This window comes from Carassius auratus, chromosome 46 (genome assembly GCF_003368295.1).
Source record: "Carassius auratus strain Wakin chromosome 46, ASM336829v1, whole genome shotgun sequence".
Lineage (NCBI taxonomy): Eukaryota > Metazoa > Chordata > Actinopteri > Cypriniformes > Cyprinidae > Carassius > Carassius auratus.
Window position 1 is genome coordinate 13,944,815 of NC_039288.1, and position 288,358 is coordinate 14,233,172.

Here is a 288,358-nt window from a genome sequence, read left to right on the forward strand (position 1 = left end):
TTATTTCCCAATAAAGCATGCGACTAACAGGAAAGTCGTGGGGAAATAACTAAAGTAAGAGCAGAAATGAACTGAATGTTGTAAAATATGTAAGTAAAATAACAAAATGAATAAATGAATAAATAAAAAAATACATTATCATTAATATAAAATAAAAATAACAAGCTGATTGATTACACTTTAATATAAAGATACATAGCATTAAAATATAATGAAAATATTATTCAATTTAAAAAAATTTAATTCAACTTAAATACTACTGAAAAGAATAAAAACTACAGTAAACAAATTAATTTGAGACATTACAGCCAGGGCTGATGCCTGCAATGATGAAATAAAAATGCTTAAACCATAAACAAACTAGATCCATGTGCTTGATTTAGCAAAGGCTTTTTTTTAGCACATTAATGTGGAAAGAAGAGCTAATTTAAGCTGTTGCCAATTATGGATAAATGTGAAATGTTTGTACCTGTTTATGTAGAATGGCAAAAAGCAACAAGCTGGTAGGCCTATGTTGATTTATGAGCAGCTCGGCTTTCAGCTGGCATGTATAGTTTTCTTTGTGCAATCATTTGTACAGCTTTGTTAAATCATTTATAATTTGTCAAATCAATTTGCAAATCAAAGGCTGCATTTACACTGCATAGTTCAAGTGACCCGATTCCAATTTTTTCCTCCCATATGTGGCACAGATTGGAAATGGCCCACGAACGTAGGCTGTAAGCAGGAAAATAGCACACGGATTCCGACTTTCTCAGGTCTGTTTCTAGCCTCGTTTTACATGTGGAAATAAATCTGATATGAATCGGATACGTGCATTTGCGCCTGCGGTGTAAGCGGACAGACACATCAGATATCCCCCTGTTAATGCAAGCTGGGTCTCAAATGTTTTTGAAACATCTAGCAGTACAGATTTATATAACAAATGAAACATCTCTAGTTGACTAGAGCTGGGTAATAATTTTATTCATTTGTGTTAAATAAGAGGAGATCAGGCGCCGAAATGTGTTGCTTTTAAAATCATGCCGAGTGCTCGTTGTCGCTGTTATCATGAAAATGCACATAGACATGTCCCTGCACTTGACAGACAATCACAGATGAACACATTTGGTTTTAATGAGGAAAAAACTATACGAGGGCCCACTAACACAAATTCTACCGCATAACCCACGGATGTGTAGCCGACAGCGGATCTGTGTATATATTCACTGTCCTGAATAATCAGCAGCCTACTAATTAATGATTTTAATGTGAGAATGAAACTAGTCTATCGCATTGAAAATGTTTCTACGAGTTCTGTCAAGCTAAAATCAAGTTTGTGCTCATGTTCTGGACTCTGCTTTTCTATGCTTTATAATAGTGTATGCAACAGAGTTTGGTCTTTTAATATCACTGCTTATGTATTGAGCCGCGCCAAGTTAAGCCTTTGCAGTGCAAATAGCCTATAGATACGGGTCACTTAAAAAAAAAAGCTGTAAGTGGGTCGTCAAAAATCAAAAAAGTCATCCAGACCGCAGTGTACAGTAAATGCAGTCAAAATTAGGGCAATTAAACATCATATACAACATATACACGACTAGTATATGTTAAATATTTGTGAATATTGAAAGAAATCTTTCCATTTGAAGAAATTTTTTCTTTAAGCTTGATGGTTAATGCAAAGGTTTCAGTAATTCCATGACCCCGAGGTGACCCCGGACCTGAAGAGCTGCTGTAACATAACCCTGCCTCACACTGCTACCCTCTCTGAAAAAAAAGTACAGAAGTTGTCACTGGGGTGGAACCTTTTCAAAAGGCACACCTTTGTACCTAAAGAGTCCATACTGGTACCTTAAATTTACATATTAGAACCTAAAGTGTACATAGGGTACCTAAAAGGTACAAAAGTGTATCTTTTGGAAAGGTACCGCTCCAGTGACACAACTTTTGTACCTTTTTTTTTCTGATAGTGTACTTTAAACAATGTAAAGCAAGTTCTTCTAGAATGGGGTGTTCGTATAACAAAGTAATTTAGCTTGCTTTGATTTACAATGAATACGTACAAAATTGGAGAGAATCTATAAATTCTAAAAAATGTTCATCTGCCTCCTCTGTCCCCTGGAACAGGTCTCAGAAAAGATCTGTAAAGCCACACACTTCCATTGCAAATCCCCAAATACTCAATGGCTATCATTGCGACGGTGATTTAGGTAGTGACAGCGTATGCAGGTTTCAGACACACGGATCAGTAGCTGATCGATGGGGTCTCTGCTCCCCGTGGAGTCTGTTTCCATAATACATCATTCAGTGGAACCTGCCAGGATCATTTACATAAGTTAATGGTAATTAACCTGGCTTTACGAGATGAATGAAATCAAACAGATTCAGATGTGGGTGTTTTTGACTGACATAATAACAAAAAGTTTTCAATTGACTTATAAATAAGTATAACTGGAAATTATATTTTATTTTACTTTAATCATATGAGAAACAATGGTCATTCATGAACAAATTCTCAATCAGACCAAAATCAATTTTTTTTTATGTTTTCAGTTTTTTTAAAGCAAATTCTGATAATTAACAAATTTATTTCAATATACAGTAGAATCAAACTATACCATATTTTATCAAATGTAAAGGTATATAATAAAATTAAAAGTTATGTAATTATGCCTTTATATTGGGTTTCTTAAATAGGCTGTTTTAATATCACTGAAAAGTAAGGGGAATAAAATGTCAACACATTTTAAGAAGAACCCATCTGAGGTGTTGATCAAACCTGTAGCATACAGTCTTTCCAACATCTTCTCCAGCTCTTTTTGTCCATGATGACCAGGCTTTCAGAACTCAGTAGTTCATGAGTCACAGAGGATCTGTGAGTCCATGTCATAAACTAAAAAAAAAAAAAAAAAAAAAAAAAAAACTGAGGTACTTAGAGTTCTAGAAATGAGAAACGAGGTAGTGAAAATTGTTAATGACATTTAAAGCCTGATATGTTTGATACATTTTGAATCTTAGACTCTTGTCTGTAACTTTCTCTGTTACATTAACAGGCCACTAATCAAAGCCATTTTAAACTGGACCTGAACAAGATTTCTGGAATGGATTAACTACAGAGGAAATTACTGTTCATCCAGTGACTTTTATTCTGCTGTAATATTTTCTCTGGCTGCAAAGTGAAACAGATCTGTTATTCCAACATGGTAAAATACTAATATGATCTATCTATCTATCTATCTATCTATCTATCTATCTATCTATCTATCTATATTTATATGTATCTATCAAAACACTGCCTTTGTATGTTTTTAATCACATGGCCTTTTGTGAGTCATCCGCTGTCATTTAGAGCGGATCTTTACTGCCACCCAGTGGACGAGAATGTGCAAGTGCAGCTGTTCAAATCTGTTCAAATCGGATACATTCAACAGATGTGAACTTTTGGAAGGGAATTAATTCGTTTTACAGCTATTTCACAATACTAAAGCATATAAAGTATTGTACCTCACATTTTTATTTAGTCACCTGATTATCAGAAAATCATAAATACTCGAAATACATTTTTGTTCTATCGCCGTCATCACTGAGAAATATGGCACATTTACTTTGGTTTTCGAGATGCACACTGTAAATCACGGGTTACTTTGACAACAGGTTTTTATTGCATTACAGACTGCTTCTTTAACTGTAAATTACCGTTAAAGTAGCAAAACTCTTATGTAAGGCGCAATGTGGTCTTGTGCGCCATCTGGTGGTGATGGTGTCTTATGTTTTCATTATTGGAAAAAATAATGAATAAAAATGATGAAAACATCATCTAAAATATTCATAACCTATTTTATAGCTTACTTTTTATGTCATACCTAAATACTACAGCAGTAATATTTCTGTCTATCCCAATGCCAAACACAGATGGCCTATATGTGTACAGACACTATACACACACACACACACACACACTGAACAAAATTATAAACACAACACTTTTGTTTTTGCCCCCATTTTTCATGAGTTTAACTAACTTTCTATGTACAAAAAAGGCCTATTTCTTTCAAATATCGTTCACACATTTATCTAAATCTTTGTTAGTGAGCACTTCTCCTCTGCCGAAATAATTCATCCACCTCACAGGTGTGGCATATCAAGATGCTGATTAGACAGCATGATTACTGCACAGGTGTGTCTTAGGCTGGCCACAATAAAATGGCATTCTTAAATGTGCAGTTTTATCACACAGTGCAACGCCACAGATGTTGCAAGTTTTAAGGGAGTGTGCAATTTGCATGCTGACTGCAGGAATGTCCACCAGAGATGTTGCCCGTGAATTGAATGTTAGATCCTGAGATCCTGAGGCCCGTTGTTGTGCCATTCACACACAACCATAACCTCATGTTGCAGCATGATGCATGGCCCTGTGTTGCAAAGATCTGTACACAATTTCTGGAAGCTGAAAACATCCCAGTTCTTGCATGGCCAGCATAATCAGCGGATATGTCACCCACTGAGCATGTTTGGGATGCTCTGGATCGGTGAGTACAACAGCGTGTTCCAGTTCCTGCCAACATAGCCTTTTACTGTGGCCAGCCTAAAGCACACCTGTGCAGTAATCATGCTGTCTAATCAGTATCTTGATATGCCACACCTGTGAGGTGGATGGATTATCTCGAGAAAGGAGAAGTGCTCACTAACACAGATTTAGACAGATTTTTAGAACAATAATTGAGAGAAATAGGTCTTTTGTGTACGTCGAAAAAGTCTTAGAAATTTGAGTTCAGCTGATGAAAAATGGGGACAAAAACAAGTGTTGTGTTTATAATTTTGTTTAGTGTGTGTATCTATGTATGTGTATATGTGTGTGTGTGTAATGCGTTGTGTTGCCCAGGACAAAGATCATTAAACTTTGTGACAACATAACCCAATTGAGTCACACTACTTGGGATAAGCAGTCACAATGAAACCCATCAATTAACAGCCTAGTTTTCTGAAATACTGAAATGTCTAGAATAAAAATAAAATAGAAAAACTGACACAGGCACATACAATTACAAAAACTACTTAAACTATAATTAGATATTCTAAAATAATACTAATGCATAACTAAAGTGTTCATATGAATTTACAATTATAAGTGTCTCTTCTACCAAGTTGCAAGTTATTATGAAAATGGTTTATGAAAAACAAGCTTATGTGAAAACAGTGTGGATATGTCTCAATATGTCTCAGTGTTTCAACGGCCAAGATCCTGTGCAGAACAGATGTGCATGTGAAAGGATACAGTAGAGACATCAAATATTTTTTCTCATTTTATTGAACACAACTTGTTTGACAGAATGAAGTCAGATTTTGTTGTCGGTTAGTATTTACAGCAGTGGCAGTTTGGGTGACATTTGATTTGTAAAAACCTGTATACAGCTGTGAGAAGGGCCTCTCAGTGTGGTATGAAGAGACAGATGTCTTATAAAGGTCTGAGATGAGAATGAAATGATGATAGAAACCAGTACACTTCAAACGGGCTTAATCTGCTGAGTTGATGAGCCTTAAATGCTTTGGAAACGATCATTTAAACAGACTTTTTGTCTTTCAAATGCCATGAGTGTAAGCATACAAACAAATTGGTCCCACATTGAATGCCGGTATAAATCAAAAGCTTGTTTTTCAGAGAAGAAAGAGCTTGTATGCCTCCTGGTACAGTTTCTGCAAGCCTCTCAGATGCTTATTAGACCAGAATCACTTCAAAAATAACTTTCATTATTAATTTTATTACATTACAAATGCTTAACAGAACACAAGCGTACATTCAAGTAGCATGATGTTTAAAGACCTAATAATGAAAGTTATTAAAACACGTTACCATTCAACTCCATGAAAGCATTTGATGTTTGTCTTGTAAAAGCAGACAACAGTGAACGTACTGTATGAATGACAAGAGTTCACTGACATTCAGATAAACGTACAAGTCTTTGACATTTTCAGTTATTTAGCAATTCAATTCGTAACCTTAACACCAATGACATCTAGTTCAGAATACATCGCATGCTTATTTTAGATGTCACTTAATGGCGGGAGAGCAGGCGACCCTGTGTGAATGAATATATTTACATTTATATATATATATATATATATATATATATATAGGGTATTATTTTGCATCAGTTAATTAGAGGCATGTTGTACAGATTTTGAGATCTCAAGTTTTCAGAAAGCCACAATCCATTTACACCCTCAGACCCAAAAGACCAAGTAACGACACTTTTGATCAAGAAACAAAACTATTATTTTCACAGTTTACAGATCTGGACCATCTGACAGCATTGGGGTATGTTGTCACCTGCATACAAGAGGATGTTCATATTGAAGGCACCAACTCCTTTTGTGTCTGTATTTCACCTCTGCAGCCGTCATCATCTTTTTTTTTTATTCTTATCATGATCAACATCATTTAAACTAACTGCTACGGCTTTCACAACCTATGGAAACTTTTTTGTTTTGTTTTATTCTAGTACACACTGTATTCACACTAGGATTTTCACGCATTCACAGTGCACAAGCTTGCAGCTAAAGAATGAGAAACTCTGTAAAAAAAGTCAGGCTGAATATTCTTTATGCTACGATCCACACTGGAGTACTATGGCTTAAATAAAAAGTAAAACAATAATTTGGCCATTTAAGTCAAAAACCAACCAACCAAACAAACAAAAACTGACAAGTATTTGAATTTTTATTAGTATCAAAGGGTCACGGCTTCATTTTAACAACATTTATTAATTACATGGGCAAAAGCCAATAGAGCAATGGGCAGACGTGATATGGGACGTGAACACGTGCGCCTGATGTTTTCATTATGCCACGAGTGCAACCAAGAGCTCTTGGTTGTACCTAATGTTTTAGTTTTTTTTTTAAGACTGTAAGACTTTTTTTTAAATCAAGTATCTCCTAAAAACCTAAAGTAAAGAAGAAACTCTAAGGTTCAGGAGAAACGGGATAAAACAGGAAAAAGTAGTAGTGGTGATTTGCACAGTCTAACCCTAACCGCTAGTTAATTGTGTAATTGTTTGTGTCGGGTTTGCTACAGAAGCAAACGTCATGTTAATGAGGGATATCAGAGCAAAATGCTGTAAACACTCAGGGCTGGGGTAAAAAAGAAGAAGACATATATAAAAATAATTCTGCAAAGCAAGCATGCTAAAAATCTATTGTTAACACCCTTTCTTTCTCGCTCTCAATTTGTTTTTTATAATAATGTGACAAAAAAAAAACAATAATAATAAAAGGCAGTTGCTTTTGTACATTATTTAAACATAAGTAAAACATCAAAAATGTTCCCTCAAAAATTAATGTGACAGACAATAACAATGGCAATACTGCATGTAATAAAACAGGACAGAATTGAATGTGTGAAGGCGAAAAGGTGATAACTGTGATAGGTGTATTTGAAGTCACTGATCTTACTTACAGAGGTCAAGGAGACTGCACTAGAGGAAAATAATCTTTCCTTCTTGCATTGATGAAAAAAAGAAAGGCTTCAATGGTAGAAACAATCAAAAAGTATAAAATAAAAGGCATATGCGCGAGCTCTTTATGCGCTCTATACATTTTGACGTGTATTGTTCTGTGAACTTAAAGACACTGAAGAAAGAACCCCTTGTATTTGAGATGTGGTGGTGGTGTGGTGCTGTCTGTCTGTGAATGTTGTTCGCCGTCCATTCCGGATCATGCTTTGCTCTCGTTGCCGTTCGTCTGGGGGGCTTCATTAGGGACTGTCTTCACCTCCGCCGGGTTTTTCTTTACCTCCATGTCTGGCGTTTTACTTTTGTCATCTACAACAATTTTACCACTGGGGGAAAGAGAGAAAAAAGAGACGTTTATCAGCAGTGTCTATCAGTCCTCTGTTTGGCTGCCTCCCCTTTTTATACTACTGTATTTCCAAGGATCAGCTCACCCAAAAATGACAATTCTGTCATGATTTGTTCACCCTCATGTTCTTTCAAACCTGTATGAGTTTCTTTCATTCTTTCTTTCTTCAGTGGAACACAAAAGATGGATTTTGACCAAACTGAAGAATATGCTAGGCATTGTTTTCAACATAATGAAAGTGAATGAAGACTGGTGCTCAGTGCTCCACAAATGACAAAGAAACACCATAAAATGAACATAAAAGTGGTTCATATGAGTCATTTTTTCAGTCTTAATATGGTAGCACTATGTGACAAAAATCTTGACTAGGTTTCTTTGGTACGTTCATTTATTTAATGTATTTCAAAATGTAATTAATTTCTGTTTTGGCATAGCTGAATATTCAGCAGCCATTACTCCAGTCTTTTAGTGTCCATGCTGTGAGTATTTAAGACATACCTCTGTTGCACAAATAGCATATAAAATAACCTGTAGTAGGTCTATACAGGTGGAGCTGGGGAAGAAGGAGGACACTGTGAAATGGTCTAATACATTTCTTTCAACAACAACAAAAAAAATCTTTGGAATGATAGATCGTATGTAGTACTTTTATCATGCTATCATCAGTTTTGAAATGACATTAGGAGGAAAATAAGACAGCACATTTTGATTTTTGGGTGAACTGTCCCTTTAAGTTTAGAGGGAACAGACTTCAGTCTAGCCAATTAATTTCCCAGCTAACAGGATCTTATTTGGTTATCTTATGCTAACATCAAAGATAATTCATGAGTATGTATGAAGACAGAGGAACATTGCATGCAGGTATGATTCATATGAATCATAATACTCAAGTTAAAGCTTGCTGTGAGCAGTAAACCCATGGCATTGGTGCAGAGATCCTTTCTGCTGCACAGACTCAGCTGCAGACACAATCCTCATAAAACTGCATAAATGTTAACCTCTCCCTCTGCGCTCATTGGCTGTGTAATAGTTTTGTTGATACACAGAGTGCTTGTCTCTTGGGGTCAGGCTGGAGCAAAAAGCATAATAATAAATAATAAATCATAAATAAATGAAAATCATCCACCGCAAACTGCCTATTACTGAATATTTTACAGGCACACAGACATTTGTTCTCAAGGGAGCTGACAGAGCAAATAGTGGGCCTTGAAAAAAGGAAGTTTACTTAAATTATTTTGCAGTAGGCTGATTCTCTCCAAAACGCTGATAATTCCTGTAATGGAATTGACTGTACTGGTGTGCCAATTCATTCATAAATGCATAATGAACCACGAAAATTAAAGATGAGTTTTGCTGGCAGGAAATCGAGATGGACGGTCCCTATTGCATTTCTAACACGTTCCCTTCCAACCTGCCCGGCTGATATCAGCTGTGAATGATTGTTCATTATATTCATCAAACACGCCTGGACAGCAACCGACTTCTATGCCATGACGCAGGACCATCGGCGGCAGTGTCGAGCGCTCTTGGATACAGCAGAGCCACAGAGAGGCTTTGTAGGGAACAGAATGTGTGTAGCGGAGTGAGGGCGTCTCGTGTTACAATCTACACGATCTCAGTGGTACGACATAAGAGCAAGCTGCTTTGTCAGTGTCCGAGGTCTGAGCTGTTTGTCCCCCGGTGGAATGTCGCTACGCTCATCACAATAAAGCTATCTGATCACATCCCGGCTCTTATGAAGAGCAGCCAAGTGTGCAGAGTCCCGTCGAACGACTGCGACAGACACAAAGCAACATTATTCCTTCTGAGCGAGCTGAGGCTCCAGCGGCATCACAAGAAAACCCTCCGTCATTTGTCAGTTTGCATCCTTGGCGAGCTGTCTTTAAAAGTGCAAACTCTCATTCTTGAAGGGGAAAAACTCTGACTTTAGGTGTCTTGAGAGACAGATTGAGTTCCATTGATATTCTGCAGGCTCTGTGAAGACTAGGGAAGTCGCTCTGGTAGCTGAAAATCTACAGACACAGCCAATAAGTCCAGGCGGCAACTAATCAGAGGCAACTTCCCAGGAGTTTTCCTGCTCAAATTAGACAACTGAGAGAGAGAACAAGCCTGACATGCGCCGACTGGGCCATACATAGAAAGCAGAAACTACACAGCACGAATGGAAGTGGGGAAAACAAAGTCTCTGGTAAATATTTAACAAATGCCATGTTCCAACTAATTCCCTGCTGGAAGTTTTGGCTTAATGTTCGACAGCCGATTTTCTCTGTACTTCGCAATAGAGCAACTGAGGAGTCTGGAGATGCCACTACTTCTGGCTACATTAGGAAGCTCCATAAATCTAGCAGGACTGAGTCAGTCAGATGTGAAATGTTTGTTTAATTTTGCAATATGCACCTTTGAATGAATGAAACCAGTGCTACTCAGAGGCACTGATGCTCTCAGCATGGCTCCAGCGAATATGGAGCAGGGTTGTTTAATTTATGTATATTTTGTACATTATAGCTGAAATTTTCGCTAGTTTTAGTTAAATTTCACAACAACATAGCTTAGTGCTTGTGAACAATAAAAATGTGCCATTGAACAATTGTAACTACTATCATTCTGGCATCTCTGGCACATATCTGATTCAAAGCCATGGACCAAATCCACTCAAATCTTTTGTCAGATGGAGAACAAGTCCTGGTTGGTTTTATTAAAGTTTGCAAAGTTCATAGCTAAGAACTGTTGGAATATATTCGAGAAATCTGTTCGAGGCCATTTGGATCAACTAAACGAGACTCTAAACTGAATTTGTGTTGTCTTCCCACTGTTTCAGAGAGATATTATTTTCAGAAACAACTATTGTATGATTATTGTGGTGTAGTTGACTGCATAAATACACTACTATTCAAAAGTGTGGGGTTGGTACTATTTTTTTATGTTTTTGAAAATGTCTCACCCAGGCTGAATTTATTTCATTAAAAAATACAGTAAAACGGTAATGTTGTGAAATATCATTACAATTTAAAATAACTGTTTTCTATTTGAATATATTTGAAATATTCCTGTGATGGCAAAGCTGAGTTTCAGTGTCACATGATCCTTCAGAAATCATTCTAATATGATGACTTGCTGCTCAAGAAACATTGTTGTTGTTGTTTTTTCTCCCTAGAGTTTTTTGAATTGCAATGTATCTGTAACATCATATACAAAAAGTGAACTAAACTGAACTGTGATGGTTGTTTACCTGACAATCAGATGCGTTTCTGTCAAACTGTAATTGTCTCTGTAAATAAACTTCATGTTGTCGTTTTATGTTTTGCATATTTAATGGGAATATTTCCATTGCTGTTTTTTCTCCTTCTGTTTTTGTTACCAACATTACCCTTGATGTGTACATCAGCTGGCCATTTGAAAGTGGCCATTTCACCCACAGAGGCACCAATGACTCCGCACCTCATCTCATATATTAATGTAATTACAACAATCATACATTAGCCTTCTCTAAGATGCTCTTTTATACAATAGCACCATTAAGGCTGCTAATTTATTTCTCACTGTCCTTTTCAGCCTTGAAAGCCATCATTTAAAATCATCAGCTGTGGAATTGTGCCATTTGCGACAACCAATCATTGTGAGGCTCTGCCAGCATTAATAGAGGAATCAATTAGCTTGCTCCAAAAAACAAAACCAAAAGAACAATTTGACACATTTATAATTCCACTGTGCTTTGAAACGCCGCCATTGAATTGGTTTTTACAGAGGTGCAAATAAAGTCTCTCATTTGAATACCAAACGGAATACGAAAGGTTGGAGATGCAGGTGGAACCAGATGAAATTCTGATTTTACATTAAGAAGTGAGAAGTAACTGAACAGGAAGGAGGGGTGATGAAGAAACAGACAGTGAGAAAGTGGAGATGGTTAAGGACACAAACACAACTAAACATGTAGAGGTGGCCATACTCGTCCTGGTTGGGTGCGGACGGTGCGCTGGAAGGGTCGCTGGAGGGCTTGCCCAGCGCATCCTTGGCAAGGTCATTATCTGTTGTCTGGTGGGCTCCTCCCTGTACCTGAGAGTCCTTACTTTGGGGGGAGTTTGCCAGCTCAGCCGGGCTCTGGCCATTGGCTTTGGCCGGATCTGCAGGGGTTGAATCAGACGGCTGGGGGGCATCTAAGGACTTTGAGGTCTGGTTGGAGGGTGTATCGCTCAGGTCCACCAGAGGGGCCACGGCTGCAGGAGCAGCTTGTGGGGAGGTGGGTGAGGTGATGCTAGGTTTGGGGGTGCTGGACTGGGGGGTAGCTTTAGGGACCGCTTTAGGGTTGGCTGCAGGGGCAGTGCTTGAGGTAAGGGTGGTGCTATCGCTAGTAGGACTGTCAGTGCCAGGGTCTGAGTTAGTGGTTACAGAGGGAAGCAAGTCCACTACTGTTGCTGTGGTGTCAGCAGCGTGCCTGTGAGGACAGTGGGAAGAGAGAGAGGAGAGACGGGGAGAAGGAGATTCACACAAAGAGAAAGGAGTGGGGGGGGGGGGAGGCCAAGGCAAAACATAGACATACATCAGTAAGTCCAACATGCATTTCAAAATTAAACACACCATGTTAGGTAATCACAAAAAAAGTGAGGGGTGTGTGGTATCTACACCATTAAACTACAACAGAGAGACTGTTAAACACAAGTAGATGTTAATAACCTGAAGAAAAGACCAGACTTTTGCGTTATGGACTGTGTGTGTGTGTGTGTGTGTGTGTGTGTTTTTAGTGACTCACTCAGGGTCTGTCAAAGGGGTGGTCTCATTGGGTTCGGTGGGTCCTCCTCCTTCATGGTTTGGTGTGTGTCCCTCCTCAGTCCTTACCTCCACAATGGGCTCCTTAGATTCATCCTTACTGTAAAAGATGACACACCAGAGTTACCCAGATAAACAAATGACACAAGGGGTGTTGTTATATGGCTTGCGAACGTGTAGTGAACATTGCTGGCTAACACCGATAAGGATTTGTTCAAATTTGCAGCACTGATTAAAACGGGTTGATTATAAACAAATTTGTCTCGCACCACATGGTGTACTTTTCTGGCAAAAGTGTGTTTATATTAATTTATAGCTGTCATGGTATCATAGTAAGAAATGTAAGGGGAAAGGGGGCTTTTTTTATATTCTATTGTCAGATTTACTTAAAATGTGTCATTTTTGTAAAACCGTTTGCAGGGAAGGTAAAAAAAATTATATTATAGAAAAAAATTTATTTCTTAATTGTTTGGACATATTTTTAATATTTAGCATATTTGTGAAACCTTTGGCACTTTTCATAAAAATATAAATTTTAATAAAAAAAAAAATATGATTCCAAAATAGCTTTTTTTGTAAAAAATAATGTCAAATCAAATAATGTTTTATCAATATTTTTGCATGACAAAATATAAATATATTTAGAATACACTGTTGTCTGACAAATATGACAATATGGTGCTATAAATATTTATCATAATCAAAAACGGTTGTTGAGTCCTTCAGTGAAATAACACGACATCACAATTGGGATATAATAGCTCACTAGTTAAAAAAGAAAAGGTTTTCTTTGCATTGCGTTTTCAAAGGCTACTAAAACAGATGCAACGAGGCAGCCTTTTCATTCCTAACCAGCATGCACCTCTCCTCCTCTCCTCTTATCTCAACACGGCCGCCATGAGGCAATATTCACATCATTCTCATTCATGAAGTCAGATATGTCACTATCAGCCCTGCCTCAAGCCCTCCTGTAGAGCTGATGGGGATGATAATGATGGGAGAGCCGTGATGGATGGCGTTATCGGACAAGGGAACATACACAGATGAGAGGGAAAGGAAAAGACAGGCTCACGTGAAAGCGGCTTTTCCCTCCTCGATATCCTTCTCTTTGGAAGAGGGCCCAGACTTGCCGCAGAAGTTGACGGCGATGCACATGAGGAGGCCGCACTTGTTGAGGAAGTAGCATGTGACGTCCACGCCGAAGAGGAGCAGGACGAAGACCACAATGAGGATGCCCACGATTGCCCCGGTGCCCATCCCTGAGCTGGTTTCTTTGGGACGGAGGAAAAGTCAAAGAAAAAAAGGAAACAAGATTTTATCACAGACCAGGTCTTAAAGTGTGAGGCTTTTCCACAGTGCCACAGTGATCTATGCAATCTAGAATAAAAAATTACATTTCCATATAGTATATTTTGTATGCTGTACTGTACTGTAATTTGAAGTGAGCTGAAATGATTGGTTTGTTGAAGGCAGTTAGGACTAAAGCCAACACACTCATTGAAACACATAAGGGCGAATTCACTAAACAGTTGTTCTTTTACATACTCTAAAAACCTGTGGCTTTTTCCACTAACAATCAGCAATCCAGTATAACAAGGTACTAAAGGTGCTGAAATGCACTGCTTTGTGTTTAAACTAAAGGGACAGGTCATCCAAAAACAGGTCATTACTCACCCTCATGTTGTTCCAAACCTGTTTGTGACTTACTTTCCTCTGTGGAACATAAAATAGGAATGTATCTCAAAATATAGTGCACAACAACAATTTAAATAAATAAAGTCATACAGGTTTGAAATGACATGAGGGTGAGTAAATGATCATTTAGAATTTTCTTTTTTGCATGACCTGTCCCTTTAAGTCACTGTATTTAGAGAAATCCTCCTCTCTTTGTAAATTTGAAATTGAACCTCACAAAACATAACGTCAATGCGGTTAACAGAATTTTGTTTGTGTACATTTTATATTAATCATGGCAACAGCAATTCATCAAATGATAATCTAGCAATAGAGAAGAGCGTTATAGCCGGGGCGTATATGAGTGTAGATGTAGATGAGTCCTTCTTACACATTTTAAAGAGGTGCATGGATGGATGCTGCACAGTTGCAGAAAAGTATTCCAGATTATGTTTGTCTGCTATATCCTTCACAACCAGGACCAGGAAATGTGAAGTGCAAACAGCATTGATTTTGTTACCTGATTAGCATAATTCCTTCATGCAATCTCTAATTACTAAAACAACAAATGTGCAAATAAACACCACTATTAGTTAATTATTAGTGAATTCACCCCCATAATATATATGTTCTCCACACAGACTGCCAAAGTGGGATACAGTTCATCCACACACAGTATACAACATCACATCACATACAGCGTCATTCTGAAGCAGGGCATTCACCACTCACATGAAAATGAACCCAGCATGCTTATTCAGAGACAAAATTAACTCTCTTTTTTTTACAGAACTTTAGCTGTCTTCAGAACGCTGACTACAAGGCTTGTTCTGTTCACATTCATGCACATATTTCAATAGAGAAACTGCGTTGGTATGGAACAGCGAAGATAATCTCAATATTCAGCTCTTAGTGCATTCACTTATGGGGTAACTCCAGCGTAAACACACACAAACGTAAGCCATACTGATGAAAATAAAAGAAAATAGCATGTTAAAGGAACAAGGATTAAATGAAATGGAGAAACACAAGCAGAACTGTGTTTTCAGCTCTTGAAAACACAGACTACTTACCAGGAATAACAAGCTATACCATGAAAATGCTAAATAGCTACAGGATCTGCAGAGACGGACTGTTGGGTCTGGATCAGTAAACACAACCCAAAATGAAAATGTGGTTGTATGGATCATAATGCTGCATCGGTAAACATGGCAATTCATTTAAACTCAATCCATAGAAATCTATGCTGAAATATTTGATTCAAATGTAGGAAGATGACTTAGTTTTCAAGTGGACATTATAAAAGATAAACTAAGTGCTTTTGGACTAACAAAGGGAGATGTGATGCAGCTTAAAGTAAATACTGCCTATTTTGGACAGATTATGATTGGAAATTCTATAAAATAATAAAATAAAATAGTGTACACATAAACAGTTGAGACAGGTAAAAAGCTAATACCTATCATAAAGCAGTTGTTCTATAATAGGTTGTAAGCAAATTCACTTTCTTGTATATATTTATATGTATACCTAGACAACATTTTCACCTGGCATAGAACACATGATATAATATGGTGGCTGCAAAAAAATTAGCTAACATAGTTTATTGTTAGCCCAACACTCTATTGGCACTCCATTCAAGTATTCTTGTGAGTATACAGCCATAAATTATACCGCGAATTAAGATGAACATTGAACAAGCTGACAGAATTTACAATTAGGCTTATATCGAGTTCTAGGCAACTTCGCATTAAGTGTCTCTAATGGAACGTCCATCTGAATCATTGATGGAGCCACATAAAGACCTAAAACACATCTTCATGTATCAAGGAGATCATGAATTATGGATGCACTCAACAGAGACCTGGAGGGAAAATTCATTAGACAAAACTGTAGCTCTACTCGAGTCACAATGCTTTCAGAAAACTGTGCTCAAGACCTGCAATAAACCTACAATAAACCAAAACGTATTATGAACTTAAACCAAGAAACCTGTGTGATAGGTAATCTGGTGCTGTGGACTTTTTGATGAAATCTAGACATCGTAGCAGTCAACAAACTCTACGGATGTGTTTAAGAGGCTGGGTAACGGGAGGTAGAGCTGACAGATTTAATCTACCGACCATCCAGGAGAGGGCCGAGAGCGTTTCTCCTAGCTCAGGGCTCGGAGTGGGTCGCACTTGTTTTCCTGAGCTTCAGCCTGCATTTTAACAAGTGCGATAAATCACAGCACACATCTGAGCACAAAGGCTGTCTCGCTGAGCTCCTTCATTGGCCAAAAACGGCTAACTCTGCTGACTCAGCAGCGTGCTTGAAAGGTATTCAAGACACTCGAGATGTATCCACGTATTACAAACCTTATCATGTTCTTAATAATGAAAATTATTGTGAAAAAATGGTATATGCTATATGAGTGTTGGGGGGAATCTAGGCAGTCCAAAATACCTGGACACAGTTAGCCGTTAGCATTCCCATGGCACATGTATACATCAGTTTATGCTCATGGACACTCAGTTCTGGACACATTTTTTGAAGCCAATTATTTGAGCTGTAAATGTCATGTGACTTAACATTATACACACACACACACACACACACACACACACATATATATATATATATATATATATATATATATATATATATATATATATATATATATAGAGAGAGAGAGAGAGAGAGAGAGAGAGAGAGAGAGAGAGAGAGAGAGAGAGAGAGAGAGAGAGAGAGAGAGAGAGAGAGAGAGAGAGAGAGAGAGAGAGAGTTCTAATGTGCCACGTGTTCTCTTGAGAAAGGTTTTTTTTTCAATAAGGTTTGTCAATTTATATTCAGTTTATTTTAGAGTAAAACAACGTCTGCGGTAAATGTAAATTGATAATACTTTTTATTACTTAAATACTTTTTAAAACATCCAAGTATTGTCAAGTTATGTTTACTATTATAAAACTCTTGGCAAATTAGTCTTCTGAGTTTTGACATGACGGCTGCAGTACTCTATAGAATACAAAAGTACTAGCAAATTAATTTGTGGTTAATTTTGCATAGCCATCAATGGAAAAAACAGGCTTTGTGTGCTCGGAATGTAGTTATGGCAGGGGCTAGCTGCTAGCTAATGCTAACAAGCCAAACTTTAACCTCCTGTGTTGAATATTATTATGAACGTATTAAATAAAGCAACTGGAAGATCATCATTTTAATAGCTCCAGAGACATCTGATGATTGTGACTCTTCCCTAAAAACCTATTTTAACTTTTACAGCATGGTCATTACAAATTTTCAGTCTGTTCTGAGGACTCTCAGATTATTTAGACACCTCCACACTTGGCACTTGCCTCCGTTTCCAGTCACTCTCAGTGATAAGTGTGAACAAGTGGCACTTCTGCCGGTGCCAAGTCTGGATTCTCAAGTCATTTTGCCTCTGGTTCTGCCTAGTCTGAATGAAGCCGATAATCCATCCGGAGTGGCATTAAACATCCCAGACTGGCCAAACGGGGTGCTGCTTTTCTGATGAAATGTCACCTAGCACCAACACACAACGATTAAAGACGGAGACGCACCTGCATATGAATGATAAGCATGACAAACTGATTGGCACATGCGTTTCCAGGAGTCAAACCTCCAGGGCGCATCACTTTATTACCATGAGAATCCATTCCAAAATGGGAAACAAATGCTACTCCATTCTATTGAACAAACAACCCCCATTCCCTCGCCCATTTATTTCCATAACCCTGCCAAATATATGAGGTTTTATACTGTAAGACACTTAAATACATTAGTTGCACTTGACACACTCCTAGGAAATGCCTGCATAGGTCTTGAATAATAATGACACTCGCATTTCCACTCTCGATGGCATCCAGCAGCCTTGGAACGTGTAAACTGACCACCATCTTCTTTAATATGGACGGACAGCTGGCTGGAGGCCAAGCAACACCCATACCTGTATCTGTCCATCGCTAATGTTCAAAATGGATTTATACGGTTACAACGGAGGTGGTGCCATGCACACAAGAACGCTTGAGGGTTTCACACTAAAATTCAGTCTGGGGGGGTGTTTATGTTAAATCCTGTCTAAGCAAGAAAAAACAGCCTTAAGGAATTTAGCATTTCAGAGTAGAGATGGTCAATCAGAAGTACTGCAGTACACTCCTGCCCTTTAAAAATTAAAAGCTCTGTGGGTCCCTACGAACCGACACTGAGCACCATGTCATCATGGGATAAACATGAAATGGTCACACATTATGGTCCCATGCAACTCGCTGTCGTGAGATTTTGACTCAAATCCATGGTGTGTTCGTTAGAAACTCAAAATAATAAAAACAATCTAACTAGCTTACCGTATTTTCTTAAAACCTACAATGATTACTGCAGGACACCATACACGTATGTGTATACAAAAAATGTATTACAGAACATAATTAAATTACACTGTTGAAAATGACACTTTTGACGTGAATGAGTTTAACAGCAGTAGCATTAGTTTTGAATGGTGTTTTCAAGTAAGAAGCAGAGAAAAGAAAATGTAAATAAAAGTCCATTACAAGAAAGTATATATTTTCAGAATCTAAAATTATGTACAGTTTGTCACAAAAAAACACACTTTCCATGTCAACACACAAACTCTTCCAAATTAGTTAATATCTTAATAATAAAAAGAACAATAACGAAAGAATAAAAAAAAATTAAATTAATGAAGGCAATGAAAATTAGGACTTGATCTCCTAAATGGGCCTTAGAATAATTATATCAAGATTAAATCAGGAAACTAGGCTTCTTGATAGGGAAAGATTTTCTACAACACTTCAAAAAGTCCATGGTTTGAAAAAAAAAAAAAAACTTTTCAAACATACTGACGTTGTCTTGCTTAAACATAAAATGAATAAGAAACTTAAAAATTCCAATTAATTCCAATACATTTAACTGATATTCTTTTTTGTTTGTTTGTTTGTTTGTGTGTGTAGCCTGCGATAGGATCAGAAAGGCATAGAAAACTGAAGGGTGTGGGGTTGAAGAGTGGACGGGGCTCCTCTTCTCTGGCGAGCCCCAGTTTATGAGAGCACTAGCAGAGTCAGCATGGAGAACATGAGAGTGACGAGAGCGTACGTCACAGAGGAGCAGCCAAGGGTTGCTGAGACCACACATCCCACACCACCACAACAAAAAAGACACCCAAAGACCACAGGGACAGTGCACAGGAGAAAACAAAAAGTGCATGTTTGAAAATGCGATGATCCGGTGATGTCCGATTTTACACATGGAGACAGAAAAAGGGAAAGAGGGAGGGAAGGAAGGGAAAAAACAGGGAAAGAAATTGGGAGAGAGGGAGAGAGAAAAAAGAGAGAGACAGAGAATAGGTCAAATACTGAAAATTAAGTTTAAAAGGTTAATCAAGAAAAGAATATCAAAGGAAATTTCCAGCAAGTTAGTAAAAACCAAAGTAAGAAGGTCATAGCATGCTAAAAGCACAGCAATGACAGCAAGTCGAGAATGAAAGGACAACAGTAGTCAAATGATGGAAAACATGGAATGATAAGGGACACTAAGACACGTACAATGAAGAAACACAGATCAGGCAACTGTCCTGGTATTTGACATTGCATATATACTTTACTGCCAATTTTGATACAACTTACATATCCTCTCTTTCTTTAAAGGTGAAGTGTGCATTTTCCGCTCTGCTTGCCTCTATAAACTGTATTGCCACATTAATAACAAAAAGAGTAATTGCTGCAATTGCTGCAAAAATAAAAGAGAAAACGGCAATTGCTTTGTCAAACAGATAGTCCCATCCCAAACCCAGTGGTCATCAATTGCACCACAGAGACAGTGTTTACACTTTTTGGAGAAATTCATCTGGTTTATTTATAGTTGTCTCTAATGTACAGATAGCGAAGATATTTTAAAATTAGACATTAATTACATAAAATGCACACTTCAGCTTTAAACAAGTGCTGCCAGAAAATTGCATTTGAGTGAATTATAATTAATTCAAATCAAGAAAAACATTCTACAGGAAATTCGGAAAACAAACCAGCTTTCATCTTTCTATGTCGCAAACACCAGGGAAATGTTGCCCAGTCAGAACAGAAGTCAAGGCGAAACAAACAGGTTATGATGCAATATACTGTAATAAAGTGCTGGGTGAAGGAATTGGTTTTCTGATGTTATGTAAATGGCACAAACAATAACGGGAGTTGTATTAGAACAGCTTTTACTCCTTGTCAACTGTAGCCAGGGAGATTTGGATTACAGGAAGTAGAGCTTTAGCATTTGTCGTGTGGCCAGGGTTGAGCACAACCCATTATCCCTATTTTAATTCTTGCCAAACTCTTGATGTGCTGACCATCTGCAAAGTGAAGGAATGTGCCATGTGATAATAATAGTGTCTAGACAGTTTTAAGGAGTTTCTACCCTGTCTCCTGCAAGCTGGACCAAATATAAGACTCTAGAGAAGCATGAATCTCTGTCTGAGCAGCTGTTTTTGGACCATCGTTTCTAACAGCAGCTGCTCCAGCTGATGCACTGCAGATGTTGGGCTAAAAATAAAGCCGCTTTTTTGAACTCCCACATGTTACACATTGAGGTTAACAACTCTGCAATGTGTAAGTGTGGCGAGATGAGAAAAGAGACAAAGGAAGGCATTTCTATACATCCGAACCTGTCTTGCACAAGTGCTCCGAGATCCAAAGCTCCCACTGCTATATGGCTGCTTCCCACTAAGCGGATGAGAAAAAGCAGGTCTCTTGGCCATGCATCGGCAGATGCCTGTTAGGTCCTCAGTAAAGCATTAAACCAAATAATCCTGATGAAGCACATCATGCAAAACCAGAGGATGCATCCCCACTGAGAACAGGTGGATAGTCAGCCCAATTCAATTGGTCTGCCACAATGAGCCTGAACTGAGCCTCAGTTCAGCCTCCAGAAAGAGACAGAGGGATGATCTAAGGCCCAATTTTTATCAGCGGGGAAGCAGCTCGCAAGAAAACAAAAACACAGCACTGCCAATGGAGCACAGACCAAACAAGCCCGTTGTGGAGGGGGTGAATGGTTGAACGGGCCTGCTGTGACTTTTTGCCTTCCGAGTAGCAAATGGAAAATCTCATCTTCACTGATATCATCTACAATCGCTTCGAGATGAGCAATAAAGCCGGCTGCAAGAGTCAGGGGGAGGTTGCCGGAGGGGTCAAGGCTCTGGAGAGGAGCTGAAGGTCTCCAGGCTTCACCCATGACCACCTCTCACAGATATTTATCACTCTGCACTATTATTACTCTTAGATTGTGTCGAATCACTCTGTAGAGGAAGGCCAGGCCACAACCTGAATTGACACAAGGGTGGCCTGTGAAATCCACAACAAGACCTGCTAGTAGGATGGTGTTAACAAGGGTTGGGTTGAGGCGCTCGGGCTGTTGGCTGCTCAGGCTGGCAGTGGCTGTGCTTCACGGTTAGGGGGTGGGCCGTACCTGGGATGGCGGTGGGTTCTGGCAAGGTCCTGAAGGAGAGTGTGCCGGGATCAGATCGTCCTCGCTGGTTTTCGGCAATGACGGAGACCTCGTACTCCGTGTTCCATTCCAGACCTTGCAGAACAACGTACTCGCTGCCGTTGGGCAGGCGAATCTCCGGCTTCCAGTCCTGGCGATTCTTCTACGGACACATGTGGACACACTTTAAGCTCATTTCTTTAAAAATACATAACAATTCAACTCACACATACACTGAATTTAAAAACACATCTTCTATGATGATTATGTTTTTATTTTCAAAATAAAATTTCATAATAAAGAAAAATAGAACAAATATTTAAATAAACATAATAACTATAAATATAATAACTATTAAATATTTCAATAGTTACTGCTCAGTAGTATTTGAAAAACAGATATATGTCCGCCAAATCAAAGGCACATGGTGCTACCAACAAGCAGAATAATGCAGGAAAAACTAAAAACAAAACATGAAAACAGGAAAATTATTTCACAGAGAAGAACCCTGCATTAATTCATGGGATATATTTGGTCTTAAAAATGGTATAAAAACCATGAATACAAAGAGTTGATTTATAAGAACACTACACGTGTTTTTAAACTAGACCCCACCAGCCCTTTTTTATCGTGCAAACTTTCATAAGTCACTGATCCGTGAGCTTCACTGCCTCTGAAAGCATGTCACTCTTGGATCGGCAGTATAAATAAATCAGACGACAGGATGAGTTAAGTATGTTACCTCATGTCCAATCATACTCACAGCTTTGTAGCGCACTAGATAGAGTTTGATGGGAGAGCCCCCATCGTCCTGCTTGATCCAGTGGACCTTCATCTCGTTGCCTGTGGACAGTGTCTTTGCCTCCAGTTTAGGAGGATTAGGTTCCCCTGAGAAGAAAATGGCGAAAAAACGATTCAAAATGTGTCCTAACCCAGTCACATTTCCACAGGTGAATGTCCCCTCGTCCTTTAACAGCTGATTTGTAATCCACAAGGCATTCTTTATCTCTGAATATGAGCTGCAGAAATTGGTTATCTAATCAAACTCCTGGATAATTTTAGCTTATAATTAACTTACAGTGTTGACCCGGCTGGGAGAATTTAAAAGGAAGCTATATGGTTGTGTGAGGTCTAAATTATGCACCAAAACTTTTTTTAAATTAATGATCAAAGGTAGAGATGTAACGCTATTCAAAGTCTCAGTTCCTCTGCTCTCGTTTTTGGCTAAACTGCCGAGACATCTCATTGCACAGGCTTTTTGGCAGCATAATGATGACTTCTGCCTCCCATCCTTCCAAACATGGAACATTAATGAAAGCACTTGGCTCTTGTAGAAGTGGAGCTGAGTCGCTTGGGCATGTGGAGGGCTGTAATGAGAGCTGGACCTGTGTTGGTGGCAGTGATGGAGGAAGAGAGCGGTGCTGTAATGCAGTCTCTGGGGGAGCTCGTTATCTCCACTTGCCCACTACTTAATGACAGAGCTCCCTTAATTATCCTCCATGCTTTGATTAGAGATTTTCAGCCATTATATTTTATTAATATCAGCGGGCCGAAAGGGGAGGGAAATGCACATGTGTGGGCGCTTGTTTGGAATGCTAGCTGTCTACCTGTGTCACTAGAGAAGCCTAGGAGGAGGGCACAGTGCTCTGCTCCCATTAATCATCATAAATAGCTGCTAGACAAGAGCCTCTATTAGGAACTGATGCGACACTGTGTAGATGCACCTCAAATGTACAAAACAGGACAAGTGAGATGAATTTTAGGTCAAGGCAATTGGATATTTTAACAAAAACAAGCGGGAATAATGCTCAGACACAGACAGCAAGCAGTTTCGGCCCAGATCCGGCCCGAGTGAAATCCATGTATACCAGATGTGGGCTGGATCTGGGCTGAAACTGCTTGCTGTCTGACAGCCCAATGAATAATCTGCATTAATAAAATAAAAAAAAAATCTTTAAAGGTTATTCACGATTACATATTGCTGCCGAGGTATCTAGTCTTTACAGTGCTTTGTAATATTGAGCTGTTTGGTAGATTGCAATCTATCTAATTAGTTTGTCTACACTGTAATTAAAATGTGGCAGACTTGAATGGACAGTAAAACGAAGTCAGAACACCGTATAACTCCAAACCGGGACCGTAACTTCATATTGACGTGCGGCTAAACAAAGTCAGAATGACGTAACTCAATTTGAGAGTTCCAAACAAAGTGAAAGAGCGGTAACTGGTGTTATATGGTGTTCTGCCCTGGCTTCTCCGGGGCTTTTCGAAGTAACGGTCAGAACGACCCATTATTTTCTCGAAATAAAAAATGAAATAGACTCGAGAATGTCCGAAAAATATCAATAACTCCTTTTTGACACAAACTTAAGTTACATTATATTACTTTATTTCAAATTTTACTATTTTACTGTATTTAAGAAAACTTAAACGACATCTTTTTAAAAAAACATTAACAGAATTTTTGAACAGAAATATACTATATACTCTATGTATATGTTTGTTATGGTCTCGTATCTTGATAAATCTCTTCGTAGTCTGTAATAAAGCTTAATTTAAGTTAGAGGCATTTTTTAGGCCATCAGGCAGTTAGTTTCAGCATGCATGAAAATAGAAGCCTAAGGTGTTTCCTTTGTGATGAATTGAAGCTTGTTTAAGTTTGTAATCAGATGCTGCAATTTAAATGAAGACACGTTAATTTAAGACAAGCAGTGCAGGAGTGATGGCAGTTAAACAGGTTTTCTGAGTTCCAGTCATCATTTCCAGTTAGCTGAAGACTTCCAGATGCTAAGAAGGCAAACAGGGACAGATTAGGGTTAAAGAGAGAAAGAGGTCAAACATGCGCTACCATGCAGAAGGAGGAATAGATTAAAGGTTCATGGATTATTGTGCCACTTGATCAGGACTAATAATGACTGCTCATGGCAGTATCTCATCTCAAACCAAGTGTGTCGTTAAAAATGTTTGGGTAGGAAAAGAGTAGAGAATAGAAGCATTTTCTTGAAATACGAGGAAGTGAAGCTCTCCCTCTTGTCCATTTCCACATAAGAACAACAGACAGGGACAGTGAGCAGGTTCATTCGTGAGACAAAGACGTACAATTAGGACATGCATGAGAGACTTTGAGTATGCTGTCTGAGACAAGAGACAGAAAACAGAAGTGTGTGTGAATGTGTTCATGCAATTAGCTGTTATTAGTCTTTGTGATATGCACATATTTGGCACATAATGCAACTATAGCACAGTTGTTTCATATAATGCGCATTTATGATGTGCAAATGAGGGGATGATGATTGTTCTATAGCAGGGATAGGCAACTCTAGTCCTGGAGTTTAGCTTCAGCCCTCATAAAAACTTGCCTGCCTGTATCTATCTAGTAATCCCGAAAACACTGATTGCCTTGTTCAGGTGTGTTTAATTAGAGATGGAGCTAAACTCTGCAGGATAGTGGCCCTCCAGGACCTGAGTTGCCTATCCCTGTTCTATATACTGATTTGTACAAATACAAGCGAAAAGGATGTTTCTTTTTTATGCAGAGCACCTAGCAGTATGTGTAGGAGACTATGCTTTGGGATTACTGTCCAGGCAGAGTGGCTGATGGTTTTCAAATAGCCAAATAAAGTAGGGGGTGTGAGGCTTCTGAAGGATAAATGACTCAAAAATTAAATGGCTCATAAATCCTGATGGTACTGGGTGGGTGTTTCCTCTATCTTGCCCTCATTAACTTGTCTGTTCTCACTGTTAATGGGAATAGGACCAAAAAAAACAACAACAACAAAAACTAAAAACAAAACAAACACAAAAGCATAAGCAAAAACAAAACAAAAAAACCAACATAAAATCAACAAAATATTACCTTCTGTTCACCAGCGAAGATGACATCATCAGCACCATGCAAGAGTCATAAGTCACATGATACGCACGCACATGATTGGTGGAAAGGAAAAGTGGAAGGGTGGGGGGAGGGGTCACATGGAAAATACAAAACATTGAAAGAAAAATTACACAAACATGGAACGTGTTAAGACCAAAAAGTACAAACAGAAACACAAACAACAAAAAGAAAACATAAATCATAAACATAAACACTTCTTTTTAACATTAGATACAGTGTGTATAGATCCATAAAGCAATTCCTGACACGTTTTTATTTTTATTTAATATTAAACACAAATACAAATCAAAGTACTGACAAAAAATTCTGCCCTATACCAGCTCTCCTGAAGCCCATTTAAACTACGAGAGTTAGAATAGGGTCCAAATTGCTTTATGAATCCACTTCACCAGCAGTATTCCCTCTGACTGCGAGTGGCACTTTTGATAAGAGGATTCTAATACAGCTCTCTTGCACTGTACATTGAATTATAAACGCGTGTGCAGACTGAATAGCATCAATAGGGCTGTAAAACCAACTGAAACAGAGCAGGGCAGCCAAAGGAAACTCATTGGAAACTCAGTGATGTTGACCGTACAGATAAAAACCTGGATGCTACAGAATGGGCAAATGAGAAGCATTAAAGCAGAGACTGTCCATGCATATGAAGAGTCCGGGTCAATACCATGAAATGTTGATCCAGGATTATTCATCAGAATAGAAATCAAAAACTGATCCTAGATCAGTCCTTTCAGCCTGAGATGTTTACATATATGTGCTCAGGACTGTAGCTGAGAAGGGTGGAGGAGGCTAAAGACAAGGAGCAGTGTTTTCCATCACAAACTAGAGGTCTGTGGTATACAAGTAAAATACTAGATATGATGGCAAATGTAAACCTTCAGACCCTTAAGTTACATGTAAAAATGCATAAACTGAAGCTTCATTGAAGCCACACCATTTCATGGGTTTCCATGCCAGGGGCCATACAAAATCTAAGAGTAAGGAAAAAATAAATAAAGCCTACAATATTTATTTTAACAATAAAAAGGAAAAACCAAATTTGCTTAAAATCTGTTTAAAAGTTTTCTGAAGAGGAATAAAATCTAAATCTTTGCAATGCACTTACTTTCAAGAATAGTTCTATATGTAGTATACCCTTTTAAAGAGTTTCTAAACAACTTCTGGCTAAATAAGGTGTGTTTAAAGTTGCAGTCGGTAACTTTTGACGCTCTAGCGGTTAATAAACAGAACTGCTTGCGTCTTGTGGAAGAACATCGTAGCCGGATCTACTTCTGTCTGTTTATGTCTATGAAGAATCACAAAGGTACTGGGTTACTCCACCGCAGTACCCCGAAGCAATCTAAAATAGTCTGAATATAAACACTTATTATAGGTGCACCCTAGTGATTCAGGACAAGGTAAAAACACGGTTTGGAAAATGGATTCATGGTGTACTCACTTATTATATACATTTTGTAAATTTTGAACACATAAAAAAGTTACGGACCGCAGCTCTGATTGGTTGTTTCTTACCGGGAGCGATGTATTCCTGCAAATGGCAATAGGACCACTGGGAGGAGCCAGAGGAGCTTGATTTTTTTCACAGATTATCTGTCTCATATACTACTGTCAGGGCATTATGACAGGTTTAACAAATATGTAAAAAATACATTTTTACAAAAGTTACCTACTGCAGCTTTAAGTTTGCAATCTGAGACAAATAACTGTACTAATAAAAAAAGCACATTACACATATAAATATACAATAACATTCACTTTGAAGCCATTTGAAATGAGTGTCTGTAGACCACCAGGGCTCCTTATAAACTGTAGCTGTCAAGCCATTTAGAAAGTCTAAAATCCTCATGCTGATTATGACTCATTATCACACAAAAGAACAGATCTTTTGTTTGCCAATCTACTCATACAACCCTAAAAAACACTATTATATTTGTATTTCTTTGACATCCTCGGAAGTTTAGTTTGGTGCAATCTTAAACCGTCCAGTCAATGTCAACTAAGAAAACAATCGTCAAACAACTGCCAACTTCTAAAGATAAAGACCCTTTCATTTCTCTGTCTGAATAAGACAGAATAGCTGTTTAGAAGTCTGTTGTTAATTTGGTGATTGCACAAGTTTGTCGATTTGAACCATGAAAACTTGTGCACTTAAACACAGGTCGTTCCATACTGATGGCTGCTATATGGCAAATCTCTTCGGATAAAAGCATCTGTGCTTGCATCTCTGAGGGACGTCATGCACTCCCAAGAATGCTAATGTTGACAATTTTGCTTAATGTTGTGAAGACAGCGCCATTAGTTTCCACATTCGTGACAGTACACAACACATTTCATTAATATCTCAGAGTGCACAATAGGGGAACTGCATGTGTCATGCTGTTTCTATAACTTTCTGCACATCCAATGGCATAATAAATCAGCACACATCATGAGTTTATAAACCATTAACTATTTGCACAAAAAAAGCATGTCGGTTCATGTCATATTCCTGTATGTATACCATGCAGTGACATGTTAGACAGGTGAGCTGGTCTACAAGCGGATGTTAGTGTTGGTTCTCTATGGAGGCTTGAGGGTCATGAGCACAATCCCAGTGTCTCACTTCCCCCGCCCTCACTAACATCTACACGGTCTCTCTTCTCTATCACAGACGTGTGTTGTCGGTCTACTGCGAACGTTGGTCTAGGTGAGGCGAACAAATGTGTAGCAGGCAGATATAGAGTGGCAAACAACACTGCACACTGTCGGCATACTCACTAAGATCGGCAGTGGTTGGAGGAATGGAAGTTGGAGTCTCTGAAGATGCTGGAAGATGGTGAGAACATGGTGAGATGTGCTTCTGTCGTGTCGCACTAATTAAAGAACCAATGCTGCAACACTTCCATAGCAACTAACTAATGTACATCACACCACAGCAACTTTCAATGAGTCCAGGCAGAAGTGCATGCGACCCAAATAAATAGTGCCTCAGCGTAGAGACACAAACACATACTACAGTATATAGCTAAAGGTATGCAAAGGTGAACACGAAAGGTGTTACTGGGATGCCCTCTGGATCAGAGTAATATAAAAATGTATGTGCATGAAATTATTTTATCTTATTAGACTTTAGTCATTCAGTCGGATATGTGGCATGGGTAACAATGTCTAATGAGAAGTAGTGAATTAAAATCATGCCAAACATTTTAATCACAATTCTAAAATGTTCACTGAACACATTTATTATTTAGTTTTAATTTAGTTAGATAATAGAGTGTTCAAAATGTAAATATAAAACAAATATCTGAAATATATAATATAACTATATAATAATAACTATAAAGAAATAACTATACTTTTTTTCATATCTCATGTAATACTGTATACACTGCCATTCATGTTTATGGAACATATATGAACGTTTTAGTTTTTTTTTTATAATGTTTTTTATTAGTTCAGTAATCAGTAATGCTGTTGTTTTGAACTTTCTATTTTTTAAAGAATACTGAAAACAATTACTTTAATGGATCTTTCAACACTGATAAGAAGACATGTTTGTTAAGCACTAAATCAGAAAAGCGCAGCACAAAATTTAACTTTGCCATCATAGGAGTAAATTACATATATAAAACATAAAAATATAAAATGGTAATAATATTATATTATTTATATTAATATAAAGTGCAATGGAAGGGGGAAAAAAAATCTTGTGTTAACTGTAGTAATTAGTAAAATAAAATGTACAGTACCCATGCACTTTTGGTCATGAAGTATTTGATAGATTAACAGTTACACTGTTTGATTATGTGGTACTGAACTAAGCAGAGAGCTATATCAAACCAAATAATTAATCAAATGAATGTATCTAACCCCCTTTACACATTTCTCGAGTGGGCAAAACAAGCTGATTTCAAGTGCAAAGAACATATAGATGACACCATCACTCCTGCTGTAGCAAGAGACCAACCACATTTCAAAGACCAGCTACTTCTGGAACATGCACAGACAATTTAACTCAGTTGATAACATTCCACATATTACCGGGCTCTGAGACACACATAATAACCTGTATTTAAATGGCATGATTGACCGAGCTGAGTCGTGACAGTACAGATGTCTCAAGCCGCAAGGACACCACTCGATTCCAAGTGCGATATTTTCCTGGAAGTGCATTAGGGCCAGAGCTTCACCTTCAATATACCCTCTTCTATATAATCTAAGATTGCTGGTTTTCATTGAACAGAACCTCAGGGCCTTGGAGTTAGACGATAAGCACTTTGAGTGGAAGATAGTGATATGATGGAGGTGAAATATCCCCCGTTTCCTCTTTTAAGCTTAACGCAATTAGGCAGAGGCACAGCCTGTTTGTGAGCCTCGTTTCAGACAGATGACAGACTGTGTTAGAGTTTCAAAGACTGTTTGACTGAAGAGAGCCAAGCTTCTCTCTTTTAATCAGTTTTTTTTTTCTGCACCAGTTGTGAAGGAACTTGTAGATACTTGGTGACAAAGGGAGCCTGAAGCGCAAACAGTATTGTCAGTTAGTCCTTGGAGGATTAAAGGGATAGTTCATTCAAATATGAAAATTCTGTCATCATGTACTGACACTTTTGTTGATTCAAACCCATATGCTCCCCTTCTTTCTTCTGTGAAACACTAATTTTTATGATGTACTGGTTGTGCTTTCCAGATGGGGACTGGAGCTTTGAAGTTATCAAAAGGCCATAAAAGCCATAAAAATAAAAGAATCCTAAGAAGTCATACAATACTTTTGATAAACGGACTGAAACGTATTAACTGAAAATCAAGCGAGTTGTTAACTAACACACCATAATCAATGATTCAGTGAGCTGAACTCGAGTATTGGATCAGTATGATTTATTGAAAAGATCCGACTCAAAAGAACAATTCATTCACCAGTCACTACTCTAATGAATGGGCCAAGGAAAGCTAAGCAAGTCAATATATTTCATGTAAATAAAATACTACATTTTGGCCTGTTCGTAACATAAAGCAATCATAATATTTAAGAAGTCATACAGACCACTGTTATGATGCTTTTACACCTTTCTTGGAACTTGAAAGCACCAGAGTGACCACATTTTTAAAAAGTACCCCATTTATGCAGAAGAAATAATGTTATACAGGGTGGAACGACTTGAGGGAGAATAAATGAATTTCCTTTTTGGGTGAACCATCTCTTTAACACCACAGCGATAAAAAAAGCTTTAGCTTCAAGACAACATTAACAAGCTCAGATATTTCTTCTCTCCGATTTCCAGTGTTTTAAATTGCACACAACTAGTCACTGCAGGCTCATTGATCTCACAAAACACTGATCTGTTCTACAATTTGGTCTACTGCTCTGCAGATGAAAAAACACATGCTAAAATGCAACTGTATTATCCGCTGTGGTCTGATGAAATGCTGTGGGCAGTTACATTGTCTAGTGCTTTGCAGATATCACAGAGCAGAGGCAGAGGTTCAAAGCACACGGAGCGTCTCAGAAGAAAATTGCTCTGTGGAATAATAAGGATTATCATATCGTAAGTGTTTCATGCCAAGGGGAATGAAGTGGGTGTTAATGCCGTTGCAGCAGTGATCACAATTAAAGCACTCTAGAACTCTACCTGAGGACGTGGACCATCTGCTAGGTCGCTGGCCTGTGTTTCTATCTGTGTGAGATGCATTCACCTGCACTGATGCAGAGCAACCACTGAGAACCACCAGATGTGCTATTTAATAGACCTAGTTTAAACCATCTCTCAGGAGTACTAAATAAGTGAGCACAATCTGATGAAGTGCCACGTAAACTGTTTTACAGTCTACTTTCTTTGCCCCATTATGACTGCATTAAGTGTTATTAAAGAGGTATGGCTGTACAAGTTGTGTTATATTTGAGATAGAGTCAATACAGTACAGTTGACTGTAATGTTTATGTGTGAAAACTGATATGCAGAACTAATTTTAATTGTTTTATTGACCTCAACTTTAAAAGCATAATTTAAAAAATGAAATAAAAAATTCCTTCCTTGTGTTTTTCACACACTTTGACTTTAACATTAGGTTCTGAGTTGACCTACTTTATGTTTGTACAGTATAACCTACTGTTTTCGGATCGGAGGCCATTTCCACTGCAGGTCTCTATAGGTACAGTCCCTGCTGCAGTGCTCTCTGATCCTTTGCGGTCCGTGGTGATCGCATTCATATTAAAGAAAGGCTCTGTCAGAGTCTACGTGCTCTCTGGAAGCGGGGTGACCTATGCACAGGCTAGCCATCAAAAAGCCTGGCACACAGTCAGGGAAAGAGTCCCTATTTGTCGCTGTGAATATTTTAGCTGTCACCTGAGATGACCCTACTGCAGTGAGCTGCAGAGGCGGCATTATCCATCAGAAAACACCCAGAGGTGTCCATCAATCCTACCTCTATCGCTTATGTGACAGGTCTAGCTAGCTTTGTCATCACTCCATCTCCATACACAATCCCAGCCTTTTCATTCACGCTCAAAGCACATAAAATGGAGAGGGAGCTCTCAAGCTTTGAATCACTGGTCCCTGCAGCACATACCGCAGTAATGTGAATTATATAGTGCTCTTTTACAATTTCCACAGGCTGTGGAGGCCAGAGGCAAGGATCTCTGCTCTTGAGGAGAAATATTCTCAGTCACGCTATTGGCAACAATGTCTTTTGTGTCATTGTTTTCCTCATCCTCTGGTGCTCTGGGCACTCTATTGGCTGAGACTGTGGGATGGCCTGTGGTGATAAATCTCTGACACACACCTGAGAGCACTACCGTACATCTTTCTTGAAGCTCCATCTACGTCAAACTACACCACTCACTGCAGACATGATGTTGATTTATACGTCAATCTGTCATACTTCCAAAACTGTTAAAGAAGTAGTTGACCCAAAAGTAAATTTTGACCATTATTTACTTAACTTCACATCGCTCAAAAGCTGTGTGCTTTTACTCATGTCTATGGAATACAAAAGGAACCTTTTGAAATAATTTCCAACTTCCTGTTTTCAATGGCAGTACATAGTGACCAGTCTATCAAACTACAAAGGCACTGCAAAAAGTGGTCCATATGACTCATAAACTATGTTTGAAGTCATCAGAAGTCATATGATAGCTTTTTATATGAGGAACATAGTAGAGTTATATGAGGAACATACTGATGCATAGTGTCACCATTTTCAAAGATTCCCATATTGGGTGTTTAGGAGGAAATGACAACGCTGTCTTTATTATTATTATTTTTTAAAGTAGGACTTTAAAACCAGCTTAAAAAAATATGTAAATGAACGTTGTTGTGTAAATGAACAGTCAAAATGCATAAAAAGTTTCCTTTTTTTGGCTGAAAACATTATCTTGTAAACGGCCCCTAAGTATGGACAAATCAGTGTGAAGATCTTGAAAAAAATTACTTTTGTGTTCCACCTGCCAAAAACTTTTTTTCATAAAATAAACTGTAAAACCAGTCTAAGCTGGTCTACAGGTCCTCCAAAAAAGTGGCTAAAACCCATTGAAAATCAGTCAAAGGACCAGCCTAAAAGACCACCCAAAACCTGCAAACCAGTTTAGGCTGGTGAAAGCTTTTAAGCATGGACATTATGAAAATAATAGCATAGAGGTTTGAAATGACACAAGGTTGTAAATCAAGAAATAACAGAATTTTCATTTTTGGGTGAATTATTGCTTGACCAAGTCATTTTCTGCCCTAGATATAGCAAGATTCATTGTTTCTGACATAACACACAACTTAAATATGATTTTTCATAATCAAAGAGAGAAAGGAAAGCTTGCAAAAACATTCTGCAATTGTTAGGATTACTTCTGAGGATTTAACCTCAGTTCTTAAGAACTGCAACAGAAGTAATTTTGGTTTGGAAACTCGAGACAAATAAACCCAATGTGGACTGTCACCAGATTTGTGAAGCCATAATTCAAGAAGTGTTGATGCTGCCGGTGGTCTCGTTTTGTCATATAAAATTTATAAATGATTAGTAAGTGTTTGAAGTGCCTAAATCATTGTCCTGCCAATCATCTCTTAAATTCATGCAGGTATAGTTCCAGAGAAAGAGCAGGAAACCCCGTCAATCTCATCTGAACACAACCAGATCACACTATCATTACGAGATACAGTCTCTGCCTCACCCATGCCTATTTTTTATTCTGCCATGTAATGATCATGAGAAAGCTTCCAAAGTCAAATGGTCCTTGTCAGGGATAATGAGAACAATAGAGAGCCATAACAAGAAAATACTGTCAATTAAATTAGCAATGGCTTCATCCCAATGTTATTTGCTTTTTGTTACATAAACAAACAATACTCATTCTACAGTTCAACTATTTTAATATTGCTTTTTGTAAAACAATCACCCTCACACAAACTATGAATTAAACACCAACATTAGCCAACGAGGTTGCGGCTATCCTACGAATGTGAAATAAATAGCTTGTTTTGAGACTTAAAACAATAACTGATAACTGCAGACTCTGATTAGGGGGAAATCTACATACCAATGGCCATTTATATACTAAGATGCCAGCATATCAGTTTAAAAGGGTTTTTTTCATCAACAGACCCCAGGGAACTAAGATGAATTTTCATTTCATAGCCATGCCCTAACACACCTGATTCAATTAATCAAGTGTTAATTGCTCCATGTGGCATACTTGAGTTGAACCAGGTGCATATTTACTGTAGGTTTTTGATAATAAGCAATTTTCTCAATTGAGCCTCCAGGACTGGAAGGAAAGAATATACTGGTCTAAATGATCTCATAGCAAACCTAGATCAACAACAGATATAATGTGAGTCGCCACAGTTCTTTAAAGCACAGGTTATAATAAAAAAAATACTGCAAAGAGTTTTAAATAAACTGAATCCCCCCATAAAGTTTTACTTAACTTGCACTGAAATACGAAAGTCCACTTGAAGCGAAAATACTCATTTCATTCTCAATACATTTTTATTTAAAGACCCCATGAAATCCATGAATCCATGAATCCATGTCAACATTTTTTGTCCAATCGAATGTTCTCTAGTAAGAGACTCTTCACCCTCTCAGTGAATTATAAATACCACGTCTCTCAAGGTCCAATCACTATTTATGACTAAGAAGTAAAAGCCTATTGGCTATTCAAAAAGGATGAGCCCTTCCAAATATAAAACTTCCTTCATACGCAGGAAAAGAAAACTGCACTATCTAACCCATTTCATGGAGCCTTTAAATCTCTATTAAAGCTTTTACCATCTTCTCTTAAGGCTTACTAGTAGATTTGGCAGGAGTGATGCAATGGGTGAAATGGAAGCAAATGGAAAAACAAACAGAAATGCGAAAGAAAGAGAGCAGAGAGATGGAACACTTACTTTTGAAAGGGGAGCCTGATGTCCATTGGAACAAAACAAGATGGAAAGCATGATGAGAACCATAAAAAAGCAGTGAACATGAGAACAGGAATGAATAAAATAGAGGTCAATCCCGACTTGCCATTTTGGTGTTAATCTTATAAATTGATGAGAAAATCACCTTGCTGACTCACATTTGACCAGAATATACTTTGTGTATGGCTTGTTAGTTCCCAAAATGGCAAAACTGGGTGACCCAATTAGCTGTTTTGATATGAGTGCAAGCAAAAGAGCAAATGTAGGGACTGTAAAACAGAGGGTGCTGAAGCAAAGATGACATGATAAGAAAAGTAAGATAAGAATTCATGACAGCCTGTCTCTGACTTGTATCAATGGAGCAATTCACTCCTGCCATGAGCTATTGTACTCCCAATAGAAGAATAAACAAGTCTTGTTTTGTGTTATTGTAACTTTTTTCCCATATTTGTAAGATTCCCTCCAAAGCTTCTGGGTATTCAAATGGAAATCAAGCTTACTGCTGTATGACTCCTTTTTCGTAACGTTATTACAAAGTGCTTTTGAATCAACTGAATTGGATCAAAAAATTGGATTAATAAAGCGACAAGGAATTAGACTTTCCTGCAATTTAAACTTTAGTCACTTAATCCCTGTGAGTGCAGAAGGAAATTGAATAATCAAACAAGAACTGTGTTTCTGCTCATTCCACATTTCTTGCAAACTGACTTTTCTAATCTGCTTTCTAAGTGGAACATTCTGAGCCAACATCCAGTAATTAAACCAGCAGATTTATAGGAAATTTGAACAAGTACATTGTGAAATCTAAATATGGATGATGTTTCATTAATGTGGAGAGCTCCACAACACAGAGTCAAACAAGCACTGAAAACCAACCTCAAATTTCACCTGTCTTCACTTTCATATAGCTGTGTAAACCTGTTTCCACCTGAGTGCAAACAATAAGCTTAAAATAATAAAAGAGTGACATATATAGTTGCAATTATGAGATAAAAAATATTCCAATTATGTAAATATAATTGTAATAATTAGCTATTTAGTCCTAATTGTGAGATACAGAGCCACAATTATGATATATTTATGATAAAGTTACTATTGTGAGATTGAGATTTAATGCTACAGTTATGAAAACTAAGTAATAATGATGAGATATAACATTGCAATTATTGGGGTACAAAGTTTTAACTGAGATATAAAGCTGCAATTAGAACATTCATAGCTGTGAACTAGAAAGTCTGAATGGTGAGATTCAAGGCCACAATTATGCATCACAATTGTGAGCTTTAAAGAAACAATGTAGATTTTTATTTAAGTTATGAAAAATTAAAGTCACAATCAATTGTGGGCTGTAAAGCTAAAATTTAGATTTAGTTGCAAATTAGAATTCATAATTATGAAATTAGAAATTAGATATATTCTCATTTATGAGATAAAAATCAAACATTTTGGAATGAAGTCATTAAAATATTATTAATATTATTATTTTTTTTATTTAAGGCAGAAACAGGTTTACATACATCGCACACCTAGTGTACATTAGAGGGAAATGTAATAAGTTCTAATTAAACATGAGAAATGCCATCTGGAATTATCTTCATATGATACCGACAAATGCTACATATTCTAGTTTCATGAAGATTAGATCTTATTATTGATATTACAATTTCTGAGTCTAACCCTGATCTGTTTGTATATATGAGGTTAAAGAGGGTTTCATCATCTGCTCTACAGAAGAGTGGCCAGCCAACACGGACAACACTTAACAGAGCACACAGCTCTCAGTAGACACGAGACACAGCTGTTGCCTGGAACATGCTGGCACCAGCAGAAGAGCCGGACGGACAGACGGACGGGGAGGAGCGCCACATCACTGGGAAGCACTGCTGAGGTGAGAGGCTGCAGTGACACAATGACCTTCAGGAAATTGTTTAAACACACAGACACACACTTAAATGAACACGCACATCCACATATAAATACAAAAGCACAAAGAGAGGACAAGCAATGCATCTCCTGGGAGTGAGATCCGGCATGGTCCACGGCAGGGATGCATTGTGGGTAGTGAGGTCTGCTGCTGCACTGAGAAGGGGGTTGATGGGTAAAGAAAGCACTAGGGTCATAAGATAAGGAGACTGAAAGAGAGAGGCACTTACGGACAGGTTGGGTTTTAAAGCTCTCAGGGGGGCTGCTCTCTCCTTCACCCTTGCCGTTGATGGCTGATATCTTGACCTCATACGTGGTCTCTGGCTTCAGCCCATCAATGGTGATCGAGTTGAGACCTGGTTTAGACAGATTTAGAGCTCCAATGAAATATCTGATGTAAAAACATGGTATAAGATGGTAAAATATATCTGGTTTTAACAAAGCATATAAGAAACCTTACATACATACATATACTCATTTGTTGCCTTATCAGATTGCACATATTATCACAGCACATGACTTTCAGCATTAAAGAGAATAGAGATATTTGTATTAACAGTAAAAAAACAAAAACAAATCCAGATTTGAAGGGAAAATGTGCAGAAAGGATATAAGGAGAAATAAGTCTTAACCAATAAGCCAGAATATTAAATAAACAAAGAGGTGAGTGGTGAGTGAAACTTTGTCAGTAATGGGTTTCCTATTCTGAGAAAAGTCTTTGTGGGTAGTTCTGTGGGCAAAGATTCTGTGCGCTTTCCCCAAAAACCCTGCAAAGGATTCCGAGTTTCATATTTGTAGTAAAATCCATTTTAGTTTGATTCAAAAATGATCGTGGAATCCTAGTCATCACTCAGAGGTTTGCCCAGAGGTCCCCATGCAGCATCTTACATTTCATATTTGTATTATATTACAACCATTAGTTTTCATCGTTCAATTTGCATTGGACAAGAGTGCTGATATTTCTTTGTGTTGTTCCAGAAACCCTACTTTGGGTTCGCTTGAAACTATTTTCTTTGGCAGATCAAAAGTAAACAAAATAACTGGCCACATTTTGCCTAAAATGTGAATTATGTGATATCAACTTGAACTAGTATTCAAAAGTTTGGGATTGAGTTTTTGAAAGAAGTCTTTCATGCACACCAAGGCGGCATTTATTTGATAAACGATCAGTAGTAACAGTAATATTTTCATGTCATTTTCACCAGCCATTACTCCAGTCTTTAGTCTAACATGATCTTTCAGAAATCATTCGAAATGTGCTGATTTGGTTCTTCTAATTATACATTTTTTTAAACGGTATATTTTCGTGAAAACCGTTTAAAAAGTTTTCAGCATTCTTTAAAAAAATATAAAAACAACAGCACTCTTTCTTGTGTGATATTGCTTTAGTAAAATACACTTTAGTTCAGTATTAGTTTGCTGTTTATCACTATGTTTTCAGTTAAGTTATAAATATGAAATGATTTTAATAGTTTTCCATCTTATCACCCACAATTTAAGTTTTCCATTTAATTAACTTGACTGACTGTTTAAAAAAAGAACCAGTTCAGGATAAAGATACTCTTTTGCTATCCTATATCAGTCATCAATCATAATATCAATAATGACCAGAATGTGTTATTTGTGTTTAATTCATCTATTTATTTTTAGACTTGTTCAATCTGGTACTTTGTGTTTAAGTCTGATGCATGACTATCATATGCCAATCTAATGTGTTAGAGATGAACTGAAAAAAGGTTGAGCAATCAAAAAGCCATTGGCTGAGCAAGGGTTTGTGTGTGTGTAGGTGGCTGGTAAGACTGCTTAGTGAAAGGCTGCGTTTTTTGTGTGAGGCTTATTCTGACGCATGTCCCAAGGAGGTCTGGCAGAGCGAGTAGGCTGTCAGCAGTGAGCAAACTGACATCCCATGAGAGACAGACAGTACCCACAGACAAACAGCGCACACGTCAGGCTGTGACAACTGCTCCGAGCACTCTTATTTAGCATTCAAGTGAACCCTGTCCCTTTCCTACATTTGCGTGTTCTATTTTTGGTCAACTCTGCATCGCATTTCATGCTTGCCAAGCAATATGGCCAATGAAAGAGTTTTTATGGCAGCGGGGAAAGAGTATTTTGCCACAATTTGAAATGGCTAGCAGCTGCGGAAAGTGTTTAGCTGTTATACTGACTACGGGAGGGTGGCTCAATGTGCGTCATAGACTGCTGTTTTCTTCTTTAAGTGCAATACAGCATCTTAACTAGGTGAGAAGCGACAGTGTGACAAGCAATAAAAGCTCTTTCGTGTTAATCAAAATGTCTGTCCTAACCAGATGCAACAGTGACATGCAAAACTACATGTTGTCAGTTTCGCACAAAGAAACCTCACTGCACCAAAATTCAACTCCTCGTGCACACTAAACCTCAAACATGGACACCGCAGAGATATTGACTGTGGCATTTAAGAAGCATCTGCTATCAAATCACAAATCTATGGAAGCCCATTTCTTCCAGAGAGTGAAATGAATTTGTAACATTCTATCTTACAATTTCAACTTTTTCTAGACTGCAACTTTAATGTAATTGCAACTTTACCGAAACTGTGCCTTCATATCTTTGTTGCTCATAACTGAATTGGGACTTTGCATTTTGCTATATGAATGAATATCTCATAACTGTGACTTGTTATTTTGTATTGTGGATTTATATCTCATAATGTGACTTCTTATCTACCAATAGCGATTTTATTACTCATAACTGACTGTATTTAGCAATGTGAATTGACAGTTTATCTCACAATACCAACTTTGTTACTCATAACTGTCAATTTATATATTATAATGTGACTTCATATCTACCAATTCCAACTTTGTTACTCGTAATTGTGACTTTATATGCTATTATATGACTTTATATCTCACAATGTGCCTATTTCTTATTTATAACTTTCTTTTTTCTTTTTGACTGAGGAAGAAACAAGCTTCATTACAAATTCCTCAAGAAAAACCATAAAAGGGCCATCTGGAGTGCACTATGTAGTGTGTTGCAAGTGCGAGAAAGTGTGCGAACACACACCGTTCTGATTGGCTGTGGTTTTTTATTTTTGCTTTCAGCGCAGACAGAGAGATTACTTGTCGCTGGAATCGTGCCGCGTCACGACGGCCTTAGGACAGTGTTTTTAAAAAGACTTGCACTAAAACAACATAACTCAGTTAAAACCCTTGCTCTAATACAATCATCTGAGAATCTGTGGTCATTTCTGTATAAAACAATGCTATGAAAACAAGAGCTTGACCTGCACACAAAGGAGGAAAGGAGATTTTATAGCCTCCCAAAAGCCTCATTTATCTTGTTTTCTCTTCTCATTGCTTCCAGTTCTGAAGAAATATTATTACAATATGTGTGTGTACATGTATGTGTGTGTTGGATACTTACCATCTTCAGCTTCATACTCTCTGTCAGTCCAGTCTTTGCCTGCTATCCTCCATTTAGCCTTGTACTTGAGGATAGGCACTCCTCCACTGGAGGCAGGCTCATCAAACTCCACCATTGCTGAGCTGGAATACGGCTCCACACGCTCCATAGAGGGGGCCGAAGGCACATCTAGAGAATACACACACACATACTTATAAGCACAAACTGGAAGATAACTGGCGTACTGCTCTGCACACACAAGCAGGGCGCCACAAAAATGTGAGTGAGGCAACAGACAAACTCAAACAATGAAAAATTGTTAGGGGCTTGGGGAATGGTTCACCAAGGGAACTGTTATTGCAGTGGCCAGAACAGTTCTTTCCTGAAGCATAAGTAAAATATCTTTCAGACAAACCAGGATATTGTTTTAGGTGGACATATCATAAGGAATCGAATTTTCCTTGAACTTCTAAGATGAAAGAGTTTGATGTACTATGAAAATATACTGTAACAAACTACACTAAGTGTCCAAACAGTCTGCTGCTCAGAAATCACACATTCTCCTTTCAATGTGAGGAAGTTTGCCAAACATTAAGCTGCCCCTGAGTATTTATACCGCTCTGCATATCCTCCCGCGGGATCCCAAAGTTAGAAACATGAATCTAATTTTTATTGGTGACCAGCATTCTGATCATTCAAGTCCTTATTAAAATCTTAATTATTTGAAAATCACAATTCAGTGTGGATTCTTTTGTAATCACGCTAGAATATAAGAAAGGCTTTGCAAGGAAGTTGGTTTAATGGATGAGTTATCTATAAACAGTATTCGATGCAAACAACAAACCCACACATTTTCTCATTTCCCATGCAAAAAAAATTAATATGTATATTTTTTTTTTATAGGTCTTAAAGGCACAGTACAAAAAAAAGATCTTCTGTTCAATGCTACAACATGTTTAAAAAAAAAAAAAAAAAAAAAAAAAGATTTACTTAACAACATAATTAATCTATTCCTTAACCTCCTTCCCTTAGAGAACACTCTTACTGAGTAAAAATATTTTTTAAAGAAATTAGACTTTATCACACAATAAAATCACCCAATTGTGGTCGCTTTAAAGCCTGTGAGGTAGAAAAGCGGCGTCACTTCTGCACTGCCTCATCGCATTGAGACTAAATAATCACCTCACTGTCTTCCACACCATTTCACATCTGCCTCACTTTACAGAGCAGCAAAAATATCAGAGGCAGAGTCGCATTTAACAGTCGAATCTGCAGCCTGAAAATTATACCCTGCTGTTTTTATTACCCAAGAGCCTCAGCCTAAAAAATACTGATTTGAAGCTAAAACGTCTCTGTCTGGGGGAGATTTACCTTTCGCATTTGATGGATTATGAATTGTTACCAAGTGGGATTTTAGATGTGGGTTTTTTCTGTGTTAAGACAAACTTTGTGAGTAAGGATGTGTGCATAGCTAATTAGAATTAGAAAAGACAATTTGTGATTGATACATGTTCACCATAAATGTAAAGCAGATGCTGATTTTGTTCATCATTCTCTGAACATTCACAAACCTGCTTGAACCAAAATGAATTCCTTTGACTCCGTGCCGATGACATTGGTAGCCGTACAGTTGTAACTGCCAAAGTCGTTCTGGGACTCCGGAGTGACCTGTCGGAAAAAAAAAAAATCCACGTCAAGGCACCGCCTCTCTTCTGACCTAGCTAGCATGAAACATACATTAGCTGGTTAAGGGAAGCCCGTTGCCATGGCAATGGCAGTGACCTCCCATTCTGCACCGCTGGCATTCACCTCACTCGATAATTTTTGAATGACAGAGAGAGAAAGAATGGAAGCGTACTGTCTCCATTAGCACTAACAGCTTAGTAAAATGTGCCACGGGAACAGGGACAGTGGCAGAGAACATTTCAAGCTTCCCAGAACAGTCACAAACAACCTCTCATGCAGTGGTGAACTGGATATTTAAAGCCCCCTCACTGAGAACCACGAGACAAAGCCCTGCCAATGAGTGGTGACATCATGTGCAAGAGTTTGTGGGAGTGTATTATAGTACTTCTGATTGATGTCATTTAGAAAGTGTCAATCTATAAAGGGCCTATAATGATTCAACAAAAGTTTAGTGTTGAAAGTCATAAACCAGTAAATGTTATGAATATTAAATATGTGTCTGTGACAAAGGAAAGCATTTCTGAAATGGGGTTTTGTTCAAAAATGTTCACAATTTATTTTTAAACTGAAAGACTCTTGGAGCATCTTTACACTGCTGCTTCATCATGCAAATCTGTGCATATTGTATTTGATTAACTGTGCTCAATAATCAATAACTGACACATGAAATATTTCCTGCGATTGCGAGTCTAGTTTGATGCGGACTTGCGGTATTAAAAAAGTCAAGTAGTTATATAGAAAACTCATAATGCTGTGATCTGATCTTGGAAAGTTTCTTCAGTTTGCTTTCAAATGAACCAAAATTTCATAAAAAGTAATATATTCTGTAACATTAAACATCACAATCTGTGCTTTGCAAGACCCCAAAAACAATATGCTCCATGCGGGTCCTTCACAATGCGTCGTTATACAGAAAGCAACTTAATTATTGTAATTAATGATATCGGCCAGTAATGCTTAAACAAAATAAAAAATTAAAGTGACTGGAGAACTAGAATGACAAGTTATTCAACTACACAATAAGGCCTTATATACTTAGCACTTGTGGGCTAATAAGGGTGGGTAGGTGTGTGTATCAGCTCTATTTTGTCCATAAATGAAGAACAAATGAAGAAAAAAAAAACAGTAATTATTGTGTTTTCTCAATGTAATATCAACAGGCACTATTGCTATGATTGAACATCAAATGCAAAGTGCTGAAGTGTACTGAAAATGAGCTCAGAAAGCAATTATAACTGTCAAACAGGTCTTTATTGTTGAAACATTAATGAGGGGGCATTTAAAGGCTGATGGGTTGGAGAGGTGATGCCTTACTTCCAGGAAGCTGGCAGAAGGAGTGTGGTAGATCTTGACGTTGGTGGTATTAGCGCTAGGCAGCATTAGGCCATCACGGAACCACAAAACGGAGGCGGCCGGGTGAGCAAGGGCCTCGCAGGTGATGTTAGCTGGATTACCATCCCAGGTGAACACCGCCGCAGGGCCTTGGATCTTTGGAGCATCTGTAATTATACACAGTGTCAGCCAAGTGCAACCAACACATGGACTGTTCCAGAGAAAGACCATGGAGCAAAAAATACAATGGCTTCCAGCTGGCATACATCACCCATCATCCCCTAAACTACCTTACAGAATTGTAATTTCTGATATCTGCGCTATTGTCTGTTCTGATTGTTGCCCCCTGATGTTCACTTCGGCTAACAAGACTTTCCAGGATTGATTCCAGCAGTTGAGTCATCACATTTCCCATGAAGCTCTTCTGATAAGACACATATCTACTCAAATCTTATCGCTATCTCAGGACCACAGGCTGCAACACCACTGCTGAGATAATGTCAGCACCCCAAAACACAATTTCTCTATTTGGATGAAACGGCCAATGAAATCTTATCAAAACAGTGGTTGAAATGAATATTGGCAAACTAAAGACATGAAATGATTCATGATTCCATTTGCGATTTCAGGAGCACACATTATTACCAATGTTGATGTAAGTAAACAGCAAAAGTTTGCGTAAAGATACTTAATGATTTCGAATGGCTGTAATAAATAGTCTTTCCAATTGGCTGCCAGCCTGAGACTTCAGTTTTACTATGAGGCTGAGCTCCATTTTAATGAAACAACACATAAACAACCAAGCGAAAGAAAAGAATGCATTTAAATGTATACTTAAAGTAAAAGGTGGGATAAAAGAGATGTACAATCATGCAAAACAGGAGAGACTCTAACCCAGACCGCAAGTGTCTGAGCATGGGAGTGAACAATCTCATCAAGGATCATTTGAAGCAGACAAAGCACCTTTTCTTATCACTAATTACTGCGAAATGCTCTGTGCGCTCAACCAGGAAGCTGATTACTCATAAGCCAGGCTGCGGCAAACTGCATTTCCACACAATTTCTATCAATTGCACATTGTGATGCTATCTTAGGAACAGGAGAAGATTTTTAGGGCAAGAAAAATTAATCCAATTAGACTTTCATTGCACTTCAAGCTTCACTCCCTCCCACTTTTCTGAATTAGATTGTGTGCTTAAAAATGGAGATGAAAATAACTTTAAAGCTAGCTTTATTGTAATTCTCTACCTGGCAAATGGCACAAAAGTGCACTCAGTCAACTGCAGTAAACATAATCTGATAAAATACTCGTTGGCTCTCAAAATTGAGTTTTAAGAATGTGGAGATGGCAGTATTTCATTTCATATGAAAAGCTCTGAATGTAAGAAATAAGCCCAAAAGCTATAAAACACATTTGAGTACATGGCACTGTGATTTGAACTTGAGTTTTTGGTGGAAAGCAAGTTTAATTTGTTTGAAAACAGACATTTAAAAAAAACCTTAAACCACCAATTCCTTAAAAAATGTTGATGTTAAATCTAATCTTTAGCTATATACTCAATAAAACAAAAATCAATGAATAACATCTATCAATACACTGCTAGGCTGGTTCATGTGGGTCTGCTGGGTTTAGCTGGTGGATCTACTGTTCACTTGCAAAAATTAGCTGCTTTAGTTTCTGGCAAACAAGAAAGTCTTGATGATTAAGCTAGTTATTTTGGGGTCCAGCATCCATTTATTGGTGTTTTAGTAGCCAGCAAAGGCTAGTCGCTGACAAATGGAACACTGAAAAATCACAATCTGTCCACTACATTGAGCTTAGACACATTTGCCCTGAACACAGCAAGACAAATAACCTGCAAAGGACAAAGAGAGAAGTTTGTTGTTTAGCTTACAGCGCACTTCCAGGTACATGCTCTGGATGTCCTGACCGATGGAGTTGCGGGCAGTGCAGAGGTACTGGCCGGCATCGGTGAACTGCACGTATTTCAGAGTCAGAGAGGACACACGGGCATCACTGCGCACGATCACGTTACCATCCAGACTCTACAAAAAGAGAAAGAAAGAGAGAGTAAGAAAGTGATATGTAAAATACAATTATATAAGTCAAAGTTAAACCTAAATAACAGTGCTAGAGGAATGAGGGGGTCCTTAAAGTGCTAAGTTTGCCATTATCTACTCAACCTCATGTCATTCCAAAACTGCATGACTTTCTTATATAAAAAAAAAACAAAACACAAAAGACGACATTCTGACAAAGCTTCAAAACAGACACAAAAGCACTTTAAAAGCAGTCCATCTGACTTTTATGTATTCCAGATCTAAATTCAAAGTTACATATTCAAAGAAAATCTTGACATCCACTCCATAATGAGAGAAGTAGAGAAGTCCATTTGCAAATGAATCATTCAGAGCTGTTTTGTAAGATGAATCAACAAATTCACCAAAAAGATCGGACTCAAAAGAATGACTCAATCAAACCAAGTCAAGGTTTTCTTATGAAAAACAATTTTAGGTCAGTCATACAGGTCTGGAAAGACATGAGGGTGAGTAAATGAGGACATTTTTCGTTTCATCACTGAAAAACAATCCAGTTTTCAATGTCATTCCTGCACACAACTACAGACGCTAGTCGAAAGGAAGAGGGACAGCATGTCTTTGTGTTTCAGGTTCTGTCTGGGGCTCAGGGGGGTTTTCTAGGAGACAGTGAGGCAGGGATCAATAATGAAGTGGACCACACGGCAGGGGCCACTTTAAAGCCTTTTCTCCTCAAAGTCTGTTTGAACAGCACAGTTAGGACAATCTGCTAACAGTTTAACTCCCTGGCTCCATCCTGCACACATGCGCACACTCTTTAGCTTGTCCTGCATTAACTCTGCTGCCCATCTCTGGTTACTGTGGTGAACTGAGATCCTATGGTTAAGGGGCTTTGAATTCAGCAATCAATGCTTGCTCCAGCTGTTTCAGTGAAAAGCTGGCATGTTTTTCCTCACTGCTCTGTGTTGTTTGCATTTCAAAGCATTTCTTTGCTAGTTTTCTTGGTAGTTTCACTAGTTTTCAAAAGCATTTAAAAAGGCCCTTCAGATCAGCTTCCGAAAAGAGCAAATCCACATCATTTACCCGTGATTACACAAGTGTGGCTAACATGAAAAACTGTTAATCAAAATTAACCAATAAAACTGAGGACCAAAAAATATCAAACACACACACACACACGCACGCACCCACATATATATGATCCAATACTTATCAGCACCCTGTGAAAGTAACAGAAAATGCTTATGCATCAACTTTCCATGTGTTACCCATACGTTAGTGACTGACAAGTTGCTCATACGGCTTCGACTTAGTGATCTTCAAAAGAAGAAACCAAACGGAAAACCACAGACTGATGACACTCGTGTAATTTACAAGAAAATTAATTGACTGAGTGAATCTGCCTTGCGTAATGTGACCCATGTTAATCAGAGAGTGCAGCTTCTTCCATGACACGTTTAAATAGATTTATTAGTCATGCCAGCTGACACCATATTACTCAGTTAACAAATACAAGTTGCTTCTCCACTCCGGTGCTGAAGCCACCGGCCACGATATTCACATGGACACCCACTCCCATTCATTACAGATGGATATTCAAAGAGAAAAGGAGTAGCTGTCACACCTAAGCATTGTTGACATTCACAAGCAGTATTGAGTGCAGCAGAATGAATAAAATAAGCCCAGGAGAGCCGGATGTGCTCTACATTTTTCGTGCTTAGCGAAGCATACTTTGTTTTACTTGCACTACAATGTCACTATTGCATGTACATGCATACTGAATGAAATATGGGAAGCTGTTTTGAGCATCGAAATAACTCACCGCAAACTGCTCAGCATTTGATTCATATTTTTCTTGAAGTGAAGGCACTGCGAAAGTGAACATTAGCGTGCACCTTTCATCAGTACCACAGATGGTCCCCCGACAGCGTGCGAAGACAGCCGGGAAATGAGATGTTTCTGAAACCTGCAGTGGCACTTCATTTATAAAGTGCCTGTTCAATGGTCAGTGAGAAATTTGACTGCGGAGCAGAATGGAGTGTATGCGGTGCTAAAATCCAATCAATTCACAGACTTGATTTAAGGTGTGGTGGCTTAGTCACGATCTGAGGGATTGAGTGCTTTAAGCAACAACCAGGGTCTCGACCATAAATTCCATCCTGCTTGTGCCTCACATTCAGAAGGCTGTTAGTATGCAGGTCTGTCGAGCAAGTCCCCTCAGGTTGCATAGTAATTGACAGTAAGCCACGTACGCAGAGTCTCTCCTGTTTTATGTGCGTATGTAGGGCCGGTCACATATAAACATTCACGATTTCTTTGAACGCTAACCTTGAACGCTTCCGGCAAATCATATCATCACCTCTGCCTCCTCGTCTGTTGTCAAATTTAGCAGAAAACAGTAGGGAGGGAGAGACAGAGAATGTTTCGGCTTACATTTCAGCACTGAAATGCAATCACTAGCCTGTGCACATCTTATCTCGCCTAATAGATTGTAGGAAGCCCCATTCTGCCCATCCGTTTCTCCTGAAAGAGCAGACAACCAACAGCGGCACAGAATCAGAGCTCACATTCATGGCCTTTCGCGTGAAAGAAAAGGATTTTCTTCTTTTCCCTTGGGAGAAAGCAGTAGGTGACGGATATCATATTGTATGACTGCACTGACAAAGAGACAATGTAAGAAAAAAAAGCTGTCGCTGAGAAAAGCGAGTCAAACAGTGTCCCGCACTTCAAATTTCACGCTAACAAGAAACTGGAAGAGCACTCTAGCACAGACAAGATGGATCACAGTGTGTCCAAGTGCAGAAGAGAATAAATCTGAACTTTTGATTAAGATGGCCTATCTTGGATTGATGCAAGACATGTTGAGAAATAGCTGCCCAAAGGTGGTCTGCAGCAGTGAAAGTCTAGACAGTGAGCAGGCCAAACATTTCAAGATTGAAAGCTAATTGAATTTGGTCAGGGTCACGTACTGTAGTACAGACATACAGTACCAGTGTGTGTGTGTGTGTGTGTGTATTTGTGTAACTTCAAAGTTAATGAAAAACAATTTATAAGGTTACAAATCCTCTAATGATTGATCAGAAGTCAGAAGGTTCAACACTCAAATTTATTTAGAAATTAAATAAACTAATAACAGTAAAGTTGCTTGTACTCTTTCAATGGCTGGATCTGAATTATTATGAAACATCAACAAATCTAAAATATAAAGGAAACACTATTGATGCTACACTGTGAAATTAATGTTTCACTCATTTACCAATTTGTGTGTGCAGTCGCAATTGTTCTGACCACAAGAGTCCATGAAAACTGTATTTCTATATCACAAATGTTGTTCTTGATTAAAAGGTTTTGCATAACCATTTTTTACTAAAGATTTCTAATTCAAATAAATGCTGTTTTTAAAAAAAAAAATTCTATTCAACAACAAATCCTGAAAAAAAGAAGCAAAAGTATTTTAACACTGATGATAAGGAATAAATTAGATTTTAAAATATATTAAAATAGAAAACATTTATTTTAAAATGTAATGAATTTTTATAAAACTATGACTGTTTTAATGTATTTTTGATCAAATAAATGCAGTAATGGTGACCATAAGATAATTATTTTTAAAACATAAAAAAAAAAATCTCACTTATGCTACAGAGTATTGGAATGTAAGTAAGAGTCTAGAAAAATCTATAAAATTACATTGAGATCTTGTTGGCAGAACACACCTATTTGTTAAAATAAGTTACTGAAATGTAAACAATTAAATGATTGACTTAATCCTGGAAGATAACCAGATGTAACTCATTAAAACTGATTTAATTCTTTATGAGTATGTCTGAAAAGCATGATTAATTTTGTGTTCATGTTTGATTGAAGACGGTATATCAATACTGATAAAGTTCTCCAGCTGCGAGCAGCAAGTTGCTTTCTCTTTTCCTGTTAAAATTTGTGATCGATTAATAGTTGCAACAAAATAGACAGGCCCATTTACTTTTCAATGCATAAGTATCAGATATTCTAACATATCACATATCTATTCTTTTTGTTCTACCTGATTGCATTCACTATTGACATAAGCAACAGTGTTTATATTAACACCTCGGCATGATGAGCTTTTGGAACAAGAAAACCGTTCGTGCATGTAGCATTACTGCGAGGCACGAGTGCACTTCACAGAGCACGCACACAGTACGTGCGAGCATTGAAAAACATCCGCCTCTCAGTCACACAACACTCGAGTCAGTTCTGCCCGTAATGCAAAAAGACTGTAATCTTTAATAAATTTTAGTTTAAAGCATCAACTCTGTACTACAGACTCTTAAACTTATGATAAAGTAATTTAATTGTCTTTGTCTCAGATGAAAAAGCTTTTTATCTGTCCTCCTGAGGATTGAAAACATGAAGTGATGTGTGGGCAATCCCATAACTGTGGCCTTTCATCTCAGCAGACCTTCCCACACAATCCATATGCATCTGAATCATTCTTAATCGGCAATGCAGACACTGATGAATTCTCTGTCTGACAGATGAATAAAGCAATAAAAGAGTCTAACATTTCAGAGTCAAGCATGGAATCACTTGCTCATATTCTATATCTACAGCTGAAGTCAACATGAAATCAAAATTAACCACTTTTTTTCTAAAAAGAAAGCGTTTGTAATCTGTAATCACAATGTATTTTCCCTTTGCATTCGCATCACTAATGGATAATGTTAACCAATATTCGGTCGAATACGCAATGCCTGCTTTTCCCAATCCAATAATTTCCATGGATTTTTTTTATCATTAAATGTCCTATTTAACACAAATGTACCGTATTATTAAAGTAAAATGGGTTTCACATTGACTTTAATGTTACTATAATCATCTCTGACATGTAGCACATGAGTTTATCCAGTGAGAGTTAGTAAATTTATGTTAACAGAAGCATGTGTTGGCTGAAGTTTTGTTATATGTCCTAGCGTCTGCTTTAGTGCTGCTATGAGAGAACATGGAGTGTTGGCTCATACTCTAAAGAAGAACCTGGCATGTTCCAACCCTTGAAGCCCTGCTCTAGCACCCTTTCTTTATTTTCTTTATCAGTCCTTTGAGAAAGTTTGTCTGAGGGGAATTTGTATAGGACAACAGATCTAATAAAAAAACCTTCTCAGGTTAGAAAGAGTATATAGGATCTTCACCATTTCTGTTGATAGAAGCTATCCAAAAAATAATAAGCAATATGCTGAATATAAAGAAATGAAACGACAATCATTGTAGAATAGGGATGCCATTTGATCAGATGTAATGTGTGGGTGTGTGTGACTACAGGATTTTAAGGGTGGAAGAGAGCCAACACTTGATGTTCTCCAGTGATAAAAAAGCTGCTCTAGGATTAGTGAACATTTTGGCTACATTTGAAGCAGCCCTACCTTGTGTTTCTCAGGTCGAGTCCATGAAGCCTGGGAGGAACACACAAAGCAAAACATGACAGAAATGAAGCCATAAAAAAACAACAAAAAAAAGTCCGCAGGCACTCAGACAGAAATCACACATGCATGTAATTCAGAGCAGCTTCAAGCTGATAACCCGTTCTTAATCAAATCAAAGACAAGACGTTTTAGTAAGGCAACAGACATCTTAATAATAACATACTTTTATTTTTTATTTTATGTTTTTTTTTTTTTAGTTCTGAGTTTTTATATATATATATATATATATATATATATTGTATTGTATTATTTTATTTACAAATTTTTATAATAATTATACATTTCATTGCTTTTTAATGCATTTTATATTTATTCCAAAATAATAACTAAAGGCAATAACAATTTGAACAATATTCTATTAAGTTTACAATAAGTTTTCATTAGTTAACATGAACTAAGAATAAACAATAGCCTACATAGAATTTATTAATCTTAGTTAATGCATCGGCAAATGCATTATTAAAATCAAAAGTTGTGTTTGTTAACATTAGTTTATGCACTGTGAACTAACAATGAATAACTGTATTTGTATTAACTAATGTAAACAAAGATTAATAAATACTGTAATAAATGAATAAATAATGAACATGTTAGTTATTTCATTAAATGACACCTTATGGTAAAGTGTTACCAATATTTTTTATTTGTGAACTGATATTCAGCTGTTCTTTTTAAGACAACTTATTTTCGGGTCATCCTCTTAAAAGCTTGTCACGCAGAATGCTCACTTAAAAACTGATGCTGTCATCATGTTTTCAGACCATTTTAAGTTTTATTTTGGCGTGACACAAAATAGTGATGTCTAAGCGGGAGAGTTGTTTATACAGGTACTTTATAATTAGACAATAATGCCATCATTTTCTTTATTCAGACCGAGAGCTCGCAAAAAAAAAAAAAAAAAAACAAGAGGCAGGATTTCTCACTGGAACTAATCACATTCAGTCATAACCGATCATATCCAATTATAACGTGACGGAGGCATTGCCTTCTCTCATGTGACTTCCCCCATTCATCTTAATGCCCCTGTCCCAAATGGAACACTTCATGTGCACTTGGGGTGTTATGGACTTAAATGGCTGCCACATGTAGGTGTATGTTAAGCCCACTTTTGTCATTTTAGTTTGCAGAAGAGTGCTCGCGAACGCCCCCTCTGTGGCCATTATGCGCCCTCGATCAGTCAAAGCAGCATTATGTCACAAAAGTGCAGACTCAAATAGGGTGCCAGACACACACACACACACACACACACACACACACACACACATATATATATATATATATATATATATATATATATATATATATATATATATATATATATATGACCTCGAACTGACCAGTATCAGAGCATGATGCCAGTTGAGAGGTGCGTAATCGAAACATCAAGTGTGACAAATCATTTCTTGACTTGAACAACAATCAAACTGTATGGAAAAGGACACATTTAGCTGCAGGCTGGGAAATCAAATGACTTAAACATGAATCCAGGTGACACATGCATATGCTGACAAGCCATCAAAATGCCACGCTACATCTATAATTAATAACACAATAGGTATACATATGAAATGATGCACACCTTGGAACTAAAGCGACATGACGGAGAGCTCATCTATCTGCTGAGATCTACTGCCTGTGATGCTAACTGTGATCACCACATTCATTTCGCCTATGTCTCATAAGTCACAGGCAGCAGCTTTGAGCCTTAACGAGAGCCATTCTTCCATTTGACAACACAGATCCCTTTAATCTTTGAACGGGACAGTGATGAGTAGTTTTCAGTAAAGGTTTTTATACCTTACACTCATTTGTTAACCTAAAATCAATCAATGACGTTGCCATCTGGAATTGCATTGGCTTGAATTTGCATGACTTACAATAGAGGCTGTTGAAGTTATGACTAGAACCACAGATAAATCAAAGAGACATGAATAGCAGACAACCTACCCATTTGACTTATGACAAAGTGACAGCGATTCAGTGAAAGCTTGCTCTTCATAAAGGCAAGCATTCTATTATTTTGACTGCTAATCACACAATTTGCTTAAAAGGGAATCTGCCGCAGACAAGTGGGATTTCAGGATGCATTATCAAATCCGACAGTGATCAAGCATAATAATGACATTTTTAATTGGAAGGAACTACTTGTAGTCTTGTAGTTTAGTTTCAGCTAAATATTTAAGGCCATTCGGTGTGCCTGAACAAAGGACAGGATTTTTTAAACCACTTAGGTCTTCGTGTATGTATATCAATTGAGTCATTGGTCGGATGACGGCTAAAAGCAGAGAACTGTTTAATTAGACAGGAAGAAATTGGTTTATTTGATATATCAAGTGATCAATCACAGTTTGTTTACTTGTCAGTTAGGAGCAAGTATAATTAAAATAGTTGATACCACAATAACTAGAGAGAAAAATACTTTTAGTCATTACTTCCATAATTGTAACTTTAGTTTTCACAATATGACATAATATCTTACAATTGTGACTTGATTATTTTAAACTTAGCTCATTATTTTTTAAATACAATTCAATTATTTTACAATACAATTATTTTTTTTTAAAGTGAAAAATGTGTGTAGACTGTCTGCCTTTGCAAACACAGATATAACTCAAGGAAAAATAACTATGCTGTTCCTGCAAAGAGTCCATCTGAATCTACAGGCCAAATTGGTATTTAAGAGGCTCGACATCCTTTCTTCCTTTATTGATTTAATTACTCGCACACTGACAGCTTGTCAAAAGGTTACAGGGGGTTAAAACCTTGTGTTTGGCACCTGCTTCTGCTATCTTGGCATCTCAACCCTCTTCCCTCAAGAACAATCCTGGTCACAGACTCTCTCGTTGACCTTTAAAACAAAACCCCTGACTTATTACACTTTGCATGCACAAACAGCTTCTGGATGACACTGATCTGTAAAGAGCAGCAAGATCATCGGCCTTTTGTTAAAAAAAAAAAAAGAACATTCAGGGTCACATACTGTGTGAGAGAGAGAGGGGGAAAAAATAAAATCTTAAAAGTTTTTTTTCCAGGTGAACATGGTTATTCTGGCAGGGCGTGCATTAATGGTTCTAGCTGCACAGACACAGTCTGCTTTAACATTAGGAGTATCGTAGCATAGACCATACTGACCTCAGATCAGCAGGGGTGCCATTAAGAGACATCATTAAAGAAGGGCAGCTTGGCACTGGACTCCACAATAAGCTAGCAGACCTGAAATGAATCTTTTGATTGTGTGATTCATACAGTAGCAGTGTCAAGGACAACTCACTAGGTCCCAGTGAGCGCCGCTTAAATGATAAATGAAAGGGCAGTGACTCCACAGAAGCATCTCATCTTGACTTAATGTTAAGTCCCTTGACTCAGTACTTGGGCATGTGATTTACAGTGTGTAACTATTAGCTATTGTTTTTAAAAGGATAGTTCCCTTGAATTAAAATTACATCATTTTTACCCACACTCATTTTATTCAAACCCAATGATCTGCTGCTTTTTTTCTGTAGATCACAAATCATAAAAAAAAACATTTACATTTGTAGAAACATAGTATCCACAGCTATAAACATTTTTATTAAGAATATATTTAAGTTGTTTTAATTAAAACATACATTTAAAAAAATATATTTTGGCTTAAATGAAAATTAATTTAGATGTTAAGCACATTTTAAAACAATTTTGCCATATTTGATTTGAAAGGTGCTCTAGAGGTGAAGTGGATAAGAAGATAAGTAATCACTTTCATAGCAATTATATGGCCTTTAACATGTTTTGGTCCATTTTGGACAAGGCAGATCTTGTAATTATACACATCTCACCCCCACTATAAAAACCAACAGCAAAGAGGTTTGGAGCAACATGAGGGTTTGCAAATGATTACAAAACTCTAATTTCCTTTAATGGCCTTTCCTTCTGAATGAATGATCAAAAATGTGCCTCTTATGTCAGAACATCTCTGTGAATGCTCATGCCAAAACCTTTCATCCAGCAGGCAGAACGGGAAAACAGACAGCGAATCTTCCATAATGCTGTTGCTTGAAGAGTTCAAGGAAGAGCAGTCTGTTCTAGTCCAGTTCAGACATTACTCACTTGGTAGTCACAGTTCTCTGCCTTCTCTGAGCTTTTTGTGCATTTTTTGTTCAGACGCTGGAAATTTGTGGTTGGGAATACAGAATACGTATGAGGGACAGAATTTGAGGAGACTTTAGACTCAGCAGATCTGTATTAATATGCCAGCTCAGCCACTAAAAATCCCTGGTTTGATTACAGGCTCTTCTTATTGAGATCAACCCTCATGCTCTTTGCCTATCCAAGTACCTTTGCAGATATAGAAAAAAACAAAGTGGAAATTATTTAAAAATGCTTTAGTTCCGGCTATAATAGCATGCTGTACATGAACAGAAATAACCACAGCTCGTTGTTACTATTAAATACCACGCACTTCATTTAATGGCAGCGGTGATGAGGCCCCGATGACTTAAGGTACGCCTCATTAAACACTGCCAGCTCTTTTCACTTAAGGCAATCCTCGGGCAACCATCGAAAGACATACACTTATATATATACTTATAGCACTGTCTGTCTGAATACTTGATTCTGATTGGCGGCAATCCTTGAATGTACAGGTACTGTAGTTCCAGTCAGCGAACACGCAGAAACATAAAGAAGCATCACCACTATCTTGTAGAAGATAGGTGAGTGACAAGTGCAGATCAACAAAATTAGTGCTAATGGACTGCTACAAACCTGCAGGAAATTCACTTTGGTTATTTTAACACAGCAGCTGGTTTCTCTAAGCAAAAAATTAGTAAGTCCAAGCTGGTCAAGAAAATAACAGCTACCAACTTAAAGTTTGACAGTTTCTGTAGTTTTCCATTCACAAGATGTTAACTAATTTATATAAGTTAACTAACTAAGTATATTTAGTAGCAAAATTAAAAAAATCATATAATCTAAAATTATTTACAAGATTATGCCTTTAAGTAAACATTCATTAATTGGAACAACCAACTTGCCAAAAGTAATCACTTTTGTAACCACAATGCTACAAGTCCAAACACTCGTGAGAAGTCAAAAGAAGCCAAGAAAATAAGCAAAACTGTGATCATTCTTTACAAAGCATATCCGTTTGCTATTCTGAGCTGAGAGCCAGTGATAAAAATGATCATAAACACAAAAAAACTTTCACCATACAGCTGGAAATATTTTTTTCCCTTTGACAGCTATGAATATTGGCTCGACTAGCCAGACATAATACAATGCAAACACAGGGAAGGATCCAATCTGGTGGGCTATTGCCACGCAAATATCATTTTCATAGTGAGCCAGATGTACACGTAAACAAAAGGTGCTTTTTCACAGCACACCTACACAACATCCACCAGCTGGAGTAGGGTTAACTGGTCACTTACCAAGTACTGAGGCATAAAAACAGCATGAGCAGTGGAATATTCTAATAATACATACAGTATATAAGGATTAATTCCCATGATGCCTTGGGGATTTGAAGCATACAATTAAAGTATCACAAAAAAGGGTCTCAGATACTTTTTAACATGCCTGGACTTCACATCTACCTATTTGAGATCTATGGCAGGACCAAAACCCTCTAAAAATGAACTCACTTTTTCCTAGCTACAAGGCTGGAATGGGCTGGACATATAGGATTTACCCAGTGGCTTTCAATCCTGGACCTGAGGACACACTCAGTTTAGTTTATCGATCTCTCCTAATGAGCGGATGATCTCGATCAAGTGTGTTAAATAAGAGAGACACACAAAATGTGCAGAGCAGTGGGTCCCCAGGACAAGGATTGAAAACCACTGAGAGAGGGGAAGGAGAAATCACGTTTGAAGTATTTTGAGGCTGTTAATTAGATAATGTTCTTGACTAAATAAGCGAGGTTAAGAATCCACCGGAGCAGAGAGACCAGTGAGACTGAGCACTGATTAAGCTTGCACCTTCTAAGATATAAACAAACTAACTTTTACTCACTATCATTGGCCTAATAACTCAGAAAAATTGCAAAAATTGAAAAATTGGTAGGTGAATAAATCAGAAAGTGTGCATTTATCAAACATAAAAAGAATCAATGGTCAATAACAATATACAACACACAGTCTGTGGAACTGACAACAAACTTTTTTCTGGGAGCACTAACTAGCCTTTTTAAATGATATATCTGGTATATCATAATATACAGATTTTTATGAAAATGTTTAAAACCGAAATTGTTTTGAACGGTAGTGAATATCAATACAGCTAATTACTGAAAATTCGATTCATGCACATAAGAAAGTTTCAAAGCATTGGCAACAATAACAACAAAAGCGGTCGGGTTCAAACAACACAAAGCAAGCTCATTTCATTTTTTAAGCAAGCTCTTTGTCATTTCCTTTCTGATTGTATAGTGACTGAAACACCCACTTAATACCATGCAGCTACATTTTATATAACCATGATAAAAATAATACTCAAATGTATGCAAATTTCTACCGGTATATCAATCCAATCAGTATTTTCCGGCCTTTAGTACCAATCGTTTGGCACAAAGACCACTGATCTCTCAAGCTCAGCACCTGCTCATTCTCTGTGAAGACCCGGCGACCAAAGCTCCAGATGATGTTGGGGGTGGGATCACCCGTGGCCTCACAAGTTAGAGTGATCTGCTCCTCCAATTCAGAGGCCGTCTGGTTTTCTAAGAATGTGATCTTGGGTTGCACTGTGGACACAAAAACATGAGATCTCAAAACATGGCCTATAAACACTCCTCAGGGTAAAGAAATAATGATTTTCCTTGATGCAATTACTGAGCATTTACAATGGGCATAATACCAAAACAGCGGTCTTAAGTTAATGAGATGAGAGTGCCTCACTGGCTGGATGCATTCAATATTTAATAACTTTTTGTTATATTCTATAATTCAAAAGAAGAACTTTGTTTAATGGATGAAATGGAGTAGAACTTTGATTCACTTTTATTTGCCTCGGCTCTAATCTAAACGCTCTGAAGCAGTGCTGGAGAAAACTTATGCATGATGAGAAATAAAAATATTGTGATTGCATTTTGAACTGCGACACAAACATTTAAAATATTCATGCAAACTTAATAACAATCATAAAGAAGAAAATGATAGAATCACACTGAAACAGGAGCTCTCAGGATCAACAGTGTGCTTAAAGTATAAACTAAGCAGCAATGCTTTTTGTGTTCATATTAAGTCTCTTACTTTTCCCATGCTCTCTTTTCAACAGTAAGAGTTACTCTTTAGGAGTATTCACCCTTGTTCTTATTAAGAGAACAAAACTCAGATCACTTTCAATTGACAAAAAAAGTGAACTGAGTAAAAACAATTCAGTTGTCCTTGTATTCACATTATGCTCGAAACTAAAATATTGTACTCTTTAGTTGTGATCAGGTCATAGTCCATTTACATATTACATGATATATAAACATTTTTTTGGCAAGAATTATTATTATTATTTTACTATACAACATATATAGGAAATATCTAATTTTTCATATTTTATATATTTCATTTTCACAAAATTTATTTGGACTCAGGGAAACTGAAAGAAAACTTTCCAGTGTGAAATTATGAATTCACTCCCTTTTCTCCAATGAAATGCTACAAACTTGTCATTTCATTAAAAAGCAAGTCATATGATATATGAAGTGTCCTAATATTGTGTTGGAATCCCCTACAGCAGATTTCAATGCATCTAAGATCAGAAAACATTGTAATTTTCTCAGAATATACATTTAATATTATAATAATTTTTTTAATGATTTCGAAACGATTCTTTTCAAAGCAATTCTGAGCTTAAAGTCTGTAATCTCCTCCCTTCCATAAACCTGCTCTGCTCTGATTGGTCAGCTGGCCATGACTGTTTTGATTAGTCTTTCCATATACAGTGCGTCGAAACAACAATTACCATAATTATTTTTTTTGCTCTGAAGGGTTACTTTTAAACAAAGATACTGTAATGTTATAAAAAATGGCATCGATATTACCTTATCTATTCAAATATGACGACTCGTTGAGGCGGTTCAAAGTCGACTATTTCATTTGAGAGACTATATCTTTATTTATCATGCACTGTTTTGATTTACATCTTTGCATACTGTTTACATTGAAATATATTTTTCGAAAACCCATATGACCTGCTCTTTAAATTTGATTAGAATAGTATCTTGTAGAGTGAGATACTGAAAAAACTACTGTTCACTATGGGTCTTTTGCATGCAGAGTGTAGCAGATGACATAACAGATGACACAACTTTGAAACACACAGTGCATGCAGTTTATATTCATTTAATAATATTGCAACATTTCACGGCTTAATAATCGCACAAGGCAATAACACGATTTTATTTTAAATTGACAAATTGTATGGTCCTAATGGAGACCATTTTCCTGGTAACTGATATGTAAACACTTGTTTTCAGTTCAGCTCCAGTGCTAATGACAGAATTCTTTAGCTTACCAAACACATTGAGTGAGACTTCCTCACTCTTCTCTCCGGCCTTGTTTCGAGCGATGCACTGGTAATCTCCTTCATCGAGCTTAGTGACGCCTTTGATGGTCAACTCCGACCCATCTTCATTCAGGCTGTACTTTCCGTCTGATTCCAGCACGATATTACCTCTGCGAGGCAGAGAGAGAGAGTGAGAGATAGAATGAAAGAAAGGATAGGTTTACTGTTTGGCCTTCAAGCTGTTACTTGCTCAGCAAAGTCATGAATACATGATGCCTCATCTTCACATATACCAGAAAACTCAGAGAGGAAGTGTGCCTGCCCAGGAAATGGATTCTTTATCCTGCAGTGCACAGCTTCTCATGATGCTGATAATGTAGGAAGAAGCTGGAGAAAAATAAAAGCGGATCTGCTTTGTCATCTTCGGTTTCTTGACACGTTCATGTCTTGAAGCCAATACAAAAGGTGTAAATAATGTCTGAAGGCCATAAACATCAATCTGATGGGCTTTTTTATGTGTGAGCTGTGTTTCCCAGTGACACTAAATCAGTCATGCAAAGTTTGGATCCGAATAGCTGCTCTTTTTGCTTGTAACAGCAGCAATTGAACGACATTTTGAAATGTCCCCCGAGTGACAGCACTGTCAGTGAAGGAGGGAAATAAATGAGGTTGTGGCAAGTGTTCTTATCCCTCCTTCTCCCGAGGCAATGCTCAGACCTGATGCAATCTTGTCCTCTCATTGGCGTGCCAGCCATGACTTGGTTAAAGAAGTCACTAGAGTACTGAGGTAAAGCCATGCTGAAAGCCACCAGCTGCTTTAGCTGCCACAGCTAGCGGCAGCTGAAAGGATGAAACGGTGTCTCTGTCATTCACAGCACTTTTAGTTTACAAGCTCTAATAACTCTGATCCCTCTCCCTCCCTGGATTCGGGGGAAAGCTTAGCATTGCCTACAGAGATTTGGCAGAACGTTTTCAGTGCTGTTTTGGCACAAACAGATAAAGGGCCGCTAAGAAAGAAAGGGTGATGAATAACACGTACCGTGCCCACGTGACTGATGGTTCTGGGTAGCCATCTGCGTAACAGGCCAACGTCATGGCCTGGTTGATGTCTGCAGTGGCATTAAGAACAGTGTAGCGCTTCCGGATAGTTGGCAGAACTGGGAGAAGAAGAGAAATGCAAAAAAAAAACACACATTCTGGTAAATCCTGACTCTCTAAAGAGACAGACAACCCAAAAATGACAATACGGCTGATTTTCTATGCTGTTATTTTAATCTGTCAAACTCATTTCCATTTAAATAGACAGTTCATAGTAGCCATGCGATCTACCAAAGAAATATTAAACATCATAAAAGTAGTTTTCTGAAGCCAGTCATATTGCAAAAGTTTGGTCTGTTTCTGACATAAAGTTGTCAGATGGCTTCAGAACTGCTGTATCATAAAAAAATAAATAAAAATAATAATAATAATAATAAAAAATACCACTTCTAACATTTCTATAACATTCCCCTAGACAGAATAATAGCATATGAGTTTGGAAAGACTTCTATAAATACAGAATTTTCGGTAACACTTTCTATGAAGCCCGTATTTATATTACAAAGCATTATAATGCATTATAATGAATGCATTATGAATTATATATAATTTTAAATGATATGTAAAAATTGATAGCCTGAATGCACTGTAAGTCGCTTTGGATAAAAGCGTCTGCTAAATGCATAAATTTAATTTAAAATTTTAATTAAATTTTATTTTATTTTATTTAATTTAATGTAAAGTACAGTCCATTATACTGTACATGAAGTAGATTTAATATCGTGTTCACTGTGTGTTATTAATAATCATACTCTTAAACGTATAACCACAAATACGAAAGTATTATGTTGTATTATAATTTTTGTTATAATTACTCATGAGTTGATATAACATTTAATAAAGCCTTAAGAATATAATGTATTATAAATACGGGCTTCATAGAAAGTGTTACCATTTATTCTTTTACATTCTGTAGCTAAAATACAGAGCTGACTCACTTTTTTGCATCTATGTATTGTTTTGGAGTATCTGAAAATTTTCTAGTAATACAATATCTGATTTAATTTTGCAAAATAAGATTATGTTAGAGGAAATAAAGTATAAGTATCACTAAATCTTTGATTTATGTTTTAAAAGTTTTATTTAAATAGGTCACCCAATGAATACAAGTCTAATAATGAATTATTATTTGTTGTGAATTATTAATATGTGTGACCCTGGATCACAAAACCAGTCCTAAGCTTTCCATTGTTAGAATAGGACCATATTTGGCTGAGATACTATTTAAAACTATTTAAAAAAAAGTCAGATGTTTAATTCTGTTTTCTGTTTAATGCTGTAGAGAAACCCTGGTGTAAATGGGTATAAACGTGGGGTAACAAAGCAGGTGGCTCTGAGAAAGAGATCTCACCATTGACAATGACTTTGATGACCCTGAGGTCGACTTCTCCACGGGCCATGATGCGGCCCTCACAGGTGTAGGCACCCTCATCTGTCTTTTTGATGCCGCGGATCTGGAGGTGGTTGTTGCTTAAGACCTTGAAACGGACTGTAGGTGTGAGACAGAAACAGAGAGAGGAAAAAAAAAACAAAAGGAAGCAAAAACGAGACTGTAATTATTCTTGAGGAAGATAAGGAGACCATGTTAACGAGCCTCTCATTACATGCTGGGCAGCAAAATGACTCATCTGCACATCTTCTCCCGGTATAAAATCATCTTTATGGGCTTTTCTGCAGTGCGATCTGTATTCAAGACCCACAGTAAAGGTGCATAGAATATTTTAACTCCATGGAGACACACTAAAACAGTACTGATATATTAAGAATGATGAAAAAGTCCAATTCAGTGAAATAAATCACATCTCTCTGGCTGTGTTGGTAAAGCAATACTTGTTTACTACTTAGTGCACGCTACACAGCATACACTGGATACTGCCTACTTTTTTTCTTTTTTTTTTAAATGCAGCAATAATAAGAGTAGTATGTAACAATGACAGAGTGTTTTGTATAGTGCTTCATCCGAACTGATCAGTCAAACAAAAAAAGGGTACAGAAGAGGTTAACAAGAGAAATGTGGAAAATGTGTTATTTACATAGAGCGGTTTGGTTTTTAAGCTCCGCTACAATTAGAGGTTTTGCAGTGAAAATTTCATCTAGCAGCGGCCTGTGAGTTCACGTCTCCCAGCAGAGAGCTGCGGTCACCGTTTTTTCCAGCAGTCTCTGAGGGAGGAGCCCTCCGAGGTTAAAATAGTTTAATCCAAATGAGGCTTGAACTGACAAACAAAACAATGCAGATGAAAACAGCATGAAACTTTGAGTTCTCACAATAAAAGTTCAGGTGCTTACTGTCGCTGTTTTCATTGTCATAGTGCTAGAGAGCTCACTAACTGGAAGAGGGGATGATTTTGACAGGAAAAGTATGGGAGACATTTAAAGATGAAGATGAGTAAAACAGAAATAAGAGTGTGACATAGAGGGAATGAAAGAAAATGACTGAAAGAGCTCTGCTCGTGGTACTGTACCATCAGTCTCGGGCTGGATTTTGTTTTTTTTATACATCCAGATGATAGTTGGGGGCGGCGAGCCGATGACGTCACAGATGATGTCAGCGTTATCGCCTTCGTTGAACTCTTGAGGCGATGGAGCGTTTTGGAAAGTGAGTTTCTCTGGAAAAGACATTTGAAATGCACTTCAGTTGTACCACTACTGCAAAAATCCTTTTCTTAATCTGCATCTTTGTCTTGTTTTCCAGTAAAAGCTTGAGAAGCAATGTTGCATTAGATATTGAGGAATATTTTGAGCAAGAAAATATGTTTACATACTTCATATATTTCTGAGAAAGACTTAAGTTTTTTTTCCCATTGGTAAACAGTTTATTTCTGGTTTGAAAAATTTATTTTAAGATGATAAATCATCTGAAATATATTCTTTAAGTAAGTATCCTTGAAAGAAGTGGCATGCTGATGAGCAGTTTTTTATTTTTATTTGTTTGACATCCATAATTAAATAAAAACAATTACATAATATTTAACAGAACAATTTATATTCATGAATAAATGTTACATGTTATGTTATGAAATATATTCATTTTAATCATTTCATTTTTAATAATTAATCATATATATTTAATTACAAAATAATATTATATATTATTATAGATATATTTACAATTTATTATAAGAGGTATATTAGATAAGTTACTTCCAATTAAACATAATTAAGTACAAAAACACAGCATTTATGGCAGGATTAGTTCACTTTAATGAAGCATTAAACATTTGGGGTGATGATTTCAAGAAATATAAAATATTTCAAATGTATTCCATTAGTGTTGTCTGCCATATGATTGGTTGATGTTTAAAACTGACATGGATTAACCTTATGCTTTCATTATTAGTGTAATGTTATGTTATTGCTTGTTGTGGTAGATGTCAGATGATTTATTGTGCTTGGGGTTTACAGTTGGATCCAATACAGTTTGATTCCTCATTCCTCATGATTTATAAATAAGTAATTACTTACGGAAAATTTTAACGATGACAGTGCCCTGAGATTCCTTGTCCCCACTTTTCGCCACACACTTGTACATGCCCGCATGGTCGACGTTGGCATTGTAGATTGTGAGCGTCGACGAGAAGTCGTCATTCTTGCTGATACTGATGTCTGGTCTGCCTGGCAGGAGCTTCTCCCCATTGGGTGCAAACCAGTCTATTTCCTTAGCATCTCCAACAACTGACAGACAGACAGACAGATATGTTGTTGTTTTTTTTCTAGGGAACTGGCCTGATTTCAATACTGATTATAATTTTTTTTAACAAAAATGTGATCACCAGGCAAATTTATTTGTTGTTAATTTGCTCTATAACAGGCAAATTGGATTCAAACAAAAATATTCATAGCCGTTTGAAAGCAAGCAATTGGAGGCAACCACTGCATTTTTATTATATGTATTCCCTGTGTTGGTGGACTTTTATGTTATGTCCAGTCTTGTGCCATGTATTGTAGTTCTTACTAGTTTTCCTTGTTGAACAGGTTAACCTGGTGTTTCTCTTTTTAAAACGCCCCTTTGTTATCTTGTAAAGTATTCCTGTGCTTAGTTCCACTTCCCTGCCTGCTCCTTTGCGTAACAATTTTCATTATGATCCGAGTAAAGATGCTACACATAGCATGAACAGTTGTTTTTGATATTAATTAGAATGTATAATTTCAAGATTTAAGGCAAAAACAGAATGGTCTGACTTTAGATATGTACATTTATGCAACATTAGACACATACACAAAACAAAACCCTCAGACGGGAGTAAAGAAAATGCAAATTCACTCTCTTACAGCAGGTGGCGCTTATGGAACAGCCACAATACAGTACAATCCTTGGTTGCAGCTGTAAAAAAACATCACTGCGCTTATGAACGCGGAGGTAATAGAAAAAGAAAATACCATCTAAACTTTTCTGTAACGAAATTTCATTCTGATCGAGCTCAATCCGATCGATAAAGGTGTTTGCATGAAGTCTTTTCAGTGCGATTGAACCGTAAATCCGATTCAAAACGGATTATTTGGGTGCATGTAAACATAGCCAGTGTATGGAGCTTCAGTGATTTTAATGTGAGTTGTGTAGAGGTGAAGAGGTTTCTCTGTCAATAAAACAAACAAGAACACAGAGATAAAACTGGATCAAGTGGACAATCGACTACAGACAACTTAAACAAAAGATTATATTTTGAAAGACAACTTTAAAAAATAATCTGAGACCTGTGAATAAGCGGCCATTCACACAAAATAGTTTTTTTTGTTTTGCTATGTGATCATGTGATGGCTGCCTTTGACCATTCTGTTTTTTTTTATTTTTTATTATTATTTATATAGTTTTTTGTCATTATCAGGTCTAAAATAATTGTTACGTGTCTAGAGACACCTTCATAAAAAAGAAAAAAAAAAAAATATTGTACTAATCCTGCAGGCGCCCCAGGATACATTCATGTAACCCCTCAACCCCAATTCAGTTTTTCTTCTTTTTATTTTCCTATGTTTCGAGCATTGTGAACTTGTGATCTTGCTCTGCCTACTATAATATTTTCTCATCTTTGTATCTGTCTTCAGCATCTCTGGCCTCTGTTAATGCCTGTTTACAGACTTCGCAATATTTCCACACAAATTACATTTTGGGAAATGATTGCAATACAGTTTGAGTGCAGTTCTTTAATAGAGATCAGCCAAAATAAAATTAAAAGCCAAATGTGTGTTTGAAGCAAAAACTGTCTGGTTCTGATTCATGGAGTAAATAACCACTAATAAAAAGACTTGGGTCCATGAGACTGGAGACGTTTCTGCGGTGATGTAAAATATGAATTTATTCAAAATATTTTACGATTTTTTAAGAAGCTGCGGACAAATTTTAATTGTATTTCTGCAAAAAAAATATACATAATATATTGACAATGTTAAATGTATTGTTAAGTGCTACTTAATGACATATTCAAGCTGGTTTACATGCAGTAAAATATTTTTTACAAATCTTAAAAAGTATAAATAAATAATATATCTGTAAATAAGTTGATTTTTTTCACCCCTTTTGTTGAGTCCTCTGAATATTTCAGGTGTTCCTCATTTATAATAATAATAATAATAATTATTATAATTGTAATATTTATATAAAATTAGGTTGTTTTTGCTATTCTTCTACCATCATTCTTTAACATTACATGTCACTTATGTGAATCAAATGTACAAACTGATTTACTGAAAAAGTCAGGCAGGTCTATGAATTTACTTGCCATAAATAAGCACATCAAAGATTTAGTCCACTAGAATAAAAGGGCTTGAACTGAACAAAGCGGTGAGAGCAGGTTTGAAATCAAAAGCACTTTGAAAAGGTTAAATGTGAAATGACCCCCGCTTTGTTTCATTACAAGAGGGTCATCTTCCTACCTTCACACAAAAAGAATTTGGATTCTCCCACGCTGATCTCTCCCTGGACTGGAGTGATTTCCACTTGCAAGGCAGCTGGAGAAGAGAGAGACAGAGAGAAATCCATATTACAGAAATAACCTACATGGATACAAAAAAAAAAAAAAAAAAAAAGGAATTGAAAACTATGTGTTTGCAAAATCAACTAGTAATGCAAGATATTTTTTTGGAGCACTTTTCTTATATCAGGTACGAATCCTTGGAATGAACAGATGTAATTTTATAAATGCATTACATTTTTCAAATGTTTGCAAAAAGCGAAAGAGTAACATAAAATATCTAGAAATATGTAGCGGGTGCAACATTTTTGAGCAGATTGTTGAAAACAACATTTTTTAAAATGTATTTACTTTTTTTTTTTAAGAACTCATTTATGCTTATGCAGGGTTCATTTATTTGATACAGTGAAAACAGCAATACTGTGAAATATAATTAGTGAGACATTCTTTTTTTAGGATTCTTTGATGAATATAAAGTGCAGACGAACAGCATTTGCTTGAAAAAGAAATGTTTTGGAACATTATAAATGTCTTGACACTTCTGTTTAATTGAATGCGTCCTTACTGAATAAAAGTTTTAATTTCTTTAATAATGGCCCCAAAATATATTCACCATCAACGTTTTTCGGACTTTTCCAGGCCTGGAGATCACAATTTTTAAATCCCCTGATATTTGGTCCATGTCTGTGGGAACCCTCTTCTACTGTCACTGGTTATAATCCTTCATGACCCGTACAATCCTACCCATACACACTTGTAGATGTTTCTCCTACACATCCTAACCGAAGCATTTCAGCAGAAAGCTTTTCTTTGTTATCTAATTACTAAGGTAGTTTACATAAAATCACAGTTTCTGTCTTGAAGCTAAAAGCAGAAGCATATGCTGTACATCCCCAGTGACTGGGCCTGCCAACCAATTAAAACTCACTCCTGGGACGGATGTTGTCAGTGGGTGCGCGAGGAGCACAAGGCAGTACACTTTTGGACCTCGAGATAACAACACGTCAATAGAGCTGGCTCATTTCTAGTTCTGTTAATGAATATTTACTGTGGTACAGAAACGGCTGCTTGAGGTGTTGGGGTGTACAAGAGCAATGTGCAGCAAACCGTAGCCATGGTAACTCCATGTACTGTCACAAGCGCTTATTGAAAAACCTCAGTGTTAGGCAGGCTGATTCTTGGACTAAATATGACAATTAGGGATCAGCTCTACTAGAAATACGGTGAATTATAGGCCTCTCGCAAACTTATTTTCCCACCCACAATTACCTGGGGGTTCTGAACTACACTGATATTTCATAATTCTACCATAAGCTTCGATTTTCCAGTTTGATGGAAGGCGCCTGATGGAGCTCTTCATGAACATTTTCTTTCGTGTGCAGTTGGGGAGCGTAATGCTGTAAATGATAGCATATTAGTTTTCCGATATGAGGCTAATACATTTCATCTTCCTGCATCAACTGCGGGGAATGAGACCCAGGCATCAAGCGGCTGTTAGCTCCACGAGCGACGGATAGCATCACATCACAAGGAAAAGCAATGAAGGCAAACTGGTGTATGTCGGTGAAGTAGTACCTGCGAAAAACAACATCTGATTCTTTTCTTGTCAAAGGAATCACTGCAGGCAGTGTCATTGAGCTTGTCAATCAAAAACACCATTACGTGTCAAGAAATTACAGGAATGTTTTGTTTCCTAAGGTTTGTGACAAGAGAGGAAATGACCTAGAATCAAACCACATGAAACAGATCTACACACAATAGCATTTTGCAGCTCAGAGCTTGTTTATAAACACTGCAATCATGGATAATTAGAGAAACACTTCATTCAGTGAGTCAGATTGACCCAAAGTGCTCAACATTCGATCTTTGTACCCTGTGGAAGTCCAAGAAGGCTTTTGAATTTACACTGTATGATGCAGTACAACACTAATCCTATAAATAAGAGAGAAGGAACTTCTAAACTTCCTAAAGTCCACTTTAGACATTTAACTACCTACTGTATAAACAGGGGTGCACATAAATAGTGTGCAGATGTGCATGCATGACCAAAAGAAAAACATTTGCTGTGTGAACAAGGTCATTTGCGTATGTACCAACATGATTGACAGCTGTCAATCACCATTTTAAATCAACTAACCGCAACACTGTTTTTAATTCACTTTACTTACACTCTTAATTTGCCACCAACCCACCAAAGTTTGAAAATAAAAATGCATAATTAAAGAAAGTAAATATTAGCTTTTTATTTTTAAGTGTAGTATAAAATGAAGTATTTTAGTATTTTTTTAAATACGTTGTATTTTAAAATATAATAGTATTATCACATTTTTTTGTTTATTATTTTATTATGTGTATACTATGTGCAGTTTGAGCACCAAACCAAACCTCCAGATGCTCTCGTGAGAACCAGACTGAAATACTTTTGTGCACCCCTGCCTATAACACTGCACCTATATGTCAACGAGCAGTCACTAAAGCATCAGTGTATTGTCTGCTTAATATCTACTAACATTTTATTTTGATGGTCGCTCAACAGACGTTTTACTGACTAGAAGTAACTTTGCAAGTACAGCAACTAATTATACTAACCCTACCCTATCAGTCTACAAAAGTACAAATGTAGTTGCAAAGTTACTTACAGTTAGTAGAATGTCTAAAGTGGACTATCAAAATATGCTACTTTATATTCTGATTTCTATTTTTTTCATAAAATTATTTATTGTGAAAAGCCTTCCTCCCCCTAAACATTTGAACAGTACTGTATGTGAGTATTATATCTCAACAACTCTGAACACAGACCTACAGCCCAGTAATTCATCAAGCTTCAAAATATAGAGTGTCATGTGTGGTGCTGAGAGGAAGTATACACACAAAAGTGTATTCGCTCTAGTATTTGCAGTCAAGCAAAGAACATCCTTATTCGTTTGTGTCTGTATATGAAGTGCAACTAGAAATATTCACTGATGTTAACGTACTGTTGGAGGAAGTCTCTGTCTTGTTTGCTCAAAATGAATTTCCAGACAGCGCTCTTACATTTTTAGCACAAATCGAAAAAGGAAAAATATCTTCAAAACCAAATCAATTCTTAAGTGCGCACATCTAGCTATATTACTTGGTCCCTGAGCTTGAAAAGCCACTGTATATACTTAATCTAAGTAAAATATCGTAATATCCTGCTCCATGTATTGTGTAAAAAATCAGCCTCAAGAAAAGGACCAAAAAAAAAAAAGGAAAACACAGCAGAGAAAAAGCTTGCTTTCTGTCTACGACTTAAGTTGGCTGGTCACTGAAAGCATTTCCACCTAAGAAATTGTTCAATTTCCACTCGAAAACACCAGAGTGCCTTGAACAACTGAAGTGAATAAATAAACGCAGACCTTGAGAAATCTGGTACGGCGATGATATTGTCAATTGAATTTCTTTGACTTGGTTATGCAGTCTTGAGACTTTATATTGAATGTAGCCAAATGTTTGGACTCCATGGTTAGCAGGCATCAATACAGCAAAAATGCAGCACTGTGTCCTTGCTGAGAGCCCAAGGGAGGCAAATGAACACGTAAAACACAATAGGAAGGCAAATCAATAAGCCTAATTACAAAATAAATCCAAAACAGCTCTGCCTTATAGGTGGCAACTCGCTGTGCTGCCAGCACTTTCCTCTAGCATGCCTCATACGCTTTTACTCTTAATCTTCATTCCTACTGAACAGATAGCTGCAGGCCACTTAGCAAATCAGCATATCATATGATGGATAGCATATAGCATAATAACAATACAAATGCAAATGCACAAGCTTCAAAATGAGGAAAAGAGAGTTTCTATGCTTAAACTCTGAGCAAACTGCCAGAGTTTTTCTCTGTCAAACCTAGGTTTGGCTAGTTAGCAAGGCCCTGTCAAGCTACTGCCATTGAGATGAATGGGAATGCTAGCAAACAGCTTTTAACACCAGTCAATCGCAGAGAAATATAATACAACGAGAAGGCAGAAAGAGCTTGAATTTTGAAATTCTACACACAATGAGCCTGAACATATCAAATGGAGCCTCTTGAATATGAAATAGCTCGTTTACAATTTCTAATACTACATTGTATATCTACATCCAATCCTATTTCCCCTTGACTTACTGTAATTTGTGGTTGCTAGCAAAATCCTACATATATTAGACGTCAATGTTTCTATGAAATGTATGTATTAGTTTTTGACGCTAATGAAAACAGCTCTGCATTTTCCCAAGTTCATTGATGTGTTACCAATCCATGTGTTTACGTCTGACACAAAGCTACATCCTCTACATTAAATCACTTTATCAATGCAAATACACAGCTGCGGCAATTCATCTACGTACTCTGGTGAAACATGCCATCAAAATGGCGTGATGGTGTATTAATCCTGGTGTAACGGAGGCAGAGACACTGATGTTGGCAAAACACTTGACTATTAATCACCAAGGCTTCGAGGAGATGAGCTGTCTGCACGTTGATGTGTTCCTGACGTTGGGCGTCAACTCAGAGAGAGCGTAAATTTTTGTGGACCAGATTAAAGAGATTCTCCCACTGACAAACTTTTCTGACGGTAAGTTTATTTTTACCATTCTTTGGCAGGAGAAAGGTGCTTTAAAATGTAGCTTCAGACGGGCTATAAAGGGAAGATGAAAGAGCATGGGCAAACTCCAATATGTACAATGTCATTCCTTCTGAGCAGTGTTAATTTTGACACGAAATTTTAATTTAGTTTTAGTCTTAGTCTTTTGACTATAATTCTTTTTAGTTTTAGTCAAGTTTTAGTCATCTGATTTGTTTTAATTTTAGTCTTATTTTAGTCGACTAAAATTGCTTGGTATTTTAGTCGACTAAAATTGCTTGGTATTTTAGTCGACTAAAATAAGACTAAAATCAATAACAGATTTACTAGACAATTTTTTACAGCTGGTATAGGAAACAAACTTAACCAAAATATATAAAACACAAATTCAACTTTATTTCAACACAACTGTGTCTTTATTTCGATTCAAAAGCTTTTATGCAGCAACAAACACTGTCATGATAATGTAAACAATAACTAGCTGCCAATTGACCATCAATAAAAGAAAAATAACGTTAGGTCCAGGACCTTAAAGCTTACAGCTGAGCTGAACAATAAGTGCATACATTTAAAATAAATATTTAATAAGTTGGCAGCTAGGTGGATAAAAAAAGTAAAGTGTAGTATTCATTTGTCTAGCAATATTGTATGTTTTAAATACTACAATATTGCTAGATTTGTACGTATAATGATAGGATGTGAACATTCATGTTTCACATGACTAATATAGAAATATTTGTGATATTGTCAACAAGTAGAACATTATACAATATACTAAACATTAGTATTAATCAAATGTATTTATCATGATATTACGTATTAGTATTGTGCTCGCATCTAATTTGAAGAAGGGGCTATTTTACAGTACTTTTCAGTTCGTAATATTTAATGCTACAACATCTACGCACTGCACTATTCCAATTTTGCTTAGCTCAATAAACAAAAGAACATCGTTGTAAAATTACATTTGAGAAAATGTCCGGGTGGCTCGTCTGTAAATGTCTTTTCAAATTGGTTGTGTTCTTGCCACGAATGAGCGCTCTGCGTGCTTTACACTTTGTTTTGTTTTGTTCGTCGTCAAACGTGAAGTAAGCTGTGGACATTTTGTCGCTCTTTTAGACAGTAGGGACTTTAAGCAACAGCTGCGAATGGAACGGCTACAGCGACCGGAAGTTCGCCGTCACACCGCTGTAGCCAAGAACGTAAAAGTCACTAAGCAACGGTAAAACAGAACAGCGCAACGCAGCATTAATTCATTTATTGAGATCCAAAAAAATATATAATTTAAAAAAGCAAGAGAAGGATTGCTTTTGGCGTTAAATGACAATCTTTTGTCAGAAGAGGAGTTTTTAATATTGTATGATGTAAATAAGTCTAAAAACATAACATTTATTTACCTAACCTCTCACGTTGTAGCGACTCTGGCAAATCAGCTGTTCTCCCGTAGTAGACCGTTAAATTAGAACGTCAGAAAGTAGCAGTTAAATTCGCGCAGGCGCAATACAACGCCAGAATGGCGTTGCCGTTCCACCAGAGGCTGTTGCTTAAAGTCCCTATCACCTCTTCGAATGCCGACTTCCCGGGAGCTCATAAAAACTGAAAACCTTCGCTTCACGTCTCAATAAGTCAGGCTCTGATTGGTTCTCTTCTCTCATGCAGTCTGTTCTGTTTTGCCGGTTCTTTTGCTCATTCCTCGCATCTCTCCCGTCTGCTGATTTGATTTTCGTCACAGTCTATTTTCGTCTCGTCCTTTATTCGTTGACGATAATGTCAATCAATTTAGTCATAGTTTTAGTCTCCATCAGTGCCTTCTATTTTAGTTTTCGTTTCGTTTTCGTCGGCAAAAATATATTCGTGACGAAAATAATGACGAAAATATTTAGTCAACGAAATTAACACTGCTTCTGAGCAGATTAAGGTTAACTCAAACACGTTCCCACTTACACACATTCACACATGCATGCACACACACCTGGTACAAAGCATGGAGTTGCTGAGTTCCACCTCGACACATTTTAAGACATGAGTTTATCTGACATGCCTCTGAGATTCTGAACTTCTACTTCTCCATTCAGATTGACTCTCCGGTTGTCAGTGATTAATAATTGATGATCTGGTAAAACTTCACAATATGGTTCATTAGTTAATGTTAGTTATTGTATTAAGTATGGATGAACAGTACATTTATTACAGTATTTATTCATATTTCTTAATGTTAACATGCACAACTGTTGATTTTAATCATGCATTACTAAATGCTGAAATTAACATTAACTAAAATAAATAAATACTGAAGAATTAAGGTTTCCTTTTCCATTAAAATCATTAAAAACTATAAAAAAAAATAGTGGTAAAGAAAAATGCACAATACTCAAATTCTCAATGCTTCATACTGTTTATTACTTACTGTCAACTTAATTTAAAGGTTGGCGATGTCAAAATGCAAAATGCAAAAAAGAAAATCAGATTCTGGTTCCATTTAAATGAACTATTATTATTATTATTATTATTTTTTTTTTTTACAATTTTACGTTCATTGAATGTAGTGTTGCTGGAAGGTAGCAGTAATGTTGAGTAATGCTTGTCCATCAACCAGCATGTGCTTTAAAGTTGATGTTTTTTACACTATCAATAACTAATTAAAGAGGCAGGGCGGTGTTTCTGTTATTCGGTTTGTGACATCCTTTACGGGAAATGCCGAATCGTCAGAACACTGGCGTGAGGCTGCTCACAGCGTTTGGTCACATGTCGCACCAGAACCATATTCGGGACTGAAACTTAGAAATTGCATTCTTATTAAATATTTATTATTATTATGTTGAAAGCAGTTACTGCTTAATATTTTTGTGCAAACGTTTTTCAGGTTCCATTGATAAATAGAAGTTTAAAAGAACCAAATTGATTTGAAACCAATTTTATTATGAATAAATATACTGTCATATTTGATCAATTTAATGCATATTCGTATAAATTTTTTAGCATTAAAAAAGAATGCTAATATATTAAAATAAATGTAAGTGCATATCTCTCATAAACTGTTTGAAATATGTTGTAAAATATGATCACAGTTCCACTTCCTGTGCTTATCCATGTCTGAGGATTTCTGTGTTGAACTATAATTGTGAGTATGAACTGTTATTCCTTCTGATACAGTAAAGCAAGTGTGGTTAATTTGAGGTTGGCAGTAAATGAGACATAGGAACTCCACGGAGAACAGCTGCTTCTGCTTAATATTACACTCCGTACCCAACCCACAGCCAAAAAAGGGGAACCGGCATCTCTGGGGTCTCATGTCAACTTTGAACTCCAAAAACTTCACGCACCACCCGTGGCGAGTTACCATGGAAACTGGAGGGCCTGGGGTGCCCTCTAGATGGAACTTTTCCAGCTGATGCCAACACAGAGGTTCATTCGGCGTGAGAGAAAGTTATTGGATGGCCTCATTACCACGCTGATCATCTGGTCCAATTGCGCTGACTATTCCAGTCCCAGTATTTGTCTCAGTCTATGCATGCATGATGTGGATGCAGCATTAATGTTCTGTCTTTAGGCAAAAAAAAAAAAAAAGGCTAACAAGCTGTGGTAATAACTCGGTAGTGGTTATACTTTTCACAATGACAAAAAAAACATAGTGAAAACTCCTATTAACCGAAGAGCTTGTACTATTTTTATATTTTAACGCAGAACTGTCTTGAAGGCAATTACATAAAGTAATAACTGCTTAGGGAAAAAAGGCATAGCCAACTGTTTTGCGATTTTCTCAAGGTTACACGTCAGCATATTGTAAGAACAGATGGTTGAATAGCTCTGTGGTTCTATTTTAACACTCTGTGATCCAGAGAAATTCAGGAACGATGTGTCTAGCATCATCCTCCCACTTTGCTGATATTTAGGGCAGTTCCGTCCCTCAAAGTTTAGAAAAAAATAATGGCTTCTTTGCCTTACGAAGTTGCTAAGGGTAAAAACAATGAAAAGCAACAGAAGTTCCATTCAATTAACAATTTCGAACATCCACAACATTGGCACCCTCCAAACTATTTTCAGAAGCTCGTCCCGAATAATTAATCCCTGAACCAAAGCAGAAGCCCCGAACGTAAAGGAAACCATTGACAGAATTGATTTACAATCTGTTAAGAAAGCTCCACACTATGGAGAACCAACAGAAGGCCATAAATGTGCAAGGCCATTAATGTCCAAGCCAGACAATTGAATAAACAAAGCTCTGGACATCAAACTAATTATTTGAGATGTTATGCTTTACTTTGAAAAGTTCACAAGTGTTGATGGGAAAGCTTATATGTAATGCCACAATTCATAAAGATAATAGGATTATAGAGACATTCACATGAACCCAAGCAGACTTTAAAAAATCAACATAAGTAAGAGATGACAAAGGAAGAAACATGTATAATCCACACCTAAGGATGCTCTATTTGTGTCTAAGAGCGCTACATGATCAAATGTCTTCTATTTGGAAGATTTTCAGTATTTATCCCGGGATCAAAATGCAACTATACCAGAGGTCGCATAAATAAAACAGCTGTGATCTAGAAAATGGAGTATTGCCAACGTTTGCCTCAAAAGTATGTTTAAGCGCTCTGCCAGAGGTGATGGCAGACTACAAAGCAGCAAGCAAAGAGCATGACTGAAAAACAAGAGTAAAGCGTCAATCCGAAGGACCATGAAGCAAGATAAAGCCCCCTGTGCTACTGACATCTTGCTCCCACTTAAATATTTACTTATGTACATTTTAAGCTGTACACAGATAAATAGATAGGATGCTTGGGTTTAAAACACTTTAAAGACTTTTAGGTTTAAAGACACATGGCACGTCTTGGAGGAAGATAAATGAGACCACTCCCTCAGAGGCTGCCACAACATGTGACTAAGACAAATTCAAATGACTTGAATATCCCTTGCCAAAAACAAGATAATTTAATTTACATATGTTATTAGCTTTAATGGTGCAGATGCCTGGTGGTCTGCAGTGTCAGCTCGAAACTGGAGGGGCCACCTCCCACCACGCGGAGACTGAGCACTGCCTGCAGGATACTAATTGTGCTTAATGCAGATATGGGTGACTAAACATCAGAGAGATAGAACTCGCTCTCTGACTGGCAATCACACATATCAATGACAAGGTTAAATCCCATCTCCCTTACTCTCTCTATTCTTCTTTAAAGCAGCAATTCACCCACAGGAAGAAAGAATAAATAAATATAGACTATTATAGGTATATAAATATAATACATTTATTTATATGAATAAATAATAATAAAAAATAACAATTGTTATTGACTTATTTTTATTTTTACTATAAAATAATTTAAAAATAACTTATAATTATTTATTTTAACTATGTTTAATAATAACTATTAATAATACATTTTAGTTTTTGTTCATTTCTTAAGTTTATTTATATGAATAATGAATAAATAAAAAATAATAAAAACAACAGAATGTTGTTTACAGAATTTTTATATAAATTGAAATGAATTATTACTATTATTATTATTATTATATAATAAATAAATAAATAAATAACAAGTATGTTAATAATAATAATAATAATACTAAAATAACAACAACAACAATTATAATGTATTGTTATTTTGTCACATTTGATGTCACAAGCTTTATGTTAATATTTTTTTTTTCTGTGGATCACATTATACTTCCTTAATTTTCATTTATTAATTCTGGTTGATTTATTCCTTCAAGAAAGAACAAACCAGAGCAGATTCACAGTGAAGTATTTTGCTCTTCCAGTGTAACAAATGTACTGCACACCTCAAGTGAATGAGCAGGCCAGACGCAGTGCGCTCGAGGTGTGATATCAGTGGGAGCAGTCTTAATTAAACAGAAGAGGATGATGTTTATGAGGTGGGTGGTGGATACAGGTTGCTGGGGAGAAGACAATGTCTTAGGGTTGAGTGTACGGCTATAGATCATATTGATGTCTTGCCTCTCACCGTGAGGCCTTGAGCCAGAAGCTGTAATTAGAGTTAATTGACTTACTGTTGAAAGTCATTGAGAACAGGTGCTCTGGTGCAGCACAGACAGAAGATTAGCCATCCTTATGAATCCCCCTCCCAAACCAGCTCTTCGTGTACAGTAGGTACACATTAACAAGGCTTTACTTCTTCTTCTCAAATTTAATTTGAAAAGGAATTATGCCAAGGGACTGGGAGAGCTAGAAAATAGCCCTGTCAGATTGAAAAGGCATTTGATCTGCACGAAGACAATTGCAATGTACCGAGTGAGCTCATCACATCGAGACAGTTGAGGCAGAATACTCCTCCTTCAGAGATCTGCCCATGTAGGACGATTCCCAGCTTTCAGTACCACTCCAATACCCAGCAGCACAAGGCTGGTCTCGTAGCATCAGTTCCAAGAGTTAACTACATCTCTAACCAACAAAACGACAGTCTGTTTGGATTGAGAATCCAACGGTTCTTCTGAACTAAACTCCTAGTAAACCTTGTTGAGAGTATCTCTCCCGCAAATAAATACCCAGCATGCCATTTAGCTGAGCGTGTAATTTGTTTGCGCTGTGGACCATGGTGTCTCCGTGTCCCTCAGCGCCAATGATGACAGAGTGATGGTATGTCCGGTAATCCTCACTAAGCCGTGTGGTGTGGGATTGAAGGGTGCTGGGGTGTCTGACGCTGCAGTCTGTCAGCTGTTCCTGTCCCGGACTAATTACCATGCTGTGTTCAGCCCGTACTTGCTGTACAGAATCCAGCCAACTACTGTAAACACACCGCCGACCTACACTGACCCCATAAGCACACTCTGCTTAAATAGATAGTAGTATACAACAGAAAATGGGCTGTGTAAAAATATCGACTTTCCTATTAATCGTGACCTGCATTTCAGGGATCTTTATATTGAGCCCTAAAATCCAAAATTGCAGTCCAAAGTGAATGTAATGAGATAAAGGTGTGTATGGTGACATGATGACAATAAACATACAGTACAGCCTGTCACGATAAGAAACAAATGACTCTTTTGAGCTGTTTTTTTATTTTTATTTCAGTGAATCAAAAAAATACAGGGCAACCAGTGTAGTCAGAATCACAAATGTTCCTTTTGAGCTGATTCTTTTAAGTGAATCGAAAACACACAGTGCAATCAGTGTGGTCAGAATCACGAACAAATGATTCATTTGAGCTGGTTCTCTTTCAAGCAATTAAACTATACTCATCCGAACCAGTGTAGTCTGATTCATGAACACATGACTCTTTTGTTCAGGACCTTTTAAAGAATCATTTAAAAAGTTACCAAACAATAAAGAGATTATGAATGAGAATTGTGTCTAGATACTTTTCCCTAGATAGGAAGTTCTTGTGAAGTCATTTTGCTTTACTATACAGGTGATCCAGTTTGGGTGGCTTACTCCAGTGAGGCAGCAGTTTATTTTTCAAGGATGAAACAAAAATAAATGACTTTCATTAAAATGTGAAAGCAATTATGTGGCTATCGGTCTTCATTTTGCTTCGGGAAGGCTGTTTTTAAAATACTTTCAAACTCCCATTCTGTCCTCAGCCCTACTAAGGTCTTTCAGTGATGAGCCAGGGAAAACAGATTTGAGCTTTATTCTTTATGATTGGTGCAGCGAGTGGAAGAGAATGCTAGTTGAGTTTCATTTCTATGGCTGTCTGCGGGCATCCGTGTCTGATACTGGTAAACCTGCTCCTGTTTGATTTCCTTTGAGGGCTATGAGAGCCAGGAAGAGTCAAATTGCTCCTCCAAAAACACTACTGACACTCCTGAGCTCACAGTTGTGAGGAAGGAGTGCCACTTAAAAATAATGCATTAATCCATTTTAAAACTGACAAATAAAACATATTTAAAACTCAATTTAGTTCATGTTTAAATAATGTAAGAAAAAATGTATACATTTTTTATATATAGATTTTGTTTTTAGTTCAAGTGCCACTTATAGTTTATCATAATATAGAACAAGGGATTTATGGGGCTCCTGGCAAAAGTTGTATCTATAATTTCATGAGCTAAACTGGTGAGCCTTACACAATATTGGGAGCACTCTTCCTTTCAGTAAAAATTTCAGGAGGCACAAACGGTTGCAAACTCAGACACGAGAAGACAGGTAAAACACTTCGAAGGAGACAAGAAATCCTGTTTCGCTGTCAGCTGTCTTAAGCAGGCTAAAATCTTAAGCTGTATCGATGCGGGTTAATCAAACAGCTCCCTGCTCCAGTGAATTCCCTTTGATGTGGGCAGACACCTGGAATACTGATGGCCTTCTCCTTTGTCAGGATGTGTGGATCGAACTCAGACATTCCACCACCATGTCTGCGCTCACCGCTGACGCACAAGGCTGCCGTTTTACTTACAAAAAAATACCCCATAAATCCCTTAGCCTGAGAGTGTCCTTCTGATGGTTTACTAATGAGCCATAGCACAGAGCTAGGTTTACTGAGACTGCCTTAACTGGACACAGTTTATAGAGCCTCAGAGCGAGGTGCTGTTTAGAGAGGCTGGAAGGGTTTGGAACAGATAAAACACATATAAAGAACCTCTGGCTGCCTCTGGGTGAAAACACGCATCTGACACGAGCTGCAGAGCGGCAGCCAGGTTCATGCATGCAGAGCAGTCTGTCAGAGGCCTCATCACTGAAGAGCACTTGGGTCATTTTCAAAGGCTTTCATTGGGTTTGCCAGAGTTACTCCAGCTTTCCGCAGCATCATTCTCTATCTGACAATCTGCCCGAGGCATCAGCTGAGCTCGAAAATGTGCACCATTAAAGATTTAAATCATGCTTGAAAAATTGATTATAGTAGGATTCTAAAATCACAATTAAGGGAGTGTTTCAGAAAAAAATTCTTATTCTTTTTTTTTTTTTTTTGACAGATACAGATTTTTTTTTTTATTTAGCAGGCTGATTCAAACTGGCAATAAGTATTTATATAAAAGCTATATACATATATATATATATATATATATATATATATATATATATATATATATATATATATATATATATATATATATATATATATATATATGTACTGTAATTTCATGTTAAAAAAATAAATAAATAAAATAAATAAATAAATGGATATATGAAGTGAATTTAGAGAAGGAAACATTAAAACAACTTTTACACAACATTATTAAAAGTACTACAGCTGTACTTCAGATTCTCCCATTTAATTCAGTATGAAAATAGTACAGTTAAATAAAAGCTCAATTTCTATTTTATCGTTGTATATATACACATAATGAAAAAAAATTGGTGTAGACACAATCTTACTCAGAAATTGCAAAAAAAAAAAAAAGTATGTTTCATTGTAATAAAATACATGGACAGAGCCAAGAATGACTAAGCATAAGAAACTTATGATTTAGTCTTTCCGGTCATTGAATTCTCAGACTATCTCTCTCTTTCTGTCTGTGTCTTTCTCTCTCTCTCTCTGTCTCACTGGACAGTGCGCACAATAGAGCCAGTGTGCCTGTATTCTAATTAACTAATGAAGTGCACAAAAAAGAGCTGATCCCTTTAGCCTGAGATGGTCCCTTTCATAGGAAACTACACACAGACTCTTTGAATAGTCAAACCATTTTACTGCAAGATATAAAGCCTGGCATTGATCAACTCAAGCAGTGGTGGCATTTTTTTGGGGTCATGGACTTGTCTAATAAGATTTATTTGTTTGTCTGTAACGTCCCCAGTGACCAAGCCTGTTAACTTTTACTTGTCGCAATCTGACAGCATGCACTGCACTTATTCTGCACTGCATTCTGCGTATCTTATTCACAACATACTGCAACCCCACATTGTGTTTCCTGGTAGAGATCCATATGTTTCCAGGCAACAACACGGCTAATCATTATCAAGTTTGAATTGATGAGGCTCAAGCAAAAAAAAAAAAAAAAAAAAAGAATCGCCACATGCATAAATAAAGCAGTTACACAGGCAAGCACAGAGCATCATTTTTTATTGGCTTAGTCAGGCTCGGGTAAGTGGTTCAAGTGCATCATATCTCAAAGGAAATACAGAAACAAAATGCAACAGGCCAACATGAAATGCACAACCTTACCTTGTATAGTATGCACATACATAATTAATATAAATATTTTCCAGAGAGATACATGGATACGGAGACACTGAGATGTTGCACTTTTTATGGTCCAGGCCTCTAATATTGATGCTAACGGTTGCTAAATGATGTGTGTGACAGAGTGAGTGAGTGAGTACCACGTTGTCATTAAGCTCCACGACTCTGTGTTTGAGTAGGATATTGCTGACAGTAATTCTCACCTCTGAACACTGCTATCAACATCTAGTGTGTTTTAACTGTGGTCGAGAGTACTTGAACTTAGACCATCTCTTTGCTACAGAACAAAAGTACAATTAAGCCCAAGAGCAGCATTTTTCCCTCATCTAGTTCATTCAGACTCCTTTTTCCCTGACTGCCTGAAAAATCATAGTAACTAGCCAGGAAAGTTTAGATAGATCAAGGCCCTTCATATCATGGTGATATAGTTTTTTGTTTGTTTGCTTGTTTAAAGTTTAAGGGTAAACTGCAGCCACTGGATTGAATTGCGAAAAGCAAGGTACTGTGGAAATTGCAGTAATTTGCAAGAGACAACTTCTCACTTTGAGCACACGAATGCGTGTGTCGTTTATTTCTAAGCAAAAACAGAAAAAAAGAATAATGGCGCTGACCGGCGTGTTACGTCATCATGCATTCCGATCATTTAAAGGGACCACGATCCCTGAACAGTTATGCAGAACACAGTGTACAGAACTACACTTAACAATGGTGAATTATGTCTGTAACATTCACTACAGTACAGTGTTTTTTGTTTGTTGTTGTTGTCCAGTTGTTCCATCACTATTGTTAATAATTGCTGGCTCTAAATAAATAAATAAATAAATAAAAAAGAAATAACCCATTGACATTTGCTCAGATACATCTTACCATTCAATAAATAACTGTCAATTAATAGATGGAAATCAGGATGTTCCAAAATGGATAAAACGTGAGCTGTGCTAAATTTATCTTTCTTTGCTGAAGTATGGAGGATCGAGAGATTGGTCCATTATCAAGCAGATAGATCCTTGCTTTGGATGGCCTCCTCTTCAAGAGTGACCTGTCGGGTCTAGGAGCCCATTTCCTCTCTTCAGTTGCCTGGCAACAGGCCATAAAAGTACTATAGTTTGTGCATGTGCAGGGCCAGTCAAAGCATGTATTGATGGAGGAAGAGACAAGGCCGATATGGCTTTAATTGTAGATCTGGGCTCTCTCGAGGCAAGCGGATCTCTGCTGTATTCATTGGCCGTGGCAAAAGGCCCTCACTTTGCATATTGACATTTTGATAAATGCTACTGATCTGCAAAAGCAGTGTTATGAAAGCCATCCTACCAACTAGCCCGCTGCCTGAGGAAAATGCTGACTCTAGCATCTGCCCCTAAACTCACACCATTGGTTGAGTCAATGAGGCTGTGTCAGGCTAGTTGAGATGCTTAACTCAAGTCAAGGTTAAGTGACATTTAACATTGTAACATTGAGAATTTGCTTGAGGACGAAAGATCTCCCCACACAGATTTCACACAAGGATTGTACACGTTTCCCAACAGAAAGCTTGTTACACCATAAACAACAGACCATGGCGCATCGTTTGCTGACATTTTACTAATGGGAGCACACCTTTAAGTTTGAAAAGATTTCAACCAACATTAATAAAACAAATAAATAAATAAATAAAAATCACAGCACATTTCCAAGGCAACATTTCTATTTTAATTAACTTGTGGGATCATTTTAATACTATATAAAATAATTAGAACTTGGTAAATACAAGAAATATTAGTTATTAGTATCAATCCCCTTGTTTAAAAGTAAAAATAAGAAATGTGAAGTTTATTTGATAAAAACACATTAATAACTCTTCTGCTACATCTCTATTATTAGAGCTGCCAAACAGTTTAAAACATTTTTTTTACTGCCATTTTAGAGTGTTAGGCTTTGTGTTGCCCTAATTTTGATAAAGAAAAGTTTAGCTAAAAAGTAAAGGTTAAACAAAAGTCATGTTAACAAATGTTATTTGCATCCTGCGGCTGTACTATTGAAACATTTATGGATTTGCCCCATTCACTTCCAATGAAAAGCACCTCCCCTTTTTTTAATTCAGGGACAATGGAAAATATATTTTCTGATAATCAACTATATGCCATAACTGCTGTGGATTAAACTTAACTTGAACTTGAACTGAACCCAGAATATTTCTTTAATGGAATGATTCCTTTTTCAAGGAGTCACTTTCTGCTGCCTTCTGCCACAATGAGTCCACATCAGAAATATTCTCAAGGTTTCAGTGAGATACAGGAAAACAAAGCCACAGGCTTGAGGGACTCTGTTAGTCAGGATACTTCAAACAGTGAGTGAGTTTCAGGAACCACTACATCACATGTTGCGTCAGCTCTCTAAGGGTATGTTCCTTCAAAGAGCAAATTAGATATTCAAGTCTACCACTGAGATTATTATTTACACTGTCCGTTCTGAATAGCTGAGATAGAGCAAAGCTTATAAAAACCTCGTTTCTGAGGCTCGTAACTCATTCTCCATCCATTAACCACAAGTGACAAAAACTTATGAAAGCTACAAAGTCAGGAAGCTCTCCAAACCTTCCCAAATGCACTGACAGATTGCAAGCCGAGAAGAATCCATAAGGAGCAAATAGTCTATCATTAAATTAGAGAGAAAAATAATACTCGTGCCACTCAACAATTCAAAAAGCTTTAGAGACAAAACGAACCGAGGGAATGTGTAATCGCCTGTATCATCTGAAAGAGCTGCAGTCAGATGTGCATTTATGTGCACACAAGCTTCCGTGCAGAGATGAAAAGAGGACCTCTATTCCCAGAGAGGAAAGAGACGAGACCAACAAACAAGATTTCACTTTGATATTTGTTCACAGAAATACATGCAAGAAATTAAGACCTAGAATGACAAACAAGGCCACCTAGGAGAGCAGGAACCTCTACTAACTATAAATATACAGCTAACAGGTTAATCATGCTATGCCTACGACATTACTCCGACATTTTTATTAAACTTCACATTAATTAGTAATTTGACAATAAGTGCAAGGTGTTTGATTCATTTATAGGGTTTATAAAGCAAGGGTTTTCACTATTTATATTTAATTAATGCTTGTATAGCACTTTTCACAATAAACAGCATATTAGCTTTACAGATCTTGAATGTAGCAGTAAACCCTTTTACACAGAGATTGCGAAAAAATTCACTTATAATGTGTCCCGGGATTGTTTGCTTTTGGTTCATTCACACTGCCATTGATTTTCTGGAATCTGTGGGTGATTTATACACATCTTGTAAAGATCCTATTAAGACACCTGCCATTGGGATGTGACTTTTAAGGTGATGCATACTGTTTAGCTTAGCTGGTGAATTATCTCAGCTGCAGCGCGGATAGTAGGGAGCTCCCTGGTCTCTGCTTCATTTCAGTTTGCAGACATTTTTTCATTGTGATTTTAAGGAAAACGATTTTAAGGAAAAAAATGTATTCACTGCAGGAAAAAAATAATAATAATAGGTCTCTGCAGGAAAGTAATGGGAGTTACAAGATTTTTTTTTTACACATTGAGACCTGATTGGTTGACGTCATAATGATGTTAGGTTTATGGGTGGGGTTGGGTAAGGTGGATCATTTAGATTGCATGATTTAGAAACACTCAGCAGTTTGAAAACACCCACAAGGTGATAAACGCCCACTTTTTCTCTGCAGAGACCCAAGTCTCGACATTTTTGGTGGACAATTTAAATAAACCTGTGAGCCAGTGAAAAGTGTGTTAAAATTCCCGAGGGTCAGAAGTGCCCATACTTGAAAAAAGTCCTTCAATAAAATTCTTTTCAATGCCTTTAAACTGCCTGGAAGTTAAATGCCACTAATATATCCTAAACCTTAAGAAATCATTCCAGCCCAAAAAATGACCGAAGCAAGTCTATATTTTTCCTAATAGCTTCAAAGACTTCCATTCAGCTAATGAGAAAAGGGATATCACTCAGGGAATGACTAATGGTGTTGCTTAACATATCGGGCTTGACGTTCTCAGTCAAGGGTTTTCCTGGCATTCCGGGATACCACAGGCAGTGCGATTTTCGCTTTATTCTAAGACTGAGAGTTTTGGGCCGTGTCCAACTAGAATGGCTGAGAATGGAAGCTACCGCATGAGTGACTTTCGACAGCTGCTGGGCTTCAGAATACCAGTCACACAGTTCAGCACTTCTTCCACACAAGACTAAACAATATTTATCTGAACCTCACATGTCAGAAATACAAATCCAATCATTGATTCCCCTTCTAAAGTCTATTATGATTCAGCCATGTGTCACAGTCTCGCTTCCAGCTAAACAAAACAGATTCATCACTGCTAACGTTAAAGGAAAAGATTCATGCCATTATTTCAATCAAATGCTCAGCTTTTGAAACTACTAGGACTGGATGGTATAACAAAAAAAATAATGAGTACTTTTATTCCACACTAACAGTACATATTACATTGCTGGAAATACAGGTATACCTCATATCCACTATATATTACAGAAACATATAGTAACTTTTAGTATTAATAATTTAAATAATGATTTTTTTCAAATGTAAGGTATTTAATCAAATTTTATTATTATTATTATTATATATATTTTTAAATAAAGGCAATATTCTTGCAACAATTTAAAAAGTTTGTCAGTGTAAAAACCAGCAAAAATACAGTATATTTAGTAGATTTTTGCTCATTTTTTATTTTTACTTCTAACCAGAAGCGGAGAGCTGTAGTTCCTACCACACAAGTTTGTGACGCTGTTTGCGAATATTCTTTTGAATTGTGGTTTCGGGAAACACTGAATCGTTGAACAGTGTTGGTAACGACAGAACTTGCGGCCACAGTTGGCTAACGGTGCTTTTGGGAAATGCACCCCAGACTAGTGTCCTACTATGATTCTCCTTCATATTTCAATTGCAGATACAGGCTACATAAACAACGAAAGTCAACATAGACAGCTTGAATTTTGACATGAAGTGATACACTTTTTTTTTAGTACAGAACAGGTGACAACTCATTGAGAACTCATTGTTGGTTCAAACCCACAACCTACAACCTTATGTTTACCTGGGCAGACATCCGACATCTTGTGACTGACTCAATGTGTGTCTAGAACACCATAGAGAACAGCAGCAATATATTCATCAAGCAGCATTATATTTCTTCTGCCTCCCTTCTGCACCACAGGATTACTGCTGACATTTAAGGAAAGTATTAAAAAGTCTGCCTGCTCACTTTCTATTTTCCTTTGTGCCGGAGATTTGTGGAGCTGTGTTAGTGGTCGGCTGAGGAGCATCTCGAAGTTCCACAGCAGCACTCCACTTCAGGATTTGTGGGGTCGCTCCTCAGATTGATTGCTTCTGCCGGTTCAGCCCAGATGTCATCAATCACCAGTAGTCAATGTGGAGAGTGAGTACTTTGGCAGATGTCCATGTCATTAAAAGGTGAAGAGAGCAGTGCTTCTGCATCAAGTGAAAGGTGATTGTAGGTGCGATCTGTGTTTACATTTGGGCCCCGGGAAACATTGGCTTTTAACTCATAGTTTCTGGCACATTCCTTCAGGCCTGAAATGTCTCCATTGAGGCACTTTTCCATTGGGTTTCAAATCATAATAGAGAAAGAATGGGCCACTTGTTCGAACTTTGTTATCCAAGGTCTATCATCCACTAGCTATGCAGGTGTTTTAGTAGTCTTATAGAAATTCTGTCATGATTTACTCACCCTCATGTCATTCCAAACCTGTGTGGCCTTCTTTTTTCTTTGAATAATACAAAATCATACAATATATTCTTTTGTGTTCACAGAAGAAAGAAAGCCATACAGGTTTGGAACGACATGAGGGTGAGTAAATAATGAACATTTTCATTTTTGGGTAAACTATCTGTTTAAATTTTATTTAGGTACAATCATTCCAAACAAATAAAATGCGAGTCTGTTTACAGCTCTCAAATAAATGCATACTGTTCTTCAGAATGGCACAAGTAAGAAAACAAATCTTTGCTAACTAAGCAGTGATGAACCCCTGCAGGTTCTATTCTATTCATTAAGCGCAAGAATGTTACGCTGCAATTTCTGAACAAATTGCTGTAAACAAACTCTGTCAGATAAAACTATTACCGAAGGCCAATGTCAGTGTGAAAAGACTCTCAAATTGGTCATGGAAATGAGAAAATATTAACAGTATTGATCTCAGAGCCCCCTTACTGTTGGTTAATCATGCTGCTTTCAATTTTGTAAGGTGACTGTTCATGCACAAACAAAAATGATTATTGAATCGAAGGTTATTTGAAGGTTAAGATATATATGGATGGGAATGTATGGATAGAAACAAAAAGAACACACTGTAGTCGAATGTGTCTTGTCACCTTGTCGACTTTTTCCAAATGAAGCTGCTTAATTACTATCTCACTGCAAACACATTGAGCAGTTTATTCCTGGACTAGGAAACAGGCGCCACAGGCTTTTGTTGTTCTGCGTAAAATGAATTTGAGAGCTGTTTATTTGCGGCAGACATGCCAGCCGCGGCCCCAAAGCTTTTCTCTTGCTGATAAGGACACGCAGACCTGTGGACATCCGCTGATTTGGGCACCAGGCAACCAGACTGTCACCATAAAAAAACAGGTACAGTGCAGTTAAAGGAAACATATAAGCACAAAGAGGTTTTAATATCAAACTATGATATCCTCAGTCGCCATATAAAAAAATACAGATAGAAATAATAATGTCTAGCAAAATTGCAACTGAGCGGTTCACTATTGAAATGTCACATATCAATAAAAATGGTCAAAATAAATCTGAAAGTGAAATTAGTTCTGAGAAAAACCTCTAGCATGAATAATGTGCAGTATATGTACATATCAAAGTTATGTTGCAATTTTGCTTGTTTTATAAAAAAAATAATAATTTGATATATATATATATATATATATATATATATATATATATATATAAATATATATATATATATATATATATATATATATATATATATATATATATATATATATATATATATAATTTTTATATATTTATTTATATATATATATATATATATATATATATATATATATATATATATATATATATATATATATATTTATATATTTATATTTTTTTTAAACCAAGCAAATGCAACTGAATTTGGCTCGATATTAAAAACATTTTGAAAAATGGTTCTGAAAGTAAAGTTCAGAAAAGACTGAACTGACTGATATATATATATATATATATATATATATATATATATATATATATATATATATATATATATATATAATAAAAAAGTCAGTAATAATAAATGTCAATACAAATGGCCAAGTTTGTTCTGAAAGTGTTAATGGGTGGTTTTCTAGTGCCACTCGATTTGAGATTTTGTTATCAAACACAATCAGATTCATACATTTTACATTCAAACACTTTGTTCCAAACACTTTGTAGGGACCCGTGCATGTCTTCGCTCCAGTATATTTTCATTTGCTTCTGCACTAACTTAGTTATTTAGATGGGTGCAATACTTTTCACTCAGCCCCTGTCTGTTTCAGACAGCTCAGTGAGTCGAAGCATTCTAGCTGGGCTGATTTGAAATAGATGGTCCCTTTGGCATTACAATGGATATGCTAGTCAGCCAACAAGTCAAGAAGAGATCCCTCCATATTTAATCTTGTCACTGATCTCTTAGAAAGAGATTTTTCATCTCCCTTCTGAATTAAATTTAACAGAGCGGTGGCCTTTGTACGGCACTTTAGAGAACTGATAAAATCGAGGACTGTTGGAGAGCATTTAATGCCACAGTGGAAAAAAACGCACGGCAGCATAAATGATAAAAAAAGAGCAGAGCAAATTATATTTGACTAATAGTCCACGAGCGATGGTTGCATGCTGCCTGATTATTCATCTGGCTTTGGATTGGCTTTCCACATATCTAGAGGTCATGTCTATTAAGTTACAGTAATGATCGGAGCGCTAAAATAGCAGGACTTTTAAATTACTCGCAAATTAACCCAGGCCACCACTGCGAGCAACTTGCACATTTTCTAATCTAATTTGAGGTTGTCTGGTGACAATCAAAATGGATAATTGCGTTGATTGCACTCAGCTATTAGGTTCATTTAGCTTGATTTCCCATCATGGTCATTAAAATGACAACAAACCAAAGACAATGGAGTCATCACTCCAGTTGTTTTACCCACCACATGTGACGAACAACATTTTAACGGGCCGATCTATGGAGAATTTCTCATCGCAAGAATAAGCTATTTGGCATTGAATCACGGACGAGATTGAGCGAGCGCACGGCACTGATAACAAACCACCTAATCACCTGTGTGACAACAAAGCACCATCAGTCTCGTCAGGAGCGGCAATTGGGTTTGAGACAGCTGAGATGAACCATTTGTCACATTCTTAAACTTAATGAGGCTGTAAAAGTATTGAAAATGTGCAAGCCGTAAATTGCACCCAGCCTCATTACTATCAATAGAAAACGCTGCTACAGAATGTATTTTACACTGTATCATAAACAGGGTTGAAGGAAGGCAGTCGGGGAGCTATATAACTGAACTAAAAAGCCTTTGGTTTGTTCTATGTGCTGGTTTGAGTCGTATTTTTTTTACTGTTTTTCTTCCGGCTGGTGCAGGAATCTCCATATAAATGCATTAAACGGTACCTCAATGTCTCTGAAGCATCACAACCTGTTCATACCCAACCATCTGCATTCACAGATTACCACAGGATGACTGGGTACTGGGGGAATCTGCCGTTTGCAATGACCTTATGATTTTCTCATTATTACCATGGGAGATTATTTCATCTGCATTTACTACAGCTATTTGTGCCACCAAGCCCTATCCCAAAAAACGTTCCTTGAGAAGGAGTGTAATCATGATCTGATTTTTCATGTCAAGAAGTGAAGCTGCTTCCATGAATTCAGTGTATGTCTCCATTAATGGCTCCCTGGTATAGCAGAATCAAAGACCAGAAATAGACCAAATAGATTGTTTGTATTCATGGCTTTGTGTTAATATAATAAAATACACTGAAATAATCAAATAAAACACACAACTACAGAACTTGCTGTTAAGTGCTGCTGCAATTAGCTTGGTTCATTAAATAAATCAATATCATAGTATAATACCATAGTTAAACTACCATTCTGGAAAAATAGATAAATAAATAAATAAAAACCCGATTTAGGTTAAGTGTTTAAAAAATAATATATAATTATAATAAAATATATATAATTAAAAATAATAAAAATAAACAATAATAGTAATGTTTAAATGTTAACAACATAAATAAAAATATATATTGATCAAAAATACAGAAAAACAGTAATATTGTGAAATATGATTACAACTTAAAATAATAATTTTCTATTTGAATATACTTAAAAAAAAAATAATTCCAGTGATGCAAAGCTGAATTTTCAGTATCATTACTCCAGTGTCACATGTAACATCCAGTCTATCACATGATCATTTAGAAATCTTTCTAATATTCTGATTTATTATGAGTGTTGGAAACAGTTCTGCTGTCTAATATATTTGATGAATAAAAGGTTAAAAAGAACTGCATTTATAAAAAAAAAACACATCCTCGCTGAATAAAAGTATTGATTTTATTTAAAAAGAAAGTATAATAAATGTAAAAAGAAATTATTTTAATTTGTAATAATATATCACAATATTAAAAATTTTTCTGTATTTTTGATCAAATAAATGCAGGCTTGATGAGCAGAAGATACTTCTTTCAAAAACATAAAAAATGGTAATATTTCCAAACTTTTGGTCTGTATACTGTATATATATCGAGCTAAATTCTAAATGAACTTGAAAACAAGTGATCTTGTAAAAAGTTTTTAAAAATCAACAGAAAACATTTACTTTAAAAAATAATATTATTAAATTAATATTAAAATGTATTAAATTACTATTAAAAAAAGTACTTATCAAATATACATTTTTTGAAGCTGCATTTAAAAACCAGAGAAGACGCATCATTTTAAATAGGTGTGACGCTTCTGTTTGTATCAGTCATCCTGACTGCTGTGCCTCTCCGGAGGAACCTACAGGATGCCGTCAGTGACAACTGTCACGTGACAAACCGGAGAAGAGAGAGTGCCAGAGCGCTCAGTGAGCAGATGTCGAAAAATCCTCGCCGACATTTCCTAATCTCCTCTCAGAAAAGACATTTTGCACTTCTAAATTCTATGCACACGTACGTTTGTTAGCATAGTGCATGTTCCATCCCTGCTTTGGAATAACTGTGTCTAATGATGGCATGTTGACGACGTATGGATACGTAATGAGAGAATCTCTGCAAACGGTGAGAACAGAAATGCTTGTTAGTGAGGTGCAGGATCTATGCTTGTTAAATAATGGATGGCATAAGAAGACCTCTGGCTGTGAGGAAAGAGGACAGTAGGTAGGAGGAGAGACAACAGCTGCAGAACACACAAAACTGTTTACGGAGTGTCTTGCCCTTGAAATCGCAGGATGACAGAGGTAGGCATAGCCAACTCTGGCTCCATGGACTGAACATGTTCTGTGATGTACTGCCAGCTGTATCCCCCTTCTCAAAGAACAACGCAATGACTTGTCACCAGTACTGGCATTCAGTTCGTCTTTGTCAATAAAATAAAAAGCAATAAAAGCACATTAGTGTTTCAAATGAATTTAATTCTGTTCCGTATTTTGTCTCATAATGAGAGATCAGCTGAAAGAACACATTAATACTTTGGCAAAATAACCAGTGCACATCTGTATGGGGCGTACTAACATACAAAGCCTTCTTATTGCCTGACAGGCTGATCAGCCTTACAGACTCATAAGGGCTTGGCCAAGGAGGTCTATTATATCTGGAGAGATCGCTTTTCACTACATATGAAAATGTAATAACTATGAATGGCTACTGGCACAACAATTACGCACGCAATCCGAAACCTTCAACAGAAACTATCCTGAGCTGTGACTCAAAAAGTCCATTCCAAGAGTCTCCAAAAATCTTGGTTAAATGGGTCAAATGTCTGCAATGAAGTAATGAAACTTTCTCTAATCTGAGCCTGTTTCTGTTGTCTGAATAATGGGGCAATGAATAATTAAAACAATTAAATAATTAACAAATTAAATTAAACTTGTTTAAAACAAATTCATTGAAACACAGAAAGAGATGTTAAAAAAGAATCTGCAGCAAAAAATGTGTCCATTTAAGAATTTTTACAGTTACCAATATTGAATTTAACTAATTGGCTGATGGCAGTTTTACTGAGTCTTTTTTTCCAGGAACACGTGTTTTATCTTCCTTTTTGTCCTTAGGGATGCAACGGCATCATCTGCTTTCCCATCCTCCTGATTACCAAGATTACTTAATCTAAACTCTGCCAGACTTAAAGAACTGGTTTTAACAACCAATAAAGCGTTTGAGTCAGGCTAAAGTGTTTTTCGTTTTTGAGAAGCTTGTCCTTAGGAAGGCCAACGGCATCATCTTCTTCTTCCCCAGCCACCACTTTGAACAGATGCCCTCTGGACAGAGTTTTCCAGCAGTGAACTGTGAACTGAAAGATCATGCAACTCTTTGATTTCCACAGCAATTATGAAACTGAATCTGGAGGACACAGAAAGTGGTTCTGATCTCATTTCACCCACATCTATCCCTTTGTCTCCATTTCAATTACTTAAATGCATAGTATAACTGTGGTTGTAATCAAGTTAATGTCATCATTTATATCTTTTTTATGCATTTCTCTACAGTATGCCATTTAAATCTCTTTCTGCAATTCAAATTTCCCCATGGGATAATACAATTTGACTCGACTTATGCACAAACGACAGGATCTTCCTCCAACGGGCTGAAGGCTTAGAAATAATAAGTTTTCAATGCCATCAGGGTCACGTGACTTTTTCTAAACCCCACCCCCATTTTTCCAGAGACAGACTATTATTTGGCCGCATATGAGTGATTTCCATTATAAGACTCTGGAATATATATCTGAACTTGAAGAGCTGAGTTGAAAAGTTAGATATCCCAGTGCCTGGACTGATATTAGCTTAATGCATTCTGTGTTAATGCAAGTCTCACTGTTGTAGTACAAGGTGCGAACACTAAGACATTCAGACATTACACTTTCTCCGAAAAACAACACATTATCCTTCTCCCAACAAAATTTTTGTACTACATTGGCCACTTAACCAGTTAACTCTGTCCTCCAGCAGGATTTCTTCATTACCACAGAGGAGCCCCTAAGGGATGATAATTTATCAAACAATAGCACGCTGATGATAAGAACAGATGGCATCATTTAGAAAGAAAGGGCCATCAGATCTCACACACTCATCGACTGTCTGGCAAGTCCTGAGATGTCTCTGTGCAGTCATGGATGTCATCCAAGGGCAGAGCCCCATGTAAACAAGTCGCCATTATCATCATCTCATCCCAGGTAAGTAATAGTGAGACCAGGCTTGGAGCATTTTAATGCAGAGCTTTAGAAATTGGGGCAGCGGAATGATCATTCAGAAGAACATGGGCTTGGAGCAGATGGGAAGAAATGTGCCGGTCCAGATTGAGTCTGTCACTCAAATGTCTTGGGTTCAAAGGGAACGAGGTTGAGTCTAGCAGGAAGGGAGCCCAGAAGCTAAAATTGTATCTGGATTCAGTAATCCATTTAAGAGTGAAGGCTTCTGATTTATGTGTTAAGAGATATGGACTATGTTGAATTCCTCATGCCGTTAACCTCCCTGGATTGAAGTGGAAATTCGGGAGCAGAAGCAGGAGAAGACGAGAGGGAGTGGATGCAGAAGAAAGAGAGGAAGAGGAGAGAACGCAGAAGGAATAGGGAGAGAAAGAAAAAAACAAAGCCGTTCATCTCTTTTTTTTTGCATATTACTGAGTAACTGTTCACATGGAAAAAATGTCAACTGTCATGGAAATTTGTATAAGGAATTTAGTTACAGTAATATTATATAACAAACTAAATGTAATTTTATATATATATATATATATATATATATATATATATATATAAAAACAAAAGTAAAATTGTTACAATTATTTCACTAAATATTAAATCAATATTTAATAAAATATTATTCATTAATTCTTCATGCACAAATCAGCTCTAAATAATAATAATAATGATAAATATTTTATAAATATAAATAATATGTAAATAATACTTCTTCATTCATTCAGTCAGTCCAAGTAGGATGGAAAGAAAAACAATGGAGAGGTCTCCGATATGCGTTCTTATACTATACACACCATCAAAACAAAAATGCTGAAAAATTAAAACAGCAGGAGCTTTAAAGAAGATGAATTTAAATACACAGAGTATGTTGAATAAAACACGACCACTCCATATCTCTAAAAAAAATATATATATATATCTATGGAAAAAATGGACTAGTAGGTCAGGAATAAAGACACATACTTAATTGGCAGTTTATCTATTAAATCTATATATACAGTACAGGCCATGGCTAACAAAGGTAAAAAACAACAACAGAGGAATAAATAGAAACAAACTAAACTTCTCAAAGAAATCACGATCAGTTGTCTTCGAAACTTTCTGAAAGAGTGCTAAAAAAGACAAGTTTCAAGAGTTCTGAGAAAGTTTGTATACGAGATTTTCTGTTTTCTCTTGTTTATACGAGTGCATTTGTCATCTAGCATCTGTTGCTAATCAGAAGTGAGTTCCCAAAACACGCCGTGTCTCCAATTCCTTTATTGTGTTGAATATTTGCGGTTGCTGAATCTAGGGATTTCAGTGTAATGTGTTGAAAAGAGGTTTTTTGCTGGCAGGCGCAGGCAAAGGCTTCTGCTGTGACTTTTCCTTGCCCTCGGCATTGTCATGGTAACAAGGAGCCCATGGGGCAGTTTTTAAGCGCCTGCCTACTGCCGTCACCAAGCTAGGGAACGGTGGGGGAACACCTATCCTATAGACATGCATATGAAACGAAGCGCAGACATCCTACAAACTTTCATCAAACACTTCTGTCTCTCTGGGACTGGAACTCTTCATCTGTCCCAAGCCGAGTCACTGAGATCTAGTCACCTAGATCTAACTCTCCATCTTTCTTTCATCTGTTCCAGACAGATCTTGCTGTCCAAAATGTGTTTCCCATTTCTATTCAACATAAACAAAAGATGGTGGAAATGGCAATTGCTACGTAGCTGGATGAAGTGCCGCTTCCTGAGTAAAGCATTGTGCTGATATGACATACAGGAAAAGTGCAATGCTGACAGGAGAGCACAAGGATCCCATTTTTACCAGCATCTTCTGAATGCATAATTATAAGCTGAATACAAAGAAACACCAACCAGGATATAAATATACATGCATGCATTTAAAAAAGATATTGTGCCAGGTGGATGTTTGCCTGAGTTTGAAGCAAGGACCAAATCCATTTGGCGTGAATCAGACTACACTTTTCATGAAAGTGACATGTTTTCGTGATTATTCTGCCATCTTTTTAAAATCGCATTACATTCAGGCCACAAGCTCACAAAATATAATTTTCCCAGGTGCTTCAGATTCATCGCAGTGCTGGCCACACTATTGTCTTCGGTTTCCCTGCAGGCAGCGCGTGTGTGTCAAATGACAAGGAGCCTTGAGTGTTCCGAAATGTTCCTCTGGAAGGCTGTTTGAGGCGAGCTGAAGTAAAAAGGTCATCTTTTATGAGCGGGATGTCTTCTTCTCGTCTTTCTGCTTGCCTTTACCTATAAACGAGCAGGTTTAAAGAGCATACAGTACCTTGTGGTCTGCATTAGGGTTTGTGCAATTTACATTAAGATATTGCACAGCCTGCTCTCTCTCCTCTTCCTACACGCTAAATTTAACCCCTTTTATGGATATGTGGAGCTCTCCCCAATTCCCAAAGCCATTTATTCAACTCTCTGCCTGTCAGGAATTACTTCGGGTCAGAACAGTTGCCTTGACAACCCTCTACACCAATTAGTTAAATCTGCATTATTATTTTTTTTTAAAGGGAAAAAGAGGTGTATGGTTTGTTTTTAAATTCCCTCAAGATTAAATATTCCCCACCACTGTAAGAAGATGAAGAAGAAAAAATGCTTTACTTGTTTTATTTTTTTTAAGTTTCTTTGCATTAATCCAAGAGCTTTGCACTTGTGCCAAGCAGCTCTTCTCTCTGGGTTCTGTTTACTCAAAGAGCTATATGAATAAGAAAGCTGAAAGAGAGAAAGAGAGAGAGAGAGAGAGAGAGAGAGAGAAAGAGAGAGAGAGAGTAACATAAAACATCTTTACCCTCAGAGACACACACACACACACACTGATATTGCTGATTATTTTTGCCCCTTGAATGTTTTTATAGGAGGTTACTGGTTATAAAAATCGTGATGTTTATGCATGTTTTATTTTAGGTGGAAGGTTGAAACTTCAGTTTGTTAACCTCAAAGCATTCCTCTGACACTCTATAAAGTTCCATTAGGCCATTCAATGTCACTATTTTGTTTTTATAATTTGTGAATAGTTCATGAATAGTAGTTATGTTAGGTAAATAATAAAAATAGCTAACCTATAAAACTGCATTTTTTTTTTTTTTGCAAAAATGCAAAATATATGAAAAAACATCACTGAATTGAACACTGAAGTTGAGAATTGGGAAAAACTAATTATGATAAATAAATAATGCAAAATAATGTTATATACCATCCAAACTAATGGCTATGACATTTCAGAGAGTGATATGCTCTATGCAGTTTAAACCCATATTAATTCCTAAATATGTACTTGCTTATAACAAGTGTTGCTATTGTGGGTCTCTGAGGGTTAAGAGTCAAATGAATGAAGGATTGCAATGATTGTTTAAACCTATTGCTACACATCTTTTCCATTTACAGGGTTGTAAACTGAGGCGTTAGAAGGGATGTCAAGTAAAACATCTCTCATTTGCAGAAGGAAGCAAAAAGATTCCTATGTCCTGACTCTAACCTCAAATCTGTGGTTGATTTGTCTTGGCTTTCATCCTGTTATTGAATGAGACTTCCAAAGACCCCAACTATCAATACACACTTTGCCAAACTCAGGTAAATGGCACAACTGCCCGATAACAGATAAGTTGAATTTTTTCAACAAAGGTGCAATCATAGATCATTTATTTGTACAGTCAATACCACAACTGAAAGCTCAAAATTAAAATCCTAAAGAATAATTTTACATTTGCGAGACCGAAGGGATACCTGCATTTCTCCATCCAAAGTTATTTGAAGGTTCAGTCTCCAAATCATTCAGATATCCCCCAATTGTGTTTCTTATCCTCTCTCTATCAAAAAAACATTTCGGCACTATTTACTCTCTGAGCAATCTCAGAGAATATAAAATAAAGTCTGCCTACCAATTGGAGAGATACTATCTGATATTGCAAAACAGAGATCTCATCTGTCTCGTGAAGAACAGTTTGTCTACTCTGTGATAAGCTACAGGCCCACAGGCATTGTTTTTTATGATTATGGTCTGATGAGTAGAAAACAAAAGCCGCTATGCCTGCCAAAATCTTAAAACTTTTGTTGCATGCTGAGCGACCATCAATACAGGCAGGTCATTTCCAATCAAATATTTCAGAGCAATGGCATACGGTGCATTAACTGTACTTGGGAGGTTTGGTCTTATAGTGTTGACAGAAGTCTAAAAATCCTAATTGATTTTCTCGGAGCAATTTTCTAGGATTACTAATTCCTTAGTTGCCATAGAGGCAGTTTTGGAAATGGCCTCTTCTATGCGTAGGTTGATCTGGGAGACACCTTACATGCACACGAGGCCTTTGCAGTCCTAAACAGATTATCCTGACAAGTCACACACACATAAACACACACTTGGACCAACCCAGCATGAAAAGCTGTCAATCACAGCTCAGCCAGCCTGTGTGCGCACATGCATGCCATCTGTTTTTAATATCTCTACCTATTTTCTATTCTATTCTTCACAGCTCAGAGGTCGTTTGCCCTCAGATGAAATGTAAGGGCCAGATTGGGAGGAGGTGGGATCAGGATAAATTGAGAAAAAGCAGGAAAGGTGGAACAACAGATGCTCTGCTCCACATGCAGCGGTTAGCTTAAAAAAAGGGCCTCACGCTGTCAGCTTGTTGATGGAGTGGCTGTTGCAATGGTCACGCCCACCGCTGCCCCCACCACCACCACCCATCCTAATCCCTCCCTGCTGGACAGTTTCTATGGCAACATCTGGCCCCCCCCATCCTACTCCCTCCTGTGCTGTCCCTCCTGCATGCTTGTAATCCCACTATGAATAGGATGCGAAAGCAGAGCTTTGGGAAAAACAGCTTAACCTGGCAGAGGCTGAAGGTAACCAGCTGAAGGATGTCATATTCTGTTCGGCGTCTCATTATTATGATACATCATAGCTTTGTATTTATTCTCCCACTGTAATATAAAATTCTAGGAATGCGGAGGAGGTTGAGGCTAGTGGTATTTTTACCAAAAGTTATTTTTGAATATTTATTTATTGCTTGTAGTATTTTCCTCAATTTTATCTTCTAACAATCATCCTTTTAAATTATGGGTGTCAGTCGAACAAATGGCACCAATACGAAAAAAAGGCAAGAACACAACTAGGGAACTGCTAAATGATATCAGACGATTTCTGTCAAACAAAGGCAATACTAACACCCACAGGGGTCACGTCTGGGTCAAGAATAGTTATCTCTCCAGCTGCTACTGCAATATCTTTGACCAAATAACTATTTATGTAATACAGATTGGATTTGTGTTCAAAGCCTACAAAGGCGATCCAGGGATTCAATAAACTTCAAATACTACACTAACTGCCTGCTGTGGCCCATATCTGCTTATTCAGTTAAGCACCATCAGCGTCTCTTGTTTTTAAATGGACGTGTACAAATGCACCTTTCATGCAGTCATTACGCTGTGAAAACTCTAAGCTTGAAACTCAAAATTAATCTTAAGAGAGCAGTGTGGTGGCTGATGTTCAGTATATATAATATTACACCATTCAATATAAAGATAGTAAACAACACACCCACAGAGGACACATGACAAACATTACATGCATTTTTATACAGCATGTTATACATGTTTGGAAGGTTTGTAGAATTAAAATAGTTGGTTGGATGGTGTTATAAAAGCATGCCAACTTCATTGGCTATTTTCATGGCAAGCAACAAGCTGAAAAAGTATAAAATAACTATTTTAAATCCACTTTTAAAGTTTTTAAGTTTGCTTTAGTTTTTGCTTTGAACTCTAAAATGGATTCATGGTTGACTCTGTTAATAATTTCTTCAAAAGTGTTTGCAGAGTAATTTAATAGCCTAATAAAACTTAAAATGGTCCAGTTTTGTAAAATATTTTTAAGGACTTGGACTGGACTTTGGCATGACGAGCATATCAGTGGATCTTCATTTGATATTAGGAACTAAATCTTATTCGATACTGTGTGTATGATATGATTTCAGCTATTATATTATACATTTTAAGATGCATATTGAAAATAAAGATGCAAATTTTACACACTGTATGGTTAATTTTGTACAGTCTGTTGTCTGTACACGGATCCCATTCATTTTGCCACTTGCTGAAAAAGATACTATGAAAGTTATAAAGTCTAAGAATGGTATTCCAATATCTGTGGAAATGATTCTTTAGCAGCAGCTGCCCATTTGTTTGTTTATTTGGATCCAACAATGTCCAGTTTTCCAACAAAAATAGATGGTAAATTCTATGTTTACACCTCCAACAATTTGGAAAAGATAAATTAACTATTTAATGGGTATTCATAGACTGCATAAAAATGTCTTATTTTCTGAATCCCGACTATTGCTATCCCACTCACTACACTAAATGACCAAAAACTTATCAGCAGATGCAAAAAATAATCAAAATATCTTCTTTTGTGTTCCACATAAGAAAGTAACTAATTCTGGTTTGGGACAACATGACAGTAAATGATGACAGATTTTTCATGTTTGGTTGAACTGTACCTTTAATGCTGGGAACTGATGCCAAGACTGATGGCACAGCGCTAGGAAAAGCTTGGAGAACGTCTTGGGTTTCGCAGCCAGAACAGTAAAGCCTGACGTGGTCTAATTACTACAACGGCATTCTGCTTCACAGACTGTGGGCGAACAAAGTGTACATCGTGGCAAGTCATGATGGAGAAACAAAAGGCTTGGGGAGGGGAGCTTTTCTTTGGCTTTCTCTTAACCTGACTTCAAAAACAGACACCTACTCCATCGTGAGCTGGCGCTTAAGAAAAACCCCATAGAGACTGGTATATCCCTGTGGGCAAAACGTTGTGTTTGCTTTATTTTGTTTGAATTTCAGTTGCAATGTGCTCTCTTTTTGTACAGATTTTCCTAAACTGTAGATAAAGAGAGAGAATGAATAGACAAACAAAAAGGGAGAAATAAAGAGGAGATTAGAGACAATGCTGCTATGGCAAGAATTTGGGAGATAAGGAACAAAGCGTGTGCCATATTTACCTTCTCATATTCTCCTCTCATCTTTTCTGTTCTCTTGCATCAGAATTAATTGAGTCATGCCTTTGTGTCAGTATAATATTGTTTATTTTTTGTCTGATGAGAGCGGGAAGACCTGACAAGCGTGTGTACAAACAGAGCCAGAGCTGAAAATGAATTCGCTGTGTTGTTTTTGTGGCAATGGTAATGTAGCACTTGTCCATAGCCAATAGGGGCCTGTTTGGCATACACAGCAGATGATTGTTTTTTATGTTTAACTGATGGTTATGTATGAATTCATGACTCATGTATGATGAATACCACTGAATATCCAATAATACAGTCAATGGGACCAAGTACACTGTTCCTTCACTTAAAAAAGCCTATTTTTCAGCAAAGGGAAGTAACTGTGCAGTATGAAACTATGTTCAGGAGAAAAAAGGAAATGTAAAGCATGTAACATATACTGTAATTTATATTTTTTTGTTCCCCAGCATAATGGTGCATTATGCAGCCTTCCCCTTGTGTGATCAGCGCAGCTTTTGAATAAGACACTTAGTAAAAGATTGTGAGGTGAAACTGAGACTTACCTTTAACCAGCCAAAGGAGGAAGATATAAATCAGGTACAGGATCCATTAGGAGAGAGAAAGAAAGAGAGAGAGGGGGAATAATTAGTGTGTGAGAGCATAAAATCACTCTAACAAAGGTCTTTGAAAATGTGCAGAATATGATTCCTCCTTCTATAAAACATTACGGCTCTCTCCACTACGTCAGAACAAGAGGCGAGTGAAAAGCATAACGATCAATGTGGTTTGCAGGAGTTGAACTCAAGGTCAGTGAGCCACAGCAGCACATATTGAGTTGAGTGCTGAAGCTCGAACAGCTCCTGTACAGTCTGTAAGTTTAACACAAAAGGATGTTTTCAGCTGAAATATAACACAGTGGAATCCACAAATGTCCTAGCAGACTAACTAAATGTAACTCATCAGTTCACAGTAACTACGGACATGATGATGACAGAAGTTTCACTTGAAAATGTCACAACACTTTTGGTATAATTTTGGAACAAAAAAATCTATATTTTTAACATGAAACCATGAAAGTGTTCTTTAGTTTATAATGCAACCACATGCATTAATTTGTCAGTGTGGCCAAATACTTTTGTAATGAATATACTGTATATTTAGGCACAAAGTTGCACTATTGGTTAATATTGAGTAACTTACACTATAGACACAACATAGCCTATTGACGGTCACTTGCTCTGTTTTTGTTCCATCAATGCAAAGATTTCCAAACAACCCCACAACATTGTGCATCTTTTAGCAACTAGTGTTGCTTTCGTCAACGAAAATTATGACAAAATATCGTCATCAATTATCACTCTGTCACTATCACAAAATAAACCACCCTGTAATGATTTATTGTGTGAAAACAGCCTGTTGACTGTACATTATTTCCATTTTACCCAGCTACTTATCAAATAAATAAATACAGAGATATAAAATATTGATTTGAGTGAAATTATTTCTCTCTGTGGGAAGAAAGACACCACAGAGTAATATGAGGTACATGAAACTAGTACAACTATTTGGGAAATCGGTTGCCTAGACAACAGCAAATTACGTGGTTTAGCAGTTTTTATAAAAACATCCAACCACATAACTGACCAGTCACAATCAAATATTTAAAAAAAGTAGGGTTTTTTTTTTCATAGCTTAAGCTGAAAGAGGACATTTCACTAAAAGAAAGAATTATGCAGACAAACACACTCAGTGTTTTCCAAACAGACACATTTCGTGACTTTACATTGAGGATAGGGATAAACATTCACATAAGACTACACAATTAGCTGGAGCACTAAAGATGTTTGTTTTGACTCTCTGAGGAACTTTAGGTTCAGCATCTTTGTACCCTTGGGCTACGTAATTGATGCAACGAGAAAAAAAAAAAGCTGTTTGTTAGACACACTGTAGTAGAGTAACTGAATAATCACATTCAAAGAATTACAACCAAATACTAAATTCCCAGTTCTGTGCAAACACACACCATAGACAAAAAATAACGTATATATATAAATATATATATATAAATTAGAATTAAATAATGCAAAAAAATTAAATAATAATAACATTTAATAACGCTGTTTTCCCCCGAATCGTTATGTTTCAAGCAGAGTGTTCATTGTTTTTTATGATGAGCAGCTGTACTTGATTAATTGCCGACTGTCCGATGAGTAAGAGTTCTTTTGCAGTTACAAAGAGATGCATTTGCAAATATTAGCACTTCCAATATAAATGCATTATGATCACATGCATTTTCACTGTCAAAAAGTTTTGGAACATTCTTTTTTTATTTATTTTTTTCATCACATTTACACCTAAATATGTTAATATCAGGTGTAGAAAGAGTGCCAATGAAACTGGACAGCAGTTCTCACACTTGCTTCATCAAATCTGACCAACGAGTTCTACTGTAAATAATTCCGCTAGGGCACGGAAAAGCAATACCTAAATCCAATCCATGTAATCCAGGAGCACAGCAAGGCTGAGAATTAAGAGTCAGCAACATCCTTCACAACAATCAACTTATCAGTGTCCCATCCCATCTCCGCTGACTTCAGTACGGGCCTGCAATCGTATTGAAAGATGCTGCCTCGGCTAAGAGGAAATCTGCTCTGAGACCGTGGAATAAAGAGAAAGCCTCCAGGGGAACCGACAGCGAGATGACTGATCCACCAGGAACAATAGGCAACATACTGATGAAACGCGGGGCAAGACAAACTCATTCATTTCCTTATCTAGAGCATCTCCCGGCTCTGTGCAGAACGCCAGAGAAAGAGAGAGTGCTGGTTAACTTTAGAACGAACGCCTCGGGCTCCACACGCATTGCTTCTTTGTGTCTACTCTGCTCCCTTCCAGGGTCCAGTCAACATACGATGCACCTACTCACCTCTAAAAGAGGCTGGCGGCTGTTATGGCACACACATTACAGAGATTTCCTGATGGCAGTATTCTTCTGAAATGTTCTGAGCTGCTATTGTTTCTTTTTTCAGATCAAGTTAAAAGACTCTGTTAGGGTTCTGTGTCTAACTTAAACGTTTCCAGTAGATTGCCTTTTTGAATCCTGCAGACAGGGTGGCACAATATGTTGTACTGTGAAATTAACATCTGAAAACAGCCTTTTTAGCATTTCCGGTTCCATCCGAGAGCTCTTGGTGTGACAAAGTCAGATGACTGTGGTGTAGTTTGCTTTTATGACTTGCACGATAACATCATAAGTGCACAACTGCACGCCACTGGCTGTCAGATCAGATTAAAGCAACACATTTGAACTTTTTAAAGTGCACTTTGCACTCAGTACAAGCAGACAGCTCTGTCATAAAATGACCTTGGCTTCTATAAGACAGGCAACCGGTTTGTATAGAGGGAAAGCTTTACATCAGTGCAGCATTCTCTCTACACGACAGATCGCACATTCACTCTGGGACGAGTGAGCCATCGATTTCTCTAGTCGTGAAAAAAAATCCCATCAATCGGAGCCATAATGTATGTCTGGCCAACTGTAACCTTCATTCCCTTCACTGTTGCTCTGTAATATCCTCTAAATGAAGCCAAATCAATACACGATTTGCTTGAAAATGTCTTGATTTCTCTGATCTCTTTTGCCCACGTTGTGCATAAGAACTATTTTCAGCAGGATATTGATGGAATCAGCCCTGACTGAATAAAACCTGGCACTATTACGGTAGGCCTGAGGTCAGACATCAGTGTTATTAAGAAAAGACACCCCCTTTCAAAGCTGGAGCTGAGGAAAGAAATAAAATGTTGAATGTATAACATGTAGTGGTAAAAGTACAACCCAAGGGAATAAAACACTAAAGCAGTACTATTTTACCATTTGATTATTTAATTTTTTTTGGAACATGCGGCAAAAAAACATAATACTAGCAATAATACAAAATTAAATATAATCAAAATGAATAGGCTTGTCAACTCTTAAAAGGAAGAAATGCTTAAATTATATTAAAAGCACTGCATCCTATAAATAAATTGCAATTCTATCTGTCACTGTGTAGAAATCCATGGATAGGTTGCACACATTCCCTTATACTAAAAAATCATTAACAAAATGATGCAAGGTAAAGTAAAACATGACGCAGACTAAAAATACAGGTTTTTACTTGTGGCATAAATGTTAAACTTATTATTATAATGACAATATGAAGTCTTATTAAAATATTACTAATATTAACTAAATATTATTAGTATTAACAACATAAAAAATTGATGTATATTAAAACATTAAAAATGGTAAATAAATATATAACATGGTGATTTGTAAACCATGTTGTTTACTTCTGCACAATAAACATTTTTGGTACTCATGAAAAATCTGGTTCCTGATTCAAAACCAGTTGAGAACCACAGCTATATAGACCGTGACTTAATGACCTTAAGCATCTAAAGCCATTCCAGCGAATATAATTAGCATGCTTTGCTAGCATCTCATCATTCAGCAACCACAGGACAGCATATGCTCCCTTTAATTATCATAGTATCAGATCATTCTGTCATACAGCATTAAGCTTAGCAGAGTGACTTGTATTGCATTTTAAAGCCCTGAATGGTGTGTGAACGCTGAGTAGCGGAGATTACCCGCTGTTTTCTTTAAACCGGGACTGAAACATATTCACTGACTCATAGCCTACAGTGAGGCGCTCTGAGTAAGGATGTAAGACACAAAGATGCCGTGTGAGAGCAGAAACGCTGCACTACGTAAATCAAGCTCTGACTGAATCTCTATTAGTCCAGATGTTGAATTAATCATCCTTACCACTCGTATGGAGGAACTTTTAAGTCATAATATCCTAAATTATTCACATTCCCTCTGCTGGAGTAATTTCCCTCTGAATTATTGAATTTGCGATTCAGAGATTGACTGGCTGATTGGTCTTTTAACTCTACCCGGGCCTTCTTTGATGCTTCCTGTCTCTTTGGGTGTTCAGGGATTTCAAGCCACCTTGAAATCTAAAGGCATTTTTTATCTAGAATGAGTCATTCCAGGAAAGAAAAGGGGTTATATTATTCGACTGCATAAACATCAGAGATCTGCTTAAATGACAGATGCTTCAATGGTTATTCACTACTGTATGTCTCACTTCGGGTAACTACCTCACTACTAGAAACGTCTCACTTCGGGTAACAACCTCAGTGGTTCTCAACTAGTTTTGCAATGCAAAGATTTCCACCAGTTACCACTATTGGCTGAACTTGACTAGCTAATTAATATTCATAAGTCTATAATGTGTCTCTCCACTTTACAAACCAATTCTACGCCCCTGTTCACCGCATAAACGTTTCCATAAACATTTTCAAACATATATGAAGAGAAGCGAATATTTCAAGTAACTCACAGTCACAACTGGATATTTTAGGGCCCTGTCAAGCCCTAAAATATCCATCATTTGCTTCAAACTTATGTGAAAATCCTCACCCCAGTGACTCAGAGAAGTGGATGAACTCTTTTGCTAATCTCTTCTTGCTTTCACCCCGCTGTTTAATGCAGCGCTGATGCCTGCACGAAGCCTGTAAGTCCTGACACAAATCAGTCATTTTGTTGAGAGAGTGGCCAGCAGAAATGGCCCTGTCAGCGAGGGGCTAAGAATAAATACACAAGCTATAGCACAGCGGTGCAACCACAAATACAGCTCCATCTAAACATGTATCCAGAAGTGTATTGGCTGTTTATACTGAGCGTGCCCACTCATATATTTGAGCCAAGTGGATTCTGAATACACATAAAAATTACATTTGTACATAAATACATCTGACAATTAAGTTCCACAACTGAGGTATTCAATGTAAAACTCTCTAGCAGAAATTACCTTCACTTGTCTAAATTAGGTCACTCTAATTGAATCATATATACTTTCAGTTTTTTTAGTATATTTGTAATTTAACCACAATTGTCTAAAAATGTAATCTCGACACAATTATGGAACTCCAAAATAAAATAAAAAAAGTTTTTCATAATTTTGTACAATTAAAAACGTGATGAATTATGGAGTTATAACTATAAATATGTTATAGTTTATACTATATATACAGTATATCCATTCAAATGTTTAGTGTTGGTAAGCACACCCAAAGCTGCATGTATTTTGATGTATAAGAACATTAATATTGTGAAATATTATTCAATTTTAAAATAACTGAATTCAGAATTTAAAACAAGCTATATTTGAATATATTTAAATATATATATATATTCCTGGGATGAAAAGTGTCACACAATCCCTCACAAATACATTTTATTATTTATTACATACATATGTATTTATTTAATTATTTATTTATGTGTAAGAAGTACATCTGGAGCTAACCTGTCTGTGGTGAGTTTAAAGCTCCAGTGCGTTTGATCTGGGGATGATGGTAGATTTGCTTGAAGTTAATTAGATTCTGCTTGTTCCATGTTTTTTTTTTCATTATACTGTGCTTCCTGGTCCTGTATTCCTAAGTACTTCTTTTGGGGCAATAATTAATTAATCAGCAAGATTAGAAACAGCAGGTTCACTTTAAATCCTTGCAATTAATTTTCAGTCTCCTGAACACATTTAATCAACTACAGGTAACAGACTGCAGTATAGCTATCTAAGTTCTTCGTGCCAGTCTGGCGTAGCTGGCTTCCGGAGGTATTGTGCTACCTGACAACATTTCCATCCTGGAAGCAACAGAAGATAATGTGGACTAGTCTGGCACAGAAAACAGTAGAGGACATTTCAGTGCGGTGTTGGAAGGAAGCATCAGTGGGACGCAGCTGCTTTGCGGCGAGTATATAAAACCTCTGCTTCAGTCGAGCTCTTACGCTGAATAACATCTCCTACTGTGTTACTGCTTCATCTCTCCAGTATCTCATCTCTGCTGCTCACCAGCTGTGTGGAGCGTAGCTTTCAGTGCCATGGTTACAGTCTCATGTAAAAGATTTGCTCTCAGGTGTCACCTTTTGGTGGCATTTGCTTTAAATGTGGTTTAGAAGCCCAGTCGTCTTTGTTCAAGCTGATGTGTTTCAAGAAAGAAGAAGCTTTTAACAAATTATCTTCATTTAAAAGCTCTACCTGTTTGAAATGCGTGAGACAGAATGCAATTAATACACACAGGGGGTCCGAGACTAAGTGCACACTGAAAATGAGATTGAAGATCTTATTTAAACCTGGAAATAAACTAAGCTTTAGGAAAATCAGGTCAAAAATCAAACTAAAAATGATTAGATATGAAACTTTTTTTTTTTACATTGCTGAAAATATATCAAATATTATTTAGCTGTTTTTCTTTTGCATATTTGCGGCAACAATTTTAATAATATATCCGTGTACTAATCAGTCTAGTTAAACACCACGTTACATCCTTCTTACATTAGGATGTTAAGCTACGTTATATGTAATTCTTAATAAAAACTAATGAGGATTTGATCTGTTATGAATTCTTACAGATCCGAAATCTTGTACATTTCTGCAAGTCAGCTTTGATTTAACCTGCCTTATACATTATTTACTATTTACTATATCCCATTGCCTTATAGAGCTGCTTTGGGGTTTCTTGTTTCAGAGATAAAAACAGCTTTTAATTAATGATTCATGTGATTTCTCATCGGTTTTTGGATTTACAGTATCTGAAGTTTTATGCATTTAAATCCTCAATGCAAGTGATTTAAATCAAATCCTTTTTTTATCGAATTAGCAGTGTATGATTACACTCCTAAATAAGGTATGAAATATCAAAGTCATTTCAATTTCAACTGATATTGGAATTAGCAAAATGTTTTTGGAAATAAAGTAGCTTTTACAACAGACCTGGAATGACTATAATAATAATTTGGTCATGCTTTTCTCTCTATGAAAACAGAAGAGCACAGAAGGTGATCTCTTCTGATAAGCTTAAGTTCTCAGACTCATTCTCATCTGTTGAGTGAAAGGTACAGCTCTCTGCAGCAGTGCAACAAATGAAATATTGCAAGTGGCAATGCCTACGGACTGATTTATCCGGCACATGCAGATCCTACCATTTCTGAATAGGGCTCTTAAGATGCCTGCTTCATCCTAAGAGCCCTATTCAGAAATGGCAGGATCTCCCCCATCATCCCTCATTCAGGTAAGTTGTTGGGGGATGATGGGGAGTGGGGTATTGGGTGCTTGTGGTATAAGCACAGCTTAAGTCTCAAGAAGGATGGAGGATGCTTGGTAGAAAAGTATAAAATGCAAACTAGAACCGCAGTGGCAGCTGTTTCGTAGACCGCATGACTTGGACGAGGGCAGCCTTTCTTGAACCATTAGAATGGGCGGGAGAATGGGGCACCTCTTTTCCATTATGTCTAATTCCATTATTCTTCTTGTGCTCCGTCATTTGTCATGGAGAGGGAACAAAACCCACTGTGAGTAACAATAGCAAGTCCAAGAGAATTCATCAAAACACCACTAAAATAGGGGTGCAAACATTTGTTCTCCCTGCTAGTAAAATCACATTTCAACATGGGATGGCTTAAACTTGCTGTTTTGAGTTTATAGATAGTGTATGTACTGGAGGTAAACAACTATCTGTTGCTGTTGCATTATGTCAGATATATACCAACATTTCTGCAGTAGAACAAGTAACATGTTAATATTAAAATGTACTGTAGTAAAGTAGGTGTTTCTTAACAAATATTATTTACACACTCAGTAGTGTAATATGTGCACAACCAACTGTTTATATACATCCACTCGTCAGTGAAATTTTTACAGCAAAAGACAAAAACAAAGACAACCAAAATAAAACAAAGGAATTTAACTAATTTTAAAATAGACAATAGTATCATTGGGATCTGCAAAAGTAAAATCTAGTAAATTATATATATATATATATATATATATATATATATATATATAATATGTTGTTTATTTGGACTTTCTCTTAAAAATAAAAATCATAGTTTCAAGAAAAATATTAAGCTGCAAAACTATAGCTACAAAAAAAATTTTATGCAAAAAAAAAAAAATGCTTTAAATAATGTTTTTATAAAAATTAACTCCTAAAACCTATAAGTACACGTACTTGAAAAAAAAAAAAAAACTCTCCACAGCAACTTAATATAGCCCCAAAACATTTGTTAAATCTGGCAAAGCAGACATGAGGGCCCTTTTTCCACCCAGTAGTGTTAAGAGAGCAGATTTGGAGTAAGTGGCCTGATTATCCTCACAATAAAGCTAAACCCTCTTCACCGTCTGCTTTATTCAAGATAAGATCATAAGCCCAAATCAATGGAAAAATAACAAGCTTCATCATTTTGTTCCTAAGATCCCTTATTCAAAGTCTGGTCAAGGCAGCCTGACTAAACAAAAGAAAAAAAATTAAAACCTATGTAAACAGTGATCATTTATCTGCTTTTTAATTAAAAACCTGCACTGCAATGAGAACTTATTAACAATTTACACAGAAAAAATGCAGGAACGAAGATCACATGGTTGGTTTTGTCAACAATATGTCTCAATCATGTGGGCTGTATTGGCATTTGAGTATATCTGGTATTGTGAAATATGGTACACGAGAGTGCACGTGATGACTGCTAAGGGACACGAGGAAAGTCAGTATGTGGTCGGGCAGCTTCCACAGCTCCTGATACAATTACTTTATTCCCAGACACTGAGTTTAAAGCTGCCCCCCATCTGCATCTCATTAGCCTCTCTGAATCCAGGACGCTATTTTTCAGAGGTGGGATTTCCACACACCATAAACAAGAACTGTAGGCCAGCACAGACACAGTCTCATGTGTTAACAAGACACGAATCAGCTTTTTCTGGCCATACTTCAACTTCTCTTTTTCTAACACATACACATCTCAGGGCACTTACACACACTCCATGGAGTTATGCTTAAAATGTTTTTACTTTACATCTCACAACATGACAATTGTGACATATCTCACAAGTGAGCTTTTCATAGTTGTGAGAGTGATTTCACATAATGTGATTTTTTTTTCTCTCTCACGATTTTGTCTTCAGATCTCACAATGCGACTTCTTTATACCCGTTATATATTTTAAGCTGAAGTTGAAACAGGCTGGTGATGAAAAACACAAAGATTTACAAAGTGGCGCGTTGTTATGCAACGTAAAATTGAGAATACTGAAGTCATTTTACGAGTTACCTACAAATGCTTTTTCCTAATCTTTGCCTAATTTACAGAGACAATACTAAGTGAAGCTCATTTTTGTGCAGGTTTGTTTCACACTGCTTTTTCCTGCTAGATTTCAAACAAGCATGGCCCTTTTCACAACCTGAAAACATACCTTCCACATTCCTATTCGGAAAGCTCTCTAACACTAGAATATACTTTAAATGATTAGCCATATACTTTCCATACAACATGCTGGTGCATGCTCGTTGCATGATGACACAAACTCTCACATCTGCCGTGGAAGCGATCCTTTGGGAAAATACGCCTGGCACAAGCCCCAACTTACCGAATTTGTATTCCTTATTTCCTATTTCTAGCCCCAGACAATTATTTACAAGCCCACGACATCCCCTACCCCATCATGCTCACCGAGTGCTTGTTCTCTCAGCAAAACCCCAAAACCGGTGCAGAATAAGGGTGCTGAGTGTTATCAAACTTCACAGCAGGTAAAGATTCAATTTGATGAAAAGATGTTCTATATATTTGTCTGAGTCTGTAATCATTTGTCAAATCAAAACCCTCAGAGCAGATGAAAAAGATGTGACGTCCAGTACGCAAGGATAAAGAAGGATGCAGCACATCTAAAAATAATCAGTTTATTGCAGAGGCAATTTATCAGCAGAAGACGGTCTGATGTCAAAATGAAGTGACATCACAGTGAGCTATTTTTATGGGCCAGCACAACAACTTCTGTTGGAAACGTAAGCAAACATTTGTTCCATCTTAGAGAAAACAAGTAGGCAGCAGTCTCTCGTCCCCTACATTCGGAGAAAAACTCTTCGCTGTGGCACGAGGTAGTGGTTAAAAAACACAAGACCCCTTCGCGTTTCTGATGAGTCAGAGGCAATTTGGCGAGTCCTCCAGGGACCTCAAGTGTCGCCCACCGCACTAATGAACACTGGGAAAACAAAAGCCTTTCATTGGACCTCTGTTCCCCAGGGACACGGATGGCTGATGTCATTGTGCTTATTCGGTCACAAAACGACAGGGCCCTACAATGCACCATGACAACGGAGCTAATTATTTGTGCGAAATCAGGGAAGGGTGCTTAAACAAATGCTCCAGCCTCTTGTAGTGTAGCATCTTTTGGATGGCTTCTGGTTAAAAGAACCGAGTGCTCGCAAAGACGACCTACCGTATGCTAGCCCATAGGGGTACGACCCTATGGGCTGGCTTGTCTGGAAATGCCCACACTATTAATGTTCTATATGATCTCATGAGAGGATTAAGAGAAGAATTAAACCAAGACTGATATTAAAAGTTCAAGATTCACTATATGCAATTATATGACTCATGTATACTTATATTGTTGGTATTATTTTTCAGACATAGCGTGGGTCATCTTATAGTATTAGTATTGTGTGTGTGTGTGTGTGTTCTGAATTGAATACTAGTTTATGTCTCAGAGAATACTGAGCAGTATATGCTCTATACAGCCTATTTTGAAATATTATTGTGAAAAAGAATGCATTATTCATATAATCATTTAGAATTTTACATTCAAATACAGTATGTAGACATACTTAGTATACAAAAGGGTTAACAGAGTGCAAAAATAATTGACTCTAGACTCTTACCCATATACCACAATGCTACCAGCACTCCTGCGGTACAGGCATTACACAACACCATTTACTGCAACCTTAAATGCCTACTGAGAAAACAAATGGCGCAGTTGCACAATATGTTCGGGCTTGAATGCCGAAAGTGGCTATTTCGCTGTGGATGGTGTTATTCACCACAATTTCAACTGTTAAATTCAGCGTCTCTGTAGACTTTTCTTCTCACATTTGATCTCATGTTGTTAGAAAAGAAGTGTTATAGTTATGTTTTTTCAACTTAAGTCTATGATATCTGCGTTTGGATGTACAGTTCAATCAGCATCAGCCTGCTTTCAGTTGGCATGGTGCTTACTAAATGCCCATTACATGGCACTAATTGCACTACCATCTTTACAAACTGTTTCCATTATTAATTGCCTCTCATCACACTGTTCCTGGGAGTTCTCTATATTTTTTTAAATTATAAAGACAGCATTAACTAACAGTTGTTAAAACATGTTTATCTCTGCCAAAACTCGCATACATTCATCTCAACTGTATTTCCTCTGTTAAAAACCACAACAGACTGAACAAAATTCATCCTGGAATTTACACGGCTGAAAAAGAAAACTAAAAACCACCATAACAAAGAATAACAAGCCACTTGAATAGAAAACAGAAATTGAAGAATGAAGATTAAGATTGTGTTGGTAAGAATACAGCTAACATTCAACAAAACTAAATGGCTCTGACTAGATTTCAGGAAGGATGAAGTCATATATCTTGGTTCCATGTGCTGCCCAGACAATGTATTTATTTTAAAAACAAAATAAAGCTTTGTGTGTGTGTGTGTGTGTGTGTGAGAGAGACAAATTCAAACTAGCAGCACTTGAAGTAAATACACAGTGAATTACTTATTCATCTTTGGCTGTAAAATACGATACATTTGGCAAAACAAAAAGGACTTTTCAAAGTCACACTCACACACCGGTTATTGGTTATACTTTAAGCTCATTTAAATTGCAGATATGTTTATAAATAAATCAAGGCAAAAACTAATTAGTAGACAGCTCACAGTGCGCATACTGACAGCCCTGAAGTGCTGTCAGAGAAGAGCAAACATCCTCAAACATGTCTGATTAGATTGCAGGCACTGTACCGGCCTGTATCATCACTGAACAGAGGCAGAGTCATTTATCTCACTGTACAATCCAAACAGTCTTTCAGCAGATTCCTCCTCAAGATCAGTGTTGATTGATCAGCTAAAGCTAGATGCACACTGTGATTTTGCCTCAGAGACAAATTTGGGGAATCATAAGGCTTCTTTGCCCCTAAGGCAAAATCTTGGATCGCTTAGTGTGACATGCTCACAAATGGCCAATTAGGAACGATTATTAGCATATTAGCTATGGTTTTACAATCAACATTTGAATGGTCTGGAATGATTTGTGGATGGGCAAAGACAGTTGTTGCAAAGTCTGACATGCATTGTACGCAAACTCTCAATTGGGGTCACAACACCTCACAAAAGACAATTGTGAAGAACAGAGGGAAGAAAAATGTCTCAAGTTTGTGAAGAATATGGGAGGCAGTATAAGAACCATGAATAGCACTGTGCTGACGTGAATACAGTGAAGTGAATACTCTTCATACTGTGAGACTGAAAAGCCAGATTTGTGAGCAATCTCCTTCCACTCTCCAGTGGCGTGGGTAATGTCTGTCCTGGGGAAAATGGGTAATCTGACTCTGCTTTCAATCTAAACATAAAACAGAAGCAGGATAAGGTCCAGTGAAAAATGTTAGGCCTCATTCAACGCGCCTGCAAATGACTCCATATAGAGGAAGTCCATGACAGTTTTGGAGCCTACAGCTCACAAATCTTGCAGATGGAAACAAGAGCTTCTCGAAGATCACTTGGAAAGGCCAATCTGTATGTGTTCACACATAGTTTCTGTTGAGTAGAGTGAAAGGGCCAGTGAAAATGTTGGTGGGGCAAGATAAAATCTGAACTACCAATACTACAGGGAAATCAAAAAAGTTAATAAATTAACTGTAGCACCAGCCTTTCCTCAAACATTAGTAAGAGCAAATGACTTATTTCTCAAGAATTTCCTGCTAAAACAAAAATGCACCAATAGGGGAGATGATCACATTTAATCTTCATGACTCATAATGGCTTGGACAAGTGCAAAGTTCTTCAAAATCATATTGCAGATTATGCTCTGCAAATTACATCTTTATACCTGATATTTTTTCTTCTAGTTATGCTAATGGTTACATTTTGCTTATGAAAAACAAGCAATAGCTACAGGAAAGCCTTTGCCCCTGAAGCCATTAGACTGCTCTTCCCTCAAGATGTTTTGCAATCTTGAAAGAACCAGCAAAAATACATATCCCATCCCTAAAGCAAATTGATTTACATTCAAAAAGTTAATGTGAACAAAAATAGTTTGACATTGTTTTGACTACAACTAATGGTTCTGCTATCTACAATTATTAAATCCACCCCACAAAAGAAAATCAATGATGACATCTAAAAAACAACAGAAGTTGTGGTCTTTCAATCGGTCTGTTCAAAAACATAACCTTTGCATAAAGTGTAACTCAGTTTCTCTGTAAATTGAATTTCCTCATTAAAAGCAATGGCTAGATTAATGCGGTAACCTTCAGTAAAACCCTGTTCAATTCCCTTTCAATGATTGAAGATCGAGAAAGCGATCCAAATCACAGTAGGCCGTGAACAAGCAGACCTTGTCGAGTGACTCCTAAACATCATTTAATCAATATTTGGGAAACTCAAGGCTCTGAGGGTGTTTCTAAAGGGAACGTGACTGTTGGGTGATGAATGAGGACCGCAGCCTGTGAAGATCTGGCATCTCCAGATGTTATGAATAAATAGACTGTACCGCACAGGCTCAGTGTGGATCTGCAGGCTGATGAAAGCTAAACCTGCTCAGTATGAAAAATAAATGGACGTGGGGAGCCCGAGACGAATATGGGCAGTAAACATAAACAATGGGGAGCGATTTTTCCCTTGCTTACTTGAAGCGATAAAAGACATTCTTTGTCTCGGGATTATGGTCTTCTATGTCTGCTGGATTAGAGCTCTATACCTCAATATTTTCACTGGTTTGTTTTTAATTATGCCCATCTGCTTTCTGTAAGTGTGAATTATGACAACAAACGAGTACGGTGAAAACACAGAAAGTCAGGGATCTGTATTTTAACAGATGGAGGTTTTAACCAAGTGGCAGCAAACGCGGGAATATTGGCACTAAAATGTGAGAACTAAAAACCATATCTTTGTTTTCAAACCTACTGTATTCTTGAATAAGCAACCTTACATGCAGCACCTTAACAAATAACAGACAGGTTTTGCCATCGCAAACAATAAATGGATGGTGGTCAAACAAAATGGGATGTACAATGTGTTATTCAGCAGGAGTCGCCGACACCGATCACACGGCTGTCACCAAATTGCTCTCTTTTCCCAGGATGGCCCATTTTATCCGACATAAGGAGTTGATTTTTCCATTGTCAGATGTCATCATTCATTTGCATCAGCAGAATGCTTCTGAAAGGGCTCTGGACTCGTTCATTCAACTCATTCTGTTTCTCTGATGAACTTTCGATAGTTCCCTACGGTTTTAGGTCTGACTTATCTAAGCAAGAGTCCCAACCACAAGGAACTACATGGATGAGAAACCAAATGATCAAAACAATTCACTTCACAGTGAGCTGGAATATATTCCCACTTCAGGTCTGAGCAGACAAACAAGTTTCAAGCTGCATATTCAAGCTTTCATCCCTCACCAAATTCAACAGGAATCGTGGTGCAACCGCTTCTTATTTTCCCCGAAGTTAAACAAGTAGCTTTCAGGAGTCACTATATTTTACATACAGTTCAATGTACAGTCAAAAAGACAAGCAATGCTGGGTAAACAAAACAGCACTTTCTCGTCTTTCTCACAGGTTCGACAACAAATACATAAAACCTCCAGACACAAGGCAGTAAAACTCAAAGTACTGACAGCTCTCGATGTGGTGATTAAGGAAAGAGTCAGGATGAAAGTGAGATGCTGGGGAAAAAGTAAATAAGAAATAATAATAAAAAACTTTGCTTTACTGCCCGTATTCCCCTTCCGGTAGGTGTGAATTTTGAAGTGAACTTGTAAAATCGTTGTTCTTTCTTTTATCCACACAGTGTTTCATCACTGTGCAAAGATTTTATGTCAGATAAAAGTTTGCTTGCCCTCCAAGTCAGCTGGATTGCACACTACTTTATTGATGACTAGGTGGATGAGATACATTGGCCAACTAGACATCTGATACAATTTAACATTTTGTAAAAGAATAAAAAAACATTCCAATCATGAAAAGTTTACGACCACTTTTTTTTTAAGAATCAGGTTTTACTTTGTTGGTTATAGCGAAAAGACTAGCAAGTGTGCAGAGCTCACAGTGTATTCTGGTGTATTGAGTGGAAGCTGACTCGAAATCCTCTGATTGACCATTGGGTACACGCCTATGATTGGCTACAATGCTGCAAAAACATGTTGTTTTTAGAAACTTAGACACTTTCACAGACCCCTTACACATATGCAGTAAATGTTTGAAAGCAGCCATCTATAAGTGGGTACCAGGCCTGTGGAAAGGCTGGTATTGTTATTCTTTTAAAATTTAGGTATCAATACGGTACTAAAGTACCGGTACTATTGACAACACTTAAGTGACAGCAACTTTCGAAAAATTCTATAAAGCACCAACCTATGTGATGATTCAATTACTGCCAACAACTGCACTTCAGAATAACTCTGCCCCCTCTGTAAACCGTAAATTCATTGTGCTATTGCAGGAGGTTTTGCTGATCGCAAGCTTCCGCTGTTCATTTGCCTCTCAGCAGTTTTATAACCTTGGGCAACTATTGTTTAATTAAGACCATTACGCACTTTCTAAGAGCGCCTTCTGTAGTTCTTCATTAGAGAAAGGTAAAATGGGCATAACTGAGATGTAAACTCTAAAAGGAGTGCAGTGCAGCAAGAAAGCACATCAGGACAGATGCATCTTCTGCTCTGCAGGGAGCTCAACAACTCATGTTGTTTATATAGACAATCTCATCCTTGGAATATCCTGCTTATCCTACCAGAGGTCAGTCTGAATGCATGTAATAGAATGGAGAATTTCTACCGTGCAGAAAAAAAGAGTAAAGAAACACTTATTTTCTTTCTTCATATATTTTCCACCCTAACTAACAAAACCAATTGACCCACTGCAATGCTCTGTGGGAGTGCACAACACATCAATGTGGCGTCAAACGTAGGGACCGCTCAGCTGAGGCAGCAGCGGGGCGTTTCGTAATTAATAAAGAGACTAAATCCGATGCCATTGTGACTGACCCTACACAATCCACACAATCATCACATTGCTGCTAATGGAAAGTATTGATCTGCTGGGCCCGTGTCTGAAGTGAGAAAAACAGACAGAGAGGAGAAGTGCGCTTGCTTAAACTCACTCTGTGGTTGTGCTACATACCACCACTGCTGTTTCACGGATAATGCGGCCACATGTGCTTTTCAAAGCGACCATCGGGCGATTTAGTTGTACCAATTTAGCGTACGGTATTCCAGCATAAAAACCTGTGTCATATTCACTACTGTATGCACCTGCAATCAAATTTAAACAGGCATTAGATTGCTGAAATAGCGCTGTCATAGCATTGTCATTTTTCTTTCAGAGCAAACACACCTGCTTTTTTTTGTAAATTATGAATTATACCTATTAAAATTTGAGCTTCAGTCATACAAGTCGGCGCTATTTGCCTGGCTGAATTACAAACACTGAGTGCAAACAAGAGTTCTTCTCTGTATGTTTGGTCGGTCTGTGTCAGATAAAATAAATATGATTACACTGTCTTTCTCCTCCTGGCCTCTGGTGTTTTAAAACATATTTCACATCTCTTTTTGAGCATTAAGGATCCAGTAAAATAATCAAATGTACTGTAATTACTGTAAAATAGACGTTAGTCCATATTATGTGAAGTGAAAGTGTGGACAGCCAAGTATGGTAACCCATACTCAGATCTGCATTTAACCCATCCAAAGTGCAAACACACAGCAGTGAACACACACAAACCGTGAACACACACCCAGAGCAGTAGGCAGCCATTTATTCTGCAGTGCCCGGGGAGCAGTTGGGGGTTCAGTGCCTTGTTTAAGGGCACCAAAGTCGTGGTATTGCTGGCCCAAACCCACAACCCTAGGGTTAGGAGTCAATCTCTCTAACCACTAGGCCATGACTTCCCCGCATATTATCAGTCAAACTAATCCCACTAATACAAGAGGGGGAGAAATGCAGGCTACCTTCACTGTAAGGAAGTGAGTATACACACACACACATACACAAGCCTATCCTCCAACAAAAAAAAAGACCATATAGGCTGATATACATTTATACAGATATACAAGACCATATACATTTTATGAGCACTTGCATTCTTTGGGATCGAACCCATGATTACATAACATCGTATAACGCAATACTCTACAAACTGAGCTACACGAAACATAAATTATAGTGCAAATAAAAGAGTACAAAAAATTAATATGAAAACATCCTGTTGCTGATTGGGTTGCAGTTGTAGTATACACTCCGTAGGGGTCATGTTTCAGGGATTTGGACAAATGACTTATACAGGCGTATTGGTTGGAGGATAGGTTGACATACACACATATATCCTCCACAGTAGTAACTTACTAATAACGGCCTAAAAGTTCACTGACACATTCACGAAGCAATTCATGCTGAAATGTGATGTTCAAATTGTTAAGAACTGAAACTTCTAGGCAAATATTCTCCCCAGTGCATTTTCATAGTATAATGATATCGCGCATCTAAAACAATCAAGAAATCATTGTTATATGGCAGATTTTTATAGCCATGTGAGTTTCTTGCAGAGATTAGGGCACATCTGGTCACGCTCTGTAGGAGCTGCCATGAGCTCTACTTTTGCTCCACTGCCTTCTGAGAAGAAGACAGCAGAGACAAAACGAAGAACGAACAGCTGCTTTCATTAATCTTCAAACTTTAACCTTGAGCAGACTCACTAGAACTTCATAAAATCTAATCTTCTGACATCTCAGAGCATCTCATGTATTTTCTGTCCACCCTCTGGTCCTTCCTTTGGAGCCATGCTTGCCACAGCCTACCTGACAAGTATCTCTAAATGCGTGAGTAGAGGACAGATCAATAAAAAGGCCAAAAGCTTAACAGGAAAGACATTATATACATTCCACAGAAGCGTTTAGGCTTGGTTCAAAAACTTGTTCTGTGTTGGATTTCGGCTGGTAAAATAATGTGTAAAATTGCAACATGCAACTCTTTCCCACGCAGCCCATCACCACCAGCTGCTCTTGTTTCAGTAGGTGTCCAATTCCTGGCTTCTACAACAGCGGTAAATGACAATGTCACTGCATTTTGTGTTTCTTTGACATTCATAACATGTCCTTATCCTGCCGGGCTTGCGGAGTTATAACTTCCATTAAGGAGGACGAAAAAGTGTCCATTAGTAATCCTTAACCCTGAGCTGTTTACTCACTTTCCGACCCCCAACCCCAAAATACAGTTTTTAAAACTGTAGATTCTCAAATAACATGGAGAAATTAAGTAAACAACAACAAAAAATATATATAAACAGATCCTTTCATTCAGGAGAAATTCGCGAGACTGGTATACAAACTGTACATGAGCTTTAGCAGAAGAACTCATCACTGGTGCCAGTTTGAGAGGGTTTTCCATCAGATTTGGTTCTTTGCTGATATAAATGAGGAGCTCAGGATAGAGTAGAGAGATGATCTGCTTCTGTGCCTTCGGTGGAATGAGATCTTATTGATTGTTCTGACAGAACGAATAAATAAAGCATCCAACTGTAGCAGCAGTGATGAAAGAAGAAAAGCAAGTCACCCCTGATCCATTAGCATATTGCACATTGATCATACCCTCAAGCTCCCGTACATTCACATCCGACCCATTTATTGTCTATTTAAAATCTCAATATGCTTTAATATTTAACTTTAAAAATTTTTTTAGCTTCCTTACTTCTGAAGCTCAACAACAGCACTGATCGAATTGGAAGCCAAAATTAAATTTTCATGCGATATTCTTGTGCATATATTGTGTAAAAAGTTAGTGGAGATGATTAATTGGCTGCACTGACAGGATATCAAACATGTATCGGTAATTAGATTTGGATTATTTGAATGTTCCTGATCAGACCTATAACTCCAGGCCAGGAAGCAACTTTCATCATTTCTACTCCTGAAACAGAAAGTCATGCTTTCCTAAGCCCTGTGGTCTGGTCTGAATCCACCGACGTGACATAAATCACACACTTTAGCTCTTGTCGTAAAATACCTTCTGTTTGTCACTGTTAATGAGGACAAACACCAGAGATTAATTCTGAAAATGTCTCTGTCAGGGTAAATCCTGTTTAAATTCACCACATCAGGGTCTGAGTTACACACAAGGAGACAATTCAATTCAATTTTGTAAACTGTTGATGCCTGTATGATGAATTTGCTAGTGCTAGTTTTCCTCATTTCCAAGTCTCTGTGGATAAAAAGGGCTGCTAAATGAATAAATGTGAATGTTGAAATGTACCAACAAAACAGATAAATCTTACCCTGGAAAATATCCAAAGTTCTTGGTATGGATATGAAATACTCATATACTATCTATCTATCTATCTATCTATCTATCTATCTATCTATCTATCTATCTATCTATCTATCTATCTATCTATGTGTGTTTATATATATATATATATATATATATATATATATATATATATATATATATATATATATATATATATATATATATATATATATATATATATATACATAAAGTAGATGTAAATGTAAGTTATTTTAAAATAAAAAACACAATAAAATGTATAAAAATACTAAGAATATTAAAATAACAAACATATTACAATAATCCTAATAACATACTAATATACAGTATATATATATATATATATATATATATATATATATATATATATATATACATATCACATATAAGTGAGTGTGACTTTTTTTTTTTTTTTACACCAAAACTGTGTGTGTTGTATTTTGATCTGTGATTCTGGAAATTGATTTTAAATAGAAAAAATGAGAGAACCTTGCTTGTAAAAATAAGTACGCAAATGCACAAAAGATATCACACCCTGCAACTGCAACATACCTAAAAACCTTGTGTTTCATGATATGAAATGCTCTCAGATGAGCTCCCAGATTTAGCTGTAGTGTGAAAGTTCAGAGTCTCAGATCTGTGTCTCTTTAAAGTGTTAATGATCTGTTTCTCTCTCTGTCAAAGCTTTTGTCATGGAAGCAAATCCAGCTTTATTTGAGGCCTTCAATTGTCTCAGATTGTGGCCGGTTCTGATGGCCCTCCTACAGGCATTGCCATGCTTTAACAAAATGAAAGCTCTTCTCTCCTCTCTACACACACACACACACACACACACACACACTCACTCACACAGATAGGTCTTGATCAACATCAGCAACAGGAGGCCAACCGGTTGTCATGACAACATATTCTGCAGCTGAGAGTGCCGGGAACACGCGTACTGAATAACAATGCCCCCACCGCTGACATAAGGAAAAAAAATAGCTGGCCATTCTTCAACAGACTAACAATTCAGGCTGCAAATCACAAGAGTTTACATGTGCATTTAAAGGAAAAAAGATATATATGACTCTGAGGGAAAGTTTAAAGCACTCATTTCTTAACTCGGACATTTTTATGCTCCCTTCTCTGATCTCCTTCACTCCCCAAGTGTGTTAAAGGCATCCATTAGTGTCCGTGTTGACAATTTATATTAAAGTGATTAAAAAGAGATCAAATGAAATAAGGCACCGCAAACCTCTCGGGCCGCTGATAGAGTCACAGGGCTTTGGAAAAGGTCAGAGCGAAACGAGAAAATCAGCTGCTGCTAGCGTAAATATTTTCTAGAACATAAAAACAGACACTCAAGGAAATCGCTCTCTTGTTTCAGCTGTTGTTATGGGATCAAACGGCTTGTAGCAGTTCCGATATCTTGAATGTTTTTAGCAGCAGCAAGGAAAAATGGTGTGACAGTTCTTGACTTTTGCTGAACGTAGCAATGAAGCGGACTGTGTAAATGCGAAACGACACCGTAATGAATCTTGCGAGCGGGGTCAAATGGAGACACGTCAGACTGTGACGTTAGGAGGAGCTGGGCTTGAGAGGTTCTTAACATCACGGCAGACGCAGGGAGATGTACCGACAGGTAGCACTTGGGTTAATACGATTTTTCACAAGGCCGAGAATGAGGTTCTGTTTTGCCGGTCTGCTGCTTCGATGGTACAACAGGCATGTCTTGTTTGAACACGATGAGAATTACCCTTAATAAACCACAGGCCACTTTCACCACCCTTAAAAACAAATGCGCTCTCGTTAAAATTAATGATTGTAATTGTAGAGCCTCTCTGGCTTTTCATTATAAAAAGTTTCAACAAGGGCAAAGAGGAGAAAAATACTCAAAAATTAAAAACAAAAAGTGCACCGTGTACATAAAATGTGTGTGTGTGAAGGTTTTCACTCATAAATCATGCTTCGTGACTTTTTCGCACTTTAAGATAAATATTTCATTTATAACTCATTATTAATGATTTAGTTTTCTATAATTAATAACTGATTGAAATATTCATATGTCAGTTTTAAAATAAAAGCAAATGTGAACTTATAAAACATAATTATAAAATAAATCAATATTCTTTATTTAAATGCAATTCATTCAAAATGATTAATTATTATTAGAGACTGAATAGTGACTCAAAAAGTCTTAGTTTCAAAGTAACATAAATGAGCTGTATTATGGTTGGATCTAGAATAGATTCTGGGGGGGAAAAAAGAAGTGTGAGAAATATGTGAGCATGCACCCATATGCAATAACTAGTGAATGAGACCCAGTTGTTTTCATGAACAACAACGCTAGCAAAAAAATAATTATCAGGCCTTCCCCGGGGAAATGACAGCACTGGGTGTGAACCTGTGAACCTAGCATAAGGAGAAGAGTCGATGTCGATAAGAAGATTTACCAGAGTGATGCGGGGCAAGCGTGTCTGCCAAACTGAGCGAGGAAGCAGCGGGTCAAGAATCAACAGAGAGGCCTGTGAAGAGTGTAGCACCAGTTCCCTGTCCAGCCTGTATTATCCTTATACTAACAAGGTTAAGGCTTTTCCCATACATTCATTGCATCTCTCAATACCTTCCCACCACACTGGGAGAGGAATAGCCTTCATTTCTCTTCACTGCTATTAAGGTAGGATGAAAACTGGGAGTGTTTTGAGTTCAGTGGGGATTTAAGATAATGTCAAGAAGTGTATTAAAATGAGTAAAGCATGGTGGGAGGTGGAAGCTATGCATACCGAAATGTGTGGATTCTTAAAGGAATAGTTCTGTCATCTGTTACCCTTAAGTTGACTTTCTCTCTTGTGTGAATTTCTACATCCTGGTGGAACACGTCAATATAATGTAAAAAGGGGACTGGCATTCTTTAAAATGCCAAAAAAATAAATAATAAAAAAGGCTGTATGGCTTGTGTGGTTATTGCAAAACTTCTGAAAGGATGCAAACGCTGTGTATGTGGAAAAGCTAGAAATTAAATCACTGATCATTTTAATAAATTTGATGAGTAAATGTTCAGATCTTTCAAAACAATCAGTTTATCTAGTTCACAAAACCCATCTGAATGATTTGTTCATGAATCAGACTTCCAAGTTTTTCGAGTTCAAGGCAATGATTTTGGCCTGTTTCTCACACATAATGGCATATAATGTGAGAATGACTTCAGATGACAAACAATGCAAATAAAATAATAATAATATAAATATTGACAAATATATATATATATATATATATATACACACATTATTAAAATTATTGATGAACTATCTCTTTAAAACAAACATTTGATTTAGTTTAATTTAAAATGACTTATCATGCACATAAACAAAGCTGCAGGAGTCCTCACAGTGACAGCGATAAATAACATCACATCATGTGGCTGATGGGATCACCCACTCTTCAACAATGCTGTATTTTTCCAGCACTTGTTCTGTGTTTTTTTTTTTTTTATGTATCGTCCTACTCTGAACTTCAAGGTGTCAGGCCACGGGAGGACATGACAGCGCTAGTGAGGACAAATGTACTTCACCCTCTTTTTTCTTCTGCTATGCAATGAGAGATGGGACCAGTGTGGCCATTCAACAGCCATCCAGAAAGCTCCCGAGAGAAAGACAGACATGTCAGCAGCAGGAGGAGGAAGAGGGAGGGAACTTGGCCTTGGTGCTAGAAATGAATCCAGTGTGCTTGGGTTTCATTTGTGACCTGAAAACGAACTTCCTGTCTCCACTGAGATTGCTTTAAAGAAAAGATTAGGCCGTCAGGCTATTAAGAGGCTGTGGCGGCCACTCAAATGCTGCAAGATTCCACTCAGCTTACAATTTAATCTGCTGCTCACAGCTCAATACCAAACAAGAGAGTGACAGTATTTGGACCATGCCCTGAATCTGGATTCCATGACAGGGAGGTGTTGTGTCTGGGAGGTGAGGAAGTGTAAGGGACTTCCAGTTCACACAGTGCAGCCTCCTCCATTTGTTCAAGCTAAATTTAGGTGGCCATTAATCTAGGGCACATTCCAGGCTCGAGTCTACTAGACGATCTATCATGGAGGACTGACGACAGTAGAGACGGACGGCCATGCACCAAAGCCCTCCTACTGTCTGTGGTGCAAGACTCTTTATATACAGCTGCTCTACAGGAGCAAGGATCTCGGGTAATGAGAGTTGTTTGCCATTCAAAATTGCTATTCAATCCATTGAATCGAGAATGTCTTTTAAATTCAACGATACAGAGTTGCAATTTGAATTTGAATGTGAAGAAGCAGAATTAAAATAAACTGAAATTCAACTAAATTCATATAACTGCAATTATAAATAGAAGACCAGAAAACAGTCAGACAAATAGTTAGATGGCAGAAACAGACAGAGACACAAATAATGATGGAACTATAGATATAACGATTGAACAAGTAGTACAACAGACAGACGGACAGATAGATGTACTACATCCCCCAAACACAAGCACATACGTGTGTCAGTCTAAAAGCTATAATATTTCACTTGTAAAATCAAGAAGTTAAAAATGTTAAAAAAATTGCTCTGTTCCTCAGATAAAGGGCAATTTTGATAATTTACCATTTGATATCATATTCCATTCTTTTCAGCATGACATCAATTGTATTTATCATACCATCTCCGCTGTGCAGAACATCCGTCCTCAAAAAACGATCGATTTTTCCATTTTACTCCCAGCAAAACATTTCCCTCTCACTAAAGGGCCTTTCAATTTATCCTGGATGCTAAAAAAAAAAAGTGCCTTCATGCATTAAAAATACTCATCAGTTCCAGGGGTTTGGAGGTTAATTATGTCTATTAACCTTAAATTAATAAAATAATTTTTCTACATTGAAGTCCCATTAATGCATTTATAAACTTAATAAAAAGTCCCGGCCACCTGGAGCTCAAACTTATTTCCAGGACATAATCATTTTTGACAAGGTGCTTACGATGCATCCCAGCGCACCCCACTCATAATGATAATCGACATTTGTAGTGGTTAAATTGTTCAGTCAAAGACGATCACAGACAACCAGCCACTTGTGCTCTGAATATCAAGTACGTACTTCTGTTGCCCAGCCCTAAACGACAGACTCAGATGGGTGTGCTGTTATTACCCAGACAGCAGTATCTGGGGAGCATTTGTGTGTCAAGACACAAATCATTACAGTGATGATGCGATTTGGTCTTTAGATGTAGTCATATGCCTGTTCCACATGTTGTTTACTCCAGAGACATACCCTACACAAACACATACATCCACAAACATAGATGGGAATGCTGGGCTGGTGAATTGCCAGGATCTTCTAGAATCTCTCTGTGGATACATACACTATGGAGCCATTCTTTGATTAAATAAATAGTGAAATGGATCTGCAAGGTTGAAATAACACTTCATGCAAAACAAAAAGTTGTTTCTGCCTCAAAAAACTGTCCCAGCTTCAGAGTTAAAAAAGTTTATCCCGTCAGGCTTTCTAAAGTTCTCTGAACACCAAGAGCTGTTACCTTTATATGTCATTGACTTTCTGACTGTTCTTAACTTACTGTTTTTAAATGAATGATTCTGACATTTAAAAAAAAAAAAAGTTTGAAAACCTCTTGCCATTTTGCAGCTAGATTGAAATATAGATAGGAAAATAGACATATTTCTTTCTGGAGCATTTGTATTGGGTCACAAGCCCTAGTAAAATACTGTTGCCCCAGCAAAATCAATTTGATAAATTCTTGTCTGACAGTGGTAATGATCACATACCCTATTAGCGTTTAAGAATCAAAATTTGCAATATTCGTGAATAAAAAAAATCCCTCGTTTAAAACTAATTGGTCCAATGGGTTTGCAAAAAGATGTGAAACTGATTCAGTTTACTTAAGCACTGAAACATTTGCAGCACTTTCTCACACCAAAATGGGATAATGTAATGGGATACTTTATAAGACAGAAAACAACAAGAGACATGGATTATATGGATAGTTGGATATTTACATATACCCATAAATTTATAAGAATATCCAAAAATAATCTGCAATGTACAGATAGTAAGGGTTGTTGGCTAGTATGCAATTCATTTCAAACTGTTGCTTCCCCATAACAGTAGCGTTGAACAAGAAAAGTAAATGCAGAAGAAAAAAAATGTAACATACTATAGCTTCCCTAGTGGCAATGATGAGAATGAAACATGAATTGTCTGACTTCAGGCACGGTCCTGTTTACTGTTGTTTAGCGAATTTTGGCAGGTGAAATCCAGTCATTTCCATAAGAATCCACATGATCAGGAATTTTGCATGAGGGTTAAGGATTTCCCTGTGCAGAGTTCGCATGATCCAGTTTGTTGTGCAAATTTGCCACATTTAAGAGGAGAAAGCTTCTTGATTTGACTTCTGTGTGAGCTGGGTCTCATTCATCTTTTTTTGTCTAACATTTCACTAATGTGACAACACCTTTATTTTACAGTGTTAAAAGAACATATGTGTAGTTAGAAAGGTTTGAGTTGCATACTTAAACAGAAGTGCTGCTGCCAGTGTGTAGGTAGGAGATGGAGAACGGTCTTTCACTTGTTATTATAACATTACTGATGTCTTTATTATAGTCCTCCATCCTCAGTGTAGCATCTAATGGATTTTTCCATACCCGCACCCCCTGGGGTGTTATGATGCACAGTGGGACGCATGGGGTTTACTTTATGTTTCTTGAACAGTCATGTCTTCGTGACCTGAGGTCAGCTTCAGAATGAGGTAATACTGTCTCTATCATCCCAGCAGGGCCCCCCACCATTGTCCCCCACGTCTGGCTGGAGCTGGTCTTCACCTCTCTCTCTTCACCAAGCACTACATCACGGTCAACAATAGACTCCTACCATCTGCGCCGGGAGCCCTGCACTGAGAGCACTCATGGGGAGCACTTTTTCTGTTAAGACAAAGCCTGGCCATGTCATGCACTGAGCGGCCCATTGTCTTGCACAATCGGAGCGAGGGAACTATAGCTGCTAGAGCAATAAAATGTTTGCTTGGTGTTGCTTCAACTATAGGCAACTTCCAACTACTTGTAGATCTTTAGAAAGTTAAATCTCAGACTCTTTTCAAATTCTCACTAATTTATTTGAATTGTCCACTAGCAATTGACATACTTAAGTCTAACTTTGTTTTTTTTGTTGTTTTTTTCTCAAAAAGGTATTGAAAATTCCCATCAGACCCTGAAAAGATGTATTGTGTTTGTGTGATGTAATTGTGGTTACAGAAAATAAAATTTTAATATTTTGGTCTTGCTAAGGCTACATTTTATGTATCACAGATAGTATTTTATATATTATTCAAATATACATAATTTAACAGTAAATAAATAATTGTTTTTTGCATACTTGAACAATTACAGCTCAATTATAATTTTTTTATAAATTAAAATTAAATTAAGGATTCTGTTGATATTATATTTACCAAAAAGTTAGTAAAATATTTAAAAGGTAAAAAACTAAATTCTGTTTCAAATAAATGCTGTATTCTTCAAAGAATCCTGGATTTTTTTTATTTTTTTTTTTTTTTTATTAAAATAATGTTATATACAATGTTATAGACACAAAAATGCTCAAAGTTAAAATAACACCCAAATACAAGCATGAAGTCATTTAGCAAATTTCCTGTCACTATGCTTACAGTTATAATTCAGGAAAAAAGAAAAGACACTTTGACTCGTTGCTCATTCAGCAATGAGTAATAAACTGGGGCCTAACAAATTCGAGGCCTAAGAGTCGGACTTGTAAACCAAAGGTCACAGGTTTGAGTCTCGGTACGGGCAGGGATCGTAGGTGTGGGGAGTCAATGGCCAGCGCTCTATTACACCTTCAATACCACAACTGAGCTGGTATATATACAGTTATTCCAAATGCTGACTTTGTGAATGTACCTTATGAACTGTTCATTACTGAGATAATTCGCCTGTAGAAGAATTCAGGATGACCACACTGAGCACTGCCGCCGGCCTTGAGAGTGCATTTGTAACATTTGCTGTGTAACACCTACACTCTTGCATACTGACTGACCCTTTGAGAACATCAGATGGTGAGCTGCTGCAGCTCTGGCCAATCACAGAACAGTGGCAGCCAAAGTCCCGCCCCCTCCCAGGCACCTGTAGAGGCACGTTGTAGGCAGCAGACTCATCAGAGAGCTTCCCACGAGCACAGACCTGTACCACAGTGTTATAATGAGAAACCCCAGGCCTTTCATCACTAATATCATCGTCGCAGTACTCGTGTTGGCCTGTGTAAACAGCCTCAGTAATGTTGCAAATGTTTTGTCATAAATCTTCAAGACTAAAAAGCTGCGGAAATAAATAAATAAGCTTCATCGGCTTTCTGCTCTATTGGCCAGCGGGACGTGAGCGGCATTGCTAAGTCTTGCCCGGGTGCGTGGTGCATGTGCGTGAGATCCATCTATTTAGCTGTCATGTATATCTCATGCGAAAGGAATAGTTCAGACAAAAATGAGCATTCAGATCACTTATTCATCCTCAGATTTTTCAAAATCTGAATGACTTTTTTGTTCTGTGGAGCATGAAAAAACATATTTGGAAAAATGTGTGCTTTTTTTCATACAATGAAAGTCAATGGGGTCCAGTGTTGTTTTGCACTCCATTGATGGATAAAAGCTGTTCCACAGAAGAAAGTAAGTCATACAGATTTAGAAACAGGACAGAATTGTCATTTTCATTTTTGTGGGAGTTGTCCCTTTAAAAAAAAATCATATTTTAAACATACCAAAAAAAAAACATGTAACATCATACTGACAAGATTAACAAAGGTCACACAAAGATTTATTATACCAATAACCATTTGTTTTCATAACTCAATATAGACAAGCTTGGTAAATCGTGATTGTTACATAGTGGACTTTATCCATAATGTAAAACTGTTGAAATCCGATTACAACAAGACAGTCGAGAAAGCTTTTAACGGCTGATTTGTTATTATAATTGTTTTCTCGTCATGAACGTCAGACCCAATTAAAACCTATCACGGCAGCTGATGTTTGGACAAAACAGTTCTATCAGCGGCTCGGAAATATTTCAAACACGCATACATTTACAAACACTCAGATGCAAGCAATATAGAAAGAAAATTATTCTGTCTATTTTGCAGTACTGATAAACTGAAAAAAAAAACAGTGTCTAACACAGGAGAGAGTACAGAGGAAGATTATTACCAGAACCATATAATGTGTGATGGATGTTTTGAACACCAAACACCCACCGAATATCCAGCTTGTCAAGCTCTAGGGGACATGTAGAAAGCAATTCTTCTATCATTACCTGGCACTTCCTCAAAAATAAAGAGAAAAATCCAACCCAAACAATGCCTCACACCTACCTGATCTTTAAATCAAAGCCTCTTTTGGGATTTTTGTGGAATTTTTCTCCTAGTCCTTCACATTTACAGTGTATTATGTCTTTAATCCTGTCATTTAACCACCCTGTAGCTGAGTATTAGACAAGAGGATGCATGGACATCTTTACATTTTTGGAGGTTATTTCAGGTGGAAAAAAAAAAAACAAAAAAAACTTTTGTATGTATTGTATTATATACACACACATCAATAAATAAATAAATCATATTATGCTTAATATTATACATAAAAAATACAGCTTTTGAAGAAAAAAAGGGTATAGGAAATTTTATTCTTTGAAATGGGAAAAAAATGTCAAATGGTATCAGCTACTAATATTTACTTGGCATTTAATGACATTTAATATTTTTTTTAATAAAATAAAATGCATGACCCCATTGTATTGTGCATTCTGCAATATGAAAGGAAGTGGATCTTACCTTTGTTTGTTGCAAAGAATGGGTTTCGGATGACAGCAAGTGTATGACCAAAGAAAAAGAGAAATGAAACACAACAGTTAGTTTTTAATATATATATATATATTAGTGCTGTCAATCGATTAAAAAAAAATTAACTAATTTATCGCACAATTTTTTAAAATTAATCGCGATTAATCGCAATTAAAAGACTGAAACTTTTTGCATATGTAAATGTAAAATGTAAATAATTAATGTAAACTCAAGACAAAGAAACTATTTAAATTCAAAATATGATTGTTTATTGGAATTTTTGTTTAACTTGTAACACAGATTTTCTCATGTAAACAACATACCTGCAATAAACCATCAATATCCTCCAAATTAACTGTTGGCTTGAAAGCCATATTTATTACAGAAATAACACAGGCATGTAAGTACCATTTGAATTTCAAAACAACTAATGTCAATAAAAAACAAAAATGATTTCCATGTTGAATTCTAAGTGGACTGCAAAAAAATTCCGAAGTATAGTCATTGCCAGTGCTTTAAGTGGGCTGGTACGCACCGGTACTCAGTACCGCCATTCCAAATATAGCTCTTGAGCGTACCGCCACCTCTCCGTGCGCCCAGAACGTGCTTGTAGCATACCGGTACGCTCATTTGGACATCTGTTTTAATAGAGGTTTTAATCTTTTACCTGCACTGCCGATTTTCAGAGCGCCCTTCACAATGCAAGCTTCCTAATTCATCCCACCCAGAGCAGAAACTACATTACCCATTCAACCTTAAGTTATACAAGTGAATAGCGCATGTGTCGCTTTTCCCACTGTTAAGTGTCAACAACTCAACGTGGCCGGAGAAGGTGTGTGAAACTCGTTATGAGTGTACACAACGCTCGGTTCGGTTCAAAATCAAATACAGTTAACAACAACACTTAATATGTTTTCTTGGCTTCAGACTCTGAATACTGCAAGAACAAGACCAGAATCTGATGATTCGCTGACTGACACCTCACCAAATTTGAATCCTATCACTGCAGGTCAGACTCAAGCTAATTAAGTAATGCAGCTCTTTCAGGAAGGGTGATCAGACGTCCCGAAAAATTCGGGACAGTCCCGAAATCTAAACTGTTGTCCCGACTCTCGAATCTGGCCCTAATTGTCCCGGAACTTATACTAAAGCAAAATCTTGAGTATTTATTGTCTGATAAACATTAAAAACTGTCTGCGGAGGCTGAGTCGCCCTGCAGCCCCCCGCTGGCTGTTCATTGGCTGCAGCATCTTTTTTCTAAGTTCTAAAAAAATACCGTAGACGGCAAGGCACAAATTTAGATATTCATTTATCTAATTAATCTATAGCCTATGCACAAAGACAATATGATCTTTTTGTCCCCTTTTTGTTTTAAAGCTTGATGAAGAGAGAGAGCGCAAGTTGCTGCAGCTGAGGAGGACAGTGATGCACGCGTACAGGAGTGATTGACAGTTCGCGGCACTGTGTACAAAAAATACTCCGCTACACAATTATTTCGTTTTTTTTCGTTTAAGCTTATTAACGTTAGCGTTACAGAAAGGTCTGATTTATGCACTGTTACAGTCATTGTTTTTTTTTTTTCTTTTCCGTCTAAAAGTCCTTCCTTGGTCTTATCCATATTTCTTTGCACGTTGAACACACATAGGCCACAACCAGAAATAAATAAAAAACTGCAACCGCGTTAATTGCGTTATTTTTTTTTAACGCGTTAAATATTTCAAATTAATCGAATGCGTTAACGCGCTAATTTTGACAGCACTAATATATATATATATATATATATATATATATATATATATATATATATATATATATATATATATATATATATATATATATATATATAAATATATATAATTTAAATATAATACCATAGTGAAATACATAAACATTTATTTATTTCTTTTTGTAATCAGAGCTTATTCACTCATTTACTTTCAACATTTTACCCTTATTTTACCTTTCAAAAAAAATAAAATAAAATAAGTTTTTAACAGAGGTAGTCATTGACACATAGAGCTGAGTCTAAAGATTAGACCACATATTTCTCACTTCAGGCAACCGAGTGTGAAATTAATAAAGTCAAAAGGGAGTGTGGTAAGTAACATTCAATGTCTCCACAAAGTCTGTTAAAGGCCTTTTGTCTTTGCAGTCATTTTCATAACTGCAGACCATCAGGGTACTCACAGATTCACTAAGCAAAGCCCAGCTGCCCTTTCTGCTTGCACACAATTACTTTAATAAGGTAGCACTGCAATGGATCCTAAACAGCTTGAACTGCTCAACTGCTAGACTTCAAACAACACTTAAACACAAAAGTCCAGAGTCAAAATGTCACTGCAAACCATTACGTTACTAATTTCCAGGACATGTTTGTGTTTAGAAATGGAGAAAGAGAACAGACCATTACTAATGTGTTTCCTTTACTTTGACCCCAGGGTCACTGCCTACTCTCCAGGTTACACTTTAATTCAACAGCCATTTTCTCAGAGGCACAGACTGTTCAAGAAAGACTAGATTGCTATCAAGGACAGACAAATGTGTCCTGAGTGTTTGTCCCTATCCTCTGTTTCTCATTACCGTCTGCTCTCTTGTTTGTTTGCTTTAATGGATCAAATTGAAATACTGCCTCTCCAAGTGACAAAAACAGAACCAAACGATGCTCAGGCAAAGGTCACCCTAATGCTGTGCCATCTTTGGCTCATTTTCTCAATTTTTACATTTAGATTATCTTGCTTTCATCTAACTCACTTAAGTTGTTCTTTAATAACACTTATAATTTAATCATACTGTTATATGCTATTGAGTAAAATGTTTAATATAATGTCAAAATGAATATCCATTATCCATTCTGTACATACTGAGCCCTGCACATGACGTGCAGTAAAAAAATAGTAGGCTAAATCGTGTGCACGATTTACAAATTCGTTCCCTCAACATACTAAAACGTGCGCACGATTTAGCAAATTGAGGGAACACAATAGTAAATCGAGGGAACGCAATAGTAATCATGTGCACGTTTTAGTACATTGAGGGAATGAATTAGTAAATCGTGCGCACAATTTATTTATTTTTTCGTGCATGTCATGTATGCACATACATGACATGCATGGCTTCGTATGTACATTATAATTTCTAATTTTGTCCCATTTTGCATGTGGCATTTTAAACAATTTCTTATAGCATTTAGTGCTATTCCAACAAAATAGTTCTTTAGTATCGCCATTTATCTGTTTTTGGCCATAACATAAATAAGTATGGCTTATCGTTATCGGTTTTGTTAACAAAAACTATGACGAGAAATATTCATTGACAATATCTTTATCCATTTCTAAGATGACAACGACATCATTAAACACTTTGACTATATCAACATCAACTATATAAGCATCCAATATAATTTTTTTTTTTTTTTTAAATCCAATATTTCTAACTAAAAAGACGAAACAAAAAATGTAGTTTAAAAAATAAACTCTCTATATCAAAATTTTCTCTTTAGTTTCTTCAAAAAAAAATAAAAATAAAAATAAAGGAGAAAAGATACAGACCTACACAAGTTTTTATGCTATAGAAAATAGTGTTCATTTAAATAATTAAAACAATCAAAATAAAAAGTTGGCATTGTCTTTATTTGTGCTTATAGGTGAAAGTGCAACAATTCTGATGAAATTTCTCAAAACAGTTTCTCAGTTTAACCATTATGCATCATTACTAAAATATGTTTTTTATAACTAAAAACTAGACTAAAAAATCTCAGTCAAGCAACCAAAAAGAAAAAAAAGAATTACAACTAACAGATATCCCAATGCTTTAAAAATTACACAAAAGCATCATAAAGTAGTCATATTTTTATAAGTGTCTGGAAATTGTCAACCAGCAACAAACTAGACATGATTATTATCTCTAATTTCACCCTCACCTGTTTTGGTGAAATTAATGACTTTTCAATGTTTTAATGCTGTAACGAAGGCACATGTACGGCTGTCAGTATGGTGCATTTGTGTTTGCTTTCATGCATTCTTTACAGATACGCTTCATTTGCTCTCTTGCTGATGCTCGGTTCGGCAAAGAAAACAACTTCCCACAGCATGTCTCCAACGTGCACCTTTATTAACACTGGCATGTGTTATATTACAGGCCAACTACTCTACTGACTGGCTTAAATCAATAAGAAACACTGCTCTAAGTGATATGCAATGAATAAAGATATACCTGTAGGTGAACTAAGCCAGATGACAGTATGTCTGGCCATGAAGAACCTCATAAATATGGATGTAGAAATGAAACGCTCATCTATAGGGACATACAGCTAACAGTTTCATTCAGAAGAACTGTGCAAACTGTGTTTATTGTTTTAAGGGTTGGGTGGTCAGATATTTTATACGAAAACGCAGAGAGCAAATGATCTACCCTGGTCTCAAAAATCAACTAGATGACAAAGGACAGGATGTTTCACAAACACTGGATTTGGCTGTGCACTGATCTCATCCATCGTCTAGATACTGCCTGAGAAAGCAGCATTTTTTAGGTTTCAGACACAGCCAGAGAGAAAGGCACTGCTGCCACGTCTGCTTCTCGCCTGTCAGAAATAATTAAATCCAAGACACAATGACACAAACTGTGATTGGCCAATCTGCTCTAATTCAAAATAGATTAGCACCCCTTGAAGTAACTCTGAGGTGTTGTTGGTCCCTTAGTGTACAGTGAATAGCATTTCAGAAAACCATAATATTAAACTGCTATGGCAATATTAATCTGGACACAATTTAAAGAGCAAAAATGCAGATACCTTTGAGCACTGTGCTTCCTTTTTTTTTTTTTTTTAGCAATTAGGACCTTAAATAATGCTTGAAAGAAAACCTAAATAATTTAGACTAATTTAATACTATTGTTTGCAATTCAGTGAGTTAGAACAGGGGTCTCATAATTACAGACTCACCTCATTACCAACTGTGATTACGCTATTATTTTAAGAAAGTTATTATTTTTATGCATTCCTGAGATGAAATGTGTTTCAGTTAAAAATGTAAATGCTTTCTTTGGCTAAAGCTTACAACTTTCGTTATTTTAAAGGCTGTCCAAGGGTTACTGCGCCTGATTAAATCAGCCGATTTTTATGTTCAGACGTTTTAGATTTAGGAGTGTACATAAATAGTGATCTTTTATCTTTCAAACATAAATGAGTGGGGTTCCTTGAACTCAGAAACAGACTTTGTTTACCAAGAAAAAGATGAAAAAAATCTAAAAATATCTAAACATTGATTTCTTTCAAATCTGTAGGGAGGACACACACAAATATTGTGAAAGCCAGCGAGTAAGATCGAATATGAGGTCTTATGGAGGTCACTGGTTAGCAGAGGTCACCGGTTCAGCAATGTCAGAAAAGGCATTGTGACTCCTAGATGACCTGAGATGAAAACAAAGACGGATCCACAAAATATAAAGCTTACGAACAATGCCATGTTACAATTAATAACCATCTGTGTGAATAACATGTGGTATTATCTGCCAGTACACAGATGTTTTAGGTAAAACACAAGCTTACTGTCATTCTGCTTATTTCCTTTATGATTACACAATATCAAAATGGATGATGTTATGAATTATGATCAATACAAAAATGATCAATATGTTGCATCAGGTGCAAATTGGCAAAAAGAACAGAAAATTTAGATAAACAAATTATTAAATAAAAAACGGCTATACATTCAAAGCTACAGACTCTTTCTGAATGTTAATGTAGTAACTGGTCAATATCCCACCCAATATCAACCCCCCACAAGAAGAGAAGACAGACAGGACTGTGAGTTTAAGCCCAAAGCCTCCATCACGGTTCACCCATCCGGATCCAACCTGTCAGTTGAGATGGATCTGTCTTCAAGTTCCCTTTCAACATCACTGCTAGTCCATAACGCGCTACCAGTTTGCTGAAACACAGCATCCGTGTCAAACATTTCTCATTCCTCCAGCTAATGTTACAATTTATAAAGCAGCAGGGTGTCATCCATTCCCTAGTACTGTAGAATCTGGGATGGCAGCTATATGATGAATAACAATAGGCCTGGTACCTTCTTCAACAGGTACCTCAAACTGTCTCGATCAGCAGTGGGTGTTCAGGAAGTGAAAGCCCCCTGGAAGGCAATTAGGGATGCAGCAAAAGGAGAACCAAGACACACCTCACTGATAAAAATGGTCACGTATACCCAATTACTACTGACATTTCCAATTTGAATTCTCTATGCAGGATTTTAAGTGGATCCTTGTGATCGGCATATTGTTCATCTGAGCATACAGTTGAGATCTGAGCCACATTCATGAATCAGAATTTCATTGAATGCATACGGTGAGGTCATCAAGCCCGACAACTGTCATGATGACCTCGGTTTGAAGTCCGGTAGGCAAACACAACATTCAGTCTCAGAATATTTTGACAGAATAAGATAGACCACAGGCAGCATGCTGACAAAGACATAAGCATTTGACTGAGCTTTCCTGGAAAACAGCCACTAACTGTGAGCTATAGTTTTTACAGATCGCTTCTATGGGCTGCTTTTTCCTCAATGTGGTTTCTGATATATCATATGGGGACGATTTATTTTTCCATGTTGATTAAAATGTCCATGGAAACCTCAGAGGCAGGTGCTGATGATATCTAATAGAACTTAATTGTTCACTTGAACACAAGGAAAAGTGCACCATTAGCTGTAACCACAAAATGATGAGGGCAAACACTCTTTCCTTTCATATTTACAATTTATTTAAAATAATAATTTATTTAAAATTACAATTTATTTAATTCTGAAAGAGCTATCATCTTTTAGGGGCCATTGACATATCGCGCCTAAAGACGCATGGAAAACGCTAGGCGCGCCGCTTTCTCCTCCTTTCCAAAGCGATCGGGCAGTTGCGCCCCTGAGGCGTCATGAAGACGCGGAAATTTCAGCAAAGGATAAATGACATTGCAGCTCTAAAAATCTCTTGCAGTATCTCTCCTACTAAAATTATTTCAAAATGGCAATCCATATGCAGCTATGATCAGCTGTACCTTCATCTTGGCTGAGCTTTCAACGTTGTTACGGGAAAGGATGAAGCTGAATGTTTAGTTCTTGTCACATGACCTGCGGTGCACTTGCGGCATTTTGAAAAGCTGAGATGTTTTTAACTCGATGCGGACGCTCCTGGAAAAAACTGGCGCGTCGCACCGCGTGCGCATCGCAACCACGTGCGCATCGCGACCACGTCGCTTCCATTATGAACGCGCATACCGCGCTCCTACATTGGAAATAACGAACTTGAGCGCGCAAAAGACGCGATATGTGAACGGCCCCTAAGACGATATATTGAAAAAAAATTTTGGCCATAGAATAGAAGTCAGTGAAGTCCAAAAAATTACAAAATATCTTCTTTTACATTCCAGAGACAAAAATGTCATAGTTTGTAGCATTATATTTGATGATACTACTACATTGAGTAGTCCCAGAACCCTTTTAAAAAGTACATTTTCTAAAGTTTTCGAATTTTTTTAAAGTTCAACTTGCTACCATGAATGCATATCATGAACTAATACATTTTTTTTATGTACTATTGCTATATACATCAAAATAAATGTAAATATAAATAAATTCATAAACCAAATGGTACAAATGTTTTAGCACATGTAGAAAATTAACATTAAGTACATTAATATTAATATTAAGAGCTTGTTTGCAATTACATTAACTATTGTAAACATACAAAAAATAATTTTAAAATGTTGCATATAATGAAGAAATGTATTTCAATTCAAATCTAACGGAAAAAAAAGGTTTTAAAATCGTTCACAAATAGACATAACCTACACAATACAAGCAGAAAGCAGATGAACAGGGGACATTTCAAGAATCTTGTCTGCATAACATACATGAAATGGCAGGGAGAGTGCCAGGTTTGAGACAGAAACATGGCTTTTCCACAGAGAATCAGCCCACTTTGTGTCTCGTTTCTGCTCTGAGGCTGAACATGCTGTCATCAGTTGGCCCTGCTGTACCATTTCAGTATCCGCATGTGCCAGTCTGTATGTGCTGTAATGATTTTCTGGATTTAACGGCCATAAAGAGGATATGGCCATGCCTGTGGAATACCCAAAGAAGAATCCATGGTTCCATGATTCCATGGCTACATAAGTAACTGCACATGAAGCAAATTGATCAAACATGTTCCAAGGTGTTACTGTAACCTAGAGTCTCTCCATTCGAGGTGACCTGGCTTTGGGTTTCTCACACTGGACAATGTGAGCCTTGCGTCAAACAACACAGAGTGTTCCCAGTGTGTTCACTGAAGTGGGGTAAACCAGCCTGCAAACTGCACTAACAATTGATGAGGCTTTTATTTCGTTTGTATAATGGGCCGCATCCCACATCTAAGCACATCACTCTTCAAAAGCCTTTGGCAGTTCAAAATCAAAAGGCGCTCCTGACACCAAATTGTCCATTCAAGAAGAGCGTCATATGAAATCTTCACTTGAGAATGAAAACAGTTTACTCCAACCCCTTGAGTGATGATGGCCAATGAAAACAGCATGTGAAAACTGAATCGCGCCAGGTCAAAAATAATTCATGGCTATAATGTTTTTTTCCGTCACTACTCCCTTTTTTCCCCTAGTTTAAGTTTGATGGGCTTATTCAGGCAGGTCCCTGGACGGCCTGGGTTTCTTGACCCTCAGATGACCCAGCTAACGATTTTTCTGAGAGCTTTTGAAGATACCTGCCTCTATTCTGTACCACACAGACAAAAGAATGTAATGCCTGAGAGCAGAAGCAGCCCCCACAGCTTTACAAACACACGCGCACACACACTCACCTACACACTTTCACTTAATACAGCGAGCTGGCAAAACGCAAGGCTTGAAGGTCATGAATTGTACGCTGCGTGCTTCTGGGAACTGTCTGACCTCTTTATTTGTCATCGTACGATTAAGTTCTACTGAAGGAGACACCACAATCTCAGGGCAAGGAATGCAACGATCTAAGTCCTCGATGCTGTTATCTACTGAGAAAATGAACGATGTGCTACACTGTAGGTGTTTTGGCAAATATGTAAATTATTCTTCGGTTTAGGGATCAAGCACTCTGGGTCCTTCAGTGGGAGGAAGGACACGTTGCTTTCATGCTGTAAATGATTATCCATGATACTATCATCGCAACATAGCTATCAAACTGCAGAGTGACAAAATGCAAACTGCAAATGCAGTGGCTTAGAAAGTGATGCAAAGTAAGCTGACTAGACTAGAAGGCAGCTGGAGAAATAATGTAAGGCAAATTAACTGTTTTAAAAGAACACTACAAACAAAAATGAAAACTGATTCAACATTTGCTCATGTCTCGTGTTGTTTCAAAATACAAAAAGTATTTTTGAAGACTGGTTGTTCTTTTCTATGCAGGTACAATGAATGAGGATTAAACCTTTCACAGTTTAAAAAAAAAAGCTTCTTAATTACATAAAATTGGACAGGACTTAGAACTACATCCCAAGTCTTCTGAAGTCATACGATAACTTCCAGACTCAAATTTAACTGGAAGATTATATACAATGATCACTGAGCATTTAAACTCTGCTCGAGAACCAAACTAATGTGTTTTAATAAGGAATCGTCCATCAGAATATCTTTTAACCAGTTAAAAAGATTAACTGAAAGGATTTAAATCAAAACTGCTACTTCACTGCTACTACTTTTCAGTGAAGTCAAAAAAGTCTTCTGAAGTCATGTGGGCCTCTTTTTCATGCTTTAATTGAAAAGAATGACTCAAAAGAATTATATTTTTCATAAATCAGCCATTGTTACTTCTCACAAGAACTCTCCCAAGGAAATCCTGTTTCTCACACAAAGCTATTTTGTCACTTCAAAAAAGTCATATGGGGCACAATTTGTTTTTGCCCCATTTTGTAAAGTTTGTCCCGTCTTGAGTTCCTTGAGTCCCAATTCACTGTAACTGCACTGGATGAGCTTAGAAAACAAAATGTATATTTTTGTATACCACTGAGCAAAAATAATGTCATACAGGTGTGGAACATCATGAAGTAAATGATCACAGAATTTCATTTCTGACTGAACTATTAATTTTTTTCTGGTAAAAATGACCTATATCTAGATCTAGTACCTCCAAATTCCAATTAGATGAGAAGTGTGCATGTATTCCAGATGACATTCTTATATCAGGCTAGCACCCAGGAATTTTAATGCCGTCTAGACAGGTGTAAAGACACTCTGTCTTTCATGCTTCTTCAAATGACTTCCTGTCTCCATGAGTTCTCACAACCAGCCTGCAGTCTATGCCACTTCATTCATATGCCTGCGTTCCTGTAGGGTGAACACTCAAAATCGGCCCCACAACGGAAATGGCTGTTCACTCAGCTCCTGCGATGGAGAAATGATTAGGAACGTCTCATTTCAAGTTCCCAGGCCACAGCAGTAGACACATATTTTATTTCCATGTGTCATCTGCTAAAATCTTCATGTTACTCTAGTCCTGACACGTTTATTCCAGTTGGATTCTTCCGTGATATGACCCACATCTGGGTGACGCCGAAACGGGTAACTATACACAGCTGTAAAGTTGAAACGACAGCAGAAACTCATAAAAAAACTCAAAAGTATCCTCGCAGTCAAAGATCAAATAGACTGTCTCAGTATTCTGTCGGCTGCTGGCAGACAGCTCGAATCAAACCCATTCCCAAGTAGATTTGGGCTGCGAAACTGTCAAACCTTGGAAAATCTAAGCTAACAAATTCTTACATTCGGTAAAGTCAGAATAGTTGGAAAAAAATGTAAACTACTTCAAGAAGCTCCTGTTATTTAAAGAAACATTTTTTTTCCCCAAAATGTTATTAAATGAAATAAAAGTGTATAACAACTAAATGGGGCTGTTTTACACCACAAAAAGTGTCATTATAGTAGGGATGCACGATATATCGGCCACCATATCGATATCGGCCGGTAAGAGAATTTGGCCGATATCTTAGAGCCGATAAATAATGCATTTTTTCCTGCAGAGACATTTCGGATGCGCACTGTTCACCATGATTGTTTTTAATTGCTTAAAATATGATTGGAAACACTTCGAAAAAGGAAAATACAGTGAACTGCAACATGTGCAAGGCAAGTCTGTCATATTATAATGAGATTATTAGCTACTGTAAAATAATGTAATGGAATCTTTGTTTGCCCGTGTTTTGGTGCGTTGTTAAGGGAAGAGCGCATCCACAATGGATCCACACGAATAGCACAGTTAAGTTTGCTTGTGCATTTACAGTCTTTTGTGCAATTGTACGTTGTAATATTGTGTTTATTTTATGGATATAAATCAGATTTTTTTCATATAGAATGCATTTGGATTAGCTATTTTTACTAACATGTCAACATTAGCAAATATTTCCAGTGTTTCTCTACAAACAATCACTTATCAATTCAAAGACTCACAATCATTCAGTTCCAACATATTATACTGTGTCTGTGTTAAGCAGTTCATGCTAATCCAAGTTTAGTCTGGATGGAACACTAAATGACTAAATGTGACATAATGTGCACATTCAGCATTTCCATTGATCCTCTCTAACATTTTTATTGGACTCAAGCCTGTTGCCAAGGCAGCCTCAAAATTGGCAGGGTCACATCTGGACAATGAAAAACATTAGCATGACAATGACAAGCACATTGGGATTGTCTTATATTATCTTCCCAGTCATTTTGCACTGTTTTGTAATAAACTGAGGAAAACCAGGGCAATTCGACCTCTACCGAATCTTCCCGAGAAAAACAGTGATGTCATGAAATATGCAAAGGCCTAACTTAAAATCTGAAATCTTCTGAGGTGTAAATAAATGACAGACAAATGTCTGCCTTCTCTGCCATGCTGGGCTGACCAGGCACACAGCAGCTCTCAAGATTGTAGAAATCAGACAGCATGTGCCTAGTGGGAGAAAGAGTCATGGTTAACTCCCCTCTGTAGTTAGACCTCCAATCTCTGCCTCAGTTAAACAGCCCACCAGGACCTGGAAATAAAGACATGTCTTTGTGCTTCTAAAAGTACAATGGACATAAAGCACGGGCAAGAAACTCTGTCACTAATTATGAGCAAAGCTGTAAATGTTTCTAAATGAAATATGTTAGTTGCTGTAGAGTATTTTACACAAAAATTTGGGAGCATCTAATTCTGTCAATTACAGCACAAGCCAAGGATATATTAACAACCACTAACCTCTCTCAAATGTTGTGCATTATACCAGGACTAAAGAGTACCATGATATTTTTACAAATTTTGGTTGCTGCTAAGATAGTCTGATGTGTCAGAGATTCAATTACAAAGAATTTGATAATAAAGCCATTTCATTCTGTAATTTATCTATAAATCGAACTCAAACGGGAATATCAACAAAATAAAGTATATAATAATAAACGGTGGAACTAAATAATCTAAGCTATGACGTATGAAAAATTGTGTGTACAAAAATTCAAAAGTAGATCATCAGACAAAAACAGCTAAAGATCTTTATCTCGGAAAGAAAAGTGTGGGGAATAATTAAATGTATGTTATATCTGTATATGTACACCATTTAGAAGGATTTTGCGTGCTTGTGTAATGAAAAAGTATACTTGTGAGTATTTTTATTATTATTATTATTATTATTATTATTATTATTTTTATTATTATTATTACATTTAGAAGTGTCACATACATTTTTTGAAAAACTCAAAAGTGTCCGCAGTCTGGCTTCATAAGGTTGCTGAGACTGCTATACTCTCCAAAGGCCTCAGTTTCTGCCTTTATAACCCCCAATAGCCCGAGCAATGTGTCTGACAGCTGGTCGGATATGAGGGTCCCTCTGAATCTCTGTAGACTAATGTCTTGAGCTTAGCAAGAGCACAAAGAGACCAGCTGAATACAGCTGTCCAGACACCAGAAGAAAAAAGCGGGAAAAGAGAGAGAGGGAGGGAGGCATATGGAGGAAAAGTGGACACTATAGATGCTCTCAGCCTAGAGATTAATGGGAAAAAAGAGGAGTGCAAATATGGGAGTTTGGTGATAGTCTCCATGAGTCTGACTAATTCTGGCTTCGGCTGTATTTCATAGTGCAGCAAAACAGCCAGAGGCTGGGATTAATCGATGATGGCTGTGCATTTAAGGGTTACCGTTTAACCTCCAACGTTAATAAATATTAGAGACTCATCTGAGAGAAGAGCAAATGAGGACAAGAAAATAATTTGTACTCATGTTTAATCATCGCTCTACTAAAACCCAACTAACACCTGGCAATTCCTCAGAAGAAGCACACACTACAGCAGATCAATGCGTGCCGTGTTCAGAAAAGTGACTGGACTATTGTACAGCCAGAAAGCCACTAAGTATTGAATTGACCTCTTTACCACAAATATGGCTCACATTAGAGTGACTGGATGCCTAGACGTAATTCAATGGTAATTGAAATGCTGGTGGATCCAGTTCCTTTCAGTATAAAGTTTCAAAGATGCACAAATGTAGAAATGGTAATCCATATTGCTGATCGTGTTAAAACGGTAATCCCTGCATGCAAGTCCATTATGCTTCCTCTGTAATTAGATTGACTGTGGTGTTCTGGTCAGAGACAATGAAAATTGGTAAAATGGTCAGGGGTCAATAATACACTTACATGACATTTTATTAGATTAGTTCTGCAGTAAAACCCACCAATCTGTTTTAAATCATCGATCAGTGATCCAACTGAGGTAATGTCTCCCAAGTTTCTGGTAGGAATTGTCTGTCATTAATGCAGAGGCTCAAGTGTCTGTACTTACATATATTTTCTTTTTTTTATTGCACATCAGTAGCAAAGATCCTAGTGTCACTTGAATCTATGTGTAACCTCACCTCTCAAAAAACAGTAATAGACTTTCTAAAGTGGCTTAGTGCTATTAGTTCACAACTACAAAAAAAAAAAAAAAAAAAAAAACCTTATCTTAGATACATTTCTGATGGTAAGATTTCCTCAGAGGTAGGTTAAATGCTTTTAGAAAATCGCACAAGCCCTGACAGTAAAGCTCTTACATATCATTTGATTTGTTTACTGTCAGGAAAAAAAACAACAACAACAAAAAAATGCAAGAGTGAGACTATCACTATCATTCTTGCTATTTAAATTATGCTGCAGGTTCAAAAAAAATTGTACTTGGTACAAGCCAAATGGAAAATAACATTTTACGCACCAAAACCAAATTTTACTAACACCTGGTGCTTAGCTGACGATTATCTAAATATTTATTGTTGTTATATAACTCTCTGTTATTTTTTTTTTAAGTGAAAAATTGTACATGCAGTCAACCACTGAATTTACATTTGTCCCATATAAAAGGCTGCCTTTGTATTTAATCATTTCTTTAGGCACAAAAAAACCTGTCTGAGGGGTTACCTCAAGGTCTGCAATCTGAGATTTCTGAGCTTTGTTCTGCTAACCAAAAAAAAAAAAAAAAAAAAAGAGCAGTAGAACGTTTAAACCGTTTTAACCGTGCACAAGGGTAGGAAAACTGACACTGTGCCACGGTCAAGACCACAGCTGGAAAAAAACACAATGCAGATGACCACAGTAAGTGGAATGTCAGTGCTAAAATAGGCCGATGTGTTTTTGTTGAGCCACATCCAGGAAAGTGATCCATGTGTTCTCAAAGGAGTGCAATGTTTCAGGATGAAGGAATGTTGTACTGTTTTGCGCTTTAAATTATCTACATGCTCAATATCCACGATCTACTGCTAAATTGCAGCACCTGCCAAAACAATGTCCCTGAAATGTACTAAGCATATGAAAAAGGTCTAATATACATCCTCAAATAGTCATTCTTTCACTATTACATGTCTGCTTTACACATTAGCAAATTCTCACTGAAACCATAGAGAAAAGAATGAGGTAATCGTCTATTGCAGGCTTTGCTCTTTTGCAGGTTTGAAGGAAGGTGGCTTTAGATTACACATTATTCCATTTTTTCTCTGTCCTTTTGAAAGCTGTAAGTCTAATTACATGTTTGCAAGCATCTCATTTGAGAACCTGTATTTTGAACCCTCTGAAAGTTCTCCATTCTCAGCTTGTGATGTGGCGAGCGTGAATCACGCTAATGAAATCTCAATCAGAAGTCGAACAGCTTTCAGTCTTTCTTCATGAACACAATTCTGTGGCTTAACTTAATCTTACTCCATTCAAATGCCTTCCCACCCGGTGCTCCAGCTCTATTCATGGCACTGGAAATAAATAAACTACTTTTAAAAAATGCACTCGCTCCCTGTGAGTATTAGTGGTAGAAAGCCAATAGAAGTTATGCAAAGCATTCCTTTTGAATATGAAGGTTTGGCGAGCACTGACAATGGTTGGTGGATTACCTTTTCGAGAGATTAATTGAGACTATTAGAATAAGGCAACTTGATGTAGGGTGAAATAGTGAGAATGATTTTCTACTTCTACTACTAGTTTTTCTTGTTCTTTCTGGTTCAACCAATAACTCAATTTCCACATAAAAGCATTGTTACTTACTCTGAGAAATACAGTTGGCACCAGTCTAGCCACTAAAAAAAAGTACTACATTTTCACTGACACATTAACAAGTAGAAACGATCATCGTTTGGTAAGAACAATCCTGAATCCATCCACACTACTTTTATTACATTGTGTGTTTGGTTGTGTTGACTCCCTATTCTCCATTGTTTGGCTTTACTGATTCTGCAGACTTCAGTTTTATGTTGTGGTTTGCTGTGGGAGGCTATGAAAAACTAAATTCAGGTCTTGTTTAGCCATGAAATGAAAATTTATAGCTTGCCACGTTCACTCAGAAAATTAGTAACCACAAACTCCTGTTTCTTTGTCCCCTAAAACAATGTCTTCACTGAGGTTTAAGGCCTATAAAACAAAAATGCTTTGAAAAGAAGATAAATGTGACTCAGTATTGCAAGCTAAATACTAACAGAACCAAAATGATCATTATTTGAAAGGAACATCCTGCAGTGCTGTTAACAGAGACACTTCAAAGACATTTTAGAAAAGCAAAGCCCATCAGAACATACTTTATGCTTATGTAAAGCACAATCCTGGACCAATGAGATTTACTAATGAGTGGAGCTAACCTGTGTGACATTGCAGAAATAGAAATCAAGTGATTGACAAAATTTGCCATTGCTTAGGACAAAGTTTGATAAATGAGCTAGATTTTATCGCTTGTTTTTTTGCGTGGAGCTTGGTTAGAACATAGTGTAACGTTATCTTTTTCAGTGTACTGTCTGTAAGGTGCTAATGGCAAATCCATTTATGACAATACAATAAAAGAGGGGGTGAAGGTGCAGACCCAAGGCCTAATGGATCAAAGTATCGACAATAAATGCATGAATAAACATTACGGTAAAGGATAGTGTTCCAGAAGCAGAGAAAAGCAGAGCAGGGGAGTGTGAGAGAACCAGTAAAAGCCTCAGTCAGAAGTGTAATTGAGTTTCAGCAGGACTGGGATGGGGGATCTGATTAGATGCGGAGGGGAGAGCTGTGATGGATGAGGCGGTCTTTCCTACTTCCTCTCAGCACCGTGCAAAATGGTAGAACAGACTCTTCAACACATTGATCTCTACCATTATGTAGCCCGAGCCATATGGCTGCAGACCCCTCAGGACCTCCAGCATCAACCTCATTCTCCTTGAATTTCTCCTTCTCTTTTAGTCTTACTCTTGTGTGTAGCTTTATTTGGGTGTTTACTGAGGCATCCACCCCTCCACTGACAGGTTGTATTCTGATTGAGGGGAGTGAAAGCCTCTCAAACAGTAACCGAAAGTGCTAATCTGTGACGATGGATCCCAAACACCCCCTTCACTTTCAAGAGCTGACTCAGAGGAACCATATGTTTACACCAACCATCACTACAATAAGTAAGTGAGGAAAAGAAATCTCAGACCATGAATTTTCAAGCAAATGCACTGGAATACAAAAAGTTACTTGTAAACCCTGGTCTACCATGCTAGCTAAAGTTTTTCAAGCTATTTACGCAGTTCAGTGTCCACAGTTTTCATGCAATCAAGTTACAAAATGCATATCACTCTTAAAGAGTAACTAAACCCTAAACCAACTTTTTTTAGTTAATGATTTATAAAAATGGGGCTTTATTAGTGCTGTTCATTGATTCGAGTAACTTTTTTGACATTTGAGTATAAAGTGTTTTCATTCTACAATATATGGTGTAAAAACGTCTTGGTGCTGCCCTCTTCAGGTTGAACGGTGGCTACTGCAGTTGATTTTTCCTATTGGATGTTGCGGCGGCAAGTGACGTAAGCGGTGGCAGGTGACGTAAGCAGTTTCCAGCTCACCACCCCCCTTGGTACGAGCTACCACACCCTTGGCAGTATAAAACCATATTTTTCCGTCAAAATCACTGTAGTGAGTCAGGAGTTGGAAAACTATCAGGATAGACTATTACAGCATCAATTTAGCATATCAATTATAGACTAATTTAGATTTTCAAGTTAGCGTAGATTTATCTGTATTTAGTACAGTGGTCAGGATGGTACGTAGGTGTGTTGCTGGTACTGCATAGTTTTCCAGCAGACTTTAAAATTAGGCGCCAGTGGTTGCATGCACTTGGCCTGGAAGACCGTGAGTTCCCGCCTAGAGCTGGAGTGTGCAAACTGCATTTTACACGGGATTGCTTCTCCAACGCAATGGAGGTGGAAATGGGCTTCTCCACACAGCTCGCGCTGAAAAGCGACGCGATGCGGGAGTTAAGACCGCAGTTTGAGCCAGTTGCTCAAATTGATATGGACAGACACCTCGACATCCTCCACACTTCAGGTGAAGGTGGGGGAGAAAAGTCCTCTACTTCAAATGATCGCTCTGTTGCAAAGCTACTTGCGTCATTACAGTCACTCTACATTTTAGCGTCTCTGATAGCAGCTGTCAATCAATCCGTCACTGCGGGTCTCAGGTTCACGCCGCACTCGCTCAGCCTGCCCTCGGTTCGTCCCCTCTATCTCCGCTGTGATCTGCCCACTTTTCAGCATTTTTCAAATAATGTCAGTGGGTGGAGTCAGGCTCCGACCAGGGGGTTTAGTTACCCTTTAAACATAAATGTTCTTTACTGGTACTGATGGTTCCATGAAGAACCTTTAACATTCATGGAACTATCCCTTACGAAATAGAAGTTTATTCAAGTGTAAACTAGAAATAGGAAAGTAGACTGAAAGGCTTTTCCTTTAAGTGTAATTTCTTGTAACACAGTTCTTGCTCACTTTTGATGCAACATTATGGAATTAAATGTCGACATATGAAGAGCTTTGGGGTGCTGATTGACTCTGTGTTTTAATTATCATTCTGAATCTCAGCTTTTTGTTCAAAATGTTGTTTATTTATTTATTTTTTATTTATGAAACTTTATATAATAGAAAATGGGCCAGTTTAGACCAAAGAAGTATTGAAGTGCACTTACAAGTATACTACTAGAACACTGATATTTGTATACTTACTACATTAAATATATTTAAAACTATACTTTAACTTTACTTTTTAAATTTGAAGTATCCTTATTTTTGGTAAGGGTTTGCACTGCACAACAGACAGATGCTGAAAAACGGCAAAAGAAATGTTTGTTTGGTTTTGTTCTGTTGCAAGTTTTAGCAGATTAAACATGCTGAATCTGCATTTGTAGAGTGTTGGAATGTCTGAGAAGTAAAATATCATTGGTCTGTAGTTAAATGGCATTGGTTGGCATTGGTCTGTGTCTGTTGTATGGTGTGAATTGGCCTTTAAAGTGGAAAAAGATTCTTTAGATTACTAAAATGTTCTTCACACAAACACACACACACACAAAACATGGTTCTTTTAAGAACGGTTCACTGAAAGGTTTGTTGGGGAAGGCACAATCATTCTTTCATGGCATGACTGCAAAACACCCCTATTTTTAAGTGTACTCAAAGGGATACAACCAAAAAAAAGAAAAAATGTCCATAATATGAAAGTCATTGGGGTCCAAAACTACAATGAACCTATTTATTGCATGGTCAAGAAAAACTCTCAAAATCTTTTGTGTTCCAAAAAGTAAGTGTTTTACAGGTTCTAAACAACATGAAGTTGAGTAAATGACAGAATGTTGTTTTTTTGGTTGAACTGGGATTTTAACATCAAAAAAATTCCATACAGTGACACATAAAGCAATAAAGACATCCAGCATTCTTTGACGCTTTTTGCCAGAGCAATGGCAAACCGCTGTGCTGAATAACCTAGCCCATAGCAGTCTGAGCTTTCCATGTCAGGCAACCAACCAGTTAATGTCAAACAGTTTTCTGCCTGTCAAGCCTGTAGGCAGCTGCTTTCTATTAGTCTGATAAAAGCCTTGATGCAATTAAACCAAGCTGCACTCTCTTTAGTGTGCACTACCACGTATCTTCGAAACCACTCTCTCCACCTCTCATATCGAGCTGGCCTCTAGTTAAAAACACATTAAACATGTGCATATATGATTATGCCGAAAAAAAGGCGGTGGTGAAATCAGTCATCTGTGCTGCGCTGTCATCAAGTCTGCTGTCAGTGTTTAAAGAGGCAAAACCTATTAGAACTGAAAAATATCCATGTGTGCAACCAGGAAAAGCATGTCCTATAAATAACAATAGCAGAACAACACTATTTATTATAAACTAAGAGTGTGGAGAGGCTAGAGAGGATAATTTGACATGCTGCTACAATATAAAGGCTGGTTGATCAGGACTTGCTAAAGGCTTAAACTTATAGCCCCAGACAAGCCAGGAATAGGCTGAACCGCAGCTATTTAAAGGCAGTGACACAACTCAATGTTTTTGGTCAGGATATAAATGGCTCAAACAGTCAAACAGGATAAAGATCCGATTGCACTTCCTCGTGCAAAATGAAAAACAGCACTACTGTACACAGAGAATATACATACATAAAGTATACATTGTGTGTGTGTGTGTGTGTGTGTGTGTGTGTGTGTGAGATCAAGTCCAAAATGGGGGGGGGGGGCATCTACAAAGCACTCAGTCTGGTATATTGTGTCTGTCTACTTTATTATAATATTCCCACAGTAAATGATGCTGGATGCTAGAAAAAAAGAAAAAGAGGAAAAGAGTTCATGAAAATTAAACTTGTCAAAACAGACCAAGGGTGAAATGTGTATTGATGTCGGTTTTCTTTTAGTGAATAAAAAAACAAGCCACAAAATAGTTCACAGATTACAAGTTCTCATATATTTTAAAATAAAGTAAGTAACTTTCTATGCAGTCCATCAAAGTCACAAATAACAGTATCTGTATTTCATATTGCTTAGTTATATGCAATGTAATCGTCATCGCATCTGATTTCATTACAATGCATCGTGGGTGGATTGACATCTGGCTTCTAATATGATCAAATTTTATCCAATTATAATCCAAAAACGCATGCTAATGTCAAATATAAAGGAGGTCTGGGTTGCTGGCCTATCTTAAGCTATGCAATAATGTACAGTGCATTATGTTAGAGGCGGTGCATGGCTTAGCATATTATAAAGAGAAGAAGATTAAAACACTGGCGGAGCTAAAGCCGAGATATTAATACTCCATGTGTAAAACTATTACATTTTATCCCCCCACCACTTAATCACATCCTGTACTTAGGAATTCTGTTCCGCGTTATGAAATTGATGCCACAACATCAAATGTTCCAATAAATCACATCTTCATTATAACTAATTTGATTTCTTAGACACTAATAGCAGCCATTCGGAAAAGGAGCAAACCGTTTTGTATTCCTTTGCGGTGAAATGCAACAAATCCTTTGGGTGAATATTCATTTTATTCAAGTCAGTCTTCCGCAAGCGCAACTTATGAGGTGCCCCAGTAATAACATGATCTAAAAATGGCACGGAGATGAAAGCCAAATCGACACTCGTGAAATCTGTGACTCAAGCAGATTTTACTGGACTCCTTCCCTCACGCAGTACTCCGCCCATCATTCTTTTTAAAACCCAGGCTTTCTCAGGGTTGTAATTGTGGGCTGTTGTGTAATTTTGTGTTTAGGACTATATGGTTCTTGTTTTTGGGAACACGAGTGTGGTCTTCTTTGAACCAAAGCTCTGCATATACGTATATTTCAGTGAGGCTGTGTTTTGCAGACACCACATACTCTTTACATGTCTGACCTCCATCTCTGGGCTTTCAATGGCAGCTGAGCTAGGGCAGGTTGTGAAAGGGCTGCAATAAATGTCTGAAAGTGTCACGCCGTAAGAGAGAAGAGTCATTAGCTCTGCTTGCTATAAAGAGGTCGCCCTGTTTCGAAAACTCCTTGACATATGGCATACACAAGCACAAGTTACAAACAGCTGATTCCAAGCTCCCAGCGGCCAACTGGAGGACAGCTTAAAAAAATAGATGGATGTCACCACTGCGGATGTATCTGCGAGCAGACAGTGCCATTAAATATTCTCATCCTTCACTCTCTGTAACGTTCTACGCAACCTACCACGATCCTTTTGACACGCCAAATTAGAGAACTGGGCTGCGCTGACATTTAAGTCAACTACTGTATTTGTAGCTCTTTTTGAAATTTCTCTATTTGTATTCAGCAAGACAATTTGGTAGTTCCACAGAGGACACTGTGAAATAATAGTTATCTGTAGAGATGAGCATAGGCTACAGCAAACCAGAACCACCCAAAGGGCCTCTCGTTTTTAGTTTTGTCAAGGTGGAAAGAGTAAAAACAATTGACCAGGAATGTGCTAAATGACCTATTTTTAAAATCAGCTAGATGCTGGTTTGCTTGAATGACTATTTGGCTAATCTACCAAACCAATTGAGCTTGTTTGGGTGTACAAGTTAATGCATCTACCTTAATGCATTCATTTCAATTCTTCAATTAGTGACTAATTGATGTAGACATCTCAGTAAGTTAACAAAAACGCCTTTTCATAAACAGTGCTAGATTGTACCCAGTCTTGAACAAATATGTCTGAACGTGTATGACTGTAAAATGCCACTAAAAGCCTAACTAAATAAATACATAATATACAAAAATACATTATAAAATAAATATTTTAAATAAAAATGTAGCATTTAAAAACATAAAAAATATATTATAATATAACTTTGTGTAGTTCATATTTATAATGAAAAAAATATAAATGAAAATGTTCAACATGTTGGTGGAATATCTTTCTCTTGGATGTTATAGGTTTCACTAAAGCTGGTTAAAACAAAAACTATGTCTGTCTTCATTTCAGGTTGCAAAGCAACAAAATTTTATTATTTTAAAGGAGAGTGATTCTTTTCTATACCCACTGCATTTAGTAAATATTTCTAATAAATGTTTAAACGAATAGACACATTTAAAAATAAGTCATTTTATGCAGACTTAGTCACGATCCTTCATAATTACTATACTAAAACTTTGTTGATGTTGGTCTCAATGTGTTATTTAAAATAAATAAATAATGTTTAGGATGGTAGGATGTTCAAACAACAGTGCTAGTTCATAAACATAACTGTCTGAATGTTTATGGCTGTAAAACACGACTAAACACATAACTAAATATATTTTTTATAAATCCAACAGTACAAAGATCTTAAAATACTATATCCTTTATGGTTTACTTAATCTTTCTTGATTTCAAATGCTTTAAAATTCAATAAAAAAAACCTGGGTTGAGTGCACTGTAAACAGATGTGTGTGCATCGGCAGAGTCACCTTCTTTCAAACAGTCACTCTTCTATCAAATGATCTTGATCAGCCTCATTTGTTATAGTCCCACAGGTCTACAGACTTCACTGCTTTGTGATATTATATGGTACACAAGTGTTCATTTTGTGAGTGCATCACTGGCAGAGAACAGAGTACGGACAGTGACAACTCCAATGACCAGGCAATAGCCTGCAAGTTCTGTCACGAGCCAAATTAAAATGTCTATAGCAATTAGAGAGCTCTCGCTACCGAAAAATGCTTGATAACATGGATGCCAGACACCCACAGGCATCTGCCACAGGGAAATGTGTCTGTGAGCTTTTTGGAAATGTGAGATCAATATGTCACATGCCACTAAGCATTTGGTCCCCCCCCCCCCAAAAAAACTAAAACAAATAATAAATTCAAATGCCAGTTCTGTTTTTATTTATTTTATTTTATTTTTAATCCATTTCAACAAATGTAATGCTTTAAGGAGAAGGATAAGATAAGAAATGCTTTTACATTTCCAGTGTAGCCTTATTTTATGTGTCCCTCATTTTGGACTACAATAATAACAGCTAGCAGCCAGGATTTGCCAATTATCAGGTATCATTAAATAAATTCATGCAGCTTAGAGAGCTTTTGCATGGGACACTCGGCGTTCTAGTGCTTTCAAGGTGCATTTGAATGAAAACCAATAGCGTTCATAAAAACTTTGTTCCTGCTCTCCGTGAGGGTAGTCGCCAGCTAAAAGAGGCAGCTTATGGCAAGCGGCTTAAAACACATTTTTATCAAATGTGACATCCAGCAGAGGCAGCGTCAGGCCGTGCAGCTCGCAGACAGGCGTGTGTTGATGACTCATCAGTGCTCGTCTGGCTCAGTTCCGTTAGAGCAGCTGTTTGTTCCTGCTCTTGGCAGGTGCTTTCAGGTGGCGTCTTACACTGAGGGTGACTGTGACACTGTCGAAAACAAGCACCTCTACAGCCCTGGACCAAGTCCAACATATAAGGCTGTAGCCCAACCCATCTTCTACTGTCTAATAGTTGAGTACTGTAGGATGCTACAAAACTGTCAGGGCAACACAGTCTAGATGGATTTAACAACAAAGATATAGAGAGAAATGCACATATTGTGACGAGTCGGCTGCCTCCCCCCAATTATCTTCATCACCCCGTAATTTAATCTCCACCCTTCGCCAGCAGTGGGTGCGTGAGAGAAGAGGGGCGCTGAAATAGCCAGGGCTGACAGAGTGTGATGAGGCACACATGAACCAAATGGAACCGCCGCTGTTTAAATGCAGAATGCCTGTACTTATGAGACTGGTCTTTCCACCAGTGCATACATGCTGGTGTCCTCGTGGGTCCAGGAAGGGTGTGTAAAGGGATTCCCGTGCTGCCAGAGCTGTGAGCTGCTGAATCTATGGTCAGGATTTAGGATGCATCTGTGACTCCTCTGATGGACTTGGACGCCTGGCAGGGGAAGCCCCTCCAGCGCTGTGGGCCAGGGAAGAAGCTGTCGCCCCTCACACTCGGAACCAAGAGAGGAGCATGTGTGTCTGCAGGCCCTTCCCAAACACGCCACACCTTCACCAACCCCGCAGCACAACAAGGACACAAGATCCCGTTTATTCTGGACACTTTATTTCTTTTTTCTGGACACTTTGTTTTATTTTCTGTTCATAAGAGCCTCTCTGAGCCAGTAACCAGCCAGACTCTCTGTCATTTGCTCTTCCTGCCACAATATATATATACATACATATATATATATATATATATATATATATATATATATATATATATATATATATATATATATATATATATTGTGACACGTGTCCCGAGCGCTCATCAGCGTCGCCCTGGCAACGGCGCAGACACACCTGCGCCTACACATCACGGGCTGAGCGGCCACACCTGCGTGTCATCAGCCAGCCCCAACGCCACAGGAGAGCACCGACCCACACTGCACTAGAGCACTTTCAAGACAGGACGCCGAGCACCAAACACCCAAACCACCTCACAGCACCACCAGTATTTATCTATAACCTATCCCTTAATTCTAGTCTTGTGCTATGGAGCAATCAGTGTATCACGGTCTAGAAGAAAAAAATCAGCATAGAGAAAGACAGAGTGGGAAAAGTGGAAACGAGGAAGGCCTCGGCACAGAAATAATAGCAATAATCACCAATCCTCCACCAGAGAGCATTAATTACTGTCATAATATGTACAATCATGTCTGCCTACTGGAATATTGTACTTAACATGCCCCTGTCCTCGCTGACAGGAACTAGTTGATGGGGATTACTTAAATATATTCACCAGTTTGTCTTCTGTCTATATTTTAAACCAGGTTTCAGACATAACTAATGTGTATGAAATCATACCGAAAAATAAATAGTTTCAACAGCAAATCAGCATTTCTCTCAAGGCATACAGAGCTGAAAAAAGTCACCAACTCCCCTTTGAAATCCCCAGAATAAAGGGAGCATACTAAAGGTAATGTTTCTCTCTCATTAGGCCTCCTGCTTCACAGTAATGCATGAGCTCCTGCCTAATGTGACATAACAGTGGGATGACAGGTAGCTGCCACTGTTTCCCAGGCCAGCCAATGACCCCGGTCAGCAGACAGCGTGGTGGGCCTCTGCTCTCACTCTTTTGGGGAACAGGGCTCTGGCCATGCAACTTGCAGATGCTTGTTTTAAAAAAGACAGGCAGCTAATGGACAGCATCCGAACAGACTCATTGAGCTGGTTAATCACAACCAGATTTGCAGCATTAAAGCTGAAACCTAACTCTGTGAGTTCATAAACGTTATGCTACTCAGATCTGTCTGTCTCTGATTGTGTATGGGTGTGTGTGTGTAAGAAAAATAGAGAATATTTCTCTCTAACAAACTCTAATGTTTAGTTCCATTTAAAATAAAATAAACAATTTATAAATAAAAAGCCATGTGCATGTGCACTCAAAAATAATGCAACACCTGAGCGAATCTCACACAGTCCAGGTCACATTTCATCCCAAAATGCCAAATGAAAAAAATATTTGTATGGGTCTGTATGTGTAAAAACGGGATTTTTTTTTTTGAGACTTTATTTTCATGACAATTAAGTAGGGGTTGAACGGATCGGAGTTGATTCCTTATCTGCATGGACCAGGCCCCACAGTTCAGTACATATGTGATTCTGTGGATTAATTGCAAAAATTAACCATTACAGTGTGAAAGTTTATCATCTGTACATGTTTAAACCATTCCAGTGCAAGAAGAGGCAAAGGAAAACAGCTGAGGAAGAAGTCTGATGTGTATCATCACATTAGACCCGTGCAACAGGTCTTAAAGGGACAGCAGCCTATAAATACCTGCAGCTGCCATTAATGCTAATCAACAAAACACAGCTTTGAATATCCATCTATATTTAATTTGTACAGTGAACACTATGCAGTGTTATTTTACGCTTAATTATTTATTTTCTGTACCTGAATACTACTGCTAAACCCCGTTTTATTTGTTCTGTTGTATTAAGTTAATGTTCAAGTATTTAGAAATATAATACCTTACCTTTAAAAGATGGAAGTCACCAAAGAGATGTTCGACAGAGGGCGATCAGGCCGGAAAAAGAAAGAAAGAAAGAAAACATTAATTGATATGCCTTTCATGATACATTATACAGTGAAAATAACTATGTTTCCTAACACACATGGAACCAGAAATGACTCTAAACAAAACCCTAGCCTCAGGAAATTAAACAGTCATCTTGATCTTGCACTTGCAGAGGTACCCCAAGGAGATATCTTTCATGTATAATCCATGGCAATAAATCACTCTCAACGAGAACAGAAGTGAAAACAAGACACACGGCTTTCAAGCAAAGTAATCATAAAATCACATTTATCGCCATCCTGATGAAAAGGACAGCCTGATCAACCATGACAGACGAAATAAAAGTGAAGTCTTTTTAAAAAGTTTCAATGGTATCTTTATGGTTTTATTGTCATCAGAACCTCATCATTAGAAGTACCAGGCTGTTTGCCAGTCAGTAATTCAATTTGTGTTGGCTTAAAAGATTACCACTATCTCGGCTTACATCTCATCCTTTCTGCACTAAGGTCACACAATTTTCAGGCCCATAAGCACAGAAAAACATCAAATTTTCTGTTCCTCTGGCTGAACAATATGTGTGCAGTCAAACTAAAGAAGTAAATATTGAGGAATCTACAAGAATCCAAAGGTTCAAAATCCGTCAGCGGCTACACAGAGAATTCCAGCCGACAACACACAAAACACTTCTCATTCATCTAATGAATGGAGGAGCGATGGGGGTAACCAGGCAGAAAACAGAAGGGGGGAAAGCACAGCTAGTCCATCAGGGGACATTTTCAGAGCAGCAGGTCATAATGAATGAGAGGGGTGAACAGGTCTGTGTGAAAATGTCATGCAAGTGACCCAGTGAACAAGCTGTAATTAGTACAGCAATGTTGAATGTGTCCAGTGCAAAAGGGCATGGAAGGAAGAGTCCTGTATGGGAAAAAAACATGCTATACAATGTTGCCATAGATATCATATTTGACCCTGGACCACAAAACCAGTCTTAAGTCGCTGGGGTATATTTGTAGCAATAGCCAAAAATACATTGTATGTGTCAAAATACATTTGAATTGCATTACGTCATGAGGACAGAATGAAATTTTGAGGGAGTTAATAATTTCAGAGAGAAATTGTAAAGAAATGGGATTGTAGGACTCATTTGAGGAATTTGGTATACCATTGACAGATGGATTTAAGAGAGCATTTATGACTGAAAAAAAAAAAAAAACTTTTGGTTGATTATTATTGTTTAGAATCAGATTAGAGAAATATGCTGCTTTTGCAGTCAAGGCAGCAGACTGGCCCTAATTAACCTTATTAAACTGGCAAAGTGTGTTGAATAAACTGCCTTCAGACAGAAACTTTAGAAATTTGGTGGGACCACTGATTTATTTTTATATTTTTTCCCCAGTGTAACACACAACCCTATTTGCCCAACATACTCAAAGCAAGTACACAGCAAGAACTTTATCAGAAAAATTAAAGTGCTGGTGAAGTTCAAAAGGGTTACAGATTGAGAAAAATAAAAAAAAATAATCTGCGCATATGCAGAAAGGTTGGCGAAGCTCTCAAATTAAACATTGTACTCGATATTGCAAAAATGTTCTGTTGAGTGGTATGACATATGGAGAACCAACTCAACAATCCACTCAGAAAGAGGATGAGGGAAATAAATAACACTTTCTGCTTTTGTTATTCATCTTTGTTCATTTTAAACAGTGCTGGAGTATGCAGATAAAGGGTCTTTAAAAAAAAAAAAAACATGCCTTAAGAGATTTCAAAATGTAGCCCCACTGGAGAAACTCTCCATTAAAAGAAGAGGAAGATGAGAACAGTGAATCAGGACGAAAGCTGTCCTCAAACATCTCCATCTAACCCTGACTCTCTGGGCATACTCGCTTCGGTCATACCATGTGATCTCATGAAGCAGATTCAGATGCCCCACCAGGCTCATACAGCCGCTTTCTGAGAGCGTGCCGTAGCATCTTGGGACATGAGACAAAAGATGTGCTTCACTCGGATAGTTCATTGTGACAGCTGCACGGCCGTGACTTGGACCACAACTACCGTCCATGACCGAGATGCCTGCTGGAATATTTTTTTCTCAAAATAGGCCACCACATGTTGAGCCCAAACTGGAGTATAACATCAAGATAGCATTCTTCACTGGGATTCTGGGATTAGGACCTTCATTAACGAAACAAAAACTGTGATACTAGAATTATGATGTTGGGGAGTAACAAAATAAAAAATGTATCAATGCAACCAAACTAACTATATTTTTGACAGTAGCTCAGTTGTTTGCAAAACAGTGTAGCTTTTCCAGTAACAACCTACTTTTGCCAATAAGAAGCTGTTTTGCACAACATTATATTGCTATTTTAAATGTCACATTGTTTGTGCATTCAGCTTTACTGCTGGGTGGGCTGACGAAATAATCAATGAATCTCTAATATTGAAAAGTCTTGTTCAGAAGGTTCATGTGAATGAACATTTAAATAATCCAAATAATAATAATAATAATAATAATAATAATAAATATAGCTGCAAGCAGCGATGGCGGGCTCAAGCCGTCAGTGCAACGCCACCCCGGTGGCATCGGGAAAACTGTGCCCAGCGGGCATAAGCATTTACAGTAACCCTCTGGCAATCAAATTTTAAGGGATATGACAGTTAAAGGGTTAATCCGACCCGTCTAGACTTTGAAATCACATACACAGAACAATATATATAACTTTAGTAACACTTTATTTTAATATATATATAAATGTATAAGGTGTACATTGTAGCTGACACCTAAATTAACACATTAAAATTGTTTTATGACTGCAAGTCTTTCTCCTCAAATGCTATTGAGCTTCAAATTTGCTTTTGAGTCCATGTGAAAAAGTAGCATAATTTACATATGACTTACAGTTTGTTTTAATAAATATCAAACATTCAATTTAATGGTGCATTATAGCTGTCACCTAGATGAACAATTACAGTTGTTTTTATGACTGTAAGTCATTCTCTTCAAATGCTACTGACGTTAGAAAAGTGTATAACAATATCACAGGTAACTTTAGAGACGGTCCCTAAATTTGAGACTCTCGAATGTCCAATGTCAAGCCAAATTTATGCCTGTTTTTGTTTTGTTTTTTACTTTATTTTTCTTTTCTCTGTGCCGGATTGCTGATGACTTTTACCCGGGCATAGATGTCCATCCATCAATTACGAACATTCTTCCGCAAATGTCCGAGCGGTCGCGAGCGCGGATGGGAGAATGGCGCATGTTTTATTTTTTTTGAGCTACTGGGATGGTGCCCCCTCTGGGAGTTGGTGCCCTACGAAGACTGCGTATTCTGCATATAGGGAGCGGCGGTACTATCTGGAAGATATATTCCTCAAACCGTCGTACAAGAGGAGGTGATGCTAGTACTTCAAGCATCTCTCAAAACCTATCTGTTCATAAAGCCTATATATAAAGTCTTAATATAGTATTCCACAATATGTTGTGCTATTCTAATATTATTGTGGTTTTTTATTGACATTGTTATTTGCTGTTATTTTTTGTTTTAATATTGTTACTGTTGTTACTTGTTGTACGGTGACCTTGAGTGGTTTGAAAGGCGCCTTAAATAAAATGCATTATTATTATTATTATTATTATTATTATTAGCTGTACACTTGATAAAAAAAATTAAATATAAACTTATGCAATTGTATATATATATATATATAGTGTACAGTTTTCTTTTATTGCATCTTGAAATAAATGTTTCTGAGTTCTGTGTTTGTTTATTTTTTTATTTTTATTTTTTTATTTTTTTTAGGAAGATTACAGCCTTTAATCTCCTCAAAATAAATGTGCATATAAACCATGAACAATTTAATTATAGCTGTATTTATAAAATGCTTACTAATGACTATTAATTTTGGGAGATGGCTATATAAAGCAGCAACAGTTGATGTTGAGGCCTAAGATATTTCTTAAGCTGTAATGATGAAAAAACAACAACAACACAAAATTGCTTTTTTTTTCTGCTGGTGATTAAAGAGATGATTAAGTCTCCCTCCCTCTCTCTCTCTCTCTCTCTCTCTCTCTCTCTCTCTGACACCAAGCCCATCCCCTCTCCCACACATTCACACAAACTCAGCACACACACACACACACACGCACACACACACACACACACACACATTACCCAGAGGGACAATGACATCAGATGTATGGTAGTTTTTTAATTTTCTATCATCCATATAGTGTTGTATAGTCATGAAACTATGCATATTTCCTCAGCATGACTTCTATGTGTACATTTTGTTGAAGTGTTTAGAAGCTGCACTTAAAAAAATAAAAGACATTTACTGGTTACTTTTTTACTGTTATTTCAAAAAATCACCACGACAAAACCATTCAAGCTATCCAAAATTAATTTGCATCTGTTCTGTAAGATAAATTCTTTAAACAGTGGTAAAAGAGGATGTGGTGCTGATCCTTCAAGAGTCACTCAAAACGTGTCTGTCCATAAAGCCTATAAAGAATTATTCTTAATATACAGTTCACAATATTTCAGCTTGTTATTCTAATAAAGTGAGGGTCATTTTATCAGTAAATACATAAAATTCATATTATTTTTCTTTGAAAGATTTCTATAAATGATTTAAATCATACTTGTTTCTACAATAATTATTTAAAAGTAATCCTATAGCTCCATCTGGTGGCCATTATTGGTACTAAGAATTGCAAGCTTCATTTATAAGTTATGATAGTTTTAATTTTATGCTGGCTCTTGAAAATGATAAAGCTATTAAACTTACTGTGCTTCCTTCAAATGATAACTTCTACGTATATAAAAAAATATGAAGAGTTTGGAATGAAAAAAATTAAAGATATAGTAAAATAACTATTGTATTTTTTTTTATGTTACTTTAATAAATCGCTATGACCACACCATTTAAGCTATCCTAAACCCATTCGCAATTTAACATCTCAGTATATTGGCTTCATGTTAAAAAAAGTTTGGTGTGAACTACTTGTGTCTTCTTGGAGGAGTATGAAATCATTTACAGGCTGATTTTATCATAAATCCACAATAGAATTTCTGAGTTCTGTATCAATCAGTGTTGTTGTTTGTTTATTTTTATTTTTTTATTTTTCATAGGAAGATAACTGACCCTTTACTCTCCTTTTTAACAAATGTGCTTATAAACCAAAAACAAGCTATTTATAGCTGTATTTATAAACTGCTTACTACTGACTATTAATATTGGGACAAGGCTTTATAAAGCATGAACTGACTATTTACTTTTTGAGTTTGAAATTATTATTTGCAGCACAAATAAGGTTTTTTAGGATTTTTAAAAATCCCTAAAACTGTCAGAAAAGGATAAGGCCTATTTCTATGTGAGTGGCTACATTTATTTGTTTTTATAACTATAATGCATAAACTATGAAATTATACAAAATGTATAAAAAAAGTACAACAGTTATTGTTTTCCAATGTTTTTTATTAATTTTTTTTTTTTTTTTTTTTTTTGGATTTACATTTAAAAAAATTAGCCTACTGCAATCATTCTAAACAGCTTGAATAAAACCTGTCAATATTTATTATAGACCACTGTAACTGTGTATAATCTAACAAACAAGTTTATTATGAAAATAAAAGTGTGTACACCAGAAAAATTGGACGATAAAGAAATTGCTAACAATAGTATAATAGATCATGTTTTATGTTTTTAGGCGTTTAGATGCAGAAATGGACAAATAAAATGTAAAATAAAATGTAATTGATTTAATTAAATATAGATTAATTCTTGTTAGAGCAAAATAATAAATACATACGTACACACATTAAAAAAGCAGCCAAGATGAATGAGTTTCATTTTTTTTATAGATTCAAATTGAAGACAGAAGCAGCTGGTATATGCGGTCACTTAATATTCAAATCCAGTAGATCCACTTCAGATTTATTTCTCAACAGTTTATGTTCAATTGGCTGTTTTCGTTCATATTCGCCAAGCTATTTTGAAATAATCTTGTCCGTTATGTGTTCGTTCGTACGACGAAAGGCAGAATCCTGCAGCTCGAGAGATACATGTTATTCTGCCAGTGGCGGTGTCAAATAGTCTTTCACACTTAAACGAGTCACAAACACCTGCATTTAGCTCTTGCAGTGTTACAATGGGTTTATTGTGTGCATTTGTGGTAATATTTTATTTAAAAAAGCTCTTAAACAAGAATAAATTCGTTTGTTTTGAGCTCGACACTGTAAGCGCTGATCGGAGCGGTGATTTCAGATAGGCAGCCACAAATATTTAATTTTCACACAAACAGTTCAAAAACATCTGAATTTAGCTCTTGGTGTGTTCTAATTGGTTGATTGTGTGATATCGCTGTAATAATTTATTTTTAAAAGCTTTAAAACAGGAATAAATTCGTTTTTTCTGAGCTCTTTACTCCAGATGCTCGTGATCAGAGCGGTGATTCATCTCTCCTATTTCTCACGTATCTCTGGCCAGAAATTATTTATCCATGAGCCCTGAACCGGTAATAATCAGATATGTTGGTTTAGCTTGTCAGTGTGAATTAAATCTAAGTATTTATTTGTATTTTTAACCGATTTAAAAGTGAAAGTAAAAGTCCGGTAATTGCACCTGTAGGGGCGCTATTTCTCTCAGACAATGGAAGTCTGAAGCACATATACTCAAACAGAGGGACAGAGTGAGATGAGATGTCTGACAGTTTTTTAATTTTCTGTTATCCATACAGTGTTGTAAAGTCGTGAAACTATCCATATTTACTCAGAATGACTTTTTTTCTGTATGAAAAAAGGTTTTGAAGTGTTTGGAATTTAAAAATGCAGGACAATTAATAATTCCATTTTTATTGTCATTTAAAAAAATCACCATGACAAAACCGTTCAAGCTATCCAAAATCCATTGGCAATTTAAGTTGTTTAAAATGTTTTGGCATCATGTAGACAAAGTTTGGTGTGTATAGTGTTACTCTCCTCTGAGCAGTATGCATTAATTCACAGCTAAATGTAAAAAAAAAAATCCACATTCAAATCAAAATAGCTGACTTCCTGTTGATCGTAGCTGATGACTGTGAATTAGAAAGTTGTCCGTGTTGATAAGAACAATTTTTGTACCGAGTTTGGTGTCTGTAGCTAAAACTAACCCCCCCACTTTTGACAAAAGGTGGCGCTATAGAGTGCCTCTTCCACGCCCTTTTAAAAGCTTTTTCCATTGTCTAGCTATCAAGAATACTGATATGTGTTTTGAGTTTCATGTAAATCTGAGGTTGTTATCTGCCTCAAAATCACCATAACAGAATATTCAAGTTTGACACGTTGCCATGGCAACAATATATAAGATATCAATATCCCCACAACAGATTTACATCGGCCATGTTTTGTCATTATTCTGATGAAGTTTGAAGCAAATCGAGTAAAAATAAGATGCTGAATTCAAAGCATTTTGAAAATGACTCACTTCCTGCTGCCAGTTGGTGGCGCTATAACGTTGACTCTTAATAATCACATATATACGATCGGTATCATACATCGAACAAACCGATGAAGTTTGATCAAACTCAGGCAATGTATGTGGATGTTATTAGGCATTTCCTGTTTCTCACTTTTTGCCCTAATTTCAACGCCTCGCCACGGGCAAACCGTTCGAGATATAAAAAATCCCCTCGCAATTTTTCATCCCCAATGTCTTGAGATCATGTTCACCGAGTTTGGTGGCAATCATGTAAAAAACCTATGACAAGTATATCAAATTCCAGAACATGCTTTTTTTAAACAGCCCTGAATAGCTGACTTCCTGTTGGGCGGAGCCTTTGACATAGAGCGCGAAAGTTGTTCAGCTCAATGAGATCTACAAGTGTACTGAGTTTCATATAAATATATGCAAGTGTGTGTGAGCTATGGTTCAAGATTTCTGACTGTGTTCCAGGGGGCGCTGTAGAGCCCCTGTGCCACGCCCGGGTCCCAGTCTCTGTGGCGTCCTGATGGCCGCAGATTCCAATGTGTGTGCCAATTTTCAAGAGTTTTTGAGCATGTTAAGGCCCCCAAAAACCCCCGGAAGGTTTAATAAAAAATAAAAAAAATAATAATAAATATAGCTGCAAGCAGCGATGTCGGGCTCAAGCCATCAGTGCAACGCCACCCTGGTGGCATCGGGAAAACTGTGCCCAGCGGGCATAAGCATTTACAGTAACCCTCTGACAATCAAGTTTTAAGGGATGTGGCAGTTAAAGGGTTAATCCGACCAATCTAGACTTTGAAATCACATACTGTGGTGTATTTTGCCGGTTCTCCCAAGGATCAAACTTAGTCAGGGATTTTTCTCTCAGAAGAAAAGACTTTATTTTAAGCAAAACAAAGTCGAGAGCTTGTTGCAAGAAGTTCTGCCGAAATGCTAGGTTGCATGTCATTATATACCCTTTACAGGGCGTTTCCAAATAGTCAAACTTTTCCTTAGGCTTGCAATTTTGATCCCTCCCTAGGGAGACGCTATGGTAAAGAGAAGAGACCCATTGCATGTTTTTCCAGATGTTTCCTGAGACTTGCTATGGTAAAGAAAAGTGGTGGTCAGGATGTTTTTTGCAGACATAGGCACATTCCTTTCACACAAAGGCTATATGATTCTAATGGAATAAAACACGTATGTATAAGTATGACTAGATTCATCTTGATCATACTTGATTGAGCAAAATCCCACCAATAAAAATCTTCCACATATTCTCCCCTTTGAGACTTAATAAGTCTCACATTTGATTATTCTTATCCAGAGTGCTACTCCATAATCCAGTCATATTATTTACACTATCTAGTGACTAAATAAGTCACATTGTATTATCTCCAGTGACTAGATTATGAAATTCCACTCTGAGGGATTACTGGACCAAACATCTCTCTCCTAATTTGACATGGAGTGAGTAAAAGATCCAGTCTCCCTAACCCCTCTTAAATAGTAGACATTGTTAAAAACATGAATGTGCAATTGGTTCAGCATTTGCCTGGTTATCACAGTTTTGTATAAAAGGCGTAAAAATACATACACATACAAATCACATCACACATTGAATATCACAAGATTATAAGAGTTGATCTTCAGCTTAGATACCTTATGTATCAATTTCCCATTATCTTGATATCTTTGAATTTAATTTGCTTAACTGTGGCTTTGACTAGTGACCTCAATATAGGAAGTAAAATAGTAAATCTCCTGTCATTAATGCAATTCCTGAAAACTTTCCCTATTTAGTTGTAAACTATGCTCCACATGCTCCTAACTGTAAATCAAACCAGTCTTACATTTTATTATATTTTCCAACATTTTCTTTATCTATCATTCTTAGCCTTTTCAATTTGATCATTACTTCATTAAATGTTCCCTTCTATAAATACAGCATTTTCCCCAAACATAACACATACTTTTCCTTCTTCAATTCACAAATCTTGAGCTTTTCTATTTTGCTCCTTTCATTCTATTTGTTGCATCAAATTGCTCAATTTTCCCTTCAAATCTTCCTACATCCATATTTCCCTTCTCATAACCTTCAAATTCTTCATCTACCATTACTTAAAATTCTCTTTCCACCTTTTCTTTTCTATTTGTTGGCTCATATCTGCATCCAAGTATTTTGATCTCATTAGCAGTCCCATCATTCTCTCATTCCATCTTCACCAGGGAGACTCTTTGCGAGTCGTTGCAATGGTCTTTCCCTCGTTGGCAAGGGTGGGTCGTTACTAGCACGCCCTTCATCCCTCACTTCATGCTGTGTGGAGTTGTTGAATCTGGTTGGAGTATTTTAAGGTTAGAGATGTGAACTCAGGTGTCACTCTGTAACCGTTTTTCTGATTTATGCAAGGCTCTCGAGATCATTTCTGCACCCTCACTGGTTCTCTTTGATGGGGCGAAGCATTCCTTGGCCTTACTGGAACTGCTGTCACCTGTAAATGAAAACTTAAGAATTTTTTGTTAGTGTTATCAAGCATGCTAATTTGTTCATCTTGCCAGTCGTCCTTCTTGGTGTGACCTGTGGAAATGTAATGTGGGTTGAGGGCTGTCTTGGCCCCTTTTAGAGTTTTCACAATTCCTGTGCTGTCTTTACTATTTTTTTTTTCCTTTCAATTTTATTCTCAACAATTTGCTTATTTAGTTATCTCTTTGTTTTGTAAACTGAGTTCCACTATATCACTGGATATTTTATCTAGGTCTATCTTGCTCAGTAGCATAGGCCTTTTGACCTGGAAAACACTCAACCCACTGTATTTTAACAGTCAGAAAGACAATATTTCATCCTTTTGACACAATCAGCTCCATCATGATATGCTGAAAAGAATGTTAAATGTGGGGTGGACAGAGCAAGCTTGCTTTGCTCTGCCTTCCCATGTTATACGCTGCGCATGTGTGGCACTGTTTTTCTTTCTGCCACAACAAGGACCTAGGTACTGACCAGGAAACTTAACCAAATTCATCCATGGTCATTATTTGTCTGGGCATAAATTTGCCCTGTGGGCCCACATTCATATTTGTATACAGCTGTTTGGGCAAATTGATTGAATTGCCTCAGTGTCTCGTCAGACTCTCTCTTTCGTGCCATACAACACCATCATTCATACTTTTTCACACACTTTCACTCCCCCTTTTTTTTTTTTTTGCCAAAAACTTTTCTTTTCTTTCTTTCCTTCCTTTTTCCAAAATCTCCTAGATTAATTTGTTTAGAGTATTAGGCCTAGGCATTGGGCATTTGAGAGAGCCAATTATCATTTCTCAAATGTCATGTGTTTGTCTAATTTAAAGTTTAGTCAAATACTTTTTTGTTATTGCTCATGAGCGACTCTGAGAAGAGGATTGGAGATCTCTGCATATCTTGGATCCATGACCATCAACATTTCCATTTTGTTATCCCCAGTGATGACAGTATATGTGATTAACATGGTTTTGGATCTCTGGAATAATTTTTTATTCAATATTATTTTATTCAGTTTTACCTTAGAAAATTACCTTTAAACAAAATGGAGTGACCAATATTTCTATTTTTTCAACCATATATATTTTTCCTATTGTTCATCAGGATACCCTTTTTTATTTTATTTATTTATTCTCTTCTTTCCCAAAGAGCTCATCATTGTTGTCAAGTATTTAGTTGTGCATTTTCCCCTAGTTGTTTAATGAAACTGTCTTACTATGCCAAATCCAGCTCCATGTTTATCTGATTGGTGAGTCAAGTACTCACTTCTGTCTGTCACAATATTATTTTTTCTTTAAGACATGAGGCTGGACTGGTACCTATTGAAAAGCAGATTGAGAAAGTTAGTTAAAACACAGAATTTAAGGAAGTGCTGTGAGACCAGTGAATAATCAAGATTAAAACATAGTAAATAAAATAATCAAATAAAATAATTAACATTTGAAGCAGTCTCTATGTGTTCATTGAATATGCAGGACCTGTGCACTGAAGGGATGGAAGTCCTTCTGGTGACATCATCAGCCTGGGCTGTTGTACTGGGTCGTCAGTCTGTGATGGCACTCAAAGACCTAATGTTGTGGTGTACGGTCTCCGTTGTTTCTCTGATTCTTCTCAGTCTGGCTTCTGGTTGCTTTCTGCCAGAGTTTTGCATTTCATAATGTTCTTTTCACCCTCAGGAAAAGTCTCAAGTGAAAGATTCACCTTTTCCTGCTTTAATTTCAGTCTTCTCCTTGCTGAAGTGTGTTCTTCTCTTTCAAGAGGGGAGGGGAACATCCATCAGCCCCTCCCTCTTCTTCTCTCTGCAGCTGTGTTTGCTGCTTTGCCATTCCTCGACAGACTCCATTTCATTGCTTTCCTTTGTCAAGGCACTGTTCCAGAAATCATCTGAAAGTTTAACACTCAGAGACTGCATTAATCAAATGTACCTATATAACTTCTGACCAAATTGTTTCTGAGCAATCAGCTCTTTTCTAATTTTCTCTTTTCAACCTCTTCTTTCAGTGGTCCCTTAATAAAAACTAAATCATCTGGTTGAAAACAGCAGTTCTCTTATTCTTTGTTAGTTAAGCAAGTTCTTCATTGCAGGAAAATAGCAAGCATTTTTTCTTCTTTGCAAAATGCAGAAATCAGCTACCTTTATTATCTAAATATACTGCAATAAAATAAAATAAACCTTTTTTTATAACAGCATGACATGCATATGGTAAAATAAATACTTCAATCATAATTTTTCTTCTATATTTGCATACATGATTCAGAATAATCTGGTATTTGTGAATTAATGTTTCCTAACCAACATATTATAATTCCTTTTACTGTAAATAAAATAATTAAATTTAATTCTTTAAGCAACTAGTTCCCTTCCTATTGTAAAATGCCTATAGCTTTTGAATCAAAATGTCTATTAACTTGGTCACCCAATCTTGCTTTCATTCCACATTGCACAAGTTATTTCTTTTATTTTTTACATTTACACAAGCCCAATCTCTGAAACTCTGTAATGGATTAACTTTCATACTGTCCCAGGGATAACAAGATACAAATTTTAGATGTCTTCACATATTAGATATAAAGTTTTAAGCACGTGCATCCTTTAAATTCATCTATTAATAAAAGTTATTCAATAATAAATGCATATCTTATTTTAATTAAAATATTATTATTTCTATATTCCACCATATCTGCCATTTCTATATTAGTCCATTTCTTGGAACATTTGTATTTATTTTTCTCTAAAACAACCTTCATACAGTTGACTTTATTGTTTTAGGGCTCCTGCATTCCTTTCTCAACACCAGTCTCTGTAACCTGATCACTCCCAAGTGATGGTCCAGGAGGGGAGAGCACCTCTTGCTCCCCCCATGTAATACAACTTTACTGTGGAAACGTCCTCCTTTGTTCTCACTCCCACTACACTGGGCTCAGAAAATTTTCTCCCCTTTCACACAGACATCCTAAATGCAAAAATCTATTATAGATCTTGGTTCAAACTTTATTGATGCTATTTTCCTAAACCCATTCACACTTGCTACACTCTTTATTGAGCCAGAGTGCTTATTCTTGCATACTTTTTCCCTTTATCTAAGGGATAATCACACATTAGTTGTCCTTTTATTATCAAGGCTCATAATACATTCATCCCCCTCAAGTGGATACTAGCTGCGTCCAACTCCACCCAGCCACCCTGAAGTGACGGTCCAAGAATGGTGCGCAACTTTTACCCACCCAACACGGAATTTCTTTGTTCACACATTCATTCAGTCCGGACACAGATACATTCACACAACAAAACACAGCTCTTCCTAGAGCTCGCTCTACCTAGAGCGTCCTTAAGGGCCCATCTATTCAGTCCTTCGAGAATTTCACTTATACATTCTCAAAGCGGTATCCATGGGACTTTTCCTCGCGATTCCTTAACTAATCTGCTTATCCGTTTATCACTGTCCTACCTGGCACAGCTATCCAATAAACACAGACCACAGCATGCCATGTCTTTTTGCCTACACCATATTTGTCTTAAATCGAGATTGCCTTCCAAGGCCTTCCTATTAATAACCCAAATATGTGCATGCAATTATTTCTTCTGGAGTAAAACCCCTTTTTCAATTTAGATATCATATTATTTTTTCTAAATTTGGAAGAGCAGATTTTAAGTGTCCTTACCACTCAGAGCTGACCAGTCAACAACACACACTAATTATATAAGCAAAAATGCTTACCTTATTCTATGGTGGCCACCACTGTGTGTGTGTTGCTCATCAGTCAGCTCAAAAGCAGTCGTCCACTCTGCTCCTTTCCAGTCCCATCTGGGGTGCCAAATCTGTGGTGTATTTTGCCGGTTCTCCCAAGGATCAAACTTAGTCAGGGATTTTTCTCTCAGAAGAAAAGACTTTATTTTAAGCAAAACAAAGTCGAGAGCTTGTTGCAAGAAGTTCTGCCGAAATGCTAGGTTGCATGTCATTATATACCCTTTACAGGGCGTTTCCAAATAGTCAAACTTTTCCTTAGGCTTGCAATTTTGATCCCTCCCTAGGGAGACGCTATGGTAAAGAGAAGAGACCCATTGCATGTTTTTCCAGATGTTTCCTGAGACTTGCTATGGTAAAGAAAAGTGGTGGTCAGGATGTTTTTTGCAGACATAGGCACATTCCTTTCACACAAAGGCTATATGATTCTAATGGAATAAAACACGTATGTATAAGTATGACTAGATTCATCTTGATCATACTTGATTGAGCAAAATCCCACCAATAAAAATCTTCCACAATACACAGAACAATATATATAACTTTAGTAACACTTTATTTTAAAATGTATAAAAAATGTATAAGGTGTGCATTGTAGCTGACACCTATATGAACACATTACAATTGTTTTGTGACTACAAGTCTTTCTTCTCAAATGCTATTGAGTGGTCGCGAACGCGGATGGGAGAATGGCGCATATTTGCAACCCCCTCTGGGAGTTGGTGCTCTACGAAGACTGCATACTCTGCATATAGGGAGCGGCGGTACTATCTGGAAGATATATTCCTCAAACCATCGTACAAGTGAAGGTGATGCTAGTCCTTCAAGAATCGCTCAAAACCTTTTCAAGTGTACAGTTGCCTTTTATTGCATCTTGAAATAAATATTTCTGAATTCTGAATCAAACTGGGTTGTGTTTATTGATTTATTTTATAAGACAACTGAAACTTTAATCTCCTTTGTAATATATGTGCTTTTAAACCAAGAACAATGTAATTAGAGATGTATTCCTGCTTAATAATGACTATTATTAAGGGAAAAGGCTTTATAATCATGAACTATTTACTAATGCTTAGCTAATGAGTGCAGTTATTATAAAGTGTTACCAATGCATTTACTAATGTTAACAAATTAGACATTATTATACAGTGTTACCAAACCCTTTAATAATTTATTAGTGTTTTGTAATGATTTTAATGACCTATAAGCATTTGTGAAATAGTTTTGCTTGCATTGCAGCTTAATCTGTCAGTTGAAGAGTTTTACTGTTACATCCATGAGATTAATAAATGTCATGTCACGTCACAGGTTGTCATAGGTCAGTATCAAATGAGTTTGAAATTATAATTTGCAGCACAAATAAGGCTTCTTAGGATGTTTTTAAATCCCAAAAACTGTCAGAAAAGGATAAGGCCTAAGAGATTTCTTAACCTGTAATGAAAGGAAAAAAACACCACCATTAGCAACAACAAAAACAATAACAATTTAAAATATAGATTTTTTTTTCCTGATTATTAAAGGAATGATTAGGTCTCTCTCTCTCTCTCTCTCTCTCTGCCAGACAGCCCCTCCCTACAATCCACACACACTGTCAGTCACCAAAGATTCACAGTCACCAACCCCCTCACACTCACACTCCCCCTCCCTCTCCCCCTCCCTTTCCTCACACAGACGGAGTGGCCAGAGTGAGATCATGTCAGTTGAGAAGTCTGACAGTTTTTTTCTTTTCTTTTATCCATACAGTGTTGTAAAGTCATGAAACTATGCATATTTCCTCATAATGATTTGATCTCTGTATGAAAACATGCATTGAAGTGTTTGGAAGCTGCAATTTAGACATACAATACAATTAATGTTTCCCTTCTTACTGTCATTTCAAAAAATCACCACGTCAAAACCGTTCAAGCTAACCAAAATCCGTTCGCAATTTAAGTTCCTCGATGTTGTTTCTTCATGTAGTCAAAGTTTGGTGTGTATAGTGTACTTCCCATGTGAGGAGTATGCATTAATTCACAACTGTAAAATCTCAAAAATACACATTCAAATCAAAATAGCTGACTTCCTGTTGATCGTAGCTTATGACTGTGAATTAGAAAGTTGTCCGTCTTGATAAGAACAATTTAAGTACCGAGTTTGGTGTCTGTAGCTAAAACTAAATAAAATGCATTATTATTATTATTAGCTGTACACTTGCTAAACATTTTTAAATATAAACTTATGCAATTGTGTGTGTATATATATATATATATATATATATATATATATATATATATATATATATATATATATATATATATATATATATATATAAATTCAAGTGTACAGTTTTCTTTTATTGCATCTTGAAATAAATATTTATGAGTTCTGTGTTTGTTTATTTTATTTTTTTATTTTTTTATTTTACATTTTTTTTAGGGAGATTACAGCCTTTAATCTCCTCAAAATAAATGTGCATATAAACCATGAACAATTTAATTATAGCTGTATTTATAAAATGCTTACTAAAATATTAATTTTGGGAGAAGGCTATATAAAGCATGAACTGACTATTTACTAATGCTTAGCTAAGAATTGCAGCTATTATGAAGTGTTACCAATGCATTTACTAATGTTAACAATTGAGACATTATTTTAAAGTGTTACCAAATCCTTAAATAATTTAAAAGTGTTTTGTTATGATTTCATTAACCTATAAGCATTTGTGAAATAGTTCTGCTTGCATTAAAGCTTAGTCTTCATCTGTGAGCTGAACAGTTTTACTGTTACATCCTTGAGATTATGTAAATTCAAATAAATGTCATGTCACAGGGTGACAGAGGTCAGTATCAAATGAGTTTGAAATTATTATTTGCAGCACAAATAAGGTTTTTTAGGATTTTTTTTAATCCCTGAAACTGTCAGAAAAGGATAAGGCCTAAGATATTTCTTAAGATGTAATGATAACAGCACAATTAGCAGCAACAACAAAAAAATAACTATTTAAAATACAGTTTTTTTTCTGGTGATTAAAGAGATGTTTAAGTCTCTCTCTCTCTCTCTCTGTCTGTCTGCCACTCAGCTCACACCCCTCCCCCACTCACACTCACACACACACACAGAGTCAGCACACAGAGTGACAGAGTGAGATCAGATGTCTGACAGTTTTTTAATTTTCTTTTAATCATACAGTGCTGTAAAGTCATGAAACTATGCATATTTCCTCAGAATCACTGGTTTTCTAAATTAAAAATGTTTTTTAAAGGTTTGGAAGCTGCAATTTAAAAATACAAGACGATTAATGTTTCACTTTTTACTGTCATTTCAAAAAATCACCACGACAAAACCGTTCAAGCTAACCAAAATCTGTTCGCAATTTAAGTTCCTCGATGTTTTTTCTTCATGTAGACAACGTTTGGTGTGTATAGTGTACTTCCCCTGTGAGGAGTATTCATTAATTCACAACTGTAAAATCTCAAAAATACACATTCAAATCAAAATAGCCGACTTCCTGTTGATCGTAGCTGATGACTGTGAATTAGAAAGTTGTCCGTCTTGAAAAGAACAATTTATGTACCAAGTTTGGTGTCTGTAGCTAAAACTAACCCCCCCACTTTTGACAAAAGGTGGCGCTATAGAGTGCCTCCTTCACGCCCTTTTAAAAGCTTTTGCCATTGTCTAGCTATCACTAATACTGATATGTGTTTTGAGTTTCATGTAAATCTGAGCTTGTTGTCTGCCTCAAACTCACCATAACAGAACATTCAAGTTTGACACGTTGCCATGGCAACACTATATCAGATATCAATATCCCCACAACAGATTTACATCGGCCGTGTTTTGTCATTATTCTGATGAAGTTTTAAGTAAATCGAGTAAAAATAAGATGCTGAATTCAAAGCATTTGGAAAATGACACACTTCCTGCTGCCAGTTGGTGGCGCTATAACGTTGACTCTTAATAGCCACATATATACAATCGGTATCATACAACGAACAAACCCATGAAGTTTGATCAAATTCAGGAAATGTATGTGGATGTTATTAGACATTTCCTGTTTCTCATTTCTCGCCATAAGTTCCATGCCTCGCCACGGGCAAACCGTTCGAGATATCAAAAATCCCCTCGCAATTTTTCATCCTCAATGTCTTGAGATCATGTTCACCGAGTTTCGTGGCGAACGGGTTGAAAACCTCAGAGGAGTATTTCAAATTCCAGAGCATGCTTTTTTTAAACAGCCCTGAATAGCTGACTTCCTGTTGGGCGGAGCCTATGACATAAAGTGTGAAAGTTGTTCGGCTCAATGAGATCTATAAGTGTACCGAGTTTGATATAAATACATGCAAGTGTGTGTGAGCTATGGTTCAGGAATTCTGACTGTCTTCCAGGGGGCGCTGTAGAGCCCCTGTGCCACGCCCGGGTCCCAGCCTCTGCGGCGTCCTGATGGCCGCAGATTCCAATGTGTGTGCCAATTTTCAAGAGTTTTTGAGCATGTTAAGGCCCCCAAAACACCCCGGAAGGTTTAATAAAAAATAAAAATAAATATAGCTGCAAGCAGCGATGTCGGGCTCAAGCCATCAGTGCAACGCCACCCCGGTGGCATCAGGATAACTGTGCCCAGCGGGCATAAGCATTTACAGTAACCCTCTGACAATCAGTTTTAAGGGATGCGGCAGTTAAAGGGTTAATCCGACCAATCTAGACTTTGAAATCACATACACAGAACAATATATATAACTTTAGTAACACTTTATATTTATAAAAAATGTATAAGGTGTGCATTGTAGCTGACACCTATATGAACACATTACAATTGCTTTGTGACTGCAAGTCTTTCTTCTCAAATGCTATTGAGCTTCAAATTTGCATTTGAGCCCATGTGAAAAAGTTGCATAATTTACATATGACTTACAGTTTGTTGTAATAAATATCAAACATTCAATTTAATTGTGCATTATAGCTGTCACCTAGATGAACAATTACAGTTGTTTTTATGACTGTAAGTCATTCTCTTCAAATGCTACTGACGTTAGAAAAGTGTATAACAATATCACATGTAACTTTAGAGACCGGCCCTAAATTTGAGACTCTAGAAAGTCCAATGTCAAGACAACTTTATGCCTGTTTTATTTTCTTTAGTTTTCTTTTCTCTGTGCCGGATTGCTGATGTCCTATACCCAGGCATAGATGTCCATCCATCAATTACGAACATTCAGCCGCAAACATGAGGTGTGAGCGGTCGCGAGCGCGGATGGGAGAATGACGCATGTTTTTTTTTTTTTTTTTTTTTTTTGAGCAACTGGTATGGTGCCCCCTCTGGGAGTTGGTGCCCTACGAAGACTGCATACTATGTTATACTGCATAATGTTAACAAATTAGACATTATTTTACAGTGTTACCAAATCCTTAAATAATGTATTAGTGTTTTGTAATGATTTTAATGACCTATAAGCATTTGTGAAATAGTTTTGCTTGCATTGCAGCTTTATCTGTCAGTTGAAGAGTTTTACTGTTACATCCATGAGATTAATAAATGTCATGTCACGTCACAGGTTGTCATAGGTCAGTATCAAATGAGTTTGAAATTATTATTTGCAGCACAAATTAGGGTTCTTAGGATGTTTTTAAATCCCTAAAACTGTCAGAAAAGGATAAGGCCTAAGAGATTTCTTAACCTGTAATGAAAGGAAAAAACACCACCATTAGCAACAACAAATACAATAACAATTTAAAATACAGATTTTTTTTTTCCTGATTATTAAAGGGATGATTAGGTCTCTCTGTCTCTCTCTCTGCCAGACAGCCCCTCCCTACAGTCCACACACACTGTCACAGTCACCAACCCCCTCACACTCCCCCCTCCCTCTCCCCCTCCCTTCTCTCACACAGACAGGGTGGCCAGAGTGAGATCATGTCAGTTGAGAAGTCTGACAGTTTTTTAATTTTCTTTTATCCATACAGTGTTGTAAAGTCGTGAAACTATGCATATTTCCTCAGAATGATTTGATCTTTGTATAAAAAAATGCTTTGAAGTGTTTGGAAGCTGCAATTTAAACATACAAGACAATTAATGTTTCCCTTTTTACTGTCATTTCAAAAATTCACCACGACAAAACCGTTCAAGCTAACCAAAATCTGTTCGCAATTTAAGTTCCTCAATGGTTTTTCTTCATGTAGACAAAGTTTGGTGTGTATAGTGTACTTCCCCTGTGAGGAGTATGCATTAAATCAGAGCTCAATTTAAATATTCAAATCAAAATAGCCGACTTCCTGTTGGTCGTAGCTGATGACTGTGAATTAGAAAGTTGTCCGTCTTGAAAAGAACAATTTATGTACCAAGTTTGGTGTCTGTAGCTAAAACTAACCCCCCCACTTTTGACAAAAGGTGGCGCTATAGAGTGCCTCCTTCACGCCCTTTTAAAAGCTTTTGCCATTGTCTAGCTATCACTAATACTGATATGTGTTTTGAGTTTTATGTAAATCTGAGCTTGTTGTCTGCCTCAAACTCACCATAACAGAACATTCAAGTTTGACACGTTGCCATGGCAACACTATATCAGATATCAATATCCCCACAACAGATTTACATCGGCCGTGTTTTGTCATTATTCTGATGAAGTTTTAAGTAAATAGAGTAAAAATAAGATGCTGAATTCAAAGCATTTGGAAAATGGCACACTTCCTGCTGCCAGTTGGTGGCGCTATAATGTTGACTCTTAATAGTCACATATATACGATCAGTATCATACAACGAACAAACCAATGAAGTTTGATCAAATTCAGGAAATGTATGTGGATGTTATTAGACATTTCCTGTTTCTCATTTCTCGCCATAATTTCAACGCCTCGCCACGGGCAAACCGTTCGAGATATCAAAAATCCCCTCGCAATTTTCCATCCCCAATGTCTTGAGATCATGTTGACCGAGTTTGGTGGCAATCAAGTAAAAGACCTATGACAAGTATATCAAATTCCAGAGCATGCTTTTTATAAACAGCCCTAAATAGCTGACTTCCTGTTGGGCGGAGCCTATGACATAGAGTGCGAAAGTTGCTCGGCTCAATGAGATCTATAAGTGTACTGAGTTTCATATAAATACATGAAAGTGTGTGTGAGCTATGGTTCAAGATTTCTGACTGTGTTCCAGGGGGCGCTGTAGAGTCCCTGTGCCACGCCCGGGTCCCAGTCTCTGTGGCGTCCTGATGGCCGCAGATTCCAATGTGTGTGCCAATTTTCAAGAGTTTTTGAGCATGTTAAGGCCTCCAAAAACCCCCGGAAGGTTTAATAAAAAATAAAAAAAATAATAATAAGAAGAAGAATAATCCTTAGAAGAACAATAGGGCTCTTCGCCCCTTCGGGCTTGAGCCCTAATAATAATAACAAGAATAATCCTTAGAAGAACAATAGGGCTCTTCGCCCCTTCGGGCTTGAGCCCTAAATATAGCTGCAAGCAGCGATGGCGGGCTCAAGCCACCAATGCCATCGCCACCCCGGTGGCATCAGGTAAACTGTGCCCAACGGGCACATGCATTCACAATATCCCTCTGGCAGTGAGGTTTTAAAGGATACGCCAGATAAAGGGTTAATCCGAATCATCTAGACTTTAAAATCACATTCACAGAACAATGTATATTTAACTTTAGTAACACTTTACAATAAGATTTCATTTATAAACATTATGTTAATATGAACAATATTTATATAACATTCATTCATGTCAGTTCATATTCCAAAATTAAACATTAAAACATTGTTTTATTGTGATTTTTTTTCCAAGCACATTTGACCAATTCCAAACCATATCAATCTTAATAACTACCATTATTTTTCATTTAATCATTTATGAGTGCTATACAATAGTCCAGGAAAGCTGGAAGAGAAAAACTCCTTATATTCATGTGTGCAGAATTATTAGGCATGTTTTCTTTTACAGATGAAATGCGCTAAAAAAAGAGCTTTAACTCAAACTGTAAAGTCGAAAATTATGAAATACCCATGATAAATATCAAACACACATGCAATACAGAAATGGATAAGTTAAGACTTGACCATTGTACAAAAAATGCTGACTGGGTCATGAGGTCAGAAAAGAAGAAGAAAAAAACAGGTCAAGAAGAACTGACAAAAAGAATTGCAAAATAATTAGGAATTAATGTGAAGATTAATTTTTAGTCAATTCTGCAAGACAGACTTTCAGGAAAGGAGGTGGAATAAAAATGAGCTCCTAAATCTTAATCCCGGATTCTGGAAGATATATTCCTCAAACCATCGGACAAGAGGAGGTGGTGCTGGTCCTTCACGAGTCACTCTAATCTGTTCATAAAGCCTATATATAAAGTCTTAATATATAGTATTTCACAATACTTCATGGTATTCTAATTCAATCATTTTTTGGAATCTTAGATCTCTCAGAACCTGACACATTGTAATTCTGAGACTCCAGGAAAGTGGCAGTTCTGTAAAATGTTGGCGCTGGAGACTAAATGCTCCCTGATAGTTTCACACCTAATTCATTTAACACACACACACACACACACACATTACCCACAGTGACAGAGGGACAGAGTGACATCAGATGTATGATAGTTTTTTAATTTTCGATCATCCATATAGTGTTGTATAGTCATGAAACTATGCATATTTCCTCAGAATGACTTGTCTTCTATGTGTACATTTTTTTGAAGCATTTATAAGCTGCACTTTAAAAAAATAAAATACATTTACTGGTTACTTTTTTACTGTTATTTAAAAAAAAAAATCACCACGACAAACCATTCAAGCTATCCAAAATTCATTCGCACCTCTTCTGTAAGATAAATTCTTTAAACAGTGGTAAAAGAGGATGTGGTGCTGATCCTTCAAGAGTCTCTGAAAACGTATCTGTCCATAAAGCCTATAAAGAATTATTCTTAATATACGGTTCACAATACTTCAGCTTGTTTTTCTAATTAAATGAGGGTCATTTTATCAGTAAAATACATAAAATTCATATTATTTTTCTTTGAAAGATTTCTATAAATGATTTAAATCATACTTGTTTCTACAATAATTATTTAAAAGTGATCCTATAGCTCCATCTGGTGGCCATTATTGGTACTAAGAATTGCCAGCTTGATTTATATGTTATGATAGTTTTAATTTTATGCTGGCTCTTGAAAATGATAAAGCTATGAAACTTACTGTGCTTCCTTCAAATGATGACTTCTAGGTATATAAAAAATTATGAAGAGTTGGAATTAAAAATTTTAAAGATATAGTAAAATAACTATGGTATTTTTTTATGTTACTTTAATAAATCTCTATGGCCACACCATTTAAGGTATCCTAAACCCATTCGCAATTTAACATCTTCAGTATATGGCTTCATGTTAAAAAAGTTTGGTGTGAACTACTTGTGTCTTCTTGGAGGAGAATGAATTCATTTACAGGCTGAGTTTATCATAAATCCACAATAACATTTCTGAGTTCTGTATCAATCAGTGTTGTTGTTTGTTTATTTTTATTTTTTTATTTTTCATAGGAAGATAACTGACCCTTTACTCTCCTTTTTAATAAATGAGCTATTTATAGCTGTATTTATAAACTGCTTACTACTGACTATTAATATTGGGACAAGGCTTTATGAAGCATGAACTGACTATTTACTAATGAGTGCAGTTATTATAAAGTGTTATCAATGCATTTGCTAATGTTAACAAATTAGACATTATTTTACAGTGTTATCAAATCCCTTAAATGATTTGTAAGTGTTTTGTAATGATTTTATTGACCTAAAAGCATTTGTGAAAGTTCTGCTTGCATTACAGCTTAGTCTTGATCTGTGAGCTGAACAGATTTACTGTTACATCCATGAGATTATGTAAATTCAAATAAATATCATGTCACAGGATGTCAGAGGTCAGTATCAAATGAGTTTGAAATTATTATCTGCAGCACAAATAAGGTTTTTTAGGATTTTTAAAAATCCCTAAAACTGTCAGAAAAGGATAAGGCCTAAGATTTCTATGTGAGTGGCTAAATTTGTTTGTTTTTATAACTATAATGCATAAACTATGAAACTATACAAAATGTATAAAAAAGTACAAGTTATTCTTTTCCAATGTTTTTTATTTATTTACATTTTTTTTTTTTGGGGGGGGGATTTACATTTTTAAAAATTAGCCTATGGCAATCATTCTAAACAGCTTGAATAAAACCTGTCAATATTTATTATAGACCACTATAACTGTGTATAATCTAACAAACGAGTTTATTATGAAAATAAAGTGTGTACACCAGATAAATTGGACGATAAAGAAATTGCTAACAATAGTATAATAGAGCATGTTTTAGGTTTTTAGGCGTTTAGATGCAGAAATGGACAAATCAAATGTAAAATCAAATGTAACTGATTTAATTAAATATAGATTAAGTCTTGTTAGAGCAAAATAATAAATAAATACGTACACACATTAAAAAAGCAGCCAAGATGAATGAGTTTAATTTTTTATATAGATTAAAATTGAAGACAGAAGCAGCTGGTATATGCGGTCACTTAATATTAAAATCCAGTAGATCCACTTCAGATTTATTTCTCAACAGTTTATGTTCACGTGGCTGTTTTCGTTTATATTAGCCAAGCTATTATGTATTTTGAAATAATCTTGTCCGTGATGTGTTCGTTCTTACGACGAAAGGCAGAATCCTGCAGCTCGAGAGATATATGTTATTCTGCCAGTCGCGCTTTCAAATAGTCTTGCACACTTAAACGGGTCACAAACACCTGCATTTAGCTCGTGTTGTGTTATAATGGATGTATTGTGTGCATTTATGGCAATAATTTATTTTGAAAAGCTCTTAAACAAGAATAAATTCGTTTGTTTTGAACTTGTGACACTGTGCGCGCTGATCGGAGGCAGTGATTTCAGATTCAGATTTCATTTTCACACAAACAGTTCAAAAACATCTTAATTTAGCCCTTGGTGTGCTCTAATTGGTGAATTGTGTGATATCGCTGCAATACTTTATTTTTAATAGCTATAAAACAAGAATAAACTCGTTTTTTTCTGAGCTCATCATTCCACACGCTCCTGCTCAGAGCGGTGATTCATCTCTCGTGTTTCTCACGTATCACTGACCACACATCAATTATTAATGAGCAATGACCTTATAATAATCATATATGTTGGTTTAGCTTGTCAGTGTGAATTAAATCCAAGTATTTATTTGTATTTTAACCGATTTAAAATCGAAACCAAAAGACAGTCTCCTCCCTTTTTTATTCCGGTAACTGCACCTGTAGGGGCGCTATTTCTCTCAGACAATGGAAGTCTAAGCACACACACTCAAACAGAGGGACAGAGTGATATGAGATGTCTGACAGTTTTTTAATTTTCTGTTATCCATACAGTGTTGTAAAGTCATGAAACTATGCATATTTACTCAGAATAACTTTTTTTCTGTATGAAAAAAGGTTTTGAAGTGTTTGGAATTTAAAAATGCAGGAAAATTAATAATTCCATCTTTATTGTCATTTTAAAAAATCCCCACGACAAAACCATCCAAGCTATCCAAAACCCATTCACAATTTAAGTTCCTCAATGTTTTTTCAACATGTACACCAAGTTTGGTGTGTATAGTGTTACTCTCCTCTGAGCAGTATGCATTAATTCACAGCTAAATGTAAAAAACAATCCACATTCAAATCAAAATAGCCAGCTTCCTGTTGGTCGTAGCTGATGACTGTGAATTAGAAAGTTGTCCGTCTTGATAAGAACAATTTTTGTACTGAGTTTGGTGTCTGTAGCTAAAACTAACCCCCCCACTTTTGACAAAAGGTGGCGCTATAGAGTGCCTCTTCCACGCCCTCTTATGAAATTTTGCCAGTGTCTAGCTGTCACTAATACTGACATGTGTTCTGAGTTTGATGAAATTCTAAGCATGTTATATGCCTCAAAATCACCTGAGAAGTATTCCAGTTTGACATGTTGCCACGGCAACAATATTTTTAGATATCAATATCCCCCCAGCAGATTTACATCGGCTGTGTTTTAACATTATTCTGATGAAGTTTGAAGCAAATCGAGTAAAAATAAGATGCTAAATTCAAAGCATTTTGAAAATGACACACTTCCTGCTGCCACTTGGTGGCGCTATAACTTTGACTCCTAATAGTCACATATATGCGATCGACATCATACAATGAATAATCTGATGAAGTTTGATTAAAATTAGGAAATGTATGTGGATGGTATTAGACACTTCCTGTTTCTCATTTCTCGCCATAATTTCAAAGCCTCGCCACGAGCAAACCGTTTGAGATATCAAAAATCCCCTGGCAATTTTTCATCCCCAATGTCTTGAGATCATGTTGACCGAGTTTGGCGGCAATCGAGTAAAAAACCTATGACAAGTATTTCAAATTCCAGAGCATGCGCTTTTTACATAACTCTAAATAGCTGACTTCCTGTTGGGCGGAGCCTATGATATGCAATACGAAAGTTGTTCGGCACGATGAGATCTATATGTGTACTGAGTTTCATATTAATACGTGCAAGTATGTGTGAGCTATACATCAACATTTATAACTGTGATCCAGGGGGCGCCGTAGAGCCCCTGTGCCACGCCCAGGTCTCAGCCTCTGCAGGCTCCTTCAGGCCACAGATTCCAAAGTGTGCACAAATTTTCAAGAGTTTTTGAGTATGTTAAGGACCCCAAAAGCCCCCACAACTTTGACGACAAATATGAATAATAAACCCCAAATAGCCAACTTCCTGTTGGGCGGAGCCTATGATATGCAATACGAAAGTTGTTTGTATTGATGAGTTCTATATGTGTACCGAGTTTCGTATGTCTATGTGCAAGTATGTATGATATATGGCCCTCCATATTCCAGGGGGCGCTGTAGAGCCCCTGTGCCACGCCCGTGTATCAGTCTCTGCCCGGCCCTAATGGCCGCAGGTTCCAATGTGTGTGCCAATTTTCAAGACTTTTTAAGCATGTTAAGGGCCCCAAAAGCCCCCGAAACCTTGAAGAAAAATAATAATAATAAATAATAATAATAATAATAATAATAATAATAACAAATAATCCTAAGGAAAACAATAGGGCTCTCGCCCTCCAGGCTTGAGCCCTAATAAGAAAAAGAATAATCCTTAGGGGAACAATAGGGCTCTTCGCCCCTTCGGGCTTGAGCCCTAATAATCACTGGTTTAAGTCCCTATGTGTCATATTTGTAACACTCTTTTAGGATTTCTTTGTGAGAAATAAAGTCACAAATGAAAAGAATCTAGTAGAAGTAATGAACCAAACTGTGAGATGTAAATGTGAAATTATGAGATATGAAGCCATATTGCAAGATAAAGAGTTAAAATTATAGAACATAAAGTGAAAATTAGAATGAAAAAATACTTCTTTTTTTTAAGTAAACAGGCTTCCATACTGACATGCTTTAGACTAAAAAGTAAATAAAATAAAAATTGTAGATTGTTTAAAATGTAAATGCTGTCTCCTAGAGTCTTCGTTCACTCCCAACCCTTACAAGTGTAGCAAATAACTTTTACGAAAGAGTAGCTGTGAATTATGAGTAGCTTCTAGCTTGGGAAACCTCAGTTTCAATGTAGCTTCTCCAACAATGGGGTCTGAATCATCGTGCATGTCAGCAATCTAACTGATTATTTGTCTCTAAGAAGAGCCTGGGAAAATGGAAAATCTAAGTAAAGTAAAAATACTTTACAGGTGTAGCATCAAAAATGGAAGAAAAATATGATTTAAAGCCGCTAGACTCCAAAGCTAGGGAGAAGGGTTTTGCACTGCTATAAAATATACCATTAATGCCATTTTAGTCAACCTACAAGGAATAAACTGAATATCTGCTGTGTCATAGCAATACCACAATGCTCATATCACACAGTACCAGCAGGTTTATTGAAACAGCAAACAATGAACACTACAGCGGTAGTGTTTTATGAGAGCTCTATGGATGTGTGGCCTGTAAATCTGGAATAAAACACACAGTTTTTGATGTAAACAAAAGCGATCTGTAGCAAAACTTCCTCTCTGTTTGCATCAGATGCGGTTTTGAAGCAGTGCCAGCTCTTACAATGACAAGACGCACAAAACAGCTACACTTTGCACTTAGAAGTGTTTCTAATTACCTAATTATTCTTGAATCTTTATTGTGAGAACACAGAGACCCTGTTCTTTTGACTCCAACCTCTTGCCATGATAAACTTTACACTGGCTTCTTGGGGTCTGCTGTTGGTACGATCATATCTCGGTAGTGGATAATCTTGTTCTTTTAAATCGGCAGTCAATAAAGAGCTAAACAAGCCCTTCTGCCTTAGCTGACCTCATTTGGAGGTCTGACACCGCACAAGAAGCCAGATTTGCTAGGAGAGAGTTGCTAATTAGTTATCACGATTAATAATCAGCTCTGTAAATGAACAGGGGGAAGCGATGGCGAGATATCAGTGGTGCTCTTCTGATTTCAGTCCAGAGTGCTTTTGATAGAACTGTGCCATGCTCCGGCATCTCAATAATTAATGAACTCTGGGTTCCAAAATACAAAGTTCATGAATGCCAAAGTAAAAATAATTGATTTTATGAAATATGAGCTCTTCTAATAACACCAAAATGCCCTTAGACAGGGAAAATGAATGGGTGTTTGAAGACAAACTTTACAGAGGCAACACTATCTTCTTTTTGATTAAGTTAATTAAAGAGATTTTTTTAATTCATAATCTTAAACTTTTAATCATTATCTCTCTGTCGCCGTCCAATAAGCACTGCTCTATTAAACCATCTGAATAGACATCGCAATCATTCCTCTTAGATAAGGGTAATGGAGGTTCTTTAAACAGGCCTGTGCCGATGAATTTAATTCTTCAAGTCACTTACGCAAAACAATATATTTAACACACTGCCAGAGGCTTAATGGATACACTCTGTCTTACTTATCTTAGTTTAAATCCTTCTCACACTCCAATATCCCTGTCATAATAAATGTTTATCTTCGTATTATGCAGATATGGGCAGATCTGGTCATTTTGCAATTGATAAATACTGTATACTGTATGTATAGGTCAATGATCCTTGAAAAAAGTTATTCACGACAACATCAAGCACCTAAGCAGACCATCAATTGAACTTGTTAAAGCCCGATCATTCTACTTGATTCTCAACTGAGCTGTTAATGCTCATTTTTAAATTAATAGATTCATAAAAAATCTATCATTATTTACTCGCCCTATTGTCTTTCTAATCCAAACCTGTCTGACTTTGTTTCTTCTGTGGATCACAGATGAGGATTTTGTGTGTGTATTATTATTATTATTATTATTATTATTATTATTATTATTATTATTATTATTATTATTATTATTTTACACACAGAATGAAGGTCTTTAGGGTCCAGTGTTTTTATGGATACCACTGAGTTTCATTGTATGACCCAAAACAATTGAAACATTCTTCAAAATATAAAACATATGGTCAACATGTGCTGTAAATCCTGTGCAACAACTGCATGACTGGAAAACACAGATAACAGCTGTTTTAAACTTGGAAAATTTTTGGAAGGACTTAAATGAAACATTTGTTTCTACAGAGGATAAAAGCAAACATTCTCACCATTCTTCTAAGGTTTATCTAGTTGAAGAACTTGGTGTAAACTGACGCAACTTAAGTCAACAGAAAGAGAGGAGACCGTATTACAAAGTGATGGAGCAAACATGCACAACACCCTGCTGCTAGCTAGTGGGAGGTAGTTCACTTCGGCTTTACTGTACACTGTGTGATTTTTCTCTGTCTTTCAAGACTGTGGCTTAACAGATTGTATGATATGATCCCAGTGAGGTCTTGGGTAAAAGCCAAGACAGACAGCCCAAATTTAACTGTCAGAAATCCATTGGAGACCAAGACAAATGGCAATTAATTGGCCATTGGTGAGCAAGGTGGCAAAATTGTGCCAAAAATCGAACTGCATTCAGTAGACTTTTATCAATTTCCCACACTAACGATAGAGGAAAGATTAGCAGATTGTGTTTTATCACATAAAAAAATTCACTTGAACTGTTGAGACAGGGAAGCCTGTGATTGCCATCAGACAGCTGTCATGTATTATAGAACGGTGTTCAGGGCTTTTGCGTGATAACATTCTCGACTTCTGTCATGTTTGGCCTCAAACTGGCTAAAAGGGAAAGCTCCATGCCCTTTGATCTAACAGGGCAAAAAAAATAAATAAAAAAAATAAAAACCTTGTGTAGTATGAGACAAAACCAGACCTAAGATGACCAATATTTGCTTTCGTAATGGAATAAAGTTTTTTTTTTTTTTGGTAACAAGTTACTCTTCTGAGGCAAATTTAGGCCTATTTGTGGCTTTCCAATAAAAAGGTTTTCAGTCTCAGTTTTAGAAAACTCATTTGAAAGTCTATAAAGAAACTTTGGGGCTGGAACTTATGCTTCAGATTGGCACAGATGACCCTCAGCAAAAATGGAGGATAAAAAGTTCCTAGATACCCAAAAGACCCTGTTTTTTGCAGTTCACACAAACTTATGATGTTTCTTTAGTCTATTATCCTATGTGAAATCTTCAGTATACACCAAGGTCACTTGTCATACAGTAATTTCTGCTGAGACATAATTCAACATCACATAAGCTAACACTGCAAATTCTTAACATCAATTCACTCACGTGCTTGTTCCAAACCTGAATGACTCACTCTGTTCTGTAAAACCCCAAAAGCTCTTTTCAGAATAATGAAAGTAAATTGGAACTGGTTCTGTCAAGCTCAAAAAAGGCACCATAAAAGAGGTCAAAGTCAAGTGGTCAACGTGTAAACAGGTTGACTGTTGTTCGGCCAATCAGTGACACCTCAAATATGAAAATAAGAATGTTAACCCTGGGTTTAGGAATGTACAGTATGAATCCTCTGTTAATGAATACCCAGGATTAACAGTTAACCCAAGGTATAGTATGAGCAACGTGAAACACTGTGATTATAGATAACCCAGTAATCCATTTATCCAGGGTTTAGGATGACCCAGGGGTAACAATTTCAAGTCTGATAAGCCCTTTATTTGATTTGTGAGCTACGGCAGAAATAATTATTTAAATTTTAGCCTGTTCGTCAATGTTCAAGCTACTGCATGTCTTCCGAAGTCTAGAAATAAAGTGTATGACTCAAATGGATGAGTTTTATTATACTTTTATTTTGCTTTTTAGTCATTTGTTGAGCTTGACAGAATTAGTCTTCATTCACTTTCATTATATGGAAAAAAGCCCAAGGATATTCTTCCAAAATTCATATTAACCAAGGAAAGAATGCCATTCAGGTCTGAAACAGGATAAGGATGAAAAAAATAAGGACAATTTTCATTTTTGGGTGAGCTACTGTTTACATGGACAACTCTTAAATAGCACCTGTCAGCAAGCTCTGGTTTCAGAGAATATGAAATAATCCTTGCAAAATAGGGTAACATTTCTGTGCCACAATGGACGAATTAGCCTATATTGAAATCCATGCTCCCACTGTAAAGCAGAAGCTATGGTGTGTGTAATGTCTGAAGGACTTAAAGGGCTCTCTCGATTTTGTCTCAATGACTCACAGATGTTTTCTCCTCTGATCCACTCCAAGAATAAATATGAGGGCCTGCAGAGCAGAAGCCAGTAAAACCGAAACACAGACTACTGATCCTACGATATCCTTGGAGATGCAAAGAGACTACAGAGAAAAAAATTGCATTTGATCCTGTGCATGCGACCAGCTTTACGGTAAACCACTGGAGAATGCCATCAGTTCAGATATTCCACTTCTTTTACACTTTTAAAATTCAGTAAATGTCTATATATATATATATATATATTGAAAAAATGTATTTATGAAAGCTTCCAGATGAGGTCAGTCAGTCAAATCTGCAGCAGCAGTGGTGGGTGGGGAAACTCCTGACCGCAAATAAAAAAAAAATCACTACAAGTTTAATATCCTTTTGTGTCTGCTTGGTATATTTCATTACAGAAGGGCTGGCATGTTACAAGTTCCAGACTAATAATAACCAGCCAGGAAAGACAGAATGTTTTGATCGCTGTTTACCAAGGGGACAAACTTTGCCATGCAGGAACGAATAAGGAGAAATGTTTATTTAATAGCAGTAATACTCTCTTGAAGGGTTTATTAACGTTAATTACGCAATTTTTTTTTACAAAACAAATTCTTATTTACTTACCCTCATGTCTTTCCAAACCTGTTTGACTTCCTTTCCTCAGTGGAACTTAAAGGGATAGTTCATCCAAAAATGAAAATTAGGCTGTGTTTTGCTCACCCTCAAGGCATCTTAGGTATGCTTGACGGTTCTCTTTCAGATGAACACATTCTGAGTTATATTCAAAATTGACCTGTCTGTTCCAATCCGTATAATTGCAGTGAATGATGTCCCTGTTACTAAATCTGAAAAAGTGTATCCATCTATCATAAAACTACTCCACACAGGTCTTGGGTGTTAATTAAAGGCCTTCTGAAGCAAGAGTAAGCTCCGGGGAGAAGCGTGTAATCTTGCGAGAACCAAGTTTTGTTTATGACCGTGTGAACAAGTAAATTGTATCCGTTTAAAATAAAATGCAGCATTTGTGTCAATCTCTCCCTGGACCTTACTTTGTGCCTTTCATTACACCTACGTCATATGCTCAACAGCCTTGTCATGAACGCGCCTGCTTGAGAGACCATCACATGGTCTTTATCACTACTTAAATACTACTTAAATACGGCAAGTGCATATGTTTTTTGCATGAATGGAAATTAAATCCCAGAATGCAAGCAGGCTATGCAAAGCAACTCAATGCCTTTTCAATAAAAGGTAAAGAACCATGATGGTCCCATCGTTTAATTTGTGTCCTCTTCAAGCCCTCCGGAAAACAAGGCCATTAAGAAGGCTGACAGGCTCTTTAAGTGACAAGAGTGGAATCATTTTCTCATTAAGGCCTGCAAATTAAGTACTCTGCTCAAGTCACTCCTGTTGAGATAAGCAAGCTTAATTTTTTTTTTATAAGTTCAGAGTGTCTCTATTTAATACCCAACCCTGAAACCTTAGAGGTTTTATGGAATAATTAGACTAACTGAATGAAAACTACTTATTCATGTTGGTGGCTTTTTCACTTATGCTCACCGGAAGTGATGAGGTGCTCCTGAATTGGAGGAAGCCATTAATCACTCGGCAATCGTTAACTACAGTTTCAGACCAATATACATATACAGGGACACAAGGGCAGTCATGTCACACAGCAAAGCACAGCAATATACTAATGATTAGCATGAGCTACATCACTTTGCTGTCACTCTCACCACTGTGAGGGTGGCAATAAAATCTGTAGTTCACAGGACCTATTGACTTACAGCAACTCAGGGTAAAGCCTCCTAAGCCATTAACATACGTGGAATGGCAACTGGACTCAATCAAGTTGAGGAGCTATAATAGAGCTTTCGTTGTTTTATGTAATTGGACGATCTCTGTGGCTGTCTGAGCAGGCCGATCGACATGTCAACAAGTGCTATTAAGAGTTTGAGGATTGTCAAGAATAATAGATCAACACTCCACTTTGTGAAAAGCTCACAACTGTGCAAAAACAGTTTGTCAATTAAAATGATGATGGAAAAAAAGATTGCTGTGTCAGAACTGCAGCCTAGTGGTTAGAACACATGGCCTAGACACATTGAGTGTGCAGAGGGAAACGGGTTCACATCTGGCCCACATAATGTTTTGATGTCGTTCCTTTCTCTTTTGCCCATTTCTCAATTTAGCTTCAATAAAATCTATTTAAAAAGGGCAAAAATAAATCAATAAATAAATAAAGGTGAAGTTTGTTCTTTTACAATTTAAAAATATATTATTATATATACCGTCTCTATATGACTCTCAGCTGATCCCTATCTACCAATAGGAATACGACACCTATCTAAGCATTCATATATAATGTCCCTCAGCATTATCAGCAGTTTTTGCATTGCTCAATAGCTAATTAAAAGGATATCAAGAGATCAAGCATCCCCCTTACAGCTGCTATGCTTTACTCTCTCAAATGTCTTCAAAAGCAAAGTTCCTTTTAATTCTCTCATGCGTTTTGCAACATGCATTTTGCTATGGGTATCTGTCTTGCTTAGTTTTTTCAGTTACATGCTTGTATTATGCTAGTTTATGTGACCTATTGGCAATGTGCGGTACTTATCTGTTGTCACTGGCAACACGCTTGTAAAGGGGGTCTAATGCTATTTCATGCATTCTGAGTTGTTTACACTGTTAAGAGTTGGATTCTCATGTGCGGGCACACACTCAACGACCCGAGTGAGAGTGAGCCACTCAACGCGTTTCATTCATGGTTAACTTACTGAAGTCATCGGCAGCGCTGCAGTTACTTGCTTGAGAAGACAGTCTCTAAAGATGTGTGTTTTTGGATGTGAGGAAAAATAACCTTATACAGTGTTTTGTGAACAGTGGATGCAATTCGTTTTTTTTTTTTTTTCCAGGCCAGCAACAGAGTTTCACAAGGATGTTTGTTGTTCCCTATCACTTCAGTGACGAATGTTTTATAACAAGCTACATTAAGACACTGGATTTGTACATCATTTGATACTGAAAGACAACACAGTCCCCGCAATTAAAGATCCCGGTCATGACCAGGAACTGCTGTAAAACTGCATCAGATGTCTGAGTTTGTTGCCAATCAGATCGTAAGTGCTCGCAATTCTTCAGCTCCGCCCACTACTCTCCTCCAGGAGCTCGGCTGTTTTCAGAGAGAATTGTAAGCTCTACCTTTCTTTATTAATCTGATAAAACTGAAGACACTTCGGAGAGGTGAATGATACAATATTACAGTATAGGTACTCAAGAATAACATGAGATTGGCCGAAACTGTGTGCGTAATGTCCCCTTTAACATTATCAAGTCGCTTTATTTTATAGCACTACAGCACAGATTTAAGCAGCAGAAATAATGACCAGTACTGACCATATTCACACTTTGGGCAATGGGCACACCTCCCCAAAACATCAACCCCCCATCCACACCCGCAACACACACAAATACATCCCCTTCCCCCCTGCCGATGTCATCGTCCAATGCAATTTTCCCTTTATCCAATGACAAATTTTAAGACATTGTCTTTATTTACATTTAATAATATACAAAATTATTTTATTTATATTTATGAATATAAAAAAATGCCTGGTAGCTAATCTATTTTATTTATACATGTATGAAAATCGATCAGTGACATACAGGGTGAGTGTCTGGGAAAACCTGCTTGAAAACAGTCATTATATTTGCAAAGAAATCACACATGTCACCTTTAAAACAGGGATGCCGAGGCTGACTTGCATTTTTAAATAGCAAAGACTTCAGAACCTGCTGTCAAATGAGGTCTTTGACCCCTGTCATCTAAAGAGATAAGAGTAACTCTACAGATCTTGTCCTTGAAAAGTGCTGAGTGTGTCTTGCCAGTACACTGGCTGCACAGAAGTGCTGAGTCCACCAAAAGCAGACCAGTGTTTAAGAGAAGGCCAAGAGTAACTACCTCTTCAGTCACCCAGAAAAGAAATCCTAATACTTTTCTTCTTCTCATAGCATGACTGTCACACACTCAGTAATGGGTAGGAGAGAGCAGTTAGACTGTGAATCCCCTGGACCTCAGAGTCACATCACCATCCATTTCATAGTCCGTATGTGTAGCAGTCATGCTATGTTTCTGAGGCGTCCCTCTGGAACTTTATGGGACAATTCTGGCTGAGAACACCACACTGGAATGCAGACTATATTTAATAGTGGGTCTGGTGCAAAAGGCTGCAGAGGTTAGATGACACCGATCGGCCACTAGAGTTCTATCTTGCTGATTAAACTCCAGGAAATCTACAGCATTCATCACAGTCCTCCAGCACAAGGTCAAAACCCCATGTTAAAATAAAAGAAATCACAGAAACTCGTGAAAGCAGAAAGGGAAGTGGATTATTGTGGATCCTTGGATTACATTTTTTTTGTTCAGAAAATGAGGTTGGCAAGTCATATTACTTGAATAGTTAGTCAATTAATTATTTTAAACAAAACTATTACATGAAATGCTGAGAAATCAATAAATCAATTAAAAAGTTTTAGTTAAAAATTTTGTTTTATATAGTTTCTTGCACAGACCGATCGTTTTTTGCGTTTACACATCAATGTATCATCATGAGCTGCAGGGTTTATTTTGGATTTATCTGTGCATACTTAGTTTTTTTTTTTCTCTCATAGATTCTGTTACCATTTGCCATGCATTTTACGACTGAGAGACTGCAACGACTAAAGCTAAAAATAATAATTTGTGTTCTACTGAAGAAACAAAGTCACCTACATCTTGGATGCCCTGGGGGTAAGCAGATAAACATCAAATTTACATTTTTGGGTGAACCACCCTTTAATTATGAAGCCTTAATATATATAAACACACACACAAACACATAATTGTGCAAAAAAAAAAAAAAAAAAAAAAAACATGTAAAAATGAATATTTATAACATTTTCTATTTAATTTATTCATATGTTAATTTAAAGGAATAGTTCACTAAAAAGAGAAAATTACCCTTTTCTTTCAGACAAATACAACTGAAGTTATATAAAAAAAATGTCCTGGCTCTTTCAAGCTTTATAATTGCAGTGAACGGCAGTGAAAAAAGTGCATCAATCATACAAAGTGTCCCACATGGCTCCAGGGAGTTAATAAAGGTCTCCTGAAGCAAAAATATCAATATTTAAAATTCTACAAACGGTAATCTCTTCCTTCCGCTAACTTTTGTACACATTTTCACAAGACGATGGCATTCCGGTGGAAGATGTAGAACGTAGGTGTAAGGTTTTTAGGGGAACTATCCCTTTAAACAATTTTTAGGGCCTGTAAAAAGAGTTAGCTCAATACTATGGCAATAAATGACCTTTCAAGGAAAAACCTCTTCTAATGTGACCCTTTGTGGCCACCAGGTAACATAACACCTTTCCCACTGAGTTTCCTGTGGCGAGCAGAGCACGAGCGTCCATACAGTGCTCCACATATGTCCTATCAGACTGAAGTCATGCTGATTAACAGTGGTGCAAAGAAAGTTCAGATGCCTTTAGAAATGAATTCTTACCGGGAAACAAGGCTGAAACTTAGACAAAGCAGGAGGATGCCATCAATCTCACATAGAGCACCTAGGAAAGTGTAGATCAACTCTGTCCATCCTTTTAAGTTACACAGCAGGAACCGGAGTATGAGGTATATTTTCTCTATAGCCGTGGAAACCTTGAAACTCAGAGCCAACCTAAACCTTTGGCTATGCTAGAAAGAGCAGACACCACAGACAATCCATGAAAGCTCTATATAGCTCTAAGCATCTTTATCAGTAAGCTTTACATTTTGTATTGACACTATAAAAAAAACTCAAGCATTTGAAAAATATACAGTATACGAAAACAAATGTATGCATTGGTTTGCCATACATCACTGGGAGAAAATCAGATAACATTTTTGGCAAATGAAAAGGCTGGCATGCTTGACTGGGGAAATGATGAATAGCTGTTCTAACAACAGTAAAATTCACTGAGCATAAATGTAAAGCAATGCAAAGCAAAAACATGACAGATGCAGCAAACAAAACCTGCTAGTACTGCAACTCTGAATACTGACCTACAAGAAAAGTTAATTGCTCAAAGGTCGAATCGGGAATGAATAGAGTATTCAGTCATTTGCAATTTAAAATCAACATGAAACATATACATATACATATATATATATATATATACATATAGATATATACAGTATATATATATATACTTTTCTATAATATCTAAAACATTTTGTGGATAGTACAAGTCCTATTATTTAAAGAGGTCATATGACATTGCTAAAAATATTTTTTGTGTCTGTGTTTGTGTATTTGGTGTAATGCAATAATGTTTATGTGGTTTAAGGTTAAAAAACACATTATTTTCCACATACTGTATATTATTGTTGCTCCTCTATGCCCCTCCTTTCTGAAACGCATCAGTTTTTACAAATATCATTGGTCTGAAAAGCGAATTACTGATTTTAAAGACTTATACTCTCTTTTTACATGTTGTGAATGGCGCTGTGTAAACATGAAACCCATGCCTGCATTTGTGATCGGAGAAATGACAAACAACAAGAGCGACTCTACACTGCTCAAAACTCATGTTTTAATCATCAGTGGCAAATTCTTCAAATATGCAAAATTTTAATCACCCCACTTTATGGAAAGAAACACCTGCATTGTAGGCTACTTGTCCTCTGTAAAATGCGCTGCACACATCTGAATATTTGGGTTGAACTGTTATGGAACAGTGATGTGGATACAACTTAACCACTGATTTCTAGCTGTGTCCTCTTTTGGAAGGCCAAACATTTACATTTAAATTTACATTTACATTACATTTATGCATTTGGCAGACGCTTTTATCCAAAGTGACTTACAATGCATTCAGGCTAAAGAAAATTTACCTAACAAACCAAACAAAGTAGTTTGACTTTCACAACGAAACACACCGTCTCCACAACATAACAGCAGGGTCATCAGTGAGAATAAAAGTTACGCCTTGTTTCTTTGCCTGAACATTTGGGCAGCGTTATGCAAATGTTCCCACAGCATGATGTAGACAACGGAGCATGTTAGAATGAGCCGTTTTAGGAGGGCATGGTTGACTCCAAAAAGAAAGAAAAAATTTAAATCGCATCATATGATCCCTTTAATCTTGGAAGATTTAGTCAAATTTAACATTTTTGAAAATGGAAAAGACTTGAGATTACTGCGGAGAAATCTAGGAATTTAAGACCCCATTTGATCTCCATTTTAATCTCACAGCTGTCTCTGAAAACATATTTGCAATATTAAAGCAATCTCATTTGTGATTATTATTCTCTAGATTTTGCTTCATAACACTTACTATTGGCCGGTTTTAAGGGGATTAAGTTCTAACTTGTGTCACTCCAGTACACAATAGGAGAGCAACGAACATTCACTTCAAGTTCAGTCATTGTCTCCTTCTGAGACCTTAGGTACCCTTTGTGTCTTCCAGTGAGATTGTTAATAGACAATGTGTGACAGTGTTGTGACAGCAATGTCAAGGAACAGAAATGAAAAGCTTAAATGGCTAAAATGTGAGCACAGGGGGAGGCATGTTCACCACTGGCAGTCTCGCCAACAGCTGCATGAAGACTGTCCTTTCCATTTGCTTTTCAATAGTTGTCTTGTTGTCCAGGACCTCAAAGGAATCCTTATGTAGTATTCTAGCAGCACAACTGCTGAGGGAGTGGACAGACATTTGAGAAGGGGTTTAGAATATCACTAGTGCTTTTAACACAATGCATTTCAATTGTGTAAGCATGGTAAGAACAGATAAGCTGACCATTTCTCTGACCACAAAAGCATTTGGCATTAGCAGTCCTGCAAATTCGCTGTCTGCCGTGGCTGCTTTGAAATATATTTTAGAGAATGTAATATAACGTAAAGATAGTGGACACTGATGCATTTTATGGCAGCAATTTTTTTTTTATGTCCAAAAAAAGTAAGTATACATGCGGCTAATTTCTCTACTATGGGGAGAACTGTATATGTACAAAAAAAGTAACACAAATAGAGACTATCATACGCTGTGGATCTGCTGTGGATGGAACTAGCTACCAGAACCTGCAGCACAAATAGTCTTACATTTTCAAAACATTCCAAAATGCAACTTAATCTCCTCCATCGCAGCGATGCGAGCACTGGCCTCCCCTTATATGTTCAGAGGGACCATAAACATATGCCGAAAATCAGTTCCTCTACCACAGACCAGCTTGCTCTCATATTGCTCCCACAATTGTACAATCACTGTGAACTAACGCTGCTAAGTGACGTCTTTTAGAATATGCTTGGACAAGTCTAGACAAATAAGCCATCCAATTCACCCGGGTGAGTAACTCTGTACCAAAAAGTTTATTGACACTTCAGGGAAGTAATCTATGTGTAGATGGACTCCAGTCAAGTGTTATGAAATATATGATTGCTTAAAGAGGCCAAGAATCAAGAAAACTGCACTGGTAATGGTCTAACGACTGCTGGTGGCATGGTGTTGATGTAAATAAAAATAGACCTATATATAATTAATATTAATTCATTATATATATGTACACACAATCACCGGCCACTTTATTAGGCACACCTGTCCAAGTGCTTGGTAACACAAATTGTTAATTAGCTAATTACATGGCAGCAACTCAATGCATTTAGGCATCCAAATGTAGTGAAGACGACTTGCTGAAGTTCAATTCTTTCATTTATAATGGTCTCATTTGTATTTGGCCAGATTGGAGAAAGCCTCACCAAACCTGACTAGCCAGGCGTTTGTGATAACAAGAACTTAAAGACACTAGTACAAACGCGAAAGCGTGACATGAATGGAGATGGCTCCAGATCGGCGATGTAGTATTTGGTTTCCAAACAAGGTCCATTTGCCAAAAGAAAATTAATTTACTGAATGCATAAACTGTATTTTCCCATGCTCAAACCTGCCAATCCAGGAAAAGCTTTGTATGTTGTTTGAGGTAATTTGTGAATTTCCACAGACTTCTAGTCTAAATATAAAAATTGTCAACTATTACTGTCATTGTATACAAAACTTTGTATTATGCTTGTTATAGAGTGTGTGACGTCACGTGCACTACTGCCGGTGGCAGTTGTCACAGCCCTAACTGCCGATTTGAAAAGAAACTGAAAATCATGGTACTAATGAGAGATGCTTTTGAATAGCTTGTTAGTAAGATTGCTAGTAAGATTAAAATTCATCAAATTTAATATACAATGTGTTGCTATTTAGCTAGTCAACATTTAGGGGTGTAAAAAGGTACTGCTAAATTTCAAAACAAAACTAAATTTTGATTAAATTAAATAAAAGTATAAAATGTCAAATAAAATCAAATAGAAACTGAATGTATCAATAAAGGAACTTGAAATTGAATGAGAAAATTCATAATTGATGGCACATTTCATGTATGCAATTATCATTAAATTTAATTAAATATTTGACACTTACCTGTAAACACACACATTCTTTTCATTGTTTTTTTACTGTAAGTTTTACAAATTTAGTGCATTTATATATATATATATATATATATATATATATATATATATATATATATATATATATATATTCTGGATTTTAAATCATTTATCATTGTTATTAATATTATAAAATAAGCATAAGTTCTTCTGCCTGATATGAAAATATATCATGTTTAATCAATGGTGTCAATTTATTAAGAAACCAGGTGCTGGTATTACACCGAAGCCAATATTTTGATATCCAGCCAACCCCATTCGCTACACATGAAAGCAGTTTAGAAGAGAGTTATTACTGTAAGCCTCTCTTGCTTATGCACACAGCACACAGTCTTCTTATGTACATGGTTAAAACTGTCTGTGCGTTTTATCCCATTCATAGAATAAATAAATATTGTCCTCGATTATTTCTGTTCTCCAAGCGTGAAAAGATAAATAGTACAGTTCTTCTCAGAGCAGGATAATAGACTATTGTAGACTATCATCTCCTGGAGAAGTTCAAGTCCCAAAGCACCAGAACTCCAAAATACATCTGGTCATAAAAGAACAACAGCCATGAAAATGTCATTAAGGGTGCAGGCAACCCACCATGACCCTGGAGGACAAATGGGCTGCCATTTCCAGAGAGAAATGGCAGTTAACATCGGTACACAAACACAAAAGAGAAAGTCAGAGAAGGAAAGCAAGAGATCAGGGAGAGTCAGACAGAGAGGTACCATGGGGAAATCAGACTTCACTAGTTTCTTTGTATATTTTCTAACAGGGAATAAATGTCACCTCACGAAAACAAAGCATCACCAAGCTAAAAAAAGTAGCTACGACTGAAGCAAATCCAGCTAGTAATTCCCAAGACGACACAAAAGCCCAAATCAAAAATAAATCCAGCTGACAGTTGTAACTTTTCCACACAATCCCAACTGGTTGGCCACAGGAATATACGCTCCCTTGGCTCACTTTCCAGAGCAAAACAATTGTGGTGGGAATTTGAGTCGTAAGACCACACGAGGAGCTAGCACGACACATTTCTGGATTCCATTATCGCCGCACCTTGAGCAAAATACAGTCTATTAATTTCACAGAGAACATGTGCGAGGTCTTGTTTGTGTCATTACACAGTATCTGCATCTACAACACCAGCAGCTGCTAAGTGGACCATGCTAACAACCTAAACCTTTGCTAATATGGTTTATCCTGCTTGACAAAAAGACACTATGAGTGCTGATGACTCACAGTTCCTTTCATTTTTGTAATTCCTCAGAAACCAGGCTACATCTCATCTGGAGCTCAAGCGTTTAATTTCTCTGCTCTGTTTCTGCTGTGAATGCTTCATCACGTCTTCTAAAAGTGGAGTAGAGTCACGTTTGCTAATTTCGCAGGGGAGTGGGTGAGCTGTTTCACTCTAACCTTGACACATTTTCCTGTTGTCTCCTTGTCGCTATTTTAGGAGTGGAGGGAGAAGCTAGGACAGAACCTGATGCAGTACAATGCTCTTGGGAGAGATGAAAAAGGAGGAAAAGAAGATAGAGAACAGAGCCACACCTACTCTATAACATCCTAGGGGGTTGCACCAACTAGATTAGTTCTGCCATGCTGGGTTTGCACCAACTAGTTATGGATCCCATGATTTCAGGGATGCACCAGTATTTAAATTATAGCCGGGAAGTATTTTCATGCTGCAACTGTTAAATGGCTAACATTAAATTCTATACTGAAGTCAATTTAAAATAAGACACTAAAATCAATCATTTTAAATGCTACATGTGAATTCAGGCATGCAATCATTATAATGTACAGTATGAAAAATTGATATTCATTTTGAGTTTTGCTAAATATTACATTTAACAGTGTTATTAAAGTATTGGGGTTTTTAGAGAGTTACATTAAGTGATTTAAATGTAAAAAGTAAAAAGAAAATGAGCATGCATAATTAAACATTAGAGATGGCCTGAGCTCACTGGAGGGCCACATTCTTGCAGAGTTCAGCTCCAACCTGCTCCAACCCACCTGCCTGGGAGTTTCTAGTTAGCCTGAAGACCTTGATTAGCTGGCTAAAGTGTGTTTAATTAAGGTTGGAGCTAAACCCTGCAGGAAAGCGGCCATCCAGGAGCAAAACTGGACACCACTGATTAATAGAGTTCATATACTGTACACTACCGTTCAAAAGTTTGGAGTTTTTAAAGAAATTAATACTGTTATTCAGCTAGCATGCACAAACTGATCAAAAGTGACAGTGAAGACATTTTACTTTTAAATATTTTAAACAAATGCTGTTCTTTTGAACTCTATTCATCAAAGAATCCTGTAAAAAATATTAAGCAGAACAATTGTTTTCAACACTGATAATAAGAAGAAATGTTGAGCACCAGCAGAGTATCCACAGGGTTTTAATAACCAAATTTAAAGCTTTTTAAGAACTTTTCAAAGACTGCACAAATAAAATTAATAGTCCATGAGTAGGGTAGGGCAATATCTATAGCGACATAGTGTACTAAATATACTACACTGTAAAATGACTGAAAAAAACATGATTTAAACTTTACAATTAAACTATATGCTTTCACAAAATCAATACGTTTAATAAAATGATAAACCTCACTTTTCAGTCTTCCAAAAAATTGTAAGAAAAGGGTGAGTCAAAAATATAAATTATCATATTAAAAGTAATTTAAAATATCTTATTACCTTAATTATTTAGATTTATTTCATGTTGTTCACATTATCAACTGTGTGCATTCTGCATTAAAAAAATGCTTTTTTCTTAAAAAAAAAAAAATACTTTTCTTATACCATTTAAGATATTTAAAACTTTTTATGACCTTACACTTGTTAGTTTATTTATTTCTGAAGGATTAAATATAAAAATGTTTATGACACATAAGACTGTAATATCTCAATAAAGATGCTTTGCCACCACAGGAATAGATTACATTTTAAAATATTAAAATAGAATCGAAACAGAAAACAGAACATTTTAAATCCTGATAACCCCAACCCAAACCTACCATATGAATGGAAGTGTACCACCCAAAAAAAAATCTAACTATAGGTTAAATGAAAATAAATGACACATTATATACGAGACAAATGCATTTTTTCACTGTTCATGTCAACCCAAGCTGCATTAATATATCAAAGGAGATATTCTTAGCCGGGTGGATATTCTCTCACAGAACGCTGATGCTGCAAGATGTATGGTGAGTCATTTAAAAAAGGTAAACAGTGTCCCGCTGAGTATTTTTTGCAACTGTATCTCTGTTGTACCTCTGATTATCAACACTGTTAATGTGCTCAGTTTTCCTGGTAGACTCTGATAAGCCATACAGGACACAAAATTGGTAAACATTCGATTAAGCCAGACAACTTAATTAGTGTAGACACAGATCGCATTGAGTATTTGTGGATAAACTGCTCATCAACCTCAGATTTGATAAGACGGTGATTCAGACCCCCAGATCTCCATGCCAAGAGATGCCAGGCACAGTGTTGATTCAATAACCGTCTTACCATGTATCCAGCACAGGGGCGTAACAATCATAACAGCAAACTGATTTTCACATTTTGAGGGAACAGAGAGACAGAAACAGAAACATCCTAACTCAGAATCGTACTTCATCCATTTAGTAACCATGGTGATTTCAGTTAGGATCTCATTTAGAAAATGTCTCATAACTGAAGACTTGAGAAGTTTCTGTAATGCATACATCCCTTGGCATCTATCACAGGATGCTGTTCTACCTAGCAGGCTTCCTAACTTGGTTAACCATCAAGACCTTCCTGATCAGCAGAATCCCATTAGCAAGATCATGTTCGACTAGCTTAAACCAAGTCAGACCCAAACCAGGCATTTATGCTTGTGTAACCATAAGAAAACTAGAAATAAATTAATTCAAATATAAATGATAAAATCTTATTATATGAAGTATTTGTGTATAAAAATATGAATGATTGTTTTTTTATTATCCTTAAAAATAACTGATTTTTTTTCCTCTGCTAAAAAATCTGCTTATTTGAATTTATTTTTTTGTACAATAAAAAATCTTTAAGAGAGATTCTCTTCAAAAAAGGAAATTCTATTAAATGTGAAAATAAATAAATAAATAAGCCCTGATATTAGCTGATTCCAACAGAACCGAATTAGACCAGTACTGATAACCCTACTGTAAATATATTCAAACTTTTGATTAGTAATTTGCATTGCTAGGAACTTCATTTGGACAACTTTAAAGGTGATTTTCTCAATATATATATTATAAAAAATTTTTTTTTTTTTTTTTTTTTTTTTTAATACTTGTATCTTAACAAACCATACATCAATGGAAAGCTTATTTATTCAGCTTTCAGATGATGTTTAAATCTCAATTTCAAAAAACTGACCATTATGACAGGGTGCAGGATCACATATGACATTTCTACACTGCCTTAAAAATAATCTCTATGCTCCTGATCTAAAAACAGCTAATTTTCTCTCTCTCTCCAACTTTCTTGCTCTCTGGCCCAAATCTTGTTTTGTTCTTCTGTTCCAGCGCTTAATAGAGAAAGCTGGAAAGGTTGCCGCTGTGAAGTGGACTTAAGAGAGAGAGATAAAGCCATAGCTCAAAGTCTGAGGGCTGATTTTATCTTCTAATAACAGGTAGCGTGAGAAGCCAGGGCACACAAGTCCACTGACTAATGCCTAAGAGAGTGTGCTGTACCTATGAGACAACTCCATGCACACTCAGAATGAGCAGCCCTCGCCAGGCAGCCTCTGAGCCGCCACTGAGCTTTCTCACTTCCCAGAGGTGCACCCCAAAAGCCAGCCATCTAGGATGAGGAGGATTCAAGCATACATACACTTTATGTATTAAATTATACATTTTTAAATTATATTTAAACTGCATTTAACAGCTGCAAAGTGTCATATTTTAGAATGAACCTATATTCAAGAAAATGATAAAGGGAAGGACTTGGATTGGACAGCAAAAAGCAAGTTATGATATAACATCATATTACTGTTTCCTTAATAGCAGTCTTCATTGTCAAATCATTAATCGCATCCAAAATAAAAGTTTGTTTACATAATATATGTGTGTTTACTGTGTATATGTATTATTCATATATAAATACACACTCATATATATATATATATATATATATATATATATATATATATATATATATATATATATATATATATATATATTATTTTATATATATATATATTTTGTTTACATGCATTTATATGTATATTTATATAATGGACATTCAAGCATTTTGACCATCTGCTCCCTACCTCATCAAACTGTGCCAAACAGACAGTGTGTCGCAGGTGAAGTTTGGTGAAAGCCTTTTAGTCCTGTGAGGTCTAGAACTCTATGCTAGCTCTCTGCAGAGCAGTGGAAGTAAATCTCTCCGAGGGCAGTCACCCACTAGTCTGGCACCTAAGCCATATTCCACTGTCTCACCTGCCACTATTATAACCACAGAGCTTTTCCTTCCTCTAACAAAAGCCACACCCAGACCCAGCAGGAGTCCCTATCTATATGCCATCCCTGACGCAGTCGATTCTCTGGACAAAAAACAATTAATTATTCATCTGCACATAAGTCTGTGTACTCTCGAGGCACTGGCACAGAAGCACCTCTGCATAGCGTGCAGGTTAGCTGGCGCCTGCAATTTGATTCTTAAGGCAAGTGTATTTCTCTGCTTATTTTTCATAATGCATTCTTTCTATGTCTAAAATATTTTATAATGTGCATTGTTTTCCACCAAAATGACAACAGCGATACATGTTTATGTTTGAATCTGAACAGGTAGATTAAGCATTGCCTGTGCTTGTACAGCTGGATTCTCCAATCACACATTTCATATATTCATGCGTTTTTATCTCCAGAGCAACAGGGATTTAAGGAGGAACATATCGATTTGCTTCAATTCCAACTAGACCATGATGAATGTTTAACATCTATGTCCTTCACATTAAATACAATGAACATTTCTTAAGTTGCAGCTGGGCGATGCATGTCAGTCTGGAAAGATCTTTTTTTTTTCTCTTTACAGTACTATACGAGAGGTTTCTTTGAACCAATTTACTGCCTGAGACTACTAATAATTTATATATATATATATATATATATATATATATATATATATATATATATATATATATATATATATATATATATATATATATATATATGCATTTGAAGTACAGTAATTTCAGAAGAAAAATGTTAATATAAAAATCATACAAAAAAATACAATAAAATATTTGATTGAAAACAAATATTTTAAAATTTTATATATTTTTTAAATTCTATATTTTTTATAATAGCAACAAGTTAATACATATCAAAAATAGATTAATTGCATTAAGAATTTTTTTCCTATTTCCTAACCTATTTTTTTCAATGGCAATCACATCCTACATTATTTGACAGAATATTCTTTTTCACTCAAAAGCACATCACGTTAAAGAATCTTCAGGCAGTGCAAACAGTTTTATGTTGCCTTTCAAAGTCAGTGCTAAACAATAGCTAGTGCAATGGTTTGACATTTGCAACAGCATCTTCTCCTTAAAGAATGATGTCATAAGTCAATGGAGCCAGCATGCCCACACAGTTACTATAGTTACCTTGAGTCACACCTACACAGCAGCTTCCACACTCCCACACACAGCCACACCTCCACACAAACAGATAATGGGCCTCACTGGATACCGATTAGAAACCAGGAGTGCAAATACACTTAATGACACAGTTGAAAGAAGGACAACCATGGAGTCTTCTACAGTAGCTTTAAAGCCCCCAGCCAGCCCTGGTATAAATCAAGGGTCAACAATTAATGAGGTTATTTGTGGTGAGAGGGCTGTGTTCTCCAAGTCCATTAGAGCCGGACTGCTCTAATGATAGATTACTGACAAACAACAGCGTTTGATTTCAAAGAAAAAGTAATAAGCTAAGGTGGACCCGACTGATTCTTAATCTCCTAGCTATCTATTATCACTCTGATATGGGAATGATGTCCTTTCATATGAAATGTGAGCTGTCGATATGCTGTGGCATCGACAAAGAGCTTGTGATCAATCATGGGAAAGCTGCATAAAGATTATTTGGCACCTCCTCATGAAAACCTCCAGTAAAACAACCTACCCAAACTAGCCATTCACCATCTATACACACTGCAAATAAATATAAATGAATACAACTTTTTCGGGGCCAATTAATAGGCACAGACAAACAGGAAGAAAAATGATCTTAGTTAGTTGTTTTGCCATGGGAGGCGCTGTAGGGTTCTACAGTACACCCACAACAATCTCTGATTCCTGATGAGGGCTAGTCTAAATCTTTTACGGCTGGCAATATATTCATTTTTATCCCCACTTTAATGGAGATTTTGTTATTTTCATTAGCACGTGTGGCAAATTTTGAGGGCCAACAGTTTAGCTTTAAACCTTAATTAAACACCAAGAAATGAACCAGGTGATCATGGTTTATAGGAGGCTGGAACTAAACTCAACAGGACTGGGCACCCCTTGATTAGACAATGCTGATAAATAAAGAATACATAAACATTTACATTTATCCATTTGTATTGTAGTTATATGTACTGTAGTTTATTAGTCTATTGTAAGAAAAGAAAGTTGGTTAAAAGAAAAAAGGACAAGCAATGTCAAGAGAAGTCTATGTATTAATTCTAAGTGTTCCATGAATAGGATTTAATAAAATGTGATTTCTGGTTGCATTAATGGAATTTCGCATATTTTTGTCTAATGTAGCCTGGCTTAGGCCACCCTGCCACCCTTAAATGAACACACTCAGTATATTGTTTTTAAAATCTGCCCATTAATGAACAGAACCATTAAAATCCAATATCTAAAAAAAATTACAAAAATTGGATTTCAGTGAAGCCAAAGAACAATGTACAGAGGCAACTGAACTTTTCTTTTGTAGGATTCTTCTGAGTGATGAAACAGTAATGTGATTGTTCAAACACAGCTGCATCCACAACCTGAGCCCACAGTCCCTCAGTCACTCTCTCACACGCCCCTGGACACTCTGCATACTCTCCATTACAAAGAAATGCACAGCTGTCACTCTGTTGCCCAGAAACCTAATACCTACACAGACGCAGCTCAGTCACATAGTGGATGGGTAGGTTTGACTATGAGGTCATCTGGTCTCTGAACGAGACAGATTTCCCAGACGCACGGCAGCCAGGCGGCCAAATCAACAATTTTGTTAGTGGCTAAATTTAATTTGGCACTAAAGGGCTTATGGATGAAATGCTATCAGGAGTAAAAGAAAAATGATGATCATATCATGAATCACACTGAAACCTAATACAAGAAGAGGCTCTCCAGTAAGGCTGGGTGATATATGCATATTTTATTTATATTTTTTGTTATATTACATATTATTATTTTAAAAAAAATTTGAGGTTTTTCACAGCATTCACTATATTTTTGTATTAAACAGTATAAGTTTGTTTCAAAATATAAAACTAGCATTTTTTGGCCTAACAGCCATTATATATTTAAAGATATGCAAAACATATAATTTATTTTGAATATAAATAAATCAAGGCTTGTTTTTCAGCAAATTAGAACATATTTTATATAATACATATATTTATACATTTGTAGTACAACTTTTAATAGAAATGTAATACTTTTTTCCTTCAAAGAATCATTGAATTAGAGTTCAATCAATTTAAAATTGATAGTTTGAACTATATCGAAATGATAAACTCTAATGCTGTTTTATTGCAAGATGAGGATGGGTGATGAAGCAAAATTAATGAAATGTCTTTTAGGAAATTTTATAGACTAATATAAGCGCATTAACATCCTCTCAATATTCATGATGTTGTTTGTTATTAAACTGCTACCAAAATCAATGTGAATATATTCCCTACCCTCCCATTTTTGTAATCCCGACAGTTTCCTCAAAGCTGTAGAATATTTGATAGCATCAATCAGTTGCACATTATGCATGACTGGCCTGGTCAGTATTTTATGTGTTCTCAATTAAGTTGCAGTAACAAACAAACTCAACCAAACCTCTAACATCGCTGGCAGAAAGTCAATTCTCCAAATGACTTGCCTTCTGTTTGACTGAATCAGTCTTTGCCTGTTCCATAATGTCTCAGCGCCTCCTCAAATCTGTCTCCAGAGAAGAACAAAAGGCATTAAACATTTATTTCAGCTCGAAATGAGCACTTGTTTGTTGGGTTTAAAACAAACTAATTACTGCAGAAACTGCGTCGGCCTCCTGACTGCATTTATGTATATCAGACACGGTTTTCAAGTCACTATTGGACATCACCAAGGTGCATAAGCACGTTAGGAAGGGAACTAATTAAGGCTTTTCCACATCTTGGGCAAAAATACTGTCCTTTCCAATAACAGTAATGAGACGGAGAGATCTAGGGAGCCACGAGGAGTCTTCATTCTCACAAAAGCCAGGGTGAAGCTGTGCACTCGGTCCTCTTGAATAGTAGACGTGTTCTGTTCTGACGGTGAGGTCTGTATTTTCCATGCCTCTCCTCTTTGTTTCGCTGGCTGCTCGCTGTGATGCTCATTAGGATCCATAAACAATAGGAGCAGCTCTTCTAATGAGAGGCCTTCAAAACTGCCTGCCCATGGGAAGCCGGCCATGCCGCATCTGCCGTCACACCCGACAAGCATTTGATTCTCACCAGTTATGGCTGATGTGATCAATCCAGCGGAAGCTCTTTGAGAAACTCACTTCGCTTACTTCCTAAGGATGCTCGATTTTTTTATACGGATCGTTCCGGTTGTAATTTGCAGATCTGATAGAATGATTAATGAAGGTAACATGGCCTCTGGATGCGGAGACTGCTAAAGACAGAGAGTAGAGACATCTCAAATTAAGCCAAGTTTTCATATTGCAAATATACTTTAGCATGTAAAGTAACTTGAAGTGGATGAAAATATTTGGGTCACAATAAAAATCTCACTAAAAAAATGTTTAATGAGCATGTATGAGCATATGATTACAGAAAACTATAAAGTAATGTATGATACATATAAAAATATATATAAAATGTATCATTTAATGAAATAATTAGAAAAATGCCATATTTACTGAATTTCATGTTGTTCCTTAAAAAAAGAAATATATATACTGTATATATATATATATATATATATATATATATATATATATATATATATATATATATATATATATATAGTTTTTTTATGTTTATTAAAAAATGTGTAATATTCATAAATAAATACATACATATTTTACAAAACAGTAACTATAGTAACTGTGTGGGCATATTTTTAAAAAACAAGAAAGAAAATTATAAAAAAATTCTGGGTGGGTAAATAATGACAGAATATTCATAGGTCAATGAATGAATGAATGAATGAATGTATGGACACTCATGTTGTTCCTTTTAAATTCTTTATATTCCACCAAAAAAATAAACAAACAAAAAAAAATCATCGAAAGGTTGGGTGAGTAAATGACAGAATGAATAAATTAATTAATTAATATACACTCATGTTGTTCCTTTTGAAGACCACCAAAAAAGAAAGAGGAAAAATAAACTTTGTGAATAAATAATGACAGAATATTCATGTTTGGGCGAACTACACTTTTTAAAAGTGCTGATACAGCATTTGTGAAGGTGCAGAAATTTGAATGGGCGATACATTTTAGACCCGAGCACCTGTGTGATGGCCTCATTTATGCACCACAGGAAGGTTTAAAATGAATGTTGCTCTGTGCTTTCCTCTCAAACAGCATGCTTCAGAGATGAGGTGAATAACTCTAAACTCACAGTTGTTACTCTACTGACACGGCTCCACATCACAGCCACTCCACACCATCTGTCCCGGCCAGAAACAGACAAAAAAATGAGGAGGCCTCGTGGCTACAAAGATCAACAATCACCCCCTTCAGCCTTTACACCAATCTGCTGCACATCCACTGAAGTTGCACTAAATGGTTTTCAATTGTCTTAGATTACCCCCCCTCCCCCCGGGCCAAGTTTAAAAGTAATCAGCTCAATACTGCCGAAGATCACCTGCAGTCTAGGCTAAGATAGGACACGTCCTTTATGGCTAAAGTTACCTATTTCTGAAATGCTAGTCATAAAGTAATAGCAAGCACCTACTGACATTTGAAATTTCAGGCTGAAATGTATTTTAAAAAAGCTGAAAAATGCTCTTTTAGGCAGGAATGGATCAAGGATTTGTTCTTTCATTATGCCTCTCCAAAATAAATTATATATAAATCAAGATTATTATATACTTTTTATGATTAGTCATAGATAAATATATGTATATTTTAATGATTAATCTTTTTCTATTAATCAATGTTTACTCTTTTTTTTAACAACAACATTTATTTGGCTATCCGTGTTAAAACTACTGTGACACAAGACAATTGTAATGTAACTGAAATTGCAGTTTGCATGATACAAACTCAGCCAATAAGAAGGTTTTAATAAATATAAAGTTACAAAAGAAGGATTTCGGCCAATGAGATTAAAAGAGGATAAGAATAAAGAATAAAAATTATGAGATCGATTTATTAGGATGGAATTAGGATGGAAAAGATCATTAGTGACAATTAGTGACAATTACCGTATTACCAAGAGAAAACATTACTGTCTCCAGCCGCGAGATGGCACTCTATGCTGCTCAGTGCTCCTGTAGTCTACACTGAAGACATAGAGCACCCTCTCATGGCTGTAGACGGTAATGTTTTCTCTTGGTTCTAAATAAATGCGACTTATAGTCCAGTGCGACTTATATATGTTTTTTTTCTCATCATGACCTATTTTTGGACTGTTGCAACTTATACTCAGGTGCGACTTATAGTCCGAAAAATACGGTAACCGTGAGCCGGTTAAAAATGTATTCAAATCGGTTGAGATGCTAAACGAATCGTGAATCATATAGAGGTAGGAGTTTTTTGAATCCATGTCTGAGGGGAACTTACTGTCTTTACAAAAGTTTAGATGGTATTTTTTCTTTTCACCTTGGCTCTTTATAATGCACATTAAAGTTCATAAGTGCAGCGCTGCTTTGTTCACAGCGGAAACCAATGAAATGCTTTAAGCGCCACCTGTTGGCAGAAGGTGAATCTGCATCTCGTTCAGCTTGTCTGCTGTTTCTGTTACATGCAGATATTTTTTTTTATGTATAGTTTCACAAAAAAAATATCAAATCATTCTGTTTTTGCTTGAAGTTTCAAAATTATACAATCTAATTTAGATTAAAAACATCTTTGTTTGGATCATGATTAAAACAAAGCCATGATTAGACAAAGCCTTTTTTTTTTTTTTTTTATGAAGAGATATATTTTATTTGTGTTACTTATTTATTTGATTTGGGGCTTTTTTTAAATTTCAGTTTAGTTTAGTGTTATATTTCAATTTCACTAAGAAATGTGCAGCATTTTTTCCAAGCAATAATAAAAGGAAAAGGACACATTTAAATAAAATTGTGAATCAAATTTTAATCGTGAAATCAAATATTGTGATTGAATCGAATGGTGACTTGAGTGAATCCTTACATCCCTACTGAAGAGATATAAATTTTACATTTTTAAAATTAATTTTAATTGTGAATGATCGTGTCTTGTATGGTTACTGTAGTATGGAAAAATAATAATAATATTACCTCAAAAAAAGTTCTCCTCGTGTCATCCTAAAACTGTCCCTTCCCTTTTCTGTGGAAAATAAAAACTTTTATGTTTTATTTTTTGGTGACAATGGTCACCAAAACAATTTGTTTAACCACACTCTTTAGAATATTATCTGAAATTCATACATGCTTTTCTCGACTTTTCTCGACTTTTCGGTCCTGTAATTACTTATTAACCATTTGGAAGTCTGATTCATTGTTATACATTGAGTCGTTCAGATAAGAAGTGGTTTAATGAGCAAGAAGCCTAAATGATGTCAGAAAACGTCACTTTCGAGTGAGAATTTATCTATCTCTTTTAAAATTAAAACAAAGTGACAGAAAACCTCCAAGATCCTCAGAAGAGGTATTGCTTTGCTGCAAGAACTGAGAACATACATCGGTTATCTCTGGCTTCTCTTTCCTTTGTTCTTAAAACCTAAACAGATGTTCAAACCCAGGGGTTTGCACCAGTGATCTAACAGATGCCCCTTCAGCTACTGTAACCCACAGGATGCATGCCGGAATGAGAACCCTGCTTATAAAAACAAATTTTCAGAATACATAATCCACAGTAATGGTTCCATAAAAGTAATTTCATACATCCATGATCAAGAAGAGTGAGAAAAATGACTGTGTTGAGAAAGCAGACACTATTTTTTTGTCTAAATCCTTAACCTTTGTTGCTCAGTGCACTGCCGTGCTGCCGAGTCAAAGAAAGAGAAGACTATTTTTGTTCTTTAGCACCTAAAACCTCTAAACTCCTTTTACAGGGGTTCGTCTCCCAGCAGGCATCAGTCCTGCATCCTATCGAAACAAGAACACAGATGAAGGGATGAATATAAAAAAGACACCCTGCTTGATTTTAGTCCTGGGCCAGTATTAATACAGCAAATATTATGTATGTTTGGCAGCACGCATCAAGACCATCACCTCAGTGGTCTTGTAATCAAAGAAACAAACCCCTCAATCCATCAAAATCAGCAACCTGCCTCTTTCACTAACCTATACATGTTTCATTGATGGGGAATAACTACCTAAAAAGCAGTAAAGCAACTACATTTTGTCAGTGATGTAACAATAGCTCGGCTGCTTTTTAAAAAAGTAGTCTTGCCAGTAAAAGCTATATACAAGCTGACAAGCAACTATACTAGCGTAAGAGTCCTTGAGCAGAAAACCACAGTGTAGCTACATTGAACTGTTACTATTTTGTTATCTACTAGTAGTGTAGTTAACTGTTTTTAAAGGGTGGCTCGACTGTAGTTGAATATTTTAAATAATTTTTAACACATAGCTTGGCCAGCTATAGAGTTGAAGCAGTTTCCCCAACAATGGTGTCGAGGCAGAAACACTTTGGCCTGGCTGTGATTCAGGTGAAAGGAAAGACGAATGACGAGAACAACGAAAGCACAGGAAAAGCAATCAAGGGTGAGGAGGCAATCACAGTGGCAACATCAGACTCTTCATATTCGACTGAATTGCCTACTATGGGAGCAATTGATTATGTCAACAGCCATATGGCTTTGTGCTGGGAAACTTGGTAAGAAAATAAATTACCATACACTGGGACTGCTCTGAATGCTCCGAGTCTCTTTCAACGATTTCAAACAAGTAGAAAATCAAATGTCAAGGCAATGTACTGCTACATTTGCAACCTGGGAACCGATTCATGGATACAGGCATTAAAAGTAAAACTTTGAGAATTCAGTCAAAACACACAGAGGTTTTTGACAGAGAAAACCGATTCATCCCCTCTCGAGAAAACTGGCATGGTACAATGCAACATATCAAGCTGGCCAATAAACTGACCACAACTCTCAAAAAAGCATCTTGGCAGTAAATAGATGTGCTTGAAATATGATACTCCAATGCAAAATGCCCTGGATACCAGAATGCTCTTTCCATATGGATTCATCAGTTATGCCTTGACTTTTCTAGGTGTTGATGACTATGAGTATGAGAGAAAAGATGCAGATGTCTAGAGCCGTGTTTAGAGCTGGAGAGCATCAGTCAGTAATGACAGCGGTTGCAGTAATACTACGATGCTGTACACATTTGCAATAAATGTCTCTGTGAGTAAAACACACTCATGAAAGCTGTGAAATCTCTGTAGATTAAATCAGATTTGTCTGATCTGATTACATCAGCATGCCTGTGGCAGAATCAGATGTAATACTGTGTTTGATAAGCAGTGGGAGACTACAAGCTAGTCTTGTCCAAACTAAAAGCACTCAACCAGACAGGAAACACAGCGAGATAGACTGCTGAAATATATTTTTAAATCTCAAAAGAAAATTAAGACATACATGTGCTAACAATATTCATATTATTTGGACTTTAAGCCATGCTTCTAATTCAAAGCTACTGTCTTTGTATTTGCACTTGTATTTTGGCCCTCCAACCCCCTGCATTCACTCTTTTGCCTCTTCTTAGGTTATTATTCTTCACATTTAGGCCAGTGCTTGCATGAATTCCAGAATGTTCTTTTTGAAAATGAACTCACAGGCTCCAACTAAAAGGATTGGGCCTTCCACAGGCAAGCTTTTCAATATTAACTTTGGTTAAATTTTTTGATCTGGAGACATCTTTGAGGCAGTCTTTTCCACTGAAACTGGAAAAGATCATTCAGTTTTAGCTCCCAGACGTATAAATCCTTCAGCTCTCAAAGAACACTTGAATTCTTTAGTTGTAGCATCCAGCAATTGTTTGTTTTTTTTGTTTTTTTTTTATAAAAAGTAGAATTGTGGGGTTTTTTTTGGAAATCTGTTAAAAATACAGCAAAAACAGAAATAATGTGAAATATTATTACAATTTAAAATGATTTTCAGTTTTAATATATTACAATAAAAAGAAGCTGAATTTTCAGCAGCCATTTCTCTACTGTTCAGTGTTATACAATCATCCAGAAATCAAATTTGCTCATTTGGTTTTCAAGAAACACTTATTATTATTAACATATTAAACAAATGTGCTGCTTTCTATTTTTGTGTAAACTGTGATGCAACTGATTTTTATTTATTTTTTAAGATAATTTTTCATGACTTTTTTCATAATGTCTTTACTGTAACTCTTCATCAATTTGATGTCCTTGCTAAATGAAAGCATTAATTCATTTAAAAAAAAACAAAAAACTTACTGACCCCAAACTGTTGAAAGGGAATGTATATAGGACTGAAAGTGACATAACATAAAACACAGTTCAGTTAAATTTAATGTCAAGGTTTTGATTTCATTTCAATGTGCTGAGGCTTTACAGTATTACATCTCACCACACTATGGTACCAGCGTAGTTGTTTGCTTCTGCACGATCACACATTATTAGCTAACACATGAGAGCAGTTCTGGCAAAGACAAGAAAATATAATAAGTTCACATACAAGCTATTATGCCACAATCAGGTAATATTTTGTGCTGCATACTGCTAAAATCAAACTTATTAAGACAGGTTGCCATCACATATTACCTTTTGAAGCTCTGCTTTTGGCAGTCATTTGGCATGACAAAATTAGCACAACACTTTTATCTCATCGCATTGTGACATTGACTGAAATGGTTGACTCTGAATGGATAAAGCTGTGAAAATAGTCCTATAATTATTCTGCTTGCCACAAGTGGAGGGAAACAGTAACCTTGTGAAAATGCTTTGGGTTGCTCTTGTTTGAACACAGTGTGGAAAGGAACTCAAAGTATGCGCAGACTTTGTTTTTGGTGGTTTTAGCCGGAAATCTACTCCAAATTCCTTGAAGTGGGGTACAACATAGATGAATCTTGAAAACGGACGTCTCTGGACTGTATTTGAATGTTATTACCATCACAAAAGCCTGCAGAGTAACTAGAAGAATATGTTTAAAGTTTAGCGAAATGCATTATTCTATTACAAATATAAAAATGAATGCATGATGCAGGGGAACCAACAATTCAAACACAGTAGTCTATATGATAACTTAGTAACTGTTGGATGATGTCACAACCAATGCTTTACAACATAACAGATGAGTCATTCGATTGGACTTTCACCTGCTGCACCTTAAAGGTGAACACCGTAATTTCTGTGCCCCTGTAGACAACAATGGGAACAGCAATCTTTTTGTTTGAGGCAGAGTATCTATAATACTTGGAGAAAGCCAAGCATTAGCACTCCCATTCATCTCAATGGCAGTTTCTCGGCTAGCTCAGGCTCCCCTGGAAGTATGCGATTTGAAATCTGTCATCTTTGCTCATAGCCACTCAGTTCTGAGCACTTTACTTCTGTATGTAATGTTTCAAAGATTTACAATGAAAATTGCATGAACTCTCAAAACACGAAAGCCCTTTATTATAACTGTGCATGTAAATGTACTGACTGAATCAACCAAGGTTGAGTTTGAAGCATTAGTTGTTTGAGCGGCTCAAGTGGGCAGAGTGTTTGTAAGTCATCTAAAAACACTAACAGTCATTATTTTTTCCAATTCTGTTTGGTGCCAGAAATGGCACATTTTAACTTTCTACGAGACAGTAAGGCAAAGAGGAAGAGAGGCAGAGAGTTGTGTTTCTGGTTTAAATGTGGGGGGTGTAAGACAGTGTTTACACTTCTTGAAGTTGCCTCTCAGCCTGCGACTTTAGGAGGCCCTTTTACTTGAGTTAGGAGAAATCCTTTCAGAGATGGGTTGCAGGGATCAGGGGGTGGCTCTTCAGCATCACAAAACCAAACCCATTTCCCTCCTTTTTTTCTTTTCTTTTTTCCCCCCTCCAACACTCTACAGGACGCCTTGAGAGCTTGCACAATGCAAATCAGTCTGAGGCCCCTTTCATTGAGTGATTAATATGCATAGACGACCCATCTTTTTTAAACAGCACAAAATGGAAAACAACTGGAGAAAATTTGGGACGATTGGATTTCAATCAGCTTGCACAAAATAAAATTAATACATTTTTACAAGAAGGAGTCACAGTGTGAAGAGTACAGCATGAAATCATTAAAATGTTTTTATCTGGTGATCCATCCAGTGATCCTACAGCATGGGAGCACATCTTTCTACCAGATCACAATTCCTTTCAGCTCTGAACTGACACTTTTTTCACTGCCATCAGTCTTAGTAAGCAATACAATTATATAATTGACTCTCTAATAATTACCATTCTAACGGACTCTGAATCTCTTTTTTTTTTTTTTTTGAGAGGAACGGTTCAGAGGTGGACCCTTTACCAGTAGAGATAAAATATCTGGTTAATTTTAATGAGACTTTAAAGTTGTGATAAATGTATTATTTTATAACACATAACTATTCAGGAGGCATACATTCTCTGGGGAAAAAAATGTAATAAAAAAATGAACTGGAAAAGGCCTGTCGTTCTCTTATGTCATAGTGTCATAGTGTCATAGTGTCATAAGTCAAAATCTTTTGATTTAATTGTATAACAAACAAAAGCACTTATAATTGGTGAAATGCACCTGAAATACTGAGATTTTTATTAAATATAAAGAATAAAAAAATTAAAAAATATAAAAACACCATAAAAGCACCAAATTATAGTTAAATTCAAACACCACAAAAACACCTTACTTTTATGGTTAGATTACCATGCTAATATATAATAAAATATATAAAAATAACAATATTCATGAACTTTGAACTAGCCACAGACAGAGGATTTCCAGATGTTCACCATTTGGGAATTGTTCCATTATTCTCCTTCAAGTGTTAAAGGGGTCATTGGATGCCCATTTTCCTCAAGTTTATATGATTCTTTAGGGTGTTAATGAAAAGTCTGTAACATAGTTTGCTTAAAATTTCTCAATGGTAGTGTAAAAAACACCTTTTTTATCCTGTCAAAAACAGCTATTTTCAGAGCAAGCCATTCTGTAGCATTTCCTTTAAATGTTAATGAGCTCTGCTGACCCCGCCCCTCTCTTCTGAGCCGCTCTCAGAGAGACTGTTTACTTTAGCCGCATTCATCATGAACGTGCTAATTAGCACATTATTAGGAAAGGCGATTCATTAAAAACCTTACTTAAACTCACTTCTTCTGTTGAAGCTGAATCATGAATGATTTGCACAAACATAGACGCATTTAGGTAGATCAGGAACACATTCCCTTCAGAAACAAATGTAATCCACTTCGTCTTCTGCGGCTCAGATTGTGGGAGTAAATGACGACTGCTATGTTCATTATTTCATCCAACAACAAAACACCTCAATCGCTTGACAATTCTTGTCTACATCTGCTCGGGTGGTGAAAAATGGTGGACTGATGACAGCTGACCCAGGGCGAGTCTTAGGTAAGAAGCCAGTCCAGTCTTTGCTGAAACGCCACTGTCAATCAAACTATCATGGGAGGGGCCTGTCTGTAAGATGTCCCAAAGACAGGAATATAAGATTGACTCGATTTGAGAAAGAGATAAAGATTTTAGTAGATAAAAAAAACACTGGGTGGATTTTTATCATTATAGGGTGGTGGTGTACACACACTGCCCACACACATTTCAGTTCAAATAACTTGTAAAAGTGCAGATAGAGCTAATCTACTACTTTGCCCTCCTATTTAGATCAGGGAAATGTACAGTAAAGCCCCCAAAGCTTATTTTATATCTCTTTAAACTTCTTCAGAGGCTGGTATTTAAGACTCCCCATTTGGCTCTTTGTGCTTTTAATACAGTGAAGCACAGCCTGAAGAAAAGCAGTTACAGTATTTGTGATTTGCTATTCATCTGTATTCAGCAAACACAAACAGCTCTCTGTCGACATCAACAGTATGTGCCTCTACAACAATCACTTTAGTGATATAAAGATAAGGATTGGTGTTGAGAGAGAGAGGGCAGAAAAGAATGAGAAGGCATATGCTCTGAAACCGTTACTCCTCAAACATTGTTTAAACCCCCACAAAAAAACTGTTAATATTATTTCAACGCTTCACTCTTTGTCTTTTATCTCTCAAATAGTGTACTTCACATACGTCCTCTTTTACACATTCACATAGAGCTGATGCTCAAGTGTGACACTGAAACTGCCCAGCTTACACATTAGCACATCTTACTTACACCTGTCACCTAATAATCAAAAAATATCCATATCAGGTCATAAATAACTCCCAAATACTTTGATTGGATGAAGATAACATCATAATCTTTCAAAGGTTTCATCGAGCAATTACTTTACTGAATAAACGCAAACACACTAGACATTCATGAAAAACTCACAAACTCCATCATTCTTTAAACAGGACAAATGTATGAACTCACACAGCTGCACTTTATAACATGCTGCCCTAATTACACACAAATTAAGGACGCCTTCTGTAACCTGCCAGACACACCAGGACAAAATCTCCCACACCTGCTAGGAGGAACCTCTCAAACCTGCTCACACCAGCTGCGAGGTTTGTGAAGTCCTGCCACAACAAAAGGGCAACCAGTGGGACAGAACCACCAACTGGAACATAACATCATCGCTCTGCATCCCGCATACAGATTATAACCACTAACGGCTATCACTGTACAGAACTACTCCATTTCACCAAGCACGTATGTGTAAATGTAATATACAGTCTGGGTCCAGTATATATCCATAATGTGCTTACAGTATGTATATATATATATATATATATATATATATATATATAAACACATAGTAATATCTATATTACATATTTGTCTAAACCACTGCAGATATGTGCATACAATATGTTGATCTCATTAAAAACCTATTAACAAAAACGTATTAACACATGTTTATCCTAGACATCCTGAAATGCTGTGTACATGGGTGCAAATATGCATGTATATAATGTTAATGCTGTCCCAATGTAAAGCTTCTGTTTTGCCATGAGAAAGAGAGGTGGGGGAGGATGGGAGGGGGAGGGGGAGGGCGAGAGAAGGGGTGACAGAAAATAATTCATTCCCGCCCAAGCCTTACTCTCTGATTGGCTGGAAATGATCAACCATGCATTCTAATCATTTCAATAATCACACGAAACATTTTTGGAACAGTTCCATTTATCATTCTTATTTACGCATCGCCTTTTTAATTGGCTGTCTGATCTGCTAATAAACAGCCTGGATATTCATTGCATGAGAAAGGTAACTTCAGTCTTTTAAGGGACAGTTCAGCCATATGCGCACACTCATGTTGTTCTTAAGCTTACTTTTGAGGGACTCAAAAGGAGAGGCACAAGGTTAGAGACAGACAACCTTAGTCACCGTTCAGTTACATTGCATCTCTTTCCATACAACAAGAGTGAATAGTGACTGGGTCACTTTGCCAACATCTCCTTCTAGAAGAAAGTCAGTCATAGAGGTTCGAAATAAAATAAAGGTGAATGAATGAGGTTCTTTTTCTTTTCTCGTTGAACTATTACAACCCAAACAGTCACAATGATAAACTAATTCAAGGGTAATGCAAAGATGTTCCAGTCGCTCAACACGAGCGCTCTCAGCTGCGCCTCAGCACCGCCGTGACCATCCCGAGTATGAACACACGGATGAAAACACACTCATGAAAAACACCCCACAATAAACTTTGGCTGGTTATTTGTGACGGCTTAGCTGGTGATATGTTTACACAACACACCAGCTGGTTGTTTTTCTTGTCTCCCAACACCTCAAAGGAGCCAATGTGCAGTGATGTAGACACAACCATAAACAACGAGATTTCGCGCTCTTACAATTTCAAGAATCGCGGTTTGTTTTTACACTCGAATGCGAGACTCAGACTTCATATCCCACCTTACTTGAGCCAGTTGGGGAACGTGTGCCAGTTTGGCAGGGCTGAGAATAACTGAGTTTGCTTTAACGAAACGGACGGCTAAACCAATGCAGTTTGTAAAGCTGTATCACTGAATGAACGAGCTCGAGCCACCTCGCATCCTCATCCTCAAGCGCGCCGTAGCTGCTTCTGTGCTGTGAAGCCAACGCGCCAGGACAAACAAGGATGCCAAAGGATACAGTAACACAGTGAAACTGATACAAGTGCATCTTACCTGCATAACCAAAGAAAAGCAATGTCCAAATGAGATCCCTTATCTGAAGCATTGCAATCTCTTCCAAAGGTATGCTCCGTGTAGAATAGGTAGAGTTGGTTCAGTTATTATCTAAAAGACTCCGATGCTTTGCCCCTGTTTCAGGTTGTTGTAATATCATGAATTGGTCCTCAGCCGTTGACACCGAATGCGCTCCGAGCGAGCAGCACAGCGAATGAGTGACAAGAGCCGCAGCACGCAATACATGAATACATCCGCCAGCGCGAGAGTATATTATGGAGCGCGCTGGAGTCGCGGGAATAAACTAGTGCGCGCACTTTATTCAGTCTGGTGCCGCTGCAAATCACAAACAGCAGATGGTGCGCTCGGAAAATCTCGTCATGGACTGCTGAGGTTATTCGGATTAGGAATTCTTATAAACTCCACAATGGTTTCCGGTAGCCAAATAAAAGGCGGCTGATGTTTTCTCTCACCAGGCTCATTATATGAGTATAAAGCGGATGTGTGCAGCATCGCAGTAATGACAGTCCTTTCACCTATTGCACGTACTTATAAGCAAATACAAGGAAATACAAACAGGTCAAACAAGTAGAATGCAACCTATTTTTCTATATTACAATGGATTTAATTAACTACTGCTTTTTTTCATGGAAGTAATTGTGATAAATAGCAGGTGCTTAGTTAATCTGTATCAAATGTCAAACAGAAACAAATGGAATGGTTCTGACAACACTGCAATTATTTTTGTTTTCATTCTGATTTTTACACACCCATATGACTTTCTTTAATACTTTTGTGGAGCACAAAATGGAATTTCAAAATATGAATTCTGAATTTAGCAAATAGTTTCCTGGCAGAAGTGTTAAAGAGATTAACAGTGAATTATTTAAACAATTCATGAAATAGTCCAGTCAACAACAGAATGTGAAATATATTTTATTAAATCTATTTTGTTCATTTTAATTGTAATTAAATTTTGATTTCAATACAGTTTATAGTTTTTAGTTTAGTTTTGCTTTGTTTTATTTTTAAAGTAGGCCTATGTGAACCTAGAGACTCAACAATTTACTCACTTTATTCTTCAGATCCCCTTTTGGTGACAGAGGTAGAAGGTTAGATAGATGGCTTGTGATTTACCAATGTCCTGGTTTTGTCTCAATAATTTGTAGCTGAGTGTGAAACTGTACTCCATGAACTGTCAGAGGTTAGAGAGAAGCCTCCTCCATCTCTGTTTTCAATCAAAATTCTACCCAGTGAAGGCGAAAGCAATGCAAATTCTTCCACACGTTGCTACTCTACAGGATGAGCCTTTTAAGGATAGGATAGAGTACTTAAATTGCATCTCTGAATGCTGGAGAAAAGAGAAAAATGCAGACGTAGTTAGACTTTCATCAGTGGGAGTGATGTGGAGGAAAACGGCAGCAATAGTTCACTGCTCTTCAGTGGAAATGTTTGTTTACATTGAAAACTTCAGAATGTCTTAATAAGGGCAGTTTTTTGGAAAATAAACATTCTTTATATTTCTGTGTGATCGGATAGATAGATAGATAGATAGATAGATAGATAGATAGATAGATAGATAGATAGATAGATAGATAGATACAGTATGTGTAATGAGACATAGAATGATGGATCTATCAATTGATAGATTGAAATGTTGGATGGACTGACAGATCAATAGACGGATTGATTAATATATATAAAACTGGATGGATAGACAAAATTATCTCAAAGTTAATTCCTTTTATTGATTTCAGTGTCTTTTTTAACTTATTTTAAACTCAGATACTGAAATAAGGAACAAAAACAGTATGTTCACCTCGTACATGTGTGTGTTTTATTCCTTATCGAGTGACATTTCACAAACCACTACCCAAGGAAAATCTCACTAAGCACATTCACTAAGAGAGTTCATGAACTATGTACACTATATTTATTTATAGCTAATAAACAGTGTAAAAACAGGCAATGAAACTGTCTGGGTAGATTTTCTAAACATGCTTTATATTGCAGGCTTATAGAACGTTCTAATTATCATTCAAATGTCAATAAAAGGAACACAAATGTATTCACAAACAATACAAATCCTTGTTAATGTCATTGTTGTTCATAAAGTTGCTGGTAACAGATTTAAAAGCTCTTGAAAACATATGTATACCTCAGTTCTAGCTCTTAGACAAATGCATTAAGCAATGAAGTTATCAGTCTGTTGAGCAGATGGGGGTAAGGCGTTATATTCTGGCTCATCTAATTAGTCTGAACTGCAAAATTACACATGTAATAATGCACTAAACCATTGTGGCATGAGCACTAAGTCCCTATGTGATCATAAATGCACAATGTTAAAATGCTTCAGCTGTGCCAAATGGCAATGAACAAATACAGCTTTATTTTTGTGACAGTGAGAACATGAAAAGCCTCATAGATTAATATCTCAGTCTAGGGTTTTGTGCCATTCAGAATTGAATTTAGAATATATTTAATAAATACACACATTCTGTATATACACATTTATATGTATGTTTCGGACTGTTTTCACTTGTAAATGGTGCTTAGGCTGTGCATATTTCTCTGCTGATACAGATGAGACATCTTGTATTTTAACTGGAAGTGATGTTTTGAGGTTGAAAAGATTTTAATGATGAATTTGTTGCTTCCAAACACACAGCTTTTCACTTCATTTGACATTATTAGATGCACTGGAGTTGTGTGGATTGCTTATTGATTATGGTGACATTTTTATCAGTTGTTTGGATTCTTCAGTTGATGGCACCCATTCACTGAAGATGATCTATTGGTGAGCAAGTGCTAAATTTCTCCAGATATCTTCTGATGAAAAAACAAACCCATCTGCATCTTAGATTGGCTGAGGGTAAATTTTCAGAACTATTCTTAAAGGTAAATTTTCATAACTATTCCTTTAAGAAGGCTTAAAATACAAACCATTTGGAAGAAAACACCTCTCTCTTAATTATTTTAATTTCTAATATAAGTCACTAACAATGTTTTAGCAACTAAAACCATAAAATAAATGCTCAAGGTTCCATACATCTTTCATGCATGCAACTCTTCAAGTGATTTAGTGATTTAACTAAAATCCACTGTAGTGATATAAAATATTAACCCTGCTCTGTCTCGTGCAATTTAGCTGGCCATTTCTCCAGAACAAGTCAAGGTTAAGATGGTTGAGGGAGAAAAAATTCTAGCCTGCCTGTCTGCCTATACTTTAAGGCAGTGGTTCTCAATTGCAATCTTTCGTCTGTGTGTAAAGATGCTGCAGGCCAGGGGCATAGCACAAATCCCTAAATTAATGTTCTGAAGTGAAGTACTTCAATGGATTTCCCAATCCCAAGGAGTAGGGAACAATGAACACTATGTAGGGACAATGTCAATCCTAACACAATTCATGAAGCTCTCTTTTAATGAGGTGGATATCTGAATCGAGTGTGTTAAATAAGAGAGACATGCAAAATGTGTAGTGTGCTGGTACGTGAGAGTAATATTAATTTCCAACATCTGCTCTTTTTAGAGTTAGGATTAGGATTAAGGTTTGGTTTAGGGGTAGCTGCATATACAGTAATTGTGCATAATTTACTGGTGTTTCTGTTGTACCGTAAGTAGTACATGTAACTTGTAAGGACACTGCAAAATAAAATGTTACCCTCTAATCCTATCTATATCCAACCATCTGTTACCAAACCAAAACACATTCATATTCACCCTTGTGGGGAAATCATAATGCAGCCTAATGCAACATAATGCAAACATATTTGTGCAACTTGGCCTGACTCACTATAAGCTCTGCTAAATGTTCTGTTAGACCAAAAGCTTGTTAATCAGACCTCAAATCGACCATTGGCAATTTTCCCAATTAACACCAATTTAAAATGAAAAAAATGCAGCACAGCCCAGTCCCTCAAATAAAATGCTTTATATACTAATTACCTGTCACACAGAAATCAGCAAAGGGTGTTAGCCAGCGAGGCTTCTAAACTCCCAGAAATGTTCTAGAGACTATCAGTATGCCAGTGGGAAATGGCTAAAAGAGAAATGCAATAATAAGCTTTCACTGTACTGATAAGTAACCATCCCTGACAGGATGGTAATTAGAATGAATTATGGGGGGACAGCAGTTTCTCTCATCCTGCTTACACCGACTTTGTGTGTGTTTGTTGGGAACCTGTTCACTGGGCTGTGAAATCAGAGCCATCTGACTACATTCCCAGGCTGCAGAACATCTATCCCATACCCATCAAATCCTATCCTATCCTAGCCTATCCTCACACATGAGCTTTGTGGCATTTGTATGTTACTTCAGTAATTATGAAAACTGGTGGCGGTGGCATCTGCTTCGTTGTAATCTGGTACAACTGAGCACTGAAATTTTCCGCTCTGTGTAGTGGACTGTGCTTGGCTTTGTGGGATAATACTCTGGTTCACAAGTTTGGGTTTCCTTTAAAGCTCTGGTTTTGTGGACATCCGCTGGGCCTGACAAAAAAGCTACAAAGCGAGCGTGCCTCTTGTTAAGCTAACTGAAATAATATGAATGGTATGCTTATTAAATGGCTGATCGCTGATGAAAGCTCCCCTCTCTCGCTGAGGAAATGGAGGTCTTAATAATCTGCCAGAGCACAACAGTATGGAGTTATGAGGAATCCACATGGGAAGCATTCTCATTTGTTTATAATGACCATAAACTTTAAATAAAGTAGAACTGTAGTATTTATTGCAGCCATTCACCGCACAGGTGTGATGGAAAAACTCACTCTTCAGTTCCAACCATTGGTGGCTGGTCGAAACTTAGGTAGGTTCAATTTCAGCATATATCCCAGTCTGATTTATCACTGTGTAACAAAAGGTAAACTATTAAGACTTTTACATTTTGTAAATAAAGATAATTGGTTTACTAAGTTTAAAATTAAGTTTGAGGAAGATTCTCAAAAAAAAACTACATTTTCTGTAAGAATTTTTCAAGATAAATTAAAACGTTTATTCAATTTCATAATTTGCAATTTATGTATACAGTGCAATAACAAAAACTGTGATGAAACAATGTCAAGCTGCAATACCAAACAGCAACACAGAGATGCCTACAGACCACTATATCAGTCACCTTAAACGGACTATATAAATATATACAGATCCATTCACAACTGTTAAACAGAGCAAAACATGCTACTTCAGGGAATGTCCATTATAATGCAGACATGTGACCACACTGAAATGTGCTTGTGCAAAAAGCTATCAGAGAGCACACATACCTGTTTGTTTATTTGCACACTAATAATAATGGACTTGTTTGTGTCTAATAATGTACGACTCCTGTATGTCACTGCAATTCTCTTTACCTCCATTACAATCATCCTCCATCAAAACTTTACTGGTGAGATACTTGATTGCTTTATTCAGGCCATACAGACTACAGTAGTCCCAAGATCATTAATAGAGGTATATTTGTTCCCACCAATTGCTGCACAAGTTTACGTTTGATGATGAAAGCGCATTAGTGCTAACCCTCCCAGAACACATACACTGCATCTGAAATTGCATACTTGCCTACTATACAGTAGACAAACAGTACGAGTAGTATGACTGAATTCATAGTATTCAAAAAACAGTAGGTGAAATGTACCCGGATGACCAACTACTTCCGCCTACATTTTGAAGTGCATTATCGATGTACACTACTTTCCCATGAAGCCACGGGAGAGGATTTATGAATGGCAGTGAAGCCAAGGGGGAAAGCAGCCGGCCAGGACAAGGCACAACATAGCAAGGCAAAGCAGGATAGACATAACCAACAATGGTATATACAACACATGTAACAAACAAATAACGAACCAGCACAGGACTGCAGACACAAGGAGAACGAATAGGGAGACAAACGAGGAGGGTAATGAGAGATACACAAGTGGAACCACTGAAACAATGACCAGATAACAAGAAGGGTGGGGCTAAGACACTAGACAGGAGAGCATATAACATAAACACAGGACAAACCATGTGCTCAGAACAAAGAAACAGTGTCTTCTGTAGCCATCTAGGGCACACCAGCTGATGACTACTCAAGGGGCAATTCTCAGCCAGAGTGAAATCACCCAAAAAGGGGCGGTACTCCACAGAATTAGCTTGGTGCTGATTGGACTATATACTGTATATCGAGAGGCAGAACAAACAGTCTAGAACAGTGACAGCTGTGGATAAATGTGATGCACTTGGTGGTGCATCGCCCTACTGAAATAATGAAAAAAAACCCGCCCCTGCTTTCAACAGACTCCTCTTGTGTAAATGCAGAAGCTGGTCTTATTGTGGAACACATCAAATCATCAGATGTGATGAATGGACTTTCTGTGGAGATGGATGGAGAGGGACAATGGCCATAGCACACGAGTGGCATTCTGTGGGTCCAACAAGAATAAATCAGAGACTTTTTAGTGAATTTAAGGAGGATTTGAGAGGATGTTTTACATAATCCAATTAACTTTAGGGGGTTGGCACTACCTAGGCTCTATTGCATTACTCTCGCTAAGCAGGAAATGAAAGTTTGAGGATCCTGACAGATAGGAGTTTGGCCTTCATCTCAGGAAAATTTATTGCCAGAATATTTTTTTCAAATCCCATAAAACAGAGTGATTACCATTTGTGTCTAAAAAGTTGATTATAAATTTCTCACTTTGGAAAAGTCTGGACAGTAATGAGTAATCTACACAATTAATGTTCTGCTAGAGTGCATTTTACAAGTGCATTTTATATACATTACTGTTTCAAGTTGTGAAGTTTGGGGGGGGTGTGTGTGTGTGGTGGGGGGCGGGGGTGCTGGGGGGTTTGGCAACTTGGCAACGGTTTAGAGTAGATTTTAGCAACACACTCAACAAAACTTACTTGTTATACCACAGAAACAAACAGCTGGCAGCTACAGGTCACTTCTGTATATGCAGTATCTCAAAAGGCACCACACCCATAGGTCTAGAATAGAATGACACTGGATATATTTAAACGATATCACATAAGAAAGAAGGCTTTAATATCAGTATGTCTGAGATTACCTGCATCACTCAGCTTGCAGCCTTGGGCCTGAAACTGAATAACAGCTGCAATAATACTAAGTAAAATAGTCCAGTTGAAAGTATGATTTTACAACAGTTTTACACAGCAGTTTAATCCATTTAATAAAAGTTGTTATCAAGTAACTTACACTACTGTTCAAAAGGGTTAGTAAATTGTTTATATATATATATATATATATATATATATTCTGGAAAACAGTCTCTTAAGGGTGATAACTTATAAGGTAATGACTTATAAAAGTGTAATTATGTGAAATATTACAATATAAAACTGTTTTCTATTTTAATGTATTTTAAATTTGAATTTATTCCTGTGATGGCAAAGTGAATTTTCAGCATCATTACTGCAGTCTTCTGTGAAACACCGTCCTTCAGAAATTATTTTAATATGCTTATTTGGTTCCCAAGAAACATTTCTTTTAGTGATCAGTGTTTTTGTGGTTTTGTTATCTTACTGATCCGAAAATTTTGAACAGTAGTGTAGATAAAAAAGACATATGGCTAGTTTGTTTGTAGATCTGTATCTGCCAACAGCAATTTCGTCTCACAGAAACTCAAAAGTTCTATAACCTCTCCAGATCCAGTTCAGGTTTTTCATTTCCCACTCCCTGCTTGCTCCATCCTCACTGGTAAGAGAAACTCTGCAGAGAGAAAAAAACACACAGACACTAACTCTCTCCTTACTTAAGGCAGAGTCACATTCCTGGCACCGTATCCAATCCGCACCAAATAAATACTCTGATCTGGAAAGCCGTAAACAAACAAACAGAGTGATATAAACAGTGAAGCTGATACTCTATATTACCACTCTTGGAAGCAAATTTGATGTACCAAATAGAAGGTAATATAATGTAAAATCATTATCTCACCTCTAAATCACCTTCCTCAAGCACTGTAATAATATAAAATGCACAATAAATAATTAAAATGCTTTTTAAAACAGTATGTGGCCTCGTTGTGGGTGACCCATATGTCATCCGCATAATGAATGCAATGCTACAGAAATGAGCAAATGTCCTTTGTGCCAAGACTATATTTGCATCAGGATTCCAGACCTTTCTGGAAAAAAAAGTAGTAGTTTGGTGCTTAAAAAAAATGACACAAGCTGCAGACTCAGGAACAGTAGCTTGAAGCAGTGGGAGGTTTTCCCAGCAGCTGTCATCTGTCAATGGGCCTGACTACTCCACACGACCACCCCACCCTCGCCGCCAGATGTCTCAAGTTCCTGGTCCCTTTGGGCCCGTTCATCAGACTTGACAGTAATCCCAGCCTCAACGTGAAGCTCATCCAGGAACACCAGGGAACCCCCTTCATAGTTTGGAAGTACAGAGCAGTGAAATGTGGCTTCTTCAATACAACCGCTTCAGAATAAATTACCACACGGTTTGCTTATGTTACTCAGAGGAATTTGTTTTAGTGAAAGAATATGTGAACCAAGACATGTTTGACAATATTTCAACTCAAATACAACTATTTAGATTAACGTGATAAAGATTAGCAAATGTTAATGTTCTCTGTTGAGGACTGTAATTGTGGCTAAAAAAAAAAAAATAAGATTCCTAGATTCCTGCATATGTGGAGAACGTTAAAAAAAAGATATTGAAGAATGTTTCAATGGTTTTTGCCCATACGATGAAAGTCAATGGGGTCAACAAACATTGGACCCCATTGACTTTTATAAGGATCAAAACAATCTTCCACAGTAGAATGAAACCATACAGGTTTGATAGTCCTGCCCTAAAATCACACTTTTATCTAAGAAATTAATTCACAGTAACTTTCATCAAAATTAATAAGATAAACTTTCAGGGAAATAAACCTACAAATGGTTCTGTCTTGTTATCTGTCCATATTAAGCTTGGAAAAAGGATCCACTTCACCTTTAAGCACACAAAGAAGAAGTCTCAGCACTTTCAGATAGACATCTCGATAGTTTTCCATTTCATTTCAGTGTGAGGCTAGAGGGGAAACCCATCCAAAACTAATAACAGGTTGCAATAAGACTGTGCGGGTTTTTGTAATGTGACTCAGCTGGAGAGCAATCTCTGGAGTTTGCATGGCCTCATATTGCCTCATTTGTTGCATCTTCCTTATATTGCTGGATTAATGAGCCATTTTATCTGCCCATGACATCTGATGCAGTTCCAAAAGCTGTTTAACATGTCGTGAAGAAACTAATGCAAAGTTTGAATAGTTTTGAGTTTGAAGAATTATAGCCACTCTGCATCGTTTAGTAACATACAATGGCAAATATTTCTAGCTAAAACAAAAGCATAAGAGGACTTTAAAGATTTGACCCCTAAATGTATGAGCTGCAAGCATAAGGAAGCAAGAAATTTGCCCTGATGAAACTAGATTGAGGTTTATGTTAAGAGCTCAACGTTTAACGACAGACTTAATTAAACACTGCAGTGCATTTCTTCTTTTACTGACTGGGTCAGAACTTTTAATAAACTCTATCTGGTGTGAGTCTAGGCAGTCAGAGAAATTTACAGGGGAAAGTTGGTGGCAGGTAAATTGCCTATAATTTGAGGCAATTATGTAAATACCTTGTTTGCTGCAATGACTTCAAAACCAATGCGGCGAATAGTAGATGGAGCACAGTGTTTCCATGGACTAACTCCAATTCTGTGGGGCTCCTGCAGAGTGATGAATCTAAGCAGAGCTGAGGAGATCTCAAGGGATGATGCATTAACATTAAAGCAGAGGTAAAAATTCAGCGGTCAGGCCTTGGGCACCAGGCTATAAATATCTTTGACTCAATCTAGCTCAATTAGCAGAATTAATAACTGATAATGTTAGTGATTAAGATACCTACATCTGCCTTTACCAGTCCACTAATGCATATAAAATTTAAAGCGGAACCAAACCTGCTGACGTTTGTTGTTGTTTTATGCGGAGAGGTGGTTGGTTGATCAAAATAGTTGGCGAATTGTTCCATAAAACTGATGGCGTACATTGGGGATGTTTTCAATTGAAACAGGACAATTTGAGCCCAGTCAGAGTTTTAAGTGTTTGGCGGGATGCAGTTAATAAGATACCTGCACAGGATTTAGATGCTATGCTTGCTGCCAACATACATTTTGCTTGGGCCAGTTGTTTGTTTTTACCACTATATTACAGTTTTTGTTTAATGTGACATGATATGATACAATACTATGATATAAAAAAAATGTTAATGTTGTGCTGTCACAAACTCCAATGATGAAATGCAATTTGAAAGCTAAACTGAATCACCTTGATTATGCATCATGTTCAGGTGCATATTTATTCTCAATTATATGTATATCATTAGAATTATAACAACTATAATGTGATGTTGAATTTAGAATAACCAAGGAACAGTGTTTATGTTAGGAAATATTACACATCATTAGATATTACATAAAATGGGTAGAATTTCATCACCCCATTGTGTGCTGTAAAATTCCATTATTTTTCAAATGAGTGGAGTAGAAATGTACAGCAATCAGACACAGGTCAGTGCAGACAGTTTGCTGAAACTACAAGAAAGTAAACAAATATAACACAGAACTTTGTTTAATAATCTACTATTTGGGGAACTACTTGCTAAGAATTGTTAAAATAAGTAAAAAACATGATTCCACGATGAATGCTGAACTGACACGGAGAACTTGTGGTGCCATGTAGGGGTGGAATAAGAAGCATAAGTGGATTTAAGAGGTAATAATGATACACAGCAATATAATAGAGACGATTTACCATGGCCAAGTGTCTGATTTTGTTTGCAGGATATCTCCCAGATAGGAGTAAAATCCAAATTTAGTAAGTCCAATGAAATATTATATGAGAAGAAAGCAGAAACTACTAACTTGTCCTACTGGACCTGATTTTTTTTCTGGTAAAAAACCAAAACAAAAATGAATAACTACAATAATAATAATAATAATAATAAATATGATTTTCAAACTAAAGTAAAAGGGCTAGTAAAAACAAATCTGGTAATAAAAAAAAAAAGTAATTAAAAAAATAATAATTACATTTAAAAATCACATAAAAAATAAGAATTTAAAATTAAAGTAAAAAACATAAAAAAGTAATTTTCTGAACATTAAAGAGTTGATAGTTTGATTCATTTCATCACTCAGAAATGTGCATTAAAATGTTTGAGTGAAATATACTTGTTTGCAAATATTGTAATTTATTGCTGCATATCTTAAATTATTCATCAGTTGTTATGTTTAAAATGTTATGTTTAAAAATGTTGATACTTAAAACAAATTTTTACTGTATTTCTGTCACGGTTCATGAATTCACTCTCTCTCTCGTCTAGTGTGCTGTTGTGTGTGTATGTGGGCTCCCTTTATGAGTTCAGTAACCTGTGTCTCATATTGTCAGATCGTTGTGCTTCCCGGTATGTTCTTGTACCTGTTCCTGTGTCTGTCTAGTTGGATTGGATTCCCCGTGTCGTCGTCGTGTTCTTAACCAGATTAGCACTGATTCACTAAGCACCGTCACGAGGGTTTACTACTCTAACCGGAACACCATTCAAGAGATCATCACTGGACTGAGCACCTTCACCAGTTGTCCACCGAGGTCCCTGCATCAGAGTTCCATTCTGCGATGTGTCCACCCGCCTGTTCTGCTGTGCTTAGATCGTCATTGTTCTATGTTCTGACCTTATGTACTGAGTACCAATAAATAGCGTTATTGCATTTACATGCTGTTTCTGTCTTAAGTAACAGAACGATCTGACCCATTATGGATTTAGCAGGCGCTATAACTTGGGATGAGTCCGCGGCTCGTAGCATCACAAGAATGGCCACCCAAGAGGAGAACATCTCTATCACAGGACGGGCGGTCCAAGCGCTTGTGACGCAGGTGTTCGAGCTCACCCAACAATTACAACAGCTAAGACTTCCCACTGCGCCGCCCACACTGCCAGTTCAGCCCTCTCCACCAGAGCCGCGGCTGTGGCGAGAACTGAGACTGCCTACACTATATGGATATGCAGGTTTTGTAGAGCATTTTTGACCCAATGTTTTATGCAATTTGCATTACAGCCACAGATGTTCCATCAGGAACAGTCCAAAGTGGCATTTGTGTTGATGCTGTTATTGGGCAAATCAGCTCTCTGGGGAACGGCGGAGGTCCCAAGGACTGTGCCTATACTGCGGGAGGGCGGGCCACTACATCCTCTCATGCCCCTTAAAAGATCAAGCCCGGTAGTAACTATGAGGCTACTATCGGGTGGGATCTCTGCCGAGAAGACCTCATCATCGCCATCATCATCTACTCTACTTCCGGTAAGACTAATGTGGGCAACCAACACATGACACCAAGGCCTTACTGGATTCGGGGGCAGAAGGTAAGTTTATGGACTTGGAACTGGCTCACCGTCTTCACATTCCTATCACCCCTCTCACGTACAAGATTTCTATCAATGCTCTTAATGGACAACAGCTTCCGAACATTTCACACACTACTGAACCCATCACTCTCATCACGTCTGGCAACCACACTGAGACTATAACAGTCCTCCTCATGAACTCACCTCTGACACCCATCGTACTTGGTCATCCTTGGTTCACACAGCATAATCCCAGAGTCAATTGGGGGCACAATTCTGTATCTATGGGGAGTAATACGTGTCATAAATCATGTCTAGCGTCTGCGTGTTCGTCTGTACCTGTGTCTGTTTTTCAGGAGGAGGCAGTGAATAACGTGCCAGGGGAGTACCAGGACCTGAGAGAAGTGTTCAGTAAGTCTCGTGCTGCTTCTCTTCCTCCACATCGTCCCTACGACTGTGCCATAGACTTAGTGCCAGGTGAGTCTCCGCCTAAGGGCAAGTTATATTCACTTTCTATTCCAGAGAGGGAGGCTATGGAGAAATATATTTCTGATTCTCTAGCATCCAAATTCATTAGATTCCTCATCTCCAGCGGGGGCGGGGTCTTTTTTGTGCGGAAGAAGGATGGGTCTCTGTGACCATGCATTGATTATCGAGGGTTGAACAACATCACGGTAAAGAATACTTATCCTTTGCAGTTGATGTCTTCAGCCTTCGAGCAATTAGAGGGAGCATCCATCTTCACAAAATTGGATTTACGTATTGCTTATCATTTGGTTCGCATAAGGAAGGGTGATGAAAGGAAGACCGCGTTTAATACCCCTAGGGGGCACTTTGAATAATTGGTTATGCCTTTCGGCTATCCAACTCACCAGCAGTCTTCCAGGCACTCGCAATGACGTGAGAGATATGGTTGACTAATTCATATATGTTTACCTGGATGACATATTGATCTTTTCGTCTTCTCTCCAGGAACACGTTCAGCACATCAGACGAGTGCTTCAGAGGTTGCTAGAGAATGGGCTTTTTGTCAAGGTGGAGAAATGCGTTTTTCATGCACAGTCTGTTCCTTTTCTAGGGTACATCGTCTCGTCTGAGGGAATGCGTATGGATCCTGACAAGGTTAAGGCTGTGATAGATTGGCCAAGTCCAGATTCCCGTAAGGCCCTACAGAGTTTTCTGGGATTTGCCAATTTTTATCTGCGTTTTATTCGCAACTTCAGCCAACTAGTCGCGCCTCTGACTGCCTTTACCTCCCCCAGAACGACGTTCAGGTGGTCTGATACAGCGGATGTGGTCTGTTTCATTTTGGCTCCCATCCTCTTTGCCCCTGATCCATCACATCAGTTCGTGGTGGAGGTCGAAGCATCAGAGGTGGGGGTAGGAGCAGTTCTTTCCCAACGTTCTTCCACAGATGACAAGATGCATCCTTGCGCGTTTTTGTCTCATCGTTTGTCACCTGCCGAACATAACTATGACATTGGTAACAAAGAGTTGTTGGCAGTCTAGTTAGCACTGGAGGAATGGCGTAACTGGTTAGAAGGGTCAGGGGTACCTTTTATCGTTTGGACCAATCACAAGAACCTAGAATATATTAGAACTACTAAAAGACTCAACACTAGGCAGACTCGGTGGGCACTTTTTTTTTGGACGTTTTGACTTTTTCTCTTTCGTACCGCCCGTGTTACAAACAAATAAAACCAGATTCTTTATCTCGTATTTCTGACCATTCCGAACGCCCGTCTACTCCCGAGTGTATTTTACCCGAGACATTAGTGGTCCCCACTCTCAGATGGGAGGTCGAATCAGCCTTAGAAGGGGTAACGCCTCCGCCCGATTGCCCACCAAACCGGTTGTTTGTGCCAGAGGAGTATCAGTCTGACATTATTCGGTGGGGTCATTGTTCCAGTATAGCGTGTCTTCCAGGAGTAAATTGCACCAGTTTTTTGGTAAAGCAACAATTCTGGTGGCAATCAATGGCTCGTAACATCTGCAGTTTTGTTTTGGCTTGCTCGGTTTGTGCCACTGGTAAGACTTCCAATCGACCACCGGATGGGTTACTCCAACCGCTGTCAGTCCCTTCAAGACCCTAATCCCACATTGTGCTAGATTTAATTACCACCCTCCTCCTGTTCTGCTGTGCTTAGATCGTCATTGTTCTATGTTCTGACCTTTTGTACTGAGTACCAATAAATAGCGTTATTGCATTTACATCCTGTTTCTGTCTTACGTAACAATTTCACACCATCAAACAATTTAATAGAAAACACATAAGTATGATACATATTTTCAAAAGACTAAAAAAAGCAGCTTTGAAGCCCTACCCAGTGATGTGTTTGTCTTTCCTCTGTTTCCTATATATAGTGCATTCTCCGAAAATCCCATTAACATTTCCCACTGTCTCATCCACTGTCAGTGAAATATTGCTATTGAGAGACTGCATATTTCACAAACATATTTTAGACATTTGTTCTCAAACCCGTCTCTGCAAGCCAGACCTGCTGTGATTTGTTTTCAGTGCTCAGTGAAACTGATTCAGCGGATATTGAAAGAGTCATCGTCTTGAATCATTAGACACGCACTGACATAAGTGACGCAAGCTATGCTACAGCCGTGAAAGAGATGAACAGGTATGTATATAATTTGATATCACATTCTGAAGAAAATCAGAAAAGAGTGTTTTTTGTTCATGCAAAATACTAGACAATACTAGACTAGACAAAATACAAGACAATACTAGATTTTTGTTGCTGGCTGTCGGGGTGTTTCTTTTTGACTAACTCATATTTTTTAAGACAATAACCAACGGGGGACAGAAAGAGGGGGCCAGGATGGAAAGTATCTTTCAGGTCACCCAAAGTGCAACTCCAAAGGCTATCAGCTATAACTTCAGACGCTACCCTCAGTATGAACATTAATGATGCTTTCCTTATAAATAAACTAATTCATGAATAGCAATTCATTGTAAGATATCCAATAACAGCATTAATGACCTCCATAAAACAAATGGCATCACATCAAAAAAAAAAAAAAGGTTTTCTGTCCACACCCATCCACTCCAACCTCTACCCCCTCCTCGGAGCAGCTCTTGGGGAAGTGATTCCTGCCTGTCACCATATTTACAGCAAGCTCCCCAAAGAGTTTTTCACGGACAAGTTGGCAACTCACAGTAAACAAGTGCCTCTCTCTGAGAGCGGAGGAGAGTGAAGACTCCACTTGTATGCATGTGTTTGTGACAGCAGACTATGAGACTGTTATAGGGGAGAAGAGCTGATATCTTCTTTACCTAAGGGCACAGACATACAGTATTGTTCAAAATAATAGCAGTACAATGTGACTAACCAGAATAATCAAGGTTTTTCGTATATTTTTTTATTGCTACGTGGCAAACAAGTTACCAGTAGGTTCAGTAGATTCTCAGAAAACAAATGAGACCCAGCATTCATGATATGCACGCTCTTAAGGCTGTGCAATTGGGCATTTAGTTGAATTAGTTGAAAGGGGTGTGTTCAAAAAAATAGCAGTGTGGCATTCAATCACTGAGGTCATCAATTTTGTGAAGAAACAGGTGTGAATCAGGTGGCCCCTATTTAAGGATGAAGCCAACACTTGTTGAACATGCATTTGAAAGCTGAGGAAAATGGGTCGTTCAAGACATTGTTCAGAAGAACAGAGTACTTTGATTAAAAAGTTGATTAGAGAGGGGAAAACCTATAAAGAGGTGCAAAAAATGATAGGCTGTTCAGCTAAAATGATCTCCAATGCCTTAAAATGGAGAGCAAAACCAGAGAGACGTGGAAGAAAACGGAAGACAACCATCAAAATGGATAGAAGAATAACCAGAATGGCAAAGGCTCAGCCAATGATCACCTCCAGGATGATCAAAGACAGTCTGGAGTTACCTGTAAGTACTGTGACAGTTAGAATACGTCTGTGTGAAGCTAATCTATTTTCAAGAATCCCCCGCAAAGTCCCTCTGTTAAAAAAAAGGCATGTGCAGAAGAGGTTACAATTTGCCAAAGAACACATCAACTGGCCTAAAGAGAAATGGAGGAACATTTTGTGGACTGATGAGAGTAAAATTGTTCTTTTTGGGTCCAAGGGCCACAGGCAGTTTGTGAGACGACCCCCAAACTCTGAATTCAAGCCACAGTACACAGTGAAGACAGTGAAGCATGGAGGTGCAAGCATCATGATATGGGCATGTTTCTCCTACTATGGTGTTGGGCCTATTTATCGCATACCAGGGATCATGGATCAGTTTGCATATGTTAAAATACTTGAAGAGGTCATGTTGCCCTATGCTGAAGAGGACATGCCCTTGAAATGGTTGTTTCAACAAGACAATGACCCAAAACACACTAGTAAACGGGCAAAGTCTTGGTTCCAAACCAACAAAATTAATGTTATGGAGTGGCCAGCCCAATCTCCAGACCTTAATCCAATTGAGAACTTGTGGGGTGATATCAAAAATGCTGTTTCTGAAGCAAAACCAAGAAATGTGAATGAATTGTGGAATGTTGTTAAAGAATCATGGAGTGGAATAACAGCTGAGAGGTGCCACAAGTTGGTTGACTCCATGCCACACAGATGTCAAGCAGTTTTAAAAAACTGTGGTCATACAACTAAATATTAGTTTAGTGATTCACAGGATTGCTAAATCCCAGAAAAAAAAAATGTTTGTACAAAATAGTTTTGAGTTTGTACAGTCAAAGGTAGACACTGCTATTTTTTTGAACACACCCCTTTCAACTAATTGCCCAATTGCACAGCCTTAAGAGCGTGCATATCATGAATGCTGGGTCTTGTTTGTTTTCTGACAATCTACTGAACCTACTGGTAACTTGTTTGCCACGTAGCAATAAAAAATATACTAAAAACCTTGATTATTCTGGTTAGTCACATTGTACTGCTATTATTTTGAACAAAACTGTAGTTTAAGGTTTGGGAAGGACAGCGTGGCATTGAAATATGGTAAAAAACTGTGAATTATGAAGCTAGAGCAGCAGTTTGTTTGATTACTGCTCATGCAGACTATGACAGCCACTCTGTCAATCCAAGGATGAGCAGAAACCTTGACATGTTTAAAGCCTGTTTCTACACACATATTCCATGCTGAAAAATAAAAAGGTCACCATGTTGTGAGACAAAGTCACCTTGCAAGAAATAAAGTCATATTGTGTTGTAATAGAAGAAAAGTATTGAGTTATATTGAGTTGCAGTAGAAGAAAAAGTTTTATTTAAATAAATAAAAAAATGGTAAATGCTAATACTAATGGTTGGGTGGTCCACATTGAGAAGAAATCCTCCACTATGTGAAGCATGTTAGTTGCAAACATTGTGAAGACACCGTGCCATACATGGAAGTCTCCTGGATATTCTAATACATGTGATTAGACATGCAAGCACTTCAGTTAGACTCTTGAGGAATGTACAATTCATCTACTGATGAGTCTAAGTCATCCACATAAACAATTACTAATATGATTAATATTAGCATGCCATTTGCTAATGAGAGGCGACATGTGAAGATTTACCATTAGCCCTAATTAATTAGAGCATGTTGTGTCAAACATAGCAATATAATTTGCTGTCACTCGTGGCAGTTCATCCAATTAAAAATGACCTTTAGTGCTGGGATTTCTGATTACAATGAGCATTTTAAAATGTTATCAGCTAGCATATATGTACAGCATAATAATGTTCCCCTCCAGATCCACATTTCAAATGTTGTGTCATATAGTTGACAGGCTAATAGCATATAATTAGGACTAAAACATACAATATGCAGAGGCTCTTAAATATAATTCAGAACTACAAAAACTGAGTTGGCATACGCCAGAAATTAAATGGTTTCTACAGGATAATTTAATAAAGGCAGCTAATTTAATTAAAGTTAAAAGAAATCTTAAAAATGTGCTTGAAAGACACATTTGGTTTGGAAGATATGGAATAAACACAAACATGAAATGACATGTAGGAACATTAGCAATAGGATGCCTTCATAATGAACGAGCAAGTATATTGCCAGAGAGCCAGTAGTTTATTTATGCTTTACATTTTGCTGAAACAGTTCATTTGAAGTGACATGCAATACTTCTGTGATGAAGACAATGGCACAGTTCCAAAGGCAAGTGAGCTACCTTGCTGATATACAATCTCAAATGTGACTAAGTGCAAAGTGATCAAAAGTTACAGTAAATGCATTAATAATAACGAGTCTTCTTTAAAAATATATATATTTTCAACTCCAAACTTTTTAACAGCAGTATAAGGAACAAAACACCAATAACAATTCGTTATGCAAACAAGAGGTACGAATGAAGGCCATTGACAATTCACTATGCAAATGAACTGTCATTTACATTTTGAATACTTTCAAAATGTGCATTGTAATTGCTTGACCTACGGTGAAGAAATGTTTATATCAGATGTGTCGCAGACATTCACACTTTTACTAAAGGTCTCCTGTAATTTTCTCCCTATTTTCAAAAAAAAAAAAAAGATGCTGTTGTATTTGTTGGCATCTAAACAAAAGTTTCATGAACATCATGGAACTATGACGAAGTGAAATAACAATTATTTCCAACCAAAAGCAGAAAGCTGCTGTGTTTATATATTATAATTATAACTGCAATCGAGCACCGCTCTTATTCAAATGGTTCTTTTCCTGATATATTCATTTAGCCCAGCAGCCCTTTTCTTCAGAAATATTTATCTTCGTATTGATCACCTGGTGTGAGAGAAGCGAGATAGCACAACCCTCAAAGCCAGAGCGATAAAAACCTGTCCAAAGAAAGTTACACAGGAATCAATGTTGACAAAGGTCACGGAAGGGCAATTGCTGTCATCTGGCAGGTTAGGTGTTTTTGATGATGTTCAAGCTCTTCAATTACCATGGTTATTTGCTGTTATTTTAATGTTTTGAAAGGAATTCCAATGCATTTAATCAAAAATACAGCAAAAACGGTATTATAGTTAAATATTATTATAATTTTTGAAAACTGTGTTCTATTTTAATTGATTTTAAAACATTAATAATTCCTGTGATGGCAATGTAGCAGCCAGTCGTCAATGTCATATGATCCTTCAGAAATCATTTTAATATGCTTATTTGGTGATAATTTCTTATTATTTTCAATGTTGAAAACAGTTGCTCTGGTTAATATTTTTGTAAAATATTTTATGTAGAAATCTTTAGTAACATTATAAATGTCTAACTGCCACTTTTGATCAACTTTTTGTATCCCTGCTGAATAAAAGTTTTTATTTCTTCAGAAAAAAAGTCTGATGCACCCCAAACTTTTGAAAAGTACTGTGGAAATAAATGCTTGATCATTATTTGTTTAGAATTCCTTATTCGTTAACTAAGATTGGTTTCATTAGTTAATGTTAATTAATGTATTAACTAATATGAACAATACATTTATTACAGTATTTAATAACCTTTGTTCATTTTAGTTAATGAAAATACAGTTGTTTATTGTTAGCTCATGTTAGTTCACAGTGCATTAACTAATGTTAACAAGCACAACTTTTGATTTTAAGAATGCATTAGTAAATGTTAAAATTAACATAAACTAAGATTAATAAATGCTGTATAAGTATTGATCATGTTTAGTTCATGTTAACCGAAGTAGTTCATGTTAACTTATGAACCTTATTGTTAAGTGTTACAATAATGTGTCTTTGAAAGGGGATGTTCATAGAAACTGTAAATATGTCAACTTTATTGTTATGACATCAGCATAGAACGTTAACAAAAACAAACCAACTGATTTATTTTCATATGCAAGCACAATGACTCTTTTTGTTCAAGCCAGAGTGGAAATATTGAGAAAAACACTGTTAGTCCAAAGCCACAGTAACTGAAAACAGAATATTTACCACAGATCTGCAAGATATCTGCCCTCCAGATCTTTGAAATACAAAGTTTAAAGGGGTTTGCATTTCAAGGAACCAGTACACTCAGTTATCTCACCTCACAAAAGCAAACACTGGACGGAAATCTTCAGAGCCAGGATAAGATTACTTAAAGTTCACGTTCTTTTTTGACAAAGACACTGTAGAATATTTCAGAATGTTTGTTGCTGAAGTGGAGGGGAGTTTAGGAAATGAAGTCTAACATAGCAAGATAAATGTCTGAAACTATGTCCATGTTTATTTATTGTGGTGGTCGCGTATCCCTTCCCGAATTCAAAGACACTGGATGAGTTCCTAGCCGACCCTGATAAACCGTCGCCAAACCTCACTGCAGGAGGTCATGTGAATAGATCATTCTGGAAGGAAACATCTATTCAACACTGAGTTATCACAAACAATTCTCTCCAAGGTGTTTTCATTTCAAACAACCCACCGTGTAGACCTGATAAAGCTTTCCGCGCAGAACCTGATAATGTATGGGAGCGAAGAAAACAGAATATTCCTCATGTTGGATGAAGTGATTTAAGGCAACTGGTCTGAAACATTATGGATGTGAGTGCACTGAAAAACGAGAGCAAACAGACTTCTAACCTCTGGTTTGACTGGAGTGATTGGCAAGGCTTGACCTTGGTTCTGATTCAGTATTGGCTCGTTTCCCTTCAATGCTCACATAAATCTTGATCATAAAAGACACAAAAAATCAGTTGCAGTCAAGGTGCAAGGGGCTAAAGTAGGAGAAGATGGAGGATCTGAGCTCAAAACAAAACCAATTCAGCCAAGTGCACTTAAACTGAATTAGAAACGTCTTGCATTATGCAATGGGCAGAGAAAGCATTCTCATCTTCACTGTCTCAAGTATTTTCTGACACAATTGCAATACATGACATGTATTTACTGTGAGAACTTTTCAATAATATATACACAATATGCAACATCATTCCTATACAATAATCTTACAGTCTTCTTCATGAGAAATTTATGAGTCTTTTTTTTATAATAATATTTCACTAAAATGTCATGATTTTCTTCAAATCATCTTTGGATTATCTAATATCTCAGTCACTACAAAATATTTCAGTATTTCATTTTCTCTCTCTCTCTCTCTCTCTCTTTCTTTTGTTAGTTTTTGTTAAAAGCTGTCCACATATTTTCTGATTACTTGCAGCAGATTGTGTTTTTGTGGGTTTTCTTGGAATAGAATGGTTAGCGTTTTTTCAAAGCTCAGAAAGGTCAATCACTTAGCACATTTGGGTAGTCATAGAAACCCAAAAGTACAGCAAAGGGTTGTGTTTGATATTTTTGAGATCATCTGACCTGATCTGACTGCATTTCATGGTTCTCCCATGTTGTGAAAAAATAAGAATAAACCTAATGAGCTATACATTTCTCTTATACATTTTGTGCCCATGACTCAACAGGAAGTTGAGCACATTACCATGAAAAAAGCATGCAAACATTGATTATTGAAAATTTTCGCAATACATTCAGCAAGCTGACACAGAGTTGATTGAAGTCAGCTGGATATTGTCTCTCCAAATGACAAGCCTTCTGCAAGAACTCGGCACACTGTAAAGCTTCAAGAATGATCATAATATACATTCATTTGCACAAATTCCCAACAGAAAACCTCTGCCCTGCTAACCATGAGCCCTGCAGTGAATCCTTTTTTACCACTGCTACAAATAAGACAGTCATTACTCAAGAGATGGCTGGTTCAAGGCAAAAAGCTTGCTTGGAGGGCTACTCTGGGATTTGATCAACATTTCATAGAATTTCACCCAGACACGTTTCAGTTTCCTGCATTTTTAGTAGAACTTTCCCATCACATGGCATTTAGTCTAAAAACCAACACACATACACTCATTAAAATAAAGGTTCCAAAAGGAAGCGATACAATAGAAGAACCGTGTTTGGTTCCCTACAGAACCTTCCAGTGGTCTATTATTAAAAGAACCTATTTTTTTCTTAGTTTAAGGAATGTTTTTATAATCTAAAGAACCTTTTTGCACTTAGGATTGCCAATAAAGAACCTTTGATTTTAAGAGTGTATATCTTATGTGAGCTGCCTATGGAGATGCACTTAAAGAGATACCTCATTTTATTATTCCCTGAATCCTATAATAATAAAGGCAATCATTTTAAGGAATAGTTCACCCCAAAATGAAAATTTGCTTATAATTCATCCATTTCTGGTCATGCAAGATGCAGATGAGTTTGTTTCTTCATCAGAACAGATTTGGAGGAATTCAGCATTACATCCCTTGCTCACCAATAGATCCTCTGCAGTGAATGGGTGCCGTCAGAATGAGAGTCCAAACAGCTGATGAAAACATCACAGTAATCCTCAAGCTATGAACATGACTCCAGTCCATCAGTTAATGTCTTGTGAAGTGAAAAGCTGCATGTTTGTAATAAACAATTTCATAATTAAGATGTTTTCTTCAAAATTCAAACAATTGTTTCCTACTAAAATACAGTTCATTATATTGTTTTCTCCGGTGCAAAATGTCTCATCTGATTTAGGAAAGAAATATGACCAGATCAAGCCTGTTTACAAGCAAAAACAGTCAAATATGTTTGCATATGGACAACAGGAGATGGACCTTTTCACTGGAGGAAGCTTTATAATGGATTGACTGGAATTTTGTCCAGAAGCGATAGTTTTTAAGATGTTCTTATACAGGATTTGTTTTTTACAAACACACAGCTTTTCACGTTAATTGATGGACATTGGTGAGCAAGTGATCAGCAACATCTTGAGGGATTTTTATTTTGGGCTGAACTATTCTTTAACGCACTGCACCGTTCTATGGGAAAAAATAATATAGTGGAAGTTAAAGAAGCAACATTTCTTCAGATAGATTCTAAGGCATTTGTAAGAATGTTCTTGGGAAATTTTTTCAAATATTTTATTTAAAGACCTTAAAGGCTGCCTTTTCACACTGCCTGTAGATTGCCATAATAAACATAATAAGCATTTACACACCATTTTTGTTGCAGCTCAGCACACTGTGTAATTAATGTTTTAATGTGGCATATATTTTCAAAAGATATTTTTAAAGAGCCTGTTTCAAGATTGAATGATCTGTTTCATTCAACTTCGCTCTGTCTTTTGATATCTTGGATCTGTGTGTGTGATACAAAATGTTCTTAACTTTATTCCCAAGTAAGAAAAACGATAAAGTTTTGTGAATCTGGCCCTGGATTAACTAGTATGAACTATAAGAAAATGAAGTTAGAAACAACAAAAATGGATATTCGCAATAACACAAGCTGATTGGTGGTCTACTTTTTTTTCTTTTCTTTTTTTGAGGTGGGAGAGTTAAATGACTAATTTACTTTTATAACCTCACAGTATCAAAAAGTAGCCAAAAATAACCACAACAGCACAAAACAAATCCATCCTATAGGAGCAACTTCACTGTCGGAGCTAAAGCTGACGGATCGTGTTTAAGAGAGATAACTCTCTCTAAGATAACAAAGCTGGCTCCCCCTTTTAGTTTAGCAAGTCATTTTTTTTTTCAGATACTAGACATTTGGGAAATAGCTAACAGTTATTAATTACCATTCCAACCAGAGGCGTTTTTCGCTGAGGAAGCTAGGCAGGCAGTGTCTCCTCCTCCTCCTGAAATGCAAAGAATGCAAAAAAATTAGAAGAATAATAGAAAAATTGACAAAACTGCAATATTTTACATATATTGCATATTACAAAAATCTTTTACTGCCCATATTCAGGTATAATACCATTCCCATGAGTATATCTGGCCTTTAACCTAGGAGTTATTTACAATCATGTAAGTGCAAATGCGCTGAACTCCAGAAATTTCAAATAAACCATGGGAAACTTTGTAATAATGACCCAAACCACAGCTTCCAGACTTCTGTAATAATGACCCAAACCACAAGCACAAAGCCCCATAATCTCCAACAAGTCTCACGATTACACCTGGCAATCAGAATCTAGTGAGGCATCATGCACTCCACTGACTCTTTATACAAACACTTGTAATTTAAGAGCACTTTCCTCTTTCAGTGCACTCTTACAGGAGAGTTTCTCTCAGTCCATTTTGAAATCCTACCTGTGTTATTTTACACTCGAGTGAGCTTAGTCCATTTCTGGGCTCAGACACCACCAGTCAGCCTAAATAATTGCCATTTTGTGTTTTTTATTATTTTTTTTACTCACAGTGACCTTTTGAAGACTTTCACAAGTCATTACTTTGGTAAGCTCTTTTGGAAATTTGTATTATTATATATTCTGCTATAATCACACTGCAACAACAAAATAAAAACTGCTGGTGGTTGAAATTCACTGACCTTTACTTATGCTTCTTTGCTGGTGTGCTTACCTAAGTACCTGATACTAATCAGATAAAAATTCATGGAGGAAAACAATGCTATTAGATAATTCTCATTCTCATTATGGGAACCGAAATACCATGCGTCTCTCTCTATCCCAGAGGTCAAAATGTCCTACAGTCCTGAAACTCATGACCCATCTGTGTTGCTCATTTGTTAAAAGACAAAGAGATTCTTTTGCCCCCATTTCCTCAATGTAAAGCACCTTCCTGTGAATGTCAGCAGGAGTGCGCAGACTGGACACAGTACTGTGCGTTTTATAGTGCATGTCAAGGGAATAAGATCCATGAATCTATATTAGATATATTACACTCCCTCTTTCTGTCCTCCCCTCCAAACAAAAGAATTTGGATCTAGAAACCTTTTAGAGAAGAGATCTAATTTAGCCACTCCTTGATATGGAAAGCATATAATCATCTTCTGTGCAAATGATTTAACTTAGCAAGGAGGGAAAGGAGAAATGATATGAAAGAAATTAATTGAACTCTAGTCATAAAACGCACGCCTCTTTGATAAAACATAATACTGCACTCAGGGACATTGCACTTACTGATGCTAGCATACAGATGTGCATAAATGCAGCTGTCTTGATAGTGACATCATTATAAAATCATTATAAACACAGATTATGCAAAAAAAAAAAAAAAAAAAAAAAAAACATGCATAAATGGCTTAAACTTGTTTTACCAAGCAAAAGTCAGAATTGATTTGGTAAAATAAAGCTAAATTTGTTAATGTGAGTTATTGCATTAGCTAAAATGGCAAACAAAAACATTAATAACTATATTTTTTACAACATTTATTTATGTTGATTTCTATATATGCTACAACATTGGTAAAATAGCGGGTTCTATAAATTAATATAAAAATATTAAACCATGAATTAACAATGGACAAATGTACATAAATCAAGATAGTTAAATACTGGAGAAAGAAAACGTATTTTTAGTGAATCCCAGTGTATTAGAAATGAATTTAATCTTCTTGTAAACAATTATCAACAGTTATCAACAATTATGAAACCTTTCAATACACACTGAAAAGCAGCAATATCATATAAACACATTTCTTATGCTGTTTGTTTTTTATAATGAGGTGATTTTGATAGTTACAAGCTGTAAATTTCATATACTGTACCTACTGGTAGACAGTTAGTGGACTTGTTTAAAATCTGCCTGATAATATATCGCTATAATATGTACCTATAATATATATCATCTTTAGACTCACATATATGAATGTGTTCAGGAAGCTAACTGAAGTAGACAGGCATTTAAGCATATGTGATTTATTCAATGATCTTGTCTTTGCCTCAAAACATCAGATTGTTTGGCATCCCATTTTTGTGTCGGTGAATCTTTATTGAACTTTCCCTCATTGTTATCATCAGGATGCATTGATTGTTTCCAAGACCATTAAATCATTTCTACCACAATAACATTAAACATTTGCTTGTGAATTTGGATTGCGAGAGCCTATATGCATGTAGAAATGCTTAAATAGCTTTTTCCAAACAACAAATAAAAAGATAAATAAAAGCAATCTAATACAAAATGCATTATTTCTTTCTGATCCACTCATCATTATGCTAGTAACTTCAGTCTGTCAACTGAAGTCAGTCAATAACATTCAATACTCCCATTCTGCATCCGATTAACAGCTCAAATTTCTCTGAATCTTTTCAGAGTTTTTATAAACCCAATGCTTCAGAACTAATAAACACATTTTAATCTTTGTTTTTGACATTTAGTCAGTGTTATGCTCCAACAACAACACTCGTTAAATTGAAAACCCTCCATTAAAGACAACACAAGCCAGTGGAGCATAGCTCAGCTCACATTATCTACAATAAATATGCTTGATATGAGATAATTATGCAAAGCAAACACTTGATACACTGTATATTTGCTTTGGCTTTGATTCTCAAGAAATATTTTGCTAGCGTAAATGGACTAAAATGCTAATAAGATGGCATCAAGTTAGAAAATTGTGTTATACTGTAATTTTTTCTCTATGTTTGTCTGACACCAGAGTTAAGTAGCTTGTAGAATCAGTACTTTAGTGAAAACGGTCCATTGCCATGTAAAAACTGAGTGAAAGAGGAGGGGGCGACTCTACTTGTTTACTATGCGTGACTTTAATGTCGTCCACTATCTTTACAGCCCTTAATAGGTGGCTCTACAACTGTGGAAATGTTCCTTGGACATAAATGCGCGATAAAAGCGGGCCCCTAAGAGTGGTCACATCTGTTTGTGTGTGTGTTTGAATTCCGGTCGTGTTTGCCATTAGGCTGGGGGACCTCTCTGGGTGACCTGTGATAAAGCACCTGCCGCATTTGGACAAGAGAGCGCACTGCTGTGATATTTGAGGACATGCCTGGTAATGACAGCACCTGTGCAACACACACACACACACACAAAATCTGAACCATGTGACTGATGCCTGGCTGATAATTTTTTTTTTCTGCATACGTGCATCATAACATGCATTAGGTGTCATCAGCTTCATTTGCCGCTGGAGACTAAAACATTTCACATCAGCTTGCATTGTTGATTTTGAATGTGTGTGGATGTATACACGAATATTGCTGGTGCATATGCGATGTGATTTTGTCATTTCCAAGAGCTGACTCTGGAGTTTTCTTTTCTGTTACAAATGAATCAAAAGAATAAGCTCTAAAATACACTTTTGTAAGAGCGCCATTATATAATTAGCTGCAAGAGGCCCTTGGCTATCAACACCCACAATTAACAAGTAAACCACAGTGCATTTTAATGAGAAATTAATGAGAAACATCTTTAAGTCTTTGCCTTAACAACAACCCTGGTAATTCACTTGTCTGAAATGAACTATGCAGGTCAGATCTCTGGCCTATGTGGCTCTGGCTTTGAACAGGATTTCAGAACCCATTGGACTACACAGATTCATGAGAATGAAACATGCCATTCAAAACCAAACCACAAACCAAATCCAAACAATACCAAAACAACAGAATTGGGCATGCTTTTAAGCTAAAGAAGCAAAATGTCAAGACACCAGGGAGGATATAGGGTAAAAATGTTAGCTAAAAACATGCACATTTCCAGAACAGTTATCTGAAAACTGGATAACGGCAAGTTTTGCCTGCAGTGTCTTACGTTAAAATTGCAACAAAATGTTTAAAAACAGGTTTTGTACATTTTGGATTTTCTCATTCTTTTACATTCAAACTCTATTTGTTACCAAGATGGCTGTCAAGTGAACCGACTTTCCTTAAAAAGTCTTTGTTCTTACTCAGTAAGTATTCATGTGTTTAGTATCACCAATAAATCAGATTTAGGATATTCTGCCACACATCAGCTGTGTGTTCAGCCATTTGTCTATCTGAGGATGATTTGATGTGACAAGGGCTATGGAGGCAATATACTACTGTTGATGGGTAATTTATTTGGTGCAATGACAACTTTTTCAGCATCCAGGTTTGGGTATAGATAAAAGCGGTAAGCAAATCTGATGCACACATGGTTGAAAACGCACACGGTTGATAGAGTTTCTCATATCAGACATATATTTAATTGGAAAAGATCTAAGGAGAATCATCTTAATCTTTTACTGATCTATGCTACACTGTATACCTTGAAAATGCAATTTCTCACATTACTTGTGACTATATGAAACTTTCCCAATGCATTATCATAGGTAGATATCATGATTCATGTGTTACTGGTTATATTCCGCTCTGTGTTGAATCTTTGCTGTGAAGAATGAATATTTCCACATATCCAAACATGTATAATTCAATTCTGAACACGTTTTCTGAGGTGATATCATACCGTAAGTGAGACTAAAATTAAACAAGGGTCGCAGTTAACTCACATTGGAGAGAATAATTTCATACTAGATTTCATCTGATTGTCTAATGTGTATTGAAATCTCTCTGTTAATGAGTTACATGTAAAAGATTGAAAATTACATTCCAATGATGGGTTTGGGTTCAAATTGAGCTGCAATAGCACATCAGAAGTGCTGCTTCTCATTTCATTATCACACCTCTTTACTTGTCTGCTACACAGTTATCAGATGTTAACTGTAATTGGTATTGCTCTACGATGTGTATACCTGTAATTAGAGAGTTGTGTAATCTATAACAGCAAACAAGAAGCACAATAAAGCATTTTTAAAAAATGCAAAATTACTAGCATATTAACTAAATTGGAAAAATACATGTCTAAATACTGTAAAAAATTTTTACATCTATGCTTGAATGCTTTTCTATATATATGCAAATGAAAACATACTGTAATTACAGACCGTATCATCATACAATCATCTACCAGAACATCAATGCTGAACCGAAGTTTAAAAAGATTGTGTTCATTCCGAAATTAAAAGCCTATTTTACTCATCTTCGTGGGTTCCAAAAACTGGATGGCTTTATTTTGTATGTGTACATAAAATACATTTTTATAATACAAACAATTTTGGGGCAATTTAGCATACACATAGAATATATATATATATATATATATATATATATATATATATATATATATATATATATATATAAAAAAATGGCTGTTTGTAGCATGTAGCTGTATGAAGGTGAGAAAATGTTGATCACAATTCATTTTTGAGTGTCCTATAGCTTTAAGCTATGGAAAGGTGCTTGTAATTTTACCTGTTGCTCTGTGTGTGTGTGTTATTGAGCTTTTTGCATAAATGCTCGTAAATGAAGATAACGCGGAGAAACGAACAGAGTGAAAGCAGTGAAATAAAGAAGAACAGCTATATGATATTTAAAATGGTTTTGTGTTTCAAAGACTGGTAAAATGGTATTGTGTTTGAATATAAAAGTGTAAAATAAGTCAAGACTCCAGAGCTCAGTTGTCTCCTTTGTCCATCCCTGAGCTTCATCTCCAGTGCAGCTGCTCTGTGCTCATCTGCCGCTGAGGGACACAGAAGCAGGAAGGCGCAGATAATTGGGTCTGTGAGGTACAAGCCTCTGGAGATTAGATTCCCTCTTTAGCTTTTCATAGACAGTGTTGTGTTGTAACCATAGGCATGACGTGACCATGATAAACAAGATACCGCACTTCCTTATCTTACTTACATTTTAGTTTCCTGCTTATAGTAGTATGTTTTTCTACTCCGTGTCAGTTCATGTTACCCTGAGAAACTAATTCCACAACATGAAAAAAACCAGAGTTTGAGTTACAAACATCCATAATTACTTATTTGTGCCCCGGTGTGTGTTGGCACAGAAATAGAAGCACACATTGGTTACTAAAAATTGATGAAGTAATATTTTGATTTATAAATAAATACATAATATATATAATTCCAAGCAGGTAATTCTCTTGGAGCTCACAGTGCCTTGGGAGGACCGTATGGAGGAGGCCAATGAAAGAAAGAGGGCAAAGTACTCCCAGCTTGTGGAGGTTAGCCGGAGCAATGGGTGGCGGGCAATATGCCAACCCTTTCGAAGTGGGATGTCGAGGGTGTGTGGGCCAATCCCTTTGCAGGGCTTACAAAATGCTTGGCATCACAGGGGCGAGCTAGCGAAGGGCCCTCAAGTTGGCCACTGATGCTGCAGAAGTAGCATCAAAGTGGCTGTGGATCAGGAGCGGAGAGGCATGGCGTGTTGTGTAGTAGCACTACCTGGACATAAGCTGGGACCTGATCACCCCGACTGGGTCACCTAGGGGAGGGGGTCTGATTGTTGAAAGACCGAAACCCCCCGTGATCCTAGGTTACATCACTGATGATATGTCCAGGTGCACCAGACGGTGTATCTAAATATATATAATAAACAAGGTCATTATTAAATACAAAATAGTAGTTTTTCAATAATAAACAGATAAATAGATAATATACGATAATCATAAATACATTTTGTTTTTACCATACTAGTAATTTTTTTTCCCCCCAATGAATATCCATATACTCTCTTTGCACATTCAACAAAGTCTTATAGATTGATTATTTGTGTACTGTAGATTAAACTCATATCTGAAGTGTTACCTGCACAACCTAGAGGTGAAACAAAAAACTAAAAAACACCTGTCATGTAACATCACACCCAAAGAAATATGGTGTAACACTCCTGTAATTCAACACATAATATCACCGCAGTTGTTTACATGCATTTCACTAGTAGATACATGCTGCCATCTAGTGTTAAATCAAGGATTCATAGTAGTGGAGGTGAAGTAAACACTGTGAAAACATCAATAAGCTGCTGAAGGATTGTGCTGTGATGTCATCTGCAATCTAGTGAAAAGTGACTGTAAGTTATTCATCTGCCCCGTTCTGTGGGAAAGTCAAGTCACCTTTATTTATATATCACTGTATACAATACATATTGTGTCAAAGCAGCTTTACAGTGTTAAACAGAAACAATGTGCTGATAATGCAAGAGGACAGCAGAAAACAGTCAGTTTATCAGTTAAAGTCAGTTCATTGTTGATTCTGTGATGTCATCGTCCAGCTCAGTTCTCCTCCAATAGTGTCTGTGCAATCAAGTCATCAATGCTGCCAGAAACTGTCCCCAACTAAGCAAGTCAAATGTGTTTTTCAAAAAGAACCAAAAGTGCATCTGTGACAGAAATGGAGAAAAAAAAAAAAAACCTTGGGAGAAACCAGGCTCAGTGGGGGGGCCAGTTCTCCTTTGGCCAGACGAAACCAGCATGGTGTGGGTTAATTCCAGGCTGCAACACACATCAGATTGAGCAGAGAACTCATCTGGTTCTCTTGGTCATGTGGCAATGGTCAACAAGGTCTTCATAGGGGATCTGTTTTTAGGGTTCTTCTTGATATGGTCTCTGAATACAGACTAGATCTGGGTGGCTACGGTGACCTCGGAATAAGAATAAAACAGATTAATAGTGTAGATGCTATTCTTTTTACGATGTAACAAATATGTTATGGGAAGTGTGCCTAGTTCCGGTTGACCTAATTAATGCAGCCTAAAAATCTAGATTTAAACTGACAAAGTGTGTCTGCCTCCTGAACAATGCTAAGTAGATTGTTCCAGAGTTTGGCTGGTAAATAGGAAAAGGATCTGCTGCCCGCAGTTGATTTTGATATTCTAAGTATTAATAAACTGCCAGAGATTTGAGATTGCAGCAGACGAGAAAGACTATAATGACATAAAAGCTTGGCTGAAAGTTATTTTTTTTATTTTTCACTATGGGGCCCTGGTAGCTTGTATACAGTAGCCTAGACCATATAAGAGTTACAATGAATTTATCATTAACACTTATTACACTAGATAATGTTATATAAAGGACCACTACTTCAAACTAATTAAACTTGAAAACAGACCTCTGAGAAAATATTGCTATAAATTGTAGCAACACCTGCCCTTTCCCTCCCACCCTTTTGAACATCTTGGGGTGTATAATTATTTAAAGTAATGTAATCATCTGGTTTTAGCCAGGTTTCTGTCAAACAGGGCACATCTAGGTTATGATCTGTAATCATATCAGTTACAAAAAGCACTTTTGTAGAAAGGGATTTAGCCAGTCTGTCTGCTTCCTGATTTGGGCCTAAGTTTGGCAAGTACAAAATCTAAGAATTTGTGCCATATTTCTAGATAGAAGAGTGTCACCACTCCTGGAGGGATGAGGATCATCTCTTTTCAACAGGTAAGTTCTGCCACAAAACCTTGTCCATTTGTCTATGAAAGCTATGTTATTCTGTGGGCACCACTTAGACAGTCGTAGAGTGACGACTTTTTTTCAAAATTTGGCTGGTCCTGCAACTTATAGTCAGGTGCGACTTATATATCAAAATTAATTTGACATGAACCGAGAGAAATGAACCAAGAGAAAACATTACCGTCTCCAGCCGCGAGAGGGCGCTCTAATGCTGCTCAGAGCTTCTGTAGTCTACTGAAAACATAGAGCGCCCTCTCGCGGCTGGAGACGGTAATGTTTCCTCTTGGTTCTTGGTTCTAAATAAATGCGACTTATAGTCCAGTGCGACTTATATATGTTTTTTTCCTCGTCATGACGTATTTTTGGACTGATGCGACTTATACTCACGTGCAACTTATAGTCCGAAAAATACGGTATTAAAATTTGCTGTCAGGTCTTATAAAGTTAACACTTTCTCATCTGTCACTAATAGCTCACTATTACTGTCGCTATTACACAAGTAGATTGTTTTTAGATTTATAAAAATGTATAAACTCCCAAACCTCATTTTATAAATATACAAAGTTCACTTTATAAATACCAGTCATCACATGCAAAAGGTCTATTTCTTTTCCCGATACCATACTTTGCCAGCTCTGCATTAGTTTTCATATTTTCCACCACTGCCTGGACCTGGCCCTCTATCCCTTCCCTTGTTCCACCTCTCCTCCTCCTTCCTCCTGGACTCATTTCTGTTTTCATTGAGGAGCGTCTGGGGTTCTGTCACTAGAGGGCACTCTATCCTGTACCTTTGCCGTTCAGACCAGACTGTTGTCACTCACTACTCCATTACCCATAATCCTTAACCTGGACTCTTCATATCTGATTATCTCTGATTGCATTCAGATGTGTTTGGTTGTCTCGTCTGTCTTTTTTAAGCCTGGTTTGTTACGTCCACATTGCTCAGTATTGTTTAGCCTGTGTTTAGCCCTAGTTCCTGTATTTTCAGTGTTTCTTGGTTTCTTGCCTTGCCTTGTTTTTTGACCTTGGACTGTTATCTTGTTTCTCATTGATTGCAGTCCACCCTGACTATTTCTTGTTTCTTGGATTACTCTTTTATCTGCCCTGGATTACCTGTTTGCTGCTGTTTGACCCTGCCTGTTCTGACCACTCTTGTAATAAAGCCTGCATTTGGATCCTCAACTGCGTGGTCATCCTACTCACGTTACAAGTAGTAGTAGTAGTAATAATAATAATATTTTTAAAATATATGATAAAATCATGGTATTTTTCATTCATTTCTAAAGTGCTGTTGTGCAGCATCTTATTTGAGAAAAAAATTAAATGCAATGCTTTGTTGTATTTTAATTATGCTTCCAATGCATTGTATTTTAAAATTAGACAGTTGTTATGATACAGTATATTTGTTCAGAATCATAAAACACAGAATCCAGAAAAAACAAAAACAAATAAAATAACAAATAAAATGGAACACAGATTTCACGGGCCCTAAACTAAAAGGTAGAACTGTGGTGTTTAACTGTAAACAAACAAATCATCTTTACATTCATTTTCAACATCTAACAGAAATGTGTTGGCCACTATCACGAATCAAATGATCTACTTTTATGAGGTGCATTTGTCCTTTCAGATTCTTAAAAACTCCAGAAGATCTTATGTTCTTGCACAAGAAATTCATACAGTTCATACATACACTGTAGATGACATGCATCTATGACAATCTAAATTCATAATTACAGCATGACTATTTTTTCATGAATACTATAAATTACAATTTTCCTAACTCCCTCAAAATAAGCTGCAGTTATAGGATCCCCAAAGTCTTCAAGATAGAGACATTAAATGCAAAAATATGCAAATACAGAACATGTTACAATTATTCTGCATAATTCTCAAGAGGAAAGGGGAAAAATCACTTAGATGCTGTAAAACTCTGGGAGCTAGGGAACTGTGTTAAGATGGGATGTTATTCCTATTTTGTTCTACAAGGTTGAAAACACATAAAGTAGCACTTCAACTCCACAATTTGAATCATTATAAATTAAAAGGACAAACACATACAATATTATACAAAGGTGAAATAATCACTTATATGTATACTTACAGAAATCAATGTTACACCTCTACATGCCATTCATTTATCAGTGTCAGATGTTACCACAGAAAATGTACCACACTGCCAATTCTTTTAAGCATTTTCTGAGTTATACAATTCACATTTCTTTTTCAAAGTATGTGCTTCACTTTGCATTAAAAAGCTGCAATACCCAGTGGAGAATGAACAGTCTTACATAACAACTATCTGTCTGGCTGCTGCTTCCAAATATCATCTTCAGACGACCAGACAATTCAGTTTGGTACTCTAGCAGAACAAGATCCAGTGGGTTGTTTTCTCATATTTTGGAACATTCACCAACCCCTCATCTTTATTTTACCTTTTTTTTTTTTTTTTCAAAGAACACAAATGTGTGGAGGGAACACACACGGACCTGTTGGCTGCCACAACCTCTGAGTTGGATTTTCATTCAGCTTTACATAAGCACTGATATGCAAATCAATCTTTGTGACTTTTGGATCGAGAGAGAAATTGATTAAAAGTGATAGAAATAACAATTAAAGTATGACTATAGTCCCCCCCCCCCCAAAAAAAAACCATGCGTCCCTTAAAGCCTGCATATGGTGGTTATTGTATGTAGGCTGCTCAATACAGTGCATTCAGTTTCTCATTAGCTGAAAAAGGAACTGGAGAAGGCTGTTTCAGTCAGTTACCGCCTCCGTGCAGCCATATGTCTGAGCTTTGTGCTTTGAGTGACAGGCCACGCCTACTCAGCCAATGAGGCCTTGATAAACTGCACAGACTAGCTCTGATACAGCCTGAACCACTCACATTCATTTACTCATCATCTGCTGGGGAAATTGTGTTGCGACTGCTGCAAATGTTCTATTTTCATTTGTTAACAAAATTTGGGATCACTATGTGTTTTTTATTTTTATTTTGAAGAATGAATATACACATTGTACACACATTAAATTGCTAAAAAATGACATGACATTGTTAGTGTTACAAAATAATTATATTTTAAATCAATTCAGTTCCATTTATCAACATTGTTTGTTGATGTTGGTTCACAATTAACATAAAAAAGACTACTAAACATATAAACATCTGTTCTGTAAAATAACTGTTCATTGCTAATTAACTGTAATAAACGCATTTTAACCAATAAAACCTAATTTTAAAGTGTTATTCCAAGCATGTTTGACAAGCAATACTCTTTCTTATCCAGCAAGTGGCAGCATTGCACAAGTAGATAAAGAGCAGTAGTCAATGTCTCTGAGAAAAACACTGGCTACACATGCATCAGTCACAATACAGAAGCTTAAGTAAAATATTATAATCTACATATTCTATCATACCAAGCCCAACTCATAGTAGCTATTTTTACCTCACATGAATGAACTTCAATATGTAACGTACTGTATGACTAACACTTAATTATTGCACTCCCATTTTCTAGCATCAATTGTTGAATTAAATCACGTTTTATTTTTTATTTTTCTACCTCCCCTTTATTCTTCCAATCCTGAGCAATAAACCTTGTCAATTTGTGAATTAATAAAGATACACGCTCAGTCCCTTAGTTATTTTAAGAAAGAATATTTAAGAGAGAAAGAAACCTTTAAATTATTGCTAGTCTATTAATAGCTAGTACATAAATATACTATAAATGATGTGTGATCCCAAGCTCAAGTCATAATTACACATTAAGGATATAATTCATGTTTTCACACACACACACACACACACACGCACACACACACACACACACACACACACACACAAAAGAGCTTTGTTTGAAGGTATCCATGGTGAAGACTCTATAATGGACAATGGTGGGAACATTATAGTACAGAGTAAACTGACTTAAAGTAGGTTGCTCAGTTCTGTTTCTAGATTCCTTCAGAATTCAGTTATTAACCTGCTCTAACACAACATTCTGTTATTTAATCATCAACACAAAGTTTCAGTTTCTCTCTGTCTTCTCTAGGAGTGTGTGAATGAAATAAAAAGTGAAGAAGATCAAGAACTTTGCATGATTGAGAACTTCTAGCTTAAATATAGAATAGGTAGGTTATATAAACAGTACCATGAGTAGTTGTGATGTGAAGTATGTGTACACACACACACACACACACACACACATTTTCAGTCAGATGTCGTACTGAAATTACTAAAATAGCAGAATCGGAAGCAGCCTCCAGCGATTACTAATTCAGTTTACCTTTATCATCTATAACCTTGGTTGTTTTTCGATAAAGATATAGCAATGTATCTTGTTTTGTTAAGCATATGCTAGCTAGACAGATTGACAGACAGGAAAGCCTTATTTATTACTCCCTAAGGGTAAATTCAGATAGAAAATGATGAAAAGCAGTTAACATTTTAGGAATTATTCATGCAGAAATGCAGATAAATTAAAAAGGCCATATGTCCAATTCAGAAATATCTAGTTGCTCAAGGCTATATTTTGAACACTGGGTATGAAAGATTTGTTTCATATACAAGCCTCATATACAAACGTCTTGATGACTTTCAGATCTCTGTTAGACCAAGCCAGCTGAATAAAGGATACAGAGGATACTTAGAGAATCGTTGATGAAGAAATGGACATCTTACCTATTGTTCACTCAACACAAGTTTGGTGAAACTCTGTGAACATCATCAAAACACCACTGGAAGCTGCTGAGGAAAAGCAAACACTTTCAAAGGCAATGGACATTTCTCTCAACGTATTCCTTTAGACATCAAAGGAAAAAAGTTTTTGAGGTATTACACTGAGCATCTCAAACAAAATGCTAATTCATTGCAACAGCCTGCCAAAAATAAACAAATCAAACCACACTGAAAACTGTGAAAATGTGCATCGTATCTCTTATGCACCTCTATCTGCCCAAGATGACTCTTAAAACTAACTTTTATTAGTGTACCTAAATAGTTCAGAATTAAAATATAAATCATAATTCATTGAATTAGCATATATTAGCATTAGCATTCTTAATGGTCCTGTATTTATCACAAGAACAGGAGTTAGTATAGTTGTTCCAAGATATTACATTTTAAGTCAGGAAACTGCATAACTGTGAGTTTTACACTCGATCAAAAAACCAAGCAGTTAATATTGGGAAATTTACAATACGACTCGGGTTACTTGACTGTAACCCTGTTCCCTGTTTACTCCTTTGTTTGAAGAGACGTTCGGACACGTCAACAGTGCAGCATTCAGGAGCAGCATCTCTTTCCCGCTTTTTCAAGGAACAGGGCTACAGTCAAGTAACCCGAGTTGTTCCCTTATCAAAAGCTACACTCGATGCTGCGCTCTATAGCACTAAAGGGAATGAGAATATCAAAGCCGCCACAAGTGTCTGAACCCCCAGGATTATGTACTGTGTGCATACAAACATCGAAGAGGTCTAAGGCATCACTCTGGGATGTGGACTCAAGGGCATAAGAGCCCGGAGTAGCATCAACATCCAAACTATAGAATGTGACAAATGTGTGTGGAGAGGACCTACCTGCTGCATCACACACTTTCTGCAAGGGCGCAACTCTTGCTAAAGCCATTGAAGATGCAACCCCCCCCCCCCCCTCCCAGTTGAATGGGCCCTAACTCCTAGAGGTGAAATTTGACAATGTGCCTTGTAGGCTAGGGCAATAGCATCCCTCACCCAATGTGAAACTGTTTGCCTGGAGGCAGCCAACGCCACACCCCCCGGTTGCGGCCCCCATGACATATGAAAAGGTGCTCTGGCTCTTACAGGAACTCCAGCACTGAAACCATTTTTGCAGTGAGCTTGGTCTACCTGATGTGTCACGCACCAGCACTTAAAAACACTCCATATGAGGGCATAAGTTCTTCTAGGGGAGGGAGCCCTAGCACTTAGAATAGTCTCTTTTACATTTGCTGGAAGGCCAGCATCTCTTAGTTGGTCCCCCTCAGGGGCCAGACGTGAAGGTTCCAGAGCTCAGGCCGGGTATGAAATACTGTCCCCTGTGCCTGAGAGAGAAGATCTCTGTACTGACTGGAATCGCCCATGGCGAGCCAACGAGGAGGGATATTAGATCTGAAAACCAAACTCTGGTCAGCCAACAGGGCGCTATCAGTAAGAGGTGAGACCCCTGTTGACGGACCTTGGCCAGGACTCCCGGGAGCAGAGCAATAAGAGGAAAGGCGTAAAGACGCAGTCATGGCCACGCATGGGTCATCACGTCCAGACCCAGGGGAGCTGGATGAGTCAGAGAGAAGTAGAGGGGACATTGTGCCATCTCCTGTGAAGCAAAGAGGTCCACCTCTGCTATTTAAAATCTTTCCCAGATTTGACTGACTACTTCAGGCTGGAGTTCCCATTCCCCGTGTTTCACAGCTTGTCTGGAATGTAAATCGCCCTGAGGGACAGGAACTTGTCCTGTGCCCAAAGCAGAACCTGGTGCAGTAACTGGTTCAAGCGGCACAACTGCAGTCCGCCCTGGTGATTTATCTAAGAGACTACAGATGTGTTGTCCACCCGCACTAAGACATGGTAGCCTCTCAATGTCCATTTCAACAAATACTAGATATACAGCAGCCTCTGCCCAATCCGAAGAAGTGACTGGGCACGCTTCGGAGGTGGGCGCGATCTTCAAGACTGGAGTGTGATCTTTATGAGAAAAGAGCCTAGTGCAGAGGGGAAGAGAACCACGGTACTCACATCTGCCACTCTAGAACGCGACAGCAGCCTGCTTTTCTTCCAAACAATAAACATGCGATTTCTCTTCAGAGATCAGCCATGGAGAGCGAGGCATGCATCTCTTATAAAATCAGCAAAAATAGTACATTGTTAAAACTTTAATTTTCCTTGCTTTTTACTCTCAACATGCTTCCTTTTAAACTAATGCTTTCAGCATCGTGACACACACACACACAATGCAGTCTCTGAAGACAAAGAAACCTGAAGATGTATCCGTTTCACATCTATTTATAACCTGCAGGTGAACGTTATCAATGACATCACCTGCCGAGGATATTTAAGCCAATTCTTGGCGGGTTTGACACACATGCTTCACAACCGGTCGAACAAACACTGTTCTCATTAGCACTATTGAGTGTAGCATCGAGAGTAGTATTTGATAAGGGAACTCCAAGTTACTCTATTTTTTCTCTGTAATGAAAATTGTTCCAAACGATGCTAAGGCGGTCCCAGCGAACAAGGCAAAAACAATAAAACCCGTTACAAACGAGGCATTTGTTTTGTCCATTGGGGACATACAGTAATTACTTATTATAATGATTATAATGATAAATATGGTCTTTTTACGAGTTGCGTTACGTATTATAAACATAAAACCATGTCGGCATTTGTGATTGGAGAAATTACAAACAACAAGCTCTACTCTACACTGCTACTCATCAGTGACAATTTTTTAAATATGAAAACTTCCTTACAGGCTGTGAGTCAGAAGCGCCAGACTGTCTTTGCAAAGTTGGAATTGCCCCACTTGCAAAAACAGCTTGTAACACTTCAAAGAGAAAGAAAACCTGAAATTGCATCATATGACCCCTTTAAAACAAAACGACTGAGCAACAGAATCAATGTCTCACTCACAATGTCAGTCATTTGTCACCACTTACTGTCACCAAACAGTGTAGCCTGCAGATAGTGTCACTGAAAAATCCTCAGTACAAAAAGACTGACATGCAAAGGAGTGATACTGGTTCCAGTGCTGATGGACTGTAGAACACAGCTAACCAATCAATTTTGAGAACCAGAACTAAAACTTTTTAAAAGATCTCTATAGGTGCTGGTCATATAATTAGAATATCATCAAAAAGTTTAGTTATTTCACGAATTCCATTCAAAAAGCGAAACTTGTAGATTATATGCATTCATTACACACAGACTAATATATTTCAAATGTTTATTTCTTTTAATTTTGATGATTATAACTGACAGGAAAATCCCAAATACAGTATCTCAAAAAATGTTAATATTGTGAAAAGGTTAAATATTGAAGACACCTGGTTCCACATTCTAATCAGCTAATTAGCTCAAAACACCTGAAAAAGGCCTTTAAAGCTGCGGTAGGGAACTTTTGACACTCTAGCGGTTAATAAACAGAACTGCTTGCGTCTTGCAGAAGAACATCATAGCCGGAACTACTTCTCTCTGTTTATGTCTATGAAGAATCACAAAGGTACTGGGTTACTCCGCCGCGGTACCCCCGAATCTAAAATAGTCCGAATATAAACACTTATTATAGGTGCACCCTAGTGATTCAAGCCAAAATGTTTGGAAAATGGAATCATGGTGTACTCGCTTATTATATACATTTTTCTACATTTGGAACACAAACAAAGTTACGGACCGCAGCTCTGATTGGTTGATCTCTTACCGGGAGCGGTCTGTAACTGCAAATGGCAATAGGACCACTGGGAGGAGCCAGAGGAGCTTGATTTTTTCACAGATTATCTGTCTCATATTCTACTGTCAGGACATAATGACAGGTTTAATAAATATGTAAAAAATATTTTTTTTACAAAAGTTCCCTACTGCACCTTTAAATGATCTCTCAGTCTAGTTCTGTAAGCTACAAAATCATGGGGAAGACTGCTTACTTGACAGTTTTCCAAAAGACAACCATTGACACCTTGCACATTGCAGGAGGGCAAGACACAAATGGTCATTGCAAAAGAGGCTGGCTGTTCATAGAGCTCTGTGTCCAAGCACATTAATAGAGAGGTGAAGGGAAGAAAAAGATGTGGTAGAAAAAAAATGCACAAGCAATAGGGATAACCACACCCTGGAGATGATTGTGAAACAAAGCCCATTCAAAAATGTGGGGGAGATTCACAAAAAGTGGACTGCAGCTGGAGTCAGTGCTTCAAGAACCACTACGCACAGACGTATGCAAGACATGGGTTTCAGCTGTCGCATTCCTTGTGTCAAGCCAGTCTTGAACAACAAACAGCGTCATAAGCGTCTCGCCTGGGCTAAAGACTAAAAGGATTGGACTGGTCCAAATTTTTGTTCTCTGTTGAAAGTAAATTTTGCATTTCCTTTAGAAATCAGGGTCCCAGAGACTGGAGGAAAAGAGGAGAGCAGAGTTTTAGAGCACTTCATGCTTCCTGCTGCTGACCAACTTTTTTGAGATGCAGATTTTGTTTTCAAACAGGACTTGGCACATGCAAACAGTGTCAAAGCTACCATTACCTGGTATCCCTGTTCTTAATTGACCAGCAAACTCGCCTGACCTTAACCCCATAGAAAATCTATTGGGTATTGTGAAGAGGAAGATGCGATATGCCAGACCCAAGAATGCAAAAGAGCTGAAGGCCACTTTCAGAACAACCTGGGCTCTTATAACACCCTGAGCAGTGCCACAGACTTATCGACTCCATGCCACGCCGCATTGTTGCAGTAATTCAGGCAAAAGGAGCCCCAACTATGTATTGAGTGCTGTACATGCTCATGCTTTTCATGTTCATACTTTTCAGTTGGCCAAGATTTCTAAAAATCCTTTCTTTGTATTGGTCTTAAGTAATATTCTAATTTTCTGAGATACTGAATTTCGGATTTTCCTTAGTTTTCGGTTATAATAATCAAAACTAAAAGAAATAAACATTTGAAATATATCAGTCTGTGTGTAATTAAAGTTTCACTTTTGAATGTCATTAGTGAAAAAAATTAACTTTTTGATGATATTCTAATTATATGACAGAACCTGTATTATGTCTGATTCTCACTGATCAGCTGTGGCAATCAGCATTCAAATATTTCTGAATAATGACCTTTGTTGAAGGCAAGAATACCATACAATGCTAGAAATGTTACACCACCTGTAACACCATATTGAGTATATGAAATAACACATTAAATAACTTTTCTGTGTGTATGCGAAGGCCAGGCAGTAGTAGCCTGAGGTTTATTGCTACAGTGATTGCATCAGATGGATGCAAGGATGCTGAACATTCTAATGCAACACTGACGGATAACTACTGCAATGTAAGTGAGCGGAACCAGCATGAATATCTCTCAGTATATTCTGATCATGATCCGGGGCTCTAGTGGTATTCCGGTAACACAGCGAGTCTGACTTGAAAAATGCCAGGCAGCACTACGTGTTTGATGAGCACACTGGATGGTTCATTACCTGCATGATATAAACCCCTCAGCTGATAAACATCCCTCTTAACACTGCTGTTCAACATTGACAAATTAACAGATTTGAGATGCGGAAAATGTGTGCCTGAATCTTGCAGCATGCATATGATTAGCTGCATGGCCAGTTTTAACATGCAGTGAAGCTGACATTTCAGGGTTATTGTAGATGTTGCTTGTTCCATCCTACAATTGAGTTGTTATAAATATACAACATGGATCTCACAGAGGTAGATCTAAAATGACAAAGACGTTTTCTACATCTCATCTCGACTCTGGGATTTGCATATTCTCAGGTGAAACTATCAACATATTCATATATTCATGAGTCATATATCATAAAAGGTTGGCTGAGGATTACCTTTAAGATAAGATACTTTTTTGGTTCCTTGTTTTTTGCTAAATCAATGCTTCCCATTATCATGCATTCTACATTTCTTGAACAACTTCTCAAAAACTAAAACAAACAATTATGATTGTTTAACAGTATATTTGCTGATTCTGTCAAACGCAAATTAACAGACTTTTAAAACACATGCCAGTAGGTTTCTGACGAAACAAGGAAGAAATTGACTTGAAATACTCATGGGAGGAATTATTGACACCATGAGGATGGAAATACGCCATAGATTTAGTGCAGTAATGAGGCGGAAATGAATCTGAAGACAGACCTGAGTGCTTGGAGGGGTCAGCAGGTGTTGCAGGACAACATCATGGCTGGGCCGAACAGGTGGTGGGTCTGCGTAGGTGGAATCCAATTTGGCACAGAGACCTGGAGCAGAGATTAAAGGGTGAAAGCAAGAGGATACTGTCAGCTTGACAGCAAGGACTGTTCCGCATGGGTCACAGATAAACTTGAGATGAGAGGAATACAGAAATCCAAAAACCTTTGGCAAACATTTGCTTGGCTAAAACCATGAGCAGTTAACAATCTCCTTGATTTCTGCCAGACAAATAATTATGTAATAAGATACGAAATGCTGTGCTACACAATTCAAAAAAGTTAAGGCTAATGAGCATTGTAAGGTACACTGAATTAGAGTTCTCTGGTTGAAAGAGCTTTTGTTAATTGTTTTTTTATGAAGTGGCTGAAAGAGAAGAAATGTCAGTAAATTGTAATGTACAGGTCAACATACCCACTGAAGTAAATTCATATTTACCTAATGCAATAACTATGCTATGATCAGTTTATGGTGCACTCTGTGCTGATTTTTGAAAATGTACTAGTGTTAGCATTCTTAATGGTTCTATATTATTCACAGAAGCAAGAGTGCTGTTGTTCCAAGATACGATGTTCAAACAAACAGCATAATTTGCGAGTGCAGTATTCCTTTTAAATATAACAAAACAAGAAGTTCATATTAGTTAACATGCACACAAAAGTGGCAATTGCCTTCTCTGTTTTTGCTCTGAAATCAAAATAGTTCCAAATAAATAGAAGAGAAACAGTAGTGGTGTTTCATTGCTAAATGAATGAGTATTTTGGAACTAATCAGTTGGGCGAATTGTTCAACAAGACAAGACATACTATATACATTTGTGAATGACTTGGTGTGTTTAAAGGAATATATATATATATATATATATATATATATATATATATATATATATATATATATATATATATATATATATATATTTTTTTTTTTTTTTTTTTTTTTTTTTATTATTATTATTATTTTTACAGGTTTGCCATACTTTCCAGTTTTGCCATATTAACAGTTGTGTCATATTTTATCACAGTTTTCCCTTTTTGCTTATATTAAAGGTTTTTATCGCTTAGAAAATGTGTTTCTTCGCAGGCTCTTTCCTTTAGAAGCCAGGACTGCAAATTTGAAGCGAAGACTGCAACTATCCATTTTATAATACAGCAGAAAGAGTGCACAGTATCAAACTACCTGCAATCAATTTCAAGATCTGATGAAATCTTCATCAACATATTTCTGAAGGTTCAGTGTTGACTGGCAAGCAGAGCTGGCATCTCATCTAATGCCCACCCCCTCCTCTACATGTGCCGTATCTTCACAGTTTGAGTGACAAGATTCACCTTGCCAAAGGATAAGAGTATTAAACTTCACAAAACAGCTGTCACAGCAGCAGAAATTCTCACATTAGAAAAAAAAATAAACCGACTACTATGATTTTTTTTTTCACCTTTTAATTATATCATTATTTTTAAGAAATAAACAAGCAGCTTGAGTGTATCAACATAATGAAGATTTTCAAACCGCTTTCATTTGTTTAGTGCTAATATAACAAGATTATAGGCATTTTGTTAAACCCTTAGACCAGCCATTTGAGATAACTCTCAGTTATCTAGCTGATTATCTATCTTATCAGCTGTACATTATTCAGATTATGAATGATGAATGTACAAGTTTCCCACTGTTATATTTACATTGTACATGCATGCATGGATCTTTCGAGATTTTACAGCTAGACAGTCGGAAATTCAAAAGTTATGTTTTCAAAAGTCTATTTAAGTGTCTATTTTACACTATTTTGTACTGGTCAAATGTTTGGGGTAAGTCATTCATAAAGACCTTCATTCATGTTTTTGAAAGAAGTCTCTCATACCAAGGCTGCATTTATTTCATCAAAATACAGCAAAAACAATAATATTGTGAATTATAATTTCAATTTAAGATAATTGTTGTCTGTTTTAATATACTTAATGTAATTTATTCCTATGATAGCAAAAGTGAATTTTCTGAAGCCATTACTCCAGTCTTCTGTGTCACACGATGCTTCAGAAACCATCAGCATATAATATGCATCATCTAAATCATCAAAATACGAATTTGTAGATACCAAACATGGTATAGGTGAGGTTATTAACTTGGGATTCTATCATAAAGCATGCATAAAACAGTATACAATAAAAAACACAATATACAAGAACAGTAATAATACACACAATGGCTTAGGGATATGTTCATTCATAGAAAGGTTTTGCTATGAATGAATGAAATAAGTCTTTCCTATGAGCAGTACAGTATGTGGCTGTTTCGATCATTTTTCTGATAAAATGCTTTCACATTAATTACTGTATACAAACCAAGTTATGGCATCAAACTGACTTGGGTCCTCCTTAACCACGGAACTATGTAATAAATATGACCAGGAGCATGCACAGACATAAAAAAGGAAATGCTAGCCTCTGAATAAATTGTCTTCTGAGAGAAGCCTGCATTCTTTGCACCTTTTGCAATGCATCTGCTGATAAACATGAATGCCTTTCTCGGCATGTAAGGTTTTGTTGGCTAATTCAAAGGGACGGATACTTCAATAATAGTGAAAATGGCATCTTCCCTCTACCAAGTCGTTACCTAGATACTGTGATGAACAGCTGCCGCTAGTACTCACAATGGCGCTTAGACTGATGATGCAAACATATAATAAGAACCAAACATTACAACGTGAGCAGAGACCTGTGGGCAGAGGAGCTCCGGTTCAGACCAACCCATTAAATCGACTATGAACACATCATTAAAATTAGACTTACTCCTTCTATAATTCCTTTTATCAATACATTTCCTCATTCTTTCTTTGCACACATGGTTTAGGATACTCACATAAGGAAAAGTATAAATGAGCACTCCCATAACATTTGTTCATTTCTATGTAAGGGCAATGTTATACTTCCCTTTTTGATTGATCGCTCCTGTGCAGCCTTTGCTGTGGGATAAAAATGTTTCAAATGAATGTTTGGCATGCTATTATTCCACTTTATCTTAATATAGACTCCCGGCCTACTATAATTCATACCTAGACCCAGTTCACAGCGCTACTTCGAACAGAAGCACTGACAACTTTGCTTCAAATGATAAATGTCGGAATAAACCACCATTTTTTCCCTTTAGTTTGGTGAAAATGTGTAACGTTCAGGTGGGATAAATGACAGCCCGTTGAGTATCACTACTTGTGTTAAGTGCAAATTAAATAAAACTTACTTACGGTATCTTTAACAAGTTTGAAGTTCAAAGTACACTGCGTGTGAGAGGGAAATAATAAGATGCATGAATTTTAATCATGTCCATCAATGCCCACAAAATCCTTATGGATTTCTATGCATGACTTTCACATGTAAGAATGCCAGTCAGCATCAAAAGCAGGTGGTCTGGAGCACCCCTGAGAGCCTAAGGACCAAACTTCCAGCTTACATGGCCGTATTATGGATGTTTTTACCCTTGCAGTGTGGGAGGACAGGATGCCAAGAGTTCCTCTTTATTCTCCATGGTGCATCAATGACCTTGCAGCGACTGCTCAGCTCGGTTCATTATGCTACAAAAACACTCACACTGATGCTAGCTCTCTGCCTAACAGCTGTAAATTCAAAACCCATCCTGATCTTTCCAGCCAAAGGGCTAATTAATCAAAATAATGATTCATTCTCAACTCATCTCAGTTACTTCATTTCTCACATCTAGTGTTTTATGCTCTAAATCAATATAGGCTCTCTTTGAAAAGAAACACATATATGTGACGAGGCAGATAATAAAGAATCTGAGAGAATATTGTAAAATGATAATACCCAGGTTGACTACTAAACAAAGGAAACTGAAAAAGTGGAGGCATAAGATTTATGAGTTTAATTGATTCCTATAATAGCATAGATACAGGTCAAGGCATAGAGAAATCAAAATTAAAATCCATGTAAAGCCATATTCAATGTGTTCTGAGTGTTATTCAAGTGTTATTACCCACCCAGCCAAATTTGAATAATACATAAAAAAGGGTAAGTAAATAATATAAATGACCAAAATCTTAAAAAAATAATAAATATTCTCTGCTCTTAAATGCTTGGGGGCGTGTCTGCTGTAGGCATGGAAGCCACACCCACTAAAGCTGTCAACTCTGACTGAGCTGTTTTGTAAATTATCGCAACCAGGTAATATACATTATTTGATGAAGGCATAGATAGCTAGAAAACTGTAAATTTACGCTAATGACTCGTGATTGAGCAGGCGAACCACTGATGCTAATGTGCTCTAGTTATTAAAGTGTAAGGGGAGGAGCCATGCTCAGTAGCTCAAGTGCATCATCCAGACATGTTCAAAGGCCCGCCCCAAAAAATCCTGAACACAAAAATGTTGAGAAGCTGTTCAACGGTATAACTCCACAATTCATTATTTAATAATACATAGTCGTCGTTTTCAGCAAAACATTTCTAACATTTATAATGTGTTTAGAAACAATTCTATGAATAGCCTTTACACTGACTTTAAGAGACACAAGTCTTTCACATTCTTTTCTTTATTCTTGGAGCTATACTAGAGTAAATGAATGGAAATAGTTGCCCCGAGGCATTACCAAGTTGGGCGCCCAATGGATAAACTTGCCTCAAAGGGATTTTGGTGAAGCTGAGAGGCATTTTCTATTACAGAATAAAACACATACCAATGCTAAGAAAATATCAGTTGAACCAGTAAGAAGTAGCAATGATCAGCAGAGGTTTGTAGAAATGTACAATTAACTACCCAGGTAAATTATCTATGTTTGATGGCACTCTGAAAATAGAAAAAAAAATTATAGTTTTTTAAATGTAAAATTCAGGGAAAACAATCTTGCATAATTAAATATCAAATATCAGTTTTGACAACACTAATAAATACTTTGTCTCATGACATTGCAAGAAGCCAAATGAGCTCACTAGAGCGATGTGTTTCTAAAAATGAAAATACTTATTTAGATGACGGCAACTTTGGATCAACATACAAAACTGTCAAATATTTTGCTTATTTTGTAATCATTACAAACACAAGTTGCCGCCTAACATGATTATTGTGTCAGTTTAACTGAATAAATGATGATAAATAACCACATAGCGTGTAATAGTTGTATATTACTACCATATTGACATTACTTCACTCATCTCTGACTTCACTCAGCTTTAATGATAACATTGAAGCAAGCATTTTCTATAAAGCTCCTTTGAAAAATTTCCAGAGAGCATCTTGTATAGCTCAAATGAAAAAAACAAAACATGTTCCTAACAATCTTAGAAGCAAACTTTTGTACTACAGTAACTTCAGCAAACGGTCCGAGCCTGATGAGATAGTGAGCTGGCAATACATTTGAATGAGATGCTATCAATCCATGGGCGGCGGCAGCAGGTCGTAACAGGTCTTATTGAAATCTTTCTATTTTAATAGATTGTACGCTCAAGTACAAATCTTCAAGTTCCTTTCTCCAAGACAGGCCGCCAGACCTGACTCCAGCCAAAAACAGAGTACATCTTGTCTGCAGAGTGTAAGATAACCTTCCGAATACACAGGTCAAGTGCCCGACGACACCATTCTTCATCTGCACTGTCAACCTGTCCGATTCTGTGTCCATCATTGCATTCTTTCTTCCTGAAATTGAAATGCGGGGGAAATGAGATGGGCCTTCACTCAGGGCACACTGTTTAATACGCGTCCACTCCTGTTCCTGCCGAAACGTGGAGCACCTGCGAGAGTGTAACCGAGCAGAAAGCACACACACGAGTCATGTGCGCACGTTCAGCACACACAAAACAGAAACGTGCCATTCGTTCGCTCAATCACCCACTCGGTCGCTCAAGCCCACAACCCCTTTCTGTCTCTGCCCTCTGATCTTCCTGGGAATTAGAGGAGCGGAAATCATTGGAGCATGATAAGTGTGGAAATGATATGTTTATGAGGCAATAAAGCAGGGAGGGAAAGGTTTCCTAATAAGGGAGATCTAAATAATGGAACCTGATCATCCTTGCAATACGTGGATATTAATATTGACCCCGTATTTCAGTGACAGAGGAGCCCCATTAAAGGTCAGGAATTAATGCAGGTTTATAATGAACAGGCAGGCTTTTATAGATAAACATATCATAATGAAAAACGATCCAACTTTAGCAATGACATTAGAGTGGTCAAAGCAGGCTCCTATAAAGACTTTCCAAACACTTTTTCTTTTCCAACACTTTAAAAATATGATCAATTTGTACTAAGACAAGTAACATGCATGTAAAATTATATGAGTATAGTTACTAAAAAAAGCAAATGAATGCAGAATCATATTTAAAATGCTTGCCCTGGGCACAGCGGATGAATGGTATACTGTTACTGATTAAACAATAGACAGGTTTGTGACTAGTAGGATAAATTTTAGCAGGCCTGTAGCATTAGCTGTAGGTTTAGTGTACAAACGAAAGGTGGGGAAAGGCTTCCCACCAGCAATCCGAGTGTTATTCTGGCAGGTGGGACACCAGGGATATTTTCTGTATGGGCTGCTGGTATTTATATCCATGCTGCTCTTTTGCCCATGGTCATTGTGCCCTAGAGCACACCACTTACTTTAACAGTTACTCTACAGGTGCAAAAACATGACAATGCTCTCAACCCTTTCTCCGTTTTCTAGAGTACAGAAAAGGGATTGCTCGGGTTGCACGGCTCAGTGGTTTTAGTATGAAGGGAAAGCTGAAATTAAACATTATGTAGAATGTTGCATAAAAAAAAAGTCCCCAGAATGACCTGAATATATTGAGCAACACAACCATTTTCATCTGTGAAATAAAGAAGGCTTCTTAAGCACCGAATAAGCATGTTGCAATCATTTCTGAAAGATCTTGTGACACTGAAGATTAGAATGATGCCTTTTTAAATGTGTTATCTTTTTAAAACATATTACAATGGTAAAGTTATTTGAATGTTTCACAACATTATTGTTTTACATATTGTATAATTCTTGCATCACTTAATAGTAAGTTTCCTGAATGTCCTTTGTTGGTCAGCCAAACAGATATGGAGAAAAATACAAAATAAAATAAAATACAATATTACAGTTGCCTCTGCATATAAAGCTGGGACAAGTATTTTAACACTGCAATAATTATACACCTCACCTTTAAGAAAGTGCATAAATTGCTAATCAGAATTTGCTATTAAACATCTATTAAAATTTGGTACCACAGCCTGTATCAGAAGATAACATGGCACGAGTGAATATGGGACAAATTAAGCCATACAGGGTTTGATTTCTTCAATATATAAATGTGCAATTGTCAAATGCATTGCTGTTTTTAGTGAAATTAGGATGTCACACACAAAGCTGTGTGGTGTGAAGACCTAAGTAAAATTATCTCAGTTGCACAGCAGCTGTCTGTCCAAAAGAAGCTGTAAAGTCATTTGTGGATCTCTTTTCTGTGTGCACAAAAGGTCACCATCAAAATTGCCGTTAAGACAAATAATTGCATCCTGTGCCTGGGGAAAACAACAAGAACCTGATAATCACAGAGTAAATTTACCGTGATAAACTTTTAAAGGGTCAGTCAGAAAGACCGTAAACATTTATATGAGCAGTCAAGTGCGGGAGAAGCTGTCTTTCTCAAATGAAATGACATGCTTGGTGTCTTTGGACACTTAATAGCCATTCATAATTGTTTGTTTTCTCTCCATCTGCACAAAATCCCATGCTTTTCAACTGCAATTGCTATCTATTAGGGAGGAACAAATAAAAAGCAGCGTTTTGTTTGGATGAGTTGTGATGAGTCCTCTTCCATGGATAGGTTTTGTTTATTTTTTCTTTTTATGCACGGTTTGCGATTAGTTCATTGTGAACTGTGGATTCTCTGCCCATATGCTCTTTAATTTAAGAATTAATCCAAGCACAACTTGATGAACAGGTGTTATCACTGAGACTTGTTGAATACTCTATATAGTTAACATGAAGTACTTGCAGTGTTTACATGTTCTGCACTGTGACTGTGGTAATTCTCATCTAACACTATTTTAAATAATTGTATAAATATTATGCATGTATGACCTTACATTAATATAGAGATTTCTGTGTAATATTCATATTCATATTCATATTCATATTCATATATATATATATATATATATATATATATATATATATATATATATATATATATATATATATATATATATATATATGTAGTGATATAGTGATATTTGAACGGGGTAAATTTGAAAAAAATCCTAATTTACATATTTATACTATTTATATGAATTATGTATATATTTATTTGATTTAATAAAGATTTTGATTAAAATAGGTACACATTTTTCTTCATACGTATATTTTAATATATTCAAAATTGTAATAATGATAATATTCATAATCATCATCATCAGTCATAATCATCTACTTTTATTTTTTTTTACTTTGTCATGTAAATGTTAAATTAAAATGATTTAATAAAATACAATTCTTCAAATGATTCTATAAAGAATACTTAAATACATGCAAAATTAATAAATACTATAAATGTAATTCATAATACAAATATATACAATTTAAAATTTCATGTACAGTACATCAATGTGGCAACAATTAAAAAAAAAATATCACTACTAGTTGCTTATTAGCATGCATATTACTAGCATATTGGCTGTTATTTGTACTTATGAATTATATATTAATGCCTTATTCTGCATGACCATATTTTAGATTCCTTAATCTTAACCCCCACCTACACTTAACAACTACCTTACTGTCTATTAAAAAGCAGCAAATTAAGAGTTTATTGGGGAAAAGTTAATAGTCCGAGAGAATTATTCCACAAACTAAATGTGTGGCCATTACTTAATATACATTTGAACCTACATGGAATGTTACCTGTGGCAACAACAACACTGTTGGATTACTGTGTTTTGATTTATAGTATATATTGCCTGAAAGATCAGATTAATGTGGAAAATGGCTGCACAAACATATTTGCACATCTTTTGAAGCACGCATTTCGTCTTGATATGAAAATATGATGTCTTCTTGTCTGTCCTTCTTGGCTGAGAAAACCGAAATGCTCTGGAGAACAGAATCCAACAGCCCTCTAAAGAAAATGATCAAATGGGAGGCACTGTTTAGATACTCTAATTCATCTTGCTTATATTTCACAATATGAGTGCGTTGAAGGAGCCAATTGTTATTTAGTGAAAACGCTCCAAATGGTTTATGAAATGCTTAATTTTCCACAAGGTCAGTGGGAGGACACGCACATGTCCGTATAAAAGACAAAGCGCGCTTTTACCTGATGAATTCCCAACAGGAGGAATATCATGCATACACTTAGGTGAGACTTTAAATTAACAAGCTTGGCTGAGAACACAGAGTAGATTGATGTCTTACTTACTCTGTTTGATGCACCATGCTGAGATTAGTTAAATTGAAATGAAATTGGGTGTTAAATAAATATCTGGCTGAAACTGACAGTGACAAATGAGAGAGTGTTTGTAAATGGAGAGTTTGGCTTTTTCTCATATGGAGAGCACAACGGCTATAATATTTGTGGGTGTCACTGTTAACCTCCATGTTGCAAGGCAAGTATCACATATCCTTGTAAAAGCCATTTCCAGTGACTATGAACTACGCTTCAAAGTTATTACGTTCTGTCGGCTGTTCCTATCACCAGAGGTTCAAAATGCACACCTGTATTTTTCCGCAGGCCCTGAACTTGATCTTTCTGAATAAACTGTATGGGGTTGTTCTGGTTCTTTCTTTGATATTATTTGAAGCAGAGTGGCCAACAACAAAAGTCATGCAAGAATACAGTAACCGCAGCAATCAATTTTTCAGTGATTAATTTGAACTGACATTAAATCTCCAGTAAAAAGGTATCACAATTCTTTTGGAAAATATATCTTAGTTGTTTTCTTTTTAAAAGGTACCAATGGGTTTCAGAAGCAAAGCATTTTGACAGGTTAAAGATTAATCCACAAATAAAGACATCTCAACTGAGTAGATCAACTGAAGGAATGAAAACATCTACGTCAAACCATGAAATTTCCTAAAAATAATTAAAACTCATAAAGTTTTAAAGTTTGAAGTTTTAAACAGTCCTGTGAATTCCATTCCTAAAGGACTTTGTTTTATTAGATCTGCAACCTTTGAGTTCTTCGAGTCTCTTCAGTCACTATTGCAAAGATAAGGAGTGTTTTTTCCATCAAACACGGAAAGCATCATGTTTTAATTGACTGGTGACAAACACGAACAACACTGAAACTGATCTTTGCTTCTTCTAAATTAAATCCTTAACTGTATATATATATTAGAATGTCAATGAAAAGTTCATTTATTTCAGTAATTCAACTCAAATTGTGGAACTCATTTATTAAATAAATTCAATGCACACAAACTGAAGTAGTTTAAGTCTTTGGTTCTTTTAATTGTAATGATTTTGTCTCACATTTAACAAGGTTTACCTTGCAGCGTTTGGACAAACACTCAAAGGCACTGTATACAGTGAATAGCTTTCTTTGGAAACGGCATTCATTAGCAACTGAGACAGTATTATTTTTAACCAGTACTCTTACAATTCATGCTTGGTTTCATGCAATCAAGTTATATAACATGTCTTTACTTCTACAAATAGGTTGGGTAATTCAATAACAGCTTCATTTCGTCTGTCAGGTTTAAATCATTTAGATAAAGTTATAAATGACATGCAATTCTTATTCAAGCTGAATGAGTTTCTGATGACAATGAATAATAATTGAATTCCTTCTTTAGATAAAAGAAGTAAGTCTGTCATGACTCAGTCGTGTCAGTGGTTTCCTTTGTTCCCCAGAGTGTAAAGCATATGGCATTATGCGAAATGTCTGTGTTAAATTGTGAGCTACACTTGGATATTTCTTCATTAAACTCTAAGAAAGAAAGTGACAATAATGTTACTAATCAAGCAGCAAACTCAACAGGAAGTCAATGTGATGCGACACAATCCACGGACGTGTCTACAGACCAGCTCAATCATATTTGACCAGTAATGTTGTCATAAGTGCTTTAAACAGACAAGAGAACACACTGTTAACAGTGATTGAAGAAAACTTGAGCCAAACAGATCTTCTTGCAAATAATAAAGACACAATCAGATAAATAAAACAGTGTTTCTAAATTGCATCTTTGTATCTAAATTGCAACAGGACTATCAGCTAGATTTGATATTTTGAAGATATATTTTAGGTGTTCTGATGAGAACGTGATTTGACAGTTTGACAAGGATAAAACGGTGTAATTTTCACTGTATTCCCTATCTGAAAGCATCTGAAAAGAAGTTAAATTTTATCATGCAGCCTACTCCGTATGCAAAACATTCAAGCAAATATGACATTAAAGGAATAGTTCTCCCAAAATGAAAATTTGCTGAAAATTTACTCACCCTTAGGCCTTTCAAGATCTCAAATGAGCACCTTTGGAGAAATTTAGCATTACATGACTTGCTTACCAATGGATCCTCTGGAGTGAATGGGTGTTGTCAGAAAAAGAGCTCAAACAGCTGATAAAAACATCTCAATGATAAAAAAGTTATTAACATGACTCTAGTCCATCTATTAACATCTTGTGAAGTGAAAAGCTGCTTTTCTGTTGGAAACAAATCAGTCATTAAGGTGTTTTAAATTTCAGTCTTAATAATGCTTCCTCCAGTGCAAAACCAAATCCCCTATCGTCTTCTTCTCAAAAACAAATCCACAGACGTATTGGTTTCTAAATGGCACTTGAACTTTGCAAATTTCTCTGCTGATTCACACAAGTTGACTTTTTCACTTAAGAAAGCAATATTATGGATAGAGGGCTTATGTTTAGCTGGAAGCAATGATTTGAGGTTAAAAATTAATGATGAATTTATTACAAACTTGCAGTTTTCAATTCACATTGTTCACAAGATATTAATTGATGGACAGGAGTCTTTTTGTGGATTACTCTTATGTTTTTATCTGCTGTTAGAATTCTCATTCTGACGGCACCCATTCACTGCAGAGGATCCATTGGTGAGCAAGCGATGTAACACTTAATTTCTCCAAATCTGTTCTGATGAAGAAACAAAACTGTGAAAAATGTGTTGGATGGCCTAAGGGAGTAAATGTTTAGCCAATGTTCATTTATGGGTGAACTATTTCTACAGATGAACTTTAATATTAATTTTGGCTGGGTTCAACAAAGTTGTTCAATTTAAGTTACTCTTCACATTGGGTTGAAAAAGAAATGCGAATGACATTGACCTTGGCGTGTTTCAGACTTATTTCAGACTACTGAGGTGTTAGATGCATTTTGCATTTGCTTTTGAAAAGTGAGTCCAGATATCGAAACTAGTTTCTGCCGTCATACCAGTCATAGAAACAAGGTCTCCACGAATGCCATAAGACAACATCTTCTGTCTTATTAACTTGCTTTTGAAACTTTGGAACTATTCGACTTGCAAAGAAACGATTGTTTTTAACTTTAGAAATGTAATTGGGTATAATGACACTCAAAATGCAGTAAAAAATAGATTGCTTACTCTTAATAACTTATTCTTTTACATTTAAAGATTCAAGGCCTTTTAAAATTAAGATTTGAATCATAATATAATTTCATTGTGCCTGCCAGTGAAACACATTAATATGGCAGTATTACTGAATGACAAGGGATTTCTTGTTATTAGAAATAAATGAGAGGGGATTGTGTGAGTAGTAATGCTAGTGATTTGCAGGCTGTACACCCACTATTGTCAGCGGACAGTAACGGCTTAGTGACAGATGCCTCCAGGCCATATGGGCAGCACATTGAGCTGAAAAAGGATCTGTTCTCCATTTCTGGAATACATGCTGCATTACATATCAATCAAAATGGAATTTCACTCGATTTCATCATCCTTTTCTTGGATTTTACCAGCGCCGCTTTGTTGTTCTCTGCCTCCGTGATAGCAACCTGTCCAGATGGGCTATGACACCAATTCAGTCTCATCGACTGTGGCCATAAAAGTTTCCCTCTTCAGAGACATTACCTTTAAGATGCTTTTACCATGCAGTACAGTGGGAGGAAGTCATTTGTAGCATCACAATGCTTTTGTCGCTTGACAGTTATACATAAATTACATATTTTTGCATGTGTTGCTGAATGTGTTTTTGTAGATAAACAAACATATTTAGACCTATGAAACCGTACTTTTATAGTGATTATCAGAAATTGGCTTTTGGGATGTTTAATGAGCTTTCAATTGGCTATAGAAGGATGTGAATTTCTAGCCTGAAAAGTCTCCCTGAACCTGAACACACTCAATGCCAGTCATTTTAAAAGTGTTTTTGTAAAATAACATCAGAATTGTTATGCTTCAATAGAAGACGAGCGTTTTGTTATAATACATAATTCCAAATAACCTTGAAGAACATGCTGGAAGCACACTTGCATACTGAGCTGTGGGCTTTCAATTGCAGGGTCAGTAATTTTATTTAGTCGGTTTTAACAGCATGAGGCAGATTTGGTGCAGAAAAACACTGGATTCTAAACAAGCTGATTTGTTCCTCTGATATTGAGCATTGATGCGGAACATTCCTATACCGAGACTGCCAGACTGGACCAGGGTTCACGTACACATTTCTCACCCCTTTTCCCTTGGGGTTAATTTTCTTTTCTTAACCACACAGGGCCGGTGACGACTAAAGCCGAGCACACATCGCTAACAAACACAGCTCCCACAACTCTGTTCATAGATGACACATCACATCCTCAGTTGTTAATTAAAATGACTGACTATGTGCCGGCTCTGTGGCTGAATGGACAGCAGCAGCTCTATAACAGGACAGAATCACTGCAGGTGAATGTAGAAGGGGGGTCTGGCTCCCTCATGCTGTATTCTGTCTGAAATCCAAACAGGTCTTTTTTAAAATCATTGAAAATGATATTTGGTGCATCATCTTTTTCGTCTAAACGTATTAGTGATGGACTGAGGATATCGGAGGTATGCTTGATTTTCAGTTTGCCCTTGCAACACTACTTTTGAATCAATATTCAAAACCCAAACGGTTCTTTAATCAATAGGTTCTTTAGCAATACCACAGCCAAAACGATTCTTCAATTCATTTTCGTCAATGTCTTATAGGGTAATTTGTTGATCTAAGATCATATGTCTGATACAGTATATAGCTGTTGTACTATGGATAAAGGCATCTGCGAAAAGCATTTATGTATATATAATAACATAATCGTGCATCGTTCACAATGGAGTTAAGAATGCATTAATTGTTTTTTTTTTAATCTAAATTGGCTTAAATTTATATTTAAATGAAGTTACAATAGGCAAAAAAAAATACATCTGCTAGAAAAAAAAAAAATGTTTGTGCTTTGTTTCATCAATGCATTAATGGTTTTGGATTCTAAATGCAGCTAGATGGATGGCTTTGTTTTTTTGGTTCTCTATATTAATGTTATTACCCTGTATAACCGTGTAATGACCCGCTGATTCAGTAAAGGACATCTGGTTTTCAGTGCACTCACTTAGGTTAATTCATCATGGGTTGCAAACTATTCATTAGACAAGCGACTATACATCACCTAAGGCTATTCTATTCATTATGCTGTTGTTATAGCAACTGTTGAACTCCTTTCATAATATTTCCCCATATTTCTGCACTGCTATTATTCTTTGTACTGAGTATTACGAATATTACTGTAAACAGTGGCAAGCCTAAAAACACACACTTTTTTATTATTGATGGACCATGGGGGAAGAAAGTTTCATTCCCAGGGGGCTCGACCTACTGTAAATGCTCATTATGGTGGACACGTGGCTGCTCTGCTGTGTATGGTAAAATACAAATGTTTTGATGGCTGTGCTGAACTTGGTTTTGAGAAATATATCTAATCAGATGTGAAATGCATCAGGTATAACTATAAACAGCCATAGATGGACTAAATTAATTATGTTATGACTGTTGCAGAAAGAAGGATGAAGGGGGAGTACTCACTGGATGCTTTTCTTGTTATTTTTCTCTGGCAGTACAGTATTGATGATTGGAGGTCTCTGAGACTGACACAGTATGACACAAGGAGGACACCACCAGAGTCTATGAACAAGATAAAGAGCCAACGGTGTATTTCATTATGCCGTTTGGGACACTTCAAGGACATTGTTGACCATCGGTTTTCCACTCACGTGGCAAAGAGTTTGATTTATAAACTAGCCTTTCTGGGCCTTAGCTGCAAGTGTGGGTATAATAAGCTTCTCAGCCCTATGATGAAAGATTGGACAGGGTAGGAGTCATGCAAGACACTGATTTAATAAAACAAGACAGTTACATAGAAACTCTATGGCACAACACTTCATCTGTAAACATTTAATGATGACGGTCTTGAGTATGATCATTCATCAGATCACTTTGCCTGAGCTTTGTAATGAGAATCTGCTTAGAGTTTGTTGTTGCCTTATCGATTCAGTGACTTAGATGCCATAAATATCTCAGGGTAATAAATACTATTTTACCTTCAAAAAAGGCCAGGTAGTTCTCTGTCATTCTTCTAGAAATGCAAAAGACACTGCTGTGGTAAATGATGAAGAATCAATATCTAGCTCTATTTATCCGTAAGCCGTACAACTAACAGGGACTGTGGCTGCTGACAGAAGTGGAAGTATTTTTTTCTTGATTAGGTTAAGTTCCTTCTTCTGACATTTAATCAATGATTAGGGTAAACTGTTTACACATTTTGTGAAACTCTTCACAAAGAATACCAACCCCCTCCATTAATAGTAGTTATGGGAAAAACCAAAAGCCTAAAGCGAAACAGAATGCAGAAGATTACGTCTTTGTCATTTGCAAAGCTGTAGCTTAAAAGACAACATAAGTATTTAATGGTAGGGTCATCACCTTTTTCAGTTTTCTAAGGCACAGTTCTAGCACAAGCTATTTCATAACAGCTCAGTCTCTTGAGCTTCAACTAAAACATTCCATAATTGGCGTAATGACTTTCATGCTGGCTGCCAATTTCTATTGCGTGAAATATGCAACATGATATTCAAGAACATGATGACACTAGACATTAAGAGGATCTCCACACACATTTATGATAGATCCAAGTTTCTTACGGCACAACAAACACAATAAAAGCCCATTTAAAACATCCATGGAAACTATTTCTAGTGTTGGTCCTTGGATCTCTTCCACTCCCTCCAAAAGCTCTAAACCAATTAATCAGTGAATTTGTCAGGGTTAATATAATGTTAAAGCTGGGATCTGTAGAAAGCATTAAACAGTATTTGTTTTTGCTTTATGCCTTTTTTCCTGGAAACGTTAAAGTTGGCTGCTTATTTTGGTATGCAACCAGTAATCGACTTAAAACTCGTAAACAGCCCAACCTTGACAATCTGTGTACATTACATTTTTATCATGTTGTGAAAAGACACAGACTTTTCCCCTCATGTTACACTATCTTTTGAAAAGACACATTTGGATGCAGAGATACACAAAGTTATTGAAAGCGTTCAGATAGAAAGGTTTGATATTGCATTACCATTAATGTCAAACTGAAATCTCTTAAGATACTGGTCCTTTAGCGTTTAGAAAAACAGAAACCCTCTCCAATTTAATCTTATGTCAAAATTTCAAATGCATCTTCACTTTAAATAATTACTTTTTGTATTTGATAGTGAATTACATTACAAACCATTATTTCTCTTTCCCAGATTTAATTAAATCCCCAGGGTTAGCTAACAGGAGGAGAATGAAATTCAGCACTTTATTTATTTAGCGGGGCAAATAACAATCTTCATTTACTGGGCTTCACAATTTTTCTTCAGATCATTTTTAAAATCTTTTAGTCACACAGAATGACATTAATGTGAACAGAAACGTGGCTCCGGTGGAACCAATTAGGCCTGTCTGTATCGATCAGTTATCTGCACAATAATAAAATGTTAACTTGAGATAAGATTTGGCATCAGTAAAACACCAGGGTCAGTAAATAAAAGTGAAGCTCAGCTGTCTGTTGTCAGAAACATTGCTTGATGGAGAGCGTGCAAAGACACACCATGAATTATTTACAGTATCAAATATATCTGTGCATTTGTTAACTGTTCTAGGTCCACTTCAAACTGAGAATATCCACAATACCTTTTTACAACCTTTTTTGTTTTAGCATTAAAAAAAACATAAATATCTGCTTGTTAACATCAACTGACTAATTCAGAAAGAACATGGTTTTCCATTCCACTGTGCTACTTGTCCATTATTATTTATTATATTTTTTTATTATTTACTGTGCTACTTTTCCATTATTATTATCTAAATGAACTAGATGGACATCTTTGACTGCTGTGTTTACATCTTGTGTCTTTAAGACAGTTGGTACAAAAGAAAAAGAAAAAATCTACAAAATGAAAATGTTAATAAACATACATTTTCCATCAATTCAATAAAAATATGAAAAACATGTATCATATAAATGTGAAAAGTTGTATGGCTTGAGAATGCAATCATTGTGCCAATGTTTTTCAAGTGCCATATTTATTTGAAAATGCCAATTATTCTCCACTGCTATTGTATGAGCATTATCTTAAGGTATAAGCATACAAATTGAGGACAGAACCAACAAGTCAGGTGTTTTGTAGTAAAAAAAAATAAAAAAAATAAAAAGGCTAAACAACTCATATACAAAAGCTACTTCCTCTTCCAAAACCTTCACTTCTGCCTTTTTCATCTAAATACATATGATAGACAGAGAGTTGACATAAGGCGGCAACATTCTATTCAAAGATCCTCAGACAGAATACACAGTATGTATCACCATTGTACGGATTAATCATAAATGGGATTTTCATCTGGTGTAAAGAAGTGTGGCACGTGAATAACAGTCAGAAGATTCTCTCTTTTCAGTGTGCATCATGATTGACAGTTATGTCTAGAATTAAAACTAGTTTCAAAGCTTCATGGGGTCTGTAGACCACCCAAATTGCCTCAAGACTGCAGTTCCACATTATGAGTTACGAAGCTAATGTTCATCTGCCACCCAGGCCAAGTCAGCAGAGTTTAATGAGCCATACTGTATTAAAATGCCTCACTCGAGTGTGGCTCTTCAAATTCTGTTTTATTGTAAAAGAAAATTCATTTTCTCCAGTCCCAGTCTCTTTGGCAATGATTATTTCAAACCGTATCAGAGTTTGTGGATGTATGCTCCCTGTGCGGGGATGAGAGGCTGCCTTTTCAATAAATCCAGAAGACAAAATATTGCCTTTGAATGATAATGCCAAGCCATCTATAACAAAAGCTCTTATACAACTTTGCCCTCCAAAGCCATAATTTCTCTATATTTTTCACACAGAGTCACACAAAGCATGTCCCTCGTTCCCTTTCATTCAAAAAAGCAATCTTTTACCCAGACAGCAAGCAGTTTCGGCCCAGATCCGGCCCACATCTGGCCCGCGTGAAATCCATGTGGGCCGGATCTGGACTGAAACTGCTTGCTGTCTGGGCAATAACTTTCTAAACATTAAACACATAAATCTCTTGTAAATTATATATGATAACAGACCATTTTAATAAACGTTTCGGTTACGTATGGTAACCCTCGTTCCCTGAAGGAGGGAACGGAGACGCCACATCAATGACCGACGAATTTGGGCTATCGCTTCGATAGACCAATCTACTTCGAGTGTAAACTAAATGGCCAATGCAGATTGGCATGCAATTATTGCTCCCAGCTGCCGCTGATCACTGCGTGAGTATAAGAGGGCAGCAGGTGCAATGCATACCAGTTTTTTGCTGAGGAGCCGAGCCGAGCAGGAAACCCGGCAGCTCCGTTCCCTCCTTCAGGGGACGAGGGTTACCATACATAACCGAGACTTTCCCTTTCAGTCGGTCACTCTCGACGCCACGTCGATGGCCGACGAATATGGGATCCCTATCAAAGCACCATGGGTGCTGCCCCTTCCATTGCCCTGTGCGAGCCGCCTGCACCCCTATTAGGTGTAGGCCGATGTTAGATTGCATGCCAATGTGCATTGGCTCGTTTAGTTTACACTCGAAGTAGATTGTTCTATCGAAGCGATATCCCATATTCGTCGGTCATCGACGTGGCGTCGAGAGTGACCGACTGAAAGGGAACTCGAATACAGTCTTCTATTGGAAAGTTCTAATAGATAGCCCCACCCCTAAACTGCAGTCATTGGTTTTGATACCAAAACAGCCACAACTACGAATCTACAAATGTCTTACTTAAACTCTGCATATTGAGCTGATATACAAGGAAGAATTTAAACCATTACACCTTTAATAAATCAAATACTGAAGATTAAAAAAACAGCATGGGGACTGTCAAACTCCATTTTCATCATAATAAAATAATAACGGAACTGATTATTAGAATAAACTATGACACAACCCAATCTATTGCAAAGAAACATGCAGAGATTTTGTGAGTAAAAAAGCTTAAAATGAGACTATTTTAATTATTGTCACATACCAACATACACAGAAGGGAATTTGTTTAAAAGTCACTGTTGTGGGACCAAAATAAGGTTTCAGCAGCTGCCGCATCAGGCCAATTATGTACTTTGAGGAGTGCGAACACGGAGGAAATTGTACTGAACATACATAGCTTCAAGACTATAACAAATATCCACTTTTAATTTGAGTTCAGGGAAGCGCGGGGATGTTTTTGTAGCAGCAGCCTAATTGACTGGTAGAGATGGCACAAGTTTTTAGATAATTGCTCGAGGTGATCATTAAAATGAGTTGAGCACAGCTGAAGGGCTTAAACTTGAAGTTAATAAAACAGGGATAAGGAATTTAATCATTTTTGTTTAATCATATGACATTTATTATGGTGAAAACTGACAAGTAGAGAATAAAGATTTTCCCATTAATTTAACATCATTAGTAAGCCGTAGTCTATTGTCAATAGTTAGCAGTTCCTACTTCTCTCATGTTGTTCATGAACCAAACAATCTATGAAAATTAGATTCAGTCTCTGATTTAACTGGACACATATGTAATTTCGGTGTTATTTTGATGTGCAACAGAGCACAACAGTGACCGCCCATTTGATTTCATAAGTATTTTCCACATTCATTTTCTCTGTAGGGATTTCAAAAAACATTTTCCTCAGGGAGTTCTAAGCCAGGGATCAAACCATCCAACTTCAAGATGAACCATAACATTACAACATTTGATTCAAAGCACAAAAGTACTTGAAAGATGAAGAATAAACAAAAACAGAAGTTACAATACTGTGTAACTGACGAGAATGTGAGCTAATGAACCACTAATCACATGAAAAACTGCAAATGATGTATCAAATCAGGAGGAAACTTGCCTATTTGACACAATTAAAAAGAAAGAAATGAAGTCAGAGTCGAGTCTGAAGTCATTTCATGAATTTTTCCAAAAAATCTCATCCTTAAAATCCAATTTACAAGGTTAGATTTTAAACACAAAATAGGGAATTCTAGCTCAAATTCACTTCCTTAACTTCCATTAATGGTTTAAAAAAAGTTATTGTTAAAAAAAGAGTATTGAAATATCCTGGATAGCACACATACATCTGCAAGATGTCTGTAAAAGAATGCTTCATCTGGAAAGCATCTGCTGTGTACAAACATCTGATAGATGTCTTTAAGATATCAGTTTTACGTACATTCTAAATCATAAACATCTTAAAGGCGATTTCTAAACATCAATCTGACATCTAATAGGAAACATCCAATAGAAGTAATGCAGATGAGCAAACACTCAAAAAAAAAAAAAAAAAAAAAAAAAAAACATCTTGCAGATGTAAATGCAGACGTCAAATAGATGTCTTCGTGATGTACGTGTGCTATCAGGGATGTGGTAAATTCTAAGATTTGATGCTGTCATTCTGGTATCTTTAATTATTTTCCGACATTCACAGCATCTAGCCGATCTACATGAAGTTCCTTATTCTAACACCCCACCCTAATATAAGCAAATGCGAGAATATATCATGTTTAATACCCTTCTAACATTTCAGAACTTACTTGCAATATGCGGACATGCGAATTCAAACACTATGATAACAGTCCCATCTACATCAACAAGGAAATATTTGATGCAGATAGAGTAAAGACATATAAGTAAAAAACCTGAGTGCCCATCTCTGATCTGAACAACGAGCCATGTTTCTATGTACAGCAAATTTTCAGCAAAATGTTTTAACACTGAGAGCATGCTTTTAGAGGTTACTGAGAAATGTGAGGCCATTCAATTACAGTGTTGCTGACTGGAAAAAAAAAATATGCTGAATGTGGGGGTTTATGGGAAGCCCCTCCTGAAGGCTGAAGGTCAAAGAGTGCTCTTTTTATTAGGATGATTAAATGTTTGCAGACCATCTTGGAATAATGCAACAATGCCACTAACAAATCTACAAAACAAACCTGGTGACTAATGTTACTTTTTTGAGCCTAAGATGATTTCCTGAAATGATTATGGTTAAAAACCCTTGCCATCATATCACATTAATGGATGGATGTAAGGGGACTATGTATAACTGCCATTGAAATGGCATAAGATCTAAATATGAAAAAAATAAACAACAACATTGGCTCATTGGAAAAAATGTGCCTGTACCTAAAATTTACTAGTTTAAAAACATCAAAGGTGTCATTCACACAAATTATGATTACAGGAGATTATTGATTAATGAAGATTTATTTTCACATGGTTCCTTACAGAATACTATGACCTCAAAACACTTTTACCATAACGCATGATTTGTGAATTTTTACAAACACACATTTACATCACATAGCCAGAATATACTGTAGCATTTTTGACATAGTAAACTTGCTCAGTAGCCCACCTGGAGCATGTGAAGAATGAATTACTAAGAAAAAGATTAAAACTAAAATAGCATGCATTTTTTTTAAATGAGTCTTTATCTCATGGTTGGTTTTGGTAACACTGTCGGTTCAGTTTCAGGGATGGGTTTGGTGCCAGTGGTATGTTATTTTCAAATGAGTTTTTTTCTTGAGTTTCGTTTTGTCAACACTGTTGGTTAGGTATGGATTTATTGTTTTTGGTACGTTATTTTCAAATGCAATAGAGTATTAAAGATAGTTGAAGATTAAAGATGATAGTTCACCCAAAAATGAAAATTATGTAATTAATGACTCACCCTCATGTCATTCCATTCGTAAGACCTCGATTCATCTTCGGAACACAGTTTAAGATATTTTAGATTTAGTCCAAGAGCTTTCTGTCCCTCCATTGAAAGTGTGTATACGCCAAACTGTCCATGTTCAGAAAGGTAATAAAAACATATTCAAAGTAGTCCATGTGACATCAGAGGGTCCGTTAGAATATTTTGAAGCATCGAAAACACATTTTGGTCCAAAAACACCAAAAACTACGACTTAATTCAGCATTGTCTTCTCTTCCGTGTCTGTTGTGAGAGAGTTCAAAACAAAGCAGTTTAGTGATATCCAGTTCGCGAACGAATCACTCGATGTAACTGGATCTCTTGAACCAGTTCACCAAATTGAACTGAATCATTTGAAACGGTTCGCTCCTCCAATAAGCATTAATCCACAAATGACTTAAGCTGTTAACATTTTTAATTTTTGCGCTCGAAGTAATGACGTCATTGGCGATGATTGCCCTTGATTCAAGCCTTCGGTTTACCCGCGCTCATAACATTAGCACAGAATCAGTTCAGAATCAATCACCAAAAGAATCAGTTCGGTTCAGACGCTCTGTGTGTCGGTCTGCTTCACGCTGAATCACACATGCACAGTATCATCAGCTCCTCGGTTCTAGAATCAGACGCGACAGAAACGGTTCTTGACTCGAGAACGAGGCAGTCTGTTGTTCGTTATCTGTTCTCTCTTCACAGCAGTTCAGTCAGTGTACTGTTTGAGTAAATGAATTACTCCGGGATATTGGTTTGTTTTTAACTCAGAGGAAGTGTCAGCCACATTAAAAAAGTTAACAGTCATTTATGACACAATTTTCATTTTTCAGTAAACTAAATCTTTAACCTTTCTGCGGCATCATCGAACTTCAAAAGTACAAGAACCAATGTAATAAAATGCTTTGGAAAAATCTGAATGTGGTTTCAACACCACTCACTGGACATTCCACAGAGTCTGGTTTGAATGAAAAAAAAAAAAAAACACTTATTAAGTTAAAAATGTACAAACTTGAGGACAGAGGTAGTTACACTAGCAATAATGTTCTGTTTAAACACACACACATTTTCTCCGCTTACATCCAAACTCCCAGATGTGCTCTCCAGTATCTTGAGTGAGGAAGATTAAATTAAGAATCCAAGATATATAAGCTAGTCTATAGAAAGGTTTTGAATTCTCATAGAGAATATGCCATAAAAACCAATTAAGAACAAGGTGCCACTTAACACTAGCAGCTGTAATACATCCAATGCACAATGTTCTTTGAGTGCAGCAGGTACATTCTCTTGATTAGATCATCTTTAATTATGACTTTATTTAAACCGCCTGTCTGAAGCAAGATTTCGAAAGTATTTAAGAGTGGCTAGGGAATTAAATAGATAAAAAGGCACAGACATGGGATCCAGGGACTGGAATCTGAGAGAAATGGTAACTAAAAAAAAGTCGTGGTGAAAAGAAAGGATAAGTAAAACAATGCTTTCCAACAATGGCAGTGCCTCACCAACAAAAGCCGTATATTTTGTGGCTGAGGTCCAAGAAGCACAAAACCCCATGAGAAAACAGAGACAAACTCTGAACACAGTCCCACACCCCTCTCACGCTGAGTATCCCGCTATTCCCAAGATACCCATGCGCACACGGTTTATTTGTTTACAATCCGCTCCGTGCTTTGTCATAATGGCAGTGAACTGTGAATTTACATTCGCATACTGTACGTTTTTGATAACATAGTCAGTGGGGCTACCCTGGGACTCATTGTTTTGTATGAAGACTCAGAGAGGCAGAAGGGAAATGGACTGTGGGTCTTTAGCATTGTGAAAAACGGCAGATGACTGACAAGGGAATTCTGTTGGCTCTAAATGTTTCCCGACTAGCTAGCTAATTTACAATAGGAAGTATAACGATACTTGAACACCGGAATGATCCACATCAATCCTATGCCTGTCTTCTCCCTAAAAATGCGGGATGGATAGTAAAGTGCAAATTATCCCATTGGGATGTTTATTGATAACTGATGTGAAAGGAGGGAAAAGGTGAGTGGTGATGAAGGGAATTCTGTGGAGGGTGATCTCTTGTTTAGCATGGGTAATAGGGAACTTGTCATTCCTTTACTGGATGCAAACACTCTGTTAGTTAGATTGGACTTGAGAGGTACTTGTTTTATATGTCCTGCTAGCAAAGTGACCGAGCCATTGCCATTGCCTGGGGTGATGCTGACATGCACACAGATGGACCCGGCCAAAGCGGGAACGCTAGATCACTTCTGGCAGATGGAATTAGAGATAACTGTGTAAATATGTGGGCTGAATGTGTAAAAGTTCATTAGTAGTCGCTTAAAATTAGCCACTAAACTTTTAATTACTTGGTTGTGGCCGCAGATACGCTCACTAACCAAGACCTTCCAATTAGTTCCTAAACATTCTGTTCTTCTGTGTTCATGTGTTTACAAAAACTTGAATAAACATGGCTTGTTTTAGGTTCTAATTTATGGAAACATAATTTCAAGTTAATAATAGCCCAGTACAAATATTATATAGACAATCAAGCAGTAATAAATGGTATTATAGTTTTTATTTTGGTTGTTTTCTTCTGACATAGCAGGAACTCATGAAAATATGTATTACCTTTACAGCTATTAAAACCACAGAGCTTGTAAACACACACTCTCTTATATTATATTCTTGCTTTTTCATCCACACTTTAGTTTTAAATAATTAATGGCAAAAGAGTCTATGTGAAAATTTAAGTTAACAACCGAGGCTGCCTGGAACTCCCCTACCAGGCTATACCACAGGTTTTCAGATAGCATAATGAAAAGAACATTTTAGTGCAGACATTTCTAGCTGCCTGCTTGCTTTCTGACTATTTATTCTTTTATCTTTAAGTGCATATACTTGCTGTTTATTCTCTTTTTATTCCTATAACTTATATAGCATATAGCAAAGAAATCCATTCTAGTTGTGATTTGGTGCATTTAGTTTGTAGAAAGTGTTTGAAGTGCTTGTCTTTGGGCTTTAGTACAAAACAACAGTTGAGGAACTGTAGAGATCTTAAGTGTGTTGAAAGTCATGATTAGAGTAATCAAGCAGGGTTGAGCAATATTCAGAATGCAAGAACTGTACTCGCTTTCAGTTCATGAGCTGGATTTGAAATTGGCCATGCTCTACAGGACTCTGGAATTTGGAATTGGAATGATAGGAAAAGGAATTTATTGAATCACAATACAAAGAAATTAGACAGTCAAACAAAGGATTTCAGTCCAGCACATTAATATTCTGACTTTACAACAAAATAAAAATAATAAAATCATACATTTTTCCCAATTATGCCTATTTAATCCTTGATGTAGGAAAAATATTTATTTAAAAATAAAATAATATTGATATTATAATTTTTTTGTCTTTCTTCTTCTTCTTCTTCTTGTTCTTCTTATTGTTATTATCAATAAATGACAGAAACATTTTAGAATTTTATTAAATAAACATTGACATAAAAATGTGAATGAAAACATTCTAATAAATGAAAAGTTAATTTAATTCAAGTGTTGATTACATTCAGCCATTTCCATGATTGCTAGAATGGTTGCATCAACTTATTGTTATTTCATTCATTTAATAAAACCTAAACCTGCAAT

The 288,358-nt window shown here is 36.9% G+C and overlaps 1 protein-coding gene across 13 annotated transcripts; it reads right to left on the reverse strand.

Moving 5' to 3' along the window:
* Positions 1-6,381: 6,381 nt before the first annotated feature.
* LOC113064306 (neural cell adhesion molecule 1-like) lies at positions 6,382-219,636 on the reverse strand. 13 transcript variants are annotated; one of them, XM_026235002.1, is made up of 23 exons: positions 219,364-219,636; positions 66,285-66,359; positions 63,879-64,088; positions 62,879-63,022; positions 61,768-61,905; positions 60,358-60,475; positions 59,328-59,488; positions 57,419-57,561; positions 50,784-50,813; positions 45,243-45,393; positions 43,330-43,514; positions 41,901-41,997; positions 40,351-40,518; positions 37,170-37,295; positions 35,002-35,016; positions 28,406-28,453; positions 25,610-25,612; positions 22,517-22,641; positions 21,736-21,916; positions 13,670-13,868; positions 12,581-12,697; positions 11,780-12,265; positions 6,382-7,813 (listed from the first exon to the last, which is right to left on the reverse strand). In XM_026235002.1, exons 1-23 carry the CDS (start codon positions 219,413-219,415, stop codon positions 7,690-7,692), a joined length of 3,096 nt encoding a protein of 1,031 aa, XP_026090787.1. In that variant the 5' UTR covers positions 219,416-219,636; the 3' UTR covers positions 6,382-7,689. The 13 variants fall into 13 exon arrangements, with proteins under 13 accessions (XP_026090787.1, XP_026090788.1, XP_026090795.1 ...); XM_026235003.1 differs by lacking the exon at positions 35,002-35,016 and having other exon boundaries at positions 219,364-219,635; XM_026235010.1 differs by lacking the exon at positions 11,780-12,265 and having other exon boundaries at positions 219,364-219,634.
* Between the last annotated feature and the right edge of the window lie 68,722 nt (positions 219,637-288,358).

Coding starts and splice junctions, on each gene's coding strand:
- LOC113064306 (XM_026235002.1), bottom strand. CDS start 219,415: ATGCTTCAGATAAGGGATCTCATTTGGACATTGCTTTTCTTTGGTTAT. Junction 64,089..66,284: donor CAAATTCTTTTTGTGTGAAG/GTAGGAAGATGA, acceptor TCTGTCTGTCAG/TTGTTGGAGATGCTAAGGAA. Junction 41,998..43,329: donor CTTCTGCCAGCTTCCTGGAA/GTAAGGCATCAC, acceptor TTTTTCCGACAG/GTCACTCCGGAGTCCCAGAA.